Source organism: Microcaecilia unicolor, chromosome 1 (genome assembly GCF_901765095.1).
Source record: "Microcaecilia unicolor chromosome 1, aMicUni1.1, whole genome shotgun sequence".
NCBI lineage: Eukaryota > Metazoa > Chordata > Amphibia > Gymnophiona > Siphonopidae > Microcaecilia > Microcaecilia unicolor.
Window position 1 is genome coordinate 551,314,041 of NC_044031.1, and position 288,358 is coordinate 551,602,398.

General features: G+C 43.6%; 2 protein-coding genes across 5 annotated transcripts; both read right to left on the reverse strand.

The window, feature by feature from the left end:
• Positions 1-546: 546 nt before the first annotated feature.
• Positions 547-128,709, reverse strand: SNX31 (sorting nexin 31). Of its 3 annotated transcripts, none has more exons than XM_030217326.1 (14): positions 128,566-128,709; positions 128,392-128,466; positions 100,453-100,567; positions 86,251-86,315; positions 74,337-74,447; positions 65,189-65,279; positions 63,231-63,318; positions 50,700-50,769; positions 44,482-44,571; positions 41,512-41,715; positions 24,210-24,317; positions 21,442-21,516; positions 20,054-20,125; positions 547-2,115 (listed from the first exon to the last, which is right to left on the reverse strand). In XM_030217326.1, exons 1-14 carry the CDS (start codon positions 128,623-128,625, stop codon positions 2,026-2,028), a joined length of 1,314 nt encoding a protein of 437 aa, XP_030073186.1. In that variant the 5' UTR covers positions 128,626-128,709; the 3' UTR covers positions 547-2,025. The 3 variants fall into 3 exon arrangements, with proteins under 3 accessions (XP_030073186.1, XP_030073177.1, XP_030073193.1); XM_030217317.1 differs by having other exon boundaries at positions 20,054-20,128; XM_030217333.1 differs by lacking the exons at positions 128,392-128,466; positions 128,566-128,709 and adding an exon at positions 128,185-128,217 and having other exon boundaries at positions 20,054-20,128.
• An 18,050-nt stretch (positions 128,710-146,759) lies between these two features.
• PABPC1 (poly(A) binding protein cytoplasmic 1) lies at positions 146,760-248,518 on the reverse strand. Of its 2 annotated transcripts, none has more exons than XM_030217353.1 (15): positions 248,394-248,518; positions 247,787-248,011; positions 223,576-223,769; positions 222,923-223,038; positions 221,779-221,918; positions 209,957-210,051; positions 179,182-179,319; positions 179,003-179,098; positions 172,151-172,423; positions 171,799-171,889; positions 163,143-163,256; positions 162,876-163,033; positions 162,209-162,293; positions 160,133-160,263; positions 146,760-146,859 (listed from the first exon to the last, which is right to left on the reverse strand). In XM_030217353.1, exons 2-15 carry the CDS (start codon positions 247,977-247,979, stop codon positions 146,767-146,769), a joined length of 1,917 nt encoding a protein of 638 aa, XP_030073213.1. In that variant the 5' UTR covers positions 247,980-248,011; positions 248,394-248,518; the 3' UTR covers positions 146,760-146,766. The 2 variants fall into 2 exon arrangements, with proteins under 2 accessions (XP_030073213.1, XP_030073205.1); XM_030217345.1 differs by having other exon boundaries at positions 248,259-248,518.
• Between the last annotated feature and the right edge of the window lie 39,840 nt (positions 248,519-288,358).

The window sequence follows — 288,358 nt, forward strand, 5'->3', positions numbered from 1 at the left end:
AGTGATGGCAGGCAGACACAAAAGAAAGGAGTTGACCTTGGGTTCAAAGCCTCCAGTAAAGACAGAACAATTCTGAGACGGGTGTCCCCCCTCTACCCCCATGGCCTTGGCAGATCCTGCAACTGAGAGCTCCCCTCTGTGGAAAATGAGGGAGGATGGGAAAAGGGATGGAAAGAGTGCCAAAACAAATTGCGGTGTTTTTATCATGGATGTCCACTCTCAAGTGAAGTTCATAAGGAGGCTTAGCTTGGTTGGGGCAGCTAATATGACCCAGTCTTGGAGGATCTGAGTATTTGGCCTTGGCGTATAGGGCTCATGTTTGTGATGCTTAGTGCAATATGCCTTCGCCTGGATGATTCTGCCTAGTGTTAACATGCTAAGGGCTGTACCACAGACAAGTTTTGATAAAGAAACACACTGTACATGCACACAAAGCTCGGAATGTCACCATGCAGACAGATTATGTGGGTGAAAAAAGTTCACTAGTTCAAGAGATAGAGAATAAAAAAACTTTAAACAGAAAGCTAGACTAAGGAGACAAAAATCAATCCTAACCCCCTCCTCCCCCCCCCCAACACATAGAAAAACATCTCCCACCAACACAATAAATATTTCCCTTTATAGCCAGCGATGAGCAGTGGTACAAGTGATGATAATACAACAGTAATTCCAAAGAACAGCTCACAAGTTTTCATATTAGCTTTCCCATAAAAAGTTATCACAGGAGTCTAATGGCAGGACTTCAGCCACTGTCACAGCTGGATGTGCTGTGAATATTATACTTTAGAGCTATACTTGTAGAAGAAAAAGACTATTTTTAAAGAATGATCTTTTCCTCCCTACTCATGGCTCTTCTTAGCCTTCTCTTATTCACACTACTGTTAGGCAGGGAAGAATCCTTCCACTGGGCCCAGTGTGGTGTTACAGCACCACCCTAGGGTGGGTTGTTTCATCATACAGAAAGAAAAGGAATCCATCAATGTGAAATCCATATAGGATCTCAGAATATGTTGATCAAGACAAAGTGAGGCCAGGTAATCCTACATACACCAGGACTCTTCCATGTCGATCCATTGGAACAGATCTTGCTTCTGTTCACCTAAATGAATATTTGTCAGATATTTGCACACATATGTACCTAGAGCAGGCCAAGTTTGCATACTGTTATCCTACATGTCAGATTCGTTTTGGAGCCTTAGTATACATTCTTTAAATGGCCAGGTAGAAAGTGTTGATCAATCACACTGCTTTGGTCCTGAACTGACTTTGCATCAGAAATGATAAAAAAATATACCATACTTTCAAGTCCTACATTTCCCCCCCAACTTTTAGGCATTTTGACCTAATCAAATGACTAGGCCGACAGCAGATTGAAATGCTGGCTGATAATCTACAGCATTAAAGTCACTATATACCCCAGAAAGAGATCCCTTACAAATAAGGATTTCTGCTCTGTCGCTCTCACAGCACCTCTTGATGCATCCAGCCAGAGTCAAATGTCAATGAGTGCCAAAGACAGTGAAAGAAAAGAGATATTTGAACAGCAGCTGTACATTAACATTCATAAAATGAACTGCAGATGGAATTACAAATGAGAAAATTCTAGACATTAACACAGAATACAAGTTAATGTGCTTAGTACTGCATTGTATATTGCTACTTTGAATTTATACAATTCAGAAGAGTGCAAAAAACTGTGACAAAGGGGTATATATTCCCCAAGACAGCCCAAATCGTTTTTGGAAGACAGAAAAAAAGTTGATGCTGCGTCTCTTTAGATATTCAACATTGTATTCACCTCATGCATTTTGGATGAATTGAGATGGATACGATTCATTATAAATCCCATTCTTTTGTGGTTTCATACAACTGTATTCTGTGTATTTGAAAGAAAGATCAAGGAAATCATCTGATGATCCTTAAGAAAAGCATATGTAATATTTTTTTAGACTGCAAGTCCATCACAAATCAGTGTCACATGTGCATTGAGATGTCACATGACAAAGGGGAAAAAAGAAAACTTTGTCAGAGATCTTCTTCCCTGATCTGTGCAAAAACCTCATCTTTTCCATTCCTTGAAATCTGGTTTTCTGACATAATTCTAGAAGTAGTTATCTACAGGTATAAAAAAAAAAAAAAGAAAAGAAAGTGTTAGATATTTGTAATCAAGGGACCAACACTTTTAAAACAAACCAGATTATAAAATATAGGCAGGAAACGAAACCAATGCAATTACATCAGAAATGGTGCACACCTAAGACTGCAAGGCAGCAAAACGTACGCGCACCAACTGGCCACCCAGATACTGGTGGCCAGCAATCTAGTGCTGGTGGCGGCATGGAAGCAACAGACTTTACCGGGCCTAAAGGTGATCCTGCGGAAATTGGACTATATTCAGTTGATGTCTAAGCTGACTGCTATGAGATTGGGTCGACTTGTGCCCTATCATCGAGTTTGGGACCTATACACGGAGTGGTTGGCACAACCGGACCTTACCTTGTCAATCAACTAGAAGGGAGGGGGGAGAGGGAGGGGGGGAAAGGGGGGGAGGCGGGTAGGGGAACTATAAACAGTTGGACAAAGTTAATTTAAAAGTGTTAAAAGTATACGTTGGAAATTATCCGGCTGAATATTTGCAATTATATTTGTATGTTTGATTTTCATTTAATAAAATTTATAAAAAAAAAAATAAATAAAAAAAAAGGGTGCACACCAAAGGTAAAACAGACATTTGCAGAAATTATGAGAGAAGCGCAAAGCATTCCTCACTCAATGTGGGCTCCACTTTGCTTGCAAGAGAAAATAAGCTACAGGGGATGAATTGGAATGATATTTATAATATTTAATTTGCCCCTCCCAGGCACAACCCAGGGTGGAAACAAGCAAATCATATTTTACAATAAAACCACATAATGTAAAATCATATGAAATTAAAATCTTTACCATCCTATCTCATTAATGAATAAAATATCCTAACAACTAATGCACAGAAAGATGTCTTCTTTCCTTTAGGGGGGAAAGGGGAAAGGTGATTACGCACAACTATAAGGAGAGCTAGTTAGAGACCAAAGATGGTTGAAAGGCAATATTACAGAATGTGGATAAACCCAGTGGACATTGCTACTACTTTCTTCTGACTGAATCACACTCTGTTGCCACTGTCTGACTTCTACTTCTTATAACCCTCAAATTCTGCTGGCCTACCAATCCCAAAATGGCTGCATCTAGTGCCCCATTCCTCCCTATGCTGTTGTATGGTTCAATTTGCTTGAGCCCTGTGGTACAAAACTCCAACAAGCCAACAGACCATAGGAAGAGGGGAGTGCTGAGACAGAACATGCAACTAGTGAGAAGGAATCTACACTTGCCACTATTTAGCTGATGGGAAATTCTCTTAAAACTGGGTAAAACTGATATAATTTTAAATAGACACAGAATTTATTTTTATTTATATAGTCCCTTAAGACATAGCTTAGCAGCAAAATGTTGTTAGTTTTTACATTAGGCATGAATGTTTAAAAATATCATCTTGGAAGCCTAGTCCAGTTGTATTCCACACATCAAAAGAGACAGAAGGAAGGCCAAACAGGCAGCATGGTTAAAAGGTGAACAATGCTATTAAAGCCTAAATAACATCTGTCAAAAAAAGTGGATAAAGGATCAAAATGAAGAAAATAGCAAACAGCAAAAGTACTGGCAAGTAAGATGGAAAGTACGGAAAAGGAAAAATGTGAATTTGAAAAGAAGCTGGCCAGAGAGGCAAAACTTATACAAAACATTCTTCATTCAAAGCAAGTTGCTTCTGTTTAAGTCAGCTGGACCATTAGAAGATGGAGGAGTAAAAGGGAACAAGGTCAGAGCGGAGAGAATAAATGAATTCTTTGCTTCCGTCTTTATCAAGGAAGAGGTAAAGAGCTACCCATGCCAGAAACTGTATTTAAAGGAAATGACTCAGATGAACTGAAACAAATCTCTGTGAACCTGGAAGATATAATAGAGCAAATCTGAAAACTAAAGAATAGCAATTACCTGGACCGGATGGTTTGCACTCCAGAATATTGAAACCTTGAAAATGAAATTTAAGAACTACTATTGGAAATGTTTAACTTATTTAAATTGTCTGTGGTATGTAAAGATTGGAAAGTGGATAATGTAATGGCAATTTTACAAAAGGATTCCAAGTGGTAATTCGGGAAACTATAGATTGGCGAACCTGTCAGTGCCAGGTAAAATGGGAGCCTCTATCAATCTTAGCCTGTTTAATATAAACTGCCTAGCAGTACTATTGTGCAATGGATGGTGTATCAAAACTGCATGTAAATAATGAAAGAACAAAATTAATGAACAGTCATAGTTTAATGGGACAAAGCCAACATGGATTCTGCCAAAGAAAGACCTGCTTCACCTACTACTACTACTACTACTATTTAGCATTTCTATAGCGCTACAAGGCATACGCAGCGCTGCACAAACATAGAAGAAAGACAGTCCCTGCTCAAAGAGCTTACAATCTAATAGACAAAAAATAAATAAAGTAAGCAAATCAAATCAATTAATGTGAACGGGAAGGAAGAGAGGAGGGTAGGTGGAGGCGAGTGGTTACAAGTGGTTACGAGTCAAAAGCAATGTTAAAGAGGTGAGCTTTCAGTCTAGATTTAAAGGTGGCCAAGGATGGGGCAAGACATAGGGGCTCAGGAAGTTTATTCCAGGCGTAGGGTGCAGCGAGACAGAAGGCGCGAAGTCTGGAGTTGGCAGTAATGGAGAAGGGAACAGATAAGAAGGATTTATCCATGGAGCGGAGTGCACGGGAAGGGGTGTAGGGAAGGAGTGTGGAGAGATACTGGGGAGCAGCAGAGTGAATACATTTATAGGTTAGTAGAAGAAGTTTGAACAGGATGCAAAAACAGATAGGGAGCCAGTGAAGGGTCTTGAGGAGAGGGGTAGTATGAGTAAAGCGACCCTGGCGGAAGATGAGACGGGCAGCAGAGTTTTGAACAGACTGGAGAGGGGAGAGGTGACTAAGTGGGAGGCCAGCAAGAAGCAGATTGCAGTAGTCTAAACGAGAGGTGACAAGGGTGTGGATGAGGGTTTTGGTAGAGTGCTCGGAAAGAAAGGGGCGGATTTTACGGATGTTGTAAAGAAAGAAATGACAGGTCTTGGCGGTCTGCTGGATATGAGCAGAGAAGGAGAGAGAAGAGTCAAAGATGACCCCAAGGTTTCGAGCTGAGGAGACAGGGAGAATGAGAGAGCCATCAACAGAAATAGAAAATGGGGGGAGCGGGGAGGTGGGTTTGGGGGGGGGGGGAAATGAGAAGCTCGGTTTTGGTCATATTTAATTTCAGGTGGCGTTGAGACATCCAGGCAGCAATGTCAGACAAGCACGCTGAAACTTTGGTTTGGATGCAAGGTGAGATATCAGGGGTAGAAAGGTAGATTTGGGAGTCATCAGCATAGAGATGGTAGGAAAAGCCATGGGATGAGATTAATGAACCAAGGGAAGAAGTGTAGATAGAAAAGAGGAGGGGACCAAGAACAGAACCCTGAGGTACGCCGACAGGCAGAGGGATAGAAGTAGAAGAGGATCCACCAGAGTGAACACTAAAGGTGCGGAGGGAGAGGTAGGAAGAGAACCAGGAAAGGACAGAGCCCTGGAATCCAAGTGAGGACAGGGTAGCGAGAAGTATGCTGTGATCGACAGTGTCAAAAGCAGCGGAAAGATCAAGAAGAATGAGGATGGAATATTGACCTCTGGATTTAGCCAGTAATAGGTCATTGGAGACTTTAGTAAGCGCAGTTTCGGTTGAGTGGAGAGGGCGAAAACCAGATTGTAATGGGTCAAGAATAGCATGTGAGGAGAGAAAATCAAGGCAGCAGCGGTGAACAGCACGCTCAAGTAATTTGGAGAGAAAAGGAAGGAGGGAGATGGGTCGGTAATTAGAGGGACAAGTAGGGTCAAGTGAAGGCTTCTTAAGGAGAGGTGTGAACACAGCATGTTTAAAGGCAGCAGGGACAGTCGCAGTGGAAAGTGAGAGGTTGAGAATGTGACAGATAAAAGGAATAAGAGTAGGAGAGATGGCATTAAGAAGGTGGGTGGGAATGGGATCAGAGGAACAGGTGGTACATTTTGAGGAAGAAAGGAGAAGTGTAGTTTCCTCAATAGTAACTTCAGGAAAGGAGGAAAGGGAATGAGGGGAAGGAGAGAGAGGGGAACGGACTAGTGGAGGGAGAGCTGGTGAGGTAGAGAAAGCAAGGTTTATCTTTTGAACCTTGTTGTGAAAGAATTCAGCAAGGGTCTGAGGAGATAATGGAGGGGGAGTTGGGGGAGGGGGCACCTTGAGGAGAGAGTTCAATGTGGTGAAGAGAAGTCGAGGATTAGAGCCAAGAGAGTTGGTCAGTTGGATATAATAATCCTGTTTGGCACGTAAAAGAGCAGATTGGAAGGAGGTCAGCATGAACTTAAAGTGTAAGAAATCAGCAAGGGCCCGAGATTTCCGCCAGAGGCGTTCGACGGAGCGGGTACAGGAACGTAGGTAGCGGATATTAGAAGTCAGCCAAGGTTGGGGTTTTGTACGCCTTACAGGGCGGGTCATCAAAGGTGCAGGAGTGTCTAAGGCAGAGGATAGAGTATTGTTGTAAGAAGAAACAGCCTCGTTGACAGACGTGGATGGTGCCACAGTAGAGAGGAGGTTTGAAACATGGGAGGATAGAGATGAAGGGTCAATATCGTGGAGATTCCTAGATAAATTAGATAGGATAGGACGGGACTGGGAGGGAGGAGATTTAAGTGTGAAAGTTATAAGATGGTGATCAGAGGAGGGATGATCAGAGGCAAGGAAACTAGAAGGTGAACAGTTGGAGGAGAAGATGAGATCAAGACAGTGACCATTTTGATGAATGGGGGAGGTGGAGCATAGTTGGAGATTAAAGGACGACGTTAAAGCGAGTAACTTGGAAATATAAGAGTTGGAAGGATCATTAGCAGGAATATTAAAGTCACCAAGGATGAGAGAGGGGGAGGAAGGATCATGGAAGAAGGCAAGCCAGGCGTCAAAGTCACTGAGAAAGGATGAAAGGGACTTATCAGGGGGACGATAAATGACCGCTATTCGAAGAGGCAGAGGAGAGAAAAGGCGGATAGAGTGGACTTCAAAGGAGGAAAAACAGTGAGATTGAGGTGGAAGAAGGGGTTGAAATCTTCACCAGTCTGCTATGTATATTTTTTAAGGCATAAACAAACTTGTGGATAAAGGTGAACCAGTCGATTTTGGTGCAACGTAGGCAGCCTTTTTTGAATTGCCCTTGTTGTGACTAAAGGCTCAGGAGAACCCTGAAGGAGTTGATAAGAGACTGGACAGAGAAGATTTTCCTCTGGGAAAGGAGCCCCTCAGAGAGAGCAAAACTTGGAACCTCTTATCAAGAAAGGTCTTCATAGGAAACTGATATACTGTGTTGGAAACTATTTTTTTCCTATGTACTTTATCTCTGTCTGTATACGTTGATGTTGACAGTTGTCCCATGTTTTTTCCTGAAAAATCCAAGTTCAAGTAAAAACATTTGGTTTGGAACTTACATTCTGGCCTGGACTGATGTGTGAAATAAGAGTGACAAATGAGTGGGTTTTCTGTGCCAATGGCTCCCAGTACAAACTGGTCCCAGCTTTGACCTCTCTACAAACTGAAAAATTATACTAAAAGTAACCTGCCTGATGCTCACCAGGAAAAATACAGTTATATATATAAAAAAGAGAAAGACTAGTGAGAACGAGTAAGATGAAATAAGATAGAAAGAAAAATAAACCAAAGGAGGAAAAATAGAATGTAAAGCAGAAATAAAGTCTGAATCTTTGGAAAATATACAGTGGGGGAAATAAGTATTTGATCCCTTGCTGATTTTGTAAGTTTGCCCACTGACAAAGACATGAGCAGCCCATAATTGAAGGGTAGGTTATTGGTAACAGTGAGAGATAGCACATCACAAATTAAATCCGGAAAATCACATTGTGGAAAGTATATGAATTTATTTGCATTCTGCAGAGGGAAATAAGTATTTGATCCCCCACCAACCAGTAAGAGATCTGGCCCCTACAGACCAGGTAGATGCTCCAAATCAACTCGTTACCTGCATGACAGACAGCTGTCGGCAATGGTCACCTGTATGAAAGACACCTGTCCACAGACTCAGTGAATCAGTCAGACTCTAACCTCTACAAAATGGCCAAGAGCAAGGAGCTGTCTAAGGATGTCAGGGACAAGATCATACACCTGCACAAGGCTGGAATGGGCTACAAAACCATCAGTAAGACGCTGGGCGAGAAGGAGACAACTGTTGGTGCCATAGTAAGAAAATGGAAGAAGTACAAAATGACTGTCAATCGACAAAGATCTGGGGCTCCACGCAAAATCTCACCTCGTGGGGTATCCTTGATCATGAGGAAGGTTAGAAATCAGCCTACAACTACAAGGGGGGAACTTGTCAATGATCTCAAGGCAGCTGGGACCACTGTCACCACGAAAACCATTGGTAACACATTACGACATAACGGATTGCAATCCTGCAGTGCCCGCAAGGTCCCCCTGCTCCGGAAGGCACATGTGACGGCCCGTCTGAAGGTTGCCAGTGAACACCTGGATGATGCCGAGAGTGATTGGGAGAAGGTGCTGTGGTCAGATGAGACAAAAATTGAGCTCTTTGGCATGAACTCAACTCGCCGTGTTTGGAGGAAGAGAAATGCTGCCTATGACCCAAAGAACACCGTCCCCACTGTCAAGCATGGAGGTGGAAATGTTATGTTTTGGGGGTGTTTCTCTGCTAAGGGCACAGGACTACTTCACCGCATCAATGGGAGAATGGATGGGGCCATGTACCGTACAATTCTGAGTGACAACCTCCTTCCCTCCGCCAGGGCCTTAAAAATGGGTCGTGGCTGGGTCTTCCAGCACGACAATGACCCAAAACATACAGCCAAGGCAACAAAGGAGTGGCTCAGGAAGAAGCACATTAGGGTCATGGAGTGGCCTAGCCAGTCACCAGACCTTAATCCCATTGAAAACTTATGGAGGGAGCTGAAGCTGCGAGTTGCCAAGCGACAGCCCAGAACTCTTAATGATTTAGAGATGATCTGCAAAGAGGAGTGGACCAAAATTCCTCCTGACATGTGTGCAAACCTCATCATCAACTACAGAAGACGTCTGACCGCTGTGCTTGCCAACAAGGGTTTTGCCACCAAGTATTAGGTCTTGTTTGCCAGAGGGATCAAATACTTATTTCCCTCTGCAGAATGCAAATAAATTCATATACTTTCCACAATGTGATTTTCCGGATTTAATTTGTGATGTGCTATCTCTCACTGTTACCAATAACCTACCCTTCAATTATGGGCTGCTCATGTCTTTGTCAGTGGGCAAACTTACAAAATCAGCAAGGGATCAAATACTTATTTCCCCCACTGTACATGAAATTGCAGAAATCTGTTTAAGTCAACATTTTAAAAAAACTTATACATTTTTCAATAAACATGGTTTTTGTTCACATACAATTACATGAAACGCGTCACAGACTTTCAAAAAGTGTGCCACAGTATTTTCAAACCCTTGCTGTAGAATCTGCTTCTGTACTGCATCAGCAAGCCTTAAATATAGAGCAGCTTCCTCAAACTCCATAATGCAGAGGGATAAAACTCTCTCAAGTCAGAAGCAACCGTGAAGGCGAATGGAGAGAGGCTGAATCAAATAATGAAACAAGATAGCAAAGGCTGCAAATTCAGACAAGCAACTATTCAAAATAGTTAACATCCATAATAGGAACAGCGTTCCCAGTCACATCAGACCAGTGAAGATTTTGCTATACAGTTTTCCCACAAAATGAAGCAACCTACAAATGAACATACAAGTTTCACGGAACCTCCCTCCAGCTAATGAGATGAGCACATCCTTACTTCCTTTCTCTCACATGCATATCTTCTTGGGCCCATTCAACCAGGCAACAGAGGCCGTGCTTTAAAATGCTTGAAAAGTCTATGGCTGACATTCTGTCCCATTGACCTCTGTGCATCAAAGACATGGGTATCATAATAAGGAGTCTCAAAAATTGTGAGCTCCTCTTTAATGGGCAGCTACAAACAACACCAAAATGTTTTGTGGTACACCCCCTACTGAAAAAGTGCTCACTTGACAAAGGCCAAGCTGGAAGCTATCAGCTAGTATCTAACATCCCTTTTCTGAGAAAAACCTATAAGCAAAGTCTGCATTCAACTCAGTGATTGGCTAGATCAGAGGTTCTCAACCCAGTCCTCGGGACACACCTATCCAGTCAGGTTTTCAAGGTATCCACACTGAAAACAGGCTGCAAAAGTCACGAAAAGTATGTTCCACACTATGTGGAAGTTGAAACAAATAAGAAATTGCTTCCCCACAACCATCTTCCGCATGTTAGTTCATACCCTGGTACTAACTCATATGGACTATTGCAATGGAGTACACGCAGGTTGTAAAGACTCAACCCTCAAGAAACTACAAACAGCTCAGAACACTGCCGTGAGACTCATTCACGGAAATCCAAATTCATCAGAGCATACCCACTAATGAAAGATCTCCACTGACTCCCAATGAAAGCACGAATATCCTTCAAACTATTCACCATAGTTTACAAAATAATCTATAGACTAGCACCAGATTACATGATATGCTTAATTGACTTCCCGACATGAAACTCGGGACAAGAGACCTGTAATGATCTGACTTCACCTCCCACAGTGCCAGAACATCAAATTCAAAACAATGCACACAGCAAACGTTACCTACTTAGGCACACAACTCTGGAACTCACTACTAAAAGATGTAAGAAGCATAACCAACTACATCAGGTTCTGGAAACATCTAAAAGCATTCTTCTTTAAAAAAAAACACTTCCCTGAAGAATCCTCTGAAATGAACAATGAATGGAACAACTCCTAAACAAATCAACCTTACACCATGCCCAAACGGGAATTCATCCTTCTAACTCTATACTGACGTCCAAGGGGAATAATTTTATTGATTGTCTAACCCTCTCTCCATCTCTACTATCAAATGTTATTGTTATATAATCCACACATAGATTACATCTCTCAATGTGTTCTTTGATTGGGAGCCAGTGTAGTTTTTCACGGAGGGGTTTTGCGCTGTCAAATCGCGTTTTTCCGAAGATAAGCCTTGCTGCTGTGTTTTGAGCGGTCTGAAGTTTCTTTAATGTTTGTTCTTTGCATCCTGCATAAACTCCATTGCAGTAGTCTACATGGCTTAATACCATTGATTGTATCAGGTTGCAAAATGTTTCCCTCAGGAAGAATTGTTTCACGCGTTTGAGTTTCCATTGAGTGGAACATTTTCTATGTTGTGAATGTCATTTGGCTCTCTAGTGTTAGGTTGCGGTCCAATGTAACGCCGAGGATTTTCAGGCTATCTTAGATAGGGAGGGTGTAATCTGGGGTGTTGATAATTGTGGGGTTATCCGCGCTGTGTTGGGATGACACGATAAGACAGTGTGTTTTTTTCTTTGTTGAATTTTAGTTGGAATGCATTTGCCCAAGAGTCCATGATGTTCAAGCTGATCTTGATTTCGTTGGTGATTTCTGTCAGTTTAGATTTGTAAGGAATTAATATTGTGACATCGTCTGCCTAGATGAAAGGGTTAAGGACTTGGCTAGTGGGGGTCATCATTAGGTTGAAGAGGATCGGTGATAGTGGTGATCCTTGTGGTACTCCGCAGTCTGCTTTCCATGGTGATGATATGTTTGAGTTTGATTTTACTTGATATGTTCTTGTGGTTAGGAAACCCTTGATCCAGCTAAGTATGTTTCCACCAATCCCGAACTTATCTAGTAATCTTATTAATATATTGTGGTTTACCATGTCGAATGCACTAGACATGTCGAATTGGAGGAGGAGGATGTTGAATTTGGCTAGGAGAGTGAGTAATACTGTTTCTGTGCTGTGGAGGGAGTGAAAACCTGACTGTGATTCGTGTAATATTGAGAATTTGTTTATATAATCTGTAAGTTGTTTGGCTACCATGCTTTCCATCAGTTTGACTGACAATGGGATGGATGCTACTGGACGGTAGTTGGTGATTTCATTTGTTTTTTTTTATTGGTGCCTTTTGGTATCGGGGTGAGTAGGATATTGCCATTTTCCTTAAGTTAGAGACCTTGCTGCAGCATGTAATTTAGGTGGGATATGAGTTCTACTATGAAGCAGTCAGGGGCGGATTTCATTAGGTAGTTGGGGCAGGTCATCTAGTTTACAGTGTGTGTTGGAGAACCTGCTGATCAACTGTATTGACGGTGAGGAGGGCAACATTTAACCAGGTTTGGTCAGCCGGGTATTCTCCAGTGGTTGGGTCCAACTCATTAAGGAAGTTTTTAATGTCAGTGTTGTCCTGAGGTAGTGTGTTGCGTAGGTTTACAATTTTTTCACTGAAATACTTAGCAAGTTTATCTGCAGATGGGATGTCTGTATTCGATGTAGTGACCAGGTTGGTGTCTAGGAGTTTGTTCACGAGTTGGTATAATTTCTTCGTGTCTTTGTAATCTGTCCCTATTTTAGTTTTATAGTATAATTTTTTGGTCTGTCTTATGGCGTATTTGTACTTTCTTTTTGATTGTTTCCATGTGTTGAGTGTATGTTCATCTTTTGATTTTTTTCCATGCTCATTCGCGTTTTCTGGATTGTGTTTTTAGCTTTTTCAGTTCATCGTTGAACCATGTATTGAGTTATGCTTACATGAAGATCTTGTTCTTATGGGTGCTATTTCATCTAGTATGCATTTACATCTTTTATCCCATTCCATGAGGTAGTATATGGAGTCTGTATGTGCTGTCCATTCATTGTTATATAACTGTTGTCAGAATGTTTTCGTGTCTACTTGACCTCTTGTTCTGTAGGATGTGTGTTCTTGTATTTGGTGTGATCCCTTCTTCTGCCAGTGTAGGGATAAGTTTAGTTTGTAGTGATCAGTCCAAGGTGTTTCTGTCCATTTAATATCTGTTATTATTAAGTTCTGGTCTGTTGAAAGTTTGTGTGAGATGAGATCAAGTGTGTGCCCTTTGACGTGGGTTGCTTGCATTTGTGGCCATTTGAGATTCCATAATTGGTGGAATTCCTTACATTCTCATGCGTTGATTGAGTTTGGGTCTTCTAAGTGAAGGTTGATGTCTCCTATTATTAGTACATTGGAGTTGGTTACACATGTGTTTAAATGAAGTCCATGAAGTTGGTCTGGTTTTTGTTCCAATTACCTGGAGGTATGTAAAACAGGACACAATTCAAATGATCGCGAAAGGTTTTGTTGTGGATTTTGATTGAGGCCATTTCAAATTGAGGTGTCATGGACTCAGCAGTGGTTTCGGTGGTAAAGTGGGATCGATAGATTAGTGCTATGCCTCCGCCTCTCTTTTCCTTTCTGGTCCAATGTGTGATTTTCTGTCCTAGAGGGCATAGGTCTAGGATTATGGGGTCCTTTTGGTCATGGATCCAGGTTTCATTGATGAAGAGTAGGTCTAGGTCTTCTGCAATGATCCAGTCTGTTAGTGTTGCTGTTTTGTTTACTGCGGATCTGGCGTTGATGTAGCCCACTTGGATTGTTTGGAATGGGTCTTCTACATTAGGTGTTGTGTGGACTTTTATTAGTTGTCTTTTCTTTGTTGAGGTGATTTTGTTTGGACCCTTCTTTGCATTCTGTGGTGGTTGTCCACATGTTGGTGGTCTTCCTTTTAAGTTGTTGTCAGTTTGTTGAGGTGTGGTATCTGATCAATTGTTGATGAGTGTATAATATGCGTATGATGTTACTTTCTGCAAGAGGGGTGGTTAGTGTTAAGTGGATTAGTGTTAAGGAGTAGATTATTAGGAGTAGTTTGAAGGTATTCATTTTGGTTTCTATTCACTGTGGGCTACTAATAAGACCGTGTTCTGATGACTGGATGCGTGATAAGGCTTTGTTCTCTGGAGTGGGGTCTGGTGTTCTCATCTTGTGTGTTATTTCAGCTTGCCTTTCAAGCTGTTGAGGTCAGTGCTGGATCAGGTTTCAGTGATAGGTTAATGAATAGAAGAGATGGGAGAGAAGGGGGAGATGGGGTTTAAGAGTGGATCAGAGTCAGGGTCCTCCTTTAATCGGTCTCTTAGCAGCTAATTGCTTCCCTCCCTCCTTGCCCAGAGAATCTTCAGGGCTCCTGTTTCTGGTTTTGGCTGGAGGCAGAGGGGAGGGGGGGGAACTTCAGGGTACCTTCAAGGTAATCAGCAGATCGTGCTCAAAATTCTAAGTCTACGCCAATGATATACAACTACTTATACTCGTTGAACCAGATCTACCTACAGTTTGAGTAAACTGACTGCCTAAGAACGGTTTACAAACTGTCTGAATCCAAGTAAAACAGATGCTATGAGTTCCTAACATGAGCAGTCAGGTTGAAATTGTGAACTCCCCTCGTCACAGAATACTGCTGGACTCATCACTTAGAAGCAGTTTCTAACAGGCTGAAATTATCTCTTGCAGCAGCTACAAAATCTATCTACTTAGAGAAACTGAGTCTGATCACAGTGGCCCATATTGCGATAACATCTTGGCTAGACAACTAATGTGCCCACCGTAGTGACCACAAAGAGTTCACACCAGCTTCAATTCATTCAGAATGCCAACAACATGACTGATAGAGAGTTATAAGCGGTGTGACCATTTCACAAGCTTCCTGAAAAAACTTCACTGGATGCCAGTACCATACAGGGCTAAATTTAAAACCATTGAATATTATTATTATTTGGTTCAAGGCCTGAGACTTTAGTTCAGGATTTAAAAGGAGATAAAAACTTATAGGCCTGTAACTCTGACTTGAACTTCAGTGTTGCTCAAAGGCACATGAGCTATTGGGACACTGCAGAGCAAACAGAAAACCACAAGGGTGGGGGTCTAACTGACAGAGTTGCATGGATGTAGCAATATGGTGGTAACAGATGTTTTTGAAAAACAGAACAAAGATGGCTTCATAGGAAGACGACCAGGTGTCACAGAAAGTGTTTTGAGGAAGATGTGGTCAAAAATGTAGAAATGAGGGGTCTTGCAAGAAGGTGGCTTAGTCTTCCAGTAAGGGGTGGTCTTTTGCTTGCTTTTCCAGTAAATACTCATTACCATAGCCAATCAGTGTTAACTATGACATTAACATAGATCCAATCAGGTGTGCTTACTGTCATATTACCCATATCCTGAATGGACATATAAAAATGAGTGTACTTCCTACTTCAAGCCAGAGAGACAGCCAAGCTGTCCTCTCCTATGAGAAACCAATGAACTGTAACTGAATTGGCAAGTAATCCAATTGCTTTCTCATACGTAGCTTTGAGTCTTTTTATATCTACTAATTGGCATTGAGTGATAAAATATAACATTAAAGACTCAAACCCAGAAAACACCTATGTGTAGCTGGGGTACTATATTCCCATAACTAATTTGTTGTTTATGTTACTGGTATATTCTGTGGAGTCTCAGATATAAAAGTAATTTTGTGTAGCAATGTTCTGTACTCCAAATGAGATTTCACTTATCTGCTAATAATACAAATGATCTTGTAATAAATGCCCACTGTTTTCTCTTGATTATTGTCTCCTGAATTAGTTTAAGTGCACAGCTCTAATGATTTAGGAGTCTATATATACGAGGTAAAAACTTACTAATGCAGCCTTGGGGAGCTATATTATTTCATGGATGGCATTACCACTGTCCAGGGGATAATAAACACACCCTAAAAATATACACCATCTTTCTGATCTTATTTTCAAGGTCCTCAAAGGAAAAGGACCAGAATATTTAAAGAATAGTTTATCCCTCTACACACCTTTGAGGCATCCAAGGGCCTCCTAAGGAGAATTCCTAGCTGTAATGTTACCAAACTAAATCACCTGATGCAACACCTGCTAGCGAGCCTTCTTAAGAGCACTCTTGTGTTCTGGAACTCGCTCCCAGAGGACCTACGCCTAACTCAAGACTATCTCTACTTCAGGAAGCAGATGAAAGCCTGGCTCTTTTCTCAAGCCTGTAATTGCTTAAAAGGACTGACTAGCTATTTATTATTTATTTATTTATTTGATATACCGCCTAGACCTAAGCGGTCTTACAACGTTTTCAGGTACCGGTACTGTCCCTAATGGGCTCAGAAACTATTATATTGTACCTGGGGCAATGGTGGTCTGGGTGACTTGCCCATGGTCACACGGAGCTGCAGAGGGAACTGAACCTGGTTCCCTGGAGCTCAACTCACTGCTGACCATTAGGCTCAACCTGTTACACTAACCATTAGGCCTTTCCTCCACTATAGTCACTAATACAACATAAGGACTAGCTTGTTACAAGAACTGTGGTGCTCCCTGCCTCTTGAATTGCAACAGGAAAAGGATTACTTGGCCTTCTGGAAAAACATGTAAGACATGGCTTTCTTCAATGGCTTTCTTGTAGTCTGACGGAAGAGGAGGTATTACTGATAAGTTGTTCCTGTGGATACAAAGCCTAGCATGATCCCTTCAGTAGCTGAAACCATCAAGCAACAGGAATTCCGATACTATCTCCTGAAAGAATCCTGTCAAACTTGCAACTAGAAGTCAACACGGCCAGGATACATAAGGAAAGTTTCCCATCACTGTAATGCAGCAGTACAGATCACACTAATAAATCTTAATACATAAAATATGTAATCATCTTTGTGACACAGGCAAATTACTTTGTAGTAACAGCATAAAAATAGAAAAGTGACAAATGTGAGAGTAATATACAATTAGAATAGATAGGGTAAACTTGGAAATAGAAAACTCAGATATAGCAACATGGTGTGGAGGGGCATTTTCAATATGAAATCTAAGTCTAATTTTGGATGTTTTGCACAAAATGTCCAAAATCTGAATAGAAAAGAAGATCATTTTCAAAAAAGAAAAATGTCTATTTTTTTTTTTTTTCCGAAAATACCATTTTGAACAAGGTTTTGTGATTTGGACGTTTTGCTTTTTAGTCCATTAAAATAAAAAAAAAAACCCAAATAGGTGCAAAACATAGAGTTTCATGCCACTGGGACGTAGGAGGAGCCAGCATTTTTAGTAGAATGGTCCCCCAGATATCCCAGGAGAGCAATGGGGAACCCTAGAGGGCACTTCTGTGCACTTCAAAAACAATGCTCCCTTATCTTGCTTGTCCCCTAAGCCTTCCAAAACCCACTGTCCCCCACTGTACACCACTACAATAGCCCTTATGGATGAAGGGGGCACAGTTTCCACCACAAGTGTGACAGTTAGAGGGAGATAGGGACAGGTAGAGATATGCAGTTCTGTAGGTATTTTGGCAAAGGCTTTGTAACAGCAGATCCCTAAAATACCATTGAAATTGAGCACATTCCAGCCTGAATGTGTCAATACCAGTCTCCATGTTCTATGTAAAATGGGGCTCCACGAAAGAACAAGAAGGGTAAGACAAAGGCATTGAGATAAATAAAAGCGGGTGGCTAATTGAAGGCAAATTATAGGTTCAGGACAATATGGTTTGTGCAATTGATCTTAATTTTATTTACATTTACTTGATTACACAGCTCCTTATAGAAATAAGTTTGAGGTGCATTATAATTCACTGCAGTCGCATTGCAATATAGAAACTACTACTATGATCCCCATCCAACTTCCTTCCCACACATTCTTGTCACCACTTGCCATCTAATACAACTTCTTCCCTCATACTCCAAGACAGGCATTGTAAAAAGCCATGTCTTACATTTTATCCAGAAGGCCAAGTAATTCTTTTCCTGTTGCAATTCAAGAGTCAAGAAGTTTCACAATTCTTGCCCTGCATAAGGAAAAGCTTGTTCATGAGTCAACTGCAGTCTGCATCCCTTCTGGGCACAATCCCCTGTAAATGGCACCCTACCCTTTGCCTTTAAAAGATAAAGGAGTCTGAGAAGTGTCCAGAAAATGGAATTCAAATTATTATTATTAATTGTACATGGGTTCTTTGCCCTTCTAGCAATTTCTTTATGAACCAAGAGTTGCAGTGAACTCAGAATTCATCATGTAGTATTTTGTAATTCTAGACCCAAACCAGACTCCAGATAATGTATGATGCATTATCTTGGGTGTAATTTAAAGTGTTGAATCTCTATTTAGTGGAGATCTGCCTTGGTCCCTCTTCTCTCCCTTCTGCTCTTCAAAGATATTAGCATGGATCCAGCAAACAATGAATTACAAGCTGAAGTGTTAGCCACCTCCCTGGTCTCCTGGACCTTGAGGGTATGGTCTCCATGCTGAGCTCCACCGGCCTGTTAACAAGAAACAAACTTAAGTCTCTCTGGCCCTCATGATCAAAAGCCCCGTGCTGTTCCAAACAGCGCTCTAAAAATAGCGCTGGAACAGTGCATGGCTTTTCTGCATCGATGATCAAGATAATGCATGCAAGAACTGTACCTGTGCATGCTCTCGGCACAATTCTCCCGCACTTGTTTGACAGGTCTGGGCTGTCAAAAGCCCAAACCTGTCAAACACAGGGGCTGGAGGTCCATGGGACCACCAAGCCCTGACTACCCCTGCCTCGAGCAAGGCAAAACAGGGGCTGGAGGTCCGGCAGACCTCCGGTCCCCCCGACGATCTCACCCCCCCCCCCAAGTTCAGGGAGGGCTGTAGATCCGGTGGGTCTCCTGCCCCCCGAACCCCCAGAAAATATCAAGTGGCCGGTGGTGGCGGCCAAACCCTCTCCCACCCAGCGAGCGACGGGGGGGGGGGGGCTGGAGGTCCACCCCAACTCCCCCCCCCCGCGTTGTTGTACCAATCCTTGGTGGTCCAGTAGGAGTAGTGACAACACGGGGCGGGGCTACAGACCATGTAAGGGAGTGATTCCCTTACATGGTTTGTAGCCCCGCCCAGCGTATCCCAGGATGCAATGGGCGGGACTAGGCACCGCCATTTTGCGATGTCATCCACTGGAAGAGGAGGGAGACAGGCTGCGTCCCTCCTCCAACTAAAGGTAGGGGGGGCTGGGAGGGGGGGTTGTCACTACTTCAACTCACGCTAGACCACCAGGGATTGGTATACGCTGGGGGGGGGGGAGTTAGGGTGGCTTCGCTCGCTGGGTAGGATGGTGGGAGAGGGTAGGGGGGCCGGGAGGGGGGTTGGTTGTCACTACTCCTACTGGACCACCAGGGATTGGTACAACAACGCGGGGGGGGGGAGGGAGTTGGGGCGGCCACTTGATATTTTCTGGGGGTTCGGCGGGCTGGAGACCCACCGGATCTCCAGCCCTCCCTGAACTTGGGGGGGTGAGATAATCGGGGGGACAACCTCCAGCCCCCTGTTCGCGTTTGTTTTTTTTTGGGGGGGGGGGGAACGGGTGCCTGCCAGCATGCAACTGCATGCTGGACAGGGCTCACCATTCCTCCCCAATGATCGGCGCAAACCCTAACGCCAGCTCGGAGCTGGCGTAGATTTTGCCGTGGCCATCAACCCAATCTTTGGCGCGCTGGCCGCTGATCATTGGGGATGAATGCGTTAAGCGCTGATTAGCATGCATTTGCAAGCTACTTGCACTGAGAGCCCTGTTTAGCATGCATTTGCATTCTACTTGCGCTAAGAGCCCTTGAGTGCGTTGTTTCATGCGCTCGAGGGCTCTGATCATGGGTCGGCAGCAAACTCCGGCGCTAGTATGGCATTAACAGCCTCTAGCGCCGGAGTTTGCTTTTGATCATGAGGGCCTCTGTCACAACATAAGAGCAGATTCCTGTGATCAACCAAAAAGCTTTTTCAAAGCAAAATATTCAAATATTGAATGATTTTCACTATAAGCCGATTCCTTTGTGCAGATCAAGCAATGTAAAAATATATGCAAAAATTATGGCAATGTGTTGCAGAATCTACATGTGAGCTGCTGCAGAAATGCAGGTCTGAATAAAAAGTTCATATAAAGCAAATATATTAAATTTAGAACCTTTTGACGCTGAGACAACAAGCAGTGCACGTGCTCCGAAAGTGATGCTGCTCACTCTGTGGTAATAATATCTGTTCCTCACCTGCAGGTTCCGATTGGTCTTCCTTTGCTGTTTGCTGGATTTCTTTACTGTATCTACTAGAGGCACTTCAATCTGCTGAAAGATGTAGTGAGGTTCAAATTGGCATATAACACTTTAAATATCCAAGTCTCTATGCACACAACATAAATGGGCACATTTCCCTTCCTACACCTCTAGAGGGGACAACAGTTTTGAGGTACTACTTCTTGTGTGCAGTGTGCGCCCAGAAGAATACACACCATGTAAAAGGAGGTGGTCTCAAGTCTTTAAATATGCAAACCTGAGACCTCAAGTTGCTTGCAGGAGCCTGCTCTAACAATTTGTGTCTGGTTCATATCTATTGGGTTTCCTATTCAATTACGACGCACAAGAATTCTTTTAGGAGCAGCTGACAACACTGCAAAAGCCATCTTGAACTTTGTATTCTGCTGCAGCCACTTCGTACTCATATTTTTGTCAGAACTAGAGTGGTTGTAGGTATAGATATCTATAACTGTATACATCCATCTAAAAACATACACATTATAACATTTATACCTTAAAAAACTATGCTTATTTATCAACAACAACACATTCTATACATCACTCTTTCTACATGTTATAAAATGTGGGGATTTTGCTGTGGTTTTTTTCTTTTTTAATCCAGAAGGTCCTCCCATTCTTATGGGCTTCTCACTAAATTGGATCAACTCTATTGTGCAGGATTGGGCAACCTCAGTCCTTCAGGGCTGCAATCCAATCGGGTTTTCAGGATTTCCCTAATGAATATGCATGAGATCTATTTATACGCACTGCTTCCATTGCATGCAAATAGATTTTTTTTTACATATTCATTAGGGAAATCCTGAAAACTGACCTGGCGAGAGCTGAGGTCGGACACCCTTGCTACTATGCAACAGCACCAATTGGCCTTCATTTGCAATTTCCCATGGTTCCTCCCTCCCCCTCATGCATACCTCTCTTCTACCAGAAACACAGCTCAACCATTGTCTTGCCTCACACAGGTTCCTTCCAGGCATTGGCCCAAGTGGATCCTAAACACAGCTACTAGGTGTCATCATTATGTGATGACAAATGCCTTCATCCAGGGTTGTGAAACCTAGGTCCGCTGTACCCCCAAGCTCAATAACCAATTCTGGGTCTTCCATAGCTACTGCACCAGGCTAGCCCCCTCTGATATTTGTTTTTAAACACAGAAGTGGCTTACAAATTCCCTTGGATGCAGTTCACACCATGTTTTGAAAGTAATTAAAACCTGCAGTAGGTAGGAACATGGACAAGGTAGGGCTATGCCATAGGGGCTAAGGAGTCTCCCCACCTTCAACCATCTCTTCATCTGCCTTAGTGGTGCTGGAGGAAAGTCCAGGTGAAAAAAAAAAAAGACTCACCATTTCTAGATCTTCCTTGGCAGGCATCAGCTGCTCTGAAAAACTCTTTTGTAGGCAGCTGCTCAACAGAAATGCCTAAAAGGGAGCAAACCACAAAGAGGATATTTCTATAATGCACGCACATAAAATCAGACTGTCACATACATGTCAAAATTCCATTTATGTATTATTCTGTAAAGATGCACATACATACCTTAGAGATGGTCGACCTAAATGTTGAGATTGCTGACCTTAGATATGGGCGACCTCGATTTTCGCCAATAATGGAAACCAAGGACGCCCATCTCAAAAATGACCAAATCCAAGACATTTGGTTGTGGGAGGAGTCAGCATTCGTACTGCACTGGTCCCCCTGACATGCCAGGACACCAACCGGGCACCCTAGGGGGCACTGCAGTGGACATCCTAAATTACTCCCAAGTCCTTAGCTCCCTTCCCTTGTATGCTGAGCCCCCCCCCAAAAAAAACCCCCCAAAACTCACTCCCCACAACTGTACAACACTACCATAGCCCTTATGGGTGAAGGGGGGCACCTACATGTGGGTACAGTGGGTTTCGGGTGGGTTTTGGAGGGCTCACATTTACCACCACAAGTGTAATGGGGGGGGGATGGGCCTGGGTCCGCCTGTCTGAAGTGCACTGCACCCACTAAAAACTGCTCCAGGGACCTGCATACTGCTGTGATGGAGCTGGGTATGACATTTGAGGCTGGCAAAAAATGATTTGTTTTTTGGGTGGCAGGGGATTGGTGACCACTGGGGGAGTAAGGGGAGGTCATCCCCGATTCCCTCCAGTGGTCATCTGGTCAGTTCGGGCACCTTTTTGAGGCTTGGTCGTGAAAAAAAAGGGACCAAGTAAAGTCTGCCAAATGCTCGTCAGGGACGCCCATCTGTTAAGCACGCCCCCGTCCCGCCTTCGGTACACTGCCGACATGCCCCCGTGAACTTTGGTCATCCCCGCGATGGAAAGCAGTTGAGGATGCCCAAAATTGGCTTTCGATTATGCCAATTTGGGCGACCCTGAGAAAAGAACTCCCATCTCCCGACTTATGTCAGAAGATGGGTGCCCTTCTCTTTCGAAAATGTCCCTCAATGACTCCTAAATCTTTTTCTTGAGTGCTGACTCCTACGGTGGACCCTAGCATCAGGTGACAATGATTCAGATTATTCTTCCCAATGTGCATCAGTTTGCATTTGTCCACATTAAATTTCATCTGTCATTTGGATACCCAGTCTTCCAGTTTCCTAAGGTCTTCCTGCAATAATGTGAATTTGGCAATTAAAATTGAAAATCTTGATAAGTTTGCCTCAGATTCTTGGTTATTTCTGCACATGATAAGTTTAAGCAGTATCTGAGATGCTCCATGTTCCATCCAGTTCAGTCTATTTCACTGGTATCTAGGGCTTTATATCTACCACTGTTTAACAAGAAAGCTCTCAATGGTGGTTAAGATGTTCTTCTTCAATATCAGAAGACAGTTTGATCTCACTACATTCTGGAATCTTCCAAAGAAGCAGCTGTTATTCCTTTCACCTTGCTAGTGACTTTAGCACTGGATCCTGACTGGGATTGGATTGGTTAAAAAACTTTTTTTTTTTCTTTAGCCATAGGAATTCCTCCTTTTTTTTTCTTTGACTGAGAGAGTTTTCCCAGATGTGGCAAAAGTCACTCAAAAACAAAAGCAATTTCTTTTGGTGTATCCTAGATTTCTGGCTCTTGGCACATTACTGTGGTTGATACTTCCTTGTAAATGTATTATTAAATATAAGAATACTACAGATACATTTTTGATCCATCTCAATTGGCAATGTTTTTGAGCAATAAAGTGGTTTCTGAAGAACAAGTACACATCTCAGAAGGGTGGAGGTTCTTCTGGCTGATCTGGGGCTTGGTTTACCAGTGTAAATTGTATATTTTTTGTTCCTCCTCTTTGATTTCCTGTTAGTTGTGGAGAAATGTTTTTCTTTTTCTGCCCCCTTCATATTGTTTGATCTCTTGAATTCTCCTAAACTAAGGAATTGCGGAAGCTGTCAAATTTAATTTTCTTTCCTTCCCGCAGACTGTTATTTGTATTTTTAGTTTAACAAATTTGATTTCTAACTGAAGATTTTTCTTGAAGTCATTAATGAAATCATTTGATAAATAAAAAAAACCCAAAACAAAAAATACACAATTTATGTTTTTCTCTCCCAATCTAAACTCCTCTGGAAATGGCATCTCCAAATATGAACAATTAACAGTTGTTCAGGTGCTAGCTGGAACACATCAAAAGCTGAGGGAAATTTGGGATGGTGGACAGATCAGAAAAATGAGGATTATCTTGTTTTCTTCATGATTGGGTAACAGGTGGATTGGGCCTGCATCATCCAGTCTATTTACACATGCCCAATATAGCTTCATTTCACATTACTGGGGCAAAGCAACATCAGGGCAAACTAACATTACTGCCTTAAAGGTTTTGCTTGATAGACCATATATAACCTACCTGGCATATTCTGTGCAAAAAAAAATTTTGAGAGCCATTTATTCTGGTAAACAGCTGTTTATACATGCAAACCAACTGTCGGAAAATCATCATCCATCAACACAGCTTAAAAACATGTGCATTTCTTTTCCAGGTCTCAGTTATTATGCTGGTTGTAGAAATACAATCTGTTATAACTGACTGCAGTCTGCACTAAAGAGCTGCTGTGGGTATTCTGGAGTCGCTGTTCATCTCAGCCAGCAGAAGCCACTATTTGACAGCAGTCCCGCCTGTCCAGACTCACCTGCTCTGTGTAAATTGTGATCCACCTCCAAGAATCTAGATCACTATATTCAAATTTCAATTCCAATTTCTGTCCCTTTCTGTGTCCTTGCTCTTCTAGATTTTGGCCCTGAAACACAAGAGAAAAGAACATGGCTTTGTTTTACTGAAAAACCAAGAGGGGGGGGGGGGGGGGTAGGCTAACGTGGTTCTAACACAGGATATTTATTAACATTCAATCAACTTGAACCATGTGCATCAGCTTCAGGAGTCAAGAAATCTCAAAAAAAGTTGATAAATCAAAACATCCAATAAGCCAACAGTACAGCATTAAGGGGTCCTTTTACAAAGCGGCAGTAAGCCCAATGTGGGCTTACTACTGCTAAAAGGGAAGTACCGCTGGGCAGCAGCCCAGCAGTAGTTCCCATCCCCAGTGCATGGTGTGTACCCAGCAGTAATTGGTCAGTGCCATGCGCTGCTTGGTTACCGCCGGGTTAGTGCAGGAACCTTTACCACCACCTCAATGTGTGCCGGTAAGTGCTCCCCCCCCCCCCCCCCGAAATGGCCGCGCGGCAAGTGCTTCACTTGCCACATGGCCATTTCCTGAAAAAAAAAACCCCCAAAGACCTGCCCTTTTACTGCTGTGGTAAAAAGGGGGCCTCGGCGCACGTCAAAATCAGACGCCGACACCAGCACAGGCCCCCCTTTTGCCGCAGCTTCGTAAAAGGGGCTCAATAGGAACAAAGTCAAATGTGAGCGATCACTGCACACAGTGTGAAATAGTGAGTCTACAAAGGACACAGTAGTTAAGAAATCACATACCATTTTGTGTTATCTTCCGTCGGGTTCCCAACACCATGTGCTGATTAAATCAAATAATGTACTCAGTTTTAAGTGCCAATTTACTGTTCAGTATTAAATATCAGTTCACTTGCACCATGTTTGAGCATTCTGCGGTGCTTTGGGTAAAATACTCTGGAAGTTTTTGCTATATTGCTGTTTTCTCCACCTGAGTCCTTTGAAACAGTTTCACTACGAAACCCAAGGAGTTGGGTATCTCTTATCTAGGAGGAATACTGTGCAACAAGCAGTTGCTTTAATTTGGACACTGAGCAAATTTGATGGCAGTGACTGCCGAGGACCAATTCCAAGACAGAGTTCTTCTGGAGCAGATGACTGCATAGAGCACACATTTTAAAAAAAATATATATATATTGTGCACTGGTGAATTGACACTTAAACTTGAGCACATTATTTGATTTAATTAGTGCATGGTGTTGGGAAACTGATGGAAGATACACAAAATGATCATGTTTTAGCCACTTTTCAGTGGATGTGCTTGCTGAAACTATGATCTGAGGGTTCCTTCTAATTATTTAAAATGTACTTTGTTGGCTTATTCACTGGATTTTTTTGTATTTTGTTTTTTTTTTTTCACTATAATTCTCAGGCAGCTTACAACCCTGGTCAATTAATTTTCTGGCTCTTTCTGATGTCATGCATGACCTGGAAGTGTTATAGTTCAGGCCACAGATAGATGAACCAGATGTATGTGCTGCTGCTGTGGCACAGGAAGAGGAAGCAGCTTGGGAGCTTGCTCACTCACCCATGAGAGAAATCACAAAATCTGAAGGAGCACTCATCACGCTTAATTTGACAAGAAAATAAAGAGGGAATTATCTTGAGACTAGTGATTAGAACAATCTATGTTGCTATAGTTCAAATTAGCGGTGTGTACTGAGGTCTTTAAAAATAGGACCATTGTTCAAGCAACTTTAGTGTCTCTCTGTGGTTATCAATAAAATAAATATAAAATAAAAACTATTGAAACTGTCAATAAAAAAATGTCTCTCCAGTCCTGGTTCCAATGCCTGGGATATCTCAGCAGCGGTGGAAGTAAACTCTTGCAAGGCCACTCCTGCATGGCCACATCTTGGAAAGTGAACTCTTTTGTTCAGCTCTGATCCTGGCCTCTGCTCTAAGGTGGAGGGGTGAAGAAAGGCATTCAGAAGGCCTGGGGACAGAGTTCCACTGCAATTATTTACATTGTTCAGCTTATGCTAAAGTAAGAGAGAGAAAGGAGGTGATAGAAGTGAACAGTGAAGAGCACAGTCATCGTTATGCATTGTGGCAATCTCACTGTACACATTTAAAGATGGCTGGTGACAGATATAGGGTAAGCACGTCTTGCCCAGACTCCCTCTCTCACCCCTACATTAGTGAGGGAAATTGCTGGGACCATCTGTGAGCCTGGTGATTGGGAAAACTAAAGGATGTGCATTTGTTTGAAACAATATTCCCAATATTGTTTCATTCAGTTTTCAAAATATAAACGACTGGGAAAATATTTTTGTAGGGGTTTTTTGTGTGTGTTATGTTAATAGTGCACCCTCTTTTGGAAATACTGTGCATTCTTACCAGAGAGTGCTGGGCACATGCATGAACCATTGAGCATGCATGCACTATCGAGAAAGAATGCACACTCTTTTCAATAGACTGCACATTCTTAACTAAAAAGCTCGAAAAGAATAAAATGAACATTTCTGTAAATGACACAGGAAATAGCATGAAAAATTTCATACTACACACCTCCAGGGAAAACATGAGGTAGCTGGTTATCAGCCAGCACAAAGTTTGTGAAGAGTCCTTCCTTTTATATACATTAGAGAATGACACAGGGATAGAAACACATAATTAACTGCGGGGCGGGGACAAACTTTTTTTTTTTAATTTTAAATTACAAACCATGGTAACATTTTTAGCTCACGGTAAAAGTCAGCTGGTGGTAAATGCCGAGACACCCATAGGGATATAATGGGCGTCTTGGTGTTTACCGCCAGCTGATTTCTACTGTGAGCTAAAAACGCTATCGTGGCTTACTTTCTCCCTGTATCATTCTCTAAAACACGATTCAAAAGTGCAACACCCCTTCGAGAAAAGCTGCACTGGCTCCCAATCAAAGAACGGATCATCTTCAAAATCTGCACTTTAGTCCATAAAATTATATACGGCGTAGTCCCAGGATACATGATAGACCTTATAGATCTACCAATAAGAAACAGAGCCGGATCGTCAAGATCATACCTAAACCTACACTACCCAAATTGCAAAGGCATGAAATACATGTGTAGGATAAACATAAAGGAATCCTGTTCAGAAGGAATGGATCCTCAGGAGCTTAGCCGAGATTGAATGGCAGAACCGGTGGTGGGAGGCGGGGCAAGTGCAGGGCAGACTTCTACGGTCTGTGCCCTGAAAAGACAGATACAAATCAAGGTAAGGTATACACAAAAGTAGCACATATGAGTTATATTGTTGGGCAGACTGGATGGACCGTGCATTTGGGTGAGTGTTCATCAAGTCAGAAACAAATCCCATTTGGTTTCCATCAGACGGCAGAAATTTAATTAAGTATGAGGGTACGTGCAACTGGCATTGAGTTCCAAAATGGTGTCCAAACACTGGTAGGCGACGTCCAACAGGGGTGTCTAAATCCTGTATCTCTCTTTGTTCAAAAGCAGCTTGAGTGACCATTAAAATCCACCAATGAGATAGTAAAGGAGGATCAAGAAGTAGCCAATGTTGGAGAATGCATTTAAGGCCCATCAAAACCATTTGCTGCACAAATCCTGAATAGCCCTTTGGCAAAGGATGCGCCATGTCTAGAACGGAGAATAAGATTAAAGGTTGTGGTGTCCAGCAAGAACACCACAGTTGTGACACATGGACTCCCACTGTCCTTCAAAATGAGTAGATCATTGAACAGGCCCAAAATTGATGTCCCAAGGTAGCTGCAGATTGAACACACTTATGACAATGGTCCGATTCTGCAAATTTGGCCCGATACGCTTGATGTGGAGAAATGTAAAGGCGTATCACCAATTTATATTGGAGTTCCCAATGAAGCAAGTTAGAGGTAAGAGAACGGTATATTTACAAAGGCTCCATTGCAGTTGGTCAGCTGAAACTGAAGTAGCTAAATCAGAGGTCCACTTTTGGGCTAGTTGTTCAAAGTCAAACTCTGGCAGGAGCTCTTGCAATGTTTTATGGTGGCATCAAAATGGCACTTGCAACTGAGCTTCTAAGCTGAATGTCTCTGATATGGATTCATGACCCGTAGCAGTTCATGACTCAATAGGTAAGGTCCTTATATACTTATGTAATTGTAAATATGACATCTGTGATTAACAAATCATATTCAGTACATAAGGAGTTAAAGGTACTCAAGTGCCTATCTTCAGTAACACATTGAAATACATAACATAATCCTTTAGTCTTCCAATTCTGGAATGCCCTAGTCATCATCCCCGGTAAAAAAAAAAAAAAAAAAACAGCACATCCCCTTGAATAGGCAAAAATGGGGATACCCTACATGAGTCCAGCAGGAGAAAGTAGAGGCTGATCAAAGGATGAATCCAACACTGGAGATGTAATAGAAACCTACTTTTATTGATGCAAACGTTCAGTGACCCAACACAGACCGTGTCGGATCACTGAACATTTGCATCAATAAAAGTAGGTTTCTATTACATCTCCAGTGTTGGATTCATCCTTTGTTAAGCTTCTACTTTCTCCTGCTGATACCTTACATGACACATGCAGCATCTGACAAACCCAGCGCCATGTCTGCAGTATTGTCCTGCTCAGAGGGTATGCTGGGAAAATGATGTTTAATAATTTTGGGGGCAAATGGAGCACTAAGCTCGGATGAAGAGGCTTTAGTAAATACAATTCTGCCAGCATAAAGGAAAAATAAGCCACACCACGTAGCCAATTATTAATATGGTGCATTACACAGGCTTGTGAAAATAAGCGTATACTTAGTAATACCAATCTGCCTTTATTACAAGGCAAATGTACTCGCACCATTGTTATGCGAGCTCTATGACCTGCCCATAAGTATTGATTAAGATACTGGGTCAACTGGCAATCCTGTCTCCACAAAAAAAATCAGTGGTGGCAATAAGTCCACTTGGCGAGTAATGCCATATTATACAATGCAATACGACCCATTATAGAGAGAGGAAAAGTCCTCCAAATTCACAACATGCTCTTAGTATTCATCAATAAAAATTGATCCACATTACATCTATATAAGTTATTGAGATCCTGTGGTATTTACACACCTAAATATTTGATTAGCTCATCAGTCCAGGTCAAAGGGATGGGCCCCCACCAAGAGTGTCTCACCTCCTCTTGAAAAGGTAACACTACTGTTTTAGTTAGGTTTAAAGTAAAACCAGAATAATAGTGAAATTCCTCCTCCAGTAAGCATACCAAAGAAGCTTGAGGTTGAGTTAATGTCAATAACAGGTCATCTGCAAAAGCCAATAAATGAACTTTACTGGTACCTAGCTTAACCCCAAATATATCTGTTTCATGCTGTAACGTACAAAGAAAGGGCTCCAGGTATATTAAAAATAAAAGAGGGGAGAGAGAGCAACCCTGATGGGTACCACACGGAATCGGGAATGAAGCTGTCCTAATATCATTCACCTACACCGAGGCCTTAGGTGCAGTATAAAGAATATTGATAGCCTGATAAAATCAGCCATCTATTCCAAAATATCTTAAAACCTTTAAACAAGTATGGCCAGGCCACCTTATCAAAGGCTTTTTCTGCATCCAAGGCCATGAGCACTCATCTCGCGTTCAAAACAGAATGACGACCCTGAACAAATCCCACTTGGGAGTCAGTAATTATAGATGGCAAATCAGCCACTAGTATCGTAGCCAGTATTCGGGCTAATATTTTCCGATCCACATTCAGGAGTGATATCGGACAATAAGACTCCAGGCATGTAGGATCTTTCCCTGGCTTCAGTATAAGAGTAATTAGAGCTTTATTTGCAAACAATGGAAAAGCACCCTTTCCAGCGCTGCTGAATAATATGCTGCCAAGGGCCCACAGACCACTGAAGAGAGTAATTTGTAAAACTCAGGTGTATAACTGTACAGTTCTTAACATGTTTTATTGCCTGCTGTATTTCTTTACCTGTTAACGGGGTGTTCAGGGATCGCTTCATTTCCAAGGTAGACCTAGGCATACCTGCATCTTCTAAGTAATCTACCACTTCTTGGCCTTCCAATTGGTCACCTTCCCCTACCCCCTGCATAAAATCTTGAAAGTATTGAGAAAAAAAATGTGGGCTATAGCTGAAGTTTTGCGACAGATGACTTGTGGGTCGAACACACAAGGTATACACCTGGAGCCCAACCAGTTTTTAGTGAGGTGAGCCAATAGCCTACCAGGACGATCCTCAATTTTATAATACTTAAACGTACAATAAAAGATCATCTTTTTTGTACACTTGTGGATTAGTGAATTTAACGCAGACTGCATAGCCTCTCTCACTGATGGTGCTGGATGCTGTATAAGTTTGTTTTGCTAAACATATTTTTTTTCCAGTCCAAGTATGCATTGGGGATATTCTTTTATTTTGTGCTGCTACATATACTAGTATGTCACCATGCATAAACACTTCAGCTGTCGCACAAAAAAGCAGTGGTTCCTCCGCATGTTGGGCATTAAATGTAGCAAACTCCTCCCACTTCCTTTGCAAAAACTGTTGAAAATGGAAGTCCCCATGCAAATACGCTGGGAATAGCCAGCCACTTCTTGCAGTTTGAGGGTCTCCCACTGCTATGTCCACCCAAAGAAGTGAGTGGTCAGAGACCAGAGGAGGACCAATCTCGGCTTCATTTACCTTGACAAAAATAGTTGATGACACCAAAATATAATCCAAGCGAGACCATGACCCATGGGCTTGGGACAAATGGGTATAATCACATTCAGTGGGATGGAAGAGACTCCAGGGATCCAATATCCCCAGAGAGGAGCATAACATAGGTATTCCCCTGGTCTACCCCAACGCAGGTCCCGCAGTTCCAGAGGATCCATCCAGGAAGGAATCCAGAACCTGGTTAAAGTCCCCAACCATCACCATTGGGAGGGAACGGTTGTGCAAGCCTTTCTGCACCAATTGCCTAAAAAAAGCATGCTCATAAACATTTGGTGCACAGACTACCAACAAGTTAAAAGCAAACTCCTGCATTGCAATCTTTACCATTAAATAACATCCAAATGCATCTTTAGTTACAAGCTTAATCTGCGTATCAACACTGTTACGCCTGCCTTCGTGTTGAGGAATAATAAACTTCTTCCACCCAATTTCTTTTAAGCTTCTGGTGTTCAAAATCAGTGAGTTTAGTTTCTTGAAGACAAACAATGTCAGCCTTATATTGTTTTAGTTGAGTTAAACGTTTGCTACATTTAACCAGAGAAGAAACACCAGAGACATTCCAAGAGAGCAGGCAGACTACATTATTAAAGGGCATGCCAATACCAGTACCAAGGTCAAATCACAGAGCACTTCCCTAATTGTTCGCAAGCAGCCAGCTCTTTACCCAGGAACCCAAGTCCAACCTCTCCTATAAACCAACATGCTCACCCACAATTCCACCATCCCAAATCTCAAAAAGAAAAGAAAAAAATGCACCCATAGCTAGAACCAAACTTTCACATATACCACTCTCCAAAAATAAATCAATCCACCCAGCCCTCCCTGTCCCCTCCCCTCCCCCCCCATGCTTGAAAAATAAGCTCTCTCCCATGCACGCACATCATGAGAACCTGAGATCACTTTAGAAACTAGGAGATCCCCCAAACAAATTCTCATACAATCATTCAGCCATTCAATACCAAAGTATAAACAAAGATATGTTTGAATGATTTTGCTTTCATAAAGCCTGTTCCAGATACCTTCCTCTAGATTTTTCGCTAAACCATCAGGGAGTAATTATAGCATCGCCAAGATATTTTTATAAGTCTGTAAATATTTCCTGTTATTATCCATTAAGTAGTTGCTGTATTATTTATAAAATTCTGCATAGATTGTGAGGTATCAAAAGATTTCCACTGTCCATCAACATAGACTTTTAAGATTGCTGGATATATTCTTGCAGTCATAAAGCAGGTTACAAATTGACGTTAATCGCCATCTTTTCTCCAATAAAGCCATGAAGTAATCTTGAAAAGTAAGATTTGTTGTCAGTCATAGCTGAAATTATCCCGATATTTCCTGTAACTCAACTTTGTGAGCATACTTTAAAATTTGAGCGATCAATACTCGAGGTCGGCTATGGCCTATTTTCAATCTGCCCATGCGGTGTGCTCGTTTCAGCTTAAGTGGGTCTCCACTGCCAAGCTGCGGCATATATTCAGCTATCCAGTTCTCCAACAGAGTCAGGAGCCAGGTCTCAGGAAGCGTTTTTGGCAGGCCCACAAATTGTATATTATTCCTAGGTGACCCGTTTTCCAAGTCATCTAGTAGTTGTGCCTTCTCAGCCACTCGGGACCTCAGTGTTTTCAGATCTTTATTGGTCGCTGCCCTCGCCTCTTCAGTATCAGAGACTTGTTCGAGCTCGCCAGTTCGGTGTTGAGTTTCTGTGAGTAGTGATTCAAATTGTTGTATTTGGTTAGAAAGTTTATCAAAGTGGGGCTCCAGTACTTTTGCCACCGTTAATGTAATTTGCCCAATTTGAGCTTCTAAAATCTCACAATGCGCTGAGTTTGTCATCTTGTCTTCACCACTTCAAGTCTTTTTTTCATCTTTTTTTTAACAGATCTAAAGGACATCAGCACTCCAGATTTGACCACAAAATTGTCCACAAATAGTGTCAACTGTTTTGCCCAATCTATTGCATTAAAATGGCTTTAAATCAAAGTAAGGCACCAAAGGGAGTGGGGGATCTCAAGAGCAGCATAGGACTCCATCTGTTCCGCTCACAGCATCATGTGATCTCCTTATATTTCTGTTTTATTTCTCTAGTGATCCAGTACAGGCTGAGTTGACGGGGTTCCCAGTTCAATTTTTATCTTCATATTTCTATTTATTTATTTTCTCATTGTGGTGAGGGTCTGCAAGTGACTGAGGTATTCTGTTTGCAAATAGTTGCTGTGTAGAACTCTGTGACAGTCCCACTCTGGTTCTATTTGACCAGTAGTAGGTTTGTTGGTGTTGCAAGGAATCAAAACTGTACACTGATATGGTTTATTTTGTTTATGTCTTGAATATTAAAATAAAAAGGGGAAAAAAGAAATCAAGTAGAAATAAAGTAAATAAGCAAGCAACCAAGTAAATAAATAAACGGAGGCGTGGGCAGGGAGGGGGTGGGGGGTCCAGTATACTTGTGTGCCTAGGGCCCACAGAAGGATTAATCCTGCCCTGCCCACCGCCTTTGCTGACGAGCAGATCAAGGCATTTAACAAATAAAAATATTATGGTATGAAAAAGAACGCCAAAATATTAAAATAGGAAAGACATTCACACAGATTCACTGAAACTTGAACACTAACCCCCCTGTTTACTAAAGCTTAGCTTGAGTTATCTGCAGCAGGGCCCATTTTATTCCTACGGGCCCTGCTGCAGATAACTCGAGCTAAGCTTTAGTAAACAACCCCCTAAATAAAAACAAGCATTGGATCAGACAGGCTAACTCAATGATTTAGGAGCTAAGAAATAAACATCAGAATGTCATGTTGCTTGCTTGGGACCAGTAAAACCAGTTGACTGGAATTTAAAATTCTAAGGGGCCCTTGTACTAAGCCACGTAGGTGCCTTTCGCACGCCCAATTTGGAGTTACTGCCCGGCTACTGTGTGGCCTGTAAGGTAATTTCAATGTTTACATGCATCTGCTATGCACCCCAGAAAATATATTTCATTTTCTGGTGCACGGTGAAAATCGGGCAGTAACTCCAACATGATGCACGTAGGCGATTACCGCACAGATAACGTGAGAGATCCTACCATTAAAGTCAATGGTTGGCGGTAAGGTCTCAGACCCAAAATGGACATGCTTATTTTGCCAAACTTCCATTTTCAGCAAAAATGTTAAAAAGGCGGGTTTTTTAGGCTTGCTGAAAAATAGATCTGCACACGCCCAAAACATGCACCTACACTACCGCAGGCCATTTTTTAGTGCACCTTTTTAAAAGGACCCCTAAATGACCAAGAAGGTGTGAAGGGAATGGTTAAAGAGGATAAGATGGGGTTCCTAAGTGATATGCCTTTTGTGTAAAAGCACAAGATTTTAAACCATATGCGAAAATGAACGAGAAGCCAATGAAGTTGTAGAAGTAAAAGGTGTAAGGGGGTCATGTTTATGAGCCCTACATAAAAGTCTTGCTGCAGTATTCTGTAGTGTTTGAAGACATTTGATGTAGGTACTTAGAGATAACTGCATAAACTGAATTGCAGTTATCCAGGTGAGCTATCAAAAATGCATGGATAAGAGTATGAAAAGATGGCAAAATCCAGTTACACAGGCAAATAACGCAGTATGCATAGTGAGAAAAAAAAGCAGCTCTTACCACTGCTCCAACTTGAGCCGGTGGTGGGAGGCGGGGCTGGTGGTTGGGAGGCGGGGATAGTGCTGAGCAGACTTATACGGTCTGTGCCAGAGCCAGTGGTAAGAGGCGGGGATAGTGCTGGGCAGACTTATACGGTCTGTGCCAGAGCCGGTGGTGGGAGGCGGGACTGGTGGTTGGGAGGCGGGGATAGTGCTGGGCAGACTTATACGGTCTGTGCCCTGAAGAGGGCATGTACAAATCAAAGTAGGGTATACACAAAAAGTAGCACATATGAGTTTATCTTGATGGGCAGACTGGATGGACCGTGCAGGTCTTTTTCTGCCGTCATCTACTATGTTACTATGTGAAAGTTAGCTCTGAATTATTCATACCAGCTGAATACTGATCCATTTTCAGTCAGTCCAAAACAGACTGGACTGTTTTTCTGGTCAAATGACTGGAGCAAGAGCGAGAGAGATCTGAAGAAACATCCTACTACTACTACTACTATTTAGCATTTCTATAGCGCTACAAGGCATACGCAGCGCTGCACAAACATAGAAGAAAGACAGTCCCTGCTCAAAGAGCTTACAATCTAATAGACAAAAAATAAAAAATAAGCAAATCAAATCAATTAATGTGAATGGGAAGGAAGAGAGGAGGGTAGGTGGAGGCGAGTGGTTACAAGTCTGCTCTATTCCACAAGTCTCCTGCAGGGTGAAGAGAGAGTCTGAGCTTGCCACTCACACCTGCCCCTGGATCCTGATCTAGGTGAATTTTTTTTTTTTTTTTTTTTTTTGGGGGGGGGGGGGGGAAAGAAGTTATGTAAATTAAAATCAGACTTTACCTGTATTTTGCCTATTTTAGTGGACCACAATGTTTAGAAATACGAGACTACAGAAAACGGACATCAAGTGTTGGTCAAAGTACTTAAGTAAAAATAAATATAAATATATATTTTAATATTTAAATAAAAGTACAGTGAAGAACACATTAAAAATGTACTTGTGAAAGCAAAAAAATTATTGCCTACTATAATACTTTTTGAGTAAAAAGTTAAAGTATCGCAACTACAATGAAGGCAACTAGTTTATCAACTCACATCAGTTTAACCACTCACATCAGGGGCCATTCTCTTGACATCATTTCTCATAAATTCTCCTCCGACCAATACTTCACTATATCTGACATCGATTGGTATCCCATTCCATGGTCGGATCACTACAAATCATCCTTCACCTTGCAATGGCGCAGAAAAGGTCAGCCCACATCTCACATCCCGACCACCATCCTTACCAGAGGACGGATCGATAATGTCAAATTCTGGCAAAATATCTATGCGAACAATTGGTCAATCCAACCTAATTCAGATCTTTTTCTTACACTTTGGGATAATAGGTGCACAACAATATTGGATGAAATTGCACCTCTACGACCCATGACTACAGGTAAACGAAACCCATCACCATGGTTTAACGATTTGATGAGAAATGTAAAATCTCAAACCAGGAAACTGGAAAAAGCATGAAGCAAGTCCAGAGATAATCTTGCCTTTATCACTTGGAAACAATCGCAAAGAAACTATAAATACGCCATCAAACATGCTAAAAGATCCTATTATACACAAAAAATCTCAACGTTTGGCACAGACATGAAGAAATAATTCCAACTTTAAAAAAACCTCTTAAACACAGATCCAGTGACATCATCGCCTTTAAATCGTCCTTCTGCAGATCAATTGGCAAAATACTTCAGAGAAAAAGTAACTAATCTTCGTAACTCAATCTCTAAAGATAACTCCACTATTGACACCTTCCTTGACGTACTGGACCCTGGAACTGTTGAAACACCCGTTGACCGTTACTGGACTAAATTTTACCCCCTTACTATTGAAGAAGTCATCATAACCATAGCAAAACTCTCTAGATCACAATGCCACGACCCCTGCTCCAACTACCTTCTGAACAGCGCCCCTTCATGCTTTATCTCCGATCTCACCTCCCACTTAAACTTTTTACTTCAAAAAGGCTCTTTCCCCACCAAGCACGGTGACATATTACTAGCACCTATCCCAAAGAATACAAAGAAACCTGTGAATGACGTTACCAACTACCGTCCAATTGCATCCATACCTCTAATCACCAAATTATTGGAAAACAGAATGACCTCACAACTTAATGAATATATTCAGAAATTCTCCATCCTCTACGAGTCCCAGTCGGGCTTCCGACCTGCCCACAGCACTGAAACGATTCTTCTAACCTTAATATCTAAATTCAAACTTGAAATAGCAAATGGATACAACATCATCCTCTTACAATTTGACTTATCCAGTGCTTTTGACATGGTTGGCCATTCAATCCTTACCAAACTCTTGGACAAACTTGGGATCGGTGGAAACATTATCAACTGGATTAATTACTTCATTACTACCAGATCCTATCAAGTCAAAGGAGCTACAAATCTATCATCCCCATGGTCATCAGAATGTGGAGTACCACAGGGATCTCCACTCTCCCCGATACTTTTCAACCTTATGATGATCCCCTTGGCCAGAATACTAACCAAACATGGTCTAAATCCTTTCATTTATGCCAATGATGTCACCATATATAGCCCCTTTAAATTCAATCTGAAATCCACGACAAAATCAATACTGCCATTACCACTCTAACCTCCTGGGCTAATGCTTTTAAAATGAAATTAAATAAAGAAAAAAACGCAGTGCTTGGTTCTCTCTTCCCAATACTCCCCTTATCTCCCGACTACTCTCAATACCCCTGATGTCAAACTCCCCATATCTGACAACTTAAAGATACTGGGAGTAGCGATAGACAGCCATTTATCTTTTGATAACCACACTAAGCTCACCACGAAGAAAATGTTTAATATGATGTGGATATTGAAACAAGTGAAGCCTTATCTCCCACTCAACACTTTCCGGAACCTGATACAGTCTACTGTTATTACCCACGCCGACTACTCCAACAGTGTCTTTTTAGGATGCAAAACCCAAATACTGAAGAGACTCCAAACTGCCCAAAACACGGCTGCCAGACTTATTTTTGGCAAATCAAAATTCGAAAGTGCATCACCTCTTCGAGCAAAGCTTCACTGGCTCCCCATCAAAGAAAGAATAAATTTTAAGATCAACACAATGACCCACAAGATCATCCATGGCGAATCCCCTGGCAACATGAATGAATTGATCGACCTCCATGCTAGAAACAGATCTATTCCTTCACAACTTATCTTAACCTACTACGCATCCAGTTTCTCCTTTTTGGGAAGCCAGTTTTGGAACGCTATACCCAGACCAATCCGATTAATAAACGACTTCTTGCCCTTTAGAAAAATGCTGAAAGCTCATCTCTTTAAGCAAGCCTACCCAAATGCCCCAACCTAATCTCGCCAACTTCCACCCCCAATTCTGTTCTGACTTAAATACCAACCTCCCATCCTTCTCTTTCCATCTCTCCTTAATTTTATCCCTCCTTACCCTTTCTCCCAAATTACACTATCCTATCCTGTCTACCCTCTTTTATCCTAGTCATATATTATCTAGCTCAACTTATCATACACTACTAAGCCCAACTTTACATTGTTTTCTACTCTTTTATTAAAATTCTATTAAGTTTGTATTTCAAATTACTATGTAAGCCGCATTGAGCCTGCATTTTGTGGGAAAGCGCGGGGTACAAATGTAATAATAATAACAGGGCATTTTCCCACAATATGAAAAACGGTTGTCGTTTGCCCTATATTAAAGAAACCAAAACTTGATCCTTCAGTCCCTGTACATTATCATTCAGTGTCCAACTTAAGCTATATCAAAAGTCCTTGAAAAAGTAGTCTTTATTCAACTATCCTCTTTCACAGAAAACAATCCTGGCACTACACCCCAGATAATTAGGTTTCAGATCACACTTTAGTATGGAGACAGTAATGGCAGCATTATTAAGTGAAAACTGTTGTCATCATAACAAACATTCCATAGTTTTAGCAAGCTCCCTTGACTTGTCTGCAGCTTTTGACCCAGTAGACCACTCATTCTCTCCTGTTTGTCTACCAGTGGTATTATGGTACAGTATTCAATTGGTTTTCTTCTTTTCTCTCTAATCGCACATTCATGGTTGTTACATAAGATTCTATATCAGATAATCAGTCAATGCACTGTGGTGTACCCCAGGGTTTCATCCCTCTTCTCTTTAATCAATTGCCGAGTCCATTAGCTTCTTTAATCCAAGGAAGGGAATATCTTCATATTTTTACGCAGATAATATTCTTCTAATTTATCCCAATAACCCATATTCACCTTCCATTGGTCCCCTTCAGGATTGCCTAGAGTCAGTGACCAATTGTTTTTTTCAGCAAAGACTAGTCATGATTAAGGAAAAAAACATTGCAAGTTGGTTTACTGGTTCCTATCAAACATTTTGGTACCACAATAAAACCTGTAGACAACTTTTGGTATTTGAGAATTATCCTAGAGTCCAGTCTCTCATTTTGGCCTCAGATACTGAATTTGGTTAGAATAAATTTTTCTATTTTCCGTCAGCCGCAGTCTGTTAGGCACTTAATTGACTATGATCGTTTTCACGTTCTTATTCTCTCTCTCTTTGTATCATGGTTAGACTATTGCAACATTATCTACGCTAGTCTAACCCACTCTGCACTGAAAAAAAAAATCTTCAAACCTTGGAAAACACCACCATTAGACTCCAGTGTCATGCAGGTCGTTTTGATCATATTGCTCTGTTACTCATGAAACATCACTGGCTTCCAGTGGAACAGAGAATTATTTTTAAAGTCTTGGTTCTTACATTCATAGCCTTTAGAGTTGGCCTACCAGAATATCTGTCAGTACTTATAGCAATGGGTAGGGTCCAGGGCCCCACTCAGCAGTCACCGTTAATTAATTGTATTATTTATGTTTTGTTTTCTTGAATTTTTAATTTTAGTTCTATCGTAGTTTTTTTTTTTAATTTTGCCTTTTTCTAGTTTATGCTGTTTCTAGTGTGCTTGGTGCCCTTTTCTGTCATATAAATTGGAGTTCCTTTCCATCATTTGTTTAGCCTGTAAACAGCCCAGCTCTGCAGTATAGAAAAATGTTAATAACTAGAATAAATTATAAAAATTAATAAGGATCTTTTCATGGTCATGAGCAGATATGTGGGGTTAAAACCCCTACATAGCACTAAGCAGCATTGCTAATCTGACATGAAAAATACAGACTCTGGCTAACTTCAATTTTCATGTAAAGGCCTGTTGTACTAATTGGTTTCAGACCTGCATTCGGACAGGAAGGACACTGTCAGATATTATCAAGGTTGCAGGTGGCAAAGGAGAACAACAACTGCGCCTTGATTATTGGAACAAACACTTCATGGTCAGAATGAATCTGCCGCATGACCTACGTGGTGTTTTGGTTCCCAAATCACAACATCGGGAATCAGCAAACCTGTTCTAGACTTTGAGGCTCGTTTCACCTCATGAAATGGATTAAAAAGCCTTTGTACAGACAAAGTTATCTGGAGCAGTTTCCAAAGGACTGCTGATAGGGGAATAGATGACAGCCAGATCCGAGCCTGCCATACCATGAAGACATCCTGAGCTCTTCACCTTGTTAAGCACGGCCTAACTGCCTGCCTGCTCCGGTCTGCTCATTCGATGGCCCTGCCTGCTCTAAACTGTCTGCACATCCAGAGAGAGACAGCACTCTATAGCTCCCTGATGAACTCCACCTCAGGTGTCCGCGAGGAAGAGAAGCTCCATCTTTAATCAGGTCATAAACTGTCTTCTAACCATAGTGCTGGGGAAGTTAGTTGCTCTCACTGTAGGACTTAGGGTATAAAGTGTGAATTCTCCTTACCTTATCTTGATAGGTATATAAATACACATTGCTTTTACCATCAGATGAGGTAATCTAGCTATTGTACATTGTTTCTGACACATATTATTTTCCTGCTGCCAATAATAAATTACCTTTCATCTTTATAATAATATCTGAGCCTTGTGTCAGTTCTTATCAGTATATTTAGGCTAAACGAAATTTGGGTCTATACTTAAGAGTGATGTCTCATTACACCAAATCTAAATTCCAGAGTGCTACTTCTCATATTTTTTCCATCGTTTATACTTAATACATCCCCTAATTGCCTGTCATCTACCTAAGGTGCAGTAACTGTATTAATATACAGATATTAAGCTTTAAAGTATTATTCTGCCTTACAGTTAGTGCAGAATGCTGCCACCAGATTAAGAACATAAGAATAGCCATAATGGATCCATCTAGCCCAGTATCTTGTTTCCAACAGTGGTCAACCCAGGTTACAAGTACCTGGCAGAAACCCAATTAGTAGCATCATTCCATGCTACCAACCCCAGGGCAAGCAGTGGCTTCCCCCACATTCATCTCAACAACAGACTAAATTGCAGGACAGAGAAAATTTGAACACGTTATGCTAGTGTTAATATTTTCGCATTAGCTGCTGATTTATTTTTCAAATTCGATTTAAGCTGTTGACTTGTCTTTAAGGCAGTCTTTGGATTGGCTCAGTCTTATTTATGGCAAGCTCTTATAATTTTATTGACCAGCCAGAAAGTTGAGACCAGAGGAGTGTGGATTGTTATTGGCTGTAGAAACACTCAAGCCATGTAGTCACAAGGGACTTTGTTGATAAATGGAGCAGCCAATTTGGTAGCTGGTTCCAATAGCAGAAAATGCAATTTCTCAATTTAAGAAGCAGCTTAAGATATACCTGTTTGCGCAGGCTTTTTATGGATGTTGCGTTTGTGTTTAGAATTTTGTTTGAGCGGAGTAGGTATCTCAGTATGTCTTTTTATGTGCTTTTAAATTGTATATGTTTTATTGTACCTCACCTGGATAATAAAGCAGGTTAAAATGGTTAATAAAATAAAATATAATAAAATGACTTGCTGGGTCACCAGCTTTACCAGAAAGGTACTTACCAGAAATGTGACCTGCCAGCACCTCATTCTGTTGATATTAAAGCTGACCTCTTCAACCTTGTTGCTGGGCAATGTGACACAACAGCTAATTTCCCTATTTCCCACACAAACCACAGCAGTGCAGTCTGGCTCTGGATAATCACTGGTACATGGATTTAGCTGTAGGTAGCCATAATGTTTTACTTCCTGCATCAGTTCTAGAAACTGCACCACAGAAAACAAAGTGTAAAAAACATCATCATTAGAAAAAGATAAGACTAGGTCTGTTAATTCCTCAAATACTTACAATGGTGATTCCAATTCTATTTAGACATGTACTCAGTTGCATTTTCATCTGTTTTGGTAATCACCATAACACCCTACACTATAGGGTAGGGTTACCATATGGCTCCAGAAAAAGGAGGACGGATTGAGCCAGCCGGGTTTTACTTCCATTGCTATACAGAACATTTAACATACCTAATGAAAAAGGAATCTTTAGGCCCCAGGGTCAGCCCAACCATTAGGCATATTATATTGGTTTAAGTTGGCAGCTTCTTTGCAGGGCCGTCAAGGCGGGGGGGGGGGGGGCAAAATTCCTCAGGACCGACCTCCAAGTGGGGGGGGGGGGGGGGCAGCCTCCCAACCTTTTTCTTGCTGCCTGCTTCTGGGTATGTTCTTTCCCTTCCCCGCCTCCCAGGACCCAGATGACTGCATGAGCGCGATATTGCGTTAATACAATCACCCAGGTCCTGACTCCTGGCATGGACAGGAACAGGAGAGATGCAGTCAAAGTAAAACAAGATGTTCCAATGTGGACTTTGCCCTCATTGGAGGTAATTCTATAAGGACCGCCAAGTTTTATGTGGCAAGGTGGCAGGTAAATGGTGGTATTTTATGCATGAAATATTATAAAGTACTGATTAGCAGAAATGAATAAGCCATGATTTTGATGGTGTGTACAGGGCCAGTACTAGCGCTTTTGGCGCATCTCCCCCTCACACACGTCCAGCATCTCCTCCCTTCCTTCCTCAGGGGCAGCAGAATACCTTTTTGTTTGGAGGGCCTAAGCTCTGCTCCCAGATACACCTGCAGTGCAAATCATATACTCCCTAATTCTATAACATGGTGCCTAAAGTTACATGCATGTTAGAGAATACTAGCACATACATACATACATAGAATGCACACTTATATGCGTATAGTATTTTACTATTCTATAATTTACACATAAAAGTCACTTAGCGCATAAGTGCAAGGGGCATACATCAGAGGCGTAGCTAGGTGGGGCACCAGGGGAGTGACCGCTCCACCAGACTTCGGACGGCCCCGGCGCCTATTTTTCAGGCGGTCCATCACACCTACGCAGTGTGCGTGTGCACCTCAATGCTTCCCCTGGTGTCACAACCTGGCTATGCTTCTAGCATACACATAACTAAGTTATGTGCTAAAGTGCCATATTTAGCCTTGAACCTGCTATAGACCTGCATAATTCAGGTCTACATTTAGGTGCATCTATGCTGATTTAGGCTAGCATTCTCAAACAGCATCTTGGCATTTGCGTTATAGAATAGCGCTCAGCCTGTAGCATCGGGACACCTACATCTTTGCACCCAGCTGTAGAATTGCTCTCAAATCAACCAATAAAAACTCCCAGCAACAGGTACAGAGCTAAAGTAGAATTACAAAAACATTTGGTTCAAACTCTGGTGTCACATCAGCGAGACCAATCCAAATTCCCTCCACTAGCAGACATTGAGAAGTAACAAACCCTTACAAGTAGGCACTCAAACTGCACTAACCTTACCTATGAAAGTCAGCACTATGCCTCCAGCTGGAAAAAGAGAATGAGTCAAAACAGACTCTATGGATTCAATTCTATAAATGGTGCCCAATAAAAATTAGCGCCAAGCGCTGTTCTATAAACAGTGCTCAGATCTAGAATAGCATTTTGCACCAGGATCTGCACCCAGTTTGGAGCATGAGGATTTACAAATTCTCCCTTATTCTATAAATCTGCGGGTAAATTCCAGAAATGCCCCTCCTGTGGCCGTGCCCCCTTTACGAATCCATGCATAAAATTCACATGTGGATTCCAGTACCTAAAGATGGGTGTGCAAATTTTAATTAATGCTAATTAGTGCCAATTGATTAGCACCCTATTGGCACTAATTGGCTCATTAATCAATTAAATTATGTGTACAAATTGAGTAGGTGCTCATATTTACAGGCCATTTATAGATAGGGCATATATGTTTAAAGAATCCTTCTTCCTTTATGGTTACAGGAGGATTGCGTAGAAATCCTCTCTTCAAAACCCACAACGCCAGCTTCGAGCGGGCGATATTTATTTATTTTATTTGTAGCATTTGTATCCCACATTTTCCCACCAATTTGCAGGCTCAATGTGGCTTACATTATGCCGTAATGGCAATCGATAGGTTTTCAGCATTTAAAAGCAGGGTTTGTTTGTGCACTGTTCTCCGAGCATCGGGAGGGACTAGCAAATGACCTCACTAACATTCATTTGACTACATTTAAATACAATTTGCAGATATCTTTGGAGCACACATTGTATCCTGTGCTAAAGCTCTCTGAACATTCTGCGCAGGTTAACGTCGGCACTAGTTCGATGCTAATTAGCTCTGCCAGTGTTAGGTTCTGAGCACTGGGGCTCAGGGAAGGAATAATGTTCAGACCTGGATCCTCAATCTATATTAGAAGTTATTTTATCCTTTCCAGGATGCAGAGCACCATACACTCTCAGGAGACATTTCAACCTATTAAAATACCTCTTGTTAGGTAGATTTAGACCTAGTTATATATTAACTAAGAAATAACTGAAGGAACTCATTGCTGTCTACAGTTTCAGTGACCTAGCACTGATGGATTTATTTAAACATACGAGATCTCACAGCCTTCGTTATTTTATTTTCTCTCTCCCATCCTGTTTCTCTTTTAAGTGCATTCCAGTCTTGTTTTTAACTTTACCTTGATTTTGTTGTTTGCTTTTTCTAGCTCAAGTTTCTGCATCTGTCCATGGGTTGGTTTAGACCAATTCCTTTCAATTTCCTGTACTGCCTTAAAACACAAAATGTACATAGCCATTATTGACAAGTTATAAGCAATCTTAGACAAACAGGGTGAGCCCAACATTCTAGACTGCATGTAGGTCAGAAAATGGATGTTTACGTCTGTGTGTGCAGACTATGATAGTATTTTATAAATGGCTTGTTGAACTTTGAATCTTTCATAAAAAGGCCACACAGAACAGAGGAAGCAACTTGGGGGGTGGGGGAATGGGGGACCTCACATACATGAAGAGCATCACCACTCTGGGTAGTGGTGTGCTGGTAAATTTTTAACTTGCTCTCTATCTGGGCTCGGCCTCACTGCCAGCAAAGTAAAATGGAGTTCAGGATGGGGCCTGAACCCAAATTTTAGGAACCAGTTGTTAAAGTCTCCATAGGGGAGTGGGGAGGCTACTTTAGCAACCAGCTCCCAACATTCTATCACATCATTCCAAGCAACAATAAAAAGAGAGAAATTCAAGGCAATAATAAAATCACAATAACATTTCCATAAATTTTCACCCACAGTAATCAAAAAGGCAGCCCAAACAGAAAATATGGACGAATTAAAATCAGGAGGCAGATCATATAAAACGGTAGTCTTTAATAAAGTAGAATGCTCCCAGGTCAATAGTCATCTGTGCCCGACATGGCCATGTTTCGCCAACAATACTGGCTGAGTCAGGGGCAATGTGAACCATCTGGTGTACGCAGCACACTTCACCTAGGGCCCTGTTTACTAAGCCATGCTGTAGGCACGCTAAAACATAGTGCGTGCTAATGCTAGAGACACCCATAGGAATTATAAGGATGTCTCTAGCATTAGCACCAGGGACGTAGCTACGAGGGGCCACGGGGGCCTGGGCCCCCTTAGATTTGGCCCTGGACCCCCCTGCCGATGACCCTCTCGACCTCCCCTTCCGCTGCCAACCCGACGTTGCCGTCTGCTACCTTTGCTGTCGGGGGACCCCAACCCCCGCCAGCCGAGGTCCTCTTCTTCCTTTGTTCTGTTTCTGAGTCTGACGTCCTGCATGTACAACGTGCAGGACGTCAGACTCAGAAACAAAACAAAGGAAGAAGAGGACCTCAGCTGGCGGGGTTGGGGTCCCCTGCCAGCAAAGGTAGGTGATGGCGGGGGAGGGTTGGCGGTGGGAGTGGGGGGGGGGTCGAGAGGGTCGTCGGCATGGGGGGGTCAAAGTTGTTGTTGTTGGTGGCGGCACCAGGGGGGGGCTAAAATGTGCCCCCTCACCTCGGCCTCTGGACCCCCCCTCCCGCCGAAGTCTGGCTAAGCCCCTGATTAGCACACGCTAAAAAGTTAGTGTCCCTGCAGCGTTGCTTAGTAAACAGGGCCCTCAGTCTGGTCCAGCTTAAAAGTGATATAGCCAAGTTTCTTGAACCTGGAGCTTCCATCAGCTGGTTCTCATTGTCCCCGACACAGCCAGTATTGTTGGTGAAACATAGCCATGTGTTGACCTGGGAGCATTTTATTTTATTAAAGACTACTATTTTATATGATCTGCCTCCTGATTTTAATTCTTCCAGATTGGATTTGGCGGATTCTTTGCCTTGTTGTTTTCCAACACCATATAGAAAATATAAAAATAATATAGAGAAAATTACAGCAGCTAGCCTACTGCATTAATCTAACTGAGAGAAGCCAATCCATGGAGCTTAATCTCTTCCATAGAATTCAACAATTCTAAAATGTGCTTAGAGTTAACATACAAATACATTTTTACCAAATTAAAGCTTGTCCCCAGTGCTAAAACCCTTGGATTATAAACCAGAAAGTCCTGGCACAGTCTGCACAACCTTTAACAAATCAGGAAATACGCATATCTCTGACCCCCCCCCCCCCCCCAAAAGCTCATTCATATGCAAGAAATACAGTCACAGGAGACTAGTATTGCAGTCAGATTGAAAAGCAAAAGTTGCTACTAGGGTAGTTCTCTGCATGACCATCTCTAGAGAAGATTCTAGGTCATTGGTCAGGCTCAAATTACTTTTGGCCTTTTCATAATGGTCCAAGAACACTCTTCCCTCTTCCAGGCAACACCAAGTATTGAGCCCTCACTATCAGTGGCAACATTACAGGTAGCATTCCCAAAACTTCCTCGAGGTACTTCCACACCATATCCACTGTGTACAATTCTGGTCGCAGAGTTTCAAAACAGATTTAGTGGAACTGGAAAAGGTACAGAGAAAGGCAACCAAAACAATTAAGGGGATGGAAGGACTCTCATATGAGGACAGGCTAAAGAGGTTAAGGCTCCTCAGCTTGAAGGAAAGATGGGTCAGAGCAGGGCCACCAAGAGACTGAGCTGAGCTGAGCTGGGCTTCCGCCCCCCAATCGTCACCGTCCCTGCACCCCCTCCCCCCAGGATTGCCACTGCCGCAACTGAGGTATCTTGGGGCTGGCGGGGATCCCGAGGTCCCGCCAGCGGAAGAATCCAGTGCTGCTCTTCACTCCATGCCTGCCCTGCCCCAGCGGCTGCTTTTTTTATTTCGTCACATATGTTCGGTTTCAAAACTGAGCGTGCACCTGAGGGGGATAAGCAGCCACTCAGCACGGCAGTAGAAGCAAGCGAAGAACAGCGCTGGAGGGGGGCCCGGTGCCGGAGTTCTCTCTCTCCTGCTCTTGTCAGGACTCGATCATTCAGAGCCCGTCAGGAGCAGGAGAGAGAGAGACCCCGGCACCAGGCCCCCCTTGGAGGCCGGACCCAGGGAATGTTGCCCCCTCCTGCCCCATCTCGGTGGCCCTGGCTGAGAGAAGATACGATAGAGGTCTGTAAAATCCTGAATTGTGTGGAATGGATAATCATAAAAATCAATTGTTTACTCTTTCAAGAAGTATGAAGACTAGTGAATACTCTATGAAGTTACATAGTAGCATATTTAAAACAAATAAGAGAAAATATTTTTCCACTCAGTGTACAGTTGAGTTCTGGAACTCATTGCCAGAGCAAATGGTAAAAGCAATTAATGTAGCTGGGTTTAAAAAAAGGGTTTGGAACAAATTCCTGGAGGAAAAGTCCATAACCTGTTAAGGTAGACCTGGGGAATGTTGCTGCTTATCCTTTGGGATTACGTAACAGGATTTTGCCACTTTTTGGGACTCCGCCAGGTACTTGTAACCTGGATTGGCCACTGTTGGAAACAGGCTAATAGGCTAGATGGACCTTTGGTCTGACCCAGTAGGCAAGCTCTTACGTTTTTACATAACCCTCCTCTCTCAAAGCCATACAGTTTTCTTGAGCAGTAGAAACATGCTAGATTCTACTGATGTAATTCCAGCAGCAATGGAGTACCAAGGGCGGGATGGTGACAGTAGTCTGCCCCGGATGCAGGCAATAAGGGGGTGCATTGTCTGTAGAGCTTGGGCTGTGCAGACAGCAAACCTCACATAGCAGGCTTTCATTTCTATGGACAGCACCTGCTGGAAAGATACAGGAATGCTGAAAAGAGAATCTGGGGCCAACATGCTTGGAAAAATAAACTGACCAGACAACAAAAGGTAGGAAAGTGTTAGCTTTGAGAAAAATGCATTACGATGTCTGTATTTTGTTCAGTAAAAAGGAAACATTTTTCTGTTTTTATTTCTCCCATGCTGCGGTACAAGCTTACTTTGATTTCTTGGGGTTCCATGCTGAATGTGTGTGTTCATATTTCTATTTCGAATTTGTGATCCCTTGTTCTATATTTGGTGAAAGTCTATGACCAAGCTGGAGAGGTTTATGCTGCTATTAAATCACAGTCCTATTTTAACATTGATTCAAGACTCTTACTACTAATCATTTCTATAGCACTACTAGACGTACGCAGTGCTGTACACATTATAGGCAGGTACTTTCTCTTTCTCTAGAGGGCTCACCATCTAAGTTTTGGTACCTGGGACAATGGAGGGTTAAGTGACTTGCCCAAGGTCACAAGGAGCTGCAGTGGGAATCGAACCCAGTTCCCCAGCATCAAAGTCCACTGCACTAACCACTAGGATACTCTTCCACTCCCAAGACTCTTACATCATCATTACATCTCCTGGGATTTTTGGAAGAGTTTCGTTCATCACGCCACTCCTCCCCTTTTTTGACTTTTTTCCTGTTCGTAGCAGATCTTGTTTCTCCACCTCGGTGGTTGCTATTAATCAGATGACATGAGAAGCAGAATATTCATATATATTTTCTTGTATGGTAATTTCCATGGAGAAATGTGCTAGTTCTGATCTGCACTTGTTGTTGGGGGGAGAATAGGGCTTTTGTGGATGCAGAGTATGTTTACATTTAACTTATAAGAGCTGCTATACTATGTCAGACCAAAGGTCCGCAAGGGTCATGTATGCACTGGGTCAGCGTACATGAGCATCAGCCATTAGTGCTCCCTTTATTCCCAGTGTGGTCATCTGGTCATTTATGGCACTTTTTTGTGGCTTATCAAACATATAAATGACAAGTGACCGACTCACCCGCAAATGCGCAGTAGAGACTTCCCTCTCTGTCCCGCCCTCGCATCAAGACGTGATGACATCAGAGGGCGGAACAGAGAGGGAAACGGACGCTGCAGCTGGAGCCTGGAGACGAAGCAACATCGCCAGCGCACTAACCTCCACCCCCCCCCCCATCCCTGACGTCGCCACCACTCCAGGCCCCCTCCGTATCGGGCCCCCTGCACTGACATGACAGCGCCTCTCACCTCCGTGTGGAAGCGCTGCAAGCAGCAGCACAGCGAACTGCTGTTGCCTGCAGCGCTTTCACACGGAGGTGAGAGGCGCTCTCATGTCAGTGCAGGGGGCCAAGCAGCGGTGAGAAGGGTAGCTGGACATGGGGGGAGGGCAGGGGAGAGAGCAGGGGGGGAGGCCAAGGGAAAGAGGAGGGCTGCTGGACATGGGCAGTAGGGCAGGGGAGAGAGCAGGGTTGCTGGAAATGGATCGATGGAGGGGAGGGGAGTGCAGGGGAGAGAGGAGGGTTGCTGGACATGGGGGGAGGACAGGGGAGAGAGCAGGATTGCTGGACATGGATCGGGGGAGGGGAGGGCAGGGGAGAGAGGAGGTTTGCTGGACATGGATGGATGGAGGTGAGAATTATTACATTTTGCAAAAGCCTGTTTTAACGGGCTTAACAGCTAGTTCATTAATAAAACAGGTCTAGACCAAAACGTCTAACTTATAACCCTGGGTGTTTTTATTTTATTCCATTATGGCAGAAAAATATCCACGTGTTAGGAATGCCTAGATCCTACCCTTCACACACCCCTAACATGCCCCCTTATGATTTGAATGCACTTCTCATGGACTTCATAGAAAAATGTCTAAAAATTGGTTTCAAAAATACCAATTTGGATGTTTTTGTGAGGAAAATGTCCAAATGCAGATTTATGCCACTTTTTGGACATTTTGCTCTTCTGAAAATGAGCCCCGTAGTAACCTAAGGAACTTTGCAAGTCTAAGCGTTTATGAGCCCCAAAGTCTTGCTAATCTATTATGGTACTGGAAGAGTAAAACAAGCTTCCTAGTAATATTAGGTTATTGTTGAATACAGTTGGATTAAAACCAACAACAATAAAAAAACAAACAAACAGCTAAAGGTCCTTCTGTTTCTACCGCCTTTTGGTTTAACTTCTATCTGATTTGGCAAGCTGTCTTTTTTTTCACTTTAATGTTTTTTACTCTATTCTAGGTTGCATTTTATTAATTTTTTTACCTTTTATTTGTTGTGATTGATTTGTTTTATATGGTTATGTTTATATTACCGTGTATGTTCCAGTTGTAATCTGCCTAGTGATAGGTCGAAAAGAAAGGTGTTAATAAATAAATTACAGACTTAAGCAGTTTCATTTACCTTATTCAACACTGCAGATAGTGTATGAAACTATGCAACCCTTTTACTAAAACTTACATGCTGCATGCCCTATTTTATGCCATTGGGCCATGTGGCACCTAGCGCATGCTAATGTCCATCAGCACGTGCTAAGCTTTAGTAAAAGGGCCCTATATAAGCCTAAATTACTGGTTGGCCTTTGATAGTGAAAATCAAAGAAAGATTTCTAGTGAAGGACGGCTGTCTGCTGGCTTTTTGTGTTACTTTTGACACATTCTTTCCTTTTACCCCGTTCATCATCAGTGTACTGTAATGGGATACACTTTACCTGGATATAGATTAGGTTCACAGCAGCTGTACAATGCATAAGCATTTTGTCAATGGAGGGATTCATATACCTATAAAGTATAAAAAGATTGCCTATGAAAAAGTCAAAACCTTAAAATTAATACAATGTTATATTATTTATTTGGATTTGCTCACACCTTTTTCAGTAGTAACGGAATGTGAGTTACATTCAGGTATACTAGGTATTTCTCTGTCCCTGGAGGGCTCACAATCTAAGTCTGTACCTGAAGCAATGGAGGGTTAAGTGACTTGCCCAAGATCACAAGGAGCAGCAGTGGGATTTAGTAGCCTCTCCAGTACTATGTAAGCCACATTAAGCCTACAAATAGGTGGGAAAATGTGGGCTATAAATGTAACAAACAAACAAATAAATAAATAAAATTTGAACCAAGCACCTCTGGATGTCAAGATCAGTGCTATAACCACTAGGCCACTCCTCTACATATGGTTCCAAGATGAGAAAAAATTATTCATCAGCTACTTTTTAAAGAGAATACACTGGGGGGGGGGGGGGGGGGGGGGGGTCCTATCTGGCTTCAGACCTGGGTATGGAACAGACAGTTCTTGTGTCCCTTCTTGATGATCTGCACAGAAACCGTGACAGGGGATCTGCCTTGATACTAGTGTTGCTCAATTTCTCAGCAGCCTTCGACACCGTGGATCATAATATCATGCTTACAAGAATTGCAGAATCCGGTATCAGTGGCACAGTATTTACTTGGTTCAAATCCTGTCAGACGACAATTAGTTCTGTTCAGCAACAGCACATCATTACCTTGGGCAGTGGACTGAGGGGTGCCACTGGGATCCATACTGTCTCCTATTTTATTTAATTTATTTTATTGTATTTGTATCCCACATTATCCCACCTATTTGCAGGCTCAATGTGTTTTGTTAACATTGTCATTGCAAGGTGACATATACATTTAATGTTGTGTAGAGGTTAAATGAGGGTAAAAGAAGAAGGAGAGGAGTGATTTAGGTAGCTATAGTAGATGAGATATCTTAATTGAGTGGATTGTCAGGTGGATTATTGTGGCTATTAGTTCTCATTGTATGCCTTATTTATTTATTTATTTGCATTTGTATCCCACATTTTCCCACCTTTTTGCGGGCTCAGTGTGGCTTACAATACATTGTAAATAATGGAAATACAGTTTGTTACATTGCGATTATGGGTTACATTGTGAAAAGTTAAGAAGATAGAGTCAGATCAATCACCTTTGGTGCGTAGAAACTATAGGATAAGACGTTGGGGAATTGCTACAGTGATGGAATAATAGCAGGAGAGCGATGGGGTAAACAGTTTTTATCTATGGGTAGATTGTTGGAAGGGAGAGAGTACATGGAAGTGGAGCACGTGAGGTAATGTCTTGAGGCATTGTTGTGATGTGTATGGGATTTATATGTTTTGATCCTTGCGGTATGCCTTTTCGAAGAGATAGGTCTTCAATTGTTTGCGGAAGTCTGTCAACTCGTAGACCGCTCTCAGGCCGCGTGGTAGTGCGTTCCAGAGTTGCGTGCTTTTGTAGGAGAAGGTTGATGCATGTAATCCTTTATACTTTATGCCTTTGCACTTAGGAAAGTGGAGGTTGAGGAACGTTCTGGATGATTTTCTGGCGTTTCTGGGTGGCAGGTCTACTAAGTCAGACATGTATGCAGGGGCTTCACCATGAATGATTTTGTGCACTAACGTGCATATTTTAAAGGTGACACGTTCCTTGAGTGGGAGCCAGTGTAGTTTTTCACGTAGTGGTGCTGCGCTTTCGTATTTTGGTTTTCCGAAGATGAGTCTGGCTGCTGTATTCTGGGCTGTCTGAAGTTTTCTCATGATTTGTTCTTTGCATCCTGCGTACAGTGAGTTGCAATAATCCAGATGGCTTAGTACGAGTGATTGTACCAAGTTGCGGAAGACAGATCTTGGAAAGAATGGTTTTATTCTTTTCAGCTTCCACATGGAGAAGAACATCTTTTTTGTTGTGTTGTTTGCGTGAGTCTCAAGTGTAAGGTGGCGGTCAATTGTCACTTCAAGGATTTTTAAATTTTCTGAGATTGGCAGGTTTAGTTTGGGTGTATTGATGGCGGTAAATTTTGATGTGTTGTATTGCTGAAGAGATATGTCTTAAGAGATTTGCGAAAGATAGTTGTTTCGCTGATTGTTCTTAGGTCTGTAGGCAGTGCATTCCACACTTGCGTGCCCAAGTACGAGAATGTGGTCGCATGCATCTGCTTGTACTTTAGTCCTTTACAACTGGGGAAGTGCAGGTCGAGAAATTTGCGGGATGATCGTGTGGTGTTTCTTGGAGGCAAGTCTACAAGGTTTAGCATGTAGATTGGGGCGTCTGTGTGAATGATTTTGTGTACAATTGTGCAGATCTTGAACGTAATGCGTTCTCTAAGTGGGAGCCAGTGAAGCTTCTCTCTCAAGGGTTTTGCACTTTCATATTTAGTTTTTCCAAATATGTCTTCCTCAAGCCTCTGGCTTAGCTTTTTCGGTCAATGGACATAAAATTCTACATCTATGCTGATGATGTGCAACTACTCATACCCACTGAACCAAATCTACCCACAACTTTGAGTAAACTGACTGCCTGCCTAACCGCAACTCAGGAATGAGCAAACAGCAAACTTTGCCTGAACCCAAATAAAACAGAGATTCTTTGAGTACCAAACACAAGTGGACAAATACCAGACTTCAAAATACTTTTTGGGAAGTATGAACTCCCCTAAAATCACAGGTCAGGAATCTTGGGATACTGCTAGACTCATCACTCACTCTGATCCCAGAAAATTCAAACAACCTTCAAAAATTGTCTCTATCATGTACGGCAGCTACAAAATCTCTCTCTATATATTGATAAGACGAATCTAACCACAGTGGTCCATGTCATGATAATATCATGACTAGGCTTCTGTAATGCCCTGTACACTGGCCAAATCAAAAAGAGTTTGTATCAGCTCCAACTGATTCAGAATATTGCAGCATGACTGATAGAAGGCTGCAAGTGACGTGACCACATCACACCCTTCCTGCAAAAGCTACATTGACTACCAGTATCTTAACAGGGCTAAATTTATAACTCTATGTTTGATTTTCAAGGTCCTCAGACAAAATGGGCCAAGGTATTTAAAGTATAAGTTAACCCTTTACACACCTTTAAGACCTCTAAGGTCCTCTGAAGGATCATCACCATTTGTACCCTTGTCAAAAGAAATAGTATGATGTGATACCCGCCAGCAAGACTTCTCAGAAGTAGCCCCCATGCTCTGGAATTTACTCCCAGAGGGGCTACATATAACTTGAGACTACCTCTACTTCAGATAGCCTGTGAAAGCCTGGCTCTTCTCCCAAACCTTTAATACATAGGGTGACTGACAATATACTCATTCTGCACCTGGACTAGCTTGCTACACACACTGTAACTTAGATCAGTTCCTTATCTCTTGCTTCACTAAACAAAGAACATGCCATGAATTAAGCTAACCATCAAATTATCCCAACTGACTCTAACACGTATCTTGTTCCCATCATATATCTGCTCTTGGTCCCTCAGCTATATGGTAAAAGCCATATTGTAGAAAATCTTTAGCATCATATCTATGTTAGTTGAATGTTCTAATGCATGTTTATTAGGTATATTATAAGTATTATGCTAACATTTTACTATATTTCTGGTATTTGAATTCCAGTGCTGTTAAATTTGTATATTTTTAATACTGTTTCACGGTAGTTCTATTATTAGGTTTCAATTTACTGTTTTCAAGTTTACCTCATTTATTTATGTTTATTCTTAGTTATTTTACTATTGTTATGCTGTTAACAAAATTATAAGTTTTATGTTAAACTGTACCTGCTGTACACCGCCTTGGGTGAATCTCTTAATAAAGGCAGTTAATAACTCCCAATAAACAAATACCTTTATATAACAGAAGCATTTGGTTCACTCCGTCTGTCCATTTGTGCCTGCCTATTATGCTTTCATAAGTCTTACTTCATCTGTGGTTATCTCTTTCCCATTACTGAGACCCCTTTTTGTCTCTCTCATGCATGCTTGAAATCTATTCTGCCACTGTTTTATTTCCTGTAATTTCTGCTTGAAATCTGTGTGCAGTTACAAAAATACTATATTTCTCAAGTGAGATTGGATATACCACTCTATAATTGTTTGTTTGCTAGCATTGCATTTGCAGGGTGTAGGCAACCCAGACGTGGACAGTAGGATGATTAAAGACTGGAATCAAGTGGATCCATGTCTCCATTATGTACTATATTTGACAAAGATTTGTTGGAATCTGCAGTGGAGGAGCAGGTGGAAATATGGAATAGTAAACTTAAAAGTAAAGTGAACAAGATTATTATTATTTCTACTGCTTCGTAGACAGACGAACACAAATCCGGAAGTATGAGATGGAATCACTATTAGAGCATCAGCTGCAACCCCAGGAGAGACAATGGTGGAAAAATAAAACTGTAGCTTTACAAAATCAATGTAAAAAGTTAAAAAAAAATACTATAATTTTCAAATGTGATTGGCAAAAAGAAATTTCTTTTCAAAAATGATTAGAGAAAGTGACAATATATCGGGTCTGTTGTTTTCTTTAGTAAAGAAACATGTTCTAGGGAAAATAATGCACCTGTGGATAGGCCAGCCATAAAAGTGCGAGGTCAACATTTTGAAACCAAGGTCCTGAATTTACATACTTCTTGCTTAAAGGGGGCTAATAAAGTAGAGCCAGAAGTAAAACTTCCAGTATCAAAGCAAGCTAATTTCAAACTTGTTCTTTAATCTCTTTAGAGAAATTAGTTCAATGGGTTAAGCAACCATGTGTAAAGCTAGATCCCATCCCAATATTATGGGTTCAGATAACTTGACATTGTCTAACACCACTATTAATGGTGATGATTAATAATAGTCTATAGGGAAGCTTGGTGCCTTCCAGATGGAAATGCGCTGGTGTCCACCCCATTTTAAAGGCCCTTTCCTTAGACCCACATAAATGTTCAGAACTATAGGCCTATTTCTAATCTGTGCCTTCCAACTAAGCTGATCAAGCAGGTCATCTTTAAATAAGTGAGTGATTTTGTAGAAAATGCAAATATACAACATCCAATACAATCAGGTTTTAGGACAGGCCATAGCACAGAAACAATTTTAACAGCAGTAGCTAGTGAAATGTGGGAATTACTAGATAATGGTCAGCTTGTCCTAGCAGTGTCCCCAGATCTGGCAGCAGCCTTTGATCTAGTGGATCACAATCTATTTATTCAGCGATTGCAATCTACAGGTATCACGGGGTCCAGCTAGGGTGCCACAAGGTTCAGCATTCAACATCTTCCTAAGCCCGTTGATAACCTTGACACAGGAACATGGACTAAATGTGTATTGTTGTGCAGACAATGTCCTTATTCTTGCAAAGATTTCACTTGATACCATGGACTTATCACACCTTCTGGTTACAGCAACATCAGCTTGTTTTAAATATAAGACCATGGCCTGTTGGATATCGGTAAACAATGTTTGTTCAACTGTGATACCTATTTTGTTTGGTAAACCCATTCCACCGGTCAGTAGTTTTAAATACCTGGGGGTGGTAATTGACTACTCCTTATCTTTTGTGGATCAAATATCCTCTGTCACTAAAAAGGGGTTTTATTACCCGAAACAGCTACAATCAATTAAAGGATACTTGAATCAGCATTGCAGACATTACTGCATGCTCTGTTTACCTCAAGGTTGGACTATAGTAGCATAGTATATTCAGATCTATCAAACTGTCAGATTAGGCGACTGCAAAACACAAAAAGTAGACTCCTTGGAAATGCCCCATTTGATCATGTGACCCCCCCCCCCCCCCCCCCCCCCCGTTTGTAAAGCATCATTGGTTGCCAGTATTTTTTAGCAGCAGATTTAAGATTCCCTGCATAGCACATAAATCGCTATGTGAACAGCAACCTATATTTAAGTAGGTGTAGATTTTTGTGTGTGCCCTTGGGATGCCTTAGATAAGTGGTCCCAAACCTGCTCGTGGAGGCACCCCAGCTAATCAGGTTTTCAGGATATCCACAATGAATATTGTGCAGGTGGATGCAGCGCATGCAAATCTCTCTCAGGAATATTCATTGTGGATATCCTGAAAACCTGATTAGCTGGGGTGCCTCCAGGAGCAGGTTTGGGAACCACTGCCTTAGATCTATGCAGGACTATATAATGTCAGTGACTTATTTTTCTAAGGCGCATTGGGCAGTCACAAGGGAGGGGGCATTCTTTTGGTTGGCACCAACATTATGGAATGACCCATCTAAACTAAATTGTGCAGAAGCCAATTATAAGAGATTCAAGATTTTATTGAAGACTCGTGTCTTTAATCTTGCTTTTAGTCAGCAGCTTACGATGTAGAGAAGACTGTAATTTCCTGAATGTAGTCTTGGGGAGTGTGTGCTAGGTCTGTTTTATTATTATTATTTTTTTTTAATATGAATATACATATATTCAACAATGAACATGTACTCAATAAGAACAAAGTGATATCATCGATCATCAAATGTTTAACATTTTCTCCCCCCCAACCTTCTATTTGTATGTTTGAGTCCAGCAATTTGTTATTGAGAGCCGTACCAATGCTCACGTGACCCAAGAAAAAAACTTAACATTAGTTATACAAGCGCTTGCCTCAATTTCAAACGCTCTATTATCCAACTTCCCTTTCTACCCTCCCTTTTTTTAATTCTATGTTTTATTGATGATGATTCGAATAAACACATGTAACATTTCCCCATTAACATTTCGAAATGAATTTCTACATATATCATTCTCGAGATACATTCTTTCATCTTTCTTTTACCATATCCCCTCCCCCCACCTCTTATATTCATATTTCGATATTGTAGTGAATACACCCTCCCCTCCTCCTAAGAAGACGCTGCCTACCCCCTCTTTTAAATTCCAGATATTACACGATGTCAGACCTACTTTGTATATGATTGATCAATAGACTGCGAGTCCGATGATGAAGGGATTGTATATATGGTTCCCAAATTGCCCAAAATTCCTTTATCCGCCGTAGCGATCCTCTACTATCTTTCGCATCCCATTGGGCCAAAACATGCAGACCATTTCGCCAGCTCCAATAAGATGGAGCTTCAGATTGGATTTTTATGGAGTTCTTTTTCTTGCTTGACATTTTAGATTTTATTTTATTTTGTAAACTGTTCTGATCTGGTAAAGGTGAGCAATATATCACATTTTTAAACAAACATATATAAGCGAAGGAAATAAAAGGCTTGCAAGTAGGTGAAAGACTGAGACCAAGGATTGTGTGTGTGGGGGGGGGGGGGGGGTGGAGGGGAGAAGGGAATAAAATCTAGCTACAGATAGGTAAGAAAATAAAGCAGATTAGTGAACTGGAGAAAAAAATGAGATACAACAATCAGGCAGAGTTAGATATAAGAGAAGAAAGAAAGAAAAGAAAACTGACAGTGAATAGCAGAAAATGGAAAATAGAGTCTGGAAAAGGACTTAGAAGAAAACTGACTAGAGGATGTAGTAAAGAGACCAGGACCAACCCAAAGTGGAAAAACAAAATGCTCAGACAACAAAAGAAAGAAAATATTTTTGCTTGTTAATATTTAGACAAATTATGCGTGTCAGCTTTGAAAATGTGGATTTCTCTTATTTTGTTTGGATCAGGAAGAAATGTCTCTTTTTTCCCCCCCTAGTGTTCTGCTGCTCAGTGTGTTTTTTGTGTGGATTTATTTCATTTTTTTCCCTAGGTATTTGTTTCTAATCTGCAGTCTCTTAGGGTCTCTTTCACCCAGTATTGTAAATGCCGACAATGCTCCGTAGGAACCGCTAGCGCAGCTTGATAAAAGAGGCCCTTAGTTTTTTTACTAGGTGATGATCTATGTTTTCCTTTTGTAACCTCAGAGGAGGATTCTTTTAACAAGCAGATTCTGTGTTCGGTTGTTCTCTTTTTCCAACTGGAGGCATAGTAGTCTTCTAGAATATTTACAGTGATGACTTTTCATAGGTAGGGTTAGCACAGTTTGAGTGTGTTTTAGATTTAGCTCATGCCATTCTCAGTTGTAGCTCAATGCGAGTTATATTCCGGTACAGTAGGTATTTCCCTGTCCCTGGAGGGCTTACAATCGAAGTTTGTACCTAAGACAGTGGATGGTTAAGTGACTTATCCAAGGTTTGAAGGAGTGGCAGTTGGATTTGAACTGTGATGTCTGCTGATCTAACCATTAGGTACAGCTAATACATATTCCAACCATGTTTGGTAACTCAATAATAAAACTAAAGGGCAGTACAACTATGTGTATTCATTGTAAATCTGCCTAGGACATAGGATAGAGCAGTATACAAATCTTGGGAATAAAATAAGTAAGCTTGGTGGTCATTTGGCAACCTACCAAAAACATGGATAAGCAAATCATTTTATTGTTGCCATTAACACACAGGATTTCTGTTGGTGCTTGAATATGTTCAGTGTGCATATTACCATTAGTAGCAGAGATATGGGGTGGGGAGGGAAAACAGCTGGTGCATTTGCACCAGAGCAACAATGAAGTGGTCCTTGCCTATTGTATTCAAAAAGTACCCTCACTGGTCCTTTACTGCTGACACAGGTGTCACTCTATGGATTTAAATGACCTGCTACATCCCATTCCATCCCACCTCAGCTCCACCTCACTTTAGCCTCTTCAAAAATCTGAAGTCACTGACCACCTAATACCTATACAGATTTTAACCCCCCCTTCTTTCTTGGCCCTTCAGCCTCGCACTGGAGCCTGTTTTACAAAAGTCTGCTCCCTCTGACATCAAAACCTGGCTATGCTTCTGGGCCTGAGCTTCTGGCAAAAATCAGTGGACCACAAAAGCTCCTGCAAAATCTCCAAACACACTTCAAAGTCTAGAAGGGTGTCAAAAAAAAATCATAAATGATTATTACTAACAAAAACAAACAAACAAAAAAAACTAGAACCTCCAAGTCCTCTTTATTACAAAGTCACAGTAATCACCCCAATAGCCGCCAGTTTTAATGTAAAAAAAAAAAAAAGACACCTATTATACAGTGCTAATGGACAAAGACATTCCCCTGGATTCTATACAGAGATCCGCGCTGAAATCCAACCAGATTCTATAACAGCGCTCGCAATGTAATTGGCTTAACAAGCTAATTAATGTTGATAACAGAACTTAACAAGCAATAATGAGCACTAAGTGGCAATAATTAGAATTTACACACACAAGTTGCTAAGCATATTCTGTAATGTATTACGCCTAACTTCTAATGCCCTAGACAAAAGGAGGAATGGTTATGGGCGGGAAAATGGGCATTTTGTGGGTGTTCTGAAAATTCCATGCATAGTTACAGAATATGGCCCTCTGCGCCTAAATCTTTGCGCCGGGATTTATGCTACGCATTTGTTGGTGTAAATGGATGCACATAGGCAATGATTTGTAGTGCCTAAATCTAAGCATATTCTATATACCATGCCTAAATCTAGGCGTGGCTTACAGCAAAACACTTAGGCGGAAATGTTTTCCGCATGGATTTTTTTTTTTTTTTTTTTTTTTTAGGCGCCATATATAGAATCCCCCCCCAACTATTATTTTAGAAACATATCCACATGTAAACACCAATTTCAGAAAGTTGTTATTCACACATGGATATCTATACCATGCAGAGATTGAGAGGGATGTGCTTTGAAAGGGGCCTGGGTAGGGAAAAAAGTATGTACATGTTAATTCCCTTTGTAAAATGGAGAATACATGTAGAGGGAAAAATTTCCAAGTCAGGTTTTTCACCAGCTAAAAGGTATACATAGGTTTTTAAAGAAATGCTTATTCTGGCCAGGGCTTTACATGATAAATTAAGGGGGTCTTAAGTGCGCTTGAGTTTTTAGCTCACTCTAAAAATCAGCTGGCGCTAAACACCGAGATGCTCACTACATTTTAATGGGTGTCGCAGCATTTAGCACCAGCGCAAACAAAACAAAAAAACTCTAGCGCACCTTAATAAAAGGCCCCCTAAGGGATTTATTCCCTTTAATCCCATGTAGTATATTTCTGCCTCCTAAAATTAAACTAAATTAAAACCTGTGGCTTCACTACTTAGTTGGCAGCACGTGCACCTGTACATTTGTAAAATACACCAGCTATAAGTGGGAGTGGCGCATAAGGAAATGCTGACACCTCCATGTGGAAGCTGCTGCACCTGTGCCATTCAAATTTTCAATATGTATATTCATAAAATGGCTCCTCTCATTGCAAGTGCTGGAAAAACATGTGCATTCCTGTAGGTACAATTATTATTATTTTTACAGGCACAGTGTTGGTAAACCCTTTTCTAACCACCACCAGAATGGAGCACCTCTGGCCCTGATCTCTCAAGTTCAGGTCCCAGTATGGCAAAGTTGCCAAAATGGACCTCTGCATCAATTCAAAACAGAGATGCTAGACCAAGGGTGGGCAACCACAGTCCTTAAGGGTCACAACCCAGTCAGGTTTTCAAGATTTCCACAATGAATATGCACGAGATTGATTTGCATAAAGTGGAACCAGTACATGCAAATCAATCTCATGCATATCCACTATGGAAATCTTGATAACCCAACGGGGTTGTGGCTCTTGAGGGCTATGGCTGCCCACCTGTGTGTTAGTCCCTCATTTCCAAGTTCTATTCTGCATGCTTTCCAGTCTCACCCACATGAACACATAAGCATCCCTCAATGGGCTTAAATGCACTTCTTAAACACACTTTTTCAAGGGTGGTTTTATGTTTATCATCAGACTCTCAGCTTCTTCCTCTATGCCCACAGCCCAACAAACTTGTAGTAAGAGCAGGTTTTTTCACAGCATTCATATATCCAATTAGGAAGCCAATGCAAAAATCCACATTCATTCATATTCTCTCTCTCTATATCTATATATCTATATATATATATATATAATCATTTCTGGCTTGCTAGGACTGTTGAGTATTAAGCTTCTAGTTGTAAGAGAAGCATAGTACAAAACCAATTACTTTACTTACAGATCTTAAAATCACAAAATGAAAGATTCTAACTACCTGAACCCAAGAATATACAGTTACCACGAACATCTGCCGAGAGGAAATCTAAGATTGGTTTCCTAAGACAATCAGAGCATGGCTGATTAAAGCTGATAAGTGAGCTGGATAAGCAAATTCAGCCTGTGAGGGATCTTTTCCCCTGCTATGATCAGATACAGTTCATATTCCTCTTCCCTAAATACTTCAAAGGCAGTAGTGGAGGAGTAGCCTAGTGGTTGGTGCAGTGGCCTGAGAACCAGGGGAATTGGGCTCAATACCCACTGCAGCTCTTTGTGACTCTGGGCAAGTCACTTAACTCTCCCATCACCCCAGGTACAAAGTAAGCACCTGTATATAAAATATAAACCGTTTTGATTGGTGGTGATTAATTGATTGATTGACTGTGTGTCTGCAGTTACATATGCCTTGCATATAAATGTGTCAAAAGTGTGCCACTTATGCTCGCAGGTGCTCTAAGTGCTATACTATCAGGGCACACATAATGGCATAGTACACAATTGCAAGGGAGCATACACATGGATGGACCAGTGGCGTAGCTACATGGGGCCACGGAGGCCTGGGCCCCTGTAGATTTGGCCCTGGACCTCTCTGCCGACGACCCTCTTGACCCCCCATCCTGCTGCCAACCCGCCGCAGTGGGCTACCTTTGCTGGCGGGGGACCCCAATCCCCGCCAGCCGAGGTCCTCTTCTTCCCACGAAGGCTTCGTTCTGTTTCTGACGTCCTACACGTGCAGGACGTCAGAAACAGAATGAAACCTTCGTGGGAAGAAGAGGACCTCGGCTGGCGGGGATTGAGGTCCCCCGCCAGCAAAGGTAGCCCACGGCGATGGTGGGGGAGGGTTGGTGATGGGAGGGGGGGTCGAGAGGGTCGTCGGCGCGAGGGGGGTCTAGAGGGTCATTGGCAGGGGGTCGTCAAAGTTGTTGGTGGTGGTGGTGGCGGGGGGGGGGGGGGGTCGGCAATGGCGGGGGGGGAGGCTAAAATGTGCCCCCTCACCTTGGGCTCTGGACCCCCCTCCCGCCAAAGTCTGGCTATGCCCCTGGGATGGACCATGGGCAGGTCATGGGTGTGACCTCCAATTACATGTGCAACTTATAGAATACTATAAGTTGTACACACTGATTGCAACATTTAGGCATGTCTATTTATGCCAATGTTGGTTTATGCTAGTATTCTATAACCATATCTTGGAGCCCAAATGCAATTACAGATCAGGTGCTCGCCACACTGCACTGGGGCCCCTACATCTAGGTGTCCCTTTATGGAACTGCCCAGGTCATTTCTTGGCATGCTACATAGTCTTCAGTGGAAGACTGGTGCAGCAAACTAAGCATGGCACCGCCTACTCTACTGGGGGTTTTCCATTCTACTGCTGCGGCCTACTGATCCTGACAAAATACGTTGTAATCTTCCATTGCTGTCTACTGGCTCACCACTTTCTGATCCCGATCTTGCACTGCTCAGCTTTCATACTCCAGAGAGTCACGTATGGGAGCTCAAAGTCTACCATTCTTTTCAATACTGCAAAAAAAAAAAAAAGTAAAAAGAAAGAACGGGTGACATTTATGCTTAATGGGTGGGTGAAAGGGAGATGGGGAAGGATCTAAAAAAATGGATTTAGATCCTCCCACATAGTGGTGGCCCTACCATTAGGACAACTAAAACAGGGGCCTCAGGTAGCACTCTCCATGGAGTGGCATCTCTCCTTTCTCTCTTCAACCCTCTTCCCCACATTTACTTCTTTTTTTTCCCCCAAAAGGCAGCAATTCCCATAGGCTGCCCTGCCGCCAGCACCAACCTCTTCTCCCCAGGGGCGTAGCCAGACCTCCCAGTGGGAGAAGGCCAGAGCCCGAGATTGGGGGCACATTTTAGTCTGCCACCCCATCACCGCCCCGCTGCTCCCTCCCCTACCGCCTCGCCGCACCCCACAGCAGCAAATACCTTGGCTGGTGGGGGTCCCAACCCCCACTAGCAGAAGCCTTCTCCAGCACCGCCGTGTTCCCTGCCCTGCTCTCTCTCTTCCTCCTCATGTCCTGCACATTCCTTTAAGTGAAACTGAACATGCTCAATTTCACTAAAAGGAGTGTGCAGGATGTGAGGAGGAAGAGAGAGCAGGGCAGGGAACGCGGCAGCGCCGGAGATCATTGCTGGACAAGGCTTCAGCTGGCGGGGGTTGGGGACCCCCACCAGCAAAACCAGGGGCCCAGACAAATTTTTTGGGGTCTAGGTCCCCATGGCCCCACCTAGCTATGCCACTGCTTCTCCCTACTGTGGCCCACCTCTTGACGTAACCTGTTTCCTCAGAGGCAGGATGCAGTACAGCAAAGAGGCCACTTCCGGCAGCAGGGCAGCCTATGGGAAATGCTGCCACTGCCGCCTTTTCGAAGAGAAAAAAAAGAAAGTAAACACAGGGAAGAGGGCTGAGGAGGGAAGGAGGAAGATGCTAGACCATGGCTGGGCGGGATGGCATCTCATCCCTGCCTCAGGCAGCAGATTGCCTTGGGTCGCCCCTGCTCCCTCAATTTAACTTTCAAGAAATAAAGTACTTTTAACAACTGCTTCAACTTAGTAACTTACCAGCACTTGAAAAGCTTTCATACCCTTTGTTCCCTTATAAAATTATTTTGTCCTGTCTCAGATAATTGTATTTATTCAAATGTAAATAAATCATACCAACATGTCATACTATATAATACACCAAAATGGAGCACCTTATACTATGTAATCAATGTAATAAAGAAAGGTATCATAAGAACATAAGTGTTGCCACACTGGGGCAGTCTGAAGGTCCATCAAGCCCAGTACCCTATTTCCAACAGTGGCCAATCCAGGTCACAAGTACCTGGCAAGATCCCAGAATAGTAAAACAGATTTTGTGCTGCTTGTCCTAGAAATAAGTAGTGGATTTTCCCCAAGTCCATCTTAATAATGGCTTATGGACTTTTCTTTAGAAATTTATCCAAACCTTTTTTAAACCCTGCTAAGCTAACTGCTTTTATCACGTTCTCTGGCAACAAATTCCAGAGCTTAATTACTCATTGAGTGAAGAAATATTTTCTCTTATTTGTTTTAAATTTTCTACTCAGTAGTTTCATTGTGTGTGAGTAAACAAAGCAATTCAAATCTATCTGTTCCACTCCACTCAGTATTTTATACATCTCTATCATACCTCCCCTCTCTCTTCTCTGAGCTGAAAAGCCCTAGCCACTTTAGCTTTTCCTCATAGGGAAGTCATCCGATCCCCTTTATTATTTTTGTCACCCTTCTCTGTATTTTCTAATTCCACTATATCTTTATGCACACAGTATTTAGGTGCTGTCACACCATTGTGTGGTACAAAGGCTTCTGGCTACAACACATAGGAATAATCTGGAAAAGGTTCTGCACTTACCAGAGAAATTCCCATTACTGCAATCCTGAATGACAAACAAGCTGAAATAACCCGTTAGTTGTCTGGGTATTTCCAGTTTGTAGGATAAAACCTGAAAGAAAAAAAAATATCAATGCGTAAGCATAAATTAGGGTTTTGACAGCGTCAATGTACTTGCAGTTGAAATAACCTTGAATTACTGTTCTACAGCTGCAGTTATGCCTTTTATATTCCGCTACCAAGAAGACTAGAATGTGTATCTAGGAACTTACAGATTAACAGCAAACAATATTTTCGAAACAGGACAGCTTTGATAACTTTTAGCATAGCTAGGTAAAAATCTTATCTCACTAGGTAGAGTAGACCAAGCACTAGCAGCTTAATAACAAAATAGAGGAAAAAGCTTTCACAGAATTTGGAAAGGATAAAATCATAGAATTGTGTGTTAAGTGATATTGGGTGACTGCTGGCCCACAAATATATATACAGAAGCAAATACTTTGACACTGTGCCATAGGATCTAGAGATGTAATCAAAGACAATAGATACTAGGGGGTCCCTTTTACAAAGTGTGCCGAAAAGTGGCCTGTGCTGGTGTAGACACGTGTATTGGATGCACGCAGGTCCATTTTTCAGCGCACCTGCAAAAAAAAGGCCTTTTTGGGGAGGCCAAAAATGGACATGCGGCAAAATGAAAATTGGTGTGTGTCCATTTTGAGCTGAAGACCTTACTGCCACCCATTCACTTAGACTCAAGGTCTCATGCGTTAACCAAATGAAATTACCACCCGGATACTGCGTTCTGAATTGGACCGCATAGGCGCCTACACGGCTCAGTAGAAGGGCCCCTAGATTAAAAAAAGGTTGATAATAGACAGAATATAATAGGGGGTGTGCAGTCAAAATATTTTCACTCCATTTAGTTTCCCTCATTGCTTACTGGAATTTTCATTTTTGGGGCAATATTGAAGCAGCACACATTCTTCACAAACAGGGAGAGCTATCAGGAAAAGAACGTGCGTTCACTCTTTGCGAAGAGTGTTCTGTTGGGTATAGTGCACTCTATCTGAACAATGTGCAATATTTACAACAGGAAAAGTCTGAATATTAGGTTATTTCCTGTCGTTTCAGGAAAAACACAACATGGGAAATGCCGTTTTAAACAAATGCACATCCCTTCATATTTAACAGGCATCAATCGACACTAGGAATTGTATATTTTTAAAAATGCTGCTGCTAACTTTAAAGCTAACTACATAAATCCTACTTAACATCTGGGGCTGGACAACATAAGGACCAGACATCTTGATTCCAAACCAATGATTTACTACTACTACTACTTAGCATTTCTAAGCGCTGCCAGGGTTACGCAGCGCTGTACAAGTTTAAACACGGGGAGGGCCAGTCCCTGCTCAAGAGAGCTTACAATCTAACGGTAACAGACTACGTAGTCAGTGTAGGTAACAGGAATGGGGAAGGTGGTTAGGCGTCAAAAGCAAGGTAGAAGAGATGGGCCTTGAGTAAGGACTTGAAGATGAGCAGGGAGGGCGCATGGCGTATGGGCTCAGGAAGTCTGTTCCAGGCATAAGGTGCTGCGAGGCAGAAGGGGCGGAGTCTGCAGTTAGCGGTGGTGGAGAAGGGTACAGATAGGAGTGATTTGTCCTGAGAGCGGAGGTTACGGGAGGGAACATACGGGGAGAGGAGGGTAGAGAGGTAATGGGGGGGCAGCAGATTGAGTGCACTTGAAGGTCAATAGGAGAAGCTTGAACTGTATACGGTAGTGGATTGGGAGCCAGTGAAGCGACTTGAGGAGAGGGGTGATATGAGAGTATCGGTTCACGCGGTAGATAAGACGTGCGGCGGAATTTTGGACATATTGAAGGGGGGATAGGTGGCTAAGCGAGAGGCCAGCGAGGAGAAGGTTGCAATAGTCAAGACGAGAGGTAATGAGTGAGTGGACGAGGGTTTGGGTGGTCTGTTCAGAGAGGAATGGGTGAATTTTGCTAATATTATAGAGGAAGAAGCGACAGGTCTTAGCTGTCTGCTGGATATGGGCAGAGAAGGAGAGGGAGGAATCGAAGAGGACTCCGAGATTGCGTGCTGAAGAGACGGGGAGGATGAGGGTGTTGTCAACAGAGACGGAAAGTGGGGGAAGAGGAGATTTAAAAAGTGAGAGATCAGCAGGCATTCCAGGGGTAGGCCAAGCAGATCAGAGAGAAATGACAAGACAATAAGACATGAAGCAGGAGAGGGCCACAGATGGAACCACAAGGCGGAGCCAAAGATAAAAGAATGACCCGACACCGCCCATGTTTTGGCAAATGCTTGTTTGTTGCATGACACAGGAAGCTCTGCTCTGTTTGCTACCTACATGCAGCTTGTTTGCAACTAGTGCCCTCGTTTGTTGTAAATTGAAGACTTTTTGTGATGACTAACCCCTGACGCAGACATTTGCCGAAACATGGACCATGTTCAGTCATTGGATAAAGTTGTTTCTTTTGTATTTGGCTCCGCCTTATGGTTCCATCTATGGCCCTATACACTTCTTCTGAATATGGTGCCATCTGAATAAATATCTGCTTAAATAGGATCACGCATTTAAGTTTAGGATTGCATATTGAGCAGTGCAGCTTACACAGACCAGCTGAAAATCCAGCATAATCAGCTTGTAGTTGTCTTTAGTGGATATCTCTGGGAATCTGTCCAGCTTATTGAGCAGTGAATTTTCTATTGCTTCTGGGCTTCCATAGTATTCTTCGAGTCTTTCTCACATCTCTTAATACTTTAGTAGGGTCATTCAGATATGAATGTTTCAATTCCTCTACATGTGTTTTCTTACTTTTCTTGGCTCAGAATTCACTTCCATGAGGACTTGTTGAAATTTTACAATTGTTCAGCACGATCTGCTTTTGGTTTGTGTCGGAATCCTCCCTATGATGTGAAATTTGAACTGAGCAATTTGGATTCGCTTCTTTCCCTGCACACTCTCTAGGGCTCTAAAATCGCTGCAGTTTCGCTGACTGAACTCACAGCTGTTTGTCACTCCTGCTTCCATAGCGGGGAGCAGTTGGTGACATCAGCAGGAGGTGGCCATAGTAACCAGCCCACCTCTGAGACGTCTTGCTGAAGGGGCACGTCCCTTTGTCAGCGTTCGGAGGCCTCTCATCATTATTATTTCTCTATATTCTCACCCTTTAGGTCCGTTATCATTATTCTAGCTGAATAATAAGATCACAAGTGCCTCTTGTTTTGTTTTCAAAATGCTTATCACATATTTGATTTCGCACAGACATTGAGTGCTTGTTTAAAAGTATTCCTTAAAAAATGCTAAAAAGAGTCCTGTTATATTTGTTTAATTTCTTTTCTCATTCTAGAGACACTTAATTCATTCTACTAATGGGTTTGATTCCTATTTTGCTAGCCCAGCGATATCTTCTACAAGATATTATCATCCTTATTGGTTACCAACTTATCACCAAAGGAATCCCTCTGGTTTTGTTCCTAATTCTTTGAATCACAACGATCTGAACATTCTACTAAACATACTAAAAAAAAGACCCAAAACCTTTTGTAATAAATGCCACATGATTAAAGTCCCACTGTCAAGCAACTTTACTTGTTCTCATTTTTCTCTGCCTGTAGGTTATGTCAATGCTTGATCGGTTAACAAAGCTATAATTATTAAAAACTGGATAACTGATGCTCAATTTGATTTTGTTATAATCTCTGAAACTAGTCTACATGCAGATGATCCTATTATTCTCGATGTATTCATTCCCACTTATTCTTTTCTTCATTTCTCTAGAGCTATAAAAAGGGGAGGTGGTTTAGCTATTATCTATAAACCTTTATTTCAAGTAAAAATGATCTCTGAATTCCAATCTCCTAATCTGGAAATTGCTACTTGTTCTGTATCTTGTGATTCTTTCTTGCAATTCTTTATTTAAACCTATCTGCCTTCTAATGTTATCTCATGCTCCTATTTGTTGGAACTTAGTTGAGGCTGATCTTACCAAATTCATCTCCAAGGCATATATTAATAATGATATCATTATGGTTGGAAATGTTAATTTACATCTTGAAAACCTTACCAACTGATACACCAAGAATTTCCTAGAATTCCTTAATGTTTGGCCATTCTTGCTTTTCAACGGAATGTCCTCTCATGTTAAAGCTCATCAATTAGATATATTAGCAATGAAATTTATAGATTCAACTACTTTTTTCATCTCAGATTTTCATTGGACCCCAATACCTTGGTCAGATCACAGTAGCCTCTTTTTTAAATTGCACTGGGAGGAAATTAACTGTCATACCAAATCCTGAAATATGTTACATTCCTTTAAAACTAGAGGTAAAATTGACATTTAAATTTCTGGTCCAATGAGTCATTCAGCGCGTTATTTACCTTAAACCATTACCTGAATTTCATTCAACAATGGAATGATACTTGTAAAGCAATCCTTGAAGTTATTGCACCTGTGACTGTCAAATCTGGTCCTAAAAGATTATCTCCTTGGTTCAATGATGATCTTTTACAAATGAAACGTAAATGCAGGAGACAGGAGAGAATTTGAGCGAAGGATAAATCCACTGAACAATGGATCGCTTAGAAAAAAAACTTTTGAAAATTTACTAAAGGTATGATCTCCAAAGTGAAACCCCCTACTGTTCCTAATTCATCTGTGATACAGTAGTCAACCTTAGGAAACTTTACTCATTAGTTAATAGTTTATTGGACACAACTAATAACCAGTTCAATTGATCCCACACCTAGTGCTGACCACTTGGCTACTTATTTTAAACAAAAAATAGCTAAAATCAGACTAGAACTTAACAATACTCCTTCATCTATATATTTCCTCTATTTACATGCTCCTTTTACTGCCTCATTCTCAAGCACTACAATCAAGTTGATCACACATTACGCAAATTCACACTGTCTGCTTGATAATGTGCCCCACTTATCTCCTCAAGTCAGCTCCTGATTTATTCATTTGTACTCATATCTTACTTTGATGTTGTCTCAAGATTTCTTTCCCTCTGACAATGGCAATATTATTATAACTTCTATACCTAAAAATAACCAAACTAGCCTAAGTTTAGTTTCCAACTATAGACCAGTAGCCTCAATTCCTCTTCTTGATATAGTAGTGGAAGGACTTGTCCTGAAATGGTTTTCTGGCTTAAGATCTAGGTCGTATCAAGTCAAACACTCAGGTGTACTTTCTTCCACTTGGTCTCCTGGCTGTGGGGTCCCTCAAGGTTCCCCTCTTCCCCCCGTCTTGTTTAACATTATGATGATCTCTCTTGGACATTACTTAGAAAAACATGGTCTTTTGACATACATACATGCTGATGATGTCACCATTTATATCCCATTTTCTAAGGAATTACTTGACATAACTCACATGATTAGTCTAGGGATAAAACTTATGGAATCATGGACTTCTAATTTCAAAACTAAAACTTAACATGGATACAACTAACCCTCACCATCCTATGAATATTTGTGACTTTACTATTAAGAACAAAACATATTCCCTTGAGCTATCAAGGAAAATCTTGGGAGTCACAACAGATCTTTCCTCACCCTTGAAAATCAAGTTTCTAAGTTGACTTCAAGTGTCTTTCACTCACTTTGGAAGCTAAAGAGATTGAGGCCATTTTTTTCTAAATCTGTCTTTCATACTTTGGTTCGATCTCTTGTTCTCACCAGATTTGGCTACTGCAATCCCATCTATGCTGAATTTAAAGGTGGTCTTCTCAAAAAATTACAAACAACTGAAAATGCTGATGCTCATCTTATATGTAAATCTCCTTGCTTCGTCAAAGCCACTCCTCTTTTATATGAACTACATTGGTTACCAATAAGAGATAGAATATCTTTCAAATTATGCGTTCTCATTCACCAAATCCTGTTGAATAATCTTATTGAATCACCCCCTCATAATGCTGTTTCATCATCTACAGAATATCTCATCTTACATTCTCCTATCTGTATGAATATAATACATAAAACAATTCACTCCTATTAAGGCACCAAAATTTGGAATTCTTTTCCTAAATCAATCAAGTTTACAGATGATTATCTAACTTTTAGAAGTCTTCTAAAAACACATTTCTTCAGTAGATGAAAGCAGTTCAGAGATGGGGTGCTGGGTATGTGCAATATCTTGAGAGAAAGAATGAACAAGGTGAAAAGAGTTTTCTTCAAGGGAACAGAAGGACAAATGCTGTCCACAGCAAGATGGAGAATGTGTCTCGTAGATACAGGGAGGTCAAGAAATGCCCCACACAAACCCAGGGAGGGGGGGGGGGGGGGTAAAGGGGCCAATAGGGACAGAACCTGCCACTAGGTAGCAGAAGTGGTCCCAGAGAGCAGCCCTCAATTGCACAGAAAGGTCATATCCTAGCTAAACCATCAGGACAGAGACAGTAGAAATAGTCAGGAAATGACAGTAGGTAAACAAAGGAATCAAGCTCAGTAGAGAAAGGGAGGAGGACTTTGTAAGAGAATAGGCCACTAACAGGGATGGACGACTACATTACACATAATGCATAGGGTTACCATATGGCTCCAGAAAAAGGAGGACGGATTGAGCCAGCTGGGTTTTACTTCCATTGCTTTCCATTGAAAGCAATGGAAGTAAAACCCGGTTGGCGCAATTGCTTTCCATTGAAAGCAATGGAAGTAAAACCCGGCTGATTCAATCCGTCCTTCTTTTTCTGGAGCCATATGGTAACCCTAATAATGCATTGCTCATATGTTTGCAGAGAGTGATGGCAGCCATAAATCCTAGAAGCGAGAACAGTAAAGGAATCAAAACACATTTTCGAGCTACATTATAAAACTGGTGGAAGTCTGCCTGGGGGGCAGAACAGGAATGTCCTAGCGACCCCGCTTGTGCAGCATTGGATCGACTGTAATCATAAACTGGAGAACTTGCACTTTCTAGTTTTGGAAGTGCCAGTATTGAAACGTGGAGGCAATCTGGCACGTTGTGGAGACTTGAGCAAAAATGGATATATTTACGGGACACAGTGGAACCTACTACTACTACTTAACATTTCTAAAGCGCTACTAGGGTTACGCAGTGCTGTACAATTTAACAAATAAGGACGGTCCCTGCTCAGAAGAGCTTACAATCTAAAGGACGAAATGTCAAGTTGGGGTAGACAAGATTTCCTGAGTAGAGGTGTTGTGATTAGATGCCGAAGGCGACATTGAAGAGGTGGGCTTTGAGCAATGATTTGAAGATGGGTAGGGAGGGGGCCTGGCGTATGGGCTCAGGGAGTTTGTTTTTGCTTTTTTGTAATCCAATCTCGGGGCTTATCCAGCCTTCCTATTGGTCACAGCTGTTACTGGCATTGGAGTGGTCATGTGGTCTCTTCTGTATTTAAATAAGACCGGGTCCACTCTTGACTTCACCATGGTTGTTTGTTTCTAAATGAAGAAGAACTATGCATAAGGTACCAAATGTCTGCCCATCTATATTTTGTCAATAGATATAGGTTTACAAGTGTTAATACTGTTTTACTTTTCAGAATGATTTATACATCAAACAGTTTGATTTCATTGATTACATGGGTTCCTTGAAACAGCTGCTGCGAAACATGGTCAATATCGGGACCCATTAAGGAAGCATAGCACGCAAAGATTAATTTTTGTATTTATCGTTTTTTTACACAATTACACTTTTGGATTGTGGCACAGGGTATGTCACGAATATGAATGTGCAATGATTTTATGATGATTTAATGGACAATTGACCTGTTTGATCTGTGATGATCTAGTATAAGTTATGAGCACATTTCACCAAATCTCTATGTGAACTAATTTTCTGCGGGATTTATTTTCATTTGTTTAGTACTATCACACCGGCGGACCTTCAACCAAATACAGAACAAGTGATCAAAAATTAGAAATAAAATTATGTAGACAAAATTTGAACTGGTAACTCCAAGATTCAGCATGTATTACAACACTGAAGAAATAAAAATGGGAAATGCATTTCCTTTTCTAATGAACACAATACAGACATCTGCTATGTACATTCCCAAAGCTAACATATTTCAGTTAATAAATTCAAAATAAAATGCTTTTTTTTCTACCTTTGTCTTGACATTTTATTTTTCCATCATGTTGGTTCCAGCTTCTCTCTTCTACTTTCCTGTCTGTCCTTTGCTAAATTCCCCTTCAAGCGGCTGCTATCCATTTGTCTATTTTCTTCTCTCCTGTCTTGTAAAATTTCCTCACTATACCTGTCTCTGACATCTTGATCTTTCCGTTTTGACTCTTTCATTTCTGCTTCTGTCCACTCAAAATTTCACTCACCTTTTTTATTTTTCAGCCATCAAATTTCCATCTCCTTCTTTCACCCACTAGCTTTCCCATTCCCTATCTCACTCCTACCCCAGTCTTCAATCCCCTATTCTCCATTTCCATATTTCTACCCCATGTAATTATTATCTACCTCTTATTCTTCCCCCCTTCCCCCTCCAATAACCTCTCCCTTATGGTTCCACCATTCCCATCCTGCCCAACAATTCTCCTTCTCTTTCCTTCCTCCCTCTTGTTGTACAGCATCTCTCTAGCATAGCTCTGGGGGAAGCAAACTAGGCTCTGATAGGGAGGCTCCTGCAGTCCTGTAGCTCCCTTTCTCCCTTAGCAGCGACAGTGATTCCTACATGCTGCCTGTGCCTGACCCAGGCCCTGAAGCCTTCTTTCTACTGTGTTCCATCCACGCCAAAATAGGAAGTTGTTTCGGGGGGGGGGGGGGGGGGGGGGGAGGGGGCAGGACATGGCAGAGAGGTGGTTTCTGGGTCAGCTGCAGGCAGCCTGTAGGAAACAAGACACTCAGTAAGGGAAGGAGCAGCAGGACCACGAGAGCCTTCATAGCAGAGCCCAGTTCGATTCCCCCATACCGATGCTGTCAAGCACCACTATACTGAGTGGGCCTGAGCCCTGCCCTAGACATTACCAGCCAGGCTTGCTGCAAAAGTTGAGAGCGTGGCTGGCCCTATTATTAAGCAACTTTGTGTGTGTGGGAGGGGGGGTTGTATATGGTCCTTCTTTTTAGCTTCTACTGACTTATGCAAATGAGGCCCTGCATCCCTTCACATCAACTATAGGCCACCCCTGGCTGATAGGTTAGTCTCATACTACCTCCAACACTCTTTCAACAGTGTCTGATGTTTCAATATCAATTGCAATATTTCTTCCATCTGGCAGATAAACATCCAGGCCTGCTTTTTCCGTCAGGATCCTAAATGTGTCCTGTGAAAAGCAAAAAGCATCAAGTTACATGTGTTACTCTTGCAGATAGCATCAAGATGCACCATATGGCTGTTTTCTTTCCTTCTCTACATTTTTGAGATCTCAGGGCACAGCGAGTTTTCAGTGCCATCCCTGTTCTTTTCTCCCACAAAATGAGGTGCAGAATCCTCTCAGGGGCCCATGCAGAAATCTATTGCAAATGAAAGCCCAAGTAGGAAAAGCAGAAACACCTAGCTGTATCCAGGCAACAGGCTGGGAGGTTTTGGGGAGGGGGGGGGGGAGAACAGGACTAACGGGGTTTATATACTGATAACTTATTGCACAAGAAGAGTGAAATGAAGTTAATAAAATTAAAGAGAGGTAGGCAGGAAACCCTGTACTTTGAGGGGCATAATCAAACGCAAATGCCCATCTCTATGGGCGCCTATCTCCGAGAACGGGTACGTGAAGGGGCAAGACAAACCGTATTTTCGAAAAAAATGGGCGTCCATCTTTTTTCCGATAACACGGTTTGTGCCAGCCAAATGCATCAGATTTGTGCAGATTTCAGCTGGGCGGTTTCGGTTTTCAGCGATAATGGAAACCAAAGGCGCCCAGCTCAAAAACGACCAAATCCAAGGCATTGGGTTGTGGGAGGGGCCAGGATTCGTAGTGCACTGGTCCCCCTGACACCAACCAGGCACCCTAGGGGGCACTTGTAACAAATTAAAAAAACAAAGCAAACTACCTCTGAAGTCCATAACTCCCTTCCCTTGGGTGCTGAGCCCCCCAAATCCCCCCAAAACCCACTCCCCACAACTCTACACCATTACCATAGCATTTATGGCTGAAGGGGGGCACTTAGATGTGGGTACAGTGGGTTTTGGGGGTGGTTTGGTGCGCTCCCATTTACCACCACAAGTGTAACAGGTAGGGGGGATGGGCCTGGGTCCACCTGCCTGAAGTCCACTGCACCCACTAACAACTGCTCCAGGGACCTGCATACTGCTGTGATGGAGCTGGGTATGACATTTGAGGCTGGCATACAGGCTAGAAAAAAAAGTTTTTAAAGTTGTTTTTTTTTTTGGGTGGGAAGGGTTAGTGACCACTGGGGGAGTCAGGGATGGTCATCCCCGATTCCCTCTGGTGGTCATCTGGTCATTTAGGGCACTTTTTTGGGACTTGTTCGTGAAAAAAAAGGATTAAAAAAAGTGACCCAAATTCACGCTAAAAATGCCTGTCTTTTTTCGATTATCGGCCGAGGACGCTCATCTCTCCTCGGCCGATAAACACGCCCCAGTCCCGCCTTCACCCCGCCTCCGACATGTCCCTGTCAACTTTGGCCGTTTCCATGACAGATTGCAGTTGAAGACGCCCAAAATCGGCTTTCGATTATACCGATTTGGACGCCCACGAGAGAAAGACGCCCATCTCCCGATTTGGGTCAAAATATGGGCGTCTTTCTCTTTCGAAAATAAGCTGGTTTGTGTACTAGCAGTAAAATCTTAAATGATTCTAATATACATTGGTAACCAATGAAGGGGCTTTAAGATAGATGAAATATGGTAGAAGCTGCTGGCTCCTATATGAAACCATAAAGTAGTATTTTGAATTATTTACAGACAATAAAAGATAGACTGGTTTACAGCATTATACAAAGTTACAGCAGTCCATGCAATTTATTAGGGCAAAAGCAAGCATCTTGAGGTCCTGAGACAAAAAGAAATCTTACAACTGCTCTAGTCCAGTGTTCCATGGTTAACAGATCTAATTTGAAGCCAGAGATTGTCATACATTCCTGGAGAGGATCTAACTGGCTTTTTATAGTAGGTGCTAAGCAAGTGAATGGGAGGCATTGATGGCCCAATGATCAAAAGTAAATGCGGGAGCGAGAGGCCACCAGCGCTGGACTAGCACTCGCATTTACCCAGCATCGATTACAGGGTGACTGGCGCAAGCACACAGGGAATACCGCAGAGCTCATTTAAATCATATTTACTACTAATCATTTCTGTAGCGCTACTAGACGTATGCGGCACTGTACACCAGAGCTTACAATCTAATTAGGACAGACAAACAGGACAAAGAAGGGATAAGGGAATTACTAAGGTGGGAATGATAAAACATGGGTACTGAACAAGTGAGTAAGAGTTAGGAGTTAAAAGCAGCATCTAAAAGGTGGGCTTTTTGACAAGATTTGAAGACAGTATTCCACCCATATGATCAGAGCTCTGTGCTCTCATCTTTTGGGCCGAATAGCGCCTTAGCTGTATCCCAGCTCAGAGATGGCATTAGGATTAAGGTTCTCCCCCCCCCCCCCCCCCCCCGTCTATGCCAGGCAGCCCAGGCTGTCAATGGCAGTAGGGCTGCCACTGTCAGTCCTGGGGGTCCAGTGGACTCCTAGACTCATAATGGCTGAGGCCCTGGTGGCCTAGTGCCCCTCCAAGTCCCCCGGGTATAGCAACATGGGGGCTGAAGGTCCAGCAGACCTCCAGCCCCTGACCCCTCACCCCCGAGGGCACAGGGGGACTGCAGGTCTGGTGGACTTCTAGCCCCCTTAACCTCCGATACAAAAGTAACTCTTTGGTGGCCCAGTGGGCTACATATCCCAACCCTACCACCCATTCTGGTGGTCCGGTGGGCATATAGACCCCTAACCCCCCCTCCCCCGACACAAAAAGTAACTACCTGGTGGCCCAGAGAGTTTCTGCACCACAGTGAGTCATGTGCAGGCCAGAGGGAGATGCTTCAGGTCTTTTCTTTTCTGACGGCAGCTCTCATGATAATGCAGTGCTGCCAGTGCTACATCACTGATTAAGGAGCCAAGCCAGGAGCCCTGAACTGTCCACCATAGTGCTGTGTGTCTTTCTTGCCCCTAACATCATCATCGGCATTGCTAAGCCACTACCCCCTCCAGGGTCCTGCGACTGCACTGTCAACTCTACCTGTCAGCATCCCTCTAAACCAGTGGTTCCCGCCCTGTCCTGGGAGAACCCCAGCCACTCAGGTTTTCTAGGTATCTACTATAAATATTCATGAGATTGATTTGCATAACTGCTTCCACTGCATGCAAAATTTCTCTCATGCATATCCAGAGTGAATATCCAGAAAACTTGACTGGCTGGGGTTCCCCCAGGATAGGTTTGGGAACCACTGCTCTGAAAACACATTTCTTTCAGATTGAGATGGCCTTGGCAGTACAGATTTCAGGGCTGCAGTAGTATAACTTTATATATGTTTTTGTGTGTGTTTTGTATAGATTTTATGAGTGTTCTTTTAGTACTCTACCTATATGCAGGCAGATTATAATTTTATAAAATAAAATAAATATAGTCTGTGCTGCTACCTGCCAGAATCTGGCTGGGTCATCATCATCATCATCAGAGGTAGGAGAAGAAAGAACCCGTTGTTGAGTTCAAAGCCTTTTGTTTTTTGGCCTGGTCAGTAGTGGAGGCAGAGAAAGGAGAGTTTAGGAAGAGGGACAGGATAAGCAGAGGGGCACAGAGAAGTGTCTATGGTGAAGTGTTGTTCAAAGTAGTAGGTCAAAGTACTTAAGTAAAAATAAATGTATATTTTAATACATAAGTAAAAAGTATAGTGAAAACACGTAAAAAATGTACTTAAGTGAAAGTGAAAAAAAAAAAAAGTTATTACCTAATATATAAGAAAAAGTAAAAGTACCACAACTCCAATGAATGCTAGTATTAACGTTTTATCTCAACTTTATTGCTCTATAATTCAAACCACTTTGCTTTTAGTAAAATTACATTTTTGAAACTGACAGTCACTTATGCGAGTGTCCTCATGAGTCATTAACCCAGCACAACGAAAAAGGTGTTCAACAACTGCACTAGCAAAAAGTGGATTGTTCAGTCTGATAAAAGGTTCCTTCAAATCAGATCAGGTTGCAGTTTTACTGATGTCTTCTGACTGGGTCTGCAGATGTTGATCAAGAAAATCTCTGCCACACTTGACTTCTATATAGCAAAGAATACTTTTATCATGATTGTTAGGACTAATTCTAATGCAGATGATCGTGACATCAAATTCATCACTTGCATCTTTATCTTCATTATCATTTTCATGCTGTCCAATTACAAAGGAGGCTTTCACAAAGTTAGAATCATCGTCTCTGGTTCTAACAATTTTTCATCTGATGGGAATCTTTGTTTGAATATTTTCGAGAACGTCAAATGTGTGGGAACCCTTCAGTTTTAAGGCCAGATAAACAGACTTCCCACTATCAATCCAATGGGCAGTCACCCCAGTGTAAAATTTTCCATGGGATGACCAACAGTCAGTTGTGGTAGAGACCTGTGTCTGTTCACCAAGAATTGCTCAAAGCTTCAGCTTCATTGCCACTTTAAAATAACCCAACTCATCACTGCTCTGTTTGGCTGGAAACCAGAAACCAGTTCAACATACATAGGCAACTCCACTGTTCTCATAGGCTGTGTTACCTGAACAGCAAAATGCAAGATGAGATGATCCACTGTTTGAACGACAAGGTTTGAAATAGCAAAATCCTGTTCCCGGTTTTGGTGTATCATTTGGTTTACTGTGGAATCGACATTTACATCTCGCTTCTGCTGTTAACTTTTATGTTGAACTACAAGCATCAGATGTAACCGATTAAAAGTAATAAAAGTTGGTGATATTGTTACTTAGGTAAAAGTAACAAATATTATCGTGTACTTCTTTACTTAAGTACAGTAACTAGTTACATTTACTTAGTTACTATACAACACTGCTATGGGGCAGGGTTATGTCTTGGAATAAGAAGAGTGGAGGCTAAAAGGGGAGAAAAGAAGGTAAAGGTTGGAATAGCAAGAGGAGAGGGGAGGAGAGAAGGGATGGGGTAGGGGCAAGATGAAAAGAAGAAAGTGGGGATTAAAAGGAAGGGAAAGAGAAGGTGGTGGGCAGAGATGAGAATATAGGATGGTTTCTACATTGGGAGAGAGTGGATATGGCCACAGGAGGGAAGAGAAGGTAATTGGAGGGGGGGGGGGTGAGAATGAGGTTAAGAGGACATCAGAATAATGGGCAGGGGTACATGAAAGGATGGAAGATGAGTGGGGAGAACACCACAGACGAGAGAGAGAGAGAATGAGAGGTGTTTTGTGAGGGTGTGAGGTGTGTTATGCTGTGGTCACTGAGATCCTTTTATTGTCTGGCACATTCCTATTGTAAAATGTCCACTGTGAGAGGTAAACTAGGGCCAAAGAGAGACAGACCATAGACCTGAGCCAGAATGACCACATCTGACTGAACAAGAGAGGGATTTGAGACTGCCTAATCAGAGACCGAAAGCCAGCTATAGAGGACAGCGCCTGAGAGAAGGTGTGCAATGACCAGAGAGCTCAGGGAACCCAAGTCAAGCAAGGCCCTTAGCTGCTTTTATGTGCATGAGAGTAGTGACTTAGCAATTCTGTAACTAGGAGTCTGGCACCTTAAAGCCACATGGTAGAAGCCTATTTAGTAATAGACCCTAGTTGTCTAGAATACAAGTGTAACCCAGTATCGGCATGCTTGATGTTTAGGCAGGCACGTAAATTCATTCATTCATGTATTTATATACCGCTTAAACCTAAGCAGTTTACAGTTTCATTTTACAGGTACTGGATCTGTCCCTAGTGGGCTCACAATCTAAGTAGTATATTGTACTACTGTTGTAACTGGGGCAACAGAGGGTTAGGTGACTTGCCCAGGGTTACACAGAGCTGCAGAGGGAACTGAACCTGGTTCCCCAGGACCTCAATCCATTGCCAACCATCAGGCAGCAGTGGGAATCAAACCCAGTTCCCCAGGTCCGCAACCCACTACACTAACCATTAGGCCACTCCTCCATTCAAAACTTGATATACCGCCTTTCTGTGGTTACAATCAAAGCAGTTTACATATTATATGCATGTACTTATATTGTACCTGGGGCAATGGAGGGTTAAGTGACTTGCCCAGAGTCACAAGGAGCTGCAGTGGGCACTGAATCTAGTCCCCCAGGATCAAAGTCCACTGCACTAACCACTAGGCTACTCCTCCACTCAACGTGACAGGGTACATGACTCACAAATATTCTACAGGTTACGCATTTAAATGGGAGTCCTACCTGTTCACCCATGTGTACTCCACCTTCCAACTAAGTTAAGTGGGTATTTGCAGAATAGCACATAGGTGCCCTGCTAGCATTTTAGACATGTAACAGGTGCATTAATGTGGCATCTAGGTTATAGAATTGCCCTTTAAATAATATTTCATGTAGCGAGTGTTACCCAAAAAATGTCTTTTGAAGTTGACAGTAATTAAAAGGTTTTCCTTTCTTTTGAGTTTATTAATCCACAGAGACAGGTACATCCAAGGGTCAACACGTATGAGAAGAACCACAGCAAGGAAACCATGCCCGAGTTGGAAGCAGGGAGAATTCACCTGCTGCAGCACCTCAGCAAATGAGAGCATTCACCACCGACACCTATGTATATGTTCTGGGGTACCCAACTTCTTGCATCCTTATTAACTCATAGTTCAGAGCTCTGGTAGCAGGAATAATAGTGTACCCTTACACGGTAAGGGGGGCTCCTATTTTGAGAGGAGGCACTGTTCAAGCAGACCACAGCAAGCGAACTTCAAAATTCTTTTACAAAATTAAGGATTATAATACAAAGATTTAAACTTGAATTTAAGGAAAAGGTCACTGGATTCAAAACAGTCTCTAGCAAGAGTGTTTTCTATAATACCCTGAACAGATCAGATTTGCTAAAAAATTGGCACTGCACATTCTTAATTCCGATTGCTGAATTCTAATCCTTGAATGCAGTGCAATGTTCTATTGAATACACCATAAATAAAGTTTCATCTATTTGCTGTTTTCCATCTTAGTCTCTTGTGCTAGTACATCTCATCCAGGTGGCATTATGGATTGCCCTAGCAACCTGGTGGAGGGGAGGGACTGCGAGGAGTTGTTGGCTTTTTCCCTTTGTGTCTTGTGTACCTCAGGCAAGAAAAGCCATTAACATCTTTTCTAAATACCATGCTCTAGCTTGCCTGAGGGGGACAGGCCACAAAACAAAAAACACTTAATTAAATTGGTATTTGGGTGTTACCAGGCTTGGTTTCATCTTTTGTCAAAAAAAAAACAAAAACACATCTATAAAATTACAGCATTGTGAAAAATAAGGAAAAACATAAAAGCCTGTAAACATTCACATTATTCATACAATGATAAATAAGAAATAGTATATAATTAAATCTATTACCTTAGTAAAGATCATGTCCACTGGAATTGGGGATTGATAAGTGAGACGCAAGCATTTGGAGAACAGAAATCTACCTATAAACTGGGTGCAAGAACACTAAACATGTATACTCTGGAGGAAAGGAGAAACAGGGGTGATATGATACAGACGTTCAAATATTTGAAAGGTATTAATCCGCAAATGAATCTTTTCCAGAGATGTGAAGGCGGTAGAATGAGAGGACACGAAATGAGATTGAAAGGGGGCAGACTCAGGAAAAATGTCAGGAAGTACTTTTTCACGGAGAGAGTGGTGGATACCTGGAATGCCCTCCCATGGGAGGTGGTGGAGATGAAAACGGTAACAGAATTCAAACATGCGTGGAACAAACATAAAGGAATCCTGTTCAGAAGGAATGTATCCTTGGGAGCTTAGCCGAGTTTAGGTGGCAGAGCCGGTGGTGGGAGGCGGGGCTAGTGGTTGGGAGGCAGGGATAGTGCTGGGCAGACTTATATGGTCTGTGCCAGAGCTGGTGGTGGGAGGCGGGACTGGTAGTTGGGAGGCGGGGATAGTGCTGGCCAGACTTATACGGTCTGTGCCCTGAAGAGGACAGGTACAAATCAAGGTAAGGTATACACAAAAAGTAGCACATATGAGTTTATCTTGTTGGGCAGACTGGATGGACCGTGCAGGTCTTTTTCTGCCGTCATCTACAATATTACTATGTAAACCATTCTAGAACAGAACATTCATTGCAGTGGAGCATAGCCTAAAGTTTAAAGTTCCGTTGATCATATTTAAAACAATTTTATAAAATTATTTTTACACCTGTGGCCACATTATGGACTGGATTCAGTAAACGGTGCTCAAAATTCAGCACCAGAAAAAAAAAATTGGTACTAAACAAGCTTCTATAAACAATGCGCATACTTTATAGAATCACACTTAGTGCCAATTCCTGCACCTAATTTTAGGCACCAGAATTACACCTGTTGAAACCCGGTGTAAAATGCTGGCATCGATGTTAGGCACACTAAGGCTATATTCTATAATTCTGCACATGACTTTTCAGAACTTCCCTTACATGCCCCCATGGCCACATCACCTTTTCAGTTACGTATTATAGAGTTAGACGCTGTGCCTTATAGTACTACTACTTATCCTTTCTATAGCACTACTAGACATACACAGCACTGGACATGAAAAGACAGTCTCTGCTTGACAGAACTTACAATTTAATTAGGATAGACAAACAGGACAAATAAGGGATAAGGGAATTACTAAGGTGGAATGATAAAACATGGGTACTGAACAAGTGAGTAAGGGTTAAGAGTTAAAAGCAGCATCAAAAAGGTGGGCTTTTAGCCTAGATTTGAAGATGGCCAGAGATGGAGCTTGACGTACCGGCTCAGGAAGTCTATTCCAGGCACATGGTGCAGCAAGATAAAAGGAACGGAGTCTGGAGTTACTGGTGGAGGGAAAAGGTGCAGATAAGAGAGATTTACCCAGTGAACGGAGTTCCTGGGGAGGGGTGTAGGGAGAGATAAGACTTCTACAGCAGAGGCATAAGGGTAGGGCTCCTCTCTGGTTCCTCTCAGCCCTTATGCTGTAGAAGTGTAAGCTGCAGCAGCTCTACTCAGACTTCTGACGCAGATGCTGTAGTCGAAACATGGGCCGTGTCGAGCCAAGTGAAGATTCTGAATAAAAGATTTCTTGCTTATTGTCATCTCCACGGTCTTCATTTTTCTTAAATTTTCTGTGGAGGAATTTGCTTCTGTGTTTGTTTTGTTCCCCTTAGCAACATGTGCAACTTATACACACTAGCAGCTGTCTGCATTGCAAGGTGAACTTAGCATGCCAACTTATATCTGCCATTGAGCAGGCATAAGCAGTCACACTAGCTTTGTGGTATCCTATATAATAATTTGCACCTCCAACGTTCCATGTCTGGCTGCCTGGGTTTGTAACATCTCCTGACGTCAGAGGGCGGAACAGTGGGAGGAAAGGGAACGCTGGAGGTGAGCTGACGTCAGGAGGGATGTTACGAACGGAACAGAAGCCAGCACCAGCCAGCCAGAGAACGTTCAGGTACAAATTGAGGGGAGAAGAGAATCGCGGGACATCGAGGGGAGGAAGGGAAGGGCAGAGGAGAATTGATGGGATGGGAGGACAGTAGAGGAGAGAATCGCGGGACACGGATGAGAGGGCAGGGAAGAGGAGAATCGCTGGAGATGGAGGGGAGGGCAGGGGAGAGAGAAAAAAAAAAAGCTTACATGACAGCCTTCCTAGGGTCCGTTCCATTGTTGAGGAAACGGGCATGGTTCCACTAGTTATTCTATAATGGGTTAGGTGCGTCTTAGTGTCGTCATAGAATTGGTGCCAAGCACACCCATTTGTGATGCTTTAATGTAGCTGCCAGTTTATAGAACTGCCGCATAGATGTTAAAATATGCTAATTTACATGTTTACTACAGTAATCTAGGTGCATTTACACCTGCTCAAAAGCAGGTGCAGAATGTCTATTTCAGAAACATAAATATGATTTCTGCCACTTAAAACTACCATTTTATGAAAGACACATAAGCACCTTTGTGTCTTTATCAAATTAGCAGCTAAGTGGGCACCTACTTGCCCTCTTAAACCAGGAGACCCATTTTAAAATTACCCTCCATACGATTGAAGACAGCCACCCCAATGTATTTAGTGGATTTACTGTTGAATTATGTACCCAAGAGAAATTTTAGCCATCACAGTAGTCCCTGCTTTGCTACCCTGTCACTAACTGGAACAAGGCAGTGTCCTTTACAATGTCAATGCAGGTGACTTATTTGCTTCTCTGGAAAAGACTGAAGACATTGCTATATGAAGAGGGATTAAGCAACTAAAAGCTGGATCCTGTATAGGCCACTTTTTATGTATTTATTTATTTGTTGTTGTTTTTTTTAACCTGAAAATTCTATTCTAGCTACAGTAAAAACAAATTAAAACTTCAGTTTTGCAAAGTGTATTTAAGGATATACTCCATTTATTGCTTTTTGATCGTAAGTTTTGAAAAAGATGAAACATCAAATTAAATACATATGTAAAAATCCTTATTGGAACAATGTATCCTCCACTCTGACAGATAGGCTTCTGTTTTACTATCCGCTATCCAACTGCATAAATGCTGCAACATATTTTAAAACTACTACCTTGGTTATTTTTTTTTATGATAGGACTACAAAAGAAACGTCGTCTTTGGTTTTCCTGTTGGCACAGTTTCTGCTTGCAGTTATACAACAGTAGCTTAAAATGCCAAGGCAGTCACTGAACAAAATCACTTTTGGTACTCCCCTTCCCTTTTGGTCAACCCTGCTTGTCCATCACTTGTGACGAATCTAATGCTGTAAACACTCTGTTTATGAAATTACTGGAGTCTGCAATAAGGCTAACCCCAGTTAAAAGGAACGTCACTCTTTTGTACATATTTATTCTGATCCTTGTTCAATTTGCGATGATGTTCTTGGTAGTGCAGCATACTAATAAAATAAAAAAGAATTAAAAAAAAAAAAAAAAGAATAAAACCATGTTTACTTTCCAGCAGAAGCTATCACCATAAACAAAGTTCCTGGAAAAGATACTTCGGACTGAGAAAAAGGCCAATGAACTACTGGCCCTTCTCCATTGAAAATATTCACTATCGAACCCTACTCTCTGTTTTCTATCTTTTAACCCGTTCTCAGTCCACAATAGGAACTGCCTCCTTACACCAGAATGAGCACCCACTTGGACAGAAAAAGGAGGATGCTCACAGAATCACCACATGCAGTCAAAGGGTCCTCTTGGGTGCTGCAGCCAGACAGGATCCTCCCTCCAATGACATAACTGGATGGGTTCTCCTCCAGAGATGCAGCTGCTCATCATTAGAGGATAGCCAGCCCATGGTGGAAGTAAACTTCCTTGTGTTAGTGATAGAACAGTGGCAGCACATGGCACCACTGTTCCCTCTGAGCGGGAGTCCTCCATCTGCATTGCTGCCAGCGGGTGGTGGTGCTTCAACATTGTGTTTTCAGTCGCTAGGGGCTCGAGTCTTGCAGAGCTTGTCTGTCTCTCGCTATTGAAAATGTGATAATGAAAGAGCGCCCCCCCCCCCCCCCCACTGGCAGGTCTGTAGGTGGAGGACTCCCACTCAGCTTAGAGGGAACAGTGCAAGGCACTGGTGCTTTCCCTCCCTGGCCTGATTCCCATCATGCCTATCCCTTCTGACAACCCTAGAAGGTTGATGTTCTTGATCCCAAGGTTAACAGCATCCATATTTCTAACAACAAATGGAGGTTATTCACCATCTTGTATCCAGCAGTTTGCCATGAGCTCATCTGTTTATTTTGCAGCCACAGAGTGTGCACAACCATCAACTCCTCTTCATTGCGGGGGAAATAATCCCCCTTTCAACCAACAACATTCATTTCATAAACTATAGAGATCATTAAGCAAACTCCACAACAAATCTCAGTCATTCATCACTCAGCAGGCTCAGAGGGAATGATGCACCTTAAGAAAAAAAAAAAAAAACCCCACACAAGACAGCAGCCAGCAACAAAACCCTATAAACATACCAGTTGCAATTTCTTTAAGAAACTGATGAAGACCTCACTGTTCGAAATCTGTGGATCAACAGCAACTGAAAACACAAAAAGGTACAAATGTTAAAAAGGACAAGGGAAAACAAACATTGAAAGGCTGAAGTCTGTCAATAATGTGAAGTATATGTCGGATGGCATCTCTTCAGCAACCATTCAAGACCATTTCATAATAAAAGGAGTTAACACACCAGCTACATTATTTTTCAGAGAATTATAGTGTCATTTAAAAAAAAAAATTGTCATGGATATTGACATATAGATGCTTTAGGCAAAACATCTAGAGCCTGTGATGTATTTTATAAATGCAGGACCAAATGTAATAGTCTAATGTAAAATTGACATCTCTCTGCCCCCCAACCAAGGCAACCTAGATGTATAACACATCAACTGTGACAAAAAAAAAAATGTATACCCAAGGGTGGCCTGTGAAGCAAATGACCCACACGAGCTCACAACCGTCATGCCCTGCTCCCAAAGAACAAGTACATAGCATCTGAAAAACTGCAATCCTGGTGTCCATTCAGTGTCCGCAGGGGAAAATCTCTAGTGTTGCCTGTGGTGGTAGTATAAAACGTATCGTGTGTGTCAAACATTTAGCACTGCCTTGGGGTGCAAAATGCATTTTTGCTCACACCTTTTTCAACAATAGCTCAACCTCTATCGGACTTACAATCTGGAGGTTTAAGTGACTTGCCCAAGAACTTAAGGAGCAGCAGTAGGATTTGAGCCAGGCACCCCTGGATGTCAAGGCCGGTGCTCTAATCACCAAGTTACTTCTCCATTCCATTCTGCAAAATTGCAAAACGTTTTGCCCTGCTCGTGATTGTGAAAGGGACCTGCTACAAAGGGGCATCCCCTATTTATACCTGAGAGAACACAGCGCTGCAATGGAAAGGGGTCTGTCTCCCAGGTGCATCCCTCACCTTCCAGTCAAGGAGAGTCTATTACCATTTGTTTGATAATTATTTTTACACTTGCACTTTTGGAGGAGAATAAGTGAATCTCTATTCCATATCTCCAAACAGGGGATATACCTTATCCTATATAATAATTTGCACCTCCAACATTCTACGTCTGGATGCCTGGGTTCGTAACATCCATACTCACTCATTGCCCCGCCCTCGTGTCAAAACGTAATGACATCAGAGGGCGGAACAATGAGAGGGACAATTTATATAGTAGATAGATTTATATAGTAGAAACTTTAAAGAAAAAAACGCAACTGGAATCCCGGGAAATAGTCGATGAGCTGAGCGCCAGGGAAAGGGGATCGCGCGCAGCATGGCGTCGGATTACCTTGCTCACCCACCGCCAGCTTGCCCAGGATGCGATCGGCCTCGCCGTACGCGTTAATGAGCGCCATGTCAAACTCAGAATGGCCGTGAGGCAGAAACTCGCGCCACAATGGGCCGTTGATGTCCAGACTCCTGCGCCGCTCAAACTCCATCGTAACCAGCAGGGTGGCGGGAAGCAGGCGAGCACGGAACTCGCCGCTGACGTCCTGACTCCTGCGCTGCATGGACTCCATCGTACCCACTCTGTCTCTCTCTCACACACACTGAAGGCAGCATCTGGGACGGCCAGCACACCAATTGCTTAGTTAGACGAGGGATTTATATATATGTGAAAATTAAGGATAACCTCTAAAAAATAAAAGGAGACAGAACACACAGAGACTGAACTCGCTCTCACACATACACTCTCACACCTTTTTTGTTTTAATCTTTTTTTTTTTTTTTTTGTGAATTTTATAGTATTTTTTTAAAGATAAACAGTACGCAGACTCCATCCATGTCTGGCATTTCTCCTCTCCCCTGCCCTCCCCTCCATCCATCCATGTCCATCCACATGTACTCTCTCTCACACACACACTTGGAGGAGAGATCGCCGGACAGTAGAGGAGGGGAGGGCAGGGGAGAATGGAGAGTTGCCGGACATGGACAGATGGAAGGGAGAATGGAGAGTTGCCGGACATGGATGGATGGAGGGGAGGGATGAGAGGAGAAATGCCGGACATGGATTGAGGGGAGGGACGAGAGGAGAAATGCTGGATATGGATGGTCTGTGTACTGATTATCTTAAAAAAAAAAAAAAAACTATAAATAAAAAAAATCACACAAAAAAAGAAAGATTAAACAATCCGTATCTCATATCCCTGGAGCATATTACTCATTATGTACCCTTCCCAATTATTACTTATCAGGACAGAACATTTCTCCTAACAGTTCCCTTAAAGACATAATCGCCATTACATGATAACCCTGCTAGCGCCCATTTCATCTGTGTGAGAAACGGGCCTTTTTTTTTTTTTTTTTTTTTACTAGTCCTATATAATAAAAAGCACCTCCAACGTTCTGAAGCTGAGAAAGTGAAGCCTTGAAGCATTCGTGCTCCTGCTGTGTCCATCTCCTGAATTGACGTAACGTACTTCCATGTACATCACACACAGCACTGACCAACCGCACGCTACCAACACGAGGCCCTGCCCCTGTCGCACTCGCCGCCACGCAGGCAGCAACGAGGTAGAAGGTGGAAGGCGGGTTTCAGTGACATCACAGCTTTGTACAGCAGGAATACTGGGAATTGTGGGCTGTGCACGCGGGGGTCACTGGCATCCCTGTGCAGTTCTTTATGACCTCACTGGTGCTACTTGCACGGGAGCGGGATGCTTTTGGCGACTGCAGGTAAGGAATGAGGTCCCAATGGCAGCCGGTCAGTGCTCCGGTCTTTGCAGGGAGTAGAGGCTGGGGTACTTACCATATGACCCGCTCGTGGAAATAGGGCCTTTGCAGTGCACTTTTATGCTGCTATTAGCATGTGATGTCAGACTTCTCTTACAGTATAAAAGTCATGGGTGTAGTGGCCAGGCTTTGTAATTGCACAAGTGTTGTGCGTCTCCAAAGCTGTGGGGTGATCCTGTGTGTACGGGGATCCGAGGCTGCTCCAGTCGCACACACTCGCACCCAGTCTCACTCTCTCTCTGTCACACACACACATACATTCACTCTCTCACACACACTCTCTCTCTCTCTCTCTCTCTCTCTCAAACATACACACTCCAAGGAAAACCTTGCTAGCGCCCATTTCATTTGTGTCAGAAACGGGCCTTTTTTTTACTAGTTCCCTATAAGTAGCAAAGGGGAAAGAAGTATTTTACTGTCCAGAGCCTATAAGAACACTGGTGGTTCTCGAATTAGATTCATAATTATTGGCAGGAAAAAAGGAAAGCACTAATAGAAAGCAGTGTGAAGAAGAAAGGTACTAGCCAGGAACTAATCAGAGGAAGAGAGTGAGGAGAACTTTGAAGCCAATGATTTTGAAACACCAGCTATAGTATACCTTCTATTATTTTGCCAATGAATAGTTATTTTGAATGATCATCTAATAAAAATGTTTACCTAAAATACTTTGGGTGGTCTTTTGCTTTCTCTGTCCACCAGGGCTCTGTACTTTATTTCTGGGGCTCTACTATATTTTTAAAAATATATTTGCAAAGCAACAGTTATCTCTATAAAGTTACTTTTTTAAGATACCCCCAGGGCTGCCCTCACTGTACCCAGCCCATCACTAGGGATCAATGTTATATTGGGCAAAATATCAGAAAGTCTCATATGTAAGGTGACCCTTTATTTCTGGCAGCCAATTAGAAAAATTAGCATTTCTTTTCTTGCCTCTTTGTCCCTACCCTTGTGGGGGGGGGGGGGGGGGGGGGGGTTGTTTTTGATATTCTTTTCTACACCTCACTTTACCTTTGAACACTAGTGCATTTGAAGTCTCTGTTTAGGGTTTAATGTAATAGTTTAGAGCACAGCTTAGTTTTTAAAAAGAAAAATATTCTGTGTGTTAATAAGCATAGAAAGCAAGGTAGATTCATTTTGTGTATATTTAAATTATTTACTAAGAAAATGTACATTTACAAAGAATATTTTGCAAAGGATCTTGCTGTTAGGAAATAAAAAAACAACAACTCGATAACTGTTTAATTACTTATCTCCAGGGGTGTGCTGGTAAATTTTTAACAACAGGCTCTTTCTCCGGACATAGCCAACTCTGCAGTTGGAAGGGCCAGGGGTGGCTGGGGGGGGGGGGGGGGGGGGGGGGGGAGCAACACGTTCCTCTCTCTCCTCCCTCCCTTCATGTGGGCACACTAGGCATACTTCGCTGGCAGCCAATAAATGGACTGCCACCACTCCCAACGTCTTGCTCTGAGCAGCATGCTGGAACTTCTCTCACATGCTCGAGAAGTCCCAGCCTGCTGCCCAGAGCTAGAAACAAGGAGTGGGGAGCAGCAGTAGTCTATTTACTTGGCTGGCAGGGCTCAGCATCCCCACCAGCAAAGTAAAAGATAATTCAGCAGGGAGCTCAAGCCCACATTTTGGGAGCCAGTTGTTAAAGTAGCCATGGAGGGCCCTACTTTAACAACCGGCTCCCAAAATTCTTAAAAACTTAACAACCGGCTCTTGCGAGCCTGTGAGAGCCTGCTACAGCACACCACTGCTTATCTCTTTAATCAGTCACTATGATTTAGTTAACAAATTGAAAGGGCCCCTCCGGCACAATAATGGTAGCATGAATCAAAGAACTGTATTGCCTTAGAAGCACAGATGTCTAAGTAAATCACAGCTCAGTCTTGAAGAGATGCTAAGTCAGTACTCACTGTTGTGATGTGGAAAACCATTTTCTTTTATATATCAAGTAGTCCACCTTTAAATCTTAAGACTATGCCCATATATCTGCCCTTCCGTAAAAAGCTGAAAACTCATTTGTTTAGCAACGTATATTGATTTCTTATTTTCTTTAAAGTCTACTTCTTTCTTAAATTTTTGTAATTTCCTTTGAACCAATGTTGTCAGGAGTTGGCAGAACATAAATACCATGTCACATCACATGACAAAACTACATTGGCAAGTCTGCTAAAAAATTGTGTGCACACTATGTTACTATTAGGCATATTTTCAAAGCACTTAGCCTTCCAAAGTTCCATAAGTAGAGAGGTGTGGTAGCCGTGTTAATCCACTCTTAAAGGTTATCAATAGAAATCAAACAAAATAAAACATGGAAAAGAAAATAAGATGATACCTTTTTCATTGGACATAAATTAATACATTTCTTGATTAGCTTTCGAAGGTTGCCCTTCTTCGTCAGATCGGAAATAAGCAAATGTGGTAGCAGATAATATATATATATATACACACAAGAAAAACATCAAAGCATTACCTCCCACTCTGTCAAAGTTCCATAGAAACCTATGGAACTTTGTAAGGCTAAGTACTTTGAAAATGAGCCCCATATGTTACTATGTTAGTGTTTCACATAAAAGCTAGCACAGCTCAATATAGAGAACAGCTATTTAAAATAAATCTGGTTTAATTAAAAAAAAAAAAAATCAGTAAATCAGTTTACAGCACAGCTTTGGTCTCCTTTGAGGAAGAAGATGTGAGGGAAGATACATATACCAGAAATAGTATTTAATGGTGATGAGTCAGAGGAACTGAAACAAATCTTGTGAACCTGGAAGATTTCATAGGGCAAACTGACTAAAGATTAGCAATCTCCTGGACTGGATGGTATATACCCCAGAGTAATGATTGATCTGCAGTTTCATTTTTTTAGTTGTATTATTAGTAATTGGTAACCTGACTTTAAAATCAAGCATAGCATCTGAAGATTGAAAGGTGGTGAATGTAACAGTAATTTTTAAAAACTCCTTTTACGCTCTGTGATGAAACAGTGGGTTTCTAAGCTTGAAAACTGTATTTCATGAAGTGTATTTCTCCTAACTGGCCAGCAGATGGCACTCGTTTTGAATTTAAAGCTGTTGCAGAAAGAGACTTCCTCTTTTCCAGTTTCAGTTTATGGAAAGGCAATCTGCAGTACCATTGTACAACTACTTTCAAAATTGATGCCCTGGGCTCTGATCGGCCATAGATTGCAAATCTAGCCTAGAGCTACTGGATTTTCCCCAGTCTCAGCCATGGGAGTGGAGAGAGAAAGATCTCTTTACTGAGGCCCATTGAGCAGTTATATTTTATAATCTGTGAACAGCTATATTTCCTGAACTCCCCAGGTACTACTACCCAGGTAGTAAACAAATGTTTAGATAGTGTTATAAATGATCCATATTCAGTTACTTGTTATTGCTTGCTGATTTCACCTTTTTCAGTTCACTGTTCAAGTTCTGTGACAATAACATTATTAGTTTATTGACTCTGCTGTCCTGGACAAAAAAATCATGGTTTGTGTTTTTGGGTCTGTGGGTGCTTTCTGGGAGCTGTGAGATGCCTGGAGTATGGTCCCAGTGTCCTGGAAATCACCGGGGAATAACCTGAGAGCGGGAGACTAGCCCAGAGGCAAGTGAGACCCAGTCAGTGGGTGGTGGGTACTAGTATAGAGCACAAGCCCAAGTGTAGGCGAGGCTAGGCAGTGCTGGGCAGACCCTTCAGGTGGCCACAGAGTAAGGTGGATGCTAGACATTTCGTGACGCTCTCTAACCTATATGTTCCATCTTTGCTTCCACCCTGTGCTGCCTATTAAAATTTTTTATTGTGTATCGTGTTGGCATTATAATGTAGCATACTATATCATATTTTGTATTGTTATTTGAATATTTTTATTGCTGTATTTATCTATTGCTTATGTTTGATTTTTTCTTTTTTTAATGTTTTTATTGATTATTGTACACTGCCTTGAATGAATTCTTTTTAAAAGGCTGTAAATAAATCCTAATAAATAAATATATAAAATAAATAAAAAGGGTTCCAGAGGTGTCCCAGAAACTATTGCAGGTAACACAACAGCAGTGCTAGAAAACAAAGTTCCAAAATGAACTACACATCCCTCTGTGCATGTGTTGACTTTGGAAGGGGCTAACCAGAAAAAAGCAGCAGAGCATGTCAATTCCCAACAAGCCCTAGAACCATAGGGCATTGCCATTTTAAAATCTTGCAAGGATCCGAGAGTCCTGGCTGGCATATTACTACTACTACTACTATAAATCACTTCTATAGCGCTACCAGTCGTATGCAGCGCTTTACAATTGAACATGAAGAAGACAGTCCCTGCTCAAAAGAGCTTACAATCTAAATCAGGACAAACAGACAGGACCAAAAAGGAGAAGGGAAGGACAGACAGAAGGACACATAAGGATAAGATAAAAGTTACAAGTCAGGAGTCGAAAGCAGCATCAAATAGGTAGGCCTTTAGCTCGGATTTGAAGGCAGCCAGGGATGGAGCTAGACGTAATGGCTCAGGAAGCCTATTCCAGGCATAAGGTGCAGCGAGATAGAAGGAGCGGAGTCTGGCATATAAGGGATGGTCAAATTACCTAAATAAGAGGAAAGATGCTCATGATAGGCTTTATGAGCCAAAGTAAGAATCTTAAATGATCAAAATGTGACTGTTAAACAATGGTATACTTTAAATGGAAGAGTTATATGATCATATTTATGAATGTTTCCTAGAATTCTCAAAGCAGTGCTCTGCAGTTTAATATTACTTTGAGTTATTCCAGCATATAATATATTCCTGCAGTCCAGACAAGAGATTAAAAGTGCAAGTTGTTTATTCATGTATTTAGCCCACTCCACTGATAACGCCCAAAACAGGTTACAAAAATACATACACAATCATGAAACAAACATACAATATATACATCAAACAAATCCTATGAAAAAATTTAGATAGTTTAACATCTCAACTAACTCAGTATCTTAAAATACAAAAAGAAATAAAATCTAAACGGAAAGGTCTTGACACTTCTGCAGAAAATTAAAAGATCGTTAATATTCCTAATTGACAGAGGAAGATTGTTCCATAGAAACGTGACAGCACAAGAGTAGGCGCTTATGAGCACACTCAAGCCTAAAAGAACTAGCAGAAGGAAGGGAAAAAGTGTCTTTTATTCAATCGACCACAAAGAATGGTGAGGAGTACAAACCAGTAACTTTTTCCAACAAATATCTTGGGGTTACTTCATGAAAATGTTAAAAGCCAGCACCAACAGTTTAGAATTGCAATATTTGTCAACAGGCAACCAGTGCAAGGATGACAAAATTGAGTAATATGACAAAACTTAGGAAAATTAAACGGAAGATGAGCTGCAGCATTTTGTACACTTTGAAGTCTTTTCAAGTTAAAAAAGCATTACAGTAATCAACATGTGTATTAATATATGTAGTGCCTCGCCATTAAGATAATGCCTTACTGCTTGGCGCCGATGCAGAACAAAAAAAAACCCCTCTCTTTGCAAGAGACACTTGATCCTGAAATTTGAGGCTATAATAAAAAATGATCCCTAGATAGCAAAAACTGTCATTTTTGGTGGGCCTTTCCACTAGTATTTGATGATCTCAAAATTGCAAAACAATGTGACAAGACATTAGCTAGAGATATTCAGTGCAGTACAAAGGGTGGTACAACCAGTAGAAATACCTCTGTATAAGTCATTGATGATAACTGCAAACGTATATAGAATTCTGGGTTCAATTTTATGGTCATACTTCCATAGGATATACACAAAGTATAGGTGGTGCAGACTGTTGGAATGTAATTGTATTTTTACATGCATTGCCTGTCACCTATTATTTCTCTGTGATTACTCTGTGACCTCTGATGTGAATTACTTAGAGAGGTCACATAGCTATGCAACTTCCTGTTGGGGGTTAGATGCAGCAGATGCAGCACATGGAGCACATGGAGCTCATGATCTCTCCTAACCTGAGAGGATCTATGGTGGTGTGAGCATCCATTACCATCTAAGCACATGGAAGGAGCTGATAATACAAATGTATAGTAATATGTATATATAAGCCTGTCTGATTATAATCTAACTACAAACTGTGAGTAAACAGATGTTTTGTTACTTCAACTTTAAAGTGACTCAGCAGTGAATTATTCAGGGGTGAATGAGAGAGAGATGAAGAAAGAAATTAACATTTCTAAAGCTGAAGCTGTGTGTACTAAAATCTGCTAATTATTTACTACAAATAATCCAACAAAAGGGTTATGGGCCCAGGGCTCAGGAATTGAAAAAGAAGAGAAATATTACCAGGCAGAAAAAAAGGCCACATTTTTCTCTTAAGTTTTAAAGGAAAGATTCAGTCTGTCTCTCTCTCCCCCCACACAGCAGACAGAAGGCTAAGAAAATGGCTGAGGGAAGAAATTCACCATTGTTCTATTCTCTCAAGGTGCCTAAATTAACTGAATTTAATTATCGGCAGTGGGAACTAAGATTCATATGTCTCCTTCGAGCAAAAAGATTAGATATATGCTTAGACCAAGACAGAACAGCTGAAAATATGGCTGAATGGGACAATGCAAACTATTATGTGAAGTGCATGCTTTTGGAAGCTCTCTCAGAGAAACAAGCCATATTAGTGGAGGGAAAAGATACACCAAAGGACATTTTATATAAACTGAGAACTATGTATGCAACTACATATGCAAAGCAGCAACCAATTTGGCTGGCAGAGTTGAATGAAACCAAATTAAGGGATAAAAGTAAATGTAATGATCACATTATGCATCTTATGTCTTCATTTCAAAAGCTAGAACTTTCTGGAATTCCCATGTGTGATGCATTGAAAAGAGCATTTCTTTTTACCTCACTATCAAAGAAGTTTGATGTTTTTAGGTCTGTAAATGAGGCCATTGAAGGGCAATCTTTTGAACAGACAACATCAAAACTAAGGCAGGAATGCATAATAAATGATTCTGAGGAGATGTGTTCTCAAAGCAAGTCAGAGAGAAATGAAACAAATTTCTTGGCAAAGAACAGAGGAAGGCGGAGCTATGGGAAAACTCCACCCAAGGGCAAGCTGATTTGCTACTCATGTGGAAAGGAGGGACATGTATCTAAATGGTGTAAGGAAACACAAAACACTCCCTCTAGCTCACCTAAGCCAATGGAACTAAAGAATTTTCAAACCAGGAAATGTATGAAGGACAAAGATAAACACAAGGGCTTTCTAATGGCAGAAAAATCTTTGACTATGGTAAATAATAATTCAAATGAAAGTACTTGGATTTTGGATTCAGGGAGCACATGCCATTTAACCAATTGTAAGAATTTCTTTCAGGAAATGTGTCCAGAGGAAGGTATTCTTAAAACTGCAAACGCAGGGACTGCTAAGATCCAAGCAAAAGGTATTGGATTCTTAAAATGCAAAGTGTCTAATGAAGTTAAAGAAATTCCTGTAAGTGATGTCTTGTATATTCCCCAAGCAGTTTGCAATATGCTTAGTGTATCTACATTAGATAAGAAGGGATTTGTGATTCATTTTGAAAATAGTAAGTGCACAATCTCTAAAAATGATGAAGTGTATGCTGAAGCTTTTATGCATAATGATGTTTATAAACTGAGCATTTCAGGTGAAGCCTCACATATGGCGCAAGTAAGGAAGAATGATGGTAAATGTAGTCTGGAAATCTGGCACCGCCGCCTGGGACATCGTGATTTTAAGGTGATCCAGGATCTTCACAGTAAGCAACTGGCCACTGGCATTCAGATAAGTGCAGATGCTGGTAAAATGGAGAAATGCATAGATTGTGTTACTCAAAAAGGTGTGAGACCCTCATTTCCTGCATACACAGGAAATAGGAGTAATAAAGTGCTGGACTTAATACACAGTGACTTATGTGGACCGTTTAATATCCCATCATTGGGAAATAACAGATTTGTGCTAATATTCTTGGATGATTTCTCTAGATATTGTGTGGCCTATTTGCTGAAAGAAAAAAGTCAAGTCACAGACATGCTGAAGAAATACGTAGCCATGGTGAGCAATAAATTTGAAAGAAAACCAAAGGTTCTTCAGACCGACAATGGTGGTGAGTTCACTTCACAAAGCATGCGCACATTTCTAGAACAAGAAGGCATTCAACATATCACAACAGTAGCTTATACACCAGAGCAAAATTCTGTTGCAGAGAGAAAATTTAGGTCACTTGTGGAAATGACCAGATGTATGCTGTCAGATAGCAATCTCCCTAAAAGACTATGGGGGGAAGCCATTCTCACAGCAGTGTACCTACAAAACAGAATGCCAACTAAAGGCGCTGAGCGCACACCACATGAGACATGGCATGGTAGGAAGCCAAACCTGTCACACATAAGAACATTTGGAAGTACAGCATATGCTCATGTACCAAAACAAAGAAGGCATAAGCTGGATTCCACAACAGAAAGGGGCATTTTAGTTGGCTATGCTCCAGGACACAAAGGATATAGAATTTTGAATCTGAAAACTGGCATTGTTGGCATAAGACATGTTACATATTTTGATGAAAACAAAAGGGTTGATAAAGGCTGGATTATCCCAGATGAGCCTTATCATCCAGAATATGAAACTAGAACCATAATAGACATGCCAGTGTATATAAATGCCATACCAAGGCAGATGTCTGAAAGCAACTCATCTGTATCTAACGAGGAACAGGCAGAGGAAACAGACACAGAAAGGATCATTGAAGAAGACAGTACAGTTGGAGAAGGGGAATCAATTGGAGAAGAACTCTCAGATTTAGAGGATGCGGAAAGGTCAGACCAACCTGTTGTCAGACGCTCATCCAGGGAAAACAAAGGTGTTCCACCCCCAAGACTGTCTTACCTAACAAAGTCAGCAGAAGCTCAAGAGCCCTTAACATGGGATGAGATTGAGAAAATGTCAGCAGAAGAAGCTGCTGAATGGCATAAAGCTGCACAAGAAGAAATTGATGCATTGGATAAAAATAATACTTGGATTCTTACAAAATTACCTCCTGGCAAGAAAGCTATAGGATGCAAATGGGTATTCAAGTTAAAAAGGAATGCACAAGGAAAAGTGGAAAGGTATAAAGCCAGATTAGTCGCAAAGGGATATCTTCAAAAATATGGAGAAGATTTTGATGAAGTGTTTGCACCTGTAGTGAAACACACGACAATCAGAACACTTCTGAGCATTGCAGTCTCAAAAGGCATGCAAGTCAACCACATTGATGTGAAAACAGCGTTTCTTCACGGAGATATAACTGAAGACTTGTACATGGAACAACCAACAGGTTTCATAAATACAAAACAAAGACAGCTAGTGTGTAAATTAAACAAAGGTCTTTATGGATTAAAGCAAAGTGCAAAATGTTGGAATGATAAATTGCATGAAATATTGACAAATTTAGGATTTAAGCAAGGTGAAGCAGATAAATGCTTGTACACTAGGTGCACAAATGGACAATATGCATACATTTTAGCTTTTGTTGATGATCTGCTCATTGCAAGCAAAAGTGAGCAAGAGTACAAGGACATTGTAAAGTGTTTAAACCACAATGTTGAGATAAAAGAACTTGGTAATGTGTCATACTATCTTGGTATAGAAATTGAGAAACAAAATGATGGTTCTTATCTTCTAAGCCAGAAGCAGAAAATAAATGAGCTTATTGAAAGTTTAGGTATGCAAGATGCCCAAGTTGTAAGCACTCCCATGATCACTGATTTTCTGAAGGATGAAACAGTAAGAGAACCTTTACCAGATAACATCCAATATAGATCAGCCATAGGTAAGCTTTTATATCTAGCTACCACGTACAGGGCTGATATAGCAAATGCAGTAGGAATTTTGAGCAGAAGGGTCAGCTCACCTACCAAATCAGATTGGACTGCAGTTAAAAGGATGGTAAGGTATTTAAAGGGTACCATTGATTGTAAATTAAAGATTTCAGCCAATAGTAATCCAAAACTAATATGTTACTGTGATTCAGATTGGGCAGGGGATCATTCTGATTATAAATCCACAAGTGGATATGTGTTTATGTATGGAAATGTACAAATTTCATGGGCCAGTCATAAACAAAGTATTGTGAGTTTGTCTTCTACAGAAGCTGAATACGTGGCCGTATCGGAAGCGTGCAGAGAACTGATGTGGATTGAAAAACTTTTGCTGGATTTCGGAATAGCTGAAAAGAGACCAATCCAGATAATGGAAGATAATCAGAGCTGCATCCGACTGTCACAGAATGACAAGGTTCAGTCACGCACCAAGCACATCGCAACGAAATACCACAACGTGCGAGAGTTGGCAAAAGAAGGGGTCATCAGTCTACACTATTGTCACACCAGTGAGATGACAGCTGACATCATGACCAAACCGTTACCCAGAGAACATTTTGTGAATCTGCGTATAAAGCTTGGACTTTGTATGAATAAATAATTGCATGACAGTTATGCATGAGAAGGGGTTTGTTGGAATGTAATTGTATTTTTACATGCATTGCCTGTCACCTATTATTTCTCTGTGATTACTCTGTGACCTCTGATGTGAATTACTTAGAGAGGTCACATAGCTATGCAACTTCCTGTTGGGGGTTAGATGCAGCAGATGCAGCACATGGAGCACATGGAGCTCATGATCTCTCCTAACCTGAGAGGATCTATGGTGGTGTGAGCATCCATTACCATCTAAGCACATGGAAGGAGCTGATAATACAAATGTATAGTAATATGTATATATAAGCCTGTCTGATTATAATCTAACTACAAACTGTGAGTAAACAGATGTTTTGTTACTTCAACTTTAAAGTGACTCAGCAGTGAATTATTCAGGGGTGAATGAGAGAGAGATGAAGAAAGAAATTAACATTTCTAAAGCTGAAGCTGTGTGTACTAAAATCTGCTAATTATTTACTACAAATAATCCAACACAGACACAGCCAGCAAAATGGTGTATTGTCTGCATCACAAGCCCTATTAAATGAGACTTGAAAGCCTAGGTATGCGTATCCTAGAGCAGAGACACATTCAAACGTTTCAGGAGTAAATAATGTGCAAGTAACAAGCAAGCATTTCTCAGCAGACATTCTAGAAACAAGATGTCATGACACAAAATGCAAAAGAGTTAGCAAAATACTTCATCGTAGAAAGGATGAGATAGCAGAGACTAGCAAAAACAGCATTTCAGAAAGCAAGGAATAAGCAGAGGGCTTGTATTTATGAAAAAGTGAAGAGAACACCAGAGACCAGATGGTGTCCATAGCTATGCAACAGGACGGAAAATGGGCAGACAACTCATCTGGAGCTATTGAAAGTAGGTCCTAATTATGTACCTTTCCAAAATCATCATGTGTGAACTCAATGAGTCATTTAACAAATTCTGAACTGTAAATTTTATTTTCAAAGTAAGAAAAAAAAATGAAAGCAGCACATACTCTTCTGTAGATAGTGCTCAAGTTGAAGTCTTCGCTCTGCAGCCATGGACTTAGTCATTGCCAGATAAAACTTTGGCGGAAAGAGAGGAACACTGCTACCAAAGACTCGCCTTAGCTACAACAGAAGAAGAAAGTTAATTAAAAAAAAACAAAACACAATACACTTCCAGAACAAGAACCCAGGTGTTTTATGGTATAACTCAGCTTAGGCTCTGCTTAAGGCCAGTGATGATATTTTGTTCATCCTGCCAAGACTAATCTCCCATATCACTTACAAAAAAAAAAGCGCCCCTGAAGAGAAGATGGACAAATAAAGGCAGAGCTTTCTATAAATGGATAAGTTAAATGGATCCTTCACTATTAAACAAGGATCATTTGTATTCATACCAGTGAATGATGCTTCCCCTGGGTTGATACAGGTTACCTGACCAGCATTTACTACTTTTGAAAGACACACTGGTTACCTTGTTCATATTGCATGAAATATAAGCTTGTTTTGGTACATAAGGTATTCTACCTAGGACAGTCCCAATATTCATCTAACGTGCTGATTTCATTACAATCATTGATATCTCAGAATCAGAACCTTTTACAGATACCACTGATCTTGCAAACTAGATTGGATTCCACACGTGACTCTGCCTTTAAAAGAAATTGGTTCCTGCACTGTAGATCTCTCTTCCTCAATTCTTCTGGTTAGAAGCCTATCTAGACCATTTTAAGAAGGGCTTAAAAAACATTTTTTTCACACTAGCTTTTACGGTTCTTGATATCTAGGGTTTGACTACGGTAGAAATCAGATATGAGTTTTGTGTGAAGTATGAATTGACTTTCTGTCCTTTGGTTTTGAATATCTGACTATGAATGTTGTGTATGTTGCTTCAGTCTAAATTTTAGAGTTTGTAGATTACTCAAACAAAATTGCAAACCACTTTATTTGCTACATACCAGAAGGGTGGTATCTCTCTCGCACTCACTCACACGCAGTAAACGACAGCAGATAAAGACTGCATGGTCCAGCCAATAAATACATAGGATTAAATCAATTCCTTCTTGTTTAATACTGTAGATTCTAAGGGCCCTGTTTACTAAGGTGCGTTAGTGTTTTTAACATGGCTATAATTAGCGCGTGTGCTAACCATGTAGGCACCTATAGGGATATTGTATACACAGTTAACGTGCATAATGGTTAATGCATGTTAAAAACACTAAACACTCCTGTAACCTGGCCTAGTAAACAGAGTCTGAAGTTCACTGAGAAACAAAATGGTAGTTTAATTTACATGGGATGAAAAAGTTTATGTAGGTCGATAATTTCCTTAAAATAATGTTACTGCAAGCAGAAAACTGACATTGTTATATTGATGTTGTGGTATTAGACATCCTTATACTGTAGCAGTAAACTGTTTTTTTCATAGTTATCCCCCTGATTCTATAAAGGTCACCAAACATTGTGCGCGCAAATTTAGGCGCCTTCGATTTCTGTTCAGAAAGAAGGGAGGGTGGCTAAGAAAAATACCTCCAGGACCTGAATGTAACCCTCACTTTGACCCAATACTGAAAAAGATACTCCTGAGCTCCATCATCAATTGATAAAAAGCTGAGCACTCATCGATTGACCCCTGAGGAAGGCTCTTGTAGCCAAAACACAGACCGTATAGGGTCCAAATAAAGTTGTGTTTGGAGCATCTTATCCTGTTGTATTGAACTGATCTCTTGGACTTGGTTCTTTTCCACTTTTTTTTTGATTGTGTTTCACTTTTGTGGAGAATGTGAACCCCATTTGTTTCTTGCAGCTCCTGCATTCTAACATTGTGTTCTTAATCAGTCATTTTCTTATACACCCTTGATAACAACAAAAAAAAAAGGTGTCTTGAAGAATCACCTGTACGTCCAAAAACTTCACAGTGTTGGTGGAAAATGAATGTGTTCATTACAGGAATTCAACAGTTCACAAATTGGTGCAACTCATTTACCTCACGAATCCACTACTACTACTATTTAGCATTTCTATAGTGCTACAAGGTGTACGCAGCGCTGCACAAACATAGAAGAAAGACAGTCCCTGCTCAAAGAGCTTACAATCTAATACACAAAAAATAAAGTAATCAAATCAATTAATGTGTACAGGAAAGAGGAGAGGAGGGTAGGTGGAGGCGAGTGGTTACGAGTCAAAAGCAATGTTAAAAGAGGTGGGCTTTCAGTCTAGATTTAAAGGTGGCCAAGGATGGGGCAAGACGTAGGGGCTCAGGAAGATTATTCCAGGCATAGGGTGCAGCGAGACAGAAGGCGCGAAGTCTGGAGTTGGCAGTAGTGGAGAAGGGAACAGATAAGAAGGATTTATCCATGGAGCGGAGTGCACATGGAAGGGGTGTAGGGAAGGACGAGTATGGAGAGATACTGGGGAGCAGCAGAATGAGTACATTTATAGGTTAGTAGAAGAAGTTTGAACAGGATACGAAAACGGATAGGGAGCCAGTGAAGTGACTTAAGGAGAGGGGTAGTATGAGTAAAGTGACCCTGGCGGAAGGCGAGACAGGCAGCAGAGTTTTGAACCGATTGGAGAGGGGAGAGGTGACTAAGTGGGAGGCCAGCAAGAAGCAGATTGCAGTAGTCTAAACGAGAGGTGACAAGGGTGTGAATGAGGGTTTTGGTAGAGTGCTCGGAAAGAAAGGGGCAGATTTTACGGATGTTGTAAAGAAAGAAACGACAGGTCTTGGCGATCTGCTGGATGTGAGCAGAGAAGGAGAGAGAAGAGTCAAAGATGACCCCAAGGTTTTGAGCTGAGGAGACAGGGAGAAAGAGAGCCATCAACAGAAATAGAAAATGGGGGGAGTGGGGAGGTGGGTTTGGGGGGAAAAATGAGAAACTCGGTTTTAGTCATGTTTAATTTTAGGTGGCATTGAGACATCCAGACAGCAATGTCAGACAAGCACGCTGAAACTTTGGTTTGGATGCAAGGTGAGATATCAGGGGTAGAAAGGTAGATTTGGGAGTCATCAGCATAGAGATGGTAGAAAAAGCCATGGGAGGAGATTAATGAACCAGGGGAAGAAGTGTAGTTAGTGCTTTTTTTGTGCCGGTACGCACCAGTACGGCATACCGGCACCTTTTTCCCCCCGGTGAGTCCTGCATCCTTCCTCTCATTCCCCTACTTACTACTACGTGGGACTCGGCAGCACGAATGATGCAGGCAGCGATTGAGAGAGGCTGGCAGTGTCGGAGCTTCCCTCTGTGAGTCCCGCCTATGCGGAAACTGGAAGTTGAAACAACGTAGAAAGGCTCAGGCTCTACACACCAATTTTGCCTTGTCATAGATTCTGTGACTGGTTGCAGGGGGCCTGGCTATTGTGGGGTGAGTCCCTCAGTGATCACACCACCCCTGAAAGGTGGCCTGGCATTTGAGTACCGGCACCTTTTACGCTAGAAAAAATGCACTGTTCCTCCCTACACACACATTGTCCTGACTAGGTATACAGACTGTCTTTGCTGAGAAGAGAAAATGGTGCTGGATACCTAGAATGGCCTCCTGGAGGAAGTAGCGAGAAAAATAAAACCCTAACAGAATTTAAAAACAAAAAGAAAACAAAAAAAACCAACACATGAGAAACATAGAAGACTAATAGTTACAAAAAAGATGAAAATGTAAGTTGGGTGGGGTGAGTAAGGAGAGGCATCTGCAAACCATGGAAGTTACAACTCTAAAATGGCAGATGTACAATTGAAGTGAGGCTCCAGATAAGTATGAATGATGGATTTTGATTATGTTTCAGAAAGATACAAGGTTGTGAGGTCAGATAGAGGACATGGGAGGTGTTCGTGAGTGTTGGATTGCACTTAGAAATTTTACATGTGCAACTACCAAGACAAATTTATTGTATACTGGACAAACTGGATGGGCCACTTTATAAATGCCAGCAGATAAAGAACAATGCTACTAAAAGAACATCATTGCCTGATGACACAAATTTACAGATCAGAGTATAACATACACAGGCCAGAGCAACTCTGGGAAGAACAAAGATTTAATGGGAGCACAGTTAAAGTCAAGGAAAGCAATAACAGGAAACACCTCTATGGATATCCAAAAGGAGCAGGAGAAAGTAGAGAATGCAACGCAAGTAGCAGCTGCGGGAGTGTATGAAAAAAAGATCCCACACAGATGAAAATCCAGGAAACACACACCTTTATTGACACCAACAAAGAACCGACATAGGGCCATGTTTCGGCATGACTACCCCACCTGCCTCAGGCATTAGCGTAGTTTGGGGGGGCGGGGGGGTATTGTCCCCCCAATGACAGTCTTACCCAGTGCTTTTTTTTGTGCCGGTACTGGCGGGCGGCGGTAGTAAAAGCAGCAAGCAGGCAGGCTCGACTCCGTCCTTCGCTTCCCTGCCCTTCTGCATCCTTGTGGGCGCGCGGGACGCTGAGAGAGCAGGGAAGCGAAGGACGGAGTCGAGCCTGCCTGCTTGCTGCTTTTACTACCATCACCCACCAGTTCGCCGCTGCAGCTTCGGTACTAGAGAGTGGAGTGGAAGTGAGCCAGCCTATCTAGTCCACTGTAAGGAAAGAAGCCATTTGGTAAATCTCTGTTTCCACTCCCACGCGCAGCCATCGCCGTTCACTCAAAACACAGCAAGCAAACCTGTGAGCTGCTGCATCCATGTTGTCGTTCTTTATTGTTGGTCCATCTTTAACAAATCTAACACTGTTTTTGTTGGGTAGGCAGTGCCTTACAAGGTGGAAGAGAAAATAAATAAATTGAATAATCACTAAAACAACTTCAAAAATTATTGTAGCTAGTAGAAACAGCAATTATAAATTCTGTAGTTTGTGCTCATCTTTCTTCACTGTTATTCTATACAGCTCAGATGGCCAGATTTCAGTGAGAATATTCTGTTTCCTGATGGGTTCATCTTTAACTGTCTGGTTGTAATCTGCCTTGGGAAGCCTAGTGTTTATAAAGACAATGGAATATATTAAAATTAAATGGAAGTAGAATTAAACTCTCCTTTCATTGGGGCACATGGAATCACATCCTCATCTGTTTTGTAGGTTTACCCTGGACATGGAGGGGAGGGGAGAGAGGAGAATTGCTGGACATGGATGGATGGAGGGGAGGGCAGGAGAAATGTTGGAGGGAAGGAAAGACAGAGGAAGGAGATACACACGGATGGAGAGGAGGAAGTAAGAGGAAGTGAGATGAACATGGATGGAGGGGAGGGGGAGAGAAAAATGCTGTACATTGATGGAGGGAAGACAGAGGAGGGAAGTCCGTTAGCCGTGCACACAGCAGGAGTATGGCCCTGCGCACGTTTGTATTATGCTTTGCCAGGGTGGGAGGGAGGGAGGGAGCGAGAGGCAGAGAAGGAAAGGGAAGAGCATGTAAGTTCACGGTTCCTCCAGGCTGCCAGTAGGAGAGAGAGAGATGGGAGATGCTGGATAGAATGGGGAAGGGGATGGAAAGAAACAGGATGGGCAGGGGAGAGAGGAAATTTGCTGGAGATGGATGGAGGAGAAGGCAGGGGAGAATGGAGAGTAGGGCAGGGGAGAGAATAGAAATCGCTGGACATGGAGCGGAGGGCAGAGGAAGGAGGAGAATTGCTGGACATGGATGGATGGAGGGGAAAGGGGAGACGAAATTTGCTGGATATGGATGGAGGAGAGGGCAGGGGAGAATGGAGAGTTGCTGGACGGATGGATGGAGGGGAGAGAAGTCAGGAAGGAGAAGCACATGGATGGAGGGGAGGAAAGAGAGGAGAAATGTTGGACAAGGATGGAGGGAAGGAAAGACAAAGGAAGGAGATGCACATGGATGGAGGGAAAGGGAGAGAGGAGAAATGCTGGACATGGATGGAGGGGAGGGAAGACAGGAAGTAGATGCACATGGATGGACAGGAGTGAGGAGAAATGCTGGATAAGGATGGAGGGGAAACCGCCAAGTTTAAGGGTTGGTTTGGAACACGTTGATGGCAGATACTGAAACTCGAGGAAGGATAGGGACAGGGCTACAGATGGTAGACAGGACACATAAGGACACAGGAGGATGGTGGACATGGTGAGAGAAAAAATATCAAATGGAAAGAAGACACTGGGACCAAAGCTAATAGAAAAACTAAATGATCAGACAAAGGCAGAAAAAAAGTATTTTATTCAGAATGTATTAATTGGAATACGTCAGCTTTTTGAAATGTGCATCTGTGATATTTTGCATGTAAGTTTCCATTTTTCTGGTATTGCTGCATGCTGAGCATGACGTCTTGAGTTAACTTTCCAGTTCAGTGTTTTGCCTTCATATTTTTTTTTATTTCTAGTTCCTTGTGTCATGTGTTTTCATGTGTGATCAAGGTGCAGTATTTTGCTAGTGTGTAGTATTTGCAGCCCTTTTTGTTTTGCTTTTTTTTTCACGATGTAGTGTATTGGTGTTTTAGAGCCTGGTGTAATTACAGTTCTGCCTTTTCACGCATAAGGTTGTAGCTCGTCCTGTCTTTGGAATTAGTGCTGTTATGGTTTGGTAAGCAGGGCCGGTCGTAGCAAGTACGGGGCCCTATGCAGACAAATCTGATGGGGCCCCATCCTAGCCCCGCCCCCACCCTAGCTCCAGGGCCGGCCACCCCTCCCTCTGAACTCCAGGGCGGCCACCCCTCCCTCCGAGCTCCCGGGCCATCCCCTGGGCTCCCAGGCTCCAGGGCTGGGCTCCCCAGGTACAATGCCTCCCGGCCTCCCACCCAGCTCCAAGGCCAGTCTCTCTCTCTCTCTCTCTCTCCCTCCCACCAGCTCCAAGGCACCCCTCCCAGCTCCAAGGCCTCCCTCCCAGCCAGCTCCAAGGCCTGCTGGTCTCTCTCTCTCCCTCCCACCAGCTTCAAGGCCTGCTGGTCTCTCTCTCTCCCTCCCACCAGCTTCAAGGTCCCCCCTCCAAGGCCCCCCACCCTCTGTTAAAAGTTACCTCGTCGTCGTTGGGTTACAGGCAGCGGCCGGCAGGTAGCAGCAACAGTGAAACGCGTGCGAGCTGCTGGGCGGCGCTTCGGGAGACTTCCTTTCCCCTCACTCCAGAACTGAACGAGGGAAAGGAAGTCTCCTGAAGCGCCGCCCAGCAGCTTGCACGCTTTTCACTGCTGCTGCTACCTGCCGGCCACTGCCTGTAACCTGATGTCGATGACGAGGTAACTTTTAACATTCAGAGGGCGGGGGGACTGGAGCTTGGGCAGGCGGCGCGACTTCAGGTGTGAGGCCCTATGCGGTCACCTCGCCCTAAGACCGGCCCTGTTGGTAAGGTTATGAGTGTGTTTTTGCACAAGTTTGTGTATAGTGTTTTGCAGTGGAGAGATTGTGTGTTGGCCTTACTGAGGTGGCACCAAAACATCAGAAAGGGTGTAGAGCCTAAATCATGACACACTATCTCTTGAAGGTTCTACATATAGAGCCTATGCATTTCTAAGGTCAACACTGGTATGGTATGGGAAAGGGGGTGGGGAAATACTACTGGAGATGAAGAGGGAGTGCTGGGTAAGGAGGAAAGGAAGGAAGGAAGGGAGAAAGAGCTGGCTTGATATCTCATACATATTCATTATGGTTATTCCAAAAAAAAGCCAGCTCTTTTTCCCTTCCTTCCTCCATATTAGCATATTCATTTGAATATATATATATACGCAAATGAATATGCTAATATGCTCCACCCCATCCTTTCCCCCCCCCCCCCCCCCCCAAATTAAACAGTCAAACTACTCCCATGGCCTCAAGGATCAAAAAAACAGTTGTTGGTAATAGACATCAGTGTAACCATCTAATCCTGGGTCGAAAACAGAAGTGTGACACAATCACAACTGAAAATATCCAAAGCAGTAGTAACCGCGGTGAACTTCAAAAAGCATCACATAAGTACATAAGTATTGCCATACTAGGACAGACTGAAGGTCCATCAAGCCCAGCATCCTGTTTCCAACAGTGGCCAATCCAGGTTACAAGTACCTAGCAAGAACCCAAAACAGAACAATTCATTTTATGTTGCTTATCCTAGAAATAAGCAGTGGATTTTCCCCAAGTCCATTTTAATAATGGCTTATGGACTTTTCTTTTAGGAAGCTATCCAAACCTTTTTTAAACCCTGTTAAGCCAACTGCTTCTACTAGACTCTCTGGCAACAAATTCTGGAGTTTAATTACACATTGAGTGAAGAAATATTTTCTCCGATTCATTTTAAAATTTATTACTTTGTAGCTTCATTACATGCCCTCTAGTCCTAGTATTTTTGGAAAGAGTAAACAAGGGATTCACATCTACTCGTTCCACTCCACTCATTATTTTATAGACCTCTATCAATATCTCCCCTCAGCCGTCTTTCTCAAAGCTGAACAGTCCTACCCTCTTTAGCCTTTCCTCATTGGGAAGTCATCCCATCCCCTTTATCATTTTTGTTGTCCTTCTCTGTATCTTTTCTAATTCTACTATATCTTTTTTTGAGATGTGGTAACCAGAATTTCATTCAATATTCAAGGTGCTGTCACACCATGGAGCAATACAAAGGCATTATAGCATCCTCATTTTTGTTTTCCGTTCCTTTCCTATTAATACCTAACATTCTATGTGCTTTCTTAGCTGCCGCTGCACACTGAGCAGAGAGTTTTAATGTACTGTCAACGATAACGCCTAGATCCCTTTCCTGGTCAGTGACTCCTAATATGGAACCTTGCATTATGTAGCTATAGTTTGGTTCCTCTTTCCCATGTACTCACATTAAATGGGATGCCCATTCTCCCACTCTCGTAAGGTCCTCTTGTAATTTTTCACAATCCTCTTGAGATTTAACAACTTTTAATAACTTTGTGTTGTCAGCAAATTTAATTTATTTTATTTATTTATTGCATTTGTATCCCACATTTTCCCACCTCTTTGCAGGCTCAATGTGGCTTACAGAGTTTTGTTATAACAATCATTCCAGGTTCACGGATACAATTGGTAATGTACAATTACCTCACTAGTTACTCCCCTCTCTATATCATTTATAAGATGCTGTAGTAACAGACTCATAGTACTTGTACAGTGGAGCATACACTATTTAGGCCTTCAGCCCATATGAGATCAAAGTTTAATCCAGCTGTCCAATGAAGTATGACTATATGTGAAAAATATCACAATATACTGGCAGAACCACAATAATATAGTTATCTGAAGTGTCCCACCATCATATTTAACAACCCTCAATTTAATCTCCACCAGCTTCATTTTTCTTAGCCACATCTTTTCTGTCCTGACTCGTTTCTGTCATTGATTTTTGTTGTGTTTTGCTGGCTGGTCTTGACAAATTGTGAGCTCCACGGATTAAGGCTGTAACATAGAAAATGACAACAGATAAAGGCCATATAGCCCTTCCATAATCATTGTAAGTAGTATGTTGTGTAAACAACAACAACAACATACTACTACTAGGCAACATTAACCTTCACCTAGAAGACCCCAACTCCATTAACGCACGTGGATGTAAAGACTTCCTACAGTTCTGGAATCTTAAATGGGCCCACATGCAAACTACCCACATCAAGCACATTGGACTTCCTTTCACATAAATTATCCACAGATAATAACTTATTAATAACAGACATCAAATGGACAGCAACACCCTGGACCGACCATTAGAAATTGAACCTAACTTTAAATTGGTGGAAGAACGGTTCAAACCATACACCAGAATGTACAACTTACAATACAAGTGGGCAAATTGATCCACAAGTATTCTGGAAACAAATATACGAACATGAATGGACAATATGTACTGATTCCATACTTTATCTCAACCGCTGGGATGAAAGATGCAACAGTGTACTAAATGAAATAGCACCCTTAAAAACAAGAATATTAAAAAGTCAGAACACTATACCATGGTTCAATGACGAATTAAAAAAAACCTCAAAACACAATCCAGAAAACTTGAATGAACATGGAGAAAGATAAACCTACACTCAACGCATGGAAACAAATACAAAGAAAATATAAATATGCAATAAAGGTCCTACTACAAAACCAAATTAGGTCCGGATTACAAAGATATGAAGAAACTATTCCAACTCGTAAACAAGCTACTAGACACCACCCCTATCACCACAACCAGCACAGACATCCCACCCGCAGACAAACAAGCTAACTAATGAAAAAATAATAAAACTATGCAGCACACTTCACCACAACACTGACATTGAAATCTTCTTCAACGATCTGGACCTAACCTCCAATGGTTATCCAGCTGACCGGCAGAAGTTTAATGTGAGCAAGCGCAAAGTAATGCATATGGGAAAGAAGAACCCAAATATAGCTACATGATACAAGGTTCCACATTAGGAGTCACCGACCAGGAAGAGAATCAAGGTGTCATCATTGATGATATGTTGAAACCTCCACTGCTTAATGTGCGGCGGTGGTGGCTAAGAAAGCAAATAGAATGTTGGGTATTATTAGGAAAGGAATAGAAAACAAAAATGAGGACATTATAATGCCTTGTATCGTTTCATGATGTGATCTTAACTTGAAAACTGTGTGGAATTCTGGTCTCAAAAAAAAAAAAAAAAAAAAAGGATATAGTGGAATTAGAAAAGGTACAGAGAAGGGCGATGAAAATGATACAGGGGATGGGACGACTTCCCTGTGAGGAAAGGCTAAAGCGGCTAGGGTTCTTCAGCTTGGAGAAAAGATGGCTGAGGAGAGATATGACAGGAGGTCTATAAAATACTGACTGGAGTTGAACGGGTAGACGTGAATCGCTTGTTAACTCTTTCAAAAAAAATACTAGGACTAGGGGGCACACAATGAAGCTTAGTAAATTTAAAACAAACCAGAGAAAACATTTCTTCACTCAATGCGTAATTAAGCTTTCAAATTTGTTTCCGGGAGAATGTGGTAAAAGCAGTTAGCTTAGCAGAATTTTAAAAAATGGTCGGATATTTTCTTTAAAAAAAGGTCCATAAGTCATTATTAAGATGAACTTGGGAAGATCCACTGCATAAAGTCTGTTTTACTGTTCTGTGGTCTTGCCAGGTATTTGTGACCTGGATTGGCCATTGTTGGAAACAGAATACTGGGCTTGATGGACCTTTGGTCTGTCCCAGTATGGCAATGCTTATGTTCTTAGTTTTTATAGCACATGTTAATTTGACACACTGTCCTGCTTATAATCGAACGAGAAAAATGCCCAAGTTCCGACCTAAATCGGGAGATGGACGTTTATCTCACAAAAACGAATAACGAGGTATAATCGAAAGCCGAACTTGGACGTTTTCAACTGCACTCCATCGCGGAAGCATACAAAGTTGACGGGGGCGGGACTGGGGCATGGTTATCAGCCGGACAGAGATGGGCGCCTTTCGCCGATAATGGGAAAAAAGTATGCGTTTGTAGCTAGAATTTAGGGCACTTTTCCTGGACCCTTTTTCGTTTTTTCACGAATAAGGCCCCAAAAAGTGCCCTAAATGACCAGATTACCCCCAGAGGGAATCGGGGATGACCTCCCCTGACTCCCCCAGTGGTCACTAACCCCTTCCCACCACAAAAAATGATGTTTCACAACTTTTTATTTTCACCCTCAAATGTCATACCCACCTCCCTGGCAGCAGTATGCAGGTCCCTGGAGCAGTTGTTAGGGGGTGCAGTGGACTTCAGGCAGGTGGACCCAAGCCCATCCCTCCCCCACCTGTTACAATTGTGCTGCTTAATGCTTAGTCGTCCAACCCCCCCAAACCCACTGTACCCACATGTAGGTGCCCCCCTTCACCCCTTAGGGCTATAGTAATGGTGTAGACTTGTGGGCAGTGGGTTTTGAGGGGGATTTGGGGGGCTCAACACACAAGGGAAGGGTGCTATGCACCTGGGAGCTTTTTTACCTTTTTTTTGTTTTTGTAAAAGTGCCCCCTAGGGTGCCCGGTTGGTGTCCTGGCATGTAAGGGGGACCAGTGCACTACGAATCCTGGCCCCTCCCACAAACAAATGCCTTGGATTTATTCATTTTTGAGCTGGGTGCTTTCATTTTCCATTATCGCTGAAAAACAAAAACGCCCAGCTCACATATTGTAGAATAAAACATGGACGTCTATTTTTTTTGAAAAAACAGTTCGGTCCGCCCCTTCACGGACCCGTTCTCGGAGATGAACGCCCATGGAGATAGACGTTTTCGTTCGATTATGCCCCTCTGTATCTCCTAGCAAATCCATGTAGTTTACAACTTAATAAAATAATAATTTTAAAAAGTAAGAGTAGACAAAGACAAAACTAAGGGAACAAGAGTCTAAAATAGTATCATAGTAGATGACAACAGATAAAGACCTGTACATTCCTTCCAGTCTACCCAACAAGATAAACTCATAGCATAAGATATGATGTGATACTACATATGTATACTTGATCTTGGTTTGTCCTTGCTGTTTTCAGGGTACAGACCAAATAAGGCTGCCCAGCACTGATCTTGTCTCCAAGTCCCACTCCAGCCCATTTATGGCACAGACTGTAGAATCAGGGTCTAGATTGCAATCAAGTATAGCGAGAAGAAAAAAAATTCAAGACGCAGAAGGGTGGAAGAGAAACAGAATATCAGCTTAAGGTCACAAATGTCAATATATGTCAATGAGCACAGCCCTAAAGAAAAGCAAGTTGGGAGGATGCGCAGAAGAGTTTTGTAGTAAGCCCAGCTTCTGTGTGCATATGCCAGGCAAAACACACTGGTGTTTGTTTTCTGCGCTTTTAAATATAAGCTTTTTGATTTTTTTTTCTTGGAAGGCTTATATTTAAAACGTAGGAAATGGACGCCAATGTGTGCTTTCACTTTCAGGTTTGCTCAGACTTGCGCACATTTGTTTCTTGCTACTGGCACTTAGAAGCTTGCATGGGCTTCCTTCTGCTTCGAACTTGAAGAAAAAGCAGCAGATCTTAAAGAATCGTGAGAAATCCTCTCTTCAAATACCCTAATGCCTTCTCTGAGCTAGTGCTATTTTTTCAGCAGCAAGGACGGTTTTGTTTTGTGCGGGAATAAGAAATGGCCTCATTAACATCCATTTGACTAATTAGCATACTATTTGCATTAATCTTTGGCACACTCATTGTTTTCTGCGCTAGAGCGTCTGAGCATTCTGTACTCACTAATGTAGGAGCTAGTCCAGTGCTAATGGCCTCTAGTACCCACATTTTCCTTCCAAGCATCTGGGTTTCAGGCAGCTATCCTGGACTTCTATCATGCAGCGCTTTAAATCAAACTCGCTGTTTTTGCTGACAGTCTTATGTATAATAAATTACAACAGTCCACATGTAGGACATGGTCTGGGGGGGGGGGGGGGTGGGGGGGAGGAGAGAAAGTTGGTTGCCAACTCTACATAAAAATTTTGTAGAAAACCAAAGATTCCTGATGGACTGGGAAAGGCTTAAAGATGCCTGAAGGCCTTAACTGCTTGATCACACTGAAAAACAAAACAAAACAAAACTCGATACTCCAAGAAGAACCCAAATCCAATCAAGGGATAGTTTTCATAGAAACCATCTATCAAGTGTAAAAAACAATTTATCCTCACAGCAGCCAAAAAGATAAAAATGTACAAAAATACAGAATCCTCTTTAAAACAAGCAGATGTATCTCTTCACATCTCTCTGTAGCTGGTTAGACCAGTGATTCTCAAACCTGTCCTGAGGACCACGAGCCAGTTGATCTTCAGGATGTCCCAAATGAATATATAGCCCAAAAATCAATTATAAAAGTACATAAATACTACATATTACAAAACAGCCTAAACAACATAACCTAAGATCACTAAAACAATCTGTTCGCAAGATTGACTCCCACTACGCTCCCCCAAGTGCTAGTACTCGAAGTTAATTCGTACAGTTGACTCGACTCTCAAACCTATTTTTATAAATATTTTACAGTTATGGCTTGCTAAATGGAGACTTTTCTACCTCCAGGGAATTGTGTTTTCAGAGTCCAACTATACAAATTAACTTCGAGAGTACCAGCGCTTGGTGGAGTGCAGTAGAAGTCACTCTTGTAGACAGATTATTAGCCAGGTAAACTTGAAGATCACCACTTCTTACTTTTAGAAGTAAGCAACAGGGAATAGATTTCATTCTTAGGATCTGCTGGGTACTTAAAATGTCTTCATACCACTGATCTACTGAGTCCAGCATCTTATGGACCTGATTTTCAAAGGTCAGCTATCTGCAGCAATTATCCAGATAAATCTAACTAGTTACAAATTTCTCCTTACCCTGAATCTGCTCAACCTGTACTCTTAAATACCAAGGTGTGCATATGTAACTGTTGTAGATGGAACCCAGTCTGGGTTTCACATATCGTAGCATGAGTGTCTTTTGTCAGTGATTCTAGATTACCTGTTAAGGTGTTTTAGATAGGGGAGATGATTCACTGTTGGTATTATTAAATCCATAGATGCCATGTTTAAAATTCACACATTATAACTAATGGAGTTTTTGGAGACCAATGAAAGAAACTGGACACTAGCATTGACTCAATAGAGCTTAAGAGTCCGAGGTTGGTTCTTATGAATCTGAGGTCTCCATTTTCTCCACAAAAAATTATTAAAAAAAAAAATTTAAAAGCCTGAAGCGAGTCTTGAATTTGTAGTCTCAACAGTGGAATATTTGCACTCTTTAGGTGTTGATATCTGGTCTTGTATTATTATACATATATATTCTCATATCCATGGAGTCTCACTGCAGACTCATTGTGTCAAAACAGAGTTTGCTGATATTTTTTGGTGTTGACTCATCCTGAGTTTTCTTTTGCAGCCTTGTTGAACATGGTCAATACTTTTGGTAAGGTGGAGGGCTTTAAACCTGATTTGGAGAAAACCAGTTATTCTTGTTAATATGCCCCTTGACCAGATTGAATGTGCCTTTTCAATGTGCGGGCCCTTCTACTAGATATCTAAGGATTCAACTTAAGACATTATTGATGCAACTTTACGATGTCAATATTGCCTCTTTACTTACAAAATTGGGCACAAATCTACACTGAGCGGAGAAATAGGCCTTCCTTCCCCCGGCTTTGGAATTAAAGTGATAAAAGCTGTATTTGCTTCCCAGGGGAATGACCTAGCCAAAACAATTTATGCATAATAAGCCTCAAGTGGCAGACCAAGCTGGGAGTCCAGCAAGCGATAAAACACCGCTTTACTAAGTAGCAAGGATATAATGTGTAATTTCTCCAGAGGTGATCAGGTTATTCAAAAAAATATACATAAATCACTGCAGACCGAACCCGATGAAACCAAGTTCAGGAGACAAGCATGTAAACCAATCGAGAGGCAGTATTATGTGCCCTTGCAAAATAAGTATATTCTTTATCCGTAGGGTGTCTACCAGATCTAAAGTAGCATGAAAATAAGAGAGGCCCCTCAGAGGATTAAGTTGTTCATAAGTGGGTAAAAGTTTATCAATGCTAGGATCCATAAGCAAGTTAAAATCACCATTGTTAGACACTGCTGAACTATCTCTAATAAAAATTCATTGGTATATGTCACAGGAGCATAAATTAAAGCCAAAATTATAGTTTGAGATTGCTATTTTATAGTAGCCAATATATTATGACCCACAGGGTCCACTTTCGTATGCAAAACATGACCTTAAAAATGTCTACCAAGGAGAATGGCCACCCCCGTTCTGTACTCCCCTGAAGAGTCCGAAATAACCTCTCAAACCCAATCTCTCTTCAGTTTTTGAAGTTCTAATTCATTTAACCAAGTTTCTTGCAGCAAGCCACTTGGACCTTTTGTCTCCTGAACCAAGTTAAAATTTTATAATGTTTTATTGGTGAACCAATACCGGAGACATTCCAAGTGGCAAGCTGGATAGTCAAATTAGGTGTTATCATACAAGAAACAAAAGGAAGAATACAAAGATCAAGTCTTCAACTAAGGGGCCCAACACCCAGCCCTCATCAAGTACCCCAACACATAGACTGGGAAACAAGATTGGACAAGAAGAATAACTTCACTCCAGGACCAAATCACCACATGTCTAAACCAACTCCCTGGTAGCCAGACCCATAGCCCTTGACAATGCCACCTCTGCCCATCCCTCCCACCACCTGGCCCCTAACCCCGTGTCATGTTATGCCAAACTCCCCCACCCCACAGGCATAATGAAACCCATCCCCCATTCAGAACAAATAGAACAGAATCAGTTAAAAAAAAAAATACACCAGTTAACGGTCCCACCAGAAAGTTCACACACAGTTATTCTAAGAACGAACAGGGTCCATAGGCTATACAAGCACCTCGGAAAGTAAGGAGCCCAGTTGTTGTTTAGCAGCTTCAGGTATCTGAAAAACCTGCATAACTCCATTCTGCCAAACTGAGTCATGTTACATTTACTACTACTACTAGATACGGCAAGGAAAACCCAATATCCTGGGCAAACAAGGCCTTGCACACTTGTTTAAATGTGCAATGCTGTGCTGCCACACCCGCAGAAGAATCTTTTTGCCCTCATATTGGAGATCCTTAGCTTTGCAGTAATTGTGCATTTTTATTTATTGAGATTTATTAACCACCTTTATTAGGGAGGCTAACAAACTGGGCAACACGATAATAATAATGGGTGATTTCAATTACCCCGATATTGACTGGGTAAATGTAACATCAGGGCATGCTAGGGAGGTAAATTTCCTTGACAAAAATCAAACACTGCTTTATGGAGCAGCTGGTACAGAAGCCGAAAAGAGAAGGAAAAATTCTAGATCTAGTCCTTAGTGGAGTGCATGATCTGGTGCAGGAGGTAATGGTGATGGGGCCGCTTGATAACAGTGATCACTATATGATCAGACTTGATATTAGCTTTGAAGTAAGCAGAAAATCCAATACGTTAAATGTTTAACTTTCAAAAAGGAGACTATGATAAAATGAGAAGAACTGTGAGAAAAAAAAAAATAGAGGAGCGGCTGCAAGGGTGAAAAATTTACATCAGGCGTGGATGCTGTTTAAAAATAATACCCCGAAGCCCAAGCCAAATATATTCTGTGTATTAAAAAAGGAGGGAGGAACACCAAATCACAGCCGGCATGGTTAAAAAGTGAGGCGAAGAAAGCTATTAGAGCTAAAAGAAAATCCTTCAGAAAATGGAAGCGGGTTACTGAAAATATTAAGAAACAGTATAAGGAATGTCAAGTCAAATGCAAAGTGCTGATAAGGAAGGCAAAGAGGGTCTTTGAAAAAAAAAGATTTCGTTGGAGGCAAAAACATAGTGAAAAATTATTTTAGGCATATTAAAAGCAAGAAGCTGGCAAAAGAATCGGTTGGACCGCTAGATGACCGAGAGGTAAAAGGGGCGATCAGGGAAGACAAAGCCATAGTGGAGAGATTAAATTAATTCTTTGCTTCGGTCTTCACCGAGGAAGATTTGGGAGAAATACCACTGCCAGAAAAGGTATTCAAAACTGACAAGTCAGAGTAACTGAATGAAATCTCTGTAAACCTGGAGGATATAATGGGGCAATTTGACAAACTGAAGAGTAGCAAATCTTCTGGACCAGATGGTAATTCATCCGAGAATAATGATAGAATTGAAAAAATGAACTGGTGGAACTATTGTTAGTAATATGTAATTTATCTTTAAAATCAAGTGTGGTACCGGAAGATTGGAGGGTAGCCCATGCAACACAGATATTTAAAAAAGGTTCCAGAGGGGATCCCGTGAGCCTGACGTCAGTGCTGGGCAAAATGGTACATAAGTACATAAGTAATGCCATACTGGGAAAAGACCAAGGGTCCATCGAGCCCAGCATCCTGTCCACGACAGCGGCCAATCCAGGCCAAGGGCACCTGGCAAGCTTCCCAAACGTACAAACATTCTATACATGTTATTCCTGGAAATTTGGATTTTTCCAAGTCCGTTTACTAGCGGTTTATGGACTTGTCCTTTAGGAATCCGTCCAACCCCTTTTTAAACTCTGCTAAGCTAACCGCCTTCACCACTAACTCCGGCAACGAATTCCAGAGTTTAATTACACGTTGGGTGAAGAAAAATTTTCTCCGATTTGTTTTAAATTTACTACACTGTAGTTTAATCGCATGCCCCCTAGTCCTAGTATTTTTGGAAAGCGTGAACAGACGCTTCACATCCACCTGTTCCACTCCACTCATTATTTTATATACCTCTATCATGTCTCCCCTTAGCCGTCTCTTCTCCAAGCTGTATAGCCCTAGCCTCCTTAGTCTTTCTTCATAGGGAAGTCGTCCCATCCCCGCTATCATTTTAGTCGCCCTTCGCTGCACCTTTTCCAATTCTACTATATCTTTCTTGAGATGCGGCGACCAGAATTGAACACAGTACTCAAGGTGCGGTCGCACCATGGAGCGATACAACGGCATTATAACATCCTCACACCTGTTTTCCATACCTTTCCTAATAATACCCAACATTCTATTCGCTTTCTTAGCCGCAGCAGCACACTGAGCAGAAGGTTTCAGTGTATTATCGACGACGACACCCAGATCCCTTTCTTGGTCCGTAACTCCTAACGTGGAACCTTGCATGACGTAGCTATAATTCGGGTTCTTTTTTCCCACATGCATCACCTTGCACTTGCTCACATTAAACATCATCTGCCATTTAGCTGCCCAGTCTCCCAGTCTCGTAAGGTCCTCTTGTAATTTTTCACAATCCTGTCGCGATTTAACGACTTTGAATAACTTTGTGTCATCAGCAAATTTAATTACCTCGCTAGTTACTCCCATCTCTAAATCATTTATAAATATATTAAAAAGCAGCGGTCCTAGCACGGACCCCTGAGGAACCCCACTAACTACCCTTCTCCATTGTGAATACTGCCCATTTAACCCCACTCTCTGTTTCCTATCCTTCAACCAGTTTTTAATCCACAATAGGACATTTCCTCCTATCCCATGACCCTCCAATTTCCTCTGTAGCCTTTCATGAGGTACCTTGTCAAACGCCTTTTGAAAATCCAGATACACAATATCAACCGACTCCCCTTTGTCCACATGTTTGTTCACTCCTTCAAAGAATTGAAGTAAATTGGTCAGGCAAGATTTCCCCACACAAAAGCCATGCTGACTTGGTCTCAGTAATCTATGTCCTCGGATGTGCTCTGTAATTTTGTTTTTAATAATAGCCTCTACCATTTTCCCCGGCACCGATGTCAGACTCACCGGTCTATAATTTCCCGGATCTCCCTTGGAGCCTTTTTTAAAAATGGGCGTTACATTGGCCACCTTCCAATCTTCCGGTACCACGCTCGATTTTAAGGATAAGTTGCATATCACTAGCAGTAGCTCCGCAAGCTCGTTTTTCAGTTCTATCAGTACTCTAGGATGAATACCATCCGGTCCAGGAGATTTGCTACTCTTCAGTTTGCCGAACTGCCCCATTACGTCCTCCAGGTTTACCGTGAAGTCAGTAAGTTTTTCCGACTCGTCCGCTTGAAATACCATTTCCGACACCGGTATCCCACCCAAATCTTCCTCGGTGAAGACCGAAGCAAAGAATTCATTCAGTCTCTCCGCTACGTCTTTGTCTTCCTTGATCGCCCCTTTTACCCCTCGGTCATCCAGCGGCCCAACCGATTCTTTTGCCGGCTTCCTGCTTTTAATATACCGAAAAAATTTTTACTATGTTTTTTTGCCTCTAATGCTATCTTTTTTTCATACTCCCTCTTGGCCTTCTTAATCTGCGCCTTGCATTTGCTTTGACACTCCTTATGCTGTTTCTTGTTATTTTCAGACGGTTCCTTCTTCCATTTTCTGAAGGCGTTTCTTTTAGCCCTAATAGCTTCCTTCACCTCACTTTTCAACCAGGCCGGGTGTCTTTTGGACTTCCGTCTTTCTTTTCTAATTCGCGGAATATGTATGGCCTGGGCCTCCAGGATGGTATTTTTGAACAGCGTCCACACCTGTTGTACAGTTTTTACTCTCTCAGTTGCCCCCCTAAGTTTTTTTTTTACCGTTCTCATTTTATCATAGCCTCCTTTTTTAAAGTTAAACGCTAACGTATTTGACTTTCTGTGTACAGTTACTTCAAGGTCGATGTCAAAACTGATCATATTATGGTCACTGTTATCAAGCGGCCCCAGTACCATAACGTCCCTCACCAGATCATGCGCTCCACTAAGGACCAAGTCTAGAATTTTTCCTTCTCTCGTCGGCTCCTGCACCAGTTGCTCCATAAAGCTGTCCTTGATTTCATCAAGGAATTGTATCTCTGTAGCGTGTCCCGATGTTACATTTACCCAGTCTATATTTGGATAATTGAAGTCACCCATTATTATCACATTGCCCATTTTGTTCGCGTCTCTGATTTCTTTTATCATTTCTGTGTCTACCTGCTCATCCTGGCGAGGCGGACGGTAGTACACTCCTATCACCATTTTTTTTCCCTTTTATACATGGAATTTCAACCCACAGTGATTCAAGGGTGTGATTTGTGTCCTGCTGAATTTGTAATCTATCTGAGTCAAGGCTCTCGTTAATATACAATGCTACCCCTCCACCAGTCCGGTCCACCCTATCATTACGATATACTTTGTACCCCGGTATGACAGTGTCCCACTGGTTATCCTCCTTCCACCAGGTCTCAGTAATGCCTATTATATCCAATTTTTCATTTAGTGCAATATATTCCAACTCTTCCATCTTATTTCTTAGACTCCTAGCATTTGCATATAGACATTTCAGAGTATGTTTGTTGTTCTTATTTGCATGATGCTTAGTACCTGACACTATTGATTTGACATCTTTTGTCTGATCTTTAGTTGTATTTAAGGGCACCTGGCCTACCACGGTCTGTTGTGCAACCTCACTATCCAGAAACCCTATCTTCCCTGTTTGTGAGGTATCTTTGCAAGATACCTTTTCCCGAACCATGCGCTTTTGAGCGACTGTCGGCCTTCCCCCCATTTCTAGTTTAAAAGCTGCTCTATAAAGAATAAAATTACAGAGCATATTCAAAAGCATGGATTAATGAGACAAAGCCAACATGGATTTACTGAAGGGAAATCTTGCCTCACCAATCTATTACATTTCTTTGAAGGGGTGAATAAAATGTGGATAAAGGCGAGCCGGTTGATATTGTGTATCTTTATTTTCAAAAGGCATTTGATAAAGTATCTCATGAAAGACTCCAAAAGAAATTGGAGAGTCATGGGACAGGAGGTAGTGTCCTATTGTGGATTAAAAACTGGTTAAAGAATAGAAAACAGAGAGTAGGGTTAAATGGTCAGTATTCTCAATGGAGAAGGGTAGATAGTTGTGTTCCCCAGTGGTCTGTGCTGGGACCGCTGCTTTTTAACATATTTATAAATGATCTAGAGATGGGAGTAACTAGTGAGGTGATTGAAAAACTTTGTGTCATCAGCAAATTTAAAGTTGTTAAATCACGAGAGGATTGTGTAAAATTACAAGAGGACCTTACGAGACTGGGAGGCTGGGCATCTAAATGGCAAATGACATTTAATGTGAGCAAGTGATGTATGTACGAAAGAAGAACCCGAACTATAGCTATGTAATGGAAGGTTCCACGTTAGGAGTCACTGACCAAGAAAGGGATCTCGGTGTTGTTGTTGATGATACGTCAAAACCCTCTGCTCAGTGTGCTGCGGCAGCTAAGAAAGCAAATAGAATGTTAGGTATTATTAGGAAAGGAATGGAAAACAAAAATGAGGATATCATAGTGCCTTTGATTTGCTCCATGGTGCAACCGCACCTCAAATATTGTGTTCAATTCTGGTCGCCGCATCCCAAAAAAGATATAGTGGAATTAGAAAAGGTACAGAAGAAGGGCAACAAAAATGATAAAGGGGATAGGACAACTCTCCTATGAGGAAAGGCTGAAGCATCCAGGGCTCTTCAGCTTGGAGAAAAGATGGCTGAAGGGAGATACGATAGAGGTCCATAAAATGAGTGCAGTGGAATGTGTAGACGTGAATCAATTGTTCACTCTTTCCAAAAATACTAGGACTATAAATGAGTGGAGTGAAACGCGTAGACATGAATCATTTGTTTACTCTTTCCAAAAATACTAGGACTAGGGGGCATGTGATGACGCTACAAAGTAGTAAATTTAATATGAATTGGAGAAAATATTTCTTCACTCAACATGTAATTAAACTGTAGAATTCATTGCCAGAGAATGTGGTAAAGGCGGTTAGCTTAGCAGGGTTTAAAAAAGGTTTGGCCGGCTTCCTAAAGGAAAAAAATCCATAGACCATTATTAAATTGACTTGGGGAAAATCCACTGGTATTTCTGGGATAAGCAGCATAAAACGTATTGAAAGTTTGGGGGATTTTGCCAGGTATTTGTGACCTGGATTGGCCACTGTTGGAAACAGGATGCTAGGCTTGATGGGCCTTTGGTCTGTCCCAGTTTGGCAATACTTATGTACTTATGAAACAGATTGAGAGGAACACTGTGCTCCTTTCCTTCTGCCACTTTGTGCGCCTCAGGTGCTGCAGCCCGAACTCGATGCTCCTCCTTCTCTGGTTTTGAGGTCATTTCCAGCAAGCCCCAATGAAGAAATTTGTCCACAGAAGTTAAGCCAACAATCTGGTAAATTATAAGAGGAGGAATTTCAGCTGATGATAGCAAGATTCAGAGTTTGAAGGAGGGTGAGGTCGGGAGCCCTCGTCAAGCACGGTTCCCCTGTTCAGAACATCACATGACCTCCCAGGAGAATTTTGAATTTAACAAGAAACTCAATAGAGAGCCAATGGTGTTTCTTGTGTAGGGGAGTAACTATGCCCCGACTTAAGTGCATGACACAACAAATGTATGGCTGTATAATAAACTTGAGCTGGCCCCAGTATACTAGGACATATGGTTGTAACTATGTACCAATGGAAAATTATCATGCTGGGAGTGGGGCTACCATGATAGCACAGGAATTTCCAAAGTATCAGGACTAGGTGGTCACTATAATCCCCCCCCCCCCCCCCCCCCCCATGCCTCTTAGTCTTGAACTTTGAATTACTAAGCTACAATAGCAAACTGTACACTACCTTGGGTTAATCTCTTCATAAAGAAAGTTAATAAATCCCAATAAACCAACCTTCAGAGACATCAATGCATATATACAGTATAAGGACTTTCTAAATAGTTCAAATACTACCAGGCACCTGAAATGTCCACAGTTAAGTCCACCTGAGATCCATCTCTAATGTTAGGTGGCAAGACATGATTTTCAACAAAGAAATCCTTGATGCCAGATTTCTAGTGTGGAGGGAATGCTGATGGATGCTCAGTTTTTGCATGGGGAGTGGAATGAAATACGTATCTGGGATTGTTTAGTGCCTATGACAGAGTATGATGCAAAAATCACTATTGACCAGATTTACTTAGATTTCTGTCCATCTTACCTATGTAAGTTCTAACAGACTTCATATGCTTACTGTTTGGCTTAATTATTGTTTAGCAGCTGATGTGTTTCCTTTTTTTCCTCTAGTGAGAACTGACTCCAATTCCAAAAAAATCCAAAAGGACAGTTGTCAAATGCTATGAATTATTTATTTTTGTTACATTTGTACCCCACGCTCTCTCACTCTTGGCTGGCTCAATGCGGCTTACAAGGGGCAATGGGGTCATCTGGCTGCTTCAATTCCACTATGTCATTAAACTTCTTGATAAATACCTCTCTGATTATAATATCCTACATTCCTCTCTGTCTGGATTCCCGGAATTGTATATTACAGAGACTGATCGGGGATTTGGCGGCACGTGGTAAGGCTCTACTAGCTCAGGGCCATAATGCTGTGGTTATCTAGTTCGATCTAGTAAAGCACAATCTTCTACTTACTAGATTGAGTACATTGGGGTATCATGGGGATCACCTTATCTTGGTACAAGGTTTTTGGTTTTTAACGTCCTGCAATTACATAGTTCAGAAATACAGAGAATGGTCATGTAACATAGTAACATAGTAGATGATGGCAGAAAAAGGCCTGCACGGTCCATCCAGTCTGCCCAACAAGATAAATTCATATGTGCTACTTTTTATTTGTACCTGTCCTCTTCAGGGCACAAACCGTATAAGTCTGCCCAGCACTATCCCTGCCTCCCAACCACCAGCCCCACCTCCCACCACCGGCTCTGCCATCCGATCTCGACTAAGCTCCTGAGGATCCATTCCTTCTGCACAGGATTCCTTTATGCTTATCCCACGCATGTTTGAATTCCGTTACCGTTTTCATTTCCACCACCTCCTGCGGGAAGGCATTCCAAGCATCCACTACTCTCTCCATGAAAAAATACTTCCTGACATTTTTCTTGAGTCTGCCCCCCTTCAATCTCATTTCGTGTCCTCTTGTACTACCGCCTTCACATGTCCGGAAAAGGTTCGTTTGTGGATTAATACCTTTCAAATATTTGAACGTCTGTATCATATCACCCCTGTTTCTCCTTTCCTCCACAGTATACATGTTTAGTTCAGCAAGTCTCTCCTCATACGCCTTTTAACGCAAATCCCATACCATTCTTGTAGCTTTTCTTTGCACCACTTCAATTCTTTTTACATCCTTAGCAAGATACGGCCTCCAAAACTGAACACAATACTCCAGGTGGGGCCTCACCAACGACTTATACAGGGGCATCAACACCCCCTTTCTTCTGCTGGTCACACCTCTCTCTATACAGCCTAACAACCTTCTAGCTACGGCCACCGCCTTGTCACACTGTTTCGTCGCCTTCAAATCCTCAGATACTATCACCCCAAGATCCCTCTCCCCGTCCGTACCTATCAGACTCTCCCCGCCTAACACATATGTCTCCCGTGGATTTCTATTCCCTAAGTGCATCACTTTGCATTTCTTCACATTGAATTTTAATTGCCAAATTTTAGACCATTCTTCTAGCTTCCTCAGATCCTTCTTCATGTTTTCCACTCCCTCCCGGGTGTCCACTCTGTTACAGATCTTAGTATCATCCGCAAATAGGCAAACTTTACCTTCTAACTCTTCGGCAATGTCACTCACAAATATATTGAACAGAATCGGCCCCAGCACCGATCCCTGAGGCACTCCACTACTCACCTTTCCCTCCTCCGAGCGAATTCCATTCACCACCACCCTCATGTACTTGGAACCCTGGGTGTGGAGTTCTAAAGGGCTCCGCTCTGTCTCCTTCATTATATGTCTTATTCCAACCTTTAGAAAGACTCCTGGAACAGCTTGGTATTCCTTATTTCATATACGCAGATATTACTCTATTACTGTCAATACCTCATGATTGGCATGATACTTTGAGAACCATTACTAAGTGTGTACAGTTGATTGAACAATGGACTCTATTCAATTATCTCAAACCTAATCACGATAAAACTAAATTTTTATGGTTAGACCCTTTTTCTGTTGGTTTTCCTCAGGGCTTTAACATAGCCTCAGATTCATTTTTGTTTGTATCCTGTTCTAAAACATTAGGGGTTGAAGTAGATAGTTTATCTTTTGGTTGGTAAATGTTTTTACTTTTTAATTGAGAACTATTTGTAAACTTTTTGATAGTGCATAATTCAGATTGCTGGTCCAAGTTTTAGTCTATCTAGATTAGGCTATGGCAATGTTATTTATGTAGGATGTTCAAGTATGCTGTTAAAGTTCAACCAATTCAAAACGCGGCAGCTCGGTTGATCTTCTCAGCCCCTAAGTTTGATTCAATAACCCCATTGCTTCTGGAGTTGCATTAGCTTCCAGTCAAGGCAAGGTCCCAATTTAAACTGTGTACCATTTTTAAGATCGTGACTGGATTAAATTCTTCTCCATAATAGCTCTATTGGTAAAACTAGAAATCAAATGTTTTTGCTCTTTCCAACAGCTATAGGGGTGAAATCATGTAGAATCTTTCTTTACTCTGTCTATGCATTATCAAGTATCAACAATTTGGAATTCGCTGCCAGTATCTATTCGAACAACCACAGACTACATGATTTTTTATCACCATCATAAAACTTGGATTTTTAAGATATAGCTTATAATTCTTGGATGCATTGTGGTTCAACCTCTTAAAACTGTAACCTGCACTGAACTAAGTAGGTTGTTGCAGAATAGAAATAACATGTAATAGTAACAGGATAGACCCAGGCTAGGCTAAGACAACAATGGAGGACATCAGAATTCCCAAGTTACTGTTCTATGGTCAACTGGAAAATGACCATGATCACATGAAGGAACATGCCTCAGATTCAAGGACATCCTCAAAATCTGCAAAGTATAACAGGAGGACACAGACTTGAACACAGTCAGATGGCAGCAGCTGCCCAAAACCCAGAACCCAACTCAACATTGGTATAAAAAGAAATCAAGGAGAGAGAAAAAAAAAAGGCCATTTATGCAACTTCCATCAACTGCAGGCTTTACTTGCATCACCTGTAGGTCACAGGCTGGTATGCTAATCACATCAGTAAGGAAACATAGTTGATCATTGACAACCTGCCTTCAACAGGAGCCACTATCCTCATACACACACACATAGAACCAATACATGTAATACATAAACCGCTTTAGTTGTACCAAAGAAAAGCAGTATATCAAAAACATAACAGATAACTGTACACGAATTAAGATAAACATGTGTGTGTGTTTGGGGGAGGGGGGAATTTGATTTGAGTTCTTAAACTTGTAAATCACTTTCTCACTCTTTGTAAAAAGTGATCCATCAATATATAGGATAGATTGAAATGAACAAAAAAAAAAATGGTTGACTGGATTCAGTCCTAAGAAGGATTAAGCAATGGACATATAAGTTCTGCATTTTACCTGTTACGATCCCTGAAGGAAATGAGATGAGGTAGCCAAGAATAACATTTAGAATTAAAAAAATAGTAAATGTCAGCAATCCTTCCAATTATCAAAGTCCACCTTCCATACTATCCTGGCTAACATCTTCCTACTCTCTTCCCTTACTTAATCTTTATTCAATACTATGTATATCTGATATCATGTAATGACTATGTCATAACAAACTCTGTAAGCCACATTGAGCCTGCAAATAGGTGGGGAAATGTGGGATACAAATGCAATAAATAAATAAATAAATAAATAAATAAATAAAGACCTGCTTGGTCCATCCTATCAGTCCAACAAGGTGGCCAAAGTTGAATTTGACACAGCACAGGCTTCACTTTTTCATGGTTAAACACTGGTATACAAATGAGGCTCATTTTCAAAACACAGACTTAAAGTTACATATGTTACTATGCGCTTTGAAAATGAGCACCTTAATACCTCTATTCCTGTCAATTTTGGTGTGCAGAGTTTGCAGACCGTAGAAGTCTGCCTGGCACTAGTCCTACTTCGCAGATACTGGAGGAATAATTATATTTGAAAGGAATTAGTTCAATACAGTTTCTTAAAATGTCATAGTACAATCCAGACTGTTGTCATCTCAAACGTGTCCCCCAAAGATATACGCAAAGTTGACCCGTCTGGAAACGCTGCCCCCAAGGAAATTATTCTGCCTTCAGCGTTAGCGAAACTATCAGCTGCAACACCTTGATGAAAGATTTTCATTTGCAATTCAGAGCCATCAGAAAACGAAATCGCACAATATCAGCGCCGAGCTAAAGTCACTTTACAGGTAAAACTAGCCACTGCCTTAAAAGAGAGGAAAAGGAAATTGGGTGCTGTGGGCGAGAAAGGAGACAGGGAATGGATGGATTCAGTCACAGACATCAAGTTAAGTATTATAATAATCAGAACTATATTCATTATATTTTCAACCAATAAAATCCCCTCAAATCTCCCAACTCACAGCGTTTCCTTTCCTGTCCCACACTATCACAGATACAAGGTCTGATCATGTGATCTCTTTTCCCCAGGTGAAAAACCTATAAAGAAATGTAGCACAAGTAATCGCCCCGCTAGCCCAGGGCTAAAGAGAACCAAGCCACGAAAGTTACCCGACTGCCACAACGGATCACACCTGACCCGCCTCCTAAAGCCGAGGTAAACACAGTACCTGCTCGTCCCACCGATGGAGCTGGCTGTAGCGCACCTTGCAGAAGAGGAAGCCCTCTAGGTACACAGAGTAGAGCTGGGGGGAAGAAAAAAAAACAAAGAACACCGCCGGTCAGTCCGACTCACCCAGCCTCACTCAGCGCACACTAAAACCAGCAGCGCGCAGATACTTAACCACATAGCGGCTGCCCAAGCTGTCCACCAGCAAATCCGTGATGGGGATGCTGAAATGCATGGCCGCAACCCTACAGCTTCCCTTCCCCTTCGTTCTATTCAAACACTGTAGCTAGAAACCCTGTTCTTCCCCGAGCCCTGGGAGGAGCTTTAGGAGGAATGCAGGAGGGTGGGGCCGGGCAGGTACAGCTCCCAAAACTGACAGGGAGAAAGAATCAGAAACGTCCTACAAACAGATTGATGAGCAGGAAAAACGTAGATTAATCGTGAGGAAACAGCAGCTAGAATACGAAAATATATCGTGAACTTTGAGTATCTGTTGTCTTTGCCCAGTCTTCAGCTAAAGCCCCTCCCCCCGCAGCTGAAAACCCTTCCCACTCGTGTCTATCTGCCTTTCCTTAGCCCGGCAAACAAGTTTCTAGCCTCACAATTACCCCCAACCCAATGTGCACAGCATCTCCTTTTTCCCTTCCATACCACCACCATAATGATAGAATTTGGTGGGCAGCACTAGCATGGCAGACAGCATCATTAAACAAGCCTCAATAAAGCCAGTACAGGGCCTTGATAATCCAGCCATGTTCAAGGGCTGCAGAAGTTAGAACCTGTGCTGAACTAGCTGACTTTAAGGTCAATTTGAAAACTTATTTGTTTCATCAGGCTTTTGTTCCATCGCTGCTTGGGAGGTGGTTTGGCCTGCAGCAGTGATGTTTCTCTATCTCTACTGTTTCACTTCATCTTTTCTCTCCTTGATTTTGTAGTTCCTTTTCTTTTTGTGATATTGAAAAGTTGTAAACCGCTCAGATAGGTTTCTCTAAGTTAATAATAAACTTGAAACTTGATGTGATTTCATTTTTCTTGGATGGTGTTGATCTTGTGGGAGACGTTTAGGTCTGATCTGTTTGGCTTCTGGAAATGCCGAGGTTAAAAATTATAACTCTGGGTTTGTTTTGGGTTTAAGTACCTTACACATGCCCCAGAATGAATTGTTATTTTTGCCCACTCAAATTTCAGAGTTTTTCTTCATGTATTTGCATTTTGCTCACGCCTTTTCAGTAGTAGCTCAAAGTGTGTTACATTCAGGTACACTGGGTCCCCGGAAGGCTCACAATCTAAGTTTGTACCTAAGGCAATAGAGAGTTAAATGACTTGCAGAAGATCACAAGGATCAGCAGTGGGATTTGAACAAGACCGGTACTCTGGTTTCCATTGTAGAGCTGCGTTTTTTCATTTTCTAAGATTTTAGAGGGAGAGGCTGAGTAAATCTTTTCAAGGAGCTTTCTGTGTTTCAAGCTGAACAGTTTTCTTACCTTTTGCCTTAAATGTTTACATTCATTAACATTTTAGTTGGATTTGATTAATCAGTTTAAATCCTGGCTGTGGTAGTCTGCATAGCCATTCCATTGCAACTATGTGAAAATCCCTCCTCCCTTTTTTTTTTTCTATTACTGCTTGGTTATCAGCATGTGGAGAAAGATTGTAATTCTTATCCAGAAAAGTATACATGAGATTTTTTTTTTTTTTACTGCAGCCTGTTCAAAGCATTGGGTTCATTTTTCCATTCATCTAATGTCCCCACCCGTGTTGTGGAAGGAGTCTGTGAAGGTTTTGGAATGGATGCAACTCACAGAGGCACTACAGCAAACAGCATGAAAAGCACAACTCAGTGAATAAAGCTGCTAGGTGTCAGCACAGAACAACCATTTATCCAACAAAAATACCAGCAGCAGCAGCTTCTAGTCTTGCTTAAGCAGGTGAGAAGGGCAGTGGCTGCTCAAGATCCAAAAGAACACATCAGTATTTGAAGAAACAGTACATCTACACCTTTTTAGAGGAATTTGCTGAAGATCCTAGAAATAAAATATTTAATAAACTGAATAATTATATTCAGTAGCTAAAAGCATTGGTTAATATGTACAAGGACTAGTACAATATAGTGGCTTGTGGTAAAAGCAGTTAGCTTAGCAGGGTTTAAAAAAAGGTTTAGATCATTTCCTAAAAAAAAAAAGTCCATAAGCCGTTATTAACGGACTTGGGGAAAATCCACTGCTTATTTCTAGAATAAGCAGCATAAAATCTGTTTTACTGTTCTGGGATCTTGCCAGGTACTTGAGACCTGGCTTGGCCACTGTTGGAAACAAGATACGAGGCTTCATGGATCTTTGTCCCAGTCCACCTTTCAAGGAAGGGACAAAGTGCCATCAGTAACAGACTGACTAAAGAGGGCCTTTAACTAAATTTTCTGGGGATGGGAGAGAAAAGCCCCAAAGTCATTAATAATCCTCAGGAAGATAACACATCAAATACCTTATAGAAAGTGGAAAAAAAGAGTAACATCTGGAGAGCCTTGTATACGCGGTATAGGAAATAAATGTCTAAATCTAGAGGCTGCAATGATAGAAGCCGACTTGGATTTAGTGGCATTCACGGAGAACCATGACTGGGATATAGTTATACCTGGCTATAATATATTCAGGAGGGACAGAGTAGGAAAAAAGGGTGGAAGTGTGGCATTATATATTAAAAATAATATTAAAGTGACAGAACTGCAGGACATATGGGGTAAGGAAGAAGCACTGGTAAGAAGGAAAGGAAAATGTATTTACATTGGTGTAATATACACATAGGAGCCGGTGCTGTGGGGGCTTGAGCACCCCCAATATTGTGAAAATTCCTTGTATATGTCCAGGGATGGGTTATTTTTTACTGGGCTTAGCACTCCCAATAATTTTGAAAAGTTGGCTCCCATGAATATACAGGTCCGAGCATAATGAGTCAGCCTGACATGCTGTCACCTTGTACTTTTGGTACCATTGTCTCAGTCCATTGTTAGTACCATCTCTCACTTTGTGCATACATTTCATATATGAACTGTCTTTTTAAAGACTGCTGAAGCAGGCACATTACATGCTGAAACGCAGAGCCATGTGGAGTCTTGAGCTTTGACATCAATTTTAATGCACATTATTGGACTTTTCATATATTTAATTTATTTTGTGCATAAAGTCTTGTTTTATGTACATTATTGGACTTTCACTATATATAATTATTTTATTGTGCATCATTTGTTTAATGCTATTTTTATACATATTTTAAGTAATATTAATTGTTTTGTTCCTGGGTTTGTCAAGCCTTCCTCTGTTCCCACTTTTTTGTGTATCGTAATATACAGGTCACCTTCATAGTCAGAAGAAATGGACAGAGACTTAATTGAAGATATCCACAAGATAGCTAGGAAAGGGGAAGTACTACTGATAGGTGATTTTAATATGCCTGGGGTGTCCCTGCTGTGGGGTCATCTAGAAGCAAAGGGATCTTGGATTCTCTACAGGAAGAATAGTTTCAGCAGCCGGTAATGGACTGATGCGGGATGGAGCTATTCTAGATCAGGTGCTTACAAATGGGGAAAATGTTTCTGATGTTACAATGCGAGATCATTTGGCATCTAGGGATCACTGAATGGTATGGTTCAACATTAAAACAAAGCAGACGAGGGCTTACACTTTACCTTAGGATTGAAGGTCCTAGATTTTAAAAAACATATCCAAAGATGGGAAGAGTTGGTTGGATAGGAACAGCTGAAGGAAGTAGAACGGCAGTGGGTGAAACTGGAAGGAGCAATTTTAAAGGAGACCAACCTTTCTGTTAGAAAATTACATAAAAGGAAAAAAAAGGCCTCTCTGGTTCTCAAACATAGTAACTGACAAGGTAAGGGAAAGGTTAGCCTTCTCATGTTTTTTTTTTAATTTTAGATTTTTGCTCACACCTTTTTCAGTAGTAGCTCAAGGTGAGTTACATTCAGGTACTCTAGATATTTCTCTATCCCAGAAAATCTAAGTTTGTACCTGAGGCAATGGAGGGTTAAGTGACTTGCCCAAGATCACAAGGAGCAGTAGTGGGATTTGAACTGGCCACCTCTGGATTGCAAGACCAGTGTTCTAACCACTAGGCCACTCCTCCACTCCTAAAGGCAAAAATACCTGGAAAAGCTAAGGGAAGCTGGAAAAATTGTTAGGATAACAAAGAGGCAAATGGAAGAAAAGATAGCTGATACAGTAAAATTGGGGAACAAGACCTTTTTCAGATATGTAACTGACAGGAGGAAGTGCTATAATAGTATTGTGAGGCTCAAAGCTGAGGGGGAGGAATATTTAGAAGCTGATAAGGACAAAGCTGAACAGCTTGTTCTGTGTTCACGGATGAAAGGCCAGGGAAAGGTCCGCAGAAAGCAAATGGGGATGGGGACTGATGGGATACATCCGAGGGTATAGAAGGAACTCGGAGAAGTCCTGGCGCTTCCACTTCCTAACCTCTTCAGTGCTTCCTTAGAGGCTGGAGTGGTCCCGGAGGACTGGAGAAAGGCCGATGTGGTCCCCCTGCACAAGATCGGAAGCAAGGAGGAGGTTGAGAATTACAGACCTGTTTGCCTGTGAGTAAACTAATGGAAACAATTCTAAAGTAGAGGATTATGAGGTTTCTCGAATCAAATGGACTGCAGGACCCGAGGCAGCATGGCTTCACTAGAGGCAGGTCGTGTAAGATGAATCTGATTGATTTGACTGTGCGCCAAACAGTTGAATGTGGGAGGGGTGCTAGATGTGTTGGACTTGGATTTTAGCAAAGCCTTTAATGTGGTTCCACACAGGCGACTGATAAATAGAGTGCCTTTGGTATGGGACCTAAAGTGACTGACTGGGTCAAAAACTGGTTAAGTGGGAGGAGACAGAGGGTAGTGGTACTGGTACATGGAGCTTGCTCTGAGGAAAGGGGTGTTTTATCAGTGGTGTGTCGCAGAGATCGGTCCTCAGGCCGGCTCTCTAACATCTTTGTGAGTGATATTGCAGAAGGACTGTCTGGTAATGTCTGTCTCTTTGCAGATGATACCAAACTCTAATAGAGTGGGCACCCCGGAGGGTGTGAATGGCAGGAAGAAGGATCTGGCAAAGCTTGAAGAGTGGTCAAGAAATTGGCATCTAAGATTTAATGTTTCTTAAAGTCATCCACTTGGATTACAAGAATCTGAGGGAATGGTACAATATAGGGGGTGAAGTGCTTGTATGTATGTAAGAAGGACAAGACTTGGCTAAACCTTAAAGTGGCTAAACAGGTAGAAAAGGTGACTATCAATGCTAGGAGGATGCTTGGCTGCATAAGGAGAGGGATGATCAGCAGGAAAAAGGAGGTGATAGTGCCCTTGTATAAGTCTTTGGTGAGGCCCCATTTGAAGTACTGTGTGCAATTCTGGAGATTACACCTATTCTCTGTCATAAAACATATAAGGACAGGTTTGTGAACCTCAACATGTATATGCTAGAAGAGTGGCAGGAGAGAGGGGTTATGATAGAGATATTTAAATACCTCAGTGGCGTTAATGTACACTAGGAGAGGCTTTTTTAAGTGAAGATAAACTCTGGAATGAAAGGGCATAGGCATAGGCGCCCCGTGTAAGAGGCTTGGGGAGGCTAAGCCTCCCCAGCCCAATCGTCGACTTCCGCTTGTGGTGCAGCCCACCCTCACGCCCCGCGCATTTTCATCTTTTATTTCCGTGGCAGCGACGTCAATGAAGAAAAAGACTACAGGCTCGCTGCCAGCTTCTCCCTTCTCTCGCGGAAACAGGAAATGCATCACGGGACACTGTGTGCAGAGAGAAGGGAGAAGCTGGCGGCGAGCCTGTAGTCTTTTTCTTCATTGACGTCGCTGCCACGGAGCGTATGGAGGTAAGCTCTGCCCCTTTAGCCTCCCCAAACAGTTGGGCTACTGACCGTCTATGGGCATAGGATGAAGTTAAGAGAAAATAGGCTTAGGAGGAACCTAAGAAAATACTCTTTCACAGAAAGGGTGGTGGATGCATGGAATGGCCTCCCGGTGAGGTCATGGAGACGAAGACTATGTCAAAATTTTAAAAAGCATGGGACAGGCATGTGGGATCCTTTAGGAAAAGGAGGAGTGACTGAGGATGGGCAGACTGGATGGGCCATTTGGCCCTTATCTGCCATCATGTTTCTATGTAGATAATTGTTTAATTATGAGAAACTGTTTTAGATATGCAATGGCACTCTGACAGGTCCACTAACAATAAAACTGTACGGTATTATTGACATACTTTTTCAGGAAAGAATGTGCTAACAGCAAGTGAGATTGGAGGAGGTAAACTACAGTATGTTTGTTGAATCACTCCGCTTAAGTGTCTTTTTACTGAATCTTTCAACTTTTGTTTTGAAGGAATCTGGTGACCCCTGATGAGGGCAAAGCCAAAACTTGGTCAAGTTGGGTCCCTTGCTCAATAAAACCTGTTTTGCTGAGCTCTAATCTGTTCTTCATTCCCTGGATCACCTTTGCTGTTTGTACTGCATGCGTTGATTCTGCAGCGGTTCTTCTCCTGTTTTCTCCCCATATGATTGAACCAGTACAAGCCTGTGTTGATTATACAGTATTTTAACTTAATTGATTAGTAATTCAGAAAATAGGTTTTTAAGATGATTTTGCTAATAAGTAATGACTATTGTGACACATGCTCATATTTATAAATCAACTTTCTCTATTCCTCATACCAAGAGGGGGTAAATGTTTATTTATTGCATTTGTATCCCACATTTTCCCACCTATTTGCAGGCTCAATGTGGCTTACAATCAACAAGAATGGTGGAAATAAGTTAGAATTAGACAATTAGTGTTACAGTAGGATCTTGGGTAACAAGATAATAAAAAAAAGAACATGATCGTGGTATAGCAAGCAGATATTGTAAGGCATTTCTGATTATATGTGGAGGAGTTGTGTATAATCACATTGGTTGATCTTTGTGGTATGCCTTGCTAAATAGATGGGTCTTCAGTAGTTTGCGGAAGTTCATTAATTCGTAGATCGTTTTTAAGTTCCTCGGCAATGCGTTCCATAACTGTGTGCTCAAGTAGGTGAAGTTTGACGCGTGCATTAGTTTGCAATTAGGGAAGTGCAGGTTGAGAAATTTCCGGGATGATTTTTATTCATGCAACTTGAATCTATTCAAGTATGGTTATTGTAATATTCTTATAATTGCTCAGCAGCATCCCACTCTACAAATGCTGCTGTTATGGTCTATGAACACCAGCCATTCTGCTGTCTGCTTTGGTTTTTTTTTTTTTTAGAAAGACCAACTCTGAAAAACTAAGTACTGGATAAAAATACTGTTTTCTCACTTGACTACAAAACTATTGAAAATTTGCTTTTCTAATATTTATAAAGCATCAGGGGATAGGAGGCAATGTTCTATTGTGGATTAGGAATTAGTTATTAGACAGAAAACAGAGGGTGAGGTTAAATGGTAATTTCTCTCAATGGAGGAGGGTGAACTGGAGTGCCGCAGGGATCTGTACTGGGACCGGTGCTATTTAACATATTTGTAAATGATATTGAAATCGAAACAAGTGAGGTGGTTAAATCTGCAGATGACAGAAAACTATTCAAGGGTGTTAAAACACATGTGGACTGTGAAATATTGCAGGAAGACCTTAGGAAATTGGAAGACTGGGCATCCAAATGGCAGATGAAATTTACTGTGGACAAATGCCAGGTGATGCACATTGGAAAGAATAATCCAAATCATAATTACCTGATGCTAGGGTCCACCTTGGGAGTCAGCAACTAAGAAAAAGATCTAGGTGTCACTGTAGACAATACACTGATATCTTCTGCTCAATGTGTGGCAGTGGCCAAAAAAGCAAACAGGATGTTAGAAATTAGGAAAGATATGGTGAATAAGACCAAAAATACTATAATGCCTCTGTATCACTCCATGGTGCAACCTCACCTGGAGTATAGCATTCAGTTCTGGTCGCCGTTGTCTCAAAAAAGATACAGTGGAATTAGAAAAGATTCAAAGAAGAGCGACCACAATGATAAAGGGGTTGCAATGCCTCTCATATGAGGAAAGGCTAAAGAGGTTAGGGCTCTTCAGCTTAGAAAAGAGATGGATGACTAGTGTAGAACAAATAGAAGTACATTGATTTTTTTACTCATTCCAAAAGTACAAAGACTGGGGAACACTTGAGGAAGTTACACGGAAATACTTTTAAAACAAATAGAAGGAAATATTTTTTCTTTTTTTTATTTTCAAATTTTTCATTATACAATATTCAATCAATCTTGAATATTACACGATACATGCAATAATTCCATCTTTAATTACAAAATCATACATCTAAAAAAAAAAAAACAACCCCTATCGACCACAAATAAATGTAATTGATCCAAGAGGAAAAATATAGATAATTATAAGCTAATATAACAAAGCTCAATCAATTGTACTTATCCAAAGATTGTGTCATATTCAGAATGACCCATTCCAAGCTGCTATACAGTGTTACATTTGGGATTAAATTCTCACAATCACACCCTCTTTGCTTTTCAAAAAATCCTCCAATTGATTGGGTTCAAAAAACTGAAATTGCTTTGTTTGGTATAGAATCCTACAAACACAAGGGTACTTCAATTGAAAATTTGCACCAAGTGCTACTACCCTTAAACGCAGCATCAAAAATAACTTACGTCTCTTCTGGGTTTCCCTGGATAAATCCGGGAAAACCCTTACTTTTGAACCCAGAAATAAAGAATTGAGATGTCTCAAGGACAGCCTAAGCACAGCATCTCTATCTATCTCCAAAGCGAAGGTCACCAGCAAAGTTGTCCTTTGCGTGACCACCTCTAGAGAAGATTCTAGGAACTCAGTCAGGTTCCCTCCACCTAAAGAATTTAAATTATCTGGAAATATTTTTTCACTCAACGAATAAAGCTATGGAACTCTTTGCTGGAAGATGTAGAAACAGAGGTTAGTGTATCTGGGTTTAAAAAAGGTTTGTCAAGTTCCTGGAGGAAAAGTCCACAGTCTGCTATTGAGACGGACATGGGGAAGCAACTGCTTGCCCTGGGATTGGTAGCATGGAGTGCTGCCACGATTTGGGTTTCTGCCAGGTACTTGTGACTTGGCTTGGTCGCTGTTGGAGACAGGATACTGGGCTGGATGGACCACTGGTCTGACCCAGTATGGCTACTCTTATGTTGTGTTTTGAGGGTTTGGAAGTGTAATGCACCCACCTTACTAGCACAAATCGTATCACTCAAGGAGTGAAATCAAGAAAGAATGGCAGGTTTTCCTTTTATCGTTTCGTCAACATTAAGGTAATACAGAATACTTCTGAGGTAGGACTGTAAAGGGGATTTCTGATTGGGTACTGTAAGCGGATGTTTAGTAAAAAGTGTGCAAATGTTCAATATGTTAAAATTCACTGGGTACTATTAGTTGAACAAGAATTTCTGTCTGATACAGTTGTGTACTGGAAATAGGTCTCCAGACAGAAGGTAAGTACTGTCACACATATTAGTGAAACCATTTGGCAAGAGATAACACTCTGTTTTAAGGCTTCTGCATTGACAGATTCTTCCCTCCCTCCTTGCACCCACCAGCAATGGCTACCTTAATACTAGGCTTTAATTATCTGCTTAACACAGCTGTATACAAACAGTGAATCCAGAGAAAAACAGAAGAAAAAAAAAAAGAATAAAAATGGCGATGAGCCCAGAAACCCCAACATGTGGTACCTGTGGAAAAAAATATCTTTTGAGCATGGCAGCCTCTTTTTTAACTAGGCTAAAACAAAGCACCCATTGGAGATGACAAGTGACCGTTTAGAAAGGTTAACCATAGGGTGCAAATTAGTCTGGATCATGAGGCATGGCTCTTAACTCCTCCTACTCCCCAACAAGAGCTCTATAAAATCCAAGAAGAAACCTCCTCAAAATTAAAACCTCATAATGACCCCTTCACAGCTGCCCCAGCCGATGCTATTTTTTTTTAAATACTAGAGCTAACTTCTTCAAAAGCTCTCTTACTGTTTCCTGCTGATATCATGCATAAAAGGTATTTCTCCCGCAGGTGGTTTGTGTGTTCATTATTGCCTTTTCATCTGGTTTCATTGCTGTTTGCATCTAGAAGTGCCAGGCAGATGTCTGGCATTAGGACAGCTGTTGCTGACATAAGTGCTTGTGTATGTGATGGGGATAAAGAGGAGGGGAGAGGAACATTTCAATGCGGAAGAGTGGCCTAATGGTTAGAGCATTGGTCTTACAATCCAGAGGTGGCCGCTTCAAATCCCACTGCTGCTCCCAGGGCCGTGCCTAGGGTCTCTGGCGCCCCCCTCCCGGTGAAAATGATCGTTCACCACTTGCTACACTGACAGGAATTGTCAGCAATATTCTTAGAAACAAATTGCTATACATTGCAAAATAAGATAGCAGATGTAAATTCTCAAAGTGGACATATTCCAAACGCTAAAATGAAAATAAAATGATTTTTTTCTACCTTTGTTGTCTGGTGACTTTCTTTTTCCGATCATGCTGGCCCAGTATCCGAGTCTGCTGCTATCTGTCCTCTTAACTCCATTTCCAGGGCTTCCTTTCCTCCTTTCTTCTTCATTTCTTGCTCTATATCCATTTCCAGCAATTTCTTCTCTCTCCCTGGGTCCTGTCCTCCCATCCACATCCATCCTTGTCCCTCTCTGCCCTTCCCTCCTCCATCCATAGCCAGCAATCCTCCCCTCCCCTCCATTTCCAGCAAATTGTCCTCTCCCTGGGCCCCCATGTCCATCCTTGTCCCTCTCTGCCCTTCCCTCCTCCATCCATAGCCAGCAATCCTCCTCTCTCCCCTCCCCTCCATTTCCAGCAAATTGTCCTCTCCCTGGGCCCCCATGTCCATCCTTGTCCCTCTCTGCCCTTCCCTGCTGCATCCATAGCTAGCAATCCTCCTCTCTCCCCTTCCAGCAATTTGTCCTCTCCCTGGGCCCTGCTGCTGCCCTCCCATCCATGCCTCTCTGCCCTCCCATCCGTGCCTCTCTGCTCTTTCCTCCGCACCCTGGGGCCTTTAAATCTTTTACTTCCGGTCGCAGCAGCGTCAGTGAAAGCGGAGCGCTGCCGACGTCTCCCTTCCCTTTGCGCTCTTGGTTCCCTCAGTGTCCGCCTTCTTCTGACGTCAGAAGAAGGCGGGACACTGAGGGAACCAATGAGTGCAAGGGAAGGGAGACGTCGGCAGCGCTTTCACTGACGCTGCTGCGACCAGGTAAAAGATTTAAAGGCCTCGGCGGCGCCCTCCAGAGGTGGGCGCCCCCCTGCGGCGCTTACCCCACTTACCGCATCGGCACGGCCCTGGCTGCTCCTTGTGATCTTGGGCAAGTCACTTAACCCTCCATTGCCTCAGGTACAAACTTAGATTATGAGCCCTCCTGGGACAGAGAAATAGCCAGAGTAATTGAGTGTAACTCACCTTGAGCTACTACTGAAAAAGGTGTGAGCAAAATCTAAATAAGTAAATAAATAAACTTCTTACGAGCTGCTATCAGATGTTACCATTATGTGCAGATGCATCACCCTCTTCTGTTAAATGTTATGATAATTTGAAGAACTTGCCAATCCAGATGTTAAACAAAAAAGCAGAGTATGATGCTAATATAAGAAACCATCAAGCAGCTTCAATGGTAAAACATAACTCCTGGAGGATTTTAGTAGATCCTCTCTTCAAAGAACATTATGACAATAGCGAGATCTGAAAGGGTCGCAAAAATCCAAGGGAACGGTACAGTATAGGGGGTGTAGTACTTCAGTGTGCGAAGGAACAGCAGGACTTGGGGGTGATTGTGTCTGTTGACCTTAAAGCTTTCAAACAGGTAGAAAAAGCGACTGCCAAAGCCAGAAGGATGCTTGGGTGCATAAAGAAAGGCATGATGCATAAAGAGAGGCATGACCAGCAGGAAAAAGGAGGTGATTGTGCCATTGTATAAGTCTCTGGTGAGGCCTCATTTGGAGTACTGCGTGCAGTTCTGGAGACCGCACCTACGGAAAGATATAAACAGGATGGAGTTGGTCCAGAGGGCGGCTATGAAATTAGTAGATCTTTAATGCAAAAATTATAGGGACAGGCTTATGAAGCTCAACACGTATATGCTGGGAGAGAGGAAACATGATAGAGACGTTTAAATATCTCAAGGGCATTTATGTACAGGAAAAGAGCCTTTCTCAAATGAAGGAGAGCTCTGGAATAAGGGGGCATATGACAAAGTTAAGAGGGAATAGGCTTAGGAGTAACCTAAGGAAGTATTATTTCACAGAAAAGGTGGTGGAGGCGTGGAATGGCCTCCTGGTGGAGTCAAGGACTGTTCTAGAATTTAAAAAGGCATGGGATAAGCATGCGAGATCGCTTAGGAACAGGAAGAATTAGGGGTTACAGAGGATGGGCAGACTGGATGGGTCATATGGCCTTTATCTGCCATCATGTTTCTATGAAAGGAACAATACTTTAATTTGTTGCTTTGGTTCTTCTCATTATGGAAACCGTGATAGGAATTTCTCTGAGGTCCAAACACACATATTGTTGCAGGAAACTTATTTCAATATGCTCAATGCTATTAGAGTATGGTAAGTAGTATACCTCACTGGCTTTTGTCAAAGCAAATTTGAATATCTGACAGGTGGCAACACCCACTTCCAGTTGCCCCAGCCAATCAGAAGTATCTGCCCAGACTATGCCCACTCCCTTTGATGAATCACCAGATGCAATGTCATAGCACCATCCACACCTGCTTCTTTTACATAATCCTGCCCTTAACCCCACCTTATTTGCATAACCCCACTTAGCTTTGACAAAAGCGGGTGAGGTATACTAAGGTATGAACACTAAGCAACTAACCAACCACGGACTGAAAAAGGCAATGCTGTGTCCTAAAACCTAATTAACTAACGAGCTCACAAATTTCTGCAACTGATTCTAAAGTCCAGGGTCCTGAATTGAAAAGGTCTGCTTTCAAATACACACAGGATGAGGAATCTAATGTTGACACCATAAGCAAAACTTCTTGGGACAAAGTGGTCTAAATGGGCACTTATCACTTAATCCTATTAGTCAAATAGGAGACTGTGCCATAAAATACTTTCAACGTCCCTACCAAGACCTTGAATTGTACAAGGGTCTCAATGGGTAGCCACAGTAATGATTTCAACACCAGAGACAGACCACCACCCGAGTTCAGCAAATTTGACCTGCCACATTCTGAATGATCGTCAATTAAGATGCTTACTTGGCAGCACAATCAGCAAGGCACTGGTGTGGTCCAACCTGGTAGTCACATAAGCACAGATTTTAATCAAATCTGATCACTTCAAAAATTGCTGAAGCTGTCAACTTGATTGAAGTTGAGCAAAGCAAGACCAATGTACAGCTCACAGACGTGGTAAATAATATTTCCTTAACTCCCCCCCCCCCCCCCCCCCCAATTTCAGATTTGCAATATGACAGGATTTTAAACTCCATCAAAAAGGTCCTCATATTGAGGTACCAACACCATTTTCCTTCCTACCCACACACACAACTTGAGTACTGGGCACATTAAATTTAAGTAAATTGTTCCTCACCCAACCAATGACTGCTGTAAAGCATGAAACAATATCTGCTAAGACTTCATCTCAATGGTTTCCGGGAAAACAAAGCTGTAGGTTATTTGCATCAATGAAATATTAAAGGACCTAATATTATCTATGAGAACAAACAAACATATTAAATAAAGGTGATAATACAGATCCCTGGGGATGCCTTGAAGACACAATCCAAGATCCAGAAGATGCCTCAGAAACCATATCAAAGCCTTCCTCTTAAAATTCAAACGTTGGAGATGCAACAATCTGATTATCCACCATAGTAACAGCTAAAGTCAAAATCCAACATCACCAACAATATAGACTTCCTGGGGGAAATTCTCAACAGGGAGTGGTAGTGGCAAATCACATGGTTCCCCATCCCAGCACCATGGCACACTGTAGGGGTAAAAGCCCCTGCTACAAGATAACCAGTGTATTGCAGAGATTGACCATGTCATACATGTGGGACACTGGATAAAAATCACAGAATCTATGGTGCTGTATGCTCCAATAGAGACCTTTGCTATGATTAAAGCTGGTATAGTCATGCTCTCTAAGTAAAGGTCCTGGGACCATGTGGTCTTGGCTAGTGCAAGATAAAGGAATGTGGGCAATGGGAAAGGAATTTTGGTCAGGCTGACCTCAGAGTGCCTGGAGCCCAGAAAAGCACCCAGAATGACATCAAAGACAGTCCTGTTTTTTTTCAAGCCATAACATAAAGGGCACAGCCAATCAATTATCAGATCTTGGACAATGCTGATAAAATGATATAAAAAGGCACTTGCCATGGCTAAACGGTACCTACTCATCTGAACTGATCTACAACTTTCATCTTATCACTGGAACACTTCAGGGTAAGCACTGACTGAAGACAAACACCTGCTACTCTAGTCATTCCAGAGAGAGAGAGACTTGCAATACAGGTTGTATGGCCAAGATCTGTAATCACTCTGGGGTAACAAACAGGTGGCACTTATTCTGTGTCTTACAGAAGTGTGTTCATTCCAATATCTGATTAGTGTTCATTCTGTGATACTCTAAGTTACTTTTATATTATTTGCCTTCATTCATATGTTTACACTTCATTCTTGTAAAGTTATTCTTCATGTAAATAAATTAGGGCTGTACATCGATTAAAAGGTTCAACCGCACGACTAATCACAATCAAAATTTTGGGGAATTAATCACATGATCCAAATGGGCACCATCTCCTCCTTTCCTTTCTACTCCATAGGCACCATCTCATCCCCTCCCTTACCCTATCTACTCCTCAAAGGGCACCATCTCCTCCCTTCCCTCTTTTCATGATCACCATTGTTTCCCTTCTTTTTCCTCCCCTCCCATCTTTGATCCTAAATTTATCTTGTTGGGCAGACTGGATGGACCGTGCAGGTCTTTTTCTGCCATCATCTACCGTTACTATGTATGTTCCATCTCCTATTTCCAGCATACTTCCATGCCCCCCCACCTCTCTCCTGCCCCCCCCCCCCCCCCCCCCCCCCGTGGTTCATATCTTGTCTTTTTTTCTGCTTCCTCTTTCTCCCATGTCCCCCACCCCCCTCATGGTCAAATCTTGGGAGGGGAAATTCTGCACAAAACAATTGTGGTTTTTTTTAAACTTACTATACCACCTTTAGTGGAAACAAGGCCGTTTATAATGATAAAGGATACATATTTTTGCAATATTGTGTGCAGAATTCTTAAACATTTTTATGCAGAATTCCCACAGGAAAAAAAAATACCGTTTCTAACCTATGAAAACTTCTCGTGCATATTTCTTTTGACATCCTGAAAACTTCACAGGCTATACGGAATCTTTTTTAAAACGGGTTTGGGAAGCCCTGGCTTAGATGTCTTGGGTTTGCAATTTGCATTCTTTGTACACTGCAATACCTTTTAAAGTTCAGAAAGGTAGATAAAGTTGCTTTGGTAGCAGCCCATCTCTTGATGCCATCAATAAAGTGTGCTTGCTCTGAATCATGCTAGCTGGCTATAGTAATTGTGATGCATGGGATTAGCATTTCTTACTTCAAGATACAGCTGGATGGCACCACAGGAGCCAACTATTTGAAATGATTGGGAATGCTGAACTGAAACCAAATTACCCTTCTTTGAACACAGTGAAGAAGTTTGCCCAATATTGGAGGTGCACAAGCAACCACAGAGCTGGCACCTATGGATGGAACTCAGATGGATTTAGCTAAGGCCACCCTGCTTCACTCCAAACTGCTTCACACTAATGACCCTCCTTAATAGATTTCCAATATCCTCAATCACAAAAAACTTTTTATATTGCTTCAAATGTAGCATAAACCTATGTCAGAAATCCATCAAGGTGGGTCTTTATTGAAAAGCTTGTATCAAATATGACCAGTCTTTTGGTTCACCCAAATGGTGAGATCTACTAGTTATGGAGTAGTTTCTCAAAGATGTACCTTAAAAAGACAGCATAACAGAATCATTGACTAATTATGGCAGCTTGGTACATCTACAGTGATGTGAAAAAGCCCCCTTTCCCTTTATAATTTAAAAACTGTGCCGTTTACTCAGGCTCCCTTTGTCTAATAAGATCAAAAAACATTCAGTATGACATATATGCAATGAGAGAGGAAATTGGGGATGAGGGACCTTTCACATCACTGTACATGTTTTTTTTAATAAAAGTATAAATTCTTTAAGAACTAGCAAACCGGAATTAATAGCCACCCTACAAATCTTCTGAAAATTATCTGGAAGAAATAGATGGTGAATTCATGCTACTTATGATCTGAAATAGAATCAACTATTAGTCTAAAGGTATTTGAGCTCAGGATAGTTAAGACACCAGCTGGCACAAGTACACTATAGCACCAAAAAATGAGAGAATAAGCATTTAGAACAAGCCGCTTCAGTGTTTAAGTAATTTTTATTAAAGGAAGAATGTTATAATCCAAATTGTTTCTTTGCTCAGCTATCAATTCTCACTGTCAATTAAAACATTGGTGATAGTCTGAGTTTTTCCACAGTAAATTACAAAATGAAAGAAAGGAATGCTTTAACTTTTCGTACTGTGCTGAAAATGCCTTTCCCCGGGTCTAAAAACATTAATTTTGTTTTTCTATTTTTCTATTTTTTTTTAAATTTTTTTTGTATTAATGTTATCTAGGACTAGCGGTTCAGTTGCTAGACCTGGCATTTGCTCTGTACGTAAGCATCAACGTTTCCTTTCCTTTTTTTGTGTGTTTTATGTTTTGCAATGTTTTTTTGAAATTTAAATTTTTCCATGTTTAGATATTTTTCTTCGGTGAAGCGAAATTCGATATTGCAGTTTTTTCTTTCTGTGAAAGGAAAATAAAAATTCAGATTATCACTTCAACTTGTAGCTCAGATATAATGTGTACTCAACATCACTGCATAACATTGCACTGGTATGTAAAACTGTGAGTTAGACACAACCGCTATAAACTGACTTGGGAACCAATCAAATCATTTACTCTAAGAAAAATCATTCATGGCATGAGCCAAGAAAGACAGTCCTTGGAAAACACAACATAAAAATAGCCAAAGAGGTCAGACCAATGGTCTATCCAGCTCAGTAACCTGTTTCCAACAGTGGCCAATCCAGATCACAACTACCTGGCAGCAACCTAGATAGTAGCAAGATTCCATGCTACCAATCCCAGGACAAGAGATGCACATGAGGAAGCCACTGCAACTATGGACTTTTTCTTCCAGGAGCTTGAACAAACCTTTTATAAACCCAGATAAGCTAACTAATGTCCACATCTTCTGGCAACAAGTTCCAGAGCTTAACTATTCATTGAGTGAAAAAATATTTCCTTCTACTTGTTTTAAAAGTATTTCCATGTAACTTCATTGAGTGTCCCCTAGTCTTTCTACTTTCTGATTCACTTCTACTAACTCTACACCACTCTTATAGACCTCAATCATATCTCCCCTCAGCTGTCTCTTTTCCAAGCTAAAGAGCCCTAACCTCTTTAACCTTTCCTCAAATCTGAGCTTACACCTTCCAAGCTAAGCTGAAATTGTGAGCTTCCCAATGAGCAGATGATCAAAAGCCCTGCGCTGATACAAACAGCACTCTAAAAATAGCACTGGAACAGCGCAGGACTTTACCACCCCCATGATCAGCGAGAATAGCATGCAAATTTATGTGTGCTATTATCTCTGATCATAGGGTAAAGTGCGGGAGGATTGTGCCTGAGTGCATCCTCCCGCGTTTGACAGGTCCAAGCTGCCAAAAGCCTGGACCACACACACTACGAGGCCCTGGTGGCCTTCTGCCCCTGCCCTCCGAACCCCCAGAGATCCACACCCCAAGCCAGCAAAACAGGGGCTGGAGGTTCAAACAAATTTCTAGATGTAAAAATTGTTCAAAGTCCTCTGCAAGAGTATGATTAAATCTACAAGTCTAAAATAACCAGTGCAAACATTAAAAGGGTGACCTTGGCACCTACTTAGAATCTTTAGATTTTATAATTACTCACCTTTTCCAAATCCAAGCTCAAGGTGAATTTGCTTTTAGGAAGAAGTTCTAAAACAACTAGTAGAGTATGCCAGCTGAGATCATTTAGTCAAAACCAAAAAAACTGAAAAAAGTCAAATGGTCTAAAGTACCTGCATCAAGTCATGTTACTTATTACCTTGTTGGGCAGACTGGATGGACCGTACAGGTCTTTATCTGCCGTCATTTACTATGTTACTGTTCACCTTTAAACTAGTTTCTTTAAATAGATAAATGCTTTAGAGTGGACACTTACTTGAACTTTAAACAGCTGGAACACCAGTGGCATTACTAACTGCTTTCTGGGCAGCTTCTTTAGCTTGGTGGGCTTGTAATACAGCAACAGCTTCATCAACCTGATAGGATGAATAGTTAACAGGAATAAGTTTAAAATCAAACCAGCATCTTGCTGAAACAGACTTAAAACTGACCCCTCTAGAGCAGAGATTTTCAAACTTTCATCTCACGGCACATTTAAATGGCAATAAAACTGTCAAGACACCTTCACAAATGGTCCATCATTTTACCGTCTCCCCAAACATGGTCCAGCATTTTCCTCTTCACCCCACACCTGCACCCCCCACACCTGGTCCAGCATTTACCTTCTCTCCCCCCCCCCCCCATATTTCAGTATCTTCTACCTCCTGTTCCCTCCAGGCAGCGAACAGGCATCTTCCCTTGTCTCTCTTGATGCCCCCCCGTGTACCTTCTTGTATCCAGCGGTCGGCAGCAAAGAGCAGCGATTCATACAGCCTGTTCGTGGCAACCCCAGAGCCTTCTAACTTCCTACTTATGTGAAAGCAGGGAGTCCAGGGTTGGCACAAGCAAGCTGTATGAATTGCTGCTCGCTGGCACCGATCGCTAGAGACAAGGAAACTTTTAAAAGATATAGCGAAGATACTTACCTGTAACAGGTATTCTCCAAGGACAGCAGGCTGATTATTCTCACACATGGGTTGATGTCTGCGTCGGCCCGAGAATTGGCATTTGCCATAGAAAAAACAAAAACTTTGCTAGAGCCTTCTAGCGCGTGTGCAGAGCGCACTGTGCATGCGTGGATTGACTTCCCACCCACCATCCGAGCGCATACCTCAGTTAAGTCTAAAAGCATAAACAAGCAACAAATAACTCCAAGGGGAGGTGGGTGGGATTGTGAGAATAATCAGCCTGCTGTCCTCGGAGAATACTTGCTAAAGGTAAGTATCTTCGCTTTCTCTGAAGACAAGCAAGCTGAACTTATTCTCACACATGGGGTATCCCTAGCATCCAGGCTCACCCAAAATAAACATTGGTCAATTGGACCTCGCAACGGCGAGGACGTAACATAGGATGACCTGAAACTATGTACAGCTAGCTGAGAGTGAAGCCTGGAACACAATAAAAATGGGCCTAGGTGGGTGGAGTTGGATTCTAAACCCCAAACAGATTCTGCAGCACCGACTGCCTGAACAGACTGTTGTGTCGGGTACCCTGTTCAAGACAGTAATGTGAAGTGAATGTGTGAACTGAAGACTACGTTGCAGCTTTGCAAATCTCTTCAATGGAGGCTGACCAAGTGAGCCACCGACGCAAACATGGCTCTGACTTTATGAGCCGTGACATGGCCCTCCAGAGTCAGCCCAGCTTAGGCATAAGTGAAGGAAATGCAATCTGCTAGTCAATAGGTGATTGTGAATTTCCAATGGTGACACCCTTCCTGTTGGGATCAAAAGCAACAAACTGGGCATACTGTCTGAAGGGCTTCATCCACTCCACATAAAAGGCCAATGCTCTCTTGCAGTCCAAGATGTGCAAGCTGCTTTCACCAGGGTGGGCATGAGGATGGGGGAAAAAAATGTTGGCAAGACAACTGACTGGTTCAGATGGAACTCAGACACCACCTTTGGAAGGAACTTAGGGTGAGTGCGGAGGACTACTATGTTGTGATGAAACTTAGTATAAGGTGCATCCACCACTGGGGCCTGAAACTCACTGACCCTACAAGCTGAAGTAACAGCCACCAAGAAAATGACCTCCCAGGTCAACTACTTCAGATGGCAGGAATTCAGTGGCTCAAAAGGAGCTTTCATCAGCTGGGTGAGAACGACATTGAGATCCCATGACACTGGAGGAGGTTTGATAGGGGGCTTTGACAAAAGAAAACCTCTCATGAAGCAAACAACTAAAGGCTGTCCAGAGATAGGCTTACCCTCTAGACACCAATAAGCACTAATTGCACTGAGGTGAACCCTTACTGAGTTGGTCTTGAGACCAGACTCTGACAAATGTAGAAGGTATTCAAGCAGGATCTGTGTAGGACAAGAGAGGATCTAGGGTCCTGCTCTCACACCAGACGGCAAACCTCTTCCATTTGAAAGAGTAACACCTCTTTGAGGAATCTTTCCTGGAAGCAAGACCCCGGAGACACCCTCCAAAAGACCCAAGGAGGCAAATTCTAAGTTCTCAACATCCAGGCCGTGAGAGCCAGAGACTGGGATGTAGAAGCGACCCCTCGTTCCGAATGTTGGAAAACACTCCAATCTCCACGGTTCTTCAGAGGACAACTTCAGAAGAAGAGGGAACCAAATCTGATGTGGCCAGCAAGGTGAAATCAGGATCATGGTTCCGCGGTCTTGCTTGAGTTTCAGCAAAGTCTTCCCTATTAGAGGTATGGGAGGATACGCATAGAGAAGGCCTGTTCCCCAAAGTAGGAGAAAGGTATCTGACATTAGTCTGTCGTGGGCCTGAAGCATGGAACAGAACTGAGGGACCTTGTGACTGATTTGAGTGGCAAAAAGATCCACAGAGGGGGTGCCCCATGCTCAGAAGATCTTGCAGGCTATGCCCATGTTGAGCCAGTCAAAAATCCGCCCCTTGCTTTTGCTGGGGAGCAGCAGGGGCCTTGGGCACATGCTGTTGAAGAAAACGAGCGCGCTAGGGCTGAACCTGAATAGGCTGTGGGGATGCAGAAGTGTACCTACGCCTAGCATAGGAATAGGGAGCACTCCGCGCCCCCCTCCACCCAAAAACCTCCTGGTTGAGGAGGCTGTAGCAGAAGGTGCCTGGCGGGAGAGAGAAGCCATAGCATCATTGTGCTTTTTGATCTGGTTGACCAGATCTTCCACCTTCTCTCCAAAAAGATTATCCCCCCGAATGATTCAGGTCAGAGACACACAGCCATGAGAGTCTGCACATCGCAATACCCTGAGCAGAGATTCCGGATGCCACATCAAAAGAATTGTAAGCACCCCTGGCCAGGAATTTACGACACGCCTTCTTGCTGCCTGACCACCTGGCGAAAAGGCTCAGCCAGCTATGGAGGGAGGGCATCAACTAAAGTAGACAGCTGCTGCACTGAGTTCCGCAAGTGAATGCTCGTGAAGAGCTGGTAAGATTGAATACGGGCAGCGAGCATAGTGGCCTGATACGTCTTCCTCCCAAAAGAATCCAATGTCCTAGCTTCTCTGCCTGGGGGCGCCGAGGTATAGTCTAGTACTCTTGGCTCTCTTGAGGGCGGAGTCCACCACCATGGAATTATGGGGTAACTGAGACCTCATCAACCCAGGTTCACAGTGGATCCGATACTGGGAATCAGTCTTCTTAGGGATCACGGTACCAGACAGAGAGAACGACCAGATTCACATAAGGACTTCCTTGAGTACCTTATGCAAAGGGACGATCGTCACTGCCTCCTTAGGTGGAGAGGTGTAGTCCAGGACCTCGAGCATCAGTCCTGAGCTCATCCTCCACTTCCATAGGGAAAGGTATGGCCTCAGCCATTTCCCACACAAACGAGGAAAAGGAGAGGCTCTCAGGAGGAGACAGTCTCCTTTCAGGTGGAGGGGAAGGTTCAGAGGGAATCCCAGAAGACTCATCAGAGGAAAAGTATCTGGGATCTTCCTCCGACTCCCACAAGCGCTCCTGTTCAGTATCAGAAAGTACTTCCCTGAGGGAGCTCCAAGACTGAACCTGCCTAGATGCTGAGGACATGGACTGCGGTGAAGCTTCCTCCACCGACGGGGAGTCAACATGGGTGACAGCTGACACAGAAGCTGCAAGCGGCACTGAAGTTGGGGACCGCACCACAGGTGAAGGGCCAGACTCCGCTGCAGCAGATGGCACAGAAGGCGCAAGCACCCCTGACACAGAAGCAGACTGGCGCAGGAGTCCTTCCAGAAGTTCTAGAAGAGCAGCCCAGATGAACTTGTTGAGAGCCGCCATCGGAGAAGGCGGCGGGGCTGGTGGAACAGCCGATGGCAGAATCGGTTGCGGTTCAAGAGCAGGAACCGGACTGCTAAGAGGCCAACGTATCGGCACCTCCTGTATGGAGAGGGAGTGATCCTCCCAGCGCCGACGCTTCTCAGGTGCGGAATCCTTTGACGCCCTGGAGTTCCCGGCACCGTGTGTCGAAGGAGAATGGTGACGGTGCTTCTTCGCCTTCGCTCGATGCCCGTCACTGAGGCTCCTCGGTGCCAACAAGGACGTTGAATCCTCACGTTGCCTCGGGGGTCGGGTCTGACAATGGTCAGTCCTGGAGGGCCAGTACAGCTGGAGGCCTCGAGACAAGTGGAGACCCACTCGATGCCTCACTGCTCCCAGTGTGTCTTGACCTCTCAGCAGACTAACTTTTTTTTTTTTTTTAAAGAAACTAAGAAGAGGGCAAACACGCAAAAACAATCACTGAAACAAAGGCTCTTCTTCCCGGGCCAAAACGAGGATCACAGGAGGAACCTGCCGCACCTCGTCGCGGAAAAAAAGAAACTGGGGTATGTGCTCATGTGGCGAGGGAAGTCAATTCGCACACGCGCCAGAAGGCTCTAGCAAAGTTTTTGTTTTTGCTATGGCAAATGCCGATTCCCAGGCCGATGCGGATGTTGACCCATGTGTGAGAATAAGTTCAGCCTGCTTGTCCACGGAGAAACTCTGTTCCGGCACAAATTAAGCTGGCCCTACAAATAAATAACCCTCAACTCCTGCGGCACACTGCTTCCCTGCCACAGCACACTGGTTGAAAAACGCTGCTCTAGAGAAAGAGGCTTGGTCTTATACATAAAGGGCCAGCCACATCCATAAACTTAGCCAAAGTTCCAGAAAGTCTAGTTTCATTAAAACTGCAAGATACAGTGACAGTCTTCTAGTTGAAATCTTCAGTGCCATATCAAGTGGCGGGATCAGAGCCAATTATTACTGTAAAATAACAGGAAGGCTTTTAAAAAGGGTGTTTAGGGCAGTAATAGCCAGAAGTTAATTTTTGAAAGGGCCCATGCTTTTCCTCCCTGGCCCTCCAACCCAACCAGATAAAAATTCCTTCCACCGGAACTCCCTAGGCCCACTGAACACCGGTGAAGACGGCAGCATGCTTCTAGCTGCCAACCCCAGCACCCTCCATGCATGCTCAGATCATGCGCATGAACTACTAGTATTCAAATGGTCTGTGGCTTCTGGCAGAGGATGTCTTCAACTGGCAATACTTAGGGATCCCAATCAGCTACACCAAGCATGTGCACCGCTGCTGGATGGGCCTGAACCCAAAGTGGCTGGGCCTCTGCTCACCAACGGCTATGCCACTAGTCTAGGGGTTATCCCTTTGATAATTAGGAATTATTTATACCCACTGACATGATACCCTGTCAGGTAACTAGTAACCATCACTATTTCTCTCTAAATATTACACAAATAGTTCCTAGATGGAAGTTGCCTAGAACACAAAATCTGAGTAAACTGACAGTCATGGTATAAGCCACAATTAAGTGGTTCATCAACAGAGTTAGGCTGGGTATCATAGGAAGTGTTCTGAAAGCCACTTTTCTAAAAATGGCAATAGCCATCTGAATTACATTTCTCTTTTGGTCAGCCAACCCTGAAAATGTGGGAGTAGTGTTCACACCCCATCTGGAGGTTCTGATACACAGAGTATTTCATATATCACACAACAGCAAAATTTAGTGACCAAATTCATGTTATGTATGTACCAGATTACAAAAGGAGCCACTACAATGTTTAAGATAAATGAATGGAACAGGAAGTAGGTGTAATAAAAATGACTAGTACCTATAAAGTTCATAATACCACATAGCCCAGCAATTCCAACTGAGCTGTAGGCTCAAAGGAGCAGGACAACATTATCAGACGAAAATACATGTTCTTCATAAAGGAAGAATAGGTGTCAAACATATGGCCCCTATGCTTTTTTATGCTGGTCAGCCAAATGCTGCCTACATAAATTCTCAGCTTTAGACATTTTAACTTTGCCTGATTGCTGTGCTTATGTAGTTTGGCTTACCCAACTCTCCAGATCTTACTCCAGGCACATGACTCCCCACCGCAATGTAAAAGAACTGGCTACATAAATTCTTGGGCTTTGGCTGTCTTTGTGCTGCAGTAAGGAAAACATTTCTTAGAAAGTTCTGTTCAATGTTGGTAGTCTTTGTCCTTTATGACACCTTTGCTTTATTCTGCCTACCTTTTGGCCTATGCTCCTCTCTCCATCTCAGTGCACTGAAGCTACTGACCCACCTAGAGATATTATCAAACATCCAAAGACAAGATACCTTTCCGACTTCATTTTTCTCTCCTATGCATAGAGACACTTGTTCTCCGTCATTTAATCTTTTAAACCGCAGGTACCCCACAGACTAAGATTTCCCTTATTTACGATGATTTCTGAACTTCAGCCATTCAGATTTTGTGTCTTACTGAGACTTGGCTCAGTGATGGTAAGGAGACTTATCAGGTCAGATGCTGGACTGGTTTACTTTTTTTTTTTCCTGCAGGACCACTCATTTTCACTATCAACATCCTGTCCAGCTCCACTTTTGAACATTCCGATGTGGAGTGCCATGAGGCTTGATTTTGTCCCCTTTAACATTTTTCTCAGTCTATTAGCTACCATCAATCAGGACTTTGGAATCAATACTTACATTGAAGATACTTTAAGAACATACATAAGAACGTAAGAGTAGCCATACTGGGTCAGACCAATGGTCCATGTAGCCCAGTATCCTGTTTCCAACAGTAGCCAAGACAGGTCAAAAGTACCTGGCTGAAACCCACATCATGGGAACATTCTGTGCTACTGATCCCAGGGCAAGCAGTTGCTTCCCCGAGTCTGTCTCAATACTAGACTATGGACTTTTCCTCCAGGAACTTGTCCAAATCTTTTTAAAACCCAGATACACAGTTACTACATCCTCCAGCAAAAAGTTCCAGAGCTTAACTATTTGTTGAGTGAAAAAATGTCTCCTCTTATTTGTTTTAAAAGTATTTCCATGTAACTTCGAGTGTCCCCTAGTCTTTGTACTTTTGGAATGAGTAAAAAATCGATTTACTTCTACTCATTCTACATCACTCAAGATTCTGTAGACCTCAATCATCTTCCCCTCACCCATCTCTATTCCAAGCTGAAGAGCCCTAACCTCTTTAGCCTTTCCTCATATGAGAAGCACTCCATCCCCTTTATCATTCTGGTTGCTCTTCTTTGAACTTTTTCCTATACCGCTGTATCTTTTTTGAGATACGGTGACCAGAACTGAACGCACTACTCGAGTTGAGGTTGCACCGTGGAGCGATACAGTGGCATTATAGTATTTTCGTCTTATTCACACCATCCCTTTTCTAATAATTCCTAGCATCCAGTTAGCTTTTTTGCCTGTCACCACAAATTTGAGCAAAAGATTTCTGCGTATTATCTACAATGACACCTAGATGTTTTTCTTGGTTGCTGACCCCCAATGTGGACCCTAGCATCACGTAACTATGATTTGGATTATTCTTTCCAATGTGCATCACTTTGCTTTTGCCCACATTAAATTTCATCTGCCATTTGGATGCCCAGTCTTCCAATTTCCTAAGGTCTTCCTGCAATATTTCACAGTCCACACGTGTTTTAACAACCTTGAATAGTTTTGTGTCATCTGAAAATTTAATCACCTCACTCATCGTTCAGATTTCTATATCATTTATAAATATGTTAAATAGCACCGGTCTCAGTATAGATCACTGCCCAACTCCACTGTTCACCCTCTTCCATTGAGAGAAATGACCATTTAACCCTATCCTCTGTTTTCTGTCCAATAACCAATTCCTAATTCACACCAGAACACCGTCTCCTATCCCATGACTTTTTCTCATGAGAAATTTTATAAAAAGCTTTCTGAAAATCTAGATACACTACATCAACCGTCTCACCTTTATTCACATGTTTATTCCTGCTTTCAAAGAAATGAAACAAATTGGTGAGGCAAGACTTCCCTTGGCTGAACTCATGCTGTTAGCATTCTATACCACTTAACTACCCTGATCATGTCATCTGCCTGCAGTGGCTGTGACAAAAAAGCCAAAGTAACCCCTTTGCAAAACCAAGGGCCCTATTTACTAAGGTGTGCTAGCGTTTTTAGTAAGCAGGGCCCCCCCAAATGAGGAAACAAAACAAAAAGGGGACGACCAAAGAAGCGCCAACCAAGGGATAGTTATTAAAAATGTCACAAACAAAAAGCAACTAAAAAAAAAAAAACGTACAGTCCACAGGGATGTAATCAAGGTCCACAAGGAGTCCATGTTTAATTTTTGACTATGGACATATCAGTATGTTAACAGACTGGTGGTTGAAAACATTCATGCAATCTGCAATCTCTGAATAAATTTGAAAAGATCAATTTTAGTTTGGAATGAATCACATTGTACAGTGGGAACAAACGAAAGACTCTCTTTAAGACTTTTTTTCTCATTATCTGTAAGTATATGTGCTGAAAGATAGAAGATGGGTACATCTACCTCCAACTATGTCATTGATATGTCATTCCGCCTCTGCCTCTCATCTGGCCTCGCATGGGGGCTCGAGGAAGAGTTTGTTGTGGATTGTACTGACTGTGTTGACACAGATCTGAAAATTTTGACAAAATGGATTATAAAAAGGGTAATGGTTATAGTTGGGTGAAAGCTAAGTCGTATGGTAAATCTAGATAGGATAAAAGTTATAAACCACCTCCTTTGCAAGCAATGCTATAGACACTAGGCATATTGAACTCAGATATTCTAATCAAGGGCAAGAACAAGGGAGGAGTAAAGAGTTAGGACTAACTCAGAACTTTACACACTTCACCCCCCACTAGCCAACACATTTTGCTTTTTCTCCTAATGAGGTTAGGTCACCAGACAAGCAAAGAGTTTCCAGACCATCTTTACCAGCTGTCCGTGCTATTCCAGCCCCTTCTTATTTAGAGAAGATTTGGGAGCCCAATACTGTGAAGATTCAGAGACAAGTTGCTCCACCATGACCAGTAGACCAGTACCAGAGTTTCTACCTGACTTCCAGTATCAACACATCAGTACAATCCACAACAAACCCTTGAGCCCACATGTGAGGCTGAGAGAGAGGCCGAGGCCGAATGACATATCAAGGACAGAGTTGGAGATGGATGTACCCATCTTCAACCTTTCATCACATACACTTACGGATGAGAAAGGTCTTAAAGAAAGGCCTTTCTTTTGTTCCCACTGTACAGTATGATTTATTCCAGACTCAAATAGATTTTTTCAAATTCATTCGGAAACTGCAAATCACACAGGTTTTCAAGCAGTCCGTTACATAGATGGTGGAGGCTATTATTAAGAATAAAATTGCAGAGCATATACAAAAACATGGACTGATGAGACAAAGTCAGCACGGATTTAGTGAAGGGAAGTCTTGCCTCACCAATCTAATGCATTTTTTTGAGGGGGTAAGCAAACATGTGGACAATGGGGAGCCGGTTGATATTGTATATCTGGATTTTCAGAAGGCGTTTGACAAAGTGCCGCACGAAAGACTCCTGAAGAAATTGCAGAGTCATGGAATCGGAGGTAGGGTATTATTATGGATTAAGAACTGGTTGAAAGATAGGAAGCAGAGAGTAGGATTGCGTGGCCAGTATTCTCAGTGGAGGAGGGTAGTTAGTGGGGTCCCGCAGGGGTCTGTGCTGGGTCCGTTGCTTTTTAATGTATTTATAAATGACCTAGAGATGGGAATAACTAGTGAGGTAATTAAATTCGCCGATGACACAAAATTATTCAGGGTCGTCAAGTCGCAGGAGGAATGTGAACGATTACAGGAGGACCTTGCGAGACTGGGAGAATGGGCGTGCAAGTGGCAGATGAAGTTCAATGTTGACAAGTGCAAAGTGATGCATGTGGGTAAGAGGAACCCGAATTATAGCTACGTCTTGCAAGGTTCCGCGTTAGGAGTTACGGATCAAGAAAGGGATCTGGGTGTCGTCGTCGATGATACGCTGAAACCTTCTGCTCAGTGTGCTGCTGCGGCTAGGAAAGCGAATAGAATGTTGGGTGTTATTAAGAAGGGTATGGAGTCCAGGTGTGCGGATGTTATAATGCCGTTGTATCGCTCCATGGTGCGACCGCACCTGGAGTATTGTGTTCAGTACTGGTCTCCGTATCTCAAAAAAGATATAGTAGAATTGGAAAAGGTACAGCGAAGGGCGACGAAAATGATAGTGGGGATGGGACGACTTTCCTATGAAGAGAGGCTGAGAAGGCTAGGGCTTTTCAGCTTGGAGAAGAGACGGCTGAGGGGAGATATGATAGAAGTGTATAAAATAATGAGTGGAATGGATCGGGTGGATGTGAAGCGACTGTTCACGCTATCCAAAAATACTAGGACTAGAGGGCATGAGTTGAAGCTACAGTGTGGTAAATTTAAAACGAATCGGAGAAAATTTTTCTTCACCCAACGTGTAATTAGACTCTGGAATTCATTGCCGGAGAACGTGGTACGGGCGGTTAGCTTGACGGAGTTTAAAAAGGGGTTAGATAGATTCCTAAAGGACAAGTCCATAGACCGCTATTAAATGGACTGGAAAAATTCCTCATTTTTAGGTATAACTTGTCTGGAATGTTTTTACGTTTGGGGAGCGTGCCAGGTGCCCTTGACCTGGATTGGCCACTGTCGGTGACAGGATGCTGGGCTAGATGGACCTTTGGTCTTTCCCAGTATGGCACTACTTATGTACTTATGTACATACTGATATGTCCATAGTAAAAAATGAATCGACATGGACCCCTTCTGGTCCAGTCGACCCATTGATTTTAATCAATGTATTGAAAATATTTCTAAATTAGTAAAGTCTTGATATCATTTTATAGGGACTGTGTCTTTTTAGTTGATTTTTGTTTGTGACATTTTTAATAAATATCCCTTGGTTGGCACTTCTTTGGTCATTCCTTTTTTCATTTTGCTTTTCCTGCAGTGGCTGATAAAGCACAAGTCGATGAGCTCACAGCCAATTTAAAGAAGACAACTGCTTGCTGGATCTCAGGCTGTTCTACTTGCCCTTCACTGGAGTAATTAACCATTCCAGCTCGGAATGGGGATTATTTCAGCTATTTAAGAGTTGTAAACAATCATCAACTTTCATTTGTTCCACATGTTTAATATTGCATTCCATCTGCAATTCACCAAATGATTCCATTTTACTTACCCTGCACATGCCCTTTTTTTTTTTTAATTTTCTGTCTTGATTATGGTAAGGTAGAATACGCAGGAACATTTCAACTTAATCTGGACTCCAATCTCTTCAGACTATGACACTATGTTGAGCCCTTAAGTATGATCATGTTCTCCACCTCTTATTTCACCAGCACTGGCTTCCTGTTTCATTCAGAATACAAGATCTAGACTCTCACTTACCAAGCCCTGCATGATGATAATCCTAACTATCTGGCAGCTCTGACCATTCCCTTACATGCCAAGTCACAGCTTAGATCATTCAATAAGCACCATTTGTTCTTCCTGAGCCATCTTGGGCTCATAATGTAGAGTTCACCAGAGAGTTTCTTTCCTTTTTAGTGTCAGCCTCCAGGAATGATCTTCCAACTCTCTTGCAAGTAGAATTATCTTATAGAAAATTTAGAGTTACATCGAAGACCCATTTCTTGCAAATTACCTTTGAGGACTAGTCTGTATGACAGGACTTTGGGGAGTTTTTCCTGCTTATATATAATTTGGGATATTATTTATTACCTTTGTTCTCTTATAGTATTGTATGTTTGTGTCTTTCCTGTCATTATAATGGAATTCTTTTGCCTATCTTCTTAGTTAATATGCAAACCTCCGACCTGTGTGCCAGATAAGGCAGTATAGCAAGTTCCAATTAACAATACTCACCTGATCTCAGAGGCAGCAGGCAATGAAGAAACAGACTGGGATCAAGCAAAATGTGTGTGCAAATGGGGGACGGAAGACAGAGGAAGAGTAGCATAACCTATTACATGAAATGCTTAACTTTGTGATCCTCATGTAATTTACAGACTGCAATATTTTTTATTATTATGAAGAATTATGTACTCTTTTTTGCTGAGAAATGCTTTAGTTTGAACTTTGTTCAAGGAGAACAAATCTATAGATACAATAACTTTAATGACTCTTCTGGCCAGAAAACTTTGGAAGCGCTGCTGTGAAGGACAGAATGTCGATACTTATATAGGGGGGATCTGAGAACCATGTCTAGCTGTGACAGAGATGCTCTGTTACTTCTAAAAGGGGGTGAGAGGGATAATGGCAACTGAAGTAAGGAGCAGAGGAAATAAAGGGATGTGTGGCTGGAAGCAGGACCAAGGACAACTGAGATTGAGGGCAGGGGAGCTGGTGACTGTGGAGGACATGTAATAATACATTCAATGTTCATACAGTCAACAGAAACCCTATCAGAGACTGGTGTCTCATGGGAATTCAGGAACACATCAGAACTGAAAGCTGAGCTACCTTAAAGTTGCCTTTCTGGCAATTAAAAAAACAAAAACATACAAAAACAAAATACCCCCTGAATACAAGATCAAAACAGTCATTCATAAAGAATACATTCACACTAGTTGGTACCCACTGAAATTTGACTGGGGAGCATTATACATAGGGATCAAGGAAATAGTCTAGAACTGTGTACCCTTGATGTGTGTGCAAGCAGAGATGTACCTAGTGGGGTTCGCTGATGTGCATATCCACATGAAGCCAATCTCTGCAGATATGAGAGCTTAGTTATCTGTCCCAGAAGTGGAGGATGTTTGTAGCAGTGCTCACATGTGTACTGCCAAAACATCTGCCCCTACTGATTTCTTGTACTGGGCGCCCTATTTCCTGGAAGGGAAGCATTCCTGCAGTAAGGTACGCATACACAGCCCTCCAATCTGTGACAGACACCTTCCTTCACCAAGTAAACATTCACAACCCTACTATAGATAATTTGATGCTTTAAAGGTAAAGGCCATCCTGTAACTGCTCTTTCAATAAAGCAGTAAATAAAAATGTTTAACTACAACACTGTTTTTACAATAGAAGAGCTTCATGAGCCTGTCTCAACTAGAGGGTATACAACTAAGACAACCACATTCACTGCAGGTTGCGCTCTAGCTTCATGGTTCACTGTGAACTACAGATAAGATTTCATGAAAAGGTCACACCTCCTCTGAGGTTCTGAAACATCTGCACAGGCATCAAGGAGAAGAAGGATTTAGCTTTCATATAAATTACCTGCTTTATTAAGGCTCTCTTCCCCATTGTCTGCAGGAAAACAATCTAAAGACTCATTTCAAGTTTTATTCATACAAAATCTTTTGTGAGCATTAATTTAACAGAAAAACAGAAGGAGAAAATTATCTACTCACCTTGGAGCGAAGAGACTCTGGAGACTCAAGCATATGGAGAAGCTCTGAATTGTCAATTTCCAGCAACATGCCAGTTATTTTACCTGCTAAAGCTGGGTGCATGGTTTGAATAAGCGGGAAGAGTCGCTCACCTAGAAACAACAAGAAAACATAAAATGCATCTAGTACTCTCCTCAGATGACTAAAGACCAAACATTTAGATTCCCATGTAAGACAGTATCTGTGTTGTGCTTGACTATTTGGCTTTCAAATCTTATCAACCTATCAGCTTTTGAACAAATTGCCAAACTAGGAAATTGCACTGACAGCAAAGCAGCTCAAAAGACCTGCTCGATTTCTCCAAGTGGCTGAAAGGAATTTCCCACACCAGTATACCTATGCACTAAGAAACTGAGCCTGAGGAGGGCTGTTGACCCATTCCATTAGATGAGGGAATAAATTGCAGAATGGCAGAGGCAAAAATTAAGGCTATGGGGGTACTGCTGTGGGAGGGGAAATAGGTAGAAAGAACAGAGATCAATGACACATTAACTACTGGTATTTCCCAAACACATATTTTAAAGTGGAGTTTCTTTCCCAATAAAATATTTATAGTGGAGTTTCCTGGAATAGTTTTATTTAGTACAGGCTCTGATAAAAATTGTATTCAAGTCTGGAAGCCAGCACAAAAATAGGAGCAAATGGCTAAAATCCTTCACCTCCCTTCCACTTCCATTGTATCCAAAGTTGAAAAGTAGAATGGTGTCTAAAACAGCAACTTTAGGACCTGATTTTCTAAGGCTGTTTTTCCATTCCATGTCTAATAGAAAAGTTTAGTAAATCAGACCTTTAATGTATCACTGCAGGCCATTGCAATTGCACAGCTAAACGCACCCCCCCCCCCCCCCAAACCAGTCTCAACCTTCCTCCCCCGTCAGTCTAGTCTTTTCTTTTTTTTAAATCCCCTCGTCAACCCAATCTCTCTCCTCCACACCCTATCATCAATTCAGTCAGTATCACCCGGTCTTGCTATCTTCCCTACCAGTCTCTCTCCATTCCATCATCTCAATCCTCCAATAAATTGGCTATCCATCCAGCCACATTCTCCATCTAGCCCTTACCACCCAGCAAGTACACTAGTGACTCCTCACAGCCACTGCCCCTAGCTAGCTTGTCAGCCACTCCCCAGATACCCCACTGGGCTAGCTCTACTCAACTTGCATTTGCTACCACTTTTGAAACAGGAATTAGTTTTCTCTGCACCTGTGGCTCAGACTTTCACCTGTGTGTTGCAGAACTCCCACACTTTCAGTGATACTTGAAACCCCAAGATCAACACAGGAGTTTCAGCACTGTGTGGTTCAAATTAAAAGATCATTATGTGGTGACCAATAGAAGATGATTCTGTACCGAAAGCACCAATTAAAAAAAAAAGTTGCAGGTCAGAGCCAGGGGGAAACTTCTAGTCATCATGATGACCTGGTACCTAAGATTTGTCAAGTCATGAGTTAGTATTTGCAATATACATTACAGAAAATACTCACAGAATTTAGCAACACCCCATATTAGGCTGAGAGGAGGAACATACAAGTGCATTACTTGGCCCCTTAAGCACTTTTGCAAGACAAGCTTTTACTATGTCCACAATTATCATTTATACATGCAAGGATCTGGATTTGAGATTTAATTACTTGCCTTGAAATCTGAGCTCAAGGAGGTACAAATCAGATACACAAATCCATATAGATATATAATCTGAGTTGTATCTGAGCCAATGGAGCGGGATGTAGTTTCATCAAGGTCACAAGCAAGTGTCGGTAGTAGAAATAGAATCTGAACCCTGACTTCTCTGGAACTTAGCTTGCTACTTTAATTAAGCTGCTCCTACAAAACCTAGACTCATTTGCAGTCTTTCGAGGAGCCATGCTAGACAACACGGGTTTACACTGATACTCTCATACTCTCCAGGGGCCCTGACCAGTTCTCATGAAGAGCTGATTACTGAATACAATAGCCAAGTTCAATATGGCTATTCCACAGCAGTAAGAATTTTTACCCTTTACATTCTAATGTTGTTATTTTGGATAAAATACTTACCCAACATTTGCTTTTGCTCTTGCGGAGGGGCGGAAGCTAACATGGATGCAGTCAAGGGCTCTTGACCTTGCACATGGACAGCTGGCTACAAGTCAGACACATTTTAAAATTAAGCTAATTAGTTCAAAAGCCTGCAGTTCAGTTTTTCAAATTATACATTTGAAAATTACTAACAATCAACGAATGTATCAAGAGACTGTGGAACTTCCAAACAGCAAAACAAAAATGAAGTTCATTCCTTGACTGTACTGTTTATGAAGTAAAGGAACTATAAATAGGCAACACAATAGTTTGGAAACTCAATTCAACAGAGCAGTCAAAGGCATGCTACATTTAGCAGACTTCAGATTGCTCTTAAATTGTTTAGACTAAGAATAACCAATGTTTAAAAATAGGTGTATCCACTTTAGTCTATGCACCTTTAACTTTGCAATCTGCCTTGCCTTTCTAATTTAAAAAAAAAAATACAGCATCAGTTAAGTCCAAAACAAAACCCCAAAACATATCTTCCTGCCTCATTAATAAAAGACAACATAAGAAATCCGAGAAAGGTTCAACACCTTCATTAACAATCTGCGTTTAATAGAGCTCTAAGGATTTCACAACTCTAAACCAGGATAAGGAAACTCTTCACATGCAGAGTAGATTTATAAAAAGACATATGTACCTGCTGCATGGCAACCTGAGGCTGTGCATTGAGGTGTTGCTGAGGATTACGGACACCAGCAGCATACTTATACTGAGGAACTGTCCGTACAGCTGGTGTGGCTGCTGCTGCAGCAGCGGTGGCTGGGCGTGGCCCCATTGTCTGTGTTGATGTATTGGCTGTGAAAGGAAAACAATTAGTATACTAAAAGCTTGGAACTTAAAAATGTTGATAAAACCAAGTATTTTAGTTTGCTGAACATATTCCAATCTTAAGAGTGGAACTCACCAACACGTTGTGTGGACATGACTCGTGGGACCTGGGAAGAAGCTGGTCTCATGGTACTAAAGGTTGGTGGTCTGGGAGCTGCTGGACGGATTGCACCAGGCATGTTCTGGAATGCTGTAATCAAAAGATTAAAGGAGAAATTATTAATAGTAAGAACATGTCTACACTGCACCTTAGATCAAGGTATTAATAATTGCAATATATATTTCACTAGGACATCACAAGGTATAAGGTATGCTTCTCTCATTCTGCCGCTTCAAAAAAAAAACTTTGATTCTGCATTTTAGTTTATGGCTGTTATATATTTTCATACTCAATGTACTCAACTTGCTGTAATTTTAATTTTCAGTCCTGCTGTAGCCAGTATTTTTGTGCTTATCTTTTTGTAGTCATCTAGTTTACATGTCAAAATCTCTAAGCCAGTCATTAGTGTAATCATCAAATGGCTACTCTACAATCCAGCAGGGGAAGGGAGCACCGTGTTAAATTTTCATTCATCACAGAAGAAGAAATGTATTCTTTGTATTTCCATAAATAAAAGGATGGGTCCATGCCTTAGCATTACCCCTAGAACCCATCTGGGAATAACCCTGTGGCCACCTGGAGGGTCTGGCCCAGCACTGCCCAGGCCCTCCCGAACCTGTGCACGTGCGCCTACACTGTCAAGCGAGGTCCAAGGGCACTGGGGCCACAATCCCAGGAGTCCTACAGTTCTTGGAAAAACAACCAACAGACCGTAAACACAAACTGCCAGGATTCTTAGGCCAGGACACCAAAGCCAAACTAACAAGTTTATTATTAAAAAACAAAAAAGGTAGAACAGTGATCAGTAAAAGTTTAAACAGCAAACAGGAACAGGTAAAACAACAAGGATTTGGTGTTAAATCTAGCTGAACACTTTTTACTACCCAAGTAGTACCTGGAGGTCAGGAAAATTAACTGCTCACAGGAACTGAACAGGGTCTTAGCGCAAAGATCTACTCCCGCCACACTCTCAACTAAGACTGAGGAGTTCTAGCACATTCTGGGCTAGGTCTTTGGCTACTGGGCCAATTAAGGCATACAGCATTAGCACTAAGGATGTTTGACCAATGACATGCAGGTTATTCTTCCCTTTTGGGGAATGAAGCTAAAAAGAAAACAGACCTTGGTTACATAGTAACATAGTGTCGGCAGATAAAGATCTGAAAGGTCTGTCCAGTCTGCCCAACAGTCACATTCATTATCAATTCAAGATTTAAATCAACAATGAACGTGATATTATATACATGATCATGGTCTCTCTTTGATGTTTCTGGGACATAGGCCATAGAAGTATGCCCGGCTCTGTTCTTATGTTCCAACTACTGGAATTGCCATCAAAGCCCACTCCAGCCTATCCAAATCAGTCTTGTCATTTGTGGGACAAAGACCGTAAAAGTCTGCCCAGCACTGTCCTCACGTTCCAAAAAAACTGGAGTTTCCGTCAAAGCTCTCTTCAGCCCATCCTAAACTGGATCGCCATATGCACAGCACTGGCCTTAGTTGATGCAGCCAGAGTCGCCATCTAAGCATACACATACGCAGTCCTTTTAAGTTTTGTTTTTTTATAACATTCATTTTCTAATTAGAGATCCTCTGTGTTTATCCCACATCTTTTTGAATTCCACCCCAGTTTCTTTTTTCCACCGCCTCCTTCAGGAGGTCATTCTAGGCATCCACCACCCTATGAAAAATAATTTTCTGATATTACTCCTAAGTCTACCACCCCACAACCTCAATTCATGTCCTGCAGTTTTACCACTTTCCCATCTCTAAAAAATAAATATGTATACCCTAGAGGAGGGACAGGGGGGTATGATACAGATGTTTAAATACTTGAAAGGTATTGATACAGAAACAACGTCTATCATATCCCCTGTCCCTTCTCTCCTCTAGGGTATACATATTCAGGTCTTCCAGTCTCTTCTCATATGTCCTTTGGTGCAAGCCCCATCTCATTCTTGTCACCTTCCTCTGAACTGCTTCAAGGCTTCTTACATCTTTATGAAGAGAGTGCCTCCAAAACTGAACACAATACTCCATATGGAGCCTCACCAACGGCTTGTACAGGGGCATCAACAATTCCTTTCTTCTGCTGGTTACATCTTTCTCTATACAGCCTAGGATCCTTCTGGATACAGCCACTGCCTTGTCACACTATTTCATCGCTTTCAGTCCCTCAAATACTATCACCCCCAATCTCTCCCTGTCTATGCAAATCAGTCTCTCACCACCTAGCACATATGTCTTCTTTGGATTCCTACTCCATAAGTGCATCACTGTGCATTTCTCTGCATTGAATTTTAACTGCCAAACACTATTCTTCTAATTTCTGCAGATCCTTTTTCCGTGTTTTCCTCCCTGAGGAGTGTCCATTGTTACAAATCTTGGTACCATCCGCAAAAAAAGTAGACCTTACCTTCTAAATCTTCAGCAATGTTGCTCACAAATATATATTGAATAGAATCGGCCTCAGCACCAATCCTTGAGGCACTCCACTACTCACCTTTCCTTCCTCCGAGTGAATTCCATTAACCACCACCCTGTCAATCAGCCAGTTCCTAATACGGTTCACCATGGTGTCCTAACTTCAGCCTGTCAAATTTATTCAAGAGCCTCCTATGAAGAACCATGTCAAACACGTTGCTGAAATCTATGTAGATTACATCCAGCACGTCCTTGATCCAATCCAATTCTCTGGTCACCCAGTCAAAGAATTCAATCAGATTCGTTTGGCATGATTTACCTTTGGTAAAACCATGCTGTCTCGGATCTTGTAACCTACTGGATTCCAGGAAATTCACTATCCTTTCCTTCAGCATTGCTTCCTTTTCCAATAACGGAAGTGAGGATTTTTCTGTATTTCATGAATGCCAACTCTTTTGCTTTTATTTTTTCAGCCACTTGCTTTGAGAACCATATCAGTTTCCTTTTTCTCTTGCTTTTATTTACTCTCTTTACATAAAAGTTAATAGCCATATTTATAGCTCCTTTCAGCTGGGACCACTGTCTTTCCACATCTCGTTATGTCCTCGCATCCTGTCAGCTCTTTCCTTTCTTCAGGTATTCTCTCATTTTGCTAAAGTCAGCATGTTTGAAATCCAAGATTTTGAGTTTTGAGTGGCTGCCCTCTACTTTAGCTGTTATATCAAACCAAACTGGTTGATGATCATTGCAGCCCAGGCAGGCACTCACTTGTACATTAGACACACTTTCCTCACTTGTGAGCACTAGATCCAGCATCACTCCTTCCCTCGTAGGTTCTGTCACCATTTGTCTGAGCAGAGCACTTTCTAAGGCATCCATGATCTCTCTACTTCTTTCCGATTCCAAAGATGGAACTGTCCAATCCGCATCCGGCAGGTTGAAATCTCCCAGCAACAGCATCTCTTTTTTCTTTCCCAACTTTTGGATATCTGTAACCGGATCTTTATCTAGTTCTTCCGATCGTGTTGGAGGTCTGTACACAACACCCATGTGCATAGAAGTTCCATATCGCTTTTCTTTCTTTCTCCAGGCAATACCCAGTGTACCTGAACGTAAAACCTTGAGATACTACTGAAAAGATGTGAACGAAATCCAAATAAATTTCAGTTGCTGCGATATAGTTTCTCACATACAGAGCTACTCCTTCACCTTTATGATCATCTCTATCCTTCCTAAATAGACTGTAGCCTGGTATGCTTGCATCCCATTCATGGGAATCACGGAACCATGTCTCCGCAATAGCAACAATGTCTAAGTCTGCCTCTAACATCAGGGATTGCAGATCATGAACTCTGGCCCAGATGCATCAAACAAACGTAACAAAATCTAAATCGTTAAAGTCCTTAACAATTTTGAAAAACCGAAGCATGCACCAAAAAAACAGGTCAAACATGTTCGTTGCGGTATCCAGAAGTACAATGTATCACTGAATCGTAATCCCCGTCGTAATCGGCCCCTAAATCATGCGCAGAGCAGCCAAGCGTTATGCTGGCTGCTCTGCGCATGCCACAAACGTCCAAAAAAAAACCACAAAACAAACATGTGGCTCCCCACTTCCCCCTGCACTAACCAAAACATTAAAAAAATCCAAATAGATCGGGAGGGGGCAAAGGCGCTCATCAGGAGCGTCCTGTATGGGCGCCCTTGCCCTCCCCCCGAGATCGCCGCTGTTCCCCGCTTCAGCCGGTTTTAATAAAAACAAATCTCCAAATTTTCTCATCCCCGGTCCCCCTCCCTTCCTGTGTTTCCTGTCCATTGCTCCAGGGCTCCACCTCCCGCCATCCTCCGCCCCCGTGCCCCACCCCCTGGGATCGTCGCCGCCGCTCCCACCCTCCACCGGACCCCCCCTCCGCATTACCGTCCCGTGCAGCGCCTCTCACCTGTATGCGAAGGTGCTGCATGGGATAGAACATCTGATCGCCAACTGCTTCTCCCTTCTCCATGAGTCTGTTGTTCCAGGGCCCGCCCTCCATTGACGTAAGTTACCTACGTTATCTACGTAGGTAACTTACGTCAATGGAGGGCGCGCCCAGGAACAACGTCGGAGAAGGGAGAAGCAATTGGCGATCAGATGTTTTATCCCGTGCAGCACCTTCGCATACAGGTGAGAGGCACTGCACGGGACGGTAATGCGGAGGGGGGGGGGGGGGTCCGGTGGAGGGGGGGAGCGGCGGCGACAATCCCAGGGGGGCGGGGCACGGGGGCGGAGGATGGCGGGAGGTGGAGCCCTGGAGCAAGGTACAGGAAACACAGGAAGGGAGGGGGACCGGGGATGAGAAAATTTGGAGATTTGTTTTTATTACAACCGGCTGAAGCGGGGAACAGCGGCAATCTCGGGGGGGGGGGGGGGGGGGGCAAGGGCGCCCATACAGGACGCTCCTGACAAGCGCCTTTGCCCCCTCCCGATCTATTTGAATTTTTTTTTTTGTTTTGGTTAGTGCAGGGGGAAGTGGGGAACTACCGGTTTGCGTTTTTATATAACTTTTTTTTTTTTTACATGCCAGCTTGCATTTTTAAGGTGCAGGAGGGAGCGGGGAGATGACAGCTCAGGCCTGAACGACAGGTCTGAGAGCTCGCTAAATTTGTCACGTTAAATGATTCGTTAGAATCGTCGGTATGATTAGTGCATAGCGAATTGTCCACATTTCAATGGTAGTTTCTGGTTTGCATTCCGTTTTCGTTATCTGCTAGTGGCTTCAGAAAAAGGCCTATAATGCATGCAACGGCCGCAAATTTTGTCGTTAGAGGGTCATTAAAGGGTCGTTAGAGTTTTGTGCATCTAGGCCTCTGTTGCTTAGACTACGAGCATTTGTGGTCATCGCTTTCCAGCTACATTTCAGTGGCAGTCTCATCTTCTGTTTAGTTTTTTCTTTAGTCATAAGTACATAATACAACAAAGAGAATGTTCCACTCTATGTGGAAACTCAAGAGATTAAAACCTTTCTTCCCAAGGGATATATTTCGCTACCTGGTACAGTCAATGGTGCTAAGTCACCTAGACTACTGCAATGCACTCTACGCTGGCTGTAAAGACCAAATAATCAAAAAAACTTCAAATGGCCCAGAACACTGCAGCCACACTCATATTTGGTAAAACAAAATACGAAAGTGCCACACCCCTTAGAGAAACAATGCACTGGCTCCCAATTAGGGAACTTGTTACGTTCAAGATTTGCACCCTGATTCACAAAATCATTTACGGAGATGCCCCGATCTACACGTCAGATCTTATAGACCTTCCACCCAGGAACTCTAAAAGTTCATCTCGTACATTCCTGAATCTCCACTTCCCTAGCTGCAAAGGACTAAAATACAAACTTACACATGCATCCAGCTTCTCCTACATAGGTACGCAGCTTTGGAATGCACTACCACTTGATGTGAAAAAAATACATGACCTAATCAACTTTCGGAGATCACTGAAGACCTACCTCTTCAACAGAACATACCATAATGATCCATCACATGAACTTTAGTGCATAACCGCTTTACCTGTCATTCTGATAATGGTTTCTTGATGCTATACCCCATTATGTTACCCAGGTTCTTTTGTAACTACTGATTGTAGCTGTTATTCTGTTATGGCGATAGCCATGACGGAAAAAATGTAAGCCACATTGAGCCTGCAAATGGGTGGGAAAATGTGGGATACAAATATAATAAATAAATAAATAAAGTACTGCCTTACTGGGAAAGACCAAAAGTTCCATCGAGCCCAGCTGGCATCCTGTTTCCAACAGTGGCTAATCCAGGTCACAAATACCCAGTAAGATCCCAAAATTGTACAAAACATTTTATACTGCTTATCCCAGAAATAGTGGATTTTCCCAAGTCCATTTAATAACAGTCTATGGACTTTTCCTTTAGGAAGCTGTCCAAACCTTTTTTAAACTCCGCTAAGCTAACCGCCTTTACCACATTCTCTGGCAACGAATTCCAGAGTTTAATTACACATTGCGTGAAGAAAGATTTTTTCCCGATTCATTTTAAATTTACTACATTGTAGCTTCATCGCATGCCCCCTAGTCCTAGTATTTTTGGAAAGCGTGAACAGACGCGTCACATCTACCCGTTCAACTCCACTCATTATTTTATAGACCTCTATCATATCTCCCCTCAGCCGCCTTTTCTCCAAGTTGAAAAGCCCTAGCCGCTTTAGACTTTCCTCATAGGGAAGTCCTCCCATCCCCTTTATCATTGTTGTTACCCTTCTCTGCATCTTTTCTAATTCCATTATATCTTTTTTGAGATGCGGCGACCAGAATTGAACACAATATTCGAGGTGCGGTCGCACCATGGAGCAATACAAAGGCATTATAACATCCTCATTTTTGTTTTCCATTCCTTTCCTAATAATACCTAACATTCTATTTGCTTTCTTAGCCGCAGCAGCAGCATGCTTCTTGCTGTGTTGGTAAGAAGTGATTTGCTAAGACAGCTGTTTTCATTGTTTTCTTTACTACTGTCACACCTTGAGGCATATGTTCAAAGCACTTAGCCTTCCAAAGTTCCATAGAAACTATGGAACTTTGAAAGGCTAAGTGCTATGGAACTTTGGAAGGCTAAGTGCTTTGAAAATATGCCTCCTTGTCTTTAGCTGGGGGTGACCAATGAAGTGACCTGCCTCCATATACAACCCCCGCCTTCTAGATACATACTATCTGAATTTCTCTCCAATGATTTTTTTTCCTGCCACAGTAAGATGCAGTCCATCGTTACAATATAGTCCTCTTGTTTTTCGATGTATTTCCCCATGCTCCTATGTACCTAAAAACCTTCTTGACACCAGGCTTTAGCCACCTATTGAAATTCGGTATTTTGTAAACTTCTCTCCCTTTCCAAAGTAGGTAGTACTTCAGAAAAAGCTGTACCAAATGTTTTAACCCCTCCCCCAGCTCCTGAAAAGTTATCTGTACTGCAATTGGGGTATTATTGGCCAGGTCATTTATTCCCAGGTGGATAACAACCATCAGTGTTAGTTTCTTCTCTGATTATAGTATTTGTCTGGTACTCCTGGGCCCCTTAAACTGTGTTTCAAAGTTAATGCTTCTGATAATAGAATCCCCTAGCAGTTTTCTAATATGAGGTTCTTTATTAGTGCTTTGGAGGTGTCTTTTCTCTTGGGACACACCTTCATTGCTTTTTGTTCCGCCTCAGTTCTATTTTCAACAGCATCACAGTGCTGTAATGGAGCAAAACAATTCTGTAGGCGCAACAATTGTGAGGGTGGATGCTTCTGTGCCACATATCATGGTCTACTTGAGCCTACTGTGATCCATCTATTCTTAGGTGGTTTTATTCTTTGAGGTAGTGGTAAGAAATTGGTATAATTCGGTGTGCAGTGATAGAAGATGCTTTAAATTGCATCCAATTTCTGCTTTAGTTTGCTGAGCTCCTGTTTTATACTAGCAAGCTGAAAGATAGTACAAGCTTTAAGCCTACTGCTATAATGCAGAGATCAAACACCACCTGCTGGCCAAGGGAAATACCCTGAAAGGGAAAAAAAGTGTCATAGGGCAGCAATACAAATCACAAAGAACGTAAGTCCCCTGTTCCGCCACATAGTCTATTACTATTTACCTAAGCTAATGTGAGCCAATCTTCTGGTCACACTGTCTATTAATTAAGACATTACAATACAAGCTTCCCTTTAGCTTCCTTCTGAATGTTTGATAAAAGACATGTCGATTGATGAACTAAAAACCATTTCCCCCCTAATTCTATAACCTTACCACATGTGGGTTACAGAATACTTGCATTTACATGCTAAAGTGCTACATTTGGATGCACACATTTAACCCTGCTACTGAAAAGTAGGTGTATCTAAATGCTAGCACAGAAATGCTGACTTACATTAGTCTTCTACAGAATTCGTGCTCAGCGAGCTACATTTTGGTGTACGTTTTAGAACTAACCTTTTTTTGTCTACAGGTAGGCTTGAATGTAGGCCACTGAAATGAGTTCATAGTCTCTACATCATTGAAGCAGACTGCCAAATTTGTTGGCAGTCTTAGCACAATCAAGGACTGAATGGACAGAGCATGTGTTACTCTTTCATCCAAAGGTACTTCCCTCCAGGACAGAAATAACAGCCAGAACAATTTAAAAGCCCTAAATTCATTCAGAATAATACAGAAAACTTGCTTACGATGAGGTCTGGCACCCTGAGCAGTCCAGCGGGGACTTGGTCGGAGCTGAGCGAGTTGGCCAGTGGGATAGTATGCTGCACGGTTCTGGGTCTGTTAAGACAACAGAAAAGAAAACAACTGATCTCCAAATCTTCTATTTAAACAAATTCGTTGTTTCCAGTTTATGCCCATATTTTCCAAACCATCAAAATCTTATCTTCAGAACTACCATATTTACTCATGATCAATCTTTAAAAGGATATCTTTATGATATATTAAAAAATCAATGATATTAATGTTTACGATATAAAAATATTCAACTAAAACTACAGCAGGAGGAGGAAATCAAATAGTGAAAAAATAAAGTCACACCTGTGGAATAGCTGCCATGAAGTAACCAGAAGGTGGTGCTGGTTGGTAGGGGTTGATAACAGGGTTGGGTACAGCTCTCACACTTGCCATTCTTTGCATATACTGGTTTGTCAGATGGGCTTGGCGCTCCTCTTTGCGTTGAGCTAGAGCTACATACAATGGCTTTGTGGCCACAATTCTACCATTCATTTCTGTGACAGCTTTGGTGGCTTCTTCAGGGGAGGAGAAACATACAAACCCAAATCCTTTACTACGGCCACCTTCCATCATTACCTGTGAATATAAATAAACCACACTATGTAGTATTTTCTGTAGATTCAACTTCATTCCACTGATGACAGAAATGATGAATTATAGTGTTTAGATTGCTGCCTTACACTACCTTCCCACTGGTCCAACAGGCCAGGAAACAAGTCCACCAACATTCATGAATCACCAACTTATGAGTTTAGACAAAATAACTTAAATTTCAATCAATATAGTACAACTAATGTAAACACACACATGGGAAAATTAGGTTCTTACCGTGATAATTTTCTTTCCTTTAGTCATAGCAGATGCAGCCATTACAGATGGGTTGTGTCCATCAACCAGCAGAGGGAGATAGAGAGCACACTTTTTTCAGTGCCTCATACCAGCTTGCTCCACTGCCTCTCTTCAGTATTTGAAGCTTCCAAAGCAGTATGGCAAACCGCAATGGGAACAACATGAGCTTTCCTCACAGCGAACGATGGCCCTACAACAAAGGGCATTAACTCAGAATGAAGGGAATGAAACATCCTCCCGGAGGGCATAAACTCATCCTCCACTGAGACATAACTGGAGGGAATAAACTCATCCTCCCGGAGGGAATAAACTCATCCTCCAAAACATGTAACTGAAGGGAATTAAGTCATCCTCCTTTAATTGAACAAGAATCCTGAAGACTGTTTTCCGACTTTCTCCCAAGGACGGAATCTCCAGGAAACACGAACAGAACCTGAAATAGATTTACAGCAGATAGCATCAGACAGGGAGGGATCATGGCTGCATCTGCTACGACTAAAGGAAAGAAAATTATCACGGTAAGAACCTAATTTTCCATTCCTTGTCATCAAGCAGATGCAGCCATTACAGATGGGATGTATCAAAGCAATCCCTAGATAGGATGGGAACAAGCCACACCACGCGCCAGCACTTGCGCTCCAAAATGTACGTCCCTCCTGGCAGCCACATCCAGCCTGTAATGTCGGGCAAAAGAGAGCTTAGACGCCCATGTTGCTGCACTACAAATCCCTTGAAGAGAGAGTACTCCAGTTTCAGCCCAAGAAGAGGAAATTCCTCTAGTGGAATGCGCCTTAAAGGCATCAGGCGGAGGCCGGCCGGCAAGCAAATAAGCTGAAAAGATAGATTCTTTAAGCCAGCGGGCAATAGTGGCTTTAGACGCTGGAGACCCTCTGCGAGGACCTGATAGCAAAACAAACAGATGATCAGAGGTCCTGAAAGAGTTAGTAACTCGCAGATACTGCAGCAGAGTCCTGCGCACGTCCAACAGCTGCAATTGCCCAAAAGATTCTGGAAACTCCTCCTCGACAAAGGAGGGCAAGAAAATAGGTTGGTTTAGGTGAAACGCTGAAACCACCTTAGGCAAGGAAGGAAGGCACGGTCCGAACCGTGACCCCGGACTCTGAAAACTGCCGAAAAGGGTCTCTACAGGACAGCGCCTGGAGCTCTGACACCCGTCTCGCCGAAGTAATGGCCACTAACAAGACGGCCTACAGTGTCAAATCTTTCTCTGAAGCATGCCAAAGCGGTTCAAAGGGAGCACCCTGAAGGGCCTTCAGCACTAGCCCCAGGTTCCAAGCTGGACAAGGTGCACGCACGGGAGGACAGAGCCGAAGCACCCCTCTAAGAAACCGTGCCACATCCGGATGAGCAGCTAAAGACACGCCTTCAACCTTGCCACTTGCACCCGCAGGGAATTATAGGCCAAGCCTTTTTGTACACCATCCTGCAAAAAGTCCAGAATCGGCGAGACAGGAGCCCGCAGGGGTGTGATCTCTCTGAAAGTATACCAGACTTCAAACTGGCGCTAAATTCTGGCATAAGCCACGGAAGTGGAACGCTTGCGGGCTTGCAGGAGAGTGGTAATTACTTTATTGGAATAGCCTCTGCCTCTCAATTGCGCCCTCTCAAACGCCAGGCCATAAGACCAAATTGGCCAGCGTCATCCATGGTCACCGGACCCTGTGACATCAGGTTGGGAACCAGAGGTAACTGAAGGGGATCCTCTACAAGCATCTGTCGGAGGTCCGCATACCAAGGCCTCCTGGGCCAATCCGGGGCAACGAGAACCACTTCTCCTGGATGCAGCCGAATCCGCAGGAGCACTCGCCCTATCAAGGGCCATGGAGGAAACACATACAGTAGGCCCGGAGGCCAGGGTTGAGCCAAGGCATCCAACCCCGCCGCGCGAGGATCTCTCCGTCTGCTGAAGAAGCACGGGACTTTGGCATTGGTGCTTGTCGCCATTAGATCCATCACGGGCTTGCCCCACTTGGCACATATCTGCAGGAACACTTTTTGTCTGCAAGTTCCCACTCCGCTGGATCGATCTGATGCCTGCTTAGATAATCGGCTTGCACGTTGCTCTGACCTGCAACGTGAGCTGCCAACAGAAACTGTAGATGCAGCTCGGCCCAGTGGCAAATTTGTTCGGCCTGCGCGGCTAGAGCTCTGCACTGAGTGCCGCCTTGTCGATTTATGTAGGCCACTGCTGTCGTGTGTTATCCGACATCACTCTGACAGCCACTCCCTTCCAGGGTCACTTGAAAGGCCAGAAGCGCCTGAAACACCGCTTTCAACTCTAGGCGGTTGATGGACCACTCTGACTCCTCGGGTGTCCATAGAGCCTGGGCATGCTTCCCCTTGCAATGTGCGCCCCAGCCTTTTAGACTGGCATCTGTCACCACTAGGCACCAATCGGGGAGCGCCAGCGGCATTCCTCGCCACAGCATGCTGTCTGAGAGCCACCACTCCATGCTGAGTCGGGCCGCAGGGAGCCAAGAGAGTCTGCATTGGTAATCCTGAGATACTGGAGACCATCTTTGGAGTAGAGCATACTGTAGAGGTCTCAGGTGCGCTCTCACCCAGGGCACCAGTTCCATGGTGGCCGTCATCGATCCAAGCAGCTGGACAATGTCCCAAGCTCGCGGGCAGGGCATCCTCAGGAGCAGACGGACCTGATTCTGAAGCTTGCACCGCCTTTGCTCTGGTAGGTACACATACCCCGAGGCTGTGTCGAACCTGGCCCCCAAATATTCTAGAGACTGCGAGGGGGTCAGGTGACCTTTGGTCAAATTGACAACCCAGCCCAGAGATTGAAGTACTGAGACCACTCTGGCTGTTACATACTGACTCTCTGCAGCAGAGTTTGCTCGAATGAGCCAGTCGTCCAGGTACGGGTGAACCCGAATACCCTCTCGCCTTAGAAAGGCAGCTACTACCACCATAACCTTCGAAAAGGTGCGGGGAGCTGTGGCGAGGCCAAAAGGCAAGGCCCGGAACTGGAAATGCTTTCCCATCACCGCAAACCTCAGAAACTTCTGGCACGGGGGCCAAATTGGAATGTGCAAGTAAGCTTCTTTCAGGTCCAGAGACGTGAGAAACTCTCCTGGCTGTACAGCCGCAATGACGGAGCGCAGGGTTTCCATGTGAAAATGCCGCTCTCTCGGGGACTTGTTTAATTCTTTTAAGTCCAGAATAGGGCGAAAAGACCCTCCTGTGCGCGGCACCACAAAGTAGATGGAGTAGCGGCCGGGGACATGGCCCCTATCTGAATCAGACCTTGTAAAGTCTCCTCTACCGCCGCCTGTTTGGCGGCAGAACCGCATCGGAACTCCACAAACACATCTCTTACAGGGGCATCGAATTCTATTCTGTAACCGTCTCTGATGAGGTCCAAGACCCACTGATCTGAGGAAATGTTGGCTCACTCCTCGGCAAAGACGTCCTCCGATGACAGGACTCGAGGAGAGGGCCGGTGCACCATCATTGAGAGGGTCGCCCCTGAACTCCAGGCCTTGAGCCAGTGGCTGTGGAAAGTTTGTCCGAGCGAAAGCAGTTCCTCTGCTGAAAACGGACACGAGAAGTGAACCCAGCAGAACGCCCCGGGCGGTACCTTCGAGCTTCATGGAAGCGAGGTCTGTAAGAGGAGTGGACCGCCGCACCCTTAGAGGAAGGCCGAGGCCTATCTTCGGGCAAGCGCTGGGGTTTAGCCTCACCCAGGCCCTTCACAATTTTCTCCAACTCCTCACCAAACAGGAGAAGGCCTTGAAAGGGCAACTTCACCAACCTTTGCTTAGAGACCATGTCCACCGCCCAATGCCGTAGCCAAAGAAGACGGCGAGCTGCCACTGCTACTGCCATGTGTTTAGCCGAAGCTCTGACAATATCATAAAGGGCGTCAGCAAGAAAGGACAAGGCCGACTCCATCCGCGGAGCCACATCTGAAAAGGGCTCCGCTCCTTCACCGGGCTGTTCCACTGCCTGTTGCAACCAAGCCAGGCAGGCTCTAGCAGCATAACAACTGCATGCAGACGCCCGAATAGTGAGACCTGCAATTTCAAATGACCATTTAAGTGCTGATTCCAGTCTACGGTCTTGAATATCCTTCAGGGCAACACCTCCTTCAACAGGGAGGGTAGTTCTCTTTGTCACAGCTGTGACTAGGGCATCCACTTTAGGCATAGCAAAGCGAGCCATATGCTCCTCACTCAGAGGGTATAATTGCCCTATAGCCCTGGAAACTTTCAAAGGTCCCTCGGGGTCAGCCCATTGAGCCGAAATAAGCTCTTGGATGGAGTCATGCAAAGGAAAGGCTCGAGCAGGCTTTTTGGTACTAGCCATCCTAGGATTCACAGAGGAGGCTGTACCACTGGCAGGGTCCTCAATAGAGAGAGCCTGCAGGGCATCAGAAATAAGCGCTGGCAGCTCATCACGGTGGAAAATCCTCACCGCGGAGGGATCGTCCAGATCCTGAGTCACTTCTGCACCAGACTCTGGCTCCTCAGGCCATGAAGGCCTGCCAGAGTCCTCGCAGCCCGACCACGGGGGGGGGGGAAATGGAGGTGCAGCACTCTCTGAAGGGGAATGAGCCCTTCTGCGCTTCATATTCTGCCAATTATCAGGGAATAACGCCTCAGAGGGCATACCCAGGCTAGAATCCACCAGGGGGGGCATTAGAAGAGGCCCATGCCAGGCTTTGTGGGAGAGCTCGTTTAAGCATGTATGCTTTATGCATTAATAAGACAAAATCAGGGGAGAAAAACTCACCCTGGGCACCCGGATCTCTGCCGGGGCTAGTAGCTCCCATATCAGCCTCACTCCAAGGCCTCCCCCCGGGCTCAGGACTCTCCATCTCAGCGGAGGTCGTGCCATGTGGTAAATTCAAAATGGCGCCTGCTGCCACCTCAGAGCGTGAAGAATCGTCGCTCGCCATGCTCGGGCCGGCTCTAACGTCTGTATAGCACGATTTACAAAGCCCCGCTGCTGATCTGCGCTTGCCACACTTGGAACAGCGTTTTACTGTCTCCGCAGCCATCGCCAAAAACGGCGGTAAAATTCAAAATTGCCCCGATCGCGGGCCCACCCCGGAGGAGTCAGAAAACACTCTTACCTCACTGCACCGAGTATCACAGCTCCGGTCCCACAGAAAAAGGCAAGGAAAAACCTCTGTTCCAGCGTTTAAGCGTTGTTTTTTTTTTTTAACGCTGTGAGGAAAGCAGAGGTAAATAGAACTCCGGAGGCTCAGGTGAGTGGGAAAGGCAGGGAAAGGGCGAACCTATGTGCCTGCATCCACTGTTGGTGGGGAAGGACAGGGAAAGCTAAGCAATGTGTCCACATCCACGGAGGTATGGGTAAGGCAGGGAAAGGGCGAACCTATGTGCCTTTAAAGTGAAGCTGCTATAGCCTCCAACACCCCTGCTAACAACTGGCAAAAGCACAGGAGCAACCTCCAGGCAGATTTTAGATGGAGCTCGAAGAAGCTGCAGCCACTCTGCTAGGGGAGATAGAGAATACTGAAGAGAGGCAGTGGAGCAAGCTGGTATGAGGCACTGAAAAAAAGTGTGCTCTCTATCTCCCTCTGCTGGTTGATGGACACAACCCATCTGTAATGGCTGCATCTGCTTGATGACAAGAAAATATGTAATGGCAATATACACACAATTCCATGGAACAACAGGATAGTTTTTGCATGAACCTAATTTGACCGTTTCTAGCTTCTTTATACAATTCACTTTTTGAATCACTATGCATTCTGGGGCTCATTTTCAGAGCACTTAAGACTTACATAGTAACCTATGGAACTTTGTAAGTCTAAGTGCTTTGAAAATACACCTCTGTGTACAGGATGACTGATTTTTCTATTTCAATAACATGTCCAACTACAGTTTTAATCCTTCTGCTGTGCCAATGGTCATATATCCCTAAATATTTTTTTTTTTTTTTTTAGATAGCAGGGCAATATTATCCATATTATATTGGCTCTCAATTTCCGCTACTAGGGCGAAAGAGATTCTCCTCAGTTCAGGGCTAAGAATACAAACCTGGACATCAGGCAAAAATTGCATTTGCATGCACTGAAAATATTCCAGCAGAAATTTTATCAGTAAACCATGTCACAATTTAGTAGTTCCTGACAGGGTTAATAATGATCTTTTCAGATGTGCAGTGTTAGGAAAATAGAAAACTGGCTTTCAGAACTATGTTTCCCAATGACAGTCATAATCATCTGAACTACTAGTGGGAGAGGTGACATGGGGAAGGGAGTATACTGGATTTAAGTTTTGTTCCTACAGAAAATAAAATTACCTTTGCACTTGTGATTGTACCAAAGGGTGAAAACTCTTTTCGCAGGCGCTCATCATCTATGCCATCATCGAGATTTTTCACATAAAGGTTTACACCCTAAAACCAAAAATCAACATGATGATTCTGATAAGGTACTAGGGCAAAAAGACTTGCAAAATTTAAAGTCTGCCTTAATTAACCTGGTATCTTGTGATTCTGTCTTGCTTCATTTGTTCAAATTTACGCTTCAGCTCAGTCTGCCTTTCCACCTTTTTCTGAGCTCTTCCAACATAAATCTGCTTTCCATTGAGTTCCTTTCCATTCATGTCATCCACAGCCTTGGCAAAAGAGAGAAATATGATCAATTGCATGCAGGCAACCTACAGATATTTTATCTACTTGGCCAACAATCAAGGGATTCAAGGCACAATTCTATAAGGTAAAGTTCCACAGAAATAAGAAGATAAAATTAGTCCTTACCTGATCATTTTCTTTCCATTAGTCACAACAGATAAATTCAGAGACTTGTGGGTTACATCCTTCTGCCAGCAGGTGGGGCTAGAGAGAACTTCAGAGGTTTACTATATGTGGTCATGTGCAACCACCTTAACCTCAGTATTGTCGCTACCAAGGCAGTGGAAGAAGGAAAAGGAAATCCAACAGTAAGCTCTTGCTTGCATAAAGTCTATGTAGGCTCCTCAACTGCTCCTGTGGGAGGTAACAACAGGTTTCCTTTTTGGTTTTTTTTGTAGCCAAGATCAAATGAAGGAACCTGATGAAACTGAAGCAACTAGAACAAAACACTCAAGCAAGAACAACAAAGGGAGGGCCTCTGGATTGATCTGTTGGGACTAATGGAAAGAAAATTATCAGGTAAGGACTAATTTTACCTTCCACAGCATCCCACATCAATCCAGAGCCTTGTACGATGTACGAAAGCTGTCCTCAAGTGGGGCAGGGCACTACAACCTCTGCAGAACGGAGCAATGCTCCATAAGCCACAGCTACATGCACTGCCACTCCAAGCCTGCAATGCCTAGCTAGGGAAGGACAGAAGACCAAGAGGGCAATCTGCAAAAGACATCCGCAGCAGGACAAAGGACCATGTGGCCGAACTGCAAAAGGCAGCCACGGAAGCTAGACTGAGAAGGAAGTCACCTGAGGTCTGGAAGAAAGTACTGCCACCTGCAACGGTGGAGACTGTCCCAAAGAGGCCAGTCGAAGAAACTGCCTCCCTCAGCCACCGGGGCTCTCAAAACCAGATTCCCTTCCTTGCGACCAGCAAGAAGACAGCATGGGGCTGTACCGGGATTCATTTCTGCTCAGCGGGTCAGAAATCAGATGATTCCACCGTAGTGTGGAGGAGGAGTCAACTTCCTGTATACCTAAGGCTCTCCAGGTTCTGAATGTCTTTTTCTGATCCCGCCACAGCTGCATCTACTAATCTTAAAATGGCAAGCACCAGAAGACCGCTTCAGTCTTTTCCAGTGCATGAGGCTATGCAAGAAGTCATTTCTGCTTAGTGGGTCACCCCAGACATTGCCCTACTACACCAGCATTTGCTAATGTAAAAATGGCGAGCCAGCATGACTCTGGAAGCTGCATTACCTTCCTGAGGTCCCGAGCAAAGATCTGAACAATGGAACTCGCTATAGTGGAATTAGAAAAGGTGCAGAGAAGGGCGATGAAAATGATAAAGGGAATGGGACGACTTCCCTATGAGGAAAGGCTAAAGCGGCTAGGGCTCTTCAGCTTGGAGAAAATGCGACTGAGGGGAGATATGATAGAGGTTGAACGGGTAAATGTGAAGCGTCTGTTTACGCTTTCCAAAAATACTAGGACTAGGGAGCATGCAATGAAGCTACAAAGTAGTAAATTTAAAACGAATCGGAGAAAATTTTTCTTCACTCAACATGTAATTAAACTCTGGAATTGGTTGCCAGAGAAGGTGGTAAAGGCTTCCTAAAGAAAAGTCCATATACCATTATTAAATTGACTTGGGGAAAATCCACTGCTTATTTCTGGGATAAGCAGTATAAAATGTATTGAGCTTTTTTGGGGCCTTGCCAGGTTTTTGTGACCTGGATTGGCCACTGTTGGAAACAGGATGCTGGGCTTGATGGACATTTGGTCTGTCCCAGTATGGCAATACTTATGTACTTTTGGTCACTTCCAAATAGTATAAAAGTACACGGCGAATGTCAAAGAAGCAGGAAGAGACAAAGCTTGATTGGGGTGAAAGGCAGAAACCACCTTATGGAGAAAAGACAGGTCTGTACGCCCCATCACCCCTTCAGGAGAACGGAGGGTCCCAAAAGGACGAAGCTGGGCGTCTTGAAACCCTGTTAGGGCTGAACCTGGATCGCTGAAAACTAGGCTACCCCGGACAATAGTACCTGATCTCTTTAAAATGAGGGTGAGCCCAACCTGACCGAAAAGAACATGTAGATATGTCCTCAGGAAGACGCAGAGTCTATGAGTCACCTAGATCTTTCACCAACTTGAAACAGCTTGCCCTTAATAAAGGAGCTTATCCAGCCGCTGTTTGAAGCTGCATCTGCCGCCCAGTGGTACAACAACATCAAATGACAGGCTGTGATCGCCAAAGACATATGCTTACCTGAAACAAATCATAAAAGAAATCTGCCAAATAAACCACTCGACTCCACATCTGGCAATTGAGGTCGACTGTCCATCTTCTGGAAGGGATCCAAAATCTGTTGCAGCCAGGTAAGGCACACCCTAGCAGCCTACAAGCTGCAGATAGCTGCCTCCAGAGAGAGAGAAAGAACTTCTGAAATGTCAGAGGAAGGCTGTGTTTAATTAATCTGTTGAGGCTAAGGGCCAGATGCACTAAACTTAACGAGCCAGCAACATGGTTTTTAAACTGGTTCTAGCCAGTTTAACGCGCAGTAGTAAACCGGGACATGCACAAAAGGGTTCTCCGAGCCAGTTCCCTGTCACGGTAGCAGCTAATGAAAACGGAATGCAGATGAGCAAATTAGTATTATAATGTGTATAAATCGTATTGTAAAGAGATGCACTACCGTTTTCCGATTGCCTAACCGTGGAAAACCTAACGGGAGGTCTGCACCTCTTGTTGGGGCTGCACGGGATTTATTCGCCTCTAAAGACTTCTATAAATTTAACCAAAAAAAAAAAAAATCAGGGGAAAAAAACGTCCAAGTGCTCGTCAGGGACGTCCTTTATGGACGTCCTTCACTCAAAACAACAACAACAACAAAAAAAAAGGACGTCGTACTTCTCAACTTTTGCTCTCGCTCTTCTATCAGTTTTAAATCTTCTTTTAAAAACTCGGGATTCAAAAGCTTCGATAGACACTTCTTCCATACACTTTATTCCATTAGTGAAGCCAAATGAGAACTGATAGGAAAGGGATTTAAACATTCTCTTTCCCCAGTGATTTTTAAACGCTGATTGTAGTTTTGTACGGAAGGAGAGAGGGAAGTAAATCTAAAATTCAGATGTGAGCAGTGTGAGCATTTCTCCTGGTCCCCGCTGTATGTTTAATGTCTTTTTTTTTTTTCCAACAGGCTTTCTGTTATAACCTGTCTTTTTTTTTTTTAACAGTCCTGCTGACTCGCAGCCAGTGAAAGCCATCCCGTTCCCAGCTTGCCTGCTTAGGGGGTGGGGGGAGGCTTGGGAGTCCCAGCAGCATGTGAACGCAGCTCTGCTTGATGCCACCCACGGCCTCTCAGCAAATCACAGCGCGTTTAGCCGACACCAGTGACAGCTAACACGCTGTGATTGGCTGAGAGAGAGACCTGGAGGTTATTTTTTTTGTCTTGTCCAAGTGCTCGTCAGGGACGTCCTTTTTTGGTTTTGTGAATGAAGGACGTCCATGTTAGGCACTTTAAAAGGATGACCCTGACGAGCACTTGGACATTTTCTATTTTTCAAGATTGTCGTCCTTCTCTCAGACGTTTTAATCTATCTCCCCGGTTTTTTTTACCCACTTTGCTGACATTTTTAAAGGTATGAAATATAAACACACACCACCACCGCCTATCCCTATAGAGAGCAGTCCCGCGAGCTGCGCCTTCCGATTCCCTCACAGCAGCCCCAACAAGAGTATTGCAAACCTGTGAAAGATGCCTAACTCCTTAGACTTGAGTGAAGTATGTCCATAAAGGACGTCCTTGGCATGCGCAGAGCAGCCAGCACAACACTTGGTGCTCTGCGCATGCTCAGCTGGCCGACTGGCTTGGAAGGAAATCCCATGCAAATGAGCTAGCAGTGACCAGCTCATTTGCATGCAATTTCCTTGATGCATGCCTGTTTCTTACCGATTCGCTAAGGAATCGGTAAGGGAAGGACTTTAACGATTTTTTTAGTGCATCTACCCCTAAGCTGGCTTAAAGGGAACAAGTGAGGTGGAGACCAAAGCTGAGAAGGAACCCCTGAAGTGGCCTGATGCAGAATCTGGCTCATGGGAAAATGTACAAGAGACCATGGTGCCCAGAACAGAACCTACTCCCAGATCCCCGGACCTGGTAGGGAAAGTAGAACCTGACTTGGGTTGGCATCAGTTGCTGAGGAGCAAGAAGAAAGGACTTCTCAAGCCTATATGGAATATCATTCCCAGATACACCAAGACTTGTGTTGGAAACAACCTACTCTTGGTGAAATTGATTACCAATCCTAAGGACTGAAGAAAAGTAGCTATCTTGGATGAAATTTGCAGAGGATAAGAGTCGCAAATCAGCCAATCACGAGGTATGGATGAACCCGCAATCCATCCTCTACCACCATGACCTTGAAAAAATGTCTTTGGTCATGCGGAAAGGCTGAAAGACATGTTCATAAATTGATAATGTTCTTCTGCAGGAAGGTGAACTAGGAATATGAAAATACGCTTCCTTGAGATCCAGGGATGTTAGAAACTCTCCCCGCTTCCAGGGATGTTAGAAACTCTCCCCGCTAGACAAACTATTAAACACTGCAAAGTTCCCATTGTGAAAAGTTGAACCTTAAAACACTGTAGCCACTTATGATGTCCAAAACTCAGCTGGAAGGAAGCTCCCTGGCTGGAGCTACAAAGCAAAGGGAACAACTTCCCAGTCTCCAAATTACAACAGGGGACAAACTCGACCGTGCCTAAATGAAGCGTTTGCAAAGTGGCATGAACTGCCCGATATTTGGGCTTGAGCTTGCATGGAGAATCCAAGAAAAATCTGCAGAGGAATGGGAGAACTCCCGTTTCTAACCCTGCATTAGAAAATCCAAGACACATTAGTTTGAGGCAATCTTGGTCCACTCCTCATGAAACCCATAAAGGAGTCCTGCTATTATGAAACCCAAGAAGTGAACCAAGATCCCACATCATTGGGAGAATCAACAGGCATAGGCAGACCTGGAGTTGGAAGCAGAGGTCATTCTGACAGCATGCAAGGGGGCATGTCACAGTGGAAGTGGAAACCCTGAAGGTGGTTTCCCTGGCCTGGAGCACATGGTTTCACAAAACCTATGACTAAACTGAAAGGATTTAAAAGAATCTTTAGACTCGATCTCTGAAACTTGGGAGCCCCTCACATCTTTATCCAACTTCCCTGAATCTTCTTCAAGTACAAGATTACTTCTAAAAGGTAACTTGCAAAATGTGACTTGGAAGCCACATCAGCTGTCCGATGCCTAAGCCAAAGTTAACATCTTGCAGAGAGGGTCAAGAATTGGCTGAGCATTGGAGCTAACAAGTGTGGCTGTGAATCACAGCTAGATGGTGTAACAGAATATGGCTGTTTGCATCACTGTGCACTACTGATAGTAAGCTGCACCAGGACGTGACCCAGCAACCTCTAAGGTCTCTGTGCTCACTCTCAGCTGGTTGCTTAAACTATTAAGCAACCTCTACAATGAAGTAGCTCTGTAATAAACGCTAGCTATCCCATACAAAGAAAGAATAAAAATGGAAAAGAAGCAATTAGGACGCATCACCCCTGCCTTCTGCCTTCTTTCCCTGGTGGAACAGGTTTGACCACATGGACCTGTAAAAAGATGGAGAGTTCCTCTGCAAGTGCCTGCTCATGCTGAGAGCTGAAGTAATGAGTTCTTGGTGGGCAATTTGGAGATTTTTGAAGCCAATTTAGTGCATATCCTAGACGGACTACTTGGAGACTCCAACAGTTAGAGGTTATAAGGGGCCACCTTTCGTGAAATACTTCAGCCTCCCCCCGACCAGCAGGTCATCCGGTACGGACACTTTGATAGCAGCTATGCTCTGCTGGAGCCAGTCAAAAGCTCACTCCCTGCTTAGACTGGGGAGCAGCAGGTGCCTTAGGCACACACTGTTGATGAGAACGAGTGTGCTGGGTTTGAACCTGAGGAGGCTGGCAAGTGGAAGTGACATACCTACATCTCTGCAATTAGTAAGCACCCCTCTTCGACTTGCTAAAAGACCTCCTAGCTGAGGAGGCTGGTGCAGAAGATGCCCGGTGGGAAAGAGAAGAGATGGAATCAGTATGCTTTTTGATTTGGTCAGCAGCCTCTTCAACCTTCTCTCCAAAAAGGTTATCCCCACAAGTATGGGGCATCCGCCAACCTCTGGCGAACCGACCGTTCCAAGTCAGAAACATGCAGTCATGAGAGTTTGCACATTGCTATACTTTCAGCAGAGATCCTGAAAGCCCAGCAAAGAATTTTTTTGACACGCCTTCTGCTGCTTGGCTAACTGGCGCCTGCTTTGGTGGGAGAGAGTCTGCCATGTGCATCAACTTGCGCACCATAAATAGATGCTTGTAAAGAGCTGGTTTGATTGTATATGGGATACAAGCATTAAGGCCTGGAACATCTTCCTCCCAAGAGTCCAAGGTCCTAGCTTCTCTGCCAGGGGGTGCCAAGGCATAGTCTCTAGAACTCCTGGCTCTTTTGAAAGCGGACTCCACCACCATAGAGTTGTGAGGCAACTGAGGCCTATCAAAACCAGGTGTACTGTGGATACGGTACTGTGTGTCATTCTTCTTGGGCATGACAGGGACCAACAGAAGGAACTCCTAGTTCCTTGAGTACCTTGTGGACAGGGACAGTCACAGTCTCCCTAGAAGTGCAGTCCAGGATTTCGAGCATTTTAGCCTTGGGCTCATCCTCCACTTCCAAATAAAATGGAATAGCCTCAGCCATTTCCTTTGCAAAAGAAGGGAACGAAAGGCTCTCTGGAGGAGACTTTCTCATTTCAAGTGGATGGGAGGGTTCTGAGGGAATGCCATAGGACTCATCTGAGAAGTACCGTGGATCCTCCTCCGACTCCCATGAGCGTTCCTTAGTGGCATCTGTCAAACTCCTCGTGGGAGGGCTAAGCCCAAGCCTGCATGACTGAGGAGCTACGTCCTCGAGAGGGGTGTCGAGGAGTCATCCTCACTTCAGCACTTAAAGCCACTGGGAGATTTAGAGGACATGGACGGAAAAACTTCAGGCACTAAATCAAACGACGCGATGGTGAATGAAAAAGGGGGCAAGGAACCAGGAAAAACAGACATGAAAGACCCGACCAGAGACCAGGCCTAAATGCGGCCTAGCGGAAGGAAAAGAAATGAAACTTAAAAATGAACAAAATAAACTAAAAAGGTACAGGAAGAGAAGGGGAAAACAAATGCCCAAAACGGAATAACGAAAAAGTACTGAAAGACGAAAAAAAAAAAAAAAAAACTCTTCAGACCAGGCGTGAAGAGAAGTCAGAGATGCACTCTCTCTTCACTACTATAGTAGCCACGCATGAGCAGTGGGTGGGAAGGCACTCCACACATGCGTGGTGGAGCACGTCTCACACACCACAAAAGCTCTTATGGCTTGTTAAAAAACCCGGACTGGGCAACCCAGCGCCGCATTACCCACTTGTGAGAATTAACGTCCTTGCTTGTCCTCATAGAAAGAAAGAATACTGAGCTTTAGGTGGCTGCACATAACCATATAAAGGAAACTTCTGAAGTTCTCTATCTCCACCTGCTAGCAGAGGGACTGGCTCATGTGTGATCAAGATCACCATGGTAAGGATAGTTTTCACAGTTAGAGGGAGTGGGGTTGTTGCTGCCTTGGACTCCTATGGATTTACTGGATACAACACATTTTGAATATTACCTTGCTAAACATGCACTATCAATAAGAGCACTTAATTTTTGAATTTACTATTGATTTTTTGTATAACTGAGTCATGGATATGCAAAGGGGAAGGGGGCGGAATTATTATACCCACCAGATTATCAACTCATTGCAAAAGGAGAACACTGGTACAAGGTTGGCTATGATTATGAGATCAGATTTTAAATGGATGATACTAAATAATTTTGCCTCTATATATATTACCAGTATCTTTCTTAGACAATCCTACTCGGTTATCGTGTTGATCTTTAGCTTTTCAGAACGGGCAGGACTGAACTGAGCCGTCAGTGATTCATCCACATTAGATAGGAATGAAGCAGTGAGAAATTAGTGCTGGGTGGAAAAGCAATGGAACATGCAACTCTATACTTTGTTCAGTTCCACTGGCTCCCAGTGAAAACAGATTGAGGTTAAACTGCTCAGTTTTATTTTTAGAATGTTATAGCCTTAGTCCTTAGGCATTTTATATCTTTATACCTTATTGTGAAGAAATCAAACAAGGAGATATAAACCAATAATATCTTCAGTCAACACAGAACACACAAAATAAAATTAGGATGACTATAAGCAGCATCCATCTTTCCTTATTTAAAATGCAGTAAGGACATCAGAATATTTCACAACAAAAGGTCATTGAACCACACCTATTCCAAGTCCAAACCTATTAAAGTGTATTCAATCAATTGGTCTCTAGCATATAACAGCTTATATAAATATGTGCATATGAAACAAAGAACTATAAATTTTCATAGCATTAATTTCAAACACTTCAAAAAAGGCACTCATCTGACAGCGCTGAATAATGAATGTCCAAGTCAAGCCCACACACAACAAACAAAGATGGTGGCCATGCCTGTACAGAAAGAATAATGGCATTTCGGTGACTGATGTGCCGACTTCCAAGAGTTGGTAATCTAACAAAAGTGCTATACAATTAAAATAGTGCAACACACGCTGTTGTGCTCAAAAAGAAAAAAAATGGGCAAAAATGCCATTTATGACACACTGCAGAACGTTTCGTTTCAACACTACAGCCAACACTGCTTATTTTTCTTAAAGCAGATATCTGAAGTCACCTCGATCACATGTGAACATGGCTTAGTGTTGAGGCTAAGATAATATTTAAATTAGACGGTTTGTTGTGGAAGATTGTATATGGAATGGTGCCACTTGATTTCTCTTGTGCACTATTCGATAGTGAGACAATTTTATAATATTAGTAACTTTTTTTCCATTTGGTTTTCCGAGTCCTTGATGTGTTACCTAGAGAAAAATTCTCTCATGTTTATCTTTCATGCTGCTAAGTTTTGGACGTTTTTACCATCTAAGATTTCTACCTAGTGATATGTTGGGTTTAAAGAGATTTTCATAAGTATGCAATTAACAATTACTTGCAGTTACCTTTTTCTTTTTTAAAACAGATAATGATTTTTAGAATTTAATTTATGCTTGTTTGTTGAATTGCTATATCTTAGTCTTAATGTGTTCTAGAGTCTTGCTGTAATCTGCTGTAAACTATGTGAATGGTAGCGGGCTATAAGTGAACTGTAACTATAATCTTATGATCAGATGTGTGGCTACAAATAAAATGCCTCCTCTGAAAAATGAAGCCATAAAAGCTCTGGTGCTTCAACTTGGCAAATGGACTAAATCAGTGTACAGTAGATGAGGGGTCTATTGGAATACACAGATCTACTTTCCTTCTGCATAATGTTCATGAAGACTATGGAAGTGACCCTTTTGAGTACATGAAGACAGTCTGCCACAATGCTTAAATCCAGCCTGCTTGGGCTCAGAACCTGAGTGTGATATCTTATGGAAGTTCTGGATCCTTCTTCCATACTCGAGGCACGGCTCAAAGCTGGGCTTAATCTGAGCCACTTTGTGGAAGACTGAGGTTTGGGCTAAATATTTAATAAAGTTTCTTTATTCCCCCCCCCCCCCCCCCCAATTCTTTAAACTACTACATTTGTCTTAAAGACAACCTTGGAAAATGAGAAGATAATTTTGTGTGTTCAGCAGAGTAGAAGCAGCAAAACTGTGTGACTGATGAGATTGCTGTGTATAGGAAAGTGTGTATGTTCATTAACTCTTTAGGAAAGCTGTTGAGTCCCCGCTCGGTGTCTGATTATATTCTGCTAGTTAGTGGAAAATGGATCTGCATTTTGGGATTGCGCCAAGTAGTGGTGACCAATTTAGAACAATGTCAGACAGGATGCTGTGCCATGTTGGATCAAGTTAAGGGTCCATCAAACCTATCTTATGTTCTAATACACTGTGGTGGGCAGAGGGAGGGGAGGGAGTGAGCTACTGAAAGCTGCTCAAAGCTATTGATGTTATAATAAGAATAATCACTGAGATGCCAATGATCAGAAGTAAACGTGGGTGCTACAGATCATGGCCTAATGACTGCATTTACTGGCACACAATGCTCAGAGCTGGTAAGCGGGTGAAACAACAAGGTTGCCATCTGAGTGCAAGCAGTATGCTAAAAAGAATTAATATTCCTCCCCAATGCTCAGCGGGCAGCGCCAAACAAGAGTGCTGCTCCTATGGCCAACCCTAAGCTAGCTTAGAGGGTTTCCCAGGGCATACAGGAGGAATGATGAGACCCTGTCCAACATACATTTGCATGCTTCCAGCCCCCCCCCCCCCCCAACACAAGGTCCCAGAGATCAGGTGGACCTCCACACCCCCCTATCCCCAAAAAACATAAGCCACCACCACATTTCCAAAACACCTTCTGGTCTAGTGGGACACTTAACAGACCTCCCCCCCCCCCCCACCCTAGCCCCCTCCAAACTTTGAACAGGGCGACAAGGAAGGAAAATAGCTCCTTCCCTCCTCCTGCGGGTGCTACTTCAAAATGGCGGCACCCTGCCCAGTGCATTCTGGGATGCACTGGGCAGGGCTTCCATAAGGAAGTTTCTACCATATATGGAAGTTAAGACCTGCCGAGTGAATCCCAGGATGCATCAAGCAGGGTGCCGAAGGAGTGAAGCCGCGCCCGGAGGAAGCACTACCTCCCTCCTGGAGGTATGGGGGGGGCGGGGCTTGAATAGTCCATAAGTGAGTGGATGGTTGAGCGAGTGGGTGGGTGCGAGCTTGGCTAGAACTCGGGTGGGTGGGGGTGTCTGATAAGGGTTCCATTGGACAACCAGGTATTTGGGGGGCGGGGGCTTATATTTTTTGAGGGTAGAGGGGTCTGGAGGTCCACCGGACCCCCAGGCTACAGGTTCAACAGGACTTGGCTGCTTTTTTTTTTTTGGACAGCCCGGACCTGTCAAACCTCTTCTGCGGAAGCATTCTGCCTGAGCACATAAGAACACATGAATAGCTACACTGGGTCAGACCAATGGTCTATCTAGCCCAGCATCCTGTTTTCCAAACAGTGGCCAAGCCAGGTCACAAGTACCTGGCAGAAACCCAAATTGTGGCACTATCCCCGCCTCCCAACCACCAGTCCCGCTTCCCACCACCGGCTCTGGCACAGACCGTATAAGTCTGCCCAGCCCTATCCCTGCCTCCCAACCACCAGCCCCGCCTCCCGATCTTACTCAAGGTGTGGACACATCATAGGGCGATACAAAGGCATTATAGTATTTTCGGTGTAATTCACCATCCCTTTCCTGATAATTCCTAGCATCTTATTTGCTTTTTTGGACGCTGCTGCATACTGAGCAGAAGACTTCAGCGTATTATGTACAATGACACCTATTTACTTTTCTTGAGTGGTGACCCCCAAGGTGGACCTTAGCATCAGGTAACTATGATTCAGATTATTCTTTCTTGCATTTGTCCACATTAAATTTCATCTGCCATTTGGACGCCCAGTCTTCCAATTTCCTAAGGTCTTCCTGCAATATTTCTTAGTCCACACGTGTTTTAACAACCTTGAATAGTTTTGTATCATCTACAAATTTAATCACCTCACTCACCATTCGAATTTCTATCATTTATAAATATGATAAATAGCACCAGGGAGAGGAAGTGACGCCACGCCAGAAAATGGGGGAGTAAAACCGGAGCTCCTGTCCAGCAGCCACAAAATAGCAAAATAACGATATATTCCCCCCTAGGAAGGAGGATAGCGGATACAGGGTGCGGAAGGAGAGAGCACCCAGAGGCGGGTAATGCCAGTATCAAAGCCTAAGATTCCAAATCTTGCTACATTTGCATATCACCAGCAAGGGAAGAGCGGGATAATGCAGGCAGAAGAAAATGGCGCCCACAAGGAAAGCGTGGGGCAGAAAGGCACAGCACAGCCGGACAAGGAAAGTGGGAGCGGAGGCGGACCCAGAAGTATGGGGACAGCTGTGTAACTGGTTCCAAGAGATCAAAACTGATCTAAAGAAAGTGCGGCAGGACTTTGTCCAGATGAGCGCTGACCTACGAGGAGAAATTCTGGAGCTGGGCAATCGTGTGGCTGAGGTGGAAAATAGTGTAGAAGAACAAGCAGAGACTATAAGCACACTGGAGCAGCAAGTAGCTGATCAAAAGACAAGTGACTAGATTCCTCACGGACAAATCGAGGATCTAGAAAATAGGAGCAGACGCTCCAATATTAGAATCCGTGGACTGCCTGAGATTCCTGAGTATATCAACTGCGAAGAGGTAGTACAGGCGATTGCTGCACATCTACTATCTACACCAGAGATGTCACATCAGCCATACAAATTGAGCGCGCACATCGGGCGATGGGCACAAGGAAGGCGAATCAGCCCAAGGACATAGTGGCCTGCTTCATGGAGTTTGAAGTAAAAGAAACAATGATGCGAAAAGCGAGGGCGGCGAGCCCGCTAACGTGGGATAGCTATCCTATTGAAATCTATCAAGACCTGTCGGCAGCGACTCAAACGGCGAAGTGATATTCGACCGCTAACATCCCAGCTGAGGGAGGATGGCATACCCTACAAGTGGCAGCACCCGTTCGCATTAATCTTCAGCCAGGAGGGCAAGCAGCAAAGAGTGGCATTGCTAGAGGAGGCCCGGGAATACTTAAGGCAGCTAGTGGCAGAGGAAGAAAGCCATGCACTGGAGCGAGCAGGACTGCCACGGAGCAACAAACCAAAATGGCATAGCGTGTCCCAGGGCCGCCTGAGGAGGCAAATCTCAGGAAAGCAATTGGCCTCTCAAGCTGGAAAGTGAGAGGGGCAGTAGAAGGGCCCCAGAGGGCACACAGAAACGAGAGAGTAAACAAGGGGGCAATGGAAGCCCGCTGTAAAGGGGAAAAGAGTTGGAGGCTGTTGGACAGATGGGGACTTCACTTCCTCCATCAATAGACATGATTCAAGTTGGTATTGGGGTATGTCTGGTTCGGAGTTGGGGGATTGACCAAAGTATCTGGTGGTGGCTGTCTAGGGTAAAGCTAGAAGAGTATATATATGTTTAATTGTGTAACATTGAATGTCAAGGGTCTCAACTCACCAATGAAGCGTAAATGCATGTTTAAAGAAATGAGGTTAAAAGCAGATGTAGTCATGTTGCAGGAGACGCACCTGAAAAAGGCCATGAAAAAGTAGCATAAGAAATATCCGGTAGTGTTTCATGCAACTGACACATCGAAGCACAAAAAGGGGGGAGTGCTTATGGCATTCTCAGATAGCCACCCCTGGCAAATACTTAAGGTGAAAGCAGACGAGGGAAGATTTCTCATGGTGATAGCCTCCCAGTTTAATGTGAAGTATGCATTCGTAACAGTTTATGCACCAAATGAAGGGCAGGGGTCTTTCTTAGGGGAGATAGAGAATTTAATAAAGCAAAACATGTTAGGCCGACTAGTGCTGGGAGGGGATTTTAACTTAACAGTGAATTCCCTACCAGATAATTCAACAGGGCAAGCGGGATACGTGAAAAAGGATAGAGCGGTACTGGGAGGCCTAATGGCCAGGTGGGGACTGATTGATCTTTGGCAGGCGACCCATGCCCAAGAAAGGGACTACACGTACTTCTCTCCAAGACACAATTCTTACTCTAGAATAGATTACTGGTTGGGTGATGGGGAGGTGGTTAAGGCTATGCAGATAGTTAATACAGAGACATGAACATGGTCAGACCATGCCCCAGTGGTATTGAGACTAAAGGTGGGAAGGAAAGGGGGGTGGGCCGCGATACTGGCGGATGGATGAGGCATTGTTGAGAGAACCGGAAAATATAGCTATCATAGAGAAATATGTAAGGGAGTATATGGAACTGAACGATGTAGGAGAGATCCACCCAGTGAGTCTGTGGGAGAGTCTAAAGGTGGTTTTGCAGGGGCAACTGATTGCATTATGGACCCACTTGGGGAAAAAAAAGGAAGCACAGGAGACTGCACTGAGGGAAAGTATAAGGTCCAAAGAGAAACAACACAAAACAAACCCAACTGACAGAAGGGCTATGGAGGAACTCCACAGAAGTAGGCTGCAACTTAATGAAATACAGCTGGCAGAACTAGCAACCCAACTGCAGCAATCGCAGCAGGAATATTTTCAATTTGGGGAAAAAGCAAGCAGGATGCTAGCAAACAAGCTAAAAAAGCAAGCGAATAAAAATCTTATTAATAGTCTTAAAACACCACAGGGGCAGACAGTACACCAGGCAGAGGAAATCCAAGAGCTCTTTTATGAATATTACTCTAAGCTATATAAGTCGGAACTGGAGGTGTGCCCTCATAACATAGAAACATATGTGAAGGGAATGGTAATGCCGCGGTTGACATAGGGGGAATGTGAGAGGCTCTTGGCGCCAGTAATGTTAGATGAAGTACAATGGGCCATTTCAGATCTCCTGTTAGCAAAGGTGCTGGAACCAGATGGATTTCCCGCAAGAATGTATAAACTGTATGCATCAATGCTGGCGGCGTTGCTACTACGCCTCTTCAATGCATTTGCGCAGGCGGCAGAGCTACTGTGTACATGTGGCGGTTGGCAGTGGTGACACTACTGCTGAAGCCAGGGAAGGACCCGCAACAGTGTGGGTCATATAGACCAATATCGCTCCTTAATGTGGACTACAAAATATTTATAAAATTTTTAGTGAAACGGTTGCAAAGGGTACTGCCTAAACTAATTCATGATGATCAGATGGGATTCATAGCAGGGCGACAGGTTTTTGATAATATAAGATGCCTGCTACATGTGGTGCAACAGGTCAGAGATGAGCAAGAGACGGCGGTCCTACTGTTGGTGGACGCCGAAAAAGCGTTAGAGAATGGCCATTTCTACTTGCGGTGGTAAGGGTAGGGATAGAGGGGCGCTAATTGAAATGGCATCAGCTATTATATCAGGCCCCGTTAGCTATGTTAAAAATCAATGGAACATATACTAAACCGTTAGCACTACAGAGGGGAACAAGACAGGGGTGTGCGGTTTCACCCCTCCTGTTTGCCCTCTCTATTGAGCCTCTGGCCTGTGTCATACGGGTGGACATAGGAGTTAGGGGAGTGACTAGAGGGAAGAGGGAACACAAATTGATGCTGTTTGCGGATGATATCCTGCTGACCTGACTTGTCCAGAGTCATCGGTGAGGAGAGCGATAGAGCTAATGGAGCAATATGGGGAGAGGTTGGCATTTAAAGTAAATATAACAAAAACAGAGGTGCTTAATCTAACGATCCCACCACAGGGAGTGCCACGAATTCACGCAGCCTTCCCCTTTGTATGGGCGTCTAAGTCTGTTAAGTATCTAGGGGTTCAGATAACATAGAAAATGTTGGACCTCTATGAGGCAAACTTTCCAAAGAAGGTAGTAGAGATATTTGCGGAGATTGATCAATGGGAGGGGCTGAATATATCTTGGATGGGGCGTATCCACGCAGTGAAAATGATGATGCTCCCTACATTACTCTATTTATGGCCCTGCCTATTCAGATTCCCAAGAGCTTTTTTGAACAACTAAACCGAAAGCTCTTTGCATATATCTGGAGGAAGCGTCCGCCGAAGGTAAGACGGGATATTATATATCAACCCCATGTGGGGGGGGGGGGGGGGGGGGGGGATGGGCGTCCCAAACTTCTATTTATATTATCAGGCGGCTCAACTGAGAATACTAGCGGACTGGAATCCCAGGGAAAAAAAAGAAGTGGTTACATTGGGAGAGAGCATGGCTGGGAAGGCGTTCATTGAGTGATGTATTATGGTTAACGGAGAGGGAATTGAGGGAGGTAGGGCGCAAGGTCCCGGTAGGAATCAGTCACATTCTCTCCACATGGTATCAAATTAGGAAGTGCTGGTTCCCGGAGCGAAAATACTTTCTACAAACAGCTATATGTAGGGCGCCGGGCTTCTCGTGGGGTGAAGCGAAAATACTTTCTACAAACAGCTATATGTAGGGCGCCGGGCTTCTCATGGGGCGAAACAGAGAGGGTTTATCGGGAATGGGCACTTGGCCAGCTGTAGGATAGTGGCGGGTGGTAAGCTTTGAAAACCTTCAGGAGCAATATGGGTTACCGCCAAGGGATCAAGTGTTTTATAGCAATGTCCGCAATTTTATACACATGTGGGCCCGGGAGGAACTGGGGCTAGCGGAGACAATACTGGAAAAGGCATTAAGGGGCGGGAGCGGAAGGGGTTGTGTATCACGTTTCTACCTTGCCCTATTGCAAAGAGCAGACCCCCAAACACTCTATACAGACAGATGGGAGCAAGCACTGCAGAACACAGGCACACTGGAGGAACGGGTATAGATATCTGTTTAAGCCATCCCTGGCGCAATCAATGATAGAGAATGGATATAAAGTGTATTACTGGTGGTATTATATGCCAGATTGCAACGCATATATCCGGATGCATCAGCTGAGTGCTGGCGGGAATGTGGAAACAGGAGGACGTTTATGCATATCTGGTGGGAATGCCCAAGGATACAAGATTACTGGAGGTCAGTGACATCTTTGATTAGCCAAGTCTTCCAATAGCCTTTTCCATGCAAGGCGGAAAATTGTTTACTGAACTTTAAGCCGGGGACAATGGCAGTGGAACATCATAGACTCGCAAGCCAATACCTCACTGCAGCAAAAATAGTGATAGCAAGAGAGTGGAAACAGCAAAAAACGCCAGATATGCAGAAGGTATTCCAAAAAGTGGATTATCTTTATTTAATGTCAAAACTAACAGAAATGAGGAAGGGCAAGTTGGGAGCCTGCCAAAAAATTTGGCAGCCATATGAACAATTGCAAACACAAAGCTCAGCTATACCATGATACGGTCAAGGGAGGGAGGGGGGGTATAAGGTCAGCAAGGGGATGTATTAGGATAGGGTACGAAATGTGTGTTGTATGAACATGATTTCAGGGTACGAGGTTAATTTTGATAGGGGCACAGTTTAGTACAAATTGTAACATGTAGCACTTGGCATTAATAAATAAAATAAATAAATAGCACCAGTCACAGTACAGATCCCTGTGGCACTCCACTGTTCACCCTCTTCCATTGACAGAAATGCCCATTTAACCCTATCTTCTGTTTGCTGTCCAATAACTAATTCCTAATCCACACAAGAACCTTGTCTCCTATCCCATGACTAATTTTCTCTGGAGTCTCTCATGAGGAACCATCTACACTACATCAACTGGCTCACCTTTATCCACATTTATTCACGCCTTCAAAGAAATGAAGCAAATTGGTGAGGCAAGACTTCCCTCGGCTGAACCCCTACTGACTCTGTCCCATTAAATGTTTGTCTACATCTTCTGTAATTTTATTCTTTACAATAGTTCCACTATTTTGCCCTGCATCAACGTTTCCCGGATCACCTCTAGAACCCTTTTTAAAATTTGGCATCACATTAGCAACTCTCCATTCTTCAGGTACGACAGATGACTTTAACGACAGGTTACATATTACTAACTGCAGATCAGCAATTTCATGCTTCAGTTATTTAATATCCTTGGACGTATGCCATCCTGTCCAGGTGATTTAATACTCTTTAATTTGTCAATTTGGATCAGTAAATCTTCCAGGTTCACAGAGAATTCTTTCAGTTCCTCCACATCATCACCCTTGAAAACCATTTCCGGTACAGGCAGATCTCTACCTTCTTCCATAAAGACAGAAGCAAAGAATTCATTCAGCTTCTCTGCTATGGCCTTGCCCTCCCTGAGTGCCCCTTTTGCTCCATTGAGATCTAATGGTACCATGAATTCTCTCGCAGACACACTGCTTCTGATGTACCTGAAAAAGTTGTTACTGTGAGTTTTAGCCTCTGCGGCAAGTTTCTCTTCATATTCTCTATTAGCCTTCTTTATTAACGCTTTGCATCTGACTTACCAGTGCTTATGTTGCTTCTTGTTTTCATTTGGGTCCTTTTTCCATTCTTTGAAGAACAATCTTTTGGCTGTAATGGCCTCATTTACTTCACCTTTTAACCATGCTGGCTGTAGTTTTCCTCATTTTATTATAGTCACCCTTTCAAAAATTAAATATAGCTTGGGTAGATTTCCTTTGCGAGTTCATCCCAGATAGTAGCTCAAACTTGATCATGTCATGATCACCGTTTGCCAGGGGCCCCAACACCACCACCTCTCGCACTATGCCCTGCACGCCACCAAGGACCAGATCCAAAATGGCTTCCCCTTTGTTCAGTTCCTGGACCAGTTACTCCCAGAGGCAGTTATTTATAATTACATCTAGAAATTTTATCTCCCTAGCATTCCCTGATGTAACATTTATCCAGTCAATATCAAGGTAATTGAAACCACCCATTATTACTGAGTTGCCCAATTTGCAAGCTTTCCTAATCTCTGCAAACAGTTCTTCATTTGTCTGTTTCTTCTGTCCCAGTGGATGGTAGTACAGCCCTACAAGAATACTCCTTTTCTTCACACATGGAATTTCTGCCCATAATGATTTCACACTGCTGTTTCATGTGGAATGTTTATTTTATTTGACTCAATTCCCTCTTTAACATATAGCACAATCCTCCCTCCAATTTGATCCTATCATTGCGATACAGTTTGTACCCTGTTAACACAGTGTCCCATTGATTGTCCTTTTTCCACCAAGTCTCTGAGATGCCGATTATATCCACCTCATCATTTAGTGCTATATACTCTTAACTCTCCCATCTTATTTTTTAGGCTTCTAGCATTTGTATATTGGCACTTCAAATGGTGTTTTTTTCCTTTGATCTACAAGCTGCTTAGAAGTTGAAAGAGATAAGGTGAAATTAGGTCTTACCTGCTAATTTTCTTTCCTCTAGACCCTCCAGACCGGTCAAGACGCGTGGTTATGCACTCCTACCAGCAGAGGGAGACTGAGAAAACACTGAGCTTTGGATACTGTATATATAACCTGTGCAGTACACCCACTAGCCAGTATAACCGTAACAAAGCAGAGAAACTAAAACCCTAACCAAAACTATCAACCCTGTACGTGGACATTGCCAAATGGCAGAACAGATTTATGTTCTTTTAATCTGTTTTATTCACTGAATTCTGCTTGTGCTTCTACCGGTGGGCTATCCAACCACACCTGATTCAGACTCATACTAACCAACATCTGAAAGGAACCAGAGTCTGAATTATGTAAATACAATCATCAGCTGCCAAGAGATATCCAATTACTAAAGTCTACCTCCTGGCCTACAGAAAACCACCGGGCGGGCCCTTGACCGGTCTGGAGGGTCTAGAGGAAAGAAAATTAGCAGGTAAGACCTAATTTCACCTTCCTCAGCGACCCTCCAGACCGGTCAAGACGCGTGGGACGTACCAAAGCAGTAAATCTCTACGGGTGGGACCCCCTTAGGCCAGAGGTCAACACAGCAGCCCCAAAACCTGCCTCCTCTCTAGCATGCACATCAATCCGATAATGTTTAACAAACGAATGCAGAGAGGACCAGACTGCCGCCCGACAAATCTCTAGAGGAGGAAGCATACTACTTTCCGCCCAAGAGGCTGCTACTCCCCTGGTGGAATGAGCCGAAAAACCCTTAGGTACCGTACGACCCTTCAAGACGTAAGCAGACGCAATCGCCTCCTTCAACCACCGAGCTATCGTTGCCTTGGACGCAGCTGCTCCCTTTTTAGAACCGCCAAAAAGAACGAACAGCCGATCAGACGTTCTGAACTCCCGAGTTCTAGATAGATAACACCGCAACACTCGCTTCACGTCCAACTTCGCCAGTCGATGCTGTTCCGAGTCTCCAGCCAGATTCCCCAAGACTGGCAGAGAAATGACCTGATTCACATGAAAGTCGGACACTACCTTGGGCAAAAATGAGGGCACCGGTCGCAGAGAAACCCTTTCCTTGGAAAAAGACAAGAATGGCGTTCTACAAGACAAAGCCTGGAGTTCCGAAACTCTGCGCGCTGAAGAAATGGCTACCAAAAACACCGTCTTTAAGGATAGATCCTTGTCCGTAGCCGAAGCCAACGGTTCAAACGGAGGCCGAATTAACGCTTCCAAAACCAGATTCAAATCCCACGGAGGAACCAGCCGGCGTTGCGGAGGCCGAAGCAATTTCACTCCCTTCAAAAATCGAATCACATCCGGAGACGAAGCCAATGACCTACCTTGAACCTTGCCACGAAAACAAGACAAGGCTGCCACCTGAACCTTCAAAGTAGACAAGGCCAGCCCCTTGTCCAGACCATTCTGCAAAAATTCTAACACATCCGCGACCGAAGCGTGTATCACCCTCAAATCCCGAGCCAGGCACCAGTGCTCAAAAAGCCTCCAGACTCGAATGTACGCCAGTGAAGTGGACTGCCTCCGGGAACTCAACATCGTAGCCACAACTCTGGAAGAAAAACCCTTCTTCCTCAACTTGCTCCTTTCAAGAGCCAAGCCATAAGCGAGAACTGAGCCGGATCTGGGAGAGTGATGGAACCTTGACACAACAACACTGTCTCTGTCAACGGCAGGGGCTCCGCCACCGCCAGACGCACCAGATCTCCGTACCACGGGCGACGCGGCCAATTTGGAGCTATCAGAATCACCCAACCCGGGTGCCGTTCGATGCGTTGAACTACTCTCCCCACTAATGGCCACGGAGGGAACACGTACAGCAACTCCTGAAGCCACGGCAGCAGCAGGGCGTCGATCCCTTCCGACCGCGGGTCTCTTCTGCGACTGAAGAACCGCCGCACTTGCGCATTGCACGCCGTTGCCATGAGATCCATCACAGGAATCCCCCACACCGACACAATGCGATTGAAAACCGATCGATGAAGAGCCCATTCCCCGGGGTCTAGAGTATGTCTGCTCAGATAATCGGCGTCTACGTTGTCCACCCCGGCCACATGAGCTGCCGACAAGGCCTGAAGATGAAGTTCCGCCCACTGGCACAACTGCGCTGCTTCCTCTGCGACTGCGCGACTCCTTGTGCCCCCTTGCCGATTGACGTATGCTACGGCCGTGGCATTGTCGCAGAGAACTCTGACAGCCTTGCCTTGAAGCATCGTCTGTAAATACTGAAGAGCCAAACGAATGGCCCGTGTCTCCAACCGGTTGATGGACCACTGGGCTTCCTCCTGAGACCACCGTCCCTGCGCCACCTGCCCGAGACAATGAGCCCCCCAACCTGACAGGCTGGCATCCGTGGTGAGAATTACCCATTCTGGAGCTTCCAGCGGCATTCCCTTCACTAGGTTTCGAACGTCTAGCCACCAACGGAGGCTGAGACGCGGAAGAGCAGTCAGAGGCAAACGCATCTCCAACCCCTGCGATTGAGGAGACCACCGACTGAGAAGTGCCGACTGCAACTGCCGCATGTGTGCTCTGGCCCAGGGAACCACCTCTATCGTCGCTGCCATCATGCCCAAGACCTGAAGGTAAGCACGCGCTGTCGGTCTGTCCCCCGCCAGGAAGTGACGAATCTGCTCCTGTAATTTGCGGATCCGAAGAGCCGGCAACACCACTCGATCGTTGAGCGTCTCGAAGCGCACTCCTAGATACTCGAGAGATTGGGATGGGACGAGATGGCTCTTGCTGTGGTTCACTACCCAACCAAGCGATTCCAGCAAGGCTACCACTCGCGCTGTAGCCACTTCGCTCTCCGACCGAGACTTGGCCCGAATCAACCAATCGTCCAGATACGGGTGTACCAACACGCCCTGTTTCCGCAAAGCCGCCGCCACTACTACCATGACCTTGGAGAAGGTTCGGGGAGCTGTAGCTAGCCCGAAGGGAAGAGCACAAAACTGAAAATGCTTTCCTAAGACCGCAAAGCGCAGAAAACGCTGATGCGCCGTCCGAATGGGAATGTGAAGATAAGCTTCCGTCAAATCCAGCGACGTCAGGAACTCTCCCTGCCGCACCGCTACAATAACGGACCGCAACGTCTCCATGCGAAAAGAGAGAACCTTGAGCGCTGAATTGACTCCCTTGAGATCCAACACCGGACGCCAGGCATCCTCCTTCTTTGGTACTACAAAATAGATGGAATAGCACCCTAAGCATCTCTGCGCGGGAGGAACAGGAACCACTGCTCCCAGGGCAAGAAGGCGACGCAACGTGTCCCGAACTGCTGCTTTCTTTATTCTTGAATGACACGGGGACTCCAGAAACCTCTCGGGAGGCGACTCTTCGAATTCCAGCGCATACCCATCTCGAATCACCTCGAGAACCCACTGATCGGACGTGATTTGGACCCAGCTCTGGTAAAACCGACTCAGCCGAGCCCCTACTCGTACCAGAGCCTGGGTCCGCACACCTTCATTGCACATTCCGTCCGGAAGACTGTCCTCTCGAGGCAAAGTCACGCCCTCCGCGACGATTCCCTCGAAAGGACTGGGTGCGCTGAAAAAACCGTCCTCTAAAAGACCCACTAGTCCGTCCCGGCCTATACCGCCGGGCCTCAGCAAAACGACCACGAGCAGACACCCCCCTGGTGCCCGACTTGGGACGTAAATCTGGCAGGCGAGGAATCTTCGCCTCACTAAGGCCCTTCACCAAATTGTCCAAATCCTCTCCAAAGAGCATGGTTCCCTTAAAGGGAAGAGAGCACAACTTCGCTTTAGAAGCCGCATCCGCGACCCAGCCTCTCAGCCATAGGGCCCTATGCGCTCCCACTATCATAGCCATATTCTTGGTGGACGCCCTCAACAAATCATAAAGGGCATCCGACAAGAAAGACGAACCCATCTCGAGCTTGGCTAATTCCTGAACTCCGGAGGCCCCAACCTCCACTGACTCATCCAGGAGTTTCTCGGCCCAGCGAAAACATGCTCGGGCTACTAGACCCCCACATACCGAGGCCTGGAGCGCGAGCGCCGACAAATCAAAACTACGCTTAAGGAAGGCGTCAACCCTCCTATCCTGGGGGTCGCGAAGAGTGGCTCCGCCGTCTACCGGGATCGCCGTCGCTCTAGTCACTGCTGTAACCACTGCATCTACCGTAGGGGCCCTCAAGGAATCTTTATCCTGCTGAGGCAGAGGATAGAGCCGCGCCATTGCCTTAGAGACTTTGCATGGAGCATCCGGTGACTTCCACTCCTGGGAAATCATCTCCCGGAGATCCTTGTTCATAGGAAAGGACCGCGCCTTACTGTGAATACCCTTTACCAAAGGGTCCTGTCCCGATTCACCCACGGGCACCTCAGGCTCAAACTTAAGTGTCACCGTGACCTGGTCTATGAGCTCCGCAAGCTCATCCCTATGGAAGATTCTGACCACAGAGGGATCCTCACCAGGCAAGGCATCAATAAGGCTTAGAGAGTCTTCAAACCCCTCTACCTCCTCCTCAATACCTATTGGGTCCTCAGAACCCAGCTGAGACAAACAGTCCCCATCTTCTGACCATTCCAACCTTGGCCTCTTAGTTAGCACAGAGCCATGACCCTCCTCCACTTGAGGAGGCCCGGCCTTCCAGGCTTGGAACAGGGTCCACACAAAATCTGGAGGAAAACCGGCACTTCCTGAACCCTCCGAGGGAACTTTCTGCCCTAAACCGGAGGAAGCTGGCCCCACACTCGGCGCTTCCGCGGATCGCGCCTGATTCAAAATGGCGGCCGTTCCCGCCGAAACTGCAACCGCCGACATCGCGCCTGCCTGCGATCCCGCTGTCACCAACACCGGCGAAGCCGTCGGCACTTCCGCGGCCAACACGGGGGGCGCCGAAATCAGCTGTTTAGGCTCACCACAGAGGCGACACTGACCGCCCGCCGTCTCTAATCCCCGCCGCGAACAGGCGCGGCAACGAAGCAGCTTGCCTGTCATAATTAAACCCCCACACAGTCCGCTTCGCGCCAAATACTCTGCTAAGCAATTTCGCACTGCTCTCCCGTCTAGTGCAGGGAACTGAACTCCCTTCCGTTCCGCACTAAATAAATAATAAAAGGCTCTTAAAGGCCCAGAACACTGCTGGCAGCTGAAAATTGTGAGGCACTCAAGGCTCCAGTACATGGAAAGCAGCCGAGGCACAGAGCTGCCACTTATTCAAAGATGGAGAGCAGCTTAGGGGGAGGGACCCGCAACACAGGTGTAACACCCCAGGGGAAACACTGGGCCCCACCGGACCCAGGGCCCCGAAGCACACTTTTTTTTTTTTTTTTTTCCACGTACAGGGAGACACAGAATTAACCAAATTGGAACCAACAACCCAATTCTTACTTCCTATGAGGAAAACTACCTCACCAGACCAGTGAAGACTGCACAGGCTGTCCTTCTACCTCTGCTGAGACTGAGAAAATACTGGCTAGTGGGTGTACTGCACAGGTTATATATACAGTATCCAAAGCTCAGTGTTTTCTCAGTCTCCCTCTGCTGGTAGGAGTGCATAACCACGCGTCTTGACCGGTCTGGAGGGTCGCTGAGGAATGTGCATCCTTTATCCTGCTCTCTCATTAAGCACACCTGGCTTACAGTCAGCATTGTTGAAACCTCTCTACTGGGATTTCCTAAATGTCCTTTTTCAATAGTATCCTTCAAGGGATAGTCCACATTGAACGATGTGCTCCTGGGCAACTGTCGGCTTCCCCCCATTCTAGTTTAAAAGCTGCTCTATCTCCTTTTTAAAAGTTAGCGCCAGCAGCCTGGTTCCATCCTGGTTAAGGTGGAGCCCATCCTTTCGGAACAGTCTCCCCCTTTCCCAGAATGTCATCCAGTTCCTAACAAATCTAAATCCCTCATCCCTGCACCATCGTCTCAACCATGCATTGAGACTTCAGAGCTCTGTCTTTTGGGTCCTGCGTGTAGAACGAGGAGCATCTCTTAAAATGCTACCCTGGAAGATCTGGACTTCAGCTTTCTTCGTAAGAGCCTAAATTCGGCTTCCAGAACCTCCCTTTCACATTTTCCTATGTCACTAGTACCCACATGTACCAAGACAGCCAGCTCCTCCCAGCACTATCTAAGATCCTGTTCAGGTGACGTGTGAGGTGTGCTACCTTCGCACCAGGCAGGCAAGTGACCAGGTGATCCTCATGTCCACCAGTCACCCAGCTATCGACCCGCATAACAATCGAATCACCAACTACAACAGCAGTTTTCAGAGACATATCCTCGGTGCGAGAACATAGTGCATCCCTTGGTAGGCTGGTCCTTGCTACAGGACTACTTCCTACAAGGTGATTCTCTCCTTCTAGGAGACCTCCTCCAAGGCAGCATAGGGGCTGCCAGACTGGAGATGGGACTTCTCTACAACGTCCCTGTTAAGTTTCCTCTATGTACCTCTCTGTATCCCTCAGCTCCACTATGTCTACTACTCTAGCCTCAAGAAAACAGACCCGTCCTCTGAGAGCTAGGAACTTTTTGCATCAGGCACACACATATAACTGCTCACCAACTGGGAGATAATCATTGACACTCAATGTAAAAGACTGGATAGCACCCAACTGCTGTCTCCATCTTAGTATTTTTGAGTTTTTCAATAATTTAAAACTTGCTAAGGTATTAAGGATATTAGTCTAATATAAAAATGTCTTCAGCCTATATGGTATATTTAGTGTTTTCTTCTTAAAAAGTAATGAAATGTAATTAAAACTCTGTATGAGCACTCCTCGCTTGTTATCCTAATTAGAATAACTGACTATAAATGAAGAGTTCTGCTAGGGGTGGGTGGGATGAAGACTAAACTAAGTCCTTCTGTGTCTTCTAGAGGCTGTTAATGCTGTGGTACGAAGTTCAAGTTTTAAAACTAGGGGGGAAACAGTATGGAGATTAGTTGATAAAGTTTGCTTTTTTATATTTTTATTCTGCCTATCATTAATGTACAATTCCTCCTTTAAACCCCAATCTTTAAGTTTCCAAAGCAAAATAACGTTCACTTACCAGATAAATGTCCTCTTCTCTCAGAATTTTTCAGAAAGAAAGTTGCGAGACCTTTCCTCTTTATATAGCTTTAAACAGATCCTTTCAAGCTAGCTCAGTAATCAGATTGCCCTTAATAACCTTTGCAAATATTCTACTTCCTCACATCTTAATTTAATTCAGGTCAGTAGCAGTGCTACCTCTCCAGCAACCAAAGAACAGAAAGTAACTGTCTTTTAGAACAAGATTGGAGCCTTGCTACTATCCTTTTAAAAGTTCTTTGGCTGTTAAGTTTCTACCTCTAGAAAAAGTTTCAGTTTAAAACTTTGGGAAAATGGTTGTACACTATGAAAACTAGTTAATAATGTTTGCTTTTCTCTCCCTCCCTCCCCCAAGACTGAACTAGGTCCTGCTGTGCCTGCTAGAGGCTGTTAATGCTGTGGTACAAAGTTCAAGTTTTAAAACTAGGGGGAAAAGAGTGTGGAGATTAGTTGACAAAGTTAGCTTTTTTTAATATTTTCATTCTGCCTAATGTACAATTCCTCCTTAAGTTTCCAAAGCAAAATAATGTTCACTTACCAGAGAAATATCCTCTTCTCTCAGAACTTCTCAGGTACAATCCTCCTGCAGAAGTCCTCCTATGATCAGCGCTAATAAGGTACATAAATTTGCATGTTATTAGCGTTGATCATTGGGGAGTTAATTCCCTGCACTGTTCCAGCAACAAAGGGAAAGGAAAGGGGGATGGGACTTGATATACCACATTTCTGTGGTTACAATCAAAGCAGTTTAAATATTCTATACAGGTACTTATTGACCAGAAAGAAACTGGGAAAAATACAAATACAATTGTCTTTGAGTTACTCTTTAATGTATTTGTTTAACAAATGGATTTTACATTTTTCTTCTAAATCTCACAATTGATTTCCAATTGAATGGCTTAATTTCAAATTAAGGCTACCTGGTAAGAGAACAGAATGAAATGTAGGCTGGTGGTTCCAAAACTGGTCCTGGAAAATCACCAGCTACTATCTAATGAATATATATGAGAAATTTTCATACAATGGAAAATACATACAACTCTCTCATATCAAACAAAAAAGGAAAATAATAGAGGTAGCAAAGTTTTTGATATGTTGGTGAGGTGGGAGTGACACATGAACTAAAAAGGTCTGGACTTGGAACAGCTGTGCGCTGTAAGAGGTCCCATGATCTATTCTGAACTTATTGACTTTGTAGAGATTACAGAAGAGATCAATTTGTACTGAATTACTTGCTGCTACATTAGAGTATTTGAGAGCCAAGTATATTCCTTGTGGTCTCCGGATTATTAAGGATTCGACACTTACTCAGAAATGGTATAACATTCTAAATAAATGCTCCAATGATTTGATGATACTTAGTTTAGAACGCACAAAAGACTTTTCAGAATTAAAAAAACAATATTGATCAAGTGTTATAATCCATTTCAGCATTAGGACCTCCTGAGGATATCTCGCCTCATATTTCTGAGACAAACTCTAAATTACAAGATTTTAGAGAATCTATTAAGAAAACTAAGTTAATGAACGTCACTCAAAATGAGCGGTGATTATCTTCAGGACTGGGTATACACTTGGAACGTACTCATGTTTCTCCAGCTTGACCTACAACAGTGACCTTTGATGGTAGCTTGAGTAAAGATTAGCATCGACATGAAACATTGTCAGTGTCTAGGCCACAAGATTTATTTTTTGAGAAACCTCCTTGTTTGCAGAGTCGTTCCAGGAACAGATATTAACCATCTCAGGACGCAAGGAAGTACAGGGCGTCCATGTTTTATCCTTAGCTTCCTCTGACAAGGCCACAGTCCCTACATCCCATGCAGCGATGTAAAACCAACCCTACTTTTTTAAGGGGTTTGAAACATGCTCTTTCTAATGACAATGATTAAAAAGTTTCCAGAAGGTCTTTTTTTGTAAAATTGGGCTAAAAATACCCTATTTTGGGCGTTTTTGCAAAAATCATTAACTTTACACTCAATTTATGAACTAATGGAAAATATTAGGAGAATGAAATTTTATATTCAAAATCTTGTGTTGATAAGTTGTGTGCAAAGTTTCACATTTATCACACCTTTAATTCCAGAGATATAAAAAGCCAAACTTCACAATTTTTTTCATGCCGCAAATTTTTCGGACCAAGTTTGCTCCAAGTTTTCTTCATGGAAATCGCTCATGAAGATTTTTTTTATTATTTTGTTTAATAGAGCGCAAAAAGTTGTAGAAGATGGCCAAGTTTTGTTTCTCTCAACAAAATATTTTTTCAGATAAAAAAGGTACAGCCATGGGGGCTACAGTTGCCCCTAACATGGTGAACCTTTATGTGGGTCATTTTGAGAAAGTTTCTTTTGACTAATTTGCCTCTTCAGCGCTACATTTCGTTTTGGAAGAAGTTTATTGATTGGGTCTGCTACTGAGACCCAACTTCATTCTTTTTTTTTTTTTTTGATTGGTTAAATTTGGGTAATGTGAATTTGAAATTTGTTTTCTCTTTTGATGTGTCTCACGTTGAGCTGGACTTAGAGGGTTTTTCATACACTATTTTTCATAAGCCTGACAGGAATACTTTACTGCACTTCTCAAGTTGTAATCCTCGGAAATTGTGTGAAGGTACTCCATTTGGTCAATTTTTACATCTTAGATGAATTTGTATCTCAGTTCAGGAGTTTAAAGCTCAAGCAGCGGACTTATTACAGAGATTCCTGGACCGTGGTTACCCTTGTTCGATTTTGAAGACAGCTTAGAAGACAGAGTGTAGGGTTGAGAGATCTTATTTGTTACTGCCATCTGAACGGGATGTGTCAGACAATCACTTGTGTTTTACCATATAATTCAATTACATCCATGCCTTCAAGTTCCTCCTCTTTTTGATTTTAAGCATGGTAGGAATTTAAAGGATGTGTTGGTTCTCTCCCATCTTAGCTCTTTTATAGTCACTAGATTCGGTTGACTGCCCATGGGGTCATTTTCCGTGTGGCCACTGCAGTGTGTACAGCTCTTTATTCTTGGGTTCTAATCTCTCTGTGCAACTTGGCTTATAAGGGGAAAAACTTTGTGCAGATTAGGGTAATTGAACATCATAGTCATTTATAGTATCAGGATATTAATGCTCCTCTGGTACAACACTGCTTGTCATATTTGTATTCATTTAATGGTTTACAATTTGCTGCCATAGAGGTGATAGAAACATCTACATGGGGTGGCGATATGAATGTTCGGCTGTTAAAAACGAGAGAGATGGTGAATCTATAAATTAGCTAGTACTGAACCTTTTGGACTTAATAAATCCATTGATAGGTAAAACGTTTAGTCTGCACATACTTTGTTGTTTTATGGTTTCTATATGAGTGATGTGTTAGCATTATATTACACCTAAAAGTCCTATGACCTATTTTGAACTTATATGATTGTCCTCCTTCTCTCTCTCTCTCTCTCTCTATATATATATTGTTCAATAGTATTCATTAAAGTAATATTTGAGAATATTTGAACATATTCAAACATACACCATCAAGGTTTTTTTTTATCTAAAGTTTTTGTTTGCTACCTTTATACCCTTTTCCTTTTTTTGAATATGTTATTTCTGTGGGATGGGTTTCTGTTTCCCTTGATTTTTTCGCTACAAATCCCTCTCGTCATTATCCCAAACTGACCAGGGTCTTCCAAAACCCTAGGCAATTTAAGAAACCTAAACAAAACATCAGCTAAGCAGCCCCCCAACCATCGAACAGTTCAGGGCCCTTGCCCAAACCACCCACATCCAGCATCTCTTTTCTTTCCTATCCTTCTCCCATGCCCATGATGTCCAGGATCTCTATCCTTCTTACACCTCTCCCCTCACCCATGGTGTCCAGCATCTCTCTTCTTCCTTACTCTCCCCATTCCTGCTCATGATTGCCTGGCATCCCCTCCCTCCTCAAAAAGTGTTCAGCAGTTTCCTTTCCTTATCCATTTTGGGGTGGCACCAATGTAGCACTCAGGGGACCTTTTAACCACAGTGGGTATAAAGCCCCCCAAAAAACATATGGCCATGCAGTAAGCTTGCACTTACCACATGGCCATGCTGGGGGGGGGGAAGCACTTACTGTCATCCCGAGAGTAACCAGCTGCGGTGTATTTTTAAAAAAATCCAGCAGTGCTGGAAATGGCGTGCACTGGAATTGGAACCATCACCTGGACCTGCTGTAATTCTGGGTTGACACTCGGCAACCCTTTAGTAAAAGGGCCCCTCAGTGTGCCTACTGAAGGCAACATGGCCAGTATAGGGCCTTGAGAATCTGCACATGCTCAAAGCCCGCTAGGTCCTGCCTCATCTGAAACAGGAAGTTCAGAGGGGATGGGACCTAGCAGGCCTTGAGCATGCATGGATGCTCAAGGCACCACAACCAGCCGCATTGTCTTCCGTGTTGTTACATAAGAATATGAGAGTAGCCATACTGGGTCAGACCAATGGTCCATCTAGCCCAGTATCCTGTTTCCAAACCAGACCACAAGTACTTGGCAGAAACCCTTGCTTCCCCCATGTCGCTCTCAAATTAATCTGTCCTAAGCAGACTTCTAGTCCTCCTAATGTTTGGGCCAGCCCTGGAATTGCTGCCAATTCTCAGTATTTTTGTATTAAATATATTTGCTGTGTAACCTCTCTCACAATTACCTACTTTTTGGGCATCTTCATGTCTTTCAAAGCTGACAAAGCCAAAGCCTTTAGATTTTCCGCTTTCATCAGTCATAACTTTCACACTTAAGGCAGGTCCTGAAAAAAGAAAAAAATGTGAAAGATAAAGTGCAGTTTATGCTTTTACTACTGGTATTACCGTGGCAGCAGCAAACTGATACAGCGAAGATACTTACCTGTAGCAGGTATTCTCCGAGGACAGAAGGCTTCATATTCTCACAAGTGGCTGACGCTGATCCAGCTTTTACCATAGTAAAAAAGAGAGCTTTGTGGAGCATGAGCCACACTCCACCATGCATGTACAAGTGCCTTCCACCCATCGCGCGAACGTGGTCACCTCAGTTTAATACCAAGAGCAAAAAGTAAAAATAACCACAGAGACATCGCCAAGGGGAGGTGGGAGGGACTGTAATATAAAGCCCACTGTCTTCTGAGAATACCTGCTACAGGTATCTTCGCTTTCTCGGAGGACAAGCAGGCTAAAATATTTATTTATTTTATTTTTGTTACATTTATACCCCGCGCTTTCCCACTCATGGCAGGCTCAATGCGGCTTACATGGGGCAGTGGAGGGTTAAGTGACTTGCCCAGAGTCACAAGGAGCTGCCTGTGCCTGAAGTGGGAATCGAACTCAGTTCCTCAGTTCCCCAGGACCAAAGTCCACCACCCTAACCACTACGCCACTCAAGTGGGGAAATCCCTAGCATCCAGGCTCACCAAAAACAACATAACAGATTAACCTGAAACTATATACAATCTGAATGAGAGTGCAGCCTGGAACAGAATAAAATTGGACCTAGGAAGGTGGAGCTGGATTCTAGACCTCAAACAGATTCTGCAACACTGCCCAAACAGACTATTGTGTCAGTATCCAGCTCAAGGCAGTAGAGTGATGTGACTGTGTGAACTGAAGACCACGCTGCAGCTTTGCAAATTTCTTCAGTGGAGGCTGACTTCAAGAGGCCTACCGACACAGCCATGGAACTGATATAATGAGCCATGACATGACCCTCTAGATGAAGGAAATGCAATCTGCCAGTCAAACTGAAAGGTGAAATTAGATCTTACCTGCTAATTTTCTTTCCTCTAGACCCTCCAGACCAGTCAATACGCTTGGGTTATGTACTCCTACCAGCAGAGGGAGACTGAGAAAACACTGAGCTTTGAATACTGTATATATAACCTGTGTAGCACCCCCACTAGCCAGTATTTTCTCAGTCTCAGCAGAGGTAGAAGTACAGCCTTTGCAGTCTTCAATAGTCTGGTGAGGTAGTTTTACCGATAAGAAAAGGGAATTTATTATTTCGATTAGATATTCTCTATTATTTCAGCTCCCTGTACATGTGGTTTAAAAAAAAAAAAAAGAAGTTGGTGCTTCGGGGGTTTGGGTCCGGTGGAGCTCACTATTCCCCTTGGGGTGTCACACCTGCTAGTCAGGTCCCTCCCCCTGTGCTGCTCTCTTGATCTCTGTTTCTGGCAGCTTTGTGCCTCGGCTACTTTCTTAGTACTGGAGCCTTGAGTGCCTTACAATCAGCAGCTGCCAGGTTTTGTGCTCTTTCTTTAACAGCATAATTTAATTATTTATCGGAACAAACGAAGTGTTCAGGTTACTTTGCCTGGGAAGGAGATCAGTGCGTTTATTGTGTTTAGTGGAGGTAGGTCGCCGTCTGTGCAAAGCAGTGTCTTGTTACTCTCTGCAATTCAGCTATGGCAGGCAAGCTCCTCCGTTGCCGTGTGTGTTCTCGACGCGGGGTAAAGACGCGGGGTAGTCAGTGTCGTCTCTGCTGGGAGCCGAAACAGCTGTCCGCGCCTCCTCCGGTTTTGACCGCGGAAGGCCCAGCGGTGCCCGCGTCCCCATTACCTTCGGGATCACAAGTGGGAGCGTCTGCGGCGGTTGCGATTTCGGTGGGAACGGCCGCCATTTTTAATCCGGCGCGATCAGCAGAACCGGCTGTTTTTGGTCCTGTTTCCCCCATTTTGGCCCAGGTGACTAATGAGGGTCCAAGGAGGGGTTGGTTTCCCTCCGGATTTCGTATGGACGCTGTATCAGGCCTGGAAATCGGGACCCCCCCTCCAATTAGAGGAAGGGGTCAGCCCCATGCTCGCAAAACCCCCCCTCGTTTAGAGTGGGTTGATGACGGAGATTGTTTTTCTCCTATGGGCTCTGAAGGGCATTTCAGTGATCTTGGTGAATCTGAGGGTTTTGAGGGCTCTCAGGAACCAGATTAATTCCTGGTGAGGACCCCTCAGTAGTCAGAATTTTTCATAGGGATGAGCTTGTGGAGCTCATTAATCAGGTGACATCCACCCTTAGGTTTGAACAGGCAGAAACTCCCATGGGGGAGGCAAGACAGGTGGATCCATTGGTAAAAGGCATTCAGCATAAAGCGTGGTCCTTTCCGATGAATAAGGATCTCAGGGATATGATTTCTCAGCAGTGGAGTTTGCCGGATTCACCTTGTAAGGTTTCTAAGGCAATGGCAAGACTTTATCCTCTGCCGCAGGATAGAGACTCCTTTAAGGCTCCCAATGTAGATGCAGTGGTGATGGCGGTTACCAAGGCTACGGTTATTCCGGTAGACGGCGGGACCGCGCTTCGTGACCCCCAGGACAGAAGGTTGGAGTCTTTCCTCAAGCGTAGTTTTGATTTGTTGGCTCTCGCCCTACAGGCTTCGGTTTGTGGGGGTTTGGTGGCTCGAGCCTGCTTTCACTGGGCCGAGAGGCTTCTTGATGATTCAATAGAAGTCGGCACTTCTGGGGTTCAGGAGTTAGCTAAATTAGAGATGGGCTCTTCCTTTCTGTCCGATGCCCTGTACGGCTTGTTGCGGGCGTCGGCCAAGAATATGGCCATGATAGTTGGAGCGCGTAGGGCCCTCTGGTTGCGAGGATGGGTCGCAGATGCGGCTTCTAATGCTGAATTGTGTTCTCTCCCGTTTAAGGGATCTATGCTCTTTGGGGAGGATTTGGACAACTTGGTTCCAGGCATTAGTGATTCTAAAGTCCCTCGTCTTCCTGAATTTCGTCCCAAAGCAGGGTCCAGAGGTACGTCCGTACAGGGTCGATTTAGGGAAGCTCGACGGTATAAACCAGGCAGGTCTAGTGGATCTTCTAGAGGTCGGTTTTTCCAGCATACCCTGTACTTTCGAGGAGGTCGTCATGGGGGCCGTGACTTCTCCTCGGGAGGATCGGGTCCGGCACGCAATTCCCAATGAAGGTGTGCGGGTTCAGCCTCTGGTACGCGTAGGGGCTCGGCAGAGTCAGTTTTACCAGAGCTGGACCCAGATCACTTCAGATCAGCGGGTTCTCGAGGTGGTTCGAGACGGGTATGCGCTGGAGTTCGAAAGTTCAGTTCCAGAAGTCTTTCTGGAGTCCCCCCGTCGTTCGCGGGTCAAGAAGACGGCCGTGCGGGACACTTTGCGGCGTCTTCTCGCTCTGGGAGCAATGGTTCCGGTTCCTCCAGGGCAGCAACGCTTGGGGTGTTATTCGATCTATTTTCTGGTGAAGAAAAAGGAGGGCTCCTTTCGGCCTATTTTAGATCTCAAAAGGTGCCTTCCTTTCGCATGGAGACCTTCCAGTCAGTCATTGTCGCGGTTCGGAGGGGGAGTTCCTAACTTCCCTGGATTTGACAGAGGCTTACCTACACATTCCCATTTGTCCGTTGAATCAGCGTTTTCTTCGCTTTGCTGTTTTAGGGAAGCATTTTCAATTTTGTGCCCTGCCCTTCGGTCTTGCAACAGCACCTCGCACCTTTTCCAAGGTCATGGTAGTGGTAGCGGCGGCGTTGCACAGACAGGGTGTTCTGGTGCATCCGTATCTACACGATTGGCTGATTTGGGCCAAGTCGATGGCGGAGAGCGAAGCGGCTACAGCTCGAGTGGTAGATTTTCTGGAGTCCCTTGGTTGGGTTGTGAATCTCAGCAAGAGTCATCTCGTTCCATCACAGTCTCTGGAATATATGGGGGTGCGCTTCGAGACAGACAACGGCCGAGTGGTTTTACCGTCCCTTTGGATTTTCAAGATGCAGGATCAGATTCGTCGGTTTCTTGCGCAGACTCTGCCGACGGCGCGTGCTTACCTTCAGGTTCTGGGGATGATGGCAGCAACTATAGAGGTAGTTCCCTGGGCCAGGGCGCACATGTGCCAGTTGCAGGCAGCCCTGCTCAGTTGTTGGTCTCCTCAATTGCAGGACTTGGAGATGCGTTTGCCTTCGACTGCAATCACTCGTCTCAGCCTCCGCTGGTGGCTCCACACTAGCAACCTGGAAAAAGGAATGCCATTGGAATCTCCAGAGTGGGTAGTTCTCACCACAGACGCGTGTCTCTCAGGCTGGGGCGCTCACTGTCTCGGTCTGGTAGCACAAGGCTGGTGGTCTCCGGAGGAAGCACAGTGGTCCATCAACCGGTTGGAGACTTGGGCCATTCGCTTGGCTCTTCACTTTTTCCAGACTCTGCTTCTAATTAAAGCTGTCAGAGTTCTCTGCGACAATGCCACGGCCGTAGCTTACGTCAACCGGCAAGGGGGCACAAAGTCGTCCAGTAGCGGAAGAAGCGGCGCAGTTGTGCCAATGGGCAGAAATTCATCTTCAGGCTCTCTCGGCAGCACATGTAGCCGGGGTGGACAACGTGGATGCAGATTATCTGAGCAGACATACTCTAGACCCCGGGGAATGGGCTCTACATTGCGCGATTTTCAATCGCATTGTCTCGGTATGGGGACTACCAGTGATGGATCTCATGGCAACAGCATGCAATGCGCAAGTACAGCGGTTCTTCAGTCGCAGACGGGATCCTCAGTTGAAAGGAATCGACGCCCTTCTGCTGCCCTGGCCTCAGGAGTTACTGTACATTTTCCCACCGTGGCCGTTAGTCGGAAGAATAGTCCAGTGCATCGAACATCACTCGGATCAGGTGATTCTGATAGCTCCAAATTGGCCGCGTCGTCCGTGGTACGGAGATCTGGTGCAACTGGCGGTAGCGGAGCCTCTTCCGTTGACAGAGACAGTGTTGTTGTGGCAAGGCCCGATCGTCCTGCCAGACCCTTGTCCATTCTTGCTTATGGCCTGGCTCTTGAAAGGCACAAGTTGAAGAAGGGTTTTTCTTCCAGAGGTACAGCTACGATGTTAAGTTCCTACAAGCAGTCCACTTCTCTGGCGTACGTTTGGGTATGGAGGCTTTTTGAGCACTGGTGTCAAGATTGGAATTTGGGACCTTTCCGTTCTTCGGTGGCGGACGTGTTGGAATTTTTACAGGATGGTTTGGCCTTGTCTACTTTGAAGGTGCAGGTGGCGGCCTTGTCATGCTTTCGTGGAAAGGTTCAGGGGAGGTCGTTAGCTTCTGCAATGGATGTGGTACGTTTTTTGAAGGGCGTTAAATTGCTTCGGCCTCCTCGTCGTCGGTTGGTCCCTCCGCGGGATTTAAATCTGGTGTTGGAGGCTCTGACCCGGCCTCCGTTTGAGCCTTTGGTTTCGGCCACTGACAAGGATCTGTCCTTAAAAGCGGTGTTTTTGGTGGCTATTACGTCAGCGCGGAGAGTTTCGGAACTTCATGCTTTGTCTTGTAGGGCACCCTTTTTGTCCTTTTCCAAGGAGAAGATTTCTTTGCGGCCAGTACCCTCCTTTTTGCCTAAGGTAGTCTCCGAGTTCCATGTGAATCAGATCATTTCTTTGCCAGTTTTAGGAAATTTGGCGGGAGATTCGGAGCAGCGTCGTTTTGCGTTGTCATCTGTCTAGAACTCGAGCGTTCAGAGCCTCAGATTGGTTGTTCGTTCTTCATGGCAGTCCTAAAAAGGGAGCAGCTGCTTCCAAGGCAACTATAGCCCGGTGGTTGAAGGAGGCGGATTGCTGGGAGTTACAATATAAGTTTGCGCTCCGAATGTATATATCCCCAGCTAGGCGCACCGGGCTGGGTTTGGAGCTTCTGGAGCCTGTCCCAAATGTAATCCGGCTCCGGCCACCCTTGGACACATGTTCTGGTCCTGTCCGTGGATTCTCTCTTTCTGGTCACAGGTGCTGGGTGAGATCCAAGCTTATTGGAGCCGCAAAGTGTCAAGGCATCCTCTGCTGTTATTTGACATGTACAAGTATGCTAAACCCACTTTACCTGGATTTAAACGTTTTCTACAAAGGGCCATGTTAACTGGGAAAAAATCCATACTTTTATAATTGCCTATTGCTCATGTTTGATCTATTCTTACTGTACACTGCCTTGAGTGAATTCATTCAAAAAGGCGGTAAATAAATCAAAATAAAATATAGTGTTGAAGGATATCAGTCTGGAAAGTATTACAAAGCCATTTCTAAAGCTTTGGGACTCCCAATAGTAGTGAATTGTCCCAGGAATGGCTAGCCTGCCAAAATTACTCCAAGGTTGCGACAACTCATCTGAGTTAGCTGAGTAGTCACAAAACATCCAGAACTGCAGACCTCTCTAACCTTTGATAAGGTCAGTGATCATGACTCCACAGTGAGAGAGAGAGACTGGGCAAAAATGGGATTCACGGGAGAGTAGTAAGGCAGGAACTGCTGCTATTCAAGACCATCATCAATGCTTGTCTCAACATTTGCAAACACACCTGGATTCTCAAGCCTTTGGGGATAATGTTCTATGGCCTGCAGTTCTTTGTAACACTTTCCAGACTGATATTTCAACACCTTCCTCTCTCATCTCTTCTGGAATTTCCTTTGATCGTGCCATGGCATTCATGTAGAAACTTTATAGTGACTACTTCACTTCTATGGTAAAGTTCAATACAGAGCGAGATTTAGATTCAACAAGGCTGACTGCCTTCAAAAGTCCGGCTGTGTTCAATCAGCTGAATCTAATTATCAATTAATTTTGGTCAACTGGTTGATTAAGAAGAGGGCAGTTACTCTTTCACATCAATGAAATATTAATTTAAAAACTGCTGTGTGTTTACTTGGGTTCGTTTAAAATTACATTTTGTTTAAACATCAGAAACCAGTGTGACATTTGCAATAATAGGGGTAATCTGGGGGGGGGGGGGGGGGGGGGTAAATAATTTTTTGCATCACTGTAAGCACAAAAATGTAGACTTATGGGAGGATTTATATGGTACAGGCAAAATGGGCCCACAGAAGGAAAGTAGCATAGCATTGGGGGGGGGGGGGGGGGGGGTGCAGTATGGCTCAAGTGGAGCAGTGTAAATCTGGCCATTCCAATGATAAGAGAAGTTAAAAGCTGGTTTCTGGATATGAAAGTTGATCTGCAGCAGTAAAAGGAACTATATATTAGACCTAAGATCAGAAATGGGTAAGATGGGCAAATGGGTGGAACAAACAGGAGAGAGCACGAACAAGAGGTGATTTTCATACAAGGAATCAAAAACAACTTTAAAAAAAGAGCTCAGCCTAGTGAATTTGCAACTCTTGGACAAACAGAAACTTAGTGAATAGATCCAGGTGTAATAACATGAAAATTCATGGAGTCCCAGTCACAGAGGCATATAGTAACGGCATCGAGTTTGCGGCCATAATCTGCAAGTTGGTATTACATAAAGGAACTGCAAAGTTGGATATAGTAAATATCAAACTGAACAGAGCACATAAGGCTAGTAAAACTTGGGCGATGTGTCCTTGATTTTACCCTCAAAGAAAAAATTGAAACTGAAAAAGTAAATGCAACCAATGGACTAGGCCACCATATAGTGTTGTTTGCAGACTTTGTCACCTGAAACCCTGCAGTGAAGGAGAATTTAAATACATTACTGCAAAACTGAGGGGGCCCAATGTGGAATACAAAGGATTCTTCTGTTCTTGTATAGCTTTTACTGCCAGTGGCACTCAAGTACAGAACACACCCTGCAGACGCTAAAAGAAGCAGTGGAGAAAGTGAGTGAATATGGCCTAGGAGAAGTTGAAACCCTGGAACAGAGAGACCAGGGAAACAAAATAGCAAATGGAAGTCACAGGCTGCAGAGCGAGGATACAAAGATGAAGATCCTCTGCAGGATGCAAATTGTGAATGGTGGACTTGGGAAGACACTTAATACAAACTCAGTTGAACAACTGCAAGTTTAATTTGCTGGAATGTGATTAGTGGTACGTGTGATTGAGTGGTGAAGATGACTGTAGGGGCAGGGTATGTGTCAGCTAAGCATGTGAGGAAAAGTGGTTAACAACGTATGAGCATGGGGGTGTGATTGCTAACTGAAAGGCTGGGGGTGGGAGTAAGGAGTTGGGAGGGTCACTACCTCTTATTATACTGTGTGAGTAAACCAGAGTATCCAGAAGGGTATGAAAATGAGATGGGAGCAATTTATACGGTGATCATTTTAAAAGTTAAAAGGTCTTAATTCAGGAAACAAAAGATGATTTTTAAGGAAAGGAGAAAATTGAAATTGATGTTTTCTGAACAGGAAATCCATCTGAACGTTTTCTGAACAGGAAATCCATCTGAACATTTTCTATAACAAAGATAATCCTTATGTATTTCTTGCGGCAAACAACATAGAACCGAAAAAAGGGGGAGCTGAAATGTTAATAATGGGACAGCATGCCCTTGAAGTGCAAGATACATAAGGATCCTGGAGGCAGATATATTATGGTGAAGTTGTGCTAGATGAGATAGCATTAGTGTTGACATGCATATATACTCTGAATATGATCAGAGAAATGTTTTAATGATGTCTGGTAATGACTTATGGGATCTGGGATGGACCTCTATTTTGGGAAAGGTAACAATACAGCCAACACTGAATTATTCAAAGGGAAAGGAAGTGGGGTCTAAGTACCAGAGGGAGCAATTGAGGTGTGCAAGGGAAGACTGAATTTGATAGATATTTGAAGGGCCAGGTATGGGAGAAAACACTACTACACATTTTGCTCAAATTCACATGTATCTTACAGTAGCATCATGTGAGGGTGTATACAACACCGTCCCTCATCCTTAAGAAATATCCCTCAGGTAAAGTGAGGCACCTTAAAACCCTTAGCCCCACCCAGAAAGGAAGTGAGACAGGAGGAACAGTGTCAAAACCAGGAACTATAAAAGGCAGAGCTAGAGTGGGGTTAAGGAGGCCCAAGGAAGGAAGAGGTGAAGCACCAGCATACACCTTTACAACAGATGTCTAGCTACTGTGACCTGGCTGAGGTAAGCCAACTTTTGATTTGAAGACTTGTAAGCCTTGTTCTGAGGTCTGGTTAGGGTCAGACCTGGAAACCCAGAGAAAGCAGAAACTTATAGACACTGTTTGGTGCGTAGCAATCACAAGCTACAGACTATTTTGGGCCCTGTCAGCCACGGTCTTGGTTAAGACTGTTCTCGGAAATAAAGAGCAGAAATTGTGTATTACAACACCCATATCAAGTATTAGTGGACTCTAGAAGCGTTAAGACCTTTGTTTGATACTCAACTGTCTTTAATTGAAATACAAAGACTGTGACCCCGGCCTGAAGAAACAATGACCAGAGGCAGTAACCGAAAGCTCACATATCCGTTAAAACAGTACGGCAAGCTCAGCTAGAAGTAGCAGTCTTGACTTGGCTACCTTATCCAGTAGTTTTGGGCTGGGATTCCCCAAATTTCAGTGCCATCTGGACTCAGTCGACTGCTGGCCCAAAAGAGGAGGAAATCTCTTTCCTTGAGATTTTCCTGCTGGAGGATCCTGACTTGTATACCGAAAACCCAAAATTGCCTACACCCTGCTGGCTGCTAGGAATTGCAATGGATGGAGATGCAGAGCAAGACAGCGGGCCAGACGCCCCAGAAACTTTAGACAACCTACCCGAATGGAGTAGCAAAGCAGCTACAGGGAGTTTTAAAAAGGCACAGTCAGAAGAGTCCCTTAAAACAGGCCGAGTTAGGGTTGTTTCAGTAGACGGGAATCCCTTGGGTAACCAGGGCCCCTCTCTAAGGTAGCACTCCCATATTTCATAATAGAGTGACTTGTTGTAGAAGGTGACAAAGGGAACCCTGAGGGGAGGAGGTACAGCAACCGTTAGCTCCTCCACCCTACTGTAAACAGGTCATGCAGTTAGCCCATAGTCACCTGGGGGAGGAAAAGACCAGAGAATGGATTCTGGCCCAGTTTTTCTGGCCAGGTGTATTCAAGCAAGTTGAGCTCTTCTATCATGTCCTGCCCAACCTGTCAGCTGAGCAGTCCTGCAAAGGTTTCCACCTGCCTCTCTTGTGCCCATGGCCCTCATCAACACCCCATTCGAAAAAGTAGCTAAGGACTTCATGGGGCATCTAGAACACACCACCAGTGGCAACAAATATATCCTGGATATTTTGGATTATGCCACTTGCTACCCAGAGGCCACTGGCCTTTGTAATATGACAATTACCACAGTGGTCAATGCGCTGTGGGAAGTCTTCTTCCGGATGGGGATCCCAGCTGAAATACTGACTGGCCAAGGTACCACCTTTATGTCCAGAGTCATGAAGCAAGTGTGTGCCCTGCTTAAGGTAAAAACCTTACGAACATCTGTATCTCATCTGCAAACAGATGGTCTAGTGGAACACTTTAACAAGGACTCTCAAGCAGATGAAGAAGATTGTGGCTGAAGACAGGGAAAAGTGGGATTCTTTAATCCCATATGTACTACTTGCCATCTGGGAGGCATCCCAGAGCTCGACAGGATTATCTCCATTTGAACTGCTATATGGGAGGAGACGTAGAGAACTCCTGGGTGTGGTTCGGGAAGCTTGGGAAGAGGAACCCTGCCCAGGGAGGAATTTGGCCGAATGTGCTCACAATGCAGGAAAGACTGAAGAAAGCCGGTGAGGCAGCCAAATTCTGTTTGGAAAAAGACTTAAATGGGTCACGCCCAAGCCTTCAATCAGAAAGTAGTGCAGAGAACCTTCCAGCCAGGCAATGGTGTCTTAGTCCTCTTACCCTCCTCGGACAGTAAATATTATGCAAGTGACAAGGTCCTTATGAAGTTGTGGAAAAGACAGGACCAGTCAATTATAAGGTGGCCCAACCGAACAAGAGGGACAAAGCGAAGGTTTTCCACATTAATTTGTTAAAGAAGTGGGTCCCCACAACTGCACCACTGGTCCAAAAAGACTTTGGGCCAGATGTCCCAACATAGTCCAGGCGCTTACAAGTTCCATTTGGCAACCAGCACTCCATCTTGCAGAAGGCCGACCTAGAGCAGTTTGTAAGCCAGAATCAAGATGTGTTTTCTGGAGTACTGGGTCAGACACACCTTACAACTCATGACATTCTGAGACAGGAGTGGTAGTCCAGTAATGATCCTATTGGCTTCCAGAAGCCCAACAGCAGGCCATGGTGAAAGAGGTTGCTGAAATGCTGGAACTGGCTGTCGAGTAATCAACCAGTAATTGGTCATCTCCCATTGCGCTACCAAAGCCGGACAGAAGAAACTGTTTTCTATTAATTTTCAGAAGGTGAAAGCTCTCTCTACAGGTTTATCCAATGTTAACAGGCATAGGCAAATTATTATAAGATTAATCCATGAAGATCAATATGGTTTTATACCAGGAAGGTTGGCGAGCAATACACAGGTTAACTTGATCTGGAGGCCAAAAAAAAAAAAAAAAAGACCCAAGATACTGCTAGCAGTCCATGCTGAAAAGGCACTTGTCCAAGTGGAATGGGGGTTTCATGTTTAAGTGTTGCATAAAGTGGGGATAGGAAGGGCAGCACAAAGACTTCTACTGTTGTATTTTAGCACTACATAATTACAAAGCAGCACTTTAAACTAGCTGATTTAAGTCTGCAAGGTTAAAATGCAATTTCAAGGCAGTATTTGAGCATATCATACACACAAATAAAGCCTCACCAGCTGTAAATGGGAAAACTACATAAAAAGTGAATTACCATATTTGCCAAAGACTTCCTTAAGTCTTTCATCATCCATGTCTTCTCCAAAATTCTTTATATAGACATTAGTGAATTCTTTTGCCCTAGCTCCAAGTTCAGCTTCACGTTCTTTCCGTGATTTAAATCTCCCAACAAATCTAATGAAAAGCAAAGCAAAGTTTCAATTTTACAGAAAAAGTTTCCATAAGATTAAGTGTGGAAAAAATGTCCACCTATGAAACACAGACAATCCCAGTCTTCCTGGCAAAATGCACCTATCGAATTGATTCAGCCCATTAATGCCACAGATTTATCAGCGTGCTCCACTAGTTACTTAGGGGCTTTCCTGCTTGCTAGGTCCATTTCTAGCACAGCTGTAAAATATACTTTTTTAATACCCCTTCCCCCCCCATAGGTTTCATTTGAATTAGCACGCAGCCATTTGAAAAATAGGATGTGGTAAGGGCTCTCGTATTATGTCTGTGTTAACTAGTTACTATGCAATGTCAGCATGCTAACTGGTTAATACTTTCATGTTCAGTTTCCACCCATTCTCTGCCCCTGTCACCTCTCCCCCCCCCCCCCCCCACAAAAAACATATGCTTAGATGGCAAACCTAATGCAGAACACTTTAGAGCATCCCACATTAGGTTATTTTTGCTACATTAGGTCTTTTTTGCTGCATTAGGTGTGCATTAGCACTTAAAGCAGCGTAATAAAGGGCCCCTTAAAAAGGTAGAAAAGTCTGAAAAGATGGTGGTATGTCTCACCCATAACAAATTCAGCTACTATGTTACCTCCTTACATAAAAGCATTTTGGAACCTCATTTTAAACACTCCCTCTGCCTAAATTTCCATTATAGGTTCCTTTTATTTTTCTTTACTATTATTAATGTACTTAAAACTAATTTTCTCTCACCTATGACTGCAAATTATGTTGCTTTAAAACACAGGATAATAATAATCAAATTGTCACAAAAAAAACAAATATTCAATAAGATGAGAAGCAACTAGATGAACAGTTCTCACCACCTATCTCCTACAGCCAGTATGGCTCAAATCCCAGATTTCAACAACCCATCTCAACTTAACTGTCTTCCAAAGGTCTAAACCTTAAAGTTGTTCAAAGGCCCCCAGAAAAGAATATTAATTGTACACTTACACTTTGCGGTCATTAAGAAGCATACCATTCATTTTCTCAATAGCTCGTTCTGCAGCCTCCTGAGTCTCAAAATGAACAAATCCATAGCCCTTTGATCCATTTTCATCACATACCACCTATAAGGCAAAATTAGAAATTAAACACTACTCTGCTAATTTTATCCCATATACTAATATTTACCTTGACTAGTTAGGCCAGTGGTTCCCAAACCTGGTCCTGGAGGCACCCCAGCCAGGCTTTTAGGAGATCCACCATGATGAATATTCATGAGAGAGATCTGCATGCCATGGAGGAAGTGCATGCAGATCTCTCACATGAATATTCATGGTGGATCTCCTAAAAACCTGGCTGGCTGGGGTGCCTCCAGGACCAGGTTTAAGAACCAATGAGTTAGAAATGGTGAATACTATCTATATAAAATACAATAAAGGTTTTAACGTATACAAAAGGATCTGATTGGCTATAGTTCTCTTTGTTTTATTCAAATAAACTTTTTTGCTTGTATTCATGTAGGGTAACAAATGGTGACTGCTACACGAGTTCATTACCAGTATTTTGCCATGCAGTTATTTCCTACAAATGATTTGCTTCACTATATTTTACACTTAAATGGATCATTAATCAACTAATAGCTGCTACACCAATTCACTTACCTTACAAGAAAGGATATTTCCAAAGGCTGAAAACGTATCATATAAAGCTTTGTTATCAATTGATTTGTCCAAATTTTTGATGAAGATGTTTCCAACTCCACTTTTACGGAGAGATGGGTCACGCTGCGACCACATGATACGCACCGGTTTGCCCTTTATGACATCAAAGTTCATAGTATCCAAAGCACGTTCAGCTGTGAAAAAAGATCTATGCTTAGTGAGACATTGAAATGTTTCATTGTATCTGAATAATGAAATGGTCAAATAAAAAGCAGCACACAAAGGGCTTACAAGACTAGAACAAAACTAGAGTCCTTTATTGTGAGAACCCAACGTGGGCTATATTTTGGTGTGACTACGCCAAAATACACTGACTCCTGAGGCAGGCGTAGTCACGCTGAAACAAGGCCCGTAAAGGACTCATTTGCTCCAGTCTTGTAGGCCCTTTGTGCTTTTTTTTGCTTTTATCTGTCTTTGTACTTTGGACCCCTCTCAAAAAGTTCACGATCCTGCATCATCAATCATCTCTGCTTTGCATACAACCTGAATTAAGAAATTTGATAAGGACAACAATTATAGATTACTTTTCAAAGGTTATTACCAACACTAAAGAATGTTTTTACAGCTCAATTTATAGATTGCCTCACCCAAAATCTGCTCAATGTGATTGCACACAATTTTAACCTAGATGCAGTATACAAAATGTACACATCACAATTTTTATATAAGCAGCTCATAGCTTCTATATTTCATTCTGATTTTATACAGCAGATTGCTATCCTAATTTCCTGCACTATAATGTAAACAGCCACATTTAATTCAAAATAAACATCACCCGGTCCAGCCTGCAGGGCCACTTAAGCTGCTTATATTATAAAAATATTTACAATCACAAAAGAAGAAAATACACACACACATCCACAAACAGACAAAGCAAACAACTCATACTTGCCATTCTGAAAAGACTCCTAAAAATGTCCACAGAACCTAATATATCTGGGGGTAATAAGATTTCTTTTGCCCTGCTTGATCGAAGAGTCCTCACTAGCCCAATCACTCAGGGCCCCATGTTTAGAAATCATATTCAGGCTAGTGAATCAAGGAGAGAGGCTACCTTCCTTAAAGAGCCCCAGTGCACACATTCTTACTTCTTAAAAATGTACAACAATTACAGTGTGTATGCGGAGGAGAAGAACAAAACTTGATTAAAGAAGATGACAGTGGCAGAGTTACACGCCATTATATAGAGGTTAGCAATCAGAACCCAGAAACAGGTATTTCACTTCCTGGGTAGTCTTGAGGTTCCCACAGAGGTTGTGCCCCCTCACCCACCACATCCCCGGTGTGTGTATACATGATGGAGAAGGTCCAGAAAGCATCACGGTCATTGCTTAATGGTGACACCTACAGCATTGTCCATCTATCATCATACCCTTCTAGTTTCTAGGGTCTTGATTTAGGGAGGCATTAAATGTAGAGTGATCCCTAACTTGCAATAAATAGCTCAAGATTATCTTCTATAATTTGACTCCTCTGAAATAGTTATCATTTGCTTTCATTATGTCCTGTGCCAATGAGTTCCATAAGGTAATTATGTTTTGTGAAGCACTTTTAACCACCTAGCATTATTGGTTGAAAATGTTTACAGCAAACAGATCAAAATATCTGAGAAAAACACAAGGTAATTATGCAGAATGCACATCAAAATCTGAAATGCAGCACGCTGATCAAAACCACTGCTACAACATTGATTACTATTATATTCAAATATATGACTCTTACGTATCGGTGATTATGCAAAGACTAGTCACATGCCTTCATCACTTTGAGATGTCTATTGACCTCTCAAAAAACTGCTTATACTTGGAATAGAAATGAATTTTGAATTCAGGCTTCTAGAATGAATTCTACTGGAATAATATTAAGAAGCAATAATATTAACTGAGTCTTTGAATATGCCTGAAGTACAGTAACATTGTCATCTGTAACTGGAATTTTGTTGCTGTTTTAATGGTGCTGCATATTGCTACATTTTTTGCAACCCATACTCCTGTTTTAGTTATGAATCTCAATTTCAGCTCTTCATGGTGACTCATGAAAAAGTAACGTTAGATCACTGCACAGGCATCCAAATTATTTTCACTTCTGTGTTACAAAGGTGCCTCTCCCAGCCGTGCCAAGTTTCATATTTAGCTTAAGATCAACCAGTGTAGTCCAACTTTCTAAATGCCTAATAGCTATCTTTACTTGATACCCAACGAAAGGTGTAAAAATTTTTTTTCCCCATTATCTATAGTCTATTCAGAAGGGCAAACCCTTCCCTCTCAACCTCAAACACTGCAATCAGTTTAGATTCCTGAATCAATACTTATCTAGAATCTATTTAAATCATTTTTCCTTTAAAAAAAAAAATGGGCTTCTGAAATTCAGGTGCATTTTATCATTTAAATGCACATTTGGGAGAACACGTGACGCCTAGACCGGGAGCAGAGGCTGGCTTGCTCGGCTCCTCCGTCTCCCCACCGAAATAGCCACATATCCTACTTTTGCAATCAAGAAATGGGCTGAAATTTTACCTGCTAGTGAGCGCTGCTGTTGGTTTGCAGGTGAGAGAGTTAAGGCTTCTGACTTTGAAATTACATCAAGACTGGCATGCAAGGAAAAGGAGAAGCAGAAGGGAACCTTCTGTTAGCTCTGCTTGGACTTTGGAAATTAACTGAGGGCGGCAGTGGAGGCTGCGCTAGATGTGAAATTGCAGCAATTACTTGATAGAATGGAGGCCGTTCATGAACGCTTGGACAATATAGACTAAAGAGATGTATGTACAACATCGGGTTCTGGCATTGGAGGAGGCGGCCCAGTGTGCAGTGTGGGACACGAGTCAGCTTAGGCTTTGCATGCAACAGTTGGAGTGTAAAATCGACGATGTGGAGGGCCGCTCTAGGCACAAAAATTTGCAACTGGTGGGGCTTCCCGAATCTCTGAAGTATGAGGACCTTGCAGGCTTTCTGGAGACCTGGCTCACACAATATCTGACCTTAGGGTCATTTGAGGATCCTTTTAAAAAAAGAGTGGGCCTGAAGGATGGGCTTTAAGAGTGGCGATACTGCACTTCCTCTAGTAGTTATGTACCAGATTTGCAGGCTCTGCGTCAAGGGAAGAACCTAGAATATAACAACCAGAAAGTACTTTGCTTCCATGACTATACTGCCAAAGTGCAGTCCCAACGAAAAGCCTTTGCTCCCTTATGGACTGAATTACATCTACTTAAGATTCCAAATGCATTGTTTTATCCAGCATGACTATACGGGTCGCCTATGATGGACAAACACATTTCTTTACATCAGTGGAGGCTGCAAGAACTTTTCTTCAAAATCTCTCAGCCAGTGTGGGAACTTAGGACACTACCTCTGTGTTTTGGACTCATGGGCAGACTAATCTTGACTTCTCAAAATTGCTGTTTCTTTTTTAAGTAGCTTCTTTTTCTGTGTTCTCTCTATTTTACTTGCAAATCACAGACAGATGCTTTTATTTCGTCCCTAGTTTCTTGTTAACTCTTGTGGGATATGTGACTATAATCTTGACTTTGTAGGTTATTTCGGGTTAAGGTGGGGCTGGGCAGGGAGATGTCATGTGTTAAGTTCCATGTAGTATGGGAAGTTAGGATATAAAGGGGGGGGGGGGGGGTAATAAGGGGGTATGGGGTGAAAATATAAAACATATTACTGTGGGTTCCTGGCTAGTATTTTCGTTTGTGTAATTTGCTGTCTTTCGCAGTCTGACAATGGTTGTATTTGTCATCAATAAAATAGATTTAAACAAAAAGAGTGCACATTTGTACTTACTGAACTGTCTAACCATGAATCAGGGTGTTGCAGAACAGACTTACTAAGATTCCAGTTCTCTTACTAAACTTCACTAAAATCTGTCCACAGAAAAATGGACAATCCCTATGCCTTGAGAACAGGGCCAAGTAGGCGGCAGTGACTCTGATATAAGAGCTGGGGCAAAATCATAACCCTACTCTCCTTTTATGATATCCAATTATATGCTACAACTTCAGTATTATATTCATAACTTTGTCCAACAGCAAAGAAGCACTCCATTCTTCCAGAGATGAGGCAATCTAGGTCTTCCCTTTAAAGGGATTTTGTGTACTTTATCAAGTAGAACAAGCAGCTGCCATAATTAAGAATTTTAAACAGGATCAGGAGTTGCAGGGGAGTTACTAATACTCCATAGATAAATTGACAACATCTCTCACATAAGCAAGTGCTACATGTTTAGGGTTATGAGAGTAAAAGTAACATCTCCAAATTATGCTCAAGGTTGCTTACAGCAATATTTAAATTTAGGTACAAAGTCCCAGTTCCAAAGAATTTACAGTTTAACTAGGTACTCGAAACAGGATATAAAGTGATCTACCCAATGTCACACGTGGTAAGTAGGATTTGAACTCTACTTATCCCAATTCCCAGCTCACTGCTCAAGCCCAGAATAAGCCAACTCCAGTCCTCAAATATTGCAAGCTGGTTGGGTTTTCAAGATATCAACATTGAATATGCATGACTGCAAATATACTGCAGTGAATATCCAAATGGCCAGTGGAACTCAGCAACCAAAGTTTCCTATCCCTGGCTCTAGGTCATTCCTCCTCTATACAGACATGTAAAGTCTATGACTATATTGTACAATATAATCGAATTGCTGTGCCGCCTTCATTTTTATGTAAAACCACCCTCCCACCTTAAACAATGTTATCGCATACAGATTCAGATGGAAAAAAATTAGTTCTTACCTGATAATTTTCTTTCCTTTAATTGCAAAGGATCAGTCCAGATTTGTGGGTTATGCCCATCCGCCAGCAGGTGAAGATAGAGAATACTCATGAGCTATGCTTTATAGGGTACTGTGCATTGACTCAGCCAGTATCTCAACAGCTAAGCAGTAAAAACTCGTGACTCCTCTTAGGATTAGTACAATCAAAATAACAGAAGACAAATGTACCATACTTAAATACGCGCCTACGAACCAAAGAAACTCAACAACTATATACACGCTCATCAAGGGTGTGTTCTAGACGGATCCTTTGGGATTAAAGGAAAGAAAATTATCAGGTAAAAACTAATTTTTCCTTCCTCAACATCACCAAAGGATCAGCCTAGACTTGCAGGATGTAGAAAAGCAATCGTCAACTTGGGAGGGAATGTGACACCACAGTAGAGAGGACTGATGCCCCAAAGCCACTGCTCTAGCTGTCACATCCAAACAGTAATACTTTGAGAAAGTACGGTATGATCGAAGACCATGCAGCCAAACAGCAAATTTCATAAACAGAAATGGCCTGAGCGTCGAAGTAGAAAGAGCCTTAAGATCTAATGGAGCAGTTTTAGCCCGCAACTAATAAGCTGACGATATAGCTTCCTTCAGCCATCAAGCAGCGCCTTAGAAGCAGCCATATCTTTCTTAGGAGCTGAAAAAAAGAAAGATGTTCAGAACACCTGAAATCATTAATGGATTCTAAGTAACAAGAGACTTCTCTTAACATCCAAAAACGTCCAAGAAGAGTATTCTATACCACAATTCTCTTTACGAAAGGATAAGAAGAGTGGCTGAGGTGAAGAGGACACTACCTTAGGAAGGAAAGAAGAAACTGTTAAAAATGTCATCCACGCTTCAGAGAATGCAAGCAAAGGATCTCTACAAGTTAAGGACTGAATCTTTGGCACTCTTCAGGTAAGACATGGCTACTAAAAATACATTTTTCAAATTATCTCTCTTTAATAATAGCTTTACAGAGGAGTTCAAATGACTTCTGAAGAGCTGATAGTACTAAATTAAGATTCCAATCTGGACAAACTTTTTAAGAGGAGGGTGTAAATGATTGCCACCTTTAAGGAAATATACAATATCAGGATGAGCTGCCAGAGAGGTGCCAAATACACCCTCTAAACCAGGCCAGAGCTGCTGCATAAAGGGTATTAAGAGCCAACCCCTTTTTAAAGTCCTCTTGGAGAAAGGCCAAGATCTGCGCCAAAGGTAGCTGTAGTAGGAGACACGTTTCTTTCTTTAGATCAACTTTCAAACATTCTCCAGTCTCTGGCATAAGCTATAGAAGTCACTGTAGAAGTAGAAAATGTGTGTGCTTGTAGAAGAGCTGCAATTACTTCTTCTGAATAACCCTTTTCCCTTTGACGAGACCTCTGAAAAGCCATGCTGTAAGACCAAAGGGGGGATCCTCCATGAGATGTAATAGGCCCTTGTGACTGGGTAGACGTAAGGTAGGTGCGATCTATAGATGAATAAGATTCACATGCCAAGGGTGTCTTGGCCAATATAGTGCAACCAGAATCACTCGACCTTAAATGAGGAGCAATTATTCTCAAGAGTTCTGTCTATCATTGACTATGAAGGGAAAACAGAAGGCCTGATGTTGACCAAGCTTGAATTAGAGCATCTATGCCTTGAGAGCCCGTTTCCTTCCATCGACTGAAGAACTTGAGCATGTAAGTATTGACCCTGGATGCTACAAGATCCTCAAAAGGAACACCTCACTGAGAGGTGATCAGACTGAAGGCTTCTAACGAGAGAGATCCAGAGAAACCCTGTTGAGGTAATCTGCCTACATGTTCAATAGCCCTGAGATACGAGATTCTGCCCACTGAAACAGAAGTTCCACTTCCTCAGCCAAATGGATTCTCTTCGTCCCTTCATGTCTGTTGATAGACTGTAGTCATATTGTCTGAGAAGACTCAAACTGATTTCTCTTGAAGAAGAGGAGCAAATGCCAACAACAGCTTCCTGATTACTCTACAAATGACTGATTGACCAGGAGGCTTCTGTTGCTGACCATCACCCCTGAGCCATCTGATGAAGACAATGCTCTCCCCAGCCCGAAAGGCTGGCTTCGGTCATCAGAATTACCTAGTCCTGAGTGTGCAATGGGAGACCTGTCTGAAGATTTGGAGGATGAAGCCATCATTTCAAACTGCGCTGGCATGAAAGGTCCATGGCACTGAAATCTCAATATTCCGGAGACTAGTGCTTCCTCCTCAGCCATTGAAAAGGATGCATATGAAACTTTGCCCATGGGAGAACACCCAGGGTAGCTGCTATCAATCCTAGGACTTGAACATAATCCCAAGCTCTGCATGATTCACCAGAGACAAAAGACTGAGGATCTAGCTTATCTTCTTGTTGGCAGAGCACAGGCAGAAAACACCTTTCCCTGTTTCATGTCAAACCTGACTCCCAGATATTCCAAAGATTGGGTCAGAACGAAATGACTTTTTTTGGTAATTCACTATCCATCCCAGGGAAGGAGGATGACTCATCACCCTAGATGTTACTTGTAGACTCTCTTGATGGGACAAAGCTGCATCAACTAATTGTCTAGGTAAGGATATACTTGAATTCTCACTCACTGAAGGAAGGCCACGACAACTACGATTACCTTTGAAAAGGTCCTTCTGTTCTGTTTCAGATCTAAAAAAAAGCTCATCTCTCTTTTGGGGACCACAAAATAAATGGAATATCTTCCTGTGCCCCATTCTTCAGGGGGGGGGGTGGGGGGGGGGGAGGTAGGCAGGCTGTACTGCCCCAAACTGAAGAACAGAAAGCAAGGTCGAAAGGAGTGCCTGCCGTTTTCTTGGAGCACTGCATGGAGATTACAAGAAAAAAAAAATCTGATAGGATGACAATCTTTAGATTGTACCCTTCTATTATAATGTGCAAGACCCACTAGTCAGCAGTTACCCTAGTCCACGCCTCATAAAATAGGGAAAAAAATCACCCTCCAGTAACACTGGACGAGTAGTGAACCATGACTCCATCATTGTGAGGAACATGCAGAGGTGAAAGATCTTGCATTAGATGTGTTCTTTTTGTCTGTACGAAAGGAAGATTGAAAATGAGGGTTTGGAAAGGAAGAACCCGGCCTTACCTCACAAAAACGACTTTGAATTTCTATATTGAGCTTTAGATTGGACTTTCTGGAAGCCGTTGGGACTTGGAATCTCCCAAATCTTTAACCAACTTTTCAAGAGCCTCTTCAAACAACAACTTGCCTCTAAAGTGCAATTAAGCAGTGTCTGCTGCCCTTTGCCTCAGCCATAGCCACCCTTCTTGCTGAAACTGCTAATGTCATTTGTTTAGTGGATGCTCTGAGATCATACAAGGTGTCCTCTAAATAGGATAATCCAGCTTCTAAAGAAAGGAGAAACTCCAGAGAAGGGTCCAAAGATAACTGCTGAACGCAGGATAGGCAGGCTCTTGCCACAAAAGAACCACAGACTGTGGTTTGAAGATTCAAAGCTGAAACTAGAAAGGAAAGCTTCAAAGATTCAAGCTTGCAGTCATGAACATCCTTAACAGCTGTACTTCTCTCTACAGGGATAGTAATTTTCTTAGTGACCGTCATAATTAAGGCATCAACTCTAAGCAAATCAAATTTCTCAACCTCAAAAGAAAAAATAGGGTGGAGGAAGTGACGTCACAGGGAAGCATGGTCGCCTAGCTTCTTGGCTCCCTCACCCTCCACTGCATTATCGGGGAAAAAAGCGATCTAACGAGAGAAAAGCACAGCAACAGCTAGTGGATTCCTCCTCTAAACAGCTGACAACATGAGTAAAACCGTTTCTACGCGGAAAAAAGAAGCGGAGAAAGCGGAGAAAAGCATGGCAGGCAAGGCCGCAAAACACCGCGAATCTCCTGAACGCGCCTCCCCGTCGGACTCGGACTCGGCGCTTTCCCTGTCTGAAGCGCGAGCCCCCCCTCCAAAAAAAGGTATGACCGGCGAACTCCGCAAGTTTCTGTCCAATATACAGATGGAGATCAAACAATCCAAAGATGAAATATTGGAGCGGATGGACACACTTAGCGTCGACCTTAGGGAGCTGGGGGGCCGAATGGAGGAGGCAGAACTAAAGATAGATGAACACGCCGAAACTTTACATAAACATGCAACTCTGCTACAAGAGATGGAACATAAAAATGCGCACCTGGAGTACAAATTAGATGATATTGAGAATCGGGGACGGCGGAATAATCTTCGCTTTCGTGGCGTCCCTGAAGGTGGTGAAATTGAAAATGTAGCAGAAATAGTGCAAACTCTTTGTTCCACCTTGCTGGGCCCGGAGGACGGAGAGTTCCGGTGTGAATTGGACAGAGCACACAGAGCACTGGGGGCGCGAAAAGAGCAACAGTCACGGGATATCATTGTGAAGTTCCATAAATATGAGACCAAGGAAAGGGTGTTGGCATCGGCCAGAAAGAACAAGACCTTGGAATATGGAGGAGCCCAGATCCAGGTTTATCAAGACCTGTCGCAATACACCCTCCAGTTAAGAAGGCAGATGAGACCAGCGCTGGAGATCCTGAACAAACATCAGACACAGTACAGATGGGGATTTCCTTTTTCTCTGAACTTTACACTGAAGGGCATTAAGCATCGGGTGCAAAACCTACAGGAGGCATGGGAGACCTTGCACGCTGCAGACCTTGTGCCTGCAAAAGCCCCTCCTGGAGCGGTGGCGCCCGCCACAAGGGCGAAGCTTCAACGCTGGCAAAGAGTTCCAGAATCACCCAAGAGAAGCAAGCAAAATCGTTGACCTGGGCTGCATAGGCTCGATGGGAAATCAGAGACTGTGTTTTTAAAGATCTGGAGAGTGGAGGGCTGCAGTGAGCGTGGATCTCGACCTGTAGACTGTGAGACCTGGGATGGACAGGCCTCTAGCCATATCCTTAAGACTTATAAGAAGAAATGAATCGGTAACGATATGAATATGATGTATACTGAAGTATAAGGGACCTGAATGTGGGTTCAAGGCGGGGGAGGAGGGGGAATCAGTGATTGTTTAGATCTGTTAAGAGTGGAGGGGGGGGTTGGACTTGGGGCCGGGGATTGTGTGGGAGCTGGGTAACTTCCTCGAATCCCACTTGAGGGTCATAGGCCTCTCATGTGGTGAGAATGACTGGGATGGGGGAGGGGGGATATCAGGGGAGGGCGCGGGTGGGAGACGGGGATTCTGGAAGGGGAAGGGGAGGACAGGGCTGAGAACAAAGCTGATATGGTACAGAGGGGTCATGTAAAGATGTCACAGGTTAACCCTGATTAATCACAGATGGGCACAGACCTAAAGATAATATCATATAATGTAAAGGGGCTTAACATGCCTCAGAAACGACAGAAGTTTTATAAAGAATTGAAACAGCTTAGACCACATGTGGCTCTCCTGCAGGAAACACATCTGAGGGGTAGACATGAAAGACTTCTCTCCCATTCAGAGTATCCAGTGGTGTACCACGCCTCAGCAACAGAATCTAAAAAGGGGGGAGTAGCGATATTAATCCATGGAGCAGTAGGGGCACAGGTGATTAAAGTAAAGAGGGACCCGGGGGGACGTTATATTTTTTTACATATTAGAATTGCCCAAGTGGACCTAACAATTGCATCTATATATGCACCAAATAATGGACAGGCACACTTCTTTGAGAGAGTTAAAAATTCTCTGGCCACTTTTGTACGGGGCACCCTTGTCATTGGTGGGGATTTCAATGCTGTGATGGACTCGAAACTAGATCGTACAGGAGTCCCTAGAGTTGAGGGACAGAAAGACTCAGAGGCATTGAGATCCCTAGCATCCTCACTAGGTGCATTGGACTTGTGGAGGGTGAAACATCAGAGACAACGAGACTACACATTCTATTCACCAGTCCACAACTCCTATTCCCGTATCGATTATATTTTTCTAGATGTCACATTAGTGGAGTGGGGACCTGCAGCGGGGATAGGTAGCATGACCATTTCGGACCATGCCCCAGTGTGGGTAACTTTGCCAAACATTAGAGCAGAGCACAAGGATAAAAGATGGTCATTAAATGTAGGTTTACTCCAGGAAGGGGAAGCGGTGGAAGGCTATAAAAAAATGCTACAAGAATATCTTGAGTTTAACCTGGAATCAGGGCCTCCACTTAGCACGGTGTGGGATGCTATGAAGGCGGTGTCTCGGGGTTATTTCCTGCAATTGGCTAGCAAACAATCCAAGACCCGTAAGGCACAGATAGCGAGTTGTACAGAGAGCATTCGCCGGTTAGAGGCTCAACATAAGGGTAGCGGGTCGGCACGAGTTCTGCGGGAGCTTACTGCACAGCGTGAGCTACTCGACTCTATCTACTCAGAACAAATTGGCTTGTTACAAGCAAAGACAAGAGTGAGCTCGTATGAATTTGCCAATAAGGCGGGGCGCCTCCTAGCTATTAGAACGCGCCGGCAAAAAGCCGAGCGGACTATCTTAAAGATACGTGAAGTAGGTGGGAGGGACTTAGATAAATCTGAACACATACGTAAGCGGTTCAGGGAATTCTACCAAGAACTGTATGCCCAAGAACTTAACCCTCCCCCGGACTTGGTAGACCAATATTTACAAGGCAGTGAGCTGTCCTCTTTGAATCAACATCAGCAGGCTTTCTTAGATGAACCGGTAACCCCTAAGGAAATTCAGGTGGCTATTCGTAGCCTGCCATCGAGTAAATCACCTGGGTTGGACGGTTTGCCCAATGAATTTTACAAGAAATTCGCCCCAGAACTAGCGCCCCTATTGGCAGACTTGTTTAACCAGGTGGGGAAAGGGGGGCCTCTGCCGATGTCAATGATGGAGGCATGGATAGCAGTAATACCTAAACCAGGAAAAGATAAATGCGAATGTGGATCCTATCGACCTATATCGGTCTTAAATGCTGACGTAAAAATCCTGGCCAAGGTGCTGGCAAACCGGCTGGCCCCTATTCTCCCAGTGCTTATCCACCCTGACCAGACAGGCTTTGTTTCATACAGGAAAGCGATGGATAATATTAGAAGAGTGGTGGACATCATGTACCTAGCTAAGCGAAATCAGAAGCCGCTCTGTATTTTAAGCCTCGACGCAGAGAAAGCCTTTGACCGGGTTCACTGGCCCTTTCTGCATAAGGTAATGGGAACTATGGGGTTTGGAATGCAGTTTAGGAGGTGGATTCAGGCTTTTTATGAATCCCCAAGGGCCTGTGTCCGGGTCAATGGTGGAAACTCCGAGATGTTTACGCTGTACAGAGGCACCAGACAGGGGTGCCCTCTATCACCCTTATTGTTTGCTATGGTGATGGAGCCTTTTGCAGCTCGAGTGCGCTCGGATCCTACTATCTCAGGAGTCAGAATAGCAGATAGAACCCATAAAATAGCATTATTCGCTGACGATGTACTGATGCTGATAACACGGCCTCTAACCACCTTCCCACATCTTGAGAGTATAATGGCGGAATATTCTGCTGTATCAGGGTTTAAAGTTAACATGGCCAAATCAGAGGCCCTGAACGTGACGCTTCCTGAGGACGTGGTGGACACCCTAAAGATCTCCTTTCCATTCCGATGGGCGCATAAACAAATCAAGTACTTAGGAGTCAATTTGACTGGGGACTACTCGGAACTCTTTAATGCCAATTATAAGGGTTTGGGTAAAACTATTGCAGAGGACCTAGAGCGTTGGGGAGAACTGGGAATATCCTGGTTTGGGCGAATAGCTATTCTCAAAATGAACATACTACCCCGCCTACTATATCTTTTCCAGGTGCTGCCTGTGATGATGCCCAGGCGATTTATAGCTTCTTTACAAGATAAATTGGTGCGGTTCGTCTGGGCCGGAAAGCACCCTAGGCTGGCGAGGTCCCTCTTATACAAAGAGCGGAGAGGGGGGGGGGCTGGGAGTGCCCAATCTTGCCTGGTACTATAGAGCAGCACAAGGGAAAGCGGCACTCGAATGGCATCAGGATTATCCTGACCGTCAATGGGTGCACATAGAACAACACTCCTTGGGTGAGAAACCATTGAGTGCCATTATGTGGTTACCAAAATCTTTCAGAACTCTGGAGGAGCGAGCCTGCCCATCTATAACTACAACACTTTATTATTGGGACAGCTTATTCCCAAAGAGACAGTGCATATTGACCCGTGACACTCCCATAGCCTTTAATCCTCTATTCCTACCGGGTACCACCAAGGGGGTATTTACTAAATGGTACGAGATAGGGGTGAGAAAATGGGGTCAAATGTTTGATGGGGACTCATTGCTGTCTTTTCAGGCCTTGAAGGAGAGATACCCAGGGGTAGAGGGAGGTGAATTTGCCTATCGTCAATTGGCGCATTTTCTCCAGACTAAAGCGGTGCGAGAAGTGATGAAGCGTCAAACGCTGGAGCTGGAGGAAGTGTGCGAGAAGTTTGCAACCTCTCGAGGCCTGATCAGTCATCTATACCTCATCATAAGTCAGCAGACAATTTATAGGGAGGAGCATAGGAATAGATGGGAAAGGGAACTGGGTAGGTGCCTGGAGGAACCTGAATGGGAGAGAATAGAAAGAAGCGTGGTGAGAGTGTCGACACATGTACCCCTGCAGGAGAACGCAGTGAAAGTATTATACAGGTGGTACCTCACCCCTGCTCGTTTACAGAGGATATTTCCGTCCTCCTCGGGTATGTGCTGGCGGAGCTGTGGACACAGGGGCACAATGGGGCACATATGGTGGGGCTGCATCAAAATCCGTGCATTTTGGAGAGCGGTCCACTTTAGGATGCAGAAATGGTTGGGAGGTACAATCCCATGGGTTCCTGAGGTGTTTCTGTTCTCTGCCCGGATTGCAGGCCTAACAGCATGTAAACAGACTCTGGCGACTCATGTAGTGGGAACGGCAAGAGTGGTTGTAGCCTCACACTGGCGAAGGGAGGGGGTTCCCCCAATAACAAAATGGCTTCGCAAACTGAGGTATGTAAGTGAAATGGAGAGATTGATGGCTGAGCGCAAAAATCAGATGGGAAAATGGAAACTGGTTTGGAACAGTGTTCCCTCTGAAGACTTATCAGCTTAGCATGTTGATTATCTGAGTGTAATATGCTTGTTAACGGTTAGCTGTGTCCTCTTGGAGGGAGGGTGGGCAGTGGGGGGGGGGGGGGGGAAGGGAAGGGGGAAAAATGGTATAAACGATAAAATTTGAAGTTACGTGATGTTAATATTTGAATGATGAAACTGATAATCACCACAATGGAGAAGCTCTTACAAGAATTTTTGTACTTACCATAGAATAGCACTTATTTGATGTTTGTGCAATGTATGTTATGTTACGTTATGTTCCATTGAACAATAAAGACTTCTTTCAAATAAAAAAAAAAAGAAAAAATAGGGTAAAGACGTGTCATGGCTCTTGCCACCGTGAAATGGACATCAGGAACCTCCTATTGAGCTGTAATGAACTCCTGCATAGCTTCAAGAACATGAAAAGGATTCTGGGGGTTCTTTTGTCCCTGACATAATAGATGGTGACACAGAGAATCCCTTAGAATGTGAAGAGGAAATATGGAGAACTTCTAAAGCTTTAGTAATGGCAATAATCCTTTACGAAAAAGTCTAGCCGCCATAGGGTCATTCCCCTCCCCACCTAGAAGGTCCTCTTTCCTTAAATCCTGTGAGGCAGAATGGACAAAATTAACAGAAAGCGCCCCTTCTGAACCATGCAGAGAAGGAAGAGATACTGCATCAAAATCTTTAGAAGTATCCAACCTGTGCTTCTTTGAAACCTGCTCAGATAGAGCAGGCTAAGGAGACATTTACCACACTTTCGGGCTGATGTTTCAGTAAATAAGCTTGATGTAACACAAGCACGAATGTTGGAGAAAAGGGCTAGGAACATGCATTTTGCCCTGAATCTGACTCCCTAACTTCAGAGGAAAAGAAAACCAAAGCCAAAGTATTGAGCAGTAAAACCAGCATGGCACTACAGGAGGAATCCAAGATGACCGCTGCTGCACTGCAGACTGTGGCTGAACCCGTGGGACTAAAATCCTCCTCACCCCTAGAGCCAAGGCTCCAAAATTCTGCTGTTTTCTCCACTTGGCTAGCACACACAGTGCACTGACCCGATGTTCTCCGGCTCCTACACCGGGAACAGCGTTTCACTAGCAGTTGTTATTAAAGTAATGTAACTTACCAGAGCAGAGAAAGAAAAATTGCTGGTTAAGTTAGTCAAAGGCACCTGAAAGTACAAGCACCTCTCCAAGAAAAATGACTTTTTTTCTTAAACAAGAGGCAGGAGAATGTCAGTCATAAGGAGCATTTTCTCCATGAAACGTTGTGGTGGTGGTGGGGGAAGAGGGGAGGGACCTGGCACCAGTTTACATCCTGAAGAGCTTATTCAGTGTTTCACCCCTCAATTCAACTGTAACCTCCCAAAGGAAAGCCAGGAGGCCATAAAGATGAACAATGAGCTGCTATCCGCCTGCTGGAGACAGAGAACACTGGCTTAGTCAGAATGTACAGCTCGTTAGTGCTCTATCTTCACCTGCCGGCAAACGGGCATAACCTGCAAATCTGGATCAATCCCTTTGGGGATGTCATGGAAATATAAATATGCATCTCCTTTTATTAACTTGATGTTTTTTCTAACATTTAGATACTCTGATGGGTGCCCACAATTGAACTGCACAAAGGCATAAAGCCATCTTTGCCCCACTGTTCTCATTTAATATAAGCCAGTGATTCCCAAATCTGGTCCTGAAGGCACCCCAGCCAGTAAAGTTTTTAGAATATCCACAACGAATATTCACTGCATGTAAATCTCTTTCATGAATATTCATTGTGGATTTCCTGAAGACTTGACTGGCTGGTGTGCCGCCACGACCAGGTTTGAGAACCACTGATAAGCTACTATGCCCTATGTTTTGCTGCTTTTCTTTGTGCACACATTCCTGTTTATAATCAAACTCAGCAAGTCTCATTACTGGTGTTAATAGGTAGTGACATGTTGGAATACAACACTCAGAAAATGCAGCATACTTCCAAGTGAAATGTACTTTTCCATATATCACCTGCCACTTCTTTACTCAGTCTATCTTTATCCCTCAAATAGGCAAACCCTGCACTGTGTATGTTGCTGTTTACTCCTTTCTCTGGGTAACTGGTAAACTAGGGAATAGTGGTACAAATTTGTTAATTTGTTCTGATCTGGAATATATAGCATTAGCATCCACTGGTACTTCCCTTTCAGAAAAACTTCAACTCAAATGCTCTCTAAATACAAATTAGGAAATTTGAAAATTAGTATATCAAAGATTCTAACAAAAGTTTTAGTAATATTTCTCATTTGGTATTGACAACCAATATTCTAAAAAAAAAAATCTTATAAGCTTCATGTTTAGCTTAGTCTTGAACTGGGAAGTCGTCTGTATGTGTCCTCTCTTCCCAAAAATCCAACAACTTCTGAATTATTCAACTGTATCTGCATGTCTGCCACAGACATCCAGTGTTTCCCCCAGCAGTTCATAATTTTTATGTGCTCTTGATACTGTGTACCCCATCAGGCTTATTCCCCTCAGCCTGACTCTAATACTGGAAAGACCAGAGCATATGGTGATCTCATCTAGCATTTTGAAAATGCCTGTCCACTGATTAGTAGTCAATCCTATGTAAACTTTGACACAGAAGGAAACTATGTTTATCAAAATCTTCCAACATCCTCTTACTAAATAGGGAGACTAGATGGTATTAACAGTCCTGTGGAACTGGATTAGTTAAGATTCCTCAAATAATTTTGTTTAGTAATGTTTCAAAATAACCTTAGACAAATTTAAACTAACTTGTGCTCTTTTCATATGGGTTATAAAAAATGTTCAGATTGCTTAGGTCTAGTTCCCTTTTGGGGCTCATCTCCCTCATGCAGTCTTTCTACTGTAAGAACTGAAACAAATATAATGCACGATTTGCACTTTCTATCCTTCTCCATTAATTGTTTTCCAATAAGTCCACAAAATGATCTGAACATTATGTTCTATTTTATTGATATTTTCAAAGAATCTTCCAACAATATTAACAAGCTGGCTGAGCATTTACACTGTTACCTTCTTTAAAGACTGTCCATTTCATGATTTTAAATGTCACCTCGTTTTCATTTTAAGCTGCATGGGAATTACCTCTCTTCCCATTTCACATGAGTAGGATTGACTGTACACAAATGCCAAGAAACTCATTTTCTTTTAAAGTTTCTCCTGTTTCTCTGGCAAACAATTCAACATACCTCTCTACTTTGGCAAAGTTACCTCTCAAAAAATGTAAACTGGCTCCTTTTTTCATCTCTTTTCTGTCTTTGTCCTAGGGAACCCAAAATACGTTGCACAGTGTGGGATGTTGTATGTAAATGGAAGTGCTGGCAAACAGCAAATATTTTCTAACTAGAACAGGAAATATTCAAGGGAGAATTCAGCACTTGGAATTTCTCAACAATTTGGCCAGCTGAAGTATGAGGACCTTTATAAGAGGCAGCGTAACGTACTTCTTACTAAACCAGTTACACAATACTGACAGAAAATCAAGGACATTTCTTGTAATTTAACTTCCAGGAACTAAGTTTAAATTGCTATCATCTTAAGTCAGATGGTGAGGGAATTCATAGCCTGTGCTTTGGCCAGCAGCGGTGATACTGTTCTGCAATGTCTAGAATATCTTAACACCACCACAGATATACATCCTAATCTTATCACCTTTAGAAAAATACTCAAAAAAAATAGTTGATTCAATCACCTTTAGAAAAATACACAAAAAAAATAGCTGATTCAAAATTCTTAAAGGTGAATTTTTGTGGACTATCAGAAGGCATACTTAAAATCCTCCTTTCATTAAGCAACAGCCATGCTTCCTCATAGGTCTGATTTTTTGCTATTAAATCTCTGCTTTAAAGTGCTTGAGAAATATTTTATTTGTAACAATCATTGCATTCTCATTTCCAAAAAGTTAAAGTACTTATCTTCAAAATATCACAGGACCTCCTGATATGATCATGTTTCACATAAGTTGGGTCAGGACGAGGTACCTGAAAACTAATCAATTATCACCCAAAAAGAGATCAACACTCAAATATCCTTAAATTCTTTAAAATTAATCTCTAGCATCCACATTATACCTGAATTGTTTGTTCACACTGCATAGCCAGTGTCCAAAATGGCACCAGCGTTTTTACAACCCACTTTCTATAGGTCAACTGATCAGAGCCAATTGGCTTAAACCAGCGACATTCATCCAATTCCTCATTCAAGCCCCACTCCCACCATGACAATATTTAATTCATAAATCCATCTATGCTCTTTATAATCCAAGTATTGTTCATAATCCCCACCATCCCACTGAGTATGCAATGTGAATGAACAATTCAGGTATAATGTGGACGCCAAAATTAAGAATTTAAAGATATTTGAGATAGCTGAATTTTTTTGGTGACTGATAATCAATTGTTTTTCAGGTACCACTTCCTGATGCAGCTTATGCAAAACATGAGCATCACAGGAGGTCCTGTGATCAGAACTGGCTCAGGAGAAAGTGGTGCCCTGAGCCAGCTTGCTCTGGTGGCACCCCCTCCCCATTGTATCGCTTCTGGTGCCCCTCCCCCCCCCCCCCACATTCTGCATCTCCCCCCCCCCCAGTCTCTGTCCCCCTTCCTGCGAGTCCGACAGTGCTCCCTCACTTCCCTCCCTCCACCATGGTTCTGCAAGCCTTTGGCCAGCCCAAGTCTTCCCTCTGCCACATCTCTCCCACAGGAAATTGCATCAGAGGAAGGAGGATGCGGCAGAGGAAAGACCCAGGGGCTGGCCAAAGACAGCCAGTCATGTTGCTGCTGTTGGCAACTGACGTAGACTCTGCAAGACCACGAGGGAGGGAGAGAGGTGAGGGAGCACTGCTGTACCCACAGGGAAAGGAAGAAAAGGCTTAGCCTGTAGACCAGATGAGGTCAGAGGCAGGGTGGTTTGGCACCCTTAATCACCAGTGCCCTGGGCCAGAGCCTCACCTGGTCCAATGGATAAGCCAGCCCTGCGGCCCTGCCTGTAATAATTTTATGCTGATCAACTAAGGTAAGTACTTTTAACTTTTTGGAAATGAGAATACAATGATTGTTACAAATAAGAATATGTGACTCTCTAGGAAAAGGTAACTAAAGTAGCAGATCCAAAATGTTGAGAATGTTCAATTTTTCATGTAATGGGTCCCATAAGCAGACTGAAAAAGTTACATATTTGAACTAATTTTTCACATAAAAGAATGAGGTTTGGACTGTTGAATTACAGATTGTTTGCTCTAATAATTAATTAAAACCTCTTTTTTTTTTGTTTGTTTCTGGTGACTTTAGTCACCTTTTCCCAGAGAAGATCAAATATATCGAAATACAAAAGAACGCAACGAGAGGATCATGGAAAAGATTATCAGATTAAACTCAAAGAAGCAAAGAGGGAAATACGGCTAGCGAAAGCACGAGCGGAAGAAAAAAATGGTTAAAGATGTAAAGAGAGGTGACAAGTCCTTTTTCAAATATATTGGAGAAAGGAGAAGAGATAGGAATGGAATTGCGAGACTGAAAGATAATGAGAATGGCTATGTGGAGAGTGATGAAGATAAAGCGAATGTGGTAAAACAATTATTTCTCTTCGGTATTCACGGAAGAAAATCCAGAACAAGGACCGAGGTCGGCTGCCAAGGGAACATCTGGGAATAGAGTGGATACTGCGCAGTTTACAGAAGAAAGAAAGAACTGGAGAATATGAAGGTGGACAAAGCTATGGGGCTGAACAGGATACATCCCAGGATACTGAGGGAGCTCAGAGAAGTCCTGGCAGGATCTCTTAAAGACTTAATAGATCTTTAGAGTCAGGAGAGGTTTGCCGGGATTGGAGACGAGCGGATGTGGACCCTCTTCACAAAAGTGGAGACAGGGAAGAAGTGGGAAACTACAGACTGGTAAGTCTCACGTCGGTGGTAGGAAAAATAATGGAGTTGCTGCTGAAAGAAAGGATCGTTAATGTTCTAGAAGCCGACGGGTTACAGGACCTGAGGCAACATGGCTTTATCAAAGGAAAATCCTGCCAAACGAATCTCATTGACTTCTTTGACTGGGTGACCAAAGAACTGGATGAAGGATGTGCGCTAGATGTAATCTACTTGGATTTCAGCAAAGCCTTTGATACGATCCCCCACAGAAAACTCATGAATAAGCTGAAAAGGGTTGAAATTAGGACCGAAAGTGGTGAACTGGATAGGAAACTGGTTGACCGACAGGTGGCAGAGGGTGATGGTAAATGGAATCCAGTCGAAGGAAACGAAGGTGAGCAGTGGAGTTCCTCAGGGGTCGGTACAGGGGCCTATTCTGTTTAACATATTTGTGGGAGATATTGCTGAAGGGTTGGAAGGAAAGGTTTGCCTTTTTGTGGATGACACGACAATAGCCAATAGAGTGGATACCCTGGAGGAAGTAGAAACGATGAGAAGGGATCTCCGAACCTTATAAGAATGGTTGAGGGTCTGGGAGTTAAAATTTAATGCCAAGAAGTGTAGAGTGATGCACTTGGGGTGCAGAAACTCTAAAGAGAGATACCTTGTAGCGCTACAGAAATGCTAAATAGTAGTAGTAGTCTCAGGAGACCTTGGGGTGTTGGTGTCTGAGGATCTGAAGGTGAAGAAACAATGCGACAAGGCGATGGCCATGGCCAGAAGGATGCTAGGTTGCACAGAGAAGGGCATAACCAGAAAGAAGGTGTTGATGCCCCTCTACAAGTCATTGGTGAGGCCCCACTTGGAATATTGTGTTCAGTTTTGGAAGCCGTTATCTTGCTAAAGATGTAAAAAGACTGGAAGCTGTGTAAAGAAAAGCTACAAAAGTGGGATTTGCATTGCAAACCGTTTGAGAGACTTGCTGACCTGAACACGTATACCTTGGAAGAAAGGAGAAACAGGGGTGACATGATGCAGACGTTCAAATATTTGAAAGGTATCAATCCACAAACGAACCTTTTCCGAAAACGGGAAGGCGGTAGAACTAGAGGACATAAATTGAAGTTGAAGGGGGGGGGGGGGGGGTAGACTCAGGAGTAATGTCAGGAAGAATTTTTACATGGGGAGGGTGGTGGATACGTGGAATGCCCTCCCGTGGGAGGTGGTGGAGATGAAAACAGTAATGGAATTCAAACATGCATGGGATAAACACAAAGGAATCTTGTTTTGAAGGAATGGATCCGCGGAATCTTAGCGGAGATGCCGATAATTGGGAAACAAAACTGGTGCTGGGCAGACTTCTGCGGTCTACTCCCTGATCGTGACTAGATAGGGATGGGCTGGAGTGTAAATTTTAAGGGACTTCAATGTTACATTCAGAACTTAGTACAAGAAGAGTGCTGGGCACACTTCTATGGTCTGTGCCCTGAGAATGGCCAGGGCCGCCGGGTGGGGGGGGGGGGGGGGGGGGGGGGGCAGGGGGGACAAAATTCCCCAGACCCAGGCCTCCAAGGGGGGCCCGGCGCTGCAGTCCCCAGTCTCAACCATCCGCCCTTGGCTCCGTCGACAGTCCTTCTCCGTCTGCCATCGGGCCCCCTGCATTCAAATTGGCAGCGTCTCACCTCCATGTGAAAGCGCAGCGGCAGATCGCCTCCCTTCGCAAACAGGAAGTTACATCAGACGAGGGCGGGACACGGAGGGAAGGGAGGCGATCTGCCACTGTGCTTTCACACGGAGGTGAAGTGCTGCCGATTTGAATGCAGGGGGCCCGATGGCGGATGGAGGGGGGCTGGGGTGGGCGGGTGGAGACAGGACTGCAGCACCAGCGGCTTAAGTAGCGATGGGGGGGCGTGGCCTTGCCCCAGCTCAGTCTCTCGGCGGCCCTGAGAATGGCAAGGACAAATTAAACTCAGGTATACATATAAAGTATCACATACCATGTAAAATGAGTTTATCTTGTTGGGCAGACTGGATGGACCGTACAGGTATTTATCTGCCGTCATTTACTATGTTATTTCTCAAAGTACTTTAAAGTACAGATTTAATAGCAAATAATTGGACCTATGAGGAAGTATGGCTGTTGCTTAACGAAAGGAGGATATTAAGCATTCTGTGATGGTCCACAAAAAATGTTTCTATTCTTATTTTTAAGAACTTCACCTTCTATTTTTGAGTATTTTTCTAAAGGTTATAAGGTTAGGATATTTATCTGAGGTGGAGTGTTATAGCTTCTCCTAGCTAAAAACATATTACCAGTAGAATATCTTAACTATATATGCACAAATACAGTAAAATATTTGCTAGACCCCCCCCCCCCCCCCCCAACACACAAAAAACCCTTGGAGAAGTCTGTTAGTCTTTTAAAACTAAGTTTCACCAAATGTCACTTCAGAAACAAAATAGCAAACCATTAGCTACTTGCTCTTAGAAGATTGCTAACTTGTTTACAACAGACCACACCCACTGGCAGTGAGCAGTCGCCGTTTCTACCTAAGCTTCTAAGGAGCCACCACTTCCCACTAGTCAACTTAAAAAATAACTACACTTTGTCACTTCACAGTCAATTATAAACCCACTCATGAAATGGCGGCTCAGACAGACAGACCTCCATTTGTATATCTGAGCAAACTTAATGTAAAACACACAGAAATGAGTCACCAACTCCCACAAGTGTGGGGTATAAATCCAATAAAGTAAAGAAATTACTAAGTAGAACCTAATAAAAAGCTAATTCAACAATTAAAGCATTTCCAATTATTAACTGCTGCCACTGCTAAGTTTATTAGAAACCAACACAATTTCAGTGCATTTTTTAAAATTTAGCCATAAAAAATAATCTCATCCAATAAGAGGAGAACTTTAACTCTACCACTCAATCCTATTTGTACTGAATGTTTCCCCTAAGTAATTAGAGAGCCCATACTAGCAGAATGATGGCAGGAATAAAGGTCCCTCATTTTTGGCACTGTAATCAACAGACAAACAGCACATACTATTTATTTGTATTTATTTATTGCACTTGAAGCCCACATTTTCCCTCCTATTTGCAGCTCAATGTGGCATACAAAGGTCTGTTATGGCAGTGCCATAACAGGGAAGAAATACAATTGTTGTAGCAGAGAGATAAAAGAAGACAAGAGAATCTGGTTATGCAGCTGTACAGTGAGCCATTATGAGTAAAGGAGTGTAAAGAACTACCAGTTCTTGTACCATATCACAGTTACCTCATCACCCCGTACAGGTGAGTATTCATCTGGACTCATTCTGTGAGACATTCCTCTTCAGTTCTGCAATGTATTTTATTGATTTTTAAATCCTATTTCTGCCTCCTTACATAAATCTATATCTCCACATAAGCCACTAAAAAACTGAACTATTGTCATATGTCTTGATGCAGCTCATTTGTGTTTTATTGAGCTCAAACCTTGGAAACTGGTTAACGCATACACAAGTTATCCAATGTAGGACCAATTTTGTACACATTAAAATACAACTGATTTGTAGAAAGTTTACATTTCATAAACCTAAGGTTGACCATCTGCCAAACTATTCACAAGGAAGCTTGCAAACCAATTTCTAAAGTATTCAGCATAAAATCTTGTTGCACACATTTGTGAAAGAATTGGACTAAAAGTGATTACTACAGACACTTTCCTGTGGAATGGGGTGCGGAGAACAAGAGAAAGAAAATTCCAGACATTTTAGTGCTAAAGAAAAAAAAGAAAACACTTTGAGGATCTCACAATGCAAATCTGAATCCCTCTGCAGAGCTGGGAGAATCACTAAGGCATTCAGAATACAGTAACTATATGTACATCAGACACTAATCAGAATAGATTGTAGACTAAATATAAAGAGCATAAGCTGCAACATACCAGACAATAGTAGGAAAATGTGGTAGACAAGCAAATAAGAAGTGCTGGGGAGGGGAAAGAAGCTAGTACAAAAGTGGGAGACACAAAGACAAAATGAGTGTGGGGGGGGGGGGGGGGGAGACTTCTATCCCAAGCCACCAGAAACAAGTGGGGTAGAAGTACATAAAAAGGACTAACCCAGATAGAAATCGCTCAAAGGTTGCAGAATAAGAGAAAGGTAGCACACATACAAAAAGAGCCTAAGATAGGACAACCTCCCAGAAGAGTAAAGTAAAGAAGGTAGGAGGAAAATACAAGATGAAAAAGAAGGAAGATAGGAAACTTCCAAAAGACAAAACAGGGTGAAGGAGTCCCCTGAAAAAAAAAAAAAAAAAAACAGGAGAAGCGCGTGTCTCCCCTCTAGGGATACAGGAGGGAAAAAGAGGCTATAGGTAAACCAGTCCTCAGTGGTAGCAGATGTGACAGAAAAGCCAAACACCCTTTAAATAGAGGCGACCGTGCGCCGGAGCTCACCATCGGCCGGCTGCTGGAAGTTGACATAGGCGTATCCGAGGGAGCGGCGGGTGATCATGTCTCTGCAGACCCGGATGGAGAGGATGGGCCCTGCCGGGCTGAACTTCTCGTACAGCATGGCCTCGGTCACATCCGGGTGCAGGTCCCCCACGTAGAGCGACGCCATCGGGTAGCTGGGAGCACTGGGATTCATCTTCCGCGGGAGGTCGGACGGCTCAAGCTTCACTGCAGCAGCCGCAAAAACAGACACAAGAGAGACGGGGCGTTAGTGATAGAGAAAAAGAGAAAGAGAGAGACACAGACACACACAAACTGCCCTGCCGCCCGGGGCCCCCAGGCCGCGCCCACCCCACCCGAGGACCGCGGGCCCTGCCAGGCGGCGGCAGCGGCGACGACGGTTCTAAGTTTAACGGGCGAATAGGAGCGCGCGCACACGCGCGACACAGCCGAAGGTCCGGGGAGAAACTGTTACCGGAGAAGAAAGACGACGGGGCTCCGCTGCAGGCTCGCGCGCTTCCTCCGGCCGGAGGTGAACAGCAGCAAATACGGCTTCAACAGTTTAATACAGAGGCCTCGTCAACGAGGTTTATAAGCCCGAGGTCCTCACCGCTGCCGAATTCCCTGCGATCGAAAGCTTCGTTTCACTGGTTACTGCTGGGATTTTTTTTTTTCAGTTTTTATTTATTTTTAAATTTTTGGTTGCCTTTTTGTTGCGTGTGTGTGGGTTTTTTTCCTAATTAAAACTTCAAAAAAAGAAGAAAAAAATAAAACTTTTTTATGATGGTTTTTGAAGGATTTTGTATTTTTTTTTATTTTTTTATATTTTTTTTTAATAATAAATGTGTGCCGAGGCCAGGCTTCGGAGCACACGCTCACACGCACAGCACTAACAGCCGGGGAGTTAGGGGAAGAGGATGGGCACTGCCGCCAGGTATTTATAGAAGATCCATGACGTCAGCCCCTCACGCACTGACGGCGACACGCAATACGTGAAGGCGGAAACAGGAAGGCGTTTGTTTGGAATCTGCGTGCGATCTTTTTTGACTGAAGATAGTTGGCTGAGAAGTAGGTGGGGACTCGGAGGGTGGATCTTTTTCTGAGAGAACTTATGTTGTGTAGTGTACAAGAAACAAAGACGCGTGACCTATAAAGTCTTTAGTTGACTGTAATCTCCAAGACATAATTTCATAACGGCGTCTACAAATTTGTTTAAAAGCCTCTGTTTTATGTAGGCAAGATGAACAAGTATATGCTTTATAAAATAGGCTCCCACAAATATCGCCAACAGTTGTTACATAAAGTTACGTGTGCTCTGAAGCAGGTGTCAGTGTAAAGCACCAACGCCGGCTTCCGGCAACTCGTATGAATAGATTATCAAAAATTGAAACAACTCACGTGGTCAAACAGAGTCACAGGATCGGAAAAAAAAAAAAAATATATATATATATATATAGAGAGAGAGAGAGAGAGAGAAGAGATCCTTATATAAAGTTTTACGAAATATTTTTGTGGGCCATCAGAGGGTGGGCTACTTTTCTCATATGTATGCAAACACACAGATCACCACACAATTTACCTCATTGGTCCTTTTTTTTTTTTTTTTTTTTACCATACTCTCTATATAAAAAAAATTCTCTTACAAATACTTTTTAATAACAGTGTCCATCACTTGTGCAAAATCTTCAATAAGTACTTTTCTTAGGCAGATGAAATCTTCAATTTTAACTTCAGCTACATATAGATTTAATAACTTTTATTCATTTGGGAGTTGTGCTGTACAGAAACTATTCCACTATTCCCACATAGTGCCACGTTTTGCCATCCCAGCTGCATCAGAGAAGAATGATTTTTTCTTTAATCAGTTGATCGGCATGTCTGATATTCTTAAACCACCCCTCAAAAATATTTTTGAAAAATTTTATATATGGATCTCTTCTATATTTGTTAGATTATCCAAAAGCACCATTTACACTGTTCCTCCTTTTTAATGCATGTACTCCTATGCAAATTATAATAGTCATTTTGTATGTGTAAAACATGCTTTACACTTGGAAAATGCTTTATTAAACTTTACCCTTATGTGTCTGTCTACAGTGTTGTTTACATCTGATGGACACAAATCAAATAATAATGACCATAGGCGGGGGGGGGGGGGGGGGGGGGGGAAGAGGGGTTGGTGGTTGAGAGGCTAGGATAGGGGAGGGCAGACTTATACGGGGTCTGTGCCATAGGTGATGGGAGGCGGGACTGGTGGTTGGGAGGCGGGAAATACTGCTGGACAGACTTATATGGTCTGTGCCCTGAAAAAGACAGGTACAAATCAAGGTAAGGTATACACATATGAGTTTATCGTGGGCAGACTAGATGGACCGTGCAGGTCTTTTTCTGTCGTCATCTACTATGTTACTATGTTACAAGGATGGTGTAAAACTATTATAGAGCAGGGATTAGGAGAACAAAGACAATTGGATTATGGTTTACAGTTTATTGGAGTGTTGTTATGCTTTCCTTACCTGAAGGAACATGGTTCATGAGCGATAGCGTTCATAGGAGCCAATGTTTGAAAATTATTGGGGTGCTAAGCCCAGTGGAAATAACCCCTCCCTGGACACATTCAATGAATATTCTCTATATTGGGGGTGCTCAAGCACCCACAGAGTCGGCTCCTATGATAGCGTTAACACAGAACTCATATTGCTTGTCTCTAATGGGGAGTTACGGTCCTTACACATTTATTATATTATTATTCAGTTACAACTTCTCAAAATTTCAGTATAAATTGTTCAATATCCCTTAATCTGAATCTTTACTAGTGATCAAGTCCTGGTGCTGTATTTTTTTTTTCTTTGTAATGAGAAGATTTAAGGGAAAGAGGGTGGGATTTGATATACTGCTGTGACTTGCCCAGAGTCAAAAGGAGCTGCAGTGGGAATGTAACCTAGTTCCCCAGGTTTTCAGGCCGCTGCACTAAACATAAGGCTTCCTCTCAATGTGGGGTACAAGTAAGATATGTTATTTTACCACTAACTTGTGCTAATCAAGCATAGGTTCCATGTTATGCAATGAGATCTAGTTACTAATAATTGGGATTAGTAGTAGACTAATACATTTTAATGGTACCCCCCCCCCCCCCTTTAAAGCTGCCGAGTAGCATGCAGAAGATGATTGACTTAGGAAAATCCCACCAAGATTTAATTCTGATTGAAGAGACAATATAAATTTCAAAATAAGTCTTCAAACAAAGCATGAATATGTCATAAAAAGGGGTCATTCTTGTGTCAACCATATCCACTTCACATTAAAAAAATGTATAATAGGGGAATAAAGTCCTCAGTATTAGTGCGACCAGCACTCACTGTGCAAAACCATGTTAGCAATAAGGGACTGAATGTCAGAGCCTCCTTTGCTTTTTGCTTTTTACCAAGCCATGTTTCTGAGCCATGAGCTAAGGTTGATCTTTACTTGGCCATTTGGCGTGATAAGAACATAAGCATTGCCATACTGAGACAGACCGAAAGTCCATCAAGCCCAGTATCCTGTTTCCAACAGTGGCCAATCCAGGTCACAAGTACTTGGCAAGATCTCAGAACAGCAAAACAGACTTTATGCTGCTTATACTAGAAACAAACAGTGGATTTTCCATAGCGTTCCCAGATCAATCCAGAGACTTGTGGGTTATGCCCCTCCTCTAGCAGGTTAGATAGAGGGAACTTAGAAGTTTCCCTCTAGAGGGCATGTGCAGCCATTCTAACTTCAGTATTCTCTCTATCTAGCAGGTAGAAGGGAGCATACAGTGCAGCTCTGTGATCTAAGGTTCCTATCCCGTTCCCTCGGGTTTGTTGAGCTCTTGGTGGGGTTGAGGTGCTGGAGCACATTTTGGGATACACCTGGTGGTGCCAGGTCCCTATCCTTCTCCCCCTGTCAGCCTGAGGAATTCCCAGGAATTGACTGTGTAGTCTCCTGCCTCTTTAAAAAAAAAAAAAAAAAGAATTTCAAATAGCAACGGTTATCAATAGAAATTAAACAAAATAAAACATGGAAAAGAAAATAAGATGATACCTTTTTTATTGGACATAACTTAATACATTTCTTGATTAGCTTTCGAAGGTTGCCCTTCTTTGTCAGATCGGAAATAAGCAGATAGTATATATAAGAGAAACATCAAAGCATTACTTTGACAGTCTGACAGAGTGGGAGGGTGGGGGTATGCATGGGGACATCAAAGCATTTCATTGATATTCTAACAGGATGGGTGTTGGTAGGTGAGAGGAGGGTGATAAACAGAGAAATAAACAGAGAAATACAACTTTATGGTTTATAATGGGCTAGAAAACCCAGATCCTTATTAAGTCCTGTCTGTTGGGTATCAAAATATTAAATCATTCTTACTTCAAAGGTCTTACGTTCCTGTATTGTTTTAAAATTATCTTTCAGTATTCTTACTGTGAAATCACTGGTGCAGTGTTCTGGTCTTGTAAAGTGTTGGCCCACAGGGGTGGGGGCTTGACTGGCACCGGCTATTTTCATGTGATGTCTGTGCAGATTGAATCTTGTCTTAAGCATCTGGCCTGTTTCTCCAATATAGCATCCTTCGTTACATTTTTTACACTGAATGATATATACCACATTGGAAGATGAGCATGTAAAAGATTCCTTTATGTTGAATATTTTTCCCTTGTGAATGACTGTGGGGTCCTGTGAAATGCTTTGGCATAGCTTGCAGCTGGATATGTTACAGGGAAATGTGCCCTTTTCTTTTTCAGTCTGTGTTGGGAGTTTACTTCTGATCAGCTTTTGTTTTAAGTTTGGTGGCTGTCGGAAGGTCATATCTCGTTCAGTAATTCATCTTCCTGGAGTAGGGGCTGTAGGTCTCTTATGATTTTCCTCAGTTTCTCCAGCTCTGGGTTGTATGTCACTACAAGGGGGAATTCTGTCTATTGTTTTTTTTTCTTTGTACTGTAGCAGATTTTCCCTGGGTGTTTTGAGGGAGGAGGCAATATTCTTGGAGATTATTTTGGGGTTGTAGCCTTTCTGTTTGAAGGATGCAGTCAGGGTTTCAAGGTGTCTGTCTCTATCCTCTGGGTCCGAGTAGATACGGTGGTATCTTGTGGCTTGGCTGTAAATAATGGATCTTTTTGTAGGTGAAGGGTGGAAGCTGGAGTTGTGGAGGTAGCTGCATCTGTCTGTGGGTTTCTTGTATATAGATGTTTGTATACAGCCATCACTGATTGAGACTGTGGTGTCCAAAAAATTGACTTTTTCTAGGGAGTAGTCCATTTTGAATCTGATTGTAGGATGTTATGTATTGAAGGAATAGTAAAATTGTTTCAGAGTTTCTTCCCCCTCCGTCCAAATCATAAAAATGTCATCGATGTACCGGTAGTATTTTAGAGGTTTGTTCTGGTATGTATTCAGAAACGTCTCTTCCAGCTCAGCCATAAAAAGGTTGGCATATTGGGGTGCTGTCCTGGTGCCCATCGCAGTGCCCATTATTTGTAGATAGATATCATTGTTAAAGCGGAAGTAGTTGTGAGTTAAAATAAATTTGATTAATTTTGTAAAAGTTTCTGGTGAGTATCAGTGTGAATCTTTTTAGGAGTCTCCCACATGCAGTTATGCAGCTATGCCATCCGCATGTGGAATGTTGCTGTATAGTGATTCTACATCCATCGTGACCAGAAGGGTGTTTGGTGGTAATTGCTTGATATTTTTCAATTTATTCAGAAAGTCTGTGGTGTCTTGTGTGAAGCTGTTAGTTTTGTGTACGAGAGGAGTAGCTCTGTATGTGAGGAATGATATCATGACAGCTGAAATGACAGGGACCTGGGGAAAAGAAGAAGCGATATGGATCACCTTAAAAAGAGAGGATAGAACCTCTGTCCACATGGGTGTTGTCTACAGACCCCCCACACAATTAGAGGAACTAGATAAAAGATCTGATCGCAGATATTCAAAAATTAGGAAAGAAAAAAGAGGTTCTGTTGATGGGAGATTTCAATCTGCCGGATGTAGATTGGAAGGTTCTGTTTGCCAAATCGGAAAGAAGTAGAGAGATCGTGGATGCTTTCCAAAGTGCTCTGCTCAGACAGATGGTGACGGAACCCACGAGGGAGGGAGCGATGCTAGATCTGGTGCTCACAAATGGGGATAGTGTGTCAAATGTCCGAGTGGGTGCACACCTGGGAAGCAGTGACCATCAAACGGTTTGGTTTGATATAACGGCTGAAGTGGAGGGCGGCCACTCTAAACTCAAAGTCCTGGATTTCAAGCGTGCTGACGTCAGTAAAATGGGGGAATACCTGAGGAAGGAGATGATGGGCTGGGAGGACGAACATGAAGTGGAAGGGCAGTGGTCCAGGCTGAAAGAAGTAATAAATAGGGCCACAAACCTTTATGTAAGGAGAGTAAATAGAAGCAAGAGAAAAAGGAAACCAATATGGTTCCCCAAGCAAGTGGCTGAGAAAATAAAGGCTAAAGAGTTAGCGTTCCAGAAATATAGAAAATCTCAAGAAGAGGAACACGGGGAGGAATACCGGATGAAACTGAAAGAAGCCAAGAGAGAGGTACGTCTGGCGAAGGCGCAAGCGGAAGAAATGGCTAGAAATGTAAGGAGGGGCGACAAAACTTTCTTCAGGTATATTAGTGAAAGAAGAATAACTAAAAAGGGAATTGTGAGACTAAAAGATACAGCGAACAGCTATGTAGATAATGATGAAGAAAAAGCCAATTTGCTAAATAGATACTTTTGTGCTGTTTTCACTGAAGAAAATTCTGGAGAAGGACCGCGAGGGACTGGCAAAAGTACACCTGAGAATGGAATGGATATAGCACCGTTCACGGAAGAGAGTGTGTATCAACAACTTGGAAAGCTAAAGGTGGACAAAGCCATGGGACCGGACGGGATCCACCCCAGAATATTGAGGGAGCTCAGAGAGGTTCTGGCGGGTCCTTTTAAAGATTTGTTTAATAAATCCTTGGAGACGGGAGAGGTTCCGAGGGACTGGAGAACGGCGGAGGTGGTCCCTCTTCACAAAAGTGGTGATAGGGAAGAAGCTGGAAACTACAGGCCAGTAAGCCTCACTTCGGTTATTGGAAAAGTAATGGAAGCCATGCTGAAGGAAAGGATAGTGAATTTCCTAGAAGCCAACAAGTTGCAAGATCCGAGACAACATGGTTTTACCAGAGGGAAATCATGCCAAACAAATCTCATTGAATTCTTTGATTGGGTAACTGGAGAATTGAATCATTGACGTGCTATAGACGTAATCTACTTAGATTTTAGCAAAGCTTTTGACACGGTTCCCCACAGGAGGCTCTTAAATAAACAAGAGGGGCTGAAGATAGGTCCCAAAGTGGTGAACTGGATTAGGAACTGGTTGACGGACAGACGACAGAGGGTGGTGGTAAATGGAGTTCGCTCGGAGGAGGGAAAGGTGAGTACTGGAGTGCCTCAGGGATCGGTGCTGGGGCCGATTCTGTTCAATATATTTGTGAGTGACATTGCCGAAGGGTTAGAAGGTAAAGTTTGCCTATTTGTGGATGATACTAAGATTTGCAGCAGAGTGGACACCCGGGAGGGAGTGGAAAGCATGAAAAGGGATCTGAGGAAGCTAGAAAAATGGTCTAAGGTTTGGCAATTAAAATTCAATGCGAAGAAATGCAAAGTGATGCATTTAGGGAGTAGAAACCCACGAGAGACTTATGTGTTAGACGGTGAGAGTCTGATAGGTACTGAGGGGGAGAGGGATCTTGGGGTGATAGTATCCGAAGATCTGAAGGCGACGAAACAGTGTGACAAGGCAGTGGCCGTAGCGAGAAGGTTGCTAGGCTGTATAGAGAGAGGTGTGATCAGCAGAAGAAAGGAAGTGTTGATGCCCCTGTACAAGTCGTTGGTGAGGCCCCACCTGGAGTATTGTGTTCAGTTTTGGAGGCCGTACCTTGCGAAGGATGTTAAAAAAATGGAAGCGGTGCAAAGAAAAGCTACGAGAATGGTATGGGATTTGCGTTCCAAGACGTATGAGCAAAGACTTGCTGACCTGAACATGTATACCCTGGAGGAAAGGAGGAACAGGGGTGATATGATACAGACGTTCAAATACTTGAAAGGTATTAATCCGCAAAAAAATCTTTTCCGGAGATGTGAAGGCGGTAGAACGAGAGGACATGAAATGAGATTGAAGGGGGGCAGACTCAAAAAAGATGTCAGGAAGTATTTTTCATGGAGAGGGTGGTGGATGCTTGGAATGCCCTCCCGCGGGAGGTGGTGGAGATGAAAACGGTAACAGAATTCAAACATGCGTGGGATAAACATAAAGGAATCCTGTTCAGAAGGAATGGATCCTCAGGAGCTTAGCCAAAATTGGGTGGCGGAGCAGGTGGGGGAAGAGAGGTTGTTGGTTGGGAGGCGAGGATAGTGGAGGGCAGACTTATACGGTCTGTGCCAGAGCCGGTGATGGGAGGCGGGACTGGTGGTTGGGAGGCGGGAAATACTGCTGGGCAGACTTGTACGGCATAGGCGGTCGGTGGCCCAACTGTTTGGGGAGGCTAAGGGGGGGGGGGTTAGGGGTGGGGCCATGGGAGGAGCTTAAATCCATAATTGTCTGATAACACACAGAAAAAAAAAATTCAATTAATACCTTTTATTAAATTTAGATATTAGCTATGTATCATATGTCAAAGAATAAAGTGGTTGCTCAAAGCATATACTAACCACAATTGCTCAACTGCAAAACACTATGCACAACTTTGTGCAAAAACACACTTAGAACCTTACTGTACCATAAATATTACACTAGGCAGAACCTAATACACCAATATACCACCCATACGGAAAATTCAGACAGTCAACAATATGAAACAAGGGATCATAATACCACAATTCTCATGTAGAGCCACAAAACACCCTAATTCATGTTTAATGTGAGATGAAATGCCATAAATAAGTAAAAAATATAAACTTTTAATGTTGAGCATCTGATTCTCAAAGTGGACATATTCCAAACACTATAATGAAAATAAAATGATCGTTTCTACCTTTGTTGTCTGGTGACTGTTTTTCTGATCATGCTGGCCAAGTATCCAATTCTGCTGCTATCTGTCCTCTTAACTCCATTTCCAGGGCTTCCTTTCCATTTATTTCTTTACTTTCTGCCTTTCTTCTTCATTTCTTGCCTTACATCCATAAGTAAAAGCTGGGTCCTCTGCAGACTCGACTGTCCAGTGGATCCAGCTTCTGCCTATTTTCTCCATCGATGTGCAGGTTTTCTCCCTTTTCCCTCATCTTATCTCCTTCCTCTCTCTTCCCTCCCCTCCATCCATGCCCAGCATTTTTTCTCTCTCCCTTCCCCTCCATCCATGTGTATCTCCTTCCTTTGTCTTCCCTCCTTTCCATGCATGTCTAGAATTTCTCCCCTTCATTCATGTGCATCTCCTTCCTGTCTTCCCTTCCCTCCATCCATGTCCAGCAACCCCCCTCTCTCCCCTGCCCTCCATCCATCCATCCAAGTTCACCAACCCTCTTCTCCCCTCTAGCCATCCATGTCCAGCAACCCTGTTCTCTCCCCTGCCCTCCATCCACCCATGTCCAGCAACCCTTCTCTCCCCTCTAGCCACCCACCCATGTCCAGCAACCCTCCTCTCTCCCCTGCCATCCCCTCTATCCACCCATTCCAGCAACCCTCCTCTCCATGCACATCCAGCAATTCCCTTCTGTCCCCTGCCCCCCTCCATCCATACCCAGCCCGATTATCCTCTCCCCTGCCTCCATCCATCTGGGCCAGCGGCGCCCTGGGTCTCCCCTTTCCCTCCCCTTGCTTACTATCTGCCCCGCGCCATCTTTAATTTACCTCCGCTGCGTCCCCACTCCCAGGGTTGCCAGGTGGAAAATTTTTTTCCAGCCTAAAGGAGCCCAAAATCCAGCCCAAAACCCGCCCAAACTCAAACCCCGCCCCTGACACCCCCGCCCCCGCGTCATCACCCCCGCCCCGCCGTCATCAACCCCGCCCCCGCCGTCATCGGCCCCGCCTCCCCGTCACTAACCCCGCCTCCCCCGTCACTAACCCCGCCTCCCACGTCACTAACCCCGCCTCCCACGTCACTAACCCCGCCCAGAAACGTCATTAACCCCGCCCACCGCGGCCGAAAAAAGCCGGCGAAAAAACCGCAAAAGCCGGCGAAAAAACCGCCCCGAAGCCAAAAAGGAGCCCAAAAAACCGCAACCCGCCGCGGGCAAAAATTTCCCGCGGCGGGTCGCGGAAAACCGCCCAATTGGGCGGTAAAACCGCCCACCTGGCAACACTGCTCCCAGCGTTGGCCGCATCATTTCAAAGCTCGCCCTGCTGCCCGTCTCTATTCTCCCCTCGCTCCCTTCGCGACGTGATTCGTTCTGCAGACAGAGTCCCGCCCTCGAGGAAATGATGTCAGAAGGCGGGACTCTCTCTGCAGAACGAATCACGTCGCGAAGGGAGCGAGGGGAGAATAGAGACGGGCAGCAGGGCGAGCTTTGAAATGATGCGGCCAATGCTGGGGACGGAGCGGAGGTAAATTAAAGATGGCGCGGCCGCGGGGCAGATATAGTAATAAACAGAGAGGGAGGGAAGGGGACACTCACGGCGCCACTCGCCCGGCTGGGGAGGCTTAGCCTCCCCAAGCCTCTTATACCGGGCGCCTATGTTGTACGGTCTGAGCCCTGAAAAAGGCAGGTACAAATCAAGGTAAGGTATACACATATGAGTTTAACTTGTTGGGCAGACTGGATGGACCATGCAGGTCTTTTTCTGCCGTCATCTACTATGTAATTCCCTCTATGAATCCAGATATTTCCTCTGTGAGTGTGCCAATACCAAATAGCGATGGAACTCTCCTACAGCACAGTCTGAAATTTGCCTGGTGCTGAGAAGCTTTCCTTTCAGATTACCTGGAACGTGAGCAGGGCTGTGTCTGAGGACGTAAGTAAGGCTGTTAAGCCATGTCAGTTTCGTCGGAATCAGTTAAGCGCTGTTCGCACTGCGGGGCACGGAGGTCGGCTTCGGGGGCCTGCGAGGCTTGTTATGTGGGATTGGTGAAGCCCGGTTTGTGACAAGAGGACCACGGGTTGGGCTCCGATGCGACGGAAGGCAGCGATGCGGGCTTGGCGGGAAAAGTTAGGCTCGGGTCGGTGTGTGCCTCCGCCAGCACCATTTTCTCTCTAGTGCCTTCAGTGCAGGAGAGTGTAACAGCGGGGTCAGCTGGAGTCGCAGCCGCCAAAGCCAGCGCGGTTTCTATTCCGGAGCCGTCAGTCATGGGGGGTTTTTCCCCAGAGTTCGTGCTTCTTATGCACAACGCGTTTTTGTTCCGCTCTGCGGCCATTTTAGGGGGTCCTGTGGCTTCGTGCTGGGACATGATTCAGAAGCCTTCAAAGAGGTCCCGTGTGGAGTTTGAAGATCCCGCGGGCGACGATTCGGGACGCTCGGACTTCGAGGGTGACCCGGGATCAGGGGAGTCATGTCCAGAGGCCCTGGAGGACGAAGAGCTACCCGCGGGTGAGGGGGATGACCCCACAGCGGCGAGACTGTTTAGAAGAGAGGAACTCCATGCCCTTATAGTTCATGCATTGCAAGTTTTGAATTTGTCAGCTCAGGAGCCCACGATTCTGGTCGCGGTTAGCTCTTCCATAATATTGGGCACTAGAGCTCCGCTGAGGTCTTTTTATATTCATGAGGCGATGCTGGTACTCATTCGGGCTCAATGGGATTTCCCCGAGGCTAGTCTGCAGGTAGCTCGAGCTATGGGCAAGTTTTGTCCGTTGAGACAGGAGGATTTGGAGTCCTTGCGGCTGCCAGTGGTAGACTCCTTGATTTCGGCAGTAGCTAAGAAGACCGCATTACCCGTAGAGGGTGGTGCGGCTCCCAGGGACCCACAGGAGAAAAAGCTTGAGGCGTCGGTCAAGTCTTCATTTGAAGTGGCTGCTTTGACCTTGCAGGCCTCAGTATGCGGTTCGTATGTGGCTAGAGCGTGCCTGTCTTGGGTGCAGAAGGCAGCGTCTCCGGATGACCTGATTGAAGTTCTTCCGCTCCTTGAGTCGGGGTTGGCATATTTGGCTGATCTATTATATGATATTCTTCGGGCCTCCGCTAAGGGAGTTTCTTTGGCGGTTTCGGCTAGGCGCTGGATTTGGTTGAAGCATTGGGCCGTTGATCTGCCTTCTAAGTCTCGGTTGGCCCGGTTGCCCTTTAAGGGAAGACTCCTGTTTGGTCAGGAACTAGAACAGATTGTGAAGGATCTTGGTGATTCCAAGGGTCGACTGCCAGAGGATAGATCTAAGGCACAGGCGAGAACGTTTCGTCCGCGTTTTAAGGAAGCAAAAAGGTATAGGCCTGGTAGAGTCAGGGGATTTCAAAAGTCCTGGTTTTCTCAGAAGCAGCAGCAGCCCTTTCATCAGGAGCGCAGAATCCTGCCTGCGGCTCCCTGAGGTCAGCCAGGAGGCAGAGGTCCATAATGATGGGGCCCTGGTCCAGTCCTCTTTGCCGATAGGGGGACGGCTGTCCCAGTTCGGAGAGGAATGGGCCAGGGTGACTACAGACGAGTGGGTGCTGGGTATTATACGAGATGGCTACAAGCTGGAATTTGCTCGTACTCTAGGAGACAGTTTTCTCGAGTCCCCGTGCAAGTCGGCGATAAAGTGCGCAGCGGTGAGGGCCACCTTGGCAGAATTACTTCGTCTAGAGGCAGTGGTGTCGGTGCCAGCAGACGAAGTGGGTCGAGGTCACTACTCTATTTACTTTGTAGTACCAAAGAAAGGAGGAGCCTTCCGGCCAGTGTTAGATCTCAAGGCAGTCAACAAGGCCCTGGCTGTACGTCACTTCAGCGGAAAGATCAAGAAGAATGAGGATGGAATATTGACCTCTGGATTTAGCCAGTAATAGGTCACTGGAGACTTTAGTAAGCGCAGTTTCGGTTGAGTGGAGAGGGCGAAAACCAGATTGTAGTGGGTCAAGAATAGCATGTGAGGAGAGAAAATCAAGGCAGCGGCGGTGAACAGCACGCTCAAGTAATTTGGAGAGAAAAAGAAGGAGGGAGATGGGTCGATAATTAGAGGGACAAGTAGGGTCGAGTGAAGGCTTCTTAAGGAGAGGTGTGACCACAGCATGTTTAAAGGCAGCAGGGACAGTCGCAGTGGAAAGTGAGAGGTTGAGAATGTGACAGATAAAAGGAATAAGAGCAGGAGAGATGGCATTAAGAAGGTGGGTGGGAATGGGATCAGAGGAACAGGTGGTACATTTTGAGTACATAAGTACATAAGTACATAAGTAGTGCCATACTGGGAAAGACCAAAGGTCCATCTAGCCCAGCATCCTGTCACCGACAGTGGCCAATCCAGGTCAAGGGCACCTGGCACGCTCCCCAAACGTAAAAACATTCCAGACAAGTTATACCTAAAAATGCGGAATTTTTCCAAGTCCATTTAATAGCGGTCTATGGACTTGTCCTTTAGGAATCTATCTAACCCCTTTTTAAACTCCGTCAAGCTAACCGCCCGTACCACGTTCTCCGGCAACGAATTCCAGAGTCTAATTACACGTTGGGTGAAGAAAAATTTTCTCCGATTCGTTTTAAATTTACCACACTGTAGCTTCAACTCATGCCCTCTAGTCCTAGTATTTTTGGATAGCGTGAACAGTCGCTTCACATCCACCCGATCCATTCCACTCATTATTTTATACACTTCTATCATATCTCCCCTCAGCCGTCTCTTCTCCAAGCTGAAAAGCCCTAGCCTTCTCAGCCTCTCTTCATAGGAAAGTCGTCCCATCCCCACTATCATTTTCGTCGCCCTTCGCTGTACCTTTTCCAATTCTACTATATCTTTTTTGAGATACGGAGACCAGTACTGAACACAATACTCCAGGTGCGGTCGCACCATGGAGCGATACAACGGCATTATAACATCCGCACACCTGGACTCCATACCCTTCCTAATAACACCCAACATTCTATTCGTTTTCCTAGCCGCAGCAGCACACTGAGCAGAAGGTTTCAGCCTATCATCGACGACGACACCCAGATCCCTTTCTTGATCCGTAACTCCTAACGCGGAACCTTGCAAGACGTAGCTATAATTCGGGTTCCTCTTACCCACATGCATCACTTTGCACTTGTCAACATTGAACTTCATCTGCCACTTGCACGCCCATTCTCCCAGTCTCGCAAGGTCCTCCTGTAATCGTTCACATTCCTCCTGCGACTTGACGACCCTGAATAATTTTGTGTCATCGGCGAATTTAATTACCTCACTAGTTATTCCCATCTCTAGGTCATTTATAAATACATTAAAAAGCAACGGACCCAGCACAGACCCCTGCGGGACCCCACTAACTACCCTCCTCCACTGAGAATACTGGCCACGCAATCCTACTCTCTGCTTCCTATCTTTCAACCAGTTCTTAATCCATAATAATACCCTACCTCCGATTCCATGACTCTGCAATTTCTTCAGGAGTCTTTCGTGCGGCACTTTGTCAAACGCCTTCTGAAAATCCAGATATACAATATCAACCGGCTCCCCATTGTCCACATGTTTGCTTACCCCCTCAAAAAAATGCATTAGATTGGTGAGGCAAGACTTCCCTTCACTAAATCCGTGCTGACTTTGTCTCATCAGTCCATGTTTTTGTATATGCTCTGCAATTTTATTCTTAATAATAGCCTCCACCATCTTGCCCGGCACCGACGTCAGACTCACCGGTCTATAATTTCCAGGATCTCCTCTGGAACCCTTCTTAAAAATCGGAGTAACATTGGCTACCCTCCAGTCTTCCGGTACTACACTCGATTTTAGGGACAGATTGCATATTTCTAACAGTAGCTCCGCAAGTTCATTTTTTAGTTCTATTAATACTCTGGGATGAATACCATCAGGTCCCGGTGATTTACTACTCTTCAGCTTGCTGAACTGACCCATTACATCCTCCAAGGTTACAGAGAATTTGTTTAGTTTCTCCGACTCCCCCGCTTCAAATATTCTTTCCGGCACCGGTGTCCCCCCCAAATCCTCCTCGGTGAAGACCGAAGCAAAGAATTCATTTAATTTCTCCGCTACGGCTTTGTCCTCCTTGATCGCCCCTTTAACACCATTTTCGTCCAGCGGCCCAACCGACTCTTTGGCCGGTTTCCTGCTTTTAATGTATCTAAAAAAATTTTTACTATGTATTTTTGCTTCCAACGCTAATTTCTTCTCAAAGTCCTTTTTTGCCCTCCTTATCTCCGCTTTGCATTTGGCTTGGCATTCCTTATGATCTATCCTGTTACTTTCAGTTGGTTCTCTTCTCCACTTTCTGAAGGATTGTTTTTTGGCTCTAATGATTTCCTTTATCTTACTGTTTAGCCACGCCGGCTGACGTTTAGTCTTTTTTCCCTTTTTTCTAATACGTGGAATATATTTGTCCTGAACCTCCAGGATGGTGTTTTTAAACAGCATCCACGCCTGATGCAAGTTTTTTACTCTGCGAGCTGCTCCTTTCAGTCTTTTTTTCACCATTTTTCTCATTTTGTCGTAATCACCTTTTCTATAGTTAAACGCTAGCGTACTTGATTTCCTAGTTTCACTTCCTTCAATGCCAATATCAAAACCGATCATATTATGATCACTGTTATCAAGTGGCCCTCGTATCGTTACCCCCTGCACTAGATCATGAGCACCACTAAGGAAGAAAGGAGAAGTGTAGTTTCCTCAATAGTAACTTCAGGAAAGGAGGAAAGGGAATGAGGGGAAGGAGAGAGAGGGGAACGGACTAGTGGAGGGAGAGGTGGTGAGGTAGAGAAAGCAAGGTTTATCTTTTGAACCTTGTTGTGAAAGAATTCAGCAAGGGTCTGAGGAGATAATGAAGGGGGAGTTGGGGGAGGGGGCACCTTGAGGAGAGAGTTCAATGTGGTGAAGAGAAGTCGAGGATTAGAGCCAAGAGAGTTGGTCAGTTGGATATAATAATCCTGTTTGGCACGTAAAAGCAGATTGGAAGGAGGTTAGCATGAACTTAAATTGTAAGAAATCAGCAAGGGCCCGAGATTTCCGCCAGAGGCGTTCGGCGGAGCAGGTACAGGAACGTAGGTAGCGGATATTAGAAGTCAGCCAAGGTTGGGGTTTTGTACACCTTACAGGGCGGGTCATCAAAGGTGCAAGAGTGTCTAAGGCAGAGGATAGAGTATTGTTGTAAGAAGAAACAGCCTCATTGACAGACGTGGATGGTGCCACAGTAGAGAGGAGGTTTGAAACATGGGAGGATAGAGATGAAGGGTCAATATCGTGAAGATTCCTAAATAAATTAGATAAGATAGGACGGGACTGGGAGGGAGGAGATTTAAGTGTGAAAGTTATAAGATGGTGATCAGAGGAGGGAAGATCAGAGGCAAGGAAACTAGAAGGTGAACAGTTGGAGGAGAAGATGAGATCAAGACAGTGACCATTTTGATGAGTGGGGGAGGTGGAGCATAGTTGGAGATTAAAGGAGGACGTTAAAGCGAGTAACTTGGAAATGTAAGAGTTGGAAGGATCATTAGCAGGAATATTAAAGTCACCAAGGATGAGAGAGGGGGAGGAAGGATCATGGAAGAAGGCAAGCCAGGCGTCAAAGTCACTGAGAAAGGATGAAAGGGACTTATGAGGGGGACGATAAATGACCGCTATTCGAAGAGGCAGAGGAGAGAAAAGGCAGGTAGAGTGGACTTCAAAGGAGGAAAAACAGTGAGATTGAGGTGGAAGAAGGGGTTGAAATCTGGAGGAGGGAGAGAGAAGTAGTCCAACACCGCCCCCACGACCAGCAGGGCGAGGAGTATGTGAAAATAGATAATCGCCATGGCACAGGGCTGCGACTGAAGCAGAGTCATCAGGGCAGAGCCAGGTTTCTGTTATGGCGAGCAGATGGAGGTGACGTGAGATGTTTCCAGTGTATGACTTGTTAGCTTGGGCACAGCTGTGGTTGTTAGCTGGTGTATAGCTTTACTAAGTCTCCTGAGTTTGCTCTGTGTATGTTTCCAGTGTATGACTTGTTAGCTTGGGCACAGCTTTGGTTGTTAGCTGGTGTATAGCTTTACTAAGTCTCCGGAGTTTGCTCTGTATGTTTCCAGTGTATGACTTGTTAGCTTGGGCACAGCTTTGTTTGTTAGCTTGTGTATAGCTTTACTAGTTTTCCTGAGTTGCTTAGAGTATGTTTCTTGTGTATGACTGGTTTGCTTGGGCATAGCGTTCCTATTAGCTTGGGTACAGTTTACTAGTCATTGTGTTTAACCTGCCTACTGCCGGAACCCGGACATTCCCTGCCTGTCTGCCCTGCCTTCGCCTAGGTGCCTGGGGGCACTCCTGGATCCTCATTCCTGCTGTTCCGGCTTGCGAGTTCCAGTTCTGGTTTTTCTGTAAGTCCTGCCGGCCGCCCGAACCTGAGGGCTCAACCCTCGGGGAAAGGTGGTTAAGCTTAGGTGAAGCCTAGGTCCAGTGTGTTCCAGTCCAGCGGGTTCCGGTCCCGTGGGTTCCGCTCCAATGTGTTCTAGTCCAGCGGGTTTCACTCCTGTATGTTCCAGTCCAGTGGGGCCACTCCAGTGTGTTTCAGTCCAGTGGGCTCCACTCCAGTGCGCACCCGTCCGGTGCGTTCCAGTTCCGTGTATTCCTGTGTGGAACTCCAGTCCGGGGTTCCGGTCCAGTTTTGTCTCATCTCTACCTTGAAGGTGATCTTGCCTGCCACTGCCACTCCACGGTAGTGGCCCAAGGACTCACGAACCCAGTGCTCCCGGGGAAGAAGCCTGACCGTCTGCCAAGGTCCTTGAGCACGCGACAGGTACTGAGAGGAGGGATTTGTCCTGTGAGCGGAGGTTATGGGTAGGAGCGTAAGGGGAGATGAGGGTAGAGAGGTAATGAGGGGCTGCAGATTGAGTGCATTTGTAGGTTAGTAGGAGAAGCTTGAACTGTATGCGGTACCTGATCGGAAGCCAGTGAAGTGACTTGAGGAGAGGGGTGATATGAGCATATCGGTCTATGCGGAAGATAAGACGGGCAGCAGAGTTCTGAACGGATTGAAGGGGGGATAGATGGTTAAGTGGGAGGCCAGTGAAGAGTAGGTTGCAGTAGTCAAGGCGAGAGGTGATGAGAGAGTGGATGAGAGTTCAGGTGGTGTGCTCAGAGAGGAAGGGGCGAATTTTGCTGATGTTATAGAGAAAGAAGTGACAGGTCTTGGCTGTCTGCTGGATATGGGCAGAGAAGGAGAGGGAGGAGTCGAAGATGACTCCGAGGTTGCGGGCATATGAGACGGGGAGGATGAGGGTGTTGTCGACTGAAATAGAGAGTGGAGGGAGAGAAGAAGTGGGTTTGGGTGGAAAGACAATGAGCTCGGTCTTGGCCATGTTCAGTTGCAGGTGGCGGTTGGACATCCAGGCAGCAATGTCGGATAAGCAGGCTGATACTTTGGCCTGGGTTTCTGCAGTGATTTCTGGTGTGGAGAGGTAAAGCTGGGTGTCGTCAGCATAAAGATGGTATTGGAAACCATGATATGAGATCAGCGAGCCCAGGGAAGAGGTGTAGATTGAAAAAAGAAGGGGTCCAAGGACAGATCCCCGAGGAACTCCAACAGAGAGCGGGATGGGGGTGGAGGAAGATCCATGAGAATGTACTCTGAAGGTACGGTGGGAGAGATAAGAGGAGAACCAGGAGAGGACAGAGCCCTGGAACCCAAATGAGGACAGTGCAGCAAGAAGTAAATTATGATTGACAGTGTCAAAAGCGGCGGATAGGTCGAGGAGGATGAGGATGGAGTAGTGACCTTTGGATTTGGCAAGGAACAGGTCATTACAGACTTTAGTGAGTGCCGTTTCTGTCGAGTGTAGAGGGCGAAAACCGGATTGAAGCGGATCGAGGATGGCATGAGAGGAGAGAAAATCAAGGCAGCGGCTGTGAACGGCGCGCGTTCAAGTATCTTGGAGAGGAAGGGTAGGAAGGAGATGGGGCGGTAGTTGGAAGGACAGGTAGGGTCTAGTGATGTTTTTTTGAGAAGTGGTGTGACTACAGCATGCTTGAAGGTGTCAGGGACAGTTGCAGTGGAGAGAGAGAGGTTGAGGATATGACAGATGGGGGGGGGGGGGTGACAGTAGGAGAGATGGTGTTTAGTAAGTTGGTGGGGATGGGATCAGAGGAACAGGTGGTGCATTTCAAGGAGGAAAGAAGGTGGGCGGTTTCCTCCTCGGTGATATCAGGAAAAGAGGAGAAGGAGGCCTGGGTTGGTTGGTTGAGGGAGTGGGTTAAAGGGTGAAGAAGAGGAGGTGGCTTGGTAGTGAATTTGAGGTTGATCTTCTGCACCTTGTCACGGAAGTAGTCAGCTAGTGATTGAGGAGAGAGTGAGGGGGGGAGCAGAGGGCACTTTGAGGAGGGAGTTAAGGGTGGCAAAGAGACGACGAGGGTTGGAGCCAAGAGAATTAGTCAATTGGGTGTAATAGTCCTGTTTGGCAAGGAATAGGGAGGACTGGAAGGAGGATAGCATGAATTTGTAATGAATGAAGTCATTCCTCTGGAGGCATTCGGCAGATCGGGCACAGGAGCGAAGGTATCGGATGCAAGGGGTCAGCCAGGGCTGGGGATTAGTATGCCTTGTGGGACGGGAGATGGATGGTGCAAGTATGTCCAGAGCAGTGGAGATACTGGCATTGTAAGCAGAGACAGCCTTGTTGACAGACTCGGAGGACATGATGGAAGGGAGGAGATTAGAGATACAAGAGGATAAGGTGGGAGGGTCGACAGCCTGGAGATTCCTGAAAGTAGTGATTAGTGTTGGGCGGGACTGAGGGGGAGGGTGATGACGTGTGAAGGTGATCAGGTGATGATCTGAGAGAGGAAGAGCAGAGGCGCAGAAATTGGAGGGTGAGCAGGTAGAGGAGAGGACGAGGTCAAGACAATGGCCAGTTTGGTGAGTAGGGGTGGTGGAGCTCAGCTGGAGGTTGAAGGAGGATGCCAGAGTGAGGAACTGAGAAGCGTAGGAGTCGGATGGGTCATCAGCATGTATGTTAAAGTCTCCAAGAATGAGGGATGGAGATGAGGGTTCAAGAAAAACAGAGAGCCAGACATCGAAGTCGGTAAGGAAGGAAGGGAGGGACTTATCGGGGGGGGGGGGGGGCGGTAAATGACTGCAACTCTGAGTGGCAGCGGGTAGAATAGACAGATGGAGTGAACTTCAAAGGATGAGAAGCAGTGAGACTGCGGTAGGAGGAGGGGTTGAAAACTACAGGAGGGCGAAAGTAGAAACCCGACTCCTCCTCCGCGGCCAACTGGGCGGGGAGTGTGGGAGTTTTAGGCCATCTTATCCTAACTTCAACCCTGCCCCCTCCCCCCCCCCCCCCCCCCCAATTAAGCGACTGGTCCAGTACTGGAACACACAGCCCCATTCTTCCTTGTTCTTTATGTATTGCTTTCCTATTGATTATTGCAGTTCCCTCTTACAACTACTTCCACCTGTTCTTTTTTTCTTCTATCCTTCCTACTTTATAATTGTACCTTGGAAGCCGCTAAGAAGGCTATCTGATGGGCGGTATAACAAATGCTAAATATACTTGGAAACTTGGATAAGTTACAAGCATTGCATAGTGCTCTTAGGCATGCCCATTTATGCCAGCCATAGACCAGGCATAAATGGTCATGCCTAACTTTAAGCTTGCCAATGTGGGTTTACGCTAGTTCTATTATAGAACCTGGGTGGGTTTACACTACTATTCTATAATAGAATGAGGCACCCGCTTACAAAAATGATTGTGGAAGATAATTTTATAAAACAATTTTCATATATAAATGGGTTTTTATAATATTAGGTCACACCTAAAGTATGTGTGTTACAAGCTGGCACATACTTATACAGTAAGCATGCCCACAGGTGGAGTTTGGGCAGAGTGTGGACGCATAAAGTACATGCTAACATTTGTGCCTGCTCTTGAGCAGGCATAATGTCCACTCCTTCAAAGTAGATGCAATTTCGGCAAGATTTGCGCTAGCATTTTATAAAGACACATAGATGCTTATTTCTTTATAAATAGGTGCTTTCCTGCTCAATTAACCTAGGTGCATTTTCTAAGACTACTTTCATAATATAAAGAAATGCAAGATATAAATGAGAGAGAAAAAAGGAGGGGACATGCTGTATCTGTAATAGGTCTACTAATATTTTAATTCTCAAAACAAAGACGTCCATGCATTCAGAAGTACTTCTAAGCAAATAATAGAACTCTGGTTAGGAAAAAAATACTATTGTCACCATACTATAGTTGGATTTGGAAGTAATGAATCTCTAAATCACCATTAAAAGGACTGAGGATACTCATATGATACAGAGAAAAAGTAGACAGGTTCAAGTTATTATATCTGATTAATCTGTTAGGGAAAAACATCAAAGAAGGGTACAATATAGGGTTACCATATGGCTCCAGGCAAAGGAGTACAACATATAATATAAAAGTTAGGACTCTTGTCTGAAAACAACTCCAACAACAAAAAGGAAAGAAAAGATAAAAGCAAAAGTACTTGTCACATCCCTCGCTCCCTCCGGCTGCTCCTCTGCGGGAAGCAAGGGCCGGGAGGAAGGACCCGCAGCCAGAGAGGGCTTACCCGACGGTTTCCCGGATGGGCGCCTGTTCCGGGTGCAGTCGGGGCTGAGCCGGTGTCCATTGCGGCGATGGCCAGCCTTCTTGAGGCCGCGGCTGAGAGCCGAGGCTCGCCACGGCGATGGCCGCCCTGTCCGGGGCCAAGCCCGTAGGCCGGCGATCGCGGCTTCCGGGCTCTGGTCGCCAGCTATGGGGTTCATGCTTGCGCCAGCAGGGAGGATGGTGCCGAGACGCGATGGCCGGCGTCTTCTCCACATTCGGGCGCGGGAACCCGAAGCTCCACCTCAGAGGAACCAGATTGGTATGCTGGTTCTGTAGCCCTGCCTGGGAGGCCAGACGGAACCAACCAGAGGGATTTCTTCAGTAGCCGGGTTCCGATTGGCCAGCCATGTCGGCTGGGGCTGGGCGGTTGAATGCTGACAGTATTTAAGGAGCGGGGCTGAAACAGGACGTTGCTTCAGGTTCTGTTTCCCAAGGCCAGTCTTTGTGTGTTCTTGTTTTCTGTGCGTTCCCTTGCTCTCCTGGTTTGACCTTTGGACTGTTTCTGGACAACTCTGTTAGCTGCCTGCCCTGACCTGTTGCCTGTTTTTTGGACGACGCTGTGAGCTGCCTGCCCTGACCTGTTGCCTGTTTTTGGATGACTCTGACAGCCGCCTGTCCTGACCTGTGGCCTGTTGTTGGACTACTCTGATTTCCACCTGCCCTCCCCGCTCCTGGTGCTGGGTCAGTTCGTCAACCCCGCGGTTCCGGAAGTCCCGTTGGCCGCCTGCAGCTGGGGGCTCAACCCCCGGTGAACGGTGGTCGCCGTGTGTGAAGACTTGGGGTTGCACGGCTGTCCTCTGAGGTCCTTCGGGGCCTTGCGGGACCTAAGGGCTCACCTTCTTTCCAGACAAGACAGTACTGTTGAGATCTCGTGTCCCCGGCTCTGGTATATAGTCCCCCAACTTGCTGCTCATGGTTAAAAACATCCTAAACAGGACCAACTGAAATGACTACTGTCCTGGAATGCCTAGCACCAGCCTGGGATTAACCCTGCGGCCACCTGGAGGGTCTGTCCCCAGCACTGCTCAGTCCCGCCTGCACCTGGATACGTGCTCTATACTAGCACCCTCCACCCCACTGACTGGGTCCCACTTGCCTCTGGGTGAGTTATCTGCTCTGAAGTTACTCCCTGGTGATTTCTAGGACACTGGGTCCACACTCCCAGAGGTCTTATAGTTCCTAGAAAGCACCCACAGACCCAAAACACAAACCACCAAGATTCTTAGTCCAGGACAAACAGAGCTAATAAATGAATTGATTTATTATCATGAAAAATTTGAACCGTGAATGATATAAAACAGATGGAAAAGCAACAAGCAATAACAGGTAACTGAATAAGGATCAATATTAAAACTATCTAAACACTTACTTTGTTACTACCTGGGTAGCACCTGGGGAGTTTCAGGAAATTAACTGCTCACAAGTCTTGAACAGGGTTTCAGGACAGAGATGTTTCTCCTCTATACCCCCAAGTTCAGACTATAGAAAATTCAGTACCTCCTGGCTAGATTTGAACTCCAGGGCCAATCAGAGCCCAGGGTCCAGCTTTGAAAGTATCTGGCCAATGGTACTGCAGATTGCCTTCACCCAGCTTAATCTGGAAAAGAAAAAGTCTTTTTCTGCAACAGCTTTAAAACACAAAACAAGCACCATCTGCTGGCCATTTAGGAGAAATACACTTCATGAAATAATACAGTTCAGGCTTAGGAACCCACTGTTTCATTACAACTACATCAAAAGCTTCACAAAAGAGATGTGCGTTCAGAAGCCGCTTAAAAGTTACAAATGAAGGTTCCATCTGTAGGAAACCCAGTAACTAGTTCCAGATCATAGGACCCACCACATTAAATATAGAATTTCATAGAGAACTCAGTGAAACTTGATGAGGAGATGGCACCACTAATTGGCACTGCCGCGCCAATCACAAAGCCCTGGCAGGGATTATAGGGTATCAAAACCTAAGACAAAAACAAAGGGGAGCCCATCTGAAAAACTTTATGTATCATCACCAATATCTTAAAGATTACTCAAAAAGTAATCAGCAGCCAATGTTCAGCCTACAATAAAGGGGTAACATGGTCAAATTTCCTTGCCCCAAACAGAAGCTTCACTGCAATGTTCTGGATCAGCTGAAGTCGCTTAAACTTTCTCTGCGTTAGACCCCTAAACAAAGAGTTACAGTAGTCCAAGTGCGAAAGCACTAAGGCATGTATGATAATTTGTAAGACTTTTGTCCAGTAGCAGTTGGACTGAGCAACTCTGCCATAGTTTCAAAAAACACTTACTATCATTGATACATAAGAATGAAAAAATAAATCAGAATCTAACAATACACCCAACACTTTGATTTCACAGCAATGTGAAATTGGGACTTCATAAATAGAAAAAGACAGAGGGTCAATCGCCTGCCTGGCATTATAAAAACATACGGCCCTTGCCTTTTGCATGCTAAGCTGCATCATATTGACATAGTTACATAGTAAGTGACGGCAGATAATGACCTGAATGTTCCATCCAGTCTGCTCAACAGTCACATTCAATCAATTCAAGATTAAATGAACAATGAACGTGATATTATATACTTGATCATGGTCATTCTTTGGTGTTTCTGGGACATAGACCGTAGAAGTCCACATGGCTGTGCCCTTATGTTCCAGCTACTGGAGTTGCTGTCAAATGACACTCCAGCCTTTCCAAATCTGTCTTTTGTCACTTGTGGGACACAAACTGTAAAAGTATGCCTGGCACTTTTCACACATTACAAATTAGTGGACTTTCCATCAAAGCTCTCTCCAGCCCATCCTAAACTGGATTGCTATATGTGGGACTCAGACCGTACAAGTCAGCCCAGCACCGGCCTTAGTTGATACAGCCAGAGTTGCCATCTAAACATGCAAACACATATGCAACCCTTAAAGTTTTGTTTTTTTTATACCGTTCATTTTCTAATTAGAGGTCCTCTGTGTTCATCTCACGCCTTTTTGAATTGCGCCAGTTTTCTTCTCCCACCACAGTTTTTTTCTCCACCACGTCCCTCAGGAGGGCATTCCAGGTATCAACCACCCTCTCCATGAAAAAGAATTTTCTGACATTACTTCTAAGTCTACCACCCCGCAACCTCAATTCATGATCTCTAGTTTTACTATTTTCCCTTCTCTCCACGTTAGGAGTCACCGACCAAGAAACGGATCTAGGCGTCATCGTTGATACATTGAAACCCTCTGCTCAGTGTGCGGCGGCCACTAAGAAAGCAAATAGAATGTTGTGTATAATGCTTTTGTATTGCTCCATGGTGCGACCTCATCTTGAATATTGTGTTCAATTCTGGGCGCTGCATCTCAAAAAAGATATAATGGAATTAGAAAAGATACAGAGAAGGGCGACGAAAATGGTAAAGGGGAAGATTTCCCTATGAGGAAAGGCTGAAGCAACTAGGGCTCTTCAGCTTGGAGAAAAGACTGCTGAGGGGAGATATGATAGAGGTCTCTAAAATACTGAGTGGAGTGGAATGGGTAGACGTGAATTGCTTGTTTACTCTTTCCAAAAATACTAGAACTAGGGGGCACGCGATGAAGCTACCAAGTAGTAAATAAACAAATCAGAGAAAAATTTTCTTCACTCAACATGTAATTAAACTCTGGAATTCATTGCCAGAGAATGTAGTAAAAGCAGTTATCTTAGCGGGGTTTAAAAAAAGGGTTGGCTGGCTTCCTAAAGGAAAAGTCCATAGACCATTATTAAAATGGGCTTGGGGAAAATTCACTGCTTATTTCTAGGATAAGCAGCATAAAATGTATTGTACTTTTTTGGGATCTTGCCAGGTACTTGTGACCTGGGTTGGCCACTGTTAGAAACAGGATGCTGGGCTTGATGGACCTTCGGTCTGTCCCAGTATGGCAATACTTATGTACTTATTTGTTTCTATATTAATGCCTTTCTAGTATTTAAACATCTCTATCATATCTCCCCTGTCCTTCCTCTCCTCTAAGGTATACATTCTCAGGTCTTCCAGTCTTTTCTCATATGTCTTTTGGCGAACCCCATATCATTTTTGTCGCCTTCTTCTGGACCGCTTCAAGTCTTCTTACATCTTTAGCAAGATAGGGCCTCCAAAACTAAACATAATACTTCAGGTGGGGACTCACCAACGACTTGTGCAGGGGCATCAACACCTTCTTTCTTCTGCTGGTTACACCTGTTTCTGTACAGCCTAGCATCCTTCTGGCTATGGCCACTGCTTTGTCATACTATTTTGTTGCATTCAGATCCTCAGATACTATCACTCCAAGGTCCCTCTCCCTTGGATCCAGAAGGTAGGATCCACAGCCCAGATCGGGCCCAACTTGTTTTCACAGTTTGATGATACCAGAGATGACATAGATTTATATCTAACTGCCTTTGAAAAAATTTGCTGCTTCAATGAGATTCCTCAGAAAGACTGGATGCGCTATCTGGGAGGAAAGCTCACTTGTAGAGCACTTGAGGCGTTCCAAGGACTGTCCATGGAGACGTGCTACCAGTTTGAGGAGGTGCGCAAAGCTTTGTTGAACCGTTATGCCATTACACCCGAGACCTACAGACTAAAGTTCCGGACTTTGCAAAAGGGGGCGGATGATACTCACATTGAGTTTGTGATTCAGCTATGGTACCAGCATCAATGGTAGCTCAGTGGAGCTGAAATTAAAACCCTGGAGGACTGCCAAAATCTGATGGTCCTGGAATAGTTTCTTCAGCATTGTCATCCAGAGGTGAGGGAATACGTCCAAGATTACCAGCCCTATACTCCAGAGAAAGCAGCTGAGTTGGCTGACATCTTTATGGCTAACCGTCAATTGGTTGGCAAAGAGAAGCCGTCCTTATCTGCAGCAGCCAGGATCTAAGGGCAGCCAGAGCCCTAAGCCAAATATCCCTGCAACCTCAGAGACTGTCAGCAAACCCTCCAGTGTTTCCCAAAAACCTAATGGCTAGGTGTTTCACAACAAGAATAAAAGTAAAATGTGATCAGAATAGGGCAGTAAAAACAAAGTTGCCCCAAGGACATGCCTAAATTGATGATGAGAAGATAAAATTATGCCCAACATATGTCCTGCTATACGAGTGGGGGCCCAAGTATGTAAGCCAAATTACATTGCCTGAAAAAAAGTAGCTAATTCATCCAAAAAGGAATAATGCAAAAGACAGTGAGATAAAACAGTCTGTAAAGTCTGAAAAGATTCAGTGGAAACTGGCAGAGGTTGATATAACAACAGTAAATCAAGTCTCATTGGGCTATAAATGTGTAGGAATAGCAATTCTTGGTAACCCACAAAAAATGGTTTAGGATCCTCAAGATATAATTCAAGCAACTTCTTAACAAAAAATGCTAAACTACCCCCTCTCCTAGTAAACCTGTTAGTAAAATAAATAAATAAAGAATATCCAGGCAGGACAGGCTGTGCCAAATAAGTGGTATCTATATCAGATAGCCAAGTCTCTACTAATCCTAAGACATCAAAGTTGTGCGGTAATATTAAATCCTTAACTACATGATGCTTCCCTCATAATGAATGAATGTTCAAGAGGCCAGACTGCAAAACAGCTGGTGAATCAACCACTGTTATAAGAGACCAATGTTTGTGCTCTGAAAGAGGGGCATGGTAGACAGTTAGGTTTAAAAGTCCTAAAACTGCAGAGCTCTGGGATCTAATGCAGGATCAGATTAAACCCCTAGTTGGGTAATGTTAAAACAATTAAAATGGAGAAACTACAAAAATTAACATTGTAAAAGCCAAAACTGCAAATAAGGGAGCGCACTAAGGAGCACACCTGCTTCTTAAGTGTGCTCCTTCGGCACGTGCCAGTGGTGTACCCCGCAAGAATAACTTAGTTTTAAATACTCAGTGCCCTGTGATGTCACCTTCCAGTCCCAGAGTGGGTGGGGCAGTTAGCAACAAGGAAGAGTTATCACCAGGAGCCTGGAAAACACAATCAGCACAGCAGGTCAGAACATTAACAAAGTAAAAATGGTGTTCACCGCAAGAGCAACTTAGAAAGTTTCTATGTTTAGAATGATCAATAAAGCTCTTTTACCTTATATCATTTTTAACTTACCTTGGAAAACAAAATGCTTATAATTTAAGTGTGAAAGAATGCGAGTGTCTGCATCTTGACTTGCTTCTTAGGTGGCTCACAGTGACAAAAGGCTGAATAGCAGAAATGTAATGTGAAGAGAGAGGGGAAAGACAAACTTATAGTGAAAAGAAGAAGAAAGTGTTGGTGACTCCCTTCTGAGAGGAATAGAGTGGTCTGCCAACCAGATATGATGTCCTGGAAGGTATTCTGTTTGCCTGGTGCCAAGATCCAAGATGTTATGAAAAGTTTGCTGAGACTAATCAAGCCTATTGATTATTATCCAATACTGCTCATCCATGTTGGCACAAATGATAGTGCAAGGTGTCCTGAACATATCAAAAGTGACTTCATGGCTCTGAGAGAGAGGGTGAAGCAGATGGGTGAGCAGGTGGTGTTCTCTTCAGTACTTCCTGCTGAGTGTAAAGACTAAGGCAGACAAACTGCATTCTGGTTATCAGTGAATGGCTACGCAGATGGTGTTATTGAGAGCACTTCAGCTTCTTGGACCATGGGATGATTTTCCAAGGGCTGCTGAGCAGAAATGGCATCTACCTATCAAAGAAGGGGCAACATGCCTTCCACAGCAGACTGGCTAACCTACTGGAAAGGGTTGCAAATGGGTGAACAAAGCACCCTTATATAAGTAAAACATGAAACATCTGTGTAGAAAAGGGAAAAAAGGACAACATTTGGAAAGCTGTGTGTACTAAGGCCCATAGCAGTCAATCAGGTTTTCAGGATATCCAGAACAAATATGCATGAGATAAATTTGCATGCAGTAGAGACAGTGCATGCAAATTTATCTCATGCATATTCATGGATATCAGGAAAACCTGACTGGCTGGGTGTGTACCCCAGGATGGTTGAGAACCCCTGAACTGGAGGCTGCAATGGAGAAGGCTGACTTTGATTTAGAGACAGTCACAGAGATGTGGTTCACAGGGAACCATGACTGGGATATAATTGTGCCAGGTTATAATCTATTCAGGAAGGACATGGGAGGGAAAAAGGGAAGGAGTGGCGCTATGTGTAAAAAATTAATATTAAAGCAGTGGAATTGCAGGGCTTACAAGGTATGGAGACAACACTGTGGCTTAATCTGAAGAACGGAAATGGAAGATTTATTTACATTGGTGTGATATACAGAGCTCTCAAAGACAGAGGAAGCAGACAGATTTAACTGAAGATATTCACAATATCCCCCAGATCTCTCTATATAAAACGCACCTCCAACGTTCTAATGAAGCCTCTGTTAGCCAACATTCTAAAGTGAAGGGGGTGAGATCGCATTGTGTCTGCCCCGCCCACGCGTCAAACGTGATGACGTCGAGGGCGGAGCAATGACACTCAACCAATCGCAACGCTCGGCAGCGAAGCGTCAGGGAAGGAGGCGGCGCTCTCGACGTCTAGCCTTCCCTTCGCTGTGTTCCGCCTTCTTCTGACGTCAAGGATGACGTCAAAAGAAGGCGGAACACAGCGAAGGGAAACCTAGACGTCGGGAGCGCCGCCTCCTTCCCTGCCGGAACCGGCACGGAGGTAAATTTAAAAACAAGAAAAAAAAAAACAACCATGTTGGGGGGAGAGAAGAGGGTGGCCACTAAAGAACAACAATGGGAGCGGGAGGGCAGGGGAGAAACGACAGCATGGATGCGAAGGGGGGGGGGGGGGAGAAGAGGGCGGCCCAGGCTGGGACATGGGAGAGAGAGGAGCATGGATGCAAGGGGGGTCATGAAAGGGAGACAGGGGACTTGCTGCAAAAGGATGAATGGAGGCAGCAGGGGACAGAGGGGCATGGATTGGGATGGCAGGGCTCAGGAAGAGAGGGCAATTGCTGGAAAGGGATGAATGGAGGGGGCAGGGGACAGAGGAGCATGGATGGGCATGGATTGGGAGGGCAGGACTCAGGGAGAGAGGGAAATTGCTGGATAGGGATGAATAGAGGGGACAGATGGGCATGGATGGAAATGGATTGCAGGGCAGGCCTCAGGGAGAGAGGGCAATTGCTGGATAGGGAAAAATGGAGGGGCCAGGTGACAGATGAGCATGGATGGGCATGGATTCGAAGGGCAAGACTCAGGGAGACGGGAATTGCTGGATAGGGATGAATGGAGGGGACAGATGGCCATGGATGGATATGGATTGCAGGGCAGGCCTCAGGCAGAGAGGGGAAATGCTGGATAGGGAAAAATGGAGGGGCCAGGTGACAGATGAGCATGGATGGGCATGGATTGGAAGGGCAGGACTCAGGGAGAGGGGAATTGCTGGATAGGGATGAATGGAGGGCACAGATGGCCATGGATGCATATGGATTGCAGGGCAGGCCTCAGGCAGAGAGGGGAATTGCTGGATAGGGATGAATGGAGGGGCCAGGTGACAGAGGAGCATGGATTGGAAGGGCAGGACTCAGGGAGAGGGGAATTGCTGGATAGGGATGAATGGAGGAGACAGATGGCCATGGATGGATATGGATTGCAGGACAGGCCTCAGGCAGAGAGGGGAAATGCTGGATACGGAAAAATGGAGGGGCCAGGTGACAGATGAGCATGGATGGGCATGTATTGGAAGGGCAGGACTCAGGGACAGGGGAATTGCTGGATAGGGATGAATGGAGGGCACAGATGGCCATGGATGCATATGGATTGCAGGGCAGGCCTCAGGCAGAGAGGGGAAATGCTGGATAGGGAAAAATGGAGGGGCCAGGTGACAGATGAGCATGGATGGGCATGGATTGGAAGGGCAGGACTCAGGGAGAGGGGAATTGCTGGATAGGGATGAATGGAGGGCACAGATGGCCATGGATGCATATGGATTGCAGGGCAGGCCTCAGGCAGAGAGGGGAATTGCTGGATAGGGATGAATGGAGGGGCCAGGTGACAGAGGAGCATGGATTGGAAGGGCAGGACTCAGGGAGAGGGGAATTGCTGGATAGGGATGAATGGAGGAGACAGATGGCCATGGATGGATATGGATTGCAGGACAGGCCTCAGGCAGAGAGGGGAAATGCTGGATACGGAAAAATGGAGGGGCCAGGTGACAGATGAGCATGGATGGGCATGGATTGGAAGGGCAGGACTCAGGGAGAAGGGAATTGCTGGATAGGGATGAATGGAGGGGACAGATGGGCATGGATGGATATGGATTGCAGGGCAGGCCTCAGGCAGAGAGGGGAAATGCTGGATAGGGAAAAATGGAGGGGCCAGGTGACAGATGAGCATGGATGGGCATGGATTGGAAGGGCAGGACTCAGGGAGAGGGGAATTGCTGGATAGGGATGAATGGAGGGGACAGATGGGCATGGATGGATATGGATTGCAGAGCAGGCCTCAGGCAGAGAGGGGAAATGCTGGATAGGGAAAAATGGAGGGGCCAGCTGACAGATGAGCATGGATGGGCATGGATTGGAAGGGCAGGACTCAGGGAGAGGGGAATTGCTGGATAGGGATGAATGGAGGGGACAGATGGGCATGGATGGATATGGATTGCAGGGCAGGCCTCAGGCAGAGAGGGAAAATGCTGGATAGGGATGAATGGAGGGGGCAGGGGACAGAGGAGCATGGATGGGCACACACACACACTCTCTATCACACTGTGTCTCACATACACACTTGCACACACTCTCATTCTCACACACACACTCTCTCACAAACACACTCTCTCTCTCACACACTCACACTTTCACTCTGACTCTCAAACAGTCACTCTCACATACACTCTCCCAAACATACACACTCCGAGGAAAACCTTGCTAGCGCCCGTTTCATTTGTGTCAGAAACGGGCCTTTTTTACTAGTTTTATATAATTGCCCAAAGTTGGGAGCTGGAATGTGCATGTGAATCCAAGATCCACGTGCAACTCAATTGATTAATGGGCGATAACAAGCACCACTTATGATTGGTATTAACAAGCACTCACCCCCCCCCCCCCCTTATCAAACCACGGAGCAATGCCAACACAGCCCATTCACTTTGAATGGGCTTTGTCAGCATTACCGCACCAGCAGCCACTAGCACGGCTTTGTAAAAGGGGGTTAATTTGAGGTGCACACAGATCTCCTCTGCATGCTATTCTATAACATGATGCCTAACTTTTCCCATACGCAACCCCAAAGGGATGTGGCCATGGGAGGGGCCTGGGCTGGTCATGGGCATTCCCAAAAGTTAGGCGCCATGTTATAGAATAATGCCTATCTCTGCACCTAACTTTGGGTGCTGGACTTACGCCTGATAGAACCAGGCATAGTTCTGGCACCCAAAGTTAGGTGCAACCTGTGCGCTGTGTTAATATTATATAAAGGTCAGACACCCTTTATAGAATATAAATCTTTCTGGTGCCATATACAGAATCCAGCCCTACGTGACCATCTCTGGTGAAAGGTGGCTAAAGTCACCAGAAACAAAAAATGAGGTTTAATAAATTCTACTAGAACAATTTGTAATACAACAGTTCAAACCCCCATCTTTTTATATGAAAATTTTAAAAAGTTACACAGGTTCAAACAAGCAGCTTTTGCAGACTACTTATGGACCCATGACATGAAAAATCAGACATTCTCAACATTTTGGACCTGCTACTTTAGACACCTTTTCCCAGAGACAGTCACATACTGCTGTGAAAGGGGAAAAACTATTAGGTGATTTTGATACGCCAGATGTTAATAGACAACATCAGAGCAGGGATGTGTCAAAGTAGGGAGATCTGGATTTTCTACAGAGAGAATTGTTGTAGCAACTGGTATACATTGGCTCCCTGTCACAGAACGCATCACCTTTAAACTTTGCTCTCTAGTCCACCAAATCCTTTACGGTGATGTACCTGGCTATATGATTGATCTCATCTCCCTACCGCTCTGGAATGCGTCCCAGCTCTCCTGCTCGTATCTTACCCTTCACTATCCGAACTGCAATGGAGTCAAGTACAAGACTGCGTACGCTACCTCCTTCTCTTTCATTGGGACTCAGTTTTGGAACTCTTTGCCGAGGTCTATCAAAACCACTACAGATCATCTAACTTTCTGGAAATCACTGAAGACCATGTTATTCAGAAGTGCCTAACCTGTGGGCTCTCCCAGTGACGCCACTGCTGGAAACACACCGACCTAAAGACATTTGGACATATCCCCCTTTCCTCTTCCCTCACAATTTGCCCTCTATCTCCATCCATTCCTATTCTTCCCCATTATCTCTTGTAGGTTTGCTGTATTAGTTTCATTTTACTACATTGGCGCCTGCCTCTGAGGTGCATTGTAAGCCACATTGAGCCTGACATTGTTGGGAAACTGTGGGGTACAAATGAGATCTCTCTATATAAAACGCACCTCCAACGTTCTAATGAAGCCTCTGTTAGCCAACATTCTAAAGTGAAGGGGGTGAGATCGCATTGTGTCTGCCCCGCCCACGCGTCAAACGTGATGACGTCGAGGGCGGAGCAATGACACTCAACCAATCGCAACGCTCGGCAGCGAAGCGTCAGGGAAGGAGGCGGCGCTCTCGACGCCTAGCCTTCCCTTCGCTGTGTTCCGCCTTCTTCTGACGTCAAGGATGACGTCAAAAGAAGGCGGAACACAGCGAAGGGAAACCTAGACGTCGGGAGCGCCGCCTCCTTCCCTGCCGGAACCGGCACGGAGGTAAATTTAAAAACAAGAAAAAAAAAAACAACCATGTTGGGGGGAGAGAAGAGGGTGGCCACTAAAGAACAACAATGGGAGCGGGAGGGCAGGGGAGAAACGACAGCATGGATGCGAAGGGGGGGGGGGGGGGAGAAGAGGGCGGCCCAGGCTGGGACATGGGAGAGAGAGGAGCATGGATGCAAGGGGGGTCATGAAAGGGAGACAGGGGACTTGCTGCAAAAGGATGAATGGAGGCAGCAGGGGACAGAGGGGCATGGATTGGGATGGCAGGGCTCAGGAAGAGAGGGCAATTGCTGGAAAGGGATGAATGGAGGGGGCAGGGGACAGAGGAGCATGGATGGGCATGGATTGGGAGGGCAGGACTCAGGGAGAGAGGGAAATTGCTGGATAGGGATGAATAGAGGGGACAGATGGGCATGGATGGAAATGGATTGCAGGGCAGGCCTCAGGGAGAGAGGGGAAATGCTGGATAGGGAAAAATGGAGGGGCCAGGTGACAGATGAGCATGGATGGGCATGGATTGGAAGGGCAGGACTCAGGGAGAGGGGAATTGCTGGATAGGGATGAATGGAGGGCACAGATGGCCATGGATGCATATGGATTGCAGGGCAGGCCTCAGGCAGAGAGGGGAATTGCTGGATAGGGATGAATGGAGGGGCCAGGTGACAGAGGAGCATGGATTGGAAGGGCAGGACTCAGGGAGAGGGGAATTGCTGGATAGGGATGAATGGAGGAGACAGATGGCCATGGATGGATATGGATTGCAGGACAGGCCTCAGGCAGAGAGGGGAAATGCTGGATACGGAAAAATGGAGGGGCCAGGTGACAGATGAGCATGGATGGGCATGTATTGGAAGGGCAGGACTCAGGGACAGGGGAATTGCTGGATAGGGATGAATGGAGGGCACAGATGGCCATGGATGCATATGGATTGCAGGGCAGGCCACAGGCAGAGAGGGGAAATGCTGGATAGGGAAAAATGGAGGGGCCAGGTGACAGATGAGCATGGATGGGCATGGATTGGAAGGGCAGGACTCAGGGAGAGGGAATTGCTGGATAGGGATGAATGGAGGGCACAGATGGCCATGGATGCATATGGATTGCAGGGCAGGCCTCAGGCAGAGAGGGGAATTGCTGGATAGGGATGAATGGAGGGGCCAGGTGACAGAGGAGCATGGATTGGAAGGGCAGGACTCAGGGAGAGGGGAATTGCTGGATAGGGATGAATGGAGGAGACAGATGGCCATGGATGGATATGGATTGCAGGACAGGCCTCAGGCAGAGAGGGGAAATGCTGGATACGGAAAAATGGAGGGGCCAGGTGACAGATGAGCATGGATGGGCATGGATTGGAAGGGCAGGACTCAGGGAGAAGGGAATTGCTGGATAGGGATGAATGGAGGGGACAGATGGGCATGGATGGATATGGATTGCAGGGCAGGCCTCAGGCAGAGAGGGGAAATGCTGGATAGGGAAAAATGGAGGGGCCAGGTGACAGATGAGCATGGATGGGCATGGATTGGAAGGGCAGGACTCAGGGAGAGGGGAATTGCTGGATAGGGATGAATGGAGGGGACAGATGGGCATGGATGGATATGGATTGCAGAGCAGGCCTCAGGCAGAGAGGGGAAATGCTGGATAGGGAAAAATGGAGGGGCCAGCTGACAGATGAGCATGGATGGGCATGGATTGGAAGGGCAGGACTCAGGGAGAGGGGAATTGCTGGATAGGGATGAATGGAGGGGACAGATGGGCATGGATGGATATGGATTGCAGGGCAGGCCTCAGGCAGAGAGGGAAAATGCTGGATAGGGATGAATGGAGGGGGCAGGGGACAGAGGAGCATGGATGGGCACACACACACACTCTCTATCACACTGTGTCTCACATACACACTTGCACACACTCTCATTCTCACACACACACTCTCTCACAAACACACTCTCTCTCTCACACACTCACACTTTCACTCTGACTCTCAAACAGTCACTCTCACATACACTCTCCCAAACATACACACTCCGAGGAAAACCTTGCTAGCGCCCGTTTCATTTGTGTCAGAAACGGGCCTTTTTTACTAGTAATAAATAAAATAAATAAATAAATGCTATGAGCTTATCTTGTAAGGCAGACTGGATGTACCGTACAGGTCTTTATCTACTGTCATCTTCTATGTTACTATGGTAATGGAACCCACATAGGAGAGGGCCATACTAGACCTGGTGCTTATAAATGGAGAGAACCTTTGATGTTTTAATGGCAGATCATCTGTGGTATCCCATGATTACTAGATGGTATGGTTTAGTATTAGGAAAAGGGTTGAAAAAGTTCATTTGAAAGTGAGGGTCTTAGACTTCAGGAAAACTGAAGACTTCAGTAGTTGTTAGCTAGATGGGAACATCTGGAGGAATTAGAAAAGCAGTGGGCAAAATTTAGTAAGGTGGAATAGAAAGAATGTCCAACTTGGAATATTGGCATCTAGGTCGGTACATTGCCAGTGCAACTTGTATTTTAGAATAGGATCTGTTGATGTAGAGGCTGTTCTAAAATGCATGGAGAAATGGACATCCATGTGCTGGTTACGTCCACAACTCAGTGCAAAGTGATGCACTTAGGGAATAGAAATCCACGGGAGACGTATGTGTTAGGTGGCGAGAGTCTGATAGGTACAGACGGGGAGAGGGATCTTGGGGTGATAGTATCTGAGGATTTGAAGGCGACGAAACAGTGTGACGGCGGTGGCTGTATCTAGAAGGTTGTTGGGCTGTATAGAGAGAGGTGTGACCAGCAGAAGAAAGGGAGTGTTGATGCCCCTGTATAAGTCGTTGGTGAGGCCCCATCTGGAGTATTGTGTTCAGTTTTGGAGGCCGTATCTTGCTAAGGATGTAAAAAGAATCGAAGCGGTGCAAAGAAAAGCTACGAGAATGGTATGGGATTTGCGTAACAAGACGTATGAGGAGAGACTTGCTGACCTGAACATGTATACCCTGGAGAAAAGGAGAAACAGGGGTGATATGATACAGACGTTCAAATATTTGAAAAGTATTAATCCGCAAATGAACCTTTTCCGGAGTTACGAAGGCGGTAGAACAAGAGGACATGAAATGAGATTGAAGGGGAGCAGACTCAAGAAAAATGTCAGGAAGTATTTCTTCACGGAGAGAGTGGTGGATGCTTGGAATGCCCTCCCGCGGGAGGTGGTGGAGATGAAAACGGTAACGGAATTCAAACATGCGTGGGATAAACATAAAGGAATCCTGTTCAGAAGGAATGGATCCTCAGGAGCTTAACCGAGATTGGATAGCAGAGCCGGTAGTGGGAGGCGGGGCTGGAGGTTGGGAGGCGGGGATAGTGCGGGGCAGACTTATACGGTCTGTGCCAGAGCCAGTGGTGGGAGGCGGGACTGGAGTTGGGAGGCAGGGATAGTGCTGGGCAGACTTATACGGTCTGTGCCAGAGCCGGTGGTGGGAGGCGGGGATAGTGCTGGGCAGACTTATACGGTCTGTGTCAGAGCCGGTGGTGGGAGACAGGAATAGTGCTGGGCAGACTTATACGGTCAGTGCCAGAGCCGGTGGTTGGGAGGCGGGGCTGGTGGTTGGAAGGCGGGGATAGTGCTGGGCAGACTTATACGGTCTGTGCCCTGAAGAGCATAGGTACAAATCAAAGTAGGGTATACACAAAAAGTAGCACACATGAGTTGTCTTGTTGGGCAGACTGGATGGACCATGCAGGTCTTTTTCTGCCGTCATCTACTATGTTACTATGTTACATAGTAGAAATACGTGTGAACCTTTTTATCATCTAACCATTTTTGCTTTCCCCTTCAAGCTCTGTAGTGATGGATCAGCTCCTGCATTGAGTCAACCAAACATTATATTTTGTGCTGACTTGCATTTATAGACATAGGAGCGTATTTTCAAAGTATATAGATGTCTTAAAATGCCCAAATGGACGTCCATGTGTTTGAAATGTTCAAATCGCAGTTTTGTAAAGGCAGAAAAGGGACACCCAACACTGTAATACATCCAAATTGCAAGGGGGTGTGTTGTAGGTGTGTTGTGAGTGAGACTAGGAAGGACCCAAAATCAGGACATCCAACAGCGATTACTGAATGAATGAAATATCCAAGTCTAAAAAGAAGGAAGTCCTGAGTTAGACTTGTTTCAATCACATCTGGGGTACAAAAAGGTGCTCTGATTGAGCAGCTGACCACTGAAGGGATTAAGGCATGACACCTCTTTAATCCCCCAGAGGTTGCTATCTCCCTCCCTTTCCTTTGAAAATTAAATTGAAAGGGGATACCAGGCTGTATAACAGCTCAAGTATGAGTAATCTTAACAAAGTAGGAAAATTTCAAGTTTCAAGTCTATTACGTCTTTCCATCTAGGCGACTTACAATTTCATGATAAAATTATTAGTGAATATAAGACTGATGTTGACAGTGAGGGAAGGAGGGAAGAACTCCAATATTTAAGAAAAAGGAGGCAGGATAAACACTAGGGATTCTCTTAAGTATCAAGTCTGAGGAGTAGTCTAGTAGTTAGTGCAGTGGGAGTTAAACCAATGGACACATATTCAAATCCTACTTTAACTCTTATTTATTTTTATTGTGAACCCTCCAGAAACAGAAAATTACCTAAATATTTAAGCCACCTGCAAGCCTAAAGGCTACTGATGTGGTGTACATTCATGTACAGTATGTATTTTTCTGTTCCTGGAGGGCTCACAATTACAAAATAGAATAAAGTGGGATTTGAACCTTGGTTTTCAGTCCACTGCACTAACTTCTAGTCTGCCCCTCTGCTCTGCAGGGACTTCTGTGAGACAGACAGACATTCTCATCCTTTGTTTTTTGCTATTCATATGTTGGACTTTTCAGTTTGTAAAACGGTTGCTCATGCTGGACGTTCTCCGCACACGGACGTCCATCTCATATATTTTCAAACAGAAAATCGTGATGTATTTCCTGTTGGAAAATACATGTAAGATGGATGTCTGTTTTGGAAGTTATGAGCTGGATGTTTCTATTCTGACTTGTGTTGCAACCCTACCTTGTTCTTCTGGCAGCGACCATATTGGAAGGATCATCTGAGCAGCAACCATCTTGGGAAGATCATCTGAAGGGCAGCCATCTTGGAAGGATCGTTTGAGGAGCAGCCATCTTAGGTAGCTCACTAGGAGGCAGCCATCTTGAGTTCTTTTGGGCATGCCCTATGGGAGCTCTTGCCTCACAGCTGAGACCAGGACCCTCTGATTGGAGGCCTATTTAAGAGCTGGCCTGAGCCACCATCTTTGCTTCGGCTTCTATGATTATAGAGGTTTGGTGCTTGCATCGTGTGTTTCACTGCTTACTTGTCTTCTGATACCTGACTATTTGGACTGGACCTGACTACCCGCTGTGTTGCTGCCTGCCTTGACCTTTGGACCGGACCTGACTACCCGCTGTGTTGCTGCCTGCCTTGACCTTTGGACCGGACCTGATTATCCACTGTATTGCTGCCTGCCTTGATCTTTGGACTGTACCTGATTATCAGCTGAGTTACGCCCACCTTTATCACTAGCCAGGTCATTGGCTGCCCAACCCTGTCCGGATCCCGAGGTCCTGGTAGCCACCTGCACCTGGGGGCTCAACTCCTAGGGAACGGTGGTCGCTTCCCAGCTGAAGCTAGGGGTTGTCCGGCTGCCTGACCGAGTGTGGCGCTGCTCTTCATCCACCGTGCTCAGTTGTGGCACAAGGGCTCACTACTCAAGTCCTAACACTTGGACGTCCTTTTGAAAATGCCCCTCATAGCCCCCTTTGTGCAAACGTGAGGTTCCTGCTATAATATACACTCTATTTAGAGGTTACCCTCAACCCCCTTTTGCTAACTCTCACGTATGGTTGGTTCTAGGGGCTGCTCTTTATGGCAGTGCCACTCTTTGGCCCTGCTTTTTAAAGTGTATATCTCTTCCTTGGGATGTGTGTTTGAAGGAGTGTGTTTAAAAAAAAATATTTTATTGTAGTTTCAAATACACCAAATCTTTCAAAGATCCAGATCTGCTATGTATATTTAGATCAACAGGGAGTGAACTTGATGGAAAATACCAATGATCATTCATACGCCTCTAAGTGAAGGAGTGTTTTACCCCTTTGATATGGATGATGTTCAATTTTTCTTCCCAATTGTATTTTGGGGAGAGCAGTTGAGGAGACAAGTGCAAGATTATATGACTACAGTAGGCAGTTGGATGGGTACAAATGGGTTGGTTTTGAATGTGGGTAAGATGGAGATCGTGATTGTGGGTTGTGTTATGGAGGAGTTGTGGCCAGATTTGTTTTGTGTGGATGGGATTGTGCTGCCAGTTAAAAAGGAGCTAACACTGTTAGGCAGTGCATTTTTTCTAGCGAAAAAGGTGCAGGTACTCAAATGCCAGGCCACCCTTGAGGGGTGGGGTGATCATTGAGGGACATACCCAACAATAGCCAGCTCCCCTGCAACCAGTCACAGAACCTATGACAAGGCAGAATTGGTGTGTAGGGCTTCAGCTCTTTCATTAAAACTTGGGGACTATGGGTCAATTTTAGCAGACAATGGAAAAGGTGCCGGCACTCAGTACCCCCAAGTACCCCCTCAAAAAAAGTCCTGCTATTAGGTGTGATTCTTGATGCAAAGTTGGCTATGAAGATGCAAATAGGGTGGTGCAGGCTACTTTTGATCAACTACGCATGCTGCATCTGTTACGACCTATGTTAGCTATGGGTGACTTCAGGAGTGTAGTTCAGGGCTTTATGTTGAACAGGATAGACTAATGTAATGCTTTGTATATGGGAATTGCAAGTGTTCAATTGAAAGCATTACAGATTATTCAAAATGCTGCAGTGCAATTGATTGTGGGGTCATCTAAGTTTGAACATTTAACACCAGTGTTGAGACAGCTCCCCTTGTTACCAATGAAATGTAGGATTCAGCATAAAATTTTGTCAGTTGTCCATCAACCTTTTTATAGGAATGCATTAGAATACTAGCCAGTCCAGAGGGCAGCTACGAAATTAGTAAGTGGTCTTGAATTGAAAATTCTGCAGGAATAGATTGAAAATTCTGCAGGAAGCAAAACACTCCTTGGAATCACTGTGGATTGAAATTCCATGTGCAAAGGGGAAAAGGATAGTGATAGGAGTGTACTACCGTCCGCCTGGCCAGGACGAACAGACGGA

Bases quoted from the DNA above. Each gene is read 5' to 3' on its own strand.
- SNX31 (XM_030217317.1), bottom strand. From the start codon at position 128,625: ATGCATTTCAGCATCCCCATCACGGATTTGCTGGTGGACAGCTTGGGC. The intron at 44,572-50,699 runs GTAAAGTGTATC...TTGTGTTTTAAG, and splicing joins TGAACCTAATCTATATCCAG to GCAGTACAGGAAATTGAAAG. The intron at 24,318-41,511 runs GTAAGTACCTTT...CTTGTGTTTCAG, and splicing joins GCTGGCAGGTCACATTTCTG to GGCCAAAATCTAGAAGAGCA.
- PABPC1 (XM_030217353.1), bottom strand. From the start codon at position 247,979: ATGAATCCCAGTGCTCCCAGCTACCCGATGGCGTCGCTCTACGTGGGG. The intron at 171,890-172,150 runs GTGTGACTTTAT...TTGTCTTAACAG, and splicing joins TCATGGCAGCTATTCCACAG to ACCCAGAACCGTGCAGCATA. The intron at 146,860-160,132 runs GTGAGTAGATAA...TCATCCTATCAG, and splicing joins CAGAGTCTCTTCGCTCCAAG to GTTGATGAAGCTGTTGCTGT.